General features: G+C 34.9%; 1 long non-coding RNA gene across 4 annotated transcripts; it reads right to left on the bottom strand.

Annotated features, from left to right (window-relative positions):
* Positions 1-64367: 64367 nt before the first annotated feature.
* On the bottom strand, positions 64368-273265 carry LOC129502312 (uncharacterized). Of its 4 annotated transcripts, none has more exons than XR_008662933.1 (6): positions 270816-273265; positions 219102-219147; positions 165078-165138; positions 79477-79546; positions 66862-66908; positions 64368-66172 (listed from the first exon to the last, which is right to left on the bottom strand). It is a non-coding gene; the product is annotated as an uncharacterized LOC129502312 (long non-coding RNA). The 4 variants fall into 4 exon arrangements; XR_008662934.1 differs by having other exon boundaries at positions 64368-66908; positions 270816-270923; positions 271753-273265; XR_008662932.1 differs by having other exon boundaries at positions 64368-66908.
* Positions 273266-288358: the final 15093 nt, after the last annotated feature.

The following is a 288358-nucleotide window of genomic DNA, read 5'->3' as shown; positions in this document are numbered from 1 at the left end:
CCTTCTCACTGCCCTTGTATAGGCCTATATCTAAGAGTTTAGTAGACTTCTTTATGTTCAGCTCTTTCTGGTCTCAGAACCAAGATTCCCTTTTTGATAGCTGTGACCCTCTGAATATTTTGCATAACTTAAAAGAAGACATAGGAAGACTTGACTCAAGGAACTTGAGATAAATATTTATTAATTTCAGATACTATACTATACTTACATACTATAAGTCTTACATACAATAAGACTTATTATGTAGCTACTTGTTTGTGCATTTATTTCCTCTTCTTCTACCCCTACAAGAGTGAAATCTCCATGAATGGAAAGACTTTATCTAGCTATTGAGTACAGTATTCCCAGTACCTAAGACCATGCTGGTTCCATGGTAAATTTCATGGGTATGTGTTGACTCAATCAATGAATCAATAAATTAAAATATACCAGTCTAAGTATGAAAGATGGAAGACTTGCTCTATGCTCACTTTCCTTCCTGCTGTTTTGGATCAGATTAGGGTGGAGGTTCTTAGCCCTTGGGGGCTTATAGACAGATTTCAGTGAATTCGTGAACTTGGATGGGAACAAATTGTATCTTTTAGTTAGCGAAAGATCTAACTGAAAGTTAGTATTTCTTTTCACTTATGATAACCCCATGAGTACTAATACTTGTGATTCAGTTGCCAGTCAAAATCACATATATTTTATATCTTCTCATTTCTACTGCTCATATATTTTGAAATATCATTTACCCTCATCACTACTTCAAAACCAACATGGTTATTAGAACTGTGGTGCTAGATCTAGTTAATATTAATTAAAAAGCACATATATTTACCGTGTCATAAATTCATTTTATACACATATTAATAAATTACATCAATTTAATTGCTTGCCTTTATAGTCTCATATCTTCTAAGTATTTAAAAATGTTATATTTAGGCTTTACCAGAGTACAAGGTGGTCCATGGCACAAATACACAAAATGAAGGACCCTACATCTGAATTGACAGGGTCACAAGGTATAAGGAGTGTGGGTCCTTGAGTTACCACAAGAGGAGAGCTGCCAGCTAAAATATAGCCCCTTCTTTCAACTATTAAAGGTATGAGAAAATAATTTCTATTTTCTCTGATCCTTTATCTTGGGGAATATTTCTTAATGCAGACTATCCTACCAAACTGAATAGTATCAGTACTATGATATTTTCTTCAGTCTTTAATCCCTATCTCATAAAACACTATAAACAAGAATGAATCATGAAATAGGAAACATGTTCCAAAGAATTATATGGACTGAATAGAAAAAAAAAGAAATATATCACCTAAGTATTTTAGCTCTTCAAGGCTATTTGGCTCAGGATTGATTTCTTATAACTCCATTGGTATAAGTTTTCTTATTATTAATGAGAGCTTCCATCATATCAAGTCTCTGAAAAGTTTGCTTGCTAATTCTCCTTGATAGTTAAAATGAAGTCTATTTTTGTTATAAGAGAAAAAATAATTCTCTCCACTACATAACTGAAACAGCTCTGCCACACGGTAACATATATCCAAATGTCAGCATTAGTATTTTTTGCTGATATTAAAAATGCAAAAATAATTGGGTAATGTCCATAATATCAAAATTATATATCCTCTCAAAACTTTTTCTTCTGTACCAAGTCAGCTAAAGCATTTTTAGTACTCATGTCATACTGAATGTTTTAAACTGGCCACAGTTTCCAGAAAACCAGATGTGATTCATTTTGGACAAGATGTAAACATATAAATTTCATGTTTAGAGGCCACTAAAGTCATGGAAGAAGCATCTTATGACTTATAAACATAACCCATTCTGGGCACGTGACCAGTTAAGGTGATAAGGGCAAGTGAAATATCTGAGAGTACTTACGGTGAACTATTCTTGACTAAACTGTAAACTAAATTCATGATTATTTCAGATTGTTGTAAAATTGCTTTTTAAAATTTAGAACAGAAAAACTTTATTTATTATTATACTCTCTCTTACTGTAGCCTCTTCTGTAGGCGTCGCCCTATGTGTTTGCACAAAGTCCAAATATCAATCACATTCCAGGCATTTCTTTCAGCTTTGTGTGTTGTTCTTCTCTCTCCACCCATCTGCCAAGTCTGCTTTACCATACAAGAGTTAGAATTTTACAATTTAAAAATTATAAGACTCTTTAGAAGCTAGGTCCTTAATAATTTTAATATCCAAACAGGTTTGTGTTGGAGGTACATGAAACTATTTGAAATTAAATGTATTGTGTATGTGTGTACTTTCTTTAAAGGAATGATGTTATAACTCAGCAATTTATTTTTTTAAAGGAACTATTATTACAAAATTCTCCAAATTGTACATTCAGGAAAAAATAATTGACTCTACCCAAGACTTTATCAAATTACATCACTAATCACTGTGTTTAAATATAATGGATATATGTGCTTTAGATTTTTGATTGGGATTTTTTTTTATTTCTTAGCTGCATTGGGGTAAGTTCAATGTAGCTTTAATTAGAAAGTTCTTATTGTGAGAGAAATTACTTACAACTGGATCATTTACTTATGCACTTGGATGGTAAAGTCATGTGTAGGAATAAAGTTTTTGGAGACATTAAATATATCAATTTATTAGTATTTTAAGTGTAATAGGACACTCATGAGGGCAAGAGTATGACCCATGATGATGGGAATTTTATCCATAACAATCATCTAGATTGTGAAAGGCTATTTCCTAAGGATAAAAATGTGAATTTTGGGTCACGTTTGTCTTACAATTGAATGACATTTGCTTTTGTGAAAATGTTTTTCTTGATTCTGAGTTTTTCTTGACACAGAACAAGACACATGTGGGACATGATTGAAGATGAGTTTAATTACCACAAGCATACCATGACTCATGAACTGATTTACCTCTAATGGGCCTGTGGTATGGACCCCAAGAGTGAGGCTTCATTGTAATAGCTGTAATTGCCATTCCTTTGTGTAATTAAAGCAAAATAAAGATCTGATATGCCAATTAAATGAAAAATAGAACATAGTAGGGTTGTTCCTAAGATTAAAATCTCATCTAATTAACATGAGGAAAAACTAGAACTGAAACATTGAAGGATTTCTTGGTATTTTTAGAGCTGGGAGGATATTCTCATTTAGAATTATTTGGCAGTCATAGCTCTCATCACAGATTTTGAAAACCTTCTTTGTAGAGAATCTGGTTAGTCCACAGATTCACATGAATGTTGTATACGTTCTAAGAATGAAAAATTGTTCATTATAATTTGAAAATTTCTGAAGTAAGGTTTGTCCTCTCATAGTCTCCTCGACTTAATTGCCAGAAATAGTAGCAAACACTTCAACAAGTTTAGAGTTCATTATTCCAGTATGGCACCAAATAGCATAGATTTAAATGTGAGTGAAGGGTAAGGACAATTAAGGCATTGTACTTAGGTCTAGTCCACTGTGTTAAAAATATTGGTTCTAAAATATTTAAGTAACTTACATTATAAATAAAATGTATATAAATAAAATTAAATTTATCTCACATAATGCTACTGTATGATTAAACTGTAAACTAAATTTATGATTATTCCAGATTGTTATAAAATTTCCCATCTAAGTCTCCCTAGATAGTTCTGTCTTTATTTGCCACTTTCCTTTGTATTCCAAGTTATCTTGAAATTTTTTATTATTTATTTTGTTTTGTTTTGCTCGAGAAATGTTTTTAGAGAGGACTCACTATGATTTTTCCCCTCACACCATTTTGTTTGTTGATTTCCAACTTAGAATGCCCAGGAGCTATCCCTTTATCTAACAGTAGTAAACATTCTTAGGACCTAAAAATTTTATTTAACTAAGCCCAATGTAAAGACGTACAAGTATACCTTAAAACTATGTAGGTAGATTCAAATCCTATCAAAATTTTCAGAATCATTGGAAGAATCTTCTGAAAAGCAAGTTGAGAGACACCTGAATGGCTCAGTGGTTGAGCATCTGCCTTTGGCTCAGGGCGTGATCCTGGGTCCTGGGATCAAGTCCCACATCAGGCTCCCCATAGGGAGCCTGCTTCTCCCTCTGCCTATGTCTCTGCCTCTCTCTGTGTGTCTCATGAATATATAAATTAAATCTTTGAAAAAGAAAAAGAAAAGCAAGTCAGTTTGTGAGTTAAAAGCAAGAACACTGTGCTAAAAGGACAGAAAACTTCATTCTGGTGCTCAATCTACTGGTTATTTATTTATTTTATTTTTTTTTTACTTTACTGTACATGACTTTTATTTCTTTTTTTAATATAAATTTATTTTTTATTGGTGTTCAATTTGCCAACATAGAGAATAATACCCAGTGCTCATCCCGTCAAGTGCCCATCTCAGTGCCCGTCACCCAGTCTGCGAGGTTGGGAAAAATAGAGAAATTTTTAAGACTCTAAATTTCCTCATTTGAAAAATGAGTGACTTCTGACTTAACATTTTCTAACGTTCTTTATAAATATAAATTAGAATGCAGGATATTAGGCAAGATACTACATGTCATTCAAATATTACTTTACTTGTATATCTAAGACTGGTCCTGTTCTAATTTCATGTTTCTATGTTTTGATATCTTAAATTTTAAAAAGCACAATAGTAAATAACAAGGAAGATATTGTCGTAGTTAATGTATTTACATGACATGGATATATGATAAGTAGTCCAAAAGTTAATGCAGATTTGTCCTAAACACTTTTTTTCTATAAATATATCATGAAGTCAGTTGAAGAATATATTAAATGTCCATTGTTTTACATATATTAAAATGTCAGGCTTTGACTATAAATGGGGCAAAATAAGTCATATATATTTAATCAACTAAAATGCAAAGTATAATTGCATTGCAAGTGTTTCATTCACTTTAAGCTAAATTTGCAATATTTCCTTTTTCCCTTCAAAATGGCAAAAGGCATTGTGCTCAATAACAAACAAACAAAACTGACAGAGAGAAACTTTATTAACCAAAGAATCCTTGATCTGCAGATAGCACTAAAGTAAATTCACTCATCATCAGGATTAGTTCTAACAGCATCTGCAGAAACCAAAGCCAGGATGATGTGACAGTTCCTTTGAAAACATCCGTCAGTGTCATCTGCTTCCTCTTGTTATGTCTTTTCTTTTCAAATATTTCCTTCAGCTTGTACATCTGGAGGATCTCCAGTTCTGTACTAAATTATCTTTGTTTCATGAAATCCATGCAATTTTTACAAGACTCTCAATCGTCATTAAAACAGACAACACACTGTCTGGGTCACACAGATTGGGCTGCTGAGTGAACATTTATCATTCATTATTAGCCCTTTTGATAATAGAGGACTACTACCACAAGTCTTTTAGCTTATTTCACATAGGTAATACATCATATGGTCACAAGTCAAAATGACATAAAAATAAATTTTGTTCCTATTTCCATACCCTACCTTGTTTCTTGTCTATTCTTCTGGCACCTGAAAACAAACATTTCAGTTGTGCCTTTTTATAATTTAATTTTTGAACTATTGCAATGTCACAGCTATTTTTTAATACATGATGATTTTTAAGAGTATTTTAAAAATCCATATTTGGATACTTCTAATCCTTAGAATCCTGAAAATGAGCTTCTACTGCCATTTACTTATAGGTTGAACCAAAATAAAATAACTGGTCTTAACTTATTTTTTAAGATTTATTTATTTATTTATTTATTTATTTATTTATTTATTTGAGAGAGAGTGTGTGAGCAAAAGGAAGGGAAGAGGGAGAGAAAGAATCTCAAGCAGACTTCATGCTGAGCCTAGAGCCTGATGCAGGGAGGGCTTTATCTTATGATCCTGAGATCATGACCTGAGCCCAAATCAAGAGTTTGATGCCTAACCAACTGGGTTACCCAGGCACGCCCTGGTCTTGACTTTCAAATGTTGTAGATAAATATCAAACAAATGGTTAGTGCTCCTTATAATCCACAGTAAAGATAGGAATGTACTAATGGAAACTAAAAATGTCAGCATAAATCTTTTGTCACAGTTGACAAGGCGCTTTTAAAAGAAGATGGCAAATGTTTGGGCCCATTTATACTGATTTGCTTGCATTGGCTTCAGAATGATAAAGATGTAAGAAAATGTGTTCATACACACTACCCCTTTATCCATTCAATCATCAGGAAACACTTTGGTTGTTTCCATTTCTTGGTTATTGTAAATAATGCTTCAATGAACACAGGGGTGTGTACTGCATACAGATGTCGAATTACAATGTACACTTGAAACATATAATGCCATATACACTAATCTTACATTAATAAAAAAGTATGTGTTAACATTAAGAAAATACAACTAGTTTGGAGGTATTTGTTATGTGCAAGACAAGTCTCAGGGTCAGAAATAGAGTGACCACAAGTATGTGAGCTTGTAAAAAAAAAAAAAAACTAGTATAAAGAAGTAGGTACAATATCACTATATCAAGTCATAAGGTCTGACTACTAATATGTACTTCTTGCATAACTTAGAACTATAGGGAGAAAATGGTAGGATGAACTATCCATCCTCCTTTGACTATTTGAAGCAGTACAACACCAGTAATATTTCAAAATGAAGATTTAGTACAGATAGTCAAAGTCCTGTATCATTTAAACTAAACAGAATCAATTGCAACATGTACTTTAAAATACTCTTAGTTACTTAACCTGGGTCTTTGGAAGCAAGTAAATTCAGAGTGAACAGCTAAATTATTCAACTGAATCTTCAACCTTTCCCTTGTGTCTCTGTAGAGTTAATAATACAAATCTGCCTCTTTAACCAGAGCATAATTTTCTTCAAGGTCTGTAATAGCAGGTCTCCAAATAGCAGGTACAGAATCAACTGCTATGTTGACAGCCTTAATTGAATATTCTCAACATTAGATTAAAAAATTAAAAGTATAATTTCCTTCACCTTGCAGAGATGTTTTAAATTTAATTACATAAACTGAATAAGGGAAAACAGTCAGCCTCATCATACATTAGGGATTGTTTTCATCATTGCCCATCATTCATTAGGAATCATGTCATATAATTTATTCCTTAAGTATTAAAAAAATTTTTTTTGTCACAGTTCATTACTAAAAAGACTACCTAAAAGATGCTAAGATTCGTCTCCTTGCCATGGAATTTAATTTGGCCTATACATTTGAATGAAAAAAAAAATGAAAACCCAGAAGTGATTTGTTTTACGCAACACTACTGTGGAAGGAGAAAGAGTAGACATTAAGTGAAAAAGAAAATATCCCCTCCCTTTGTGGCAGCATATGGCTCAAGTTCAACATTGTATAGCATACTTTGTACTTTCCCATAGGGCCAGGACCTTAATTTCATTTGGGATGTGTTTGCTTTTCAAGGTAGGAGATGACATTTTCCTTTTTTTATTGTTTATTTTTAATGTTTAAAAATTTTTTTGAGATTAAAAAACTTACTGTTTTATTTATTCATAGTCCACCATGAGTGTTTTTAAAATTCTATAAAAGCAATCAGCATATATGTATTTTTACAAACACAAAAATGTGTGTAATGATATCCAGCAATCTTCTACCCATCCTGTCCTTAATTTTTGGTTTTGATTCTCAATGGTAATTGCCTTCAACAATATATTTGATGAAGAAAGTGGATGAATTCACTATATTGAATTTGTCTAACTAGAAGTGTCCAGAACACTGTTGGATGTATGGATCTGAAATTTGTGATAGAAACCTTGGATACACATATTGCATTGAGAATTTTCAATATATAGGTGGTATTTGAGGCTATGGAAATAACATGTATGTCAGAGGCTGCTTTTTCAAAAATGTGTATAAGAACCTTTTGCAAAAGCATGCTACAAATGTAGACTATTCTTAGCGAATAAATAGGTTTAAGTGTGGCACCAGGGAAGCTTAGTAGTAATAAACCCTGGCAGGCTATTGTACATCTTGAATACAGGGAGCTAGAGGCAAAAAGAACTGAGATGAAGCACCAAACAGTGTGAAGAAACATAGCTCAAAAAAGAGCAGCAGGGGAGGGATAGAGAAGAAACTGGAACCCAATCTTACATTTCCTCAAGGCTAAATAAACCTAAACTTCCTGTCTTGCAGCAGTTCAGAAGTTGGAAAGAGGAACATGGGGGTAATGATTCTTTACAGAGCTTTGGTGGATGCTGCATAGAATTTTTCATGAAGATGGACATAACTAAAATAGAATATTCTTACAAGTTGGGCAGTAAGTAAAATTTATCTTCGCTTCTTTCACCCATAAGTGTCTTTTATTGTTACATTTTGGTTTCCCAGAGTTCTCTACTTCAGTTCTCTACTTAATTTTACCCCTTAGGGTGATGTTACTTTTTCTAGAAGTCTTATCATCACTTTCATCAGCATTCACATGAAATTCCACTACTCTCCATGAAAGTTTAACCTCTATGGGAATTATCTTTCTGTCAAAACATTTATAAAATTAGACCAAATATTTACTAAAAATAAACAGTATCACATATTGGACAATAGGCAGTGCCCAACTGTGATATCTGAGATTAGGAAAATAAGTGAGGTGAATCCTAAAGTTTCCTTCCTTATATTCCCTGGGGCAGTTTGTGGAGTATGTCGAGGGTGCGTTCAAACAGGACTGAGCAAGCTATCTGAGTTGAAGATAAGAGATTGCAGCTAAGGGAAGAAGTTGGTTAAATTTTGTGGGGCGGAATATGAAATGTATGGGGTTAAATACACACACACACACACACACACTCAGAGAAAATCTACAGAAATGTCTCCTTGAGTCTTTGATTGAATAGAAATCTAGAACGCATGGAGTAAAATTTCATGAAGCCAGGATAAACACCATCTAGAAAGTACATTGAAAATTCTTGGGAGCTCATCTAGGGCTGGGAAGACTTTGTGTTCCCACAAGCCAGAGTTGCTAATGTTACAGTACACGTAGCACTGGTTAGAGTACTTAGAAGAGTCCTGCCTATGTAGTAGCCTTAGAGCAAAGGCTGTTTTAAAACTTTAATAAAAAAGTGAAAAAGCATGCCTTAAAAGCATCAAATTTATTCTGGGTAACATCATGCCAGTAAAATTCAAAACTATTTAAGAAAGAAAATCACCATTCAAAACCAACAAATCACAGTTTCTTGCAGTTAATAAAAAATAACCAGTATCCAAAAGTGCAGGACTAAATGACCTATAGCTAATAGAAAAAAAATCAATAAAACAGACCCAGATATGACAAAAATGATAGACTGATCAGACAAAAATACTTTAAACACCTAGTACAAACTTTAGATTCAAGGATATTAGGAAAACATGATGAGAAAAGAAATAGAAGGTATGAAAATGAAAACTTTAGAATTTTTAGTTTAAAAATATAATATCTGAATGAAAACTTGGAAGCAATTGGAGATAGAACTTACAGAAGGATGGGGCACCTCTGGGGCTCAGTCAGTTAAGCATCTGACTCTTGATCTGAGCTCAGGTCTTAATCTCAGGGTCGTAAGTGCAGGCGCCACGTTGGTCTCCTTGCTGGGCGAGGAGCCTACTTAAAAAAAAAAAAAGGAAAAGAAAAAAAGGAAACATCGGTGAACTTGAAGGCATACAAATGCAAAGAGAAACTATCCAAAATAAAGCACAAAGAGAGAAAAGAGTGAAAACATAGACAGGCTCACTGGGGACCTATAGGATAATACCAAGTTGTCTAATATAAATAAATTGGACTCCAGTATATAAGGGGTGATATTTGAAGAAAGAATACACAAAATCTTTCAAATAAAAATAATTATTGCATTCAAAAATGTCACCTAAGCTAAATAAGTACAAACAATACTGCAACATGACACATTATAATAAATTATTGAAAACCAGTGGTTCGGGGCAGCCCGGGTGGCTCAGCGGTTTAGCGCCGCCTTGAGCCCAGGGCCTGATCCTGGAGACCAGAGATCGAGTCCCACGTCAGGCTCCCTGCATGGAGCCTGCTTCTCCCTCTGCCTGTGTCTCTGCCTTTCTCTCTCTCTCTCTCTCTCTCTCTCTCTCTCTCTCTGTCTCTCATGAATAAATAAAATCTTAAAAAAAAAAGGAAACCAGTGGTTCAAAAAATAAAGAGATGCCAGAGAAATGGCTCACACACAAATAATCACAAAGAGATAACTTTTTCAGGTGAAGGAAAGGTTGACTGAAGTGACAACAAAAAGTGATCCATTTTTCAAATTTCATCAGACTGTGTAGTAAAGTGAATGGAATAATCTTATGCTAACTATTCTTCAGTAAAGCTGAGGATTATTTACAGATGTTCATCTGGTCTGTGTTCTGTTCTTTATCTAATGGACAAAGTACATAAAAATTTTAAAAAATATTGACAAAGTATAATTTTATTCTGGACCAATAAAAGATAAATTTATTTCCCTAACATATTTTTATTTCGAAACAGAAATTTTGGAGTGAAGTCTTTAACCTCAAAGAGGGAACTTTTAATGTTGCTCATTTTAAGTGCTGTGATGAAAGTATTTGGGAGCAGGATAGATTTTCTAGCATTTATCAAATCTCACCATAGGACTACATGAATAGATCCAGTCCCACACAAACAAACTGGCCTGAGTTTAAAATGTCAGTTCAGGCCGTAATAGGAAGAAAAACCTCAAGCTATTAGTTCCAGCAATTCAGGCGCTTCTCAAAAATTTGTTCTAATGAAGAATCACAGTGGCAGTAACAACATTCTACAATAGCCTCAAGTCATGAGAAAATTTCTACTTGGCTTTATAATGTATCATATGATTTTTAGCAAAAATTTTCCAAAAACTCAATTTTCCACGAAAGTGTAATGATATCAAGCACGGAGCAATTTATCTTCACAGAAGAGAGGGAGACCAATATAACAACAAACATTTTAAGCGTCTTCCAAGATAGGGCTCTGTGAAGGACACTGGGAGTAAAAAGATACATCACTTTAATTTTGGTAATTAGCACAATGCCTAACACATGTCAATCATTCAGTGTCATCTGTGGAATAAGTAAATATAATAAAAGCAATGTATGTCTTGTCTTCCACAGAACCATACAGTCAGATTGGTTGGGAGTATTACAAAGAGGAGACATTTCTTTGGACAGCCCATCACAGATTTGTATGTCCATTTTTTCATTTAAATATACATTTTTCTCCTTTAGAATGTCTGCTTCCCTTTTTATTCATCCAAATCAACCTGGTGTGAAACATTTAGTTTATAAAATATAAAAAGTATGAAATATGCATGTGAATTCTCAAAAATAACCCACACAACAAAATACTGATTAAATAATGTCAGGGTACATCTATTATCATTATCTACACAGCTATCAAAGAGAAAATTGATTCTGTTTTTTTTAATAATAAATTTATTTTTTATTGGTGTTCAATTTGCCAACATACAGAATAACACCCAGTGCTCATCCCATCAAGTGCCCCCCTCAGTGCCCATCACCCACTCGCCCCAACCCCCACCCCTTTGTGCCTCCCCTTCCACCACCCCTAGTTCGTTTCCCAGAGTTAGGAGTCTTTATGTTCTGTCTCCCTTTCTGATATTTCCACTCATTTCTTCTCCCTTCCCTTTTATTCCCTTTCACTATTATCTATATTCCCCAAATGAATGAGAACATATAATGTTTGTCCTTCGATTGACTTACTTCACTCAGCATAATACCCTCCAGTTCCATCCACGTTGAAGCAAATGGTGGGTATTTGTCGTTTCTAATGGCTGAGGAATATTCCATTGTATACATAAACCAATCTTTATCCATTCATCTTTCGATGGACACCGAGGCTCCTCCCACAGTTTGGCTATTGTGGACATTGCTGCTAGAAACATCGGGGTGCAGGTGTCCTGGCAGATATAGTGTCACTGCATCTATATCTTTGGGGTAAATCCCCAGCAGTACAATTGCTGGGTCATAGGGCAGGTCTATTTTTAACTTTTTGAAGAACCTCCACACAGTTTTCCAGAGTGGCTGCACCAGTTCACATTCCCACCAACAGTGTAAGAGGGTTCCCTTTTCTCCGCATCCTCTCCAACACTTGTGGTTTCCTGCCTTGTTAATTTTCCCCATTCTCACTGGGGTGAGGTGGGATCTCATTGTGGTTTGGATTTGTATTTCCCTGATGGCAAGTGATGCAGAGCATTTTCTCATGTGCATGTTGGCCATGTCTATGTCTTCCTCTGTGAGATTTCTCTTCATGTCTTTTGCCCATTTCATGATTGGATTGTTTGTTTCTTTGGTGTTGAGTTTAAGAAGTTCTTTATAGATCTTGGAAACTAGCCCTTTATCTGATACGTCATTTGCAAATATCTTCTCCCATTCTGTAGGTTGTTTTTTAGTTTTGTTGACTGTATCCTTTGCTGTGCAAAAGCTTCTTATCTTGATGAAGTCCCAATAGTTCATTTTTGCTTCTGTTTCTTTTGCCTTCGTGGAAGTTACTGTGGCTGAGTTCAAAAAGGGTGTTGCCTGTGTTCTCATCTAGGATTTTGATGGAATCTTGTCTCACATTTAGATCTTTCATCCATTTTGAGTTTTTCTTTGTGTATGGCACAAGAGAGTGATCTAGTTTCATTCTTCTGCATGTGGATGTCCAATTTTCCCAGCACCATTTATTGAAGAGACTGTCTTTCTTCCAGTGGATCGTCTTTCCTCCTTTATCGAATATTAGTTGACCATAAAGCTGAGGGTCCACTTCTGGATTCTCTATTCTGTTCCATGATCTATGTGTCTGTTTTTGTGCCAGTACCACACTGTCTTGATGACCACAGCTTTGTAGTACAACCTGAAATCTGGCATTGTGATGCCCCCAGCGATGGTTTTCTTTTTTAAAATTCCCCTGGCTATTCGGGGTCTTTTCTGATTCCACACAAATCTTAAAATAATTTGTTCTAACTCTCTGAAGAAAGTCCATGGTATTTTGATAGGGATTGCATTAAACGTGTAAATTACCCTGGGTAACATTGTTTCACAATATTAATTCTGCCAATCCATGAGCATGGAATATTTTTCCATCTCTTTGTGTCTTCCTCAATTTCTTTCAGAAGTGTTCTATAGTTTTTAGGGTATAGATCCTTTACCTCTTTGGTTAGGTTTATTCCTAGGTATCTTATGCTTTTGGGTGCAATTGTAAATGGGATTGACTCCTTAATTTCTCTTTCTTCAGTCTCACTGTTAGTGTATAGAAATGCCATTGATTTCTGGGCATTGATTTTGTATCCTGCTACGCTACCAAATTGCTGTATGAGCTCTAGCAATCTTGGGGTGGAGGCTTTTGGGTTTTCTGTGAAGAGTATCATGTCATAGGCGAAGAGGGAGAGTTTGACTTCTTCTTTGCTAATTTGAATGTCTTTAATGTCTTTTTGTTGTCTGATTGCTGAGGCTAGGACTTCCAGTACTATGTTGAATAGCAGTGGTGAGAGTGGACATCCCTCCCTTGTTCCTGATCTTAGGGGAAAGGCTCCCAGTGCTTCCCCATTGAGAATTATATTTGCTGTGGGCTTTTCGTAGATGGCTTTTAAGATGTTGAGGAATGTTCCCTCTATCCCTACACTCTGAAGAGTTTTGATCAGGAATGGATGCTGTATTTTGTCAAATGCTTTCTCTGCATCTCTTGAGAGGATCATATGGTTCTTGGTTTTTCTCTTGCTGATATGATGAATCACATTGATTGTTATACGAGTGTTGAACCAGCCTTGTGTCCCGGGAATAAATCCTACTTGGTCATGGTGAATAATTTTCTTAATGTACTGTTGGATCCTATTGGCTAGTATCTTGTTGAGAATTTTTACATCCATGTTCATCAGGGATATTGGTCTGTAATTCTCCTTTTTGGTGGGGTCTTTGTCTGGTTTTGGAATTAAGGTGATGCTGGCCTCATAGAACGGATTTGGAAGTACTCCATCTCTTTCTATCTTTCCAAACAGCTTTAGTAGAATAGGTATGGTTTCTTCTTTAAATGTTTGATAGAATTCCCCTGGGAAGCCATCTGGCCCTGGACTTTTGTGTCTTGGGAGGTTTTTGATGACTGCTTCAATTTCCTCCCTGGTTATTGGCCTGTTCAGGTTTTCTATTTCTTCCTGTTCCGGTTTTGGTAGTTTGTGGCTTTTCAGAAATAAAATTGATTCTGTTTGAAGTTCAGTCAACTTCTATTTGTATTTTATAAGTTTAGGATTAATTTGCAAATAGTTCCAATTTTACTGAAAGGACACGGCTTACTAAATTAAAATATAAATGTATAACATCTTTAAGGAGATGGATTTTACAAAACTGGTTTATATTGTATATACCTTCTAGGTCAATAAATTTAATTCCAGTGAATGCATTTTATATCAATAAGTGTGTCAAGCAAGTGCACAATGAGAATGTATTATGCTCATGAGTATATGTTATGGGCATGCATTGCAGTGAAGTTTATGGCATCAATGGGTTAAATTACAACTTATTTTATCCAAATAAGTTGAAATCCAGCTAAAATTATCAAAGGGCATGGCCACGCCATTTGAATAGATAAGTGATAAAAGACAAAAACTGCAATATTTGTAAATATTGTATGGTCAAAATTTACTCTGAAAATCTATCTAGATAATTTTACTGCTGCCAATGTCATCAGTAGAAAAAAAAAAGCTAGATTTACAGTACATATTAGGCTAAATAATACAATAGAAATTCTTTAGTGATATCTGTCCAGTCTACAGCATCAGATTCCCTTTCATTTTTGAAGGAAATTACTTGGGTCAGAAGTCATTGGTAAGTCCCTGGGTATATTATGGCACAGCATGTTCAACTCAAAGCGATTGTCAAGTTTCTGATAAAGGGTTTTGTCATAGGATTTCTAATTTTGTGGCTATGGTTATTGATGAATGTTGTGGAGGTTTAGGCTCACAGTCTTACATTTGGATTGCTGATTTAATAGGAACGTGTTACAAACCAAATTACTCTAGTAACCTGTCTGAATTCTTTCTCTATAGCATTTATTTTACTTAGTCTATCTAGAGAGGTTATTCTTGTACGTTCTTCTCAAAAACATCATGTACTTTCTCTTTCATGTTGTTTTCTTGGAAATACAACTTATTGAAAGAAACAAGTGCCAACTTTTACCTTAAGCTTCTTTTACCTGAAATCTGCAAAGCATCTATCTCCAACTATGTCCCTGCCCTTGCCTTATGACCTTGCAGTCCCTTTTGAAAAAAGGGAAGATGGTGTTTCCCCATCTTTTCATTCTGATTTTGGCTGCTTCTTGCCCTGGTCCATAGAATGTTTCAGTAGTGAAGGTGTTCTTTTTTTTGGAACCTCAACATTAAAAGGCCTTTTTCATGTCTCTGTCATTGCCAGAAATAGATCTGGGTCAGCCTAATGAACTTTTTTTTTAAGATTTTATTAGTTATTTATGAGAAACAAGGAGAGAGAGTCAGAGACATAGGGAGGGAGAAGCAGGCTCCCTGCAGGACCCTGATGCCGGACTCGATCCCAGGACCCTGGGATCACACCCTAAGCCGAAGGCAGATGCTCAACCACTGAGTCACCAACATGCCCCCAGCCTAGTGGACTTAAATGCCATGTGACAGTGCTTAGTTACCCTGATCACCCTAGAAGAAGCCAGACTACATCATCCAACAGCCAGCTGAGGCTGGTTCACATATCTGAGCAAACACAGCCAAGGTTAGCCAAGCCCCTTAGCTGGTTCCTGCTTGGTTACAGATGCATGTACAATGAACAGTTTTTGTTGACCACCACTGCAGCTTTTTGGTGGTTTGTTCTGCAGTGTTACAGCTGCAGGATTATTGTGGTAATAGGTTATTGATATATAGAAAATCTTCCAAAAGACAATACCCCATCACAAAATCATCAAGAATTCCTCAGTGCTCTCTGACTTCCTGTCTTCTAATTGATATTAAAACATTTCTATATACTAATCAGTTCACTACAGGAAGGTTCTTGGACCTCAGTTTTTATCTTTAAGTTACATAGGCCAAGGAGCACCTGGGTGGCTCAGTGTTTGTTTGCCTTTGGCTCAGATGGTGATACTGGGGTCCTAGCATTGAATCCCACATCAGGCTCTCCACAGGGAGCCTGCTTCTCCCTCTATCTATGTCTCTGCCTCTCTCTGTGTCTCTCATGAATAAATAAATAAAATCTTAAAAAAAACAAGTTGGTATAGGCCAAGAATATCATTCTGTCTTCTGTGATTTGGGGCCTAGTGTGGGAGAAATCTTCATACCCCTTTCTTTGTATTTGCATGTTGAATGACATTCATTAGCATAAAATTGATAGCTTTTTTCCATTCTTTCACTCACTTCTCCCTAGAAAAGGGGAACTGAATCCCAACTGGGAAATCTTTTAGTAGGGACTGGTCATATACACTCAGTATATGACATGCTTCTTTACTTAACTTTTGACAGAGCATGAGAGCATGTATTTATTCACCCTGAGTATGAACAGAAGGACTAGATAATTCTGAGATTCAATATTTGGAAATCCACTGTTGCTATTTATATAAGCAACCTGGTCTAATAAAGATAACATTAGAACTCCATTTGCCCATCTTCTTTACTCTCTCAGATGGGAAAAAGGTTTCTCTCCCTTTCTGTCAAATCTCACTAACTTCCATTCTACTCTTAGCACAAATGGCCCTTACTTGTCATGCATGGTTTTCTCTGGTGGGTATAATTTCTCCAGACATCAACATCAGTGTAAAATGTGGAATTATATATATTCAATGGTTTAAGCCTAAGACTGGTCTTTTGCTTTCTTTCTTTCATTAAGATAAAATTTTATTAAGATAAAATTTACTGAGCACCTACTGAGAACCAGACAATGAATGAGATAATAGGGGTGCCAATACACAATAGTCTTGACCCCTGCCTTTAAATCTGAGTTAATCATGTAACTTACCAATGTTGTAAGTTCAACAGACAAATTTATTTACATGAAAGAAACCCCCAGTCATCTTTTCATAGAACAAAGACTAGCACTTTTTTGTTAAGTATGTTTAGGATACCAGAATTTAGCTACTTGTTCAGCAAACATTTGCTTATCATCATCCTCTGCCAAGTGTTAGGCAGTTCCTCCTTATGAAGAAGGGTCATGAACCACATGATTTCCACACCCTCTTGCAGCTACATTCTCATAAAGGAGAATGCAATCAATTTATACATAAACAAATAAGCAATATTACTTCCAGTAATCACTGATGCTAGGGAGAAAAATAAAACAGGCTAGAGAAAGATAATGAGGCATGTAGGTACTGTATTTTAGCAAGGGTAGTCTGAGGAGGCTTCCCTGAGAAGATTTTTGAGCAAATACCTGAAAGATGTGAAGGAGGAAACCATGTGATAGTCTGCTGGAAAATGTTCCAAGGAAGGAAAAGCAAGAGTGGAGTCCTTGTGGGAACAGCAAGATGGACTCCAGTGGCATGGGGTGAGTTGGGGAAGAATGTTAGAATCTGATTTTATAAAAAGTTGGGAAAACCAGGACATTTTATATAAGTCTGATAAGAAAATCGGGTAGCTGGAGGGGCATTTTGCACCAAGAAGGTTTTATGTTTTGCTTTTGTTTTGGAAATTGGATAGCTGGCATCCTTAGATACTTGCTAGATGTCAGGCACTGATGCAAGAGTTTTACAAGTATTAAATTACTTAATAATCTCAAGCCTATTAGGAAGGTAGATAAAACTATTTTCTTCATTTATAGGTTAGGAAATTTAGGGAGGTTGAAACAATTTTTACAAAGGATACCCAGTTAATAAGCAGCAAATTTAAGAACTTTATCCAGTCTGTCCTGTCTGATTCCAATGATCATTACTGCAATGCTATACTATCTTTATATATATTTATGATGTAAAATTTATATATAATGTAAAAATTTTGAACTTATAAAGATATAATACAAAGAGAAAATACATGCTTTAGGGAAGGTAAATAATGATTAAGATTAAAGTCCTTGTATAAGAAAGAGGGAGTAGAGTCAGATGCACAAATGGAGAGACTCGCCTCACATAGGAGCAGGGTGTTCATGCACTAGGGAGACAAGAGTGCACAGGGATGGGGAGTTTGCTAGATTTGGTGATAGAGAAATAAAGAGTTCTTTACTGGTTGCTTCCATCTTCAAGGAAACAAGAACTGAAGTTATCGGTTGAAATAAAAGCAGATGTCTGAGATTTGAAGAAAGGAAACAGTTTGAATGACTCATTTAAGTGATAGGAAAAGTAAGAGAAGCATAATTTCTAGGCTCTAAAGAAGAACCACCATAGAATTGTAAGGTAAGTTAAAAGAAAGCCCAATCAGAACAGTTGTATTTTCTTCCACTTTTGAGTCTAAGTATAATAGGGCAGAAAGTTGGATTTAACCTTGGTTGAGATTTGTCCAACTAATATAATAAAGTATGTCTAGGGAGTTGAGGGTGGAAGTGGGAGAGTAATCATAAGTGATTGACCATTGACTTAAATTGGGCAAAGAGGACAGAAATGACAAGGTGCACGATGAAAAAGTAGTAAGATGGCAGGTGGATTGGCAGTTCTAATGGGCTCAAAAAATTGTTGGGATGGGTTATGAGAGTAAGAGATTGATAAAATGATAAAAATATGTGGTCAGAGAATGGTGGCTGAAACCACAAATATTGTCATAGTTAATTCCACGCTTCCGGCTATGACCACGGAATTGCGTGGCTGAAACGAATTTTAGGAAAAATATTATTGAAAGTGAGTTCAGGAAACTAAGCATTCTAGATGTTAGATTAATTTCATATATGAAATTTGGTATTTCCAAGAATTATAACAGAAGTAGATTGGAAGTTAAATCTTCAATGGGTGAGGAAAATTAGGCATTTGAAAAATACTACACATAGAGGGATAGCATTTGGTGTATCATGAAACCTGGTGTCAAGTGCTTCAAAGTAGGTGGGTAGATTGTGGGACAAAGATAAATATTGTGAAGGCAGCAATGAGAAGCAAAAAGTGCACCACCTCCAGGAAATCTCATTTGTGGGGTGCTAGAGGAAAAACATTTTCTGCTTGAGAGATCCACATGGAAAGCAGTGACTTCAGAAATACAGAAGTTTTCTATTAGAGCAAGAAAGTGAAGTGATTGTTCAGGAAAATGCTGAGTATATAGAGAATGTTCCTGATAATTAATAAGAAATTGTTTACAGCATGTGGGAAGGGTGGAAAATTGGGTCAGGTTAGTGGGGAGGAGGATGCTGGTTAGATGTAAGTGTTCAGATGAGGAAGATGACCTGTGAGGATTGAACATTGGGTGATCAATGATATAAATATGAATATAGGTTTCCTGAGATTATTTCACATGGTTTCTCATGGCAAGAAAGAGTTTTATAACTCAGTAGTTTTATAACCTGCTTCTTGGGCTCAGTGTCCTAGGCAATTTTAGGGTAGTTGATGGAAAACTACATGGTAGAAATTATCCTCACCTGATTCATCTTTCTCTGGATTATAGCTCAGATTGTTGAGTGCTTGCGCCTGTAGAGGAACACTTGCCATATAGCCAACTCCTGTTCTTTACGCATTATTAACTCAAGTGGGTAAGAGTTGTAAAGAAGGATAAAAGTGATATCCTTGCCAAATGAACTCCAACTCACAAATCTAAGAACTGTGGCTGCCAAGGCATTGGTATAGAAAAAAAGTTTAGCCTTATGGGATTCATCACAATGTACTATGCGTAATACCAGCCATAAAATCAGATCAGAAAAGCAGAGACATTTAAAAAAAAAACAAGTTCTCTGCCTCATGGGTCAAATATACCTTTTGTTTTTCTTTTATAAGTGTGCTCCTCTCAATGATCTGTTCTAAAGATTAGATTTAAATTAAAAGAAAGGTTTTGGGATGCCTGAGTAGCTCAGCGGCTGAGCATCTGCCTTCGGCTCAAGGCGTGATCCCCAGTCCGGGGATCATTCTTGCATGGGACTCCCCACAGGGAGCCTGCTTCTTCCTATGTCTCTCCCTCTCTCTGTCTCTCATGAATACATAAATAAAATCTTTTAAAAAATTAAAAGAAAGTTTTTAAGGAGAAGATTAAACTTGTATATTAAGCTCATAGGAAGAGGGAAGCATGTGCTTGTTTTTTCTAGTTCTAGTTTACCTTTTTAGTCATATGTATAACATCTACCCAACTTTCAGGATGAAGCCCAATTATATTCTCTAGAATGCTGACCAAACCTTTATTGTAAAATTTATCACAAGGTATTTTAATTATCTTTTAAAATATACATGTCTATCCACTGGATCACAGATTCTCCAAAAAGCAGGAAATATTTTCCTTTACCTTTGATTCTGTGACACCTGGTATAGCCTGGCATCATGGTGTATAAAATATATGTTATAATTGAAGCTCTTAACACAGTTTCATTTAACATATAGGGTTAATCAGCCTTCCTCATTCTCTTTGTAAAACATGTTGAATAATGCAACAACCTATTGAACTTACTGCTTTGCCCACACAATTCTGCTTCCTAAAGTACTTAATGACAGTTGGATTGATTCATTTACTTGTTTATCAGATATTTATGTGCTGGAAGTATCCACTAGAGATATCCTCTAGTATTCCACTAGTATCCTCTAGTATTCCATTAGAGATAAAGTAGTAAACAAAAAAAGACAAAAACCCCTGTCTTAGAAAGTTTACATTCCACTATACTTATATATTTTAAAGGTTTTTATCTCCTGTGTCTTCTCATAATTCTATTAATCTCTCCATTTTTTAAGTGTAAAGAATCTACTTTTTAAAAAAGCAGTTTAGCACCACCTGCAGCCCGGAGTGTGATCCTGGAGACCCGGAATCGAGTCCCATGTCGGGCTCCCTGCATGGAGCCTGCTTCTCCCTCTCCCTGTGTCTATGCATCTCTCTCTCTCTCTCTCTCTCTCTCTCTCTCTCTCTGTGTGTGTGTGTGTGTGTGTGTCTCGTGAATAAATAAATAAAATCGTAAAAAAAAAAGAATCAAGGAATTTGCTCAAAGTCATACAAGTGTCACTGATGAAACTGGGTCCTCTTTAAAGCCAGTACTCCCGATTACTCCTTTAAGTTGGAGATCAAGCATTATTCCATCTTGGAAAGCTTCCCTCATTTTTTCCTTACTGAGTCTAGGTTAATTAAGCATGTAATAGTTTAGGGGCACCTGGGTGGTTCAGTGGTTGGGTATCTGCCTTTGGCTCAGGTCGTGATCATGGGGTCCTAGGATGGAGTCCCACATCAGGCTCCCCTCAGGGAGCTTGCCTCTCCCTCTGCCTATGTCTCTGCCTCTCTAGCTGTGTCTCTTATGAATAAATAAATACAATCTTTTAAAAAAGCATGTAATAGTTTAATGCCATTTTTGTTATATATACAAGCTATATATCAGAGAGGGATGTCCCAAGATTGAGAAAAGGGCTAGTACAATATCCTATGAGGATAAAGACCGGGACTCTAGTTCCATTTAGTACCTCTGAGATCATAGAGGCTCAGGGACTAACCCTGGCCCACAAAGGCAGCTGCCCCAGCTTTCCATGTGGACTATACAGACCTGGACAATCTACCCTGGGAATAGCAGGCATAGTAAGATAAATTCATACACCCTCCTTCATTTTCCTGGGTATGTCACAGGATTCTCCTGTGATCCCACAGTATTAGGGAAAGTCCTGAAAATAATTAAGGCTTGAATTTTCATTAATCTTGGCAAGTCACATCTGAGTATCATAGAATAATTCTTACTTGTAACTTATTTAAATGTGTACAAACATATATATTTGAATATGCACATGTGAGGTTTTGTGTATGTTTTCTGCAAGTGACAGAAATCTAATGTCAAATAACCTAAGATAAAAGAAGGCTTATTGGAAATGTAGGAGAGGTTGAGGGGATTAAAGGAATAGCTGAAAGGACTAGGGCAGATGTGGGAAAATCTGTTAAAATCTGTTAATATTTAGAACCTGCATCTTGGGGGGATCCCTGGGTGGCGCAGCGGTTTAGCGCCTGCCTTTGGCCCAGGGCGTGATCCTGGAGACCCGGGATCGAATCCCACGTTGGGCTCCCAGTGCATGGAGCCTGCTTCTCCCTCTGCCTATGTCTCTGCCTCTCTCTCTCTCTCTCTCTCTCTCTCTCTATCATAAATAAATAAAAAAATTTTTTTAAAAAAGAACCTGCATCTTGAATGCTGTCACTCCTTCCTTCGCCTTTTCTCCTCCATGAATAAGTCTCATTCTCTCAGTGTTCTACATAACAGGAGATATGGTCAGAAGCAGCTTCAGGACTCTCTCTTCCTGGTTCAAGTGAACAGAAGTTCATCTCCAACCCCAGCTCAGCTCTTCTCAGGCAAGGACTCCAAATGGCTTGCTAGTGACAGCTTGAAATGCCTTTAGTGGTAGGGCATTCAGGGCTGGTGTCAACTCATAGGAGGCACTTTCCCATGTGCTGATGAGTTTTGTGAAAGATGTAAGCTGAGTTGGGGAAAGAAGGGTGAGAAGAATTCAGGTGAGTGGTATGGGTCAAGAGGGAACGTGCTAGGGCAGGGGATAAGGTGCAGTTGACTTGGTTCAAGAGAAGGGCAGGGGAAGAAGCTGTCATTTTCGGAGCATCTGGGGTCTCCTTGGGAATGACTGGTACTTCATGGATATTTCTCATTGAATTCTTATGGATTAAATTCTCATGGGTGATTTTGGCTACAATAGAAAATAGAAATCCCAACTAGAACTGGTTACACAGAAAAGGAGTTGGTTCAAATAAGTAACAGGTGAGCAGGATTTAGGATTCGTTTGTAGCTCAAAGATCTGCTCACTGTTGCACACATGGAGTGTCTTTCATTTCACTGTACTATCATCCCTGCACGGAAATGAGATTCCACACAACTTTTACTTAGGCTTCTGTGTTCAGTTTATGTGCTAACTCCACAATGACTAATTTAAATGGAATAAAATAAAACATTTAGTCCTTCAGTCACACCAGCCATATTTCAGGTGCTTGACAGCAAGCATGGCTAGAGGCTGCAGGTTATATAGCACACAGGATCATTTCCATCATCACAAAAAGTTCTCTGGGACAGTGCCAGTCTCCCTCCCTGAAATACTTTCTGACACTGCTCACTTTCTTGAATGTTTACCTCTCAGTGCTAAGAGTTCTTTTTATTTTTTTTATTTTTTGGTATTATCTCATTTTATCCCCTAATTTTACATTGCCCTTGGGTTATTCTTTTAAATATTTCTTGCTTATACATATTATCTGCAGAAGATAGTACATGTCAAGGGCAAGGAAAATTTCTATGCTGCATAATGAATAGCCACTGTTGCTTTGAATTTGAGCATATTATAAAGATTTCAAATTGGCATCAAATACCCAACGTGAATTACAGAAAGAATTTTTTAAATTAAAATTTTATTTTAGATTAGTTTTAGATTTATAGAAAAATTATAAGAACAGTACAGAGAGTTCCCATATATTCCTCATTCAGTTTATCCTACTACTAATAATTTTATTAGTATGGCATGTTTGTTACAATCAGTTAAGGAGTATCAATATATTATTCTTGACTAACATCCACATTATATTGTTATTTTAACCTAATCTTCTTTTTATGTTCCAGGATCCCATCCAGGATACCACATTACAAAAGTAGCCAATCAACTGAACTGTGACAGTTTGTCAGACTTTTTTTTTTCTTTTGATGTCCTTCATCATTTTGAGGAGGACTGGCCAGGTATTTTATAAATGTCCCTCAACTGGGATTTATCTGATGTTTTTCTCATGATCACAATGAAGCACACTGACCATTTAAAGGCTGATTTCAAAAATAAAGAGAATGAAAAGAACAGATGTCCAAAAATTGAGATCACAGAGTATTACAGTCATGACTGGTGTATAGAACATGGTGTCACAAAATATTTCTACAGGTGATTAAGCTGAACAGTTAGTACTAATTGAAATCTTCAAAGGCTTGTGGTAGAGTAGCCCTAAGTCTTTATACAGAGACCAATATAAACATGACATAAAGAGAAAAGATGGCCAAAAGTTCCATTTCAATAAACTTTCTTCCAAAACCAAGATAAATATAATTAGTTTCTTTTTTAAAGATTTTATTTATTCATTTATAAGAGACACAGAAAGAGAGGCAGAGACATAGGCAGAGAGAGAAGCAGTCTCTACACAGGGACTCCGGGATCATGCCCTGAGCTGAAGGCAGGTAGGTGTTCAACCACTGAGCCACCCAGGTATCCGTATAATGATATTCTTGAGTCAGATTTTCCCAAAAATGAATATTGTTTTTATTAGTCAAGTAAATAAAATAATAGTTATCTTGAAACATCCCCAATAGAGTTTCATAATGGGTTACATTGATATTTAATTATTTTTTTTACTCCTTCTTGTGTTGCCATGCCATAGGTACTTCTGTTTTGAAACAGTGTGGTGATGTGTTTATAGAGCCACATCAGAAGCATCAATACAGATGCTTTTAGATCAGTTAGTACTGGCAGGGTAGTTCCTAATTTTCTTAATTTATCACATTTTTCTTGTTACTACTAGATCTAAAAATACATAGAGGCCAAAATATCCACAATTATGTGTATATTTTGATCCAAAACTCATATTTTGCCTTAAAATATTTTCAGGCATGGTAGCCAGAGTAGATATTTATGTATGTGAAATTGTTAGGCTTAACAGAAGAGCATACAATCTTTGAGAGGAGTGCGAAAAACTAGAAAATGGGTCAAAGAAGGAAAGTAAATGCAATTATAAAGTAAGGATGAAAAATATTTTAGTTTTACATGGTTTTTATTTTTATACACCAATATTATTATTTGTTTCATTACTCTTCAAGTAAGCCTACTCTCAGAACCCAGACTTCTCTCTCTACATGTATAAAGGAGGAAAGCTGATATTATTTTGGTACCTAATCTGTGCAACTTGCTGTGTTAGGTATATCACAAATTTTATCCCTCTAAATTGCTTCTACAAACACTTGGGTAGTTTTATTTAATTCCATTTTTATAATGAAGAGACTAAAGAAATTACAAAATTTGCCCATTGTGTGAGAGCTGGTAAGTGATGAAGCTTCTATTCATGTCTGGGTAATCTCAACACTCATGTTCTATCTACTGACAAAATACTTCTAAAATGCACGGATTGAGTCAGGCTAATTCCTAAAGTGTAGATTCAGGGACAATATAGTTTCATCTCTGATAATTTTTCTCTATTCAAAGATTGGGAAGCAGAGAGGTTAAATTTAGGATTGGTTGAGCCAGTAGCTCAAATATCTGATACACAGTGTTCCACAAGCATTATGTTTTAATCATTTATAATCAGTATGCTCCACAGTTGAGACAAAGATTCAGGGAGGGCTTCACAGCAGAACAGACAGATTTAAAGTAAGGGTTTACACTGACATGAAAAAAATAGTGTTCCTAACACCGAGAAATCCTCTCAACTCATTGAGTCACATGCTCAGTAGGGCTTCAGAAAGTATGGACAATTATCTTCAGAATACTAGTTCAACCTGAACAAGTGTGTGAGTAAATCCCCATAAGGAGTCGAGGACACAAGTTGTTTTTGGCTGATCATGTAGAATCTTGGTTAAATGCTTTGCCACAGTTATTCTAGCCTCCTGAGTCATTTTCAAACTGAGCTCATACATTTGCCCTTGATACAAGTGATAGCTCCAGCAGGGAAAATGATCTTGATTAAAACATGGCTGTGTTTTAATCCTGTTTGTACAATGTTTGATCACTGAAATATGGTTAAAATCAGGGGTAGGAATGTAATTACTCCCATAATTTCAAAAGCTGGTAGAGGAATTACTAAGAAATTTTTATATGGTGTGCGGGGTGCGTGTGTGTGAGGGGGGAGGATGTGATATAGGAGCCCTGTAGAGGGTATCTGCACTTAGATAATTATAACACCCTTTGAAAGCTAGATGGTAATTTTGATGACACATGTAGAAATAGGAGTTTAAGAACATGAAGGATCTATTTAGTAAAACTCTTACTTTTGTTCCAAATTTTAAAATATAATTTCACAGTCCTTCTCACCAAGGAATAAAAAAACTTAAATATTTAATTTGTTCCACATTTTACAATTTATAAATCTCTCACATTGTACTGTTTGGCAGTTTACTTGCTATAGAAAGAATTACACAAAAGAAATATTGGTCCTATTGACCTATATTATCACAGTGGACTGTGAACTACACATATCACTATCAAATATTATTTGGACATCTATAGGGACAAACATAATGATTATGGGTGAAAAGTTAATAATTATTTTGGCTTTTTATTCTAGCACATTTTAAGAAATTGACCTGACTGTAACTTTTCTTTGGAATTCTTGTTGAAAAGCATAACTGTAAATTTTAAAACTTGGATTGAAACTTAATCTATATGGTAATACAACTTGGAGGAATCCAAGCTCAATTCAGACTAAAAGGTTAGGACAGTTCTTGAAAATGGCACATCTTATACAACCTAAGCATATAAAGAAATAAACTATCATTTAATGGTTTTCAACAAAGGGTACAATGTATAAGGAAAAAAAATAAATTTTCAGTAACAGTTGATTTAGTATTTGCTTGTCCCTTTTATGGTATATTTTATCTGTGAAAAATATAAAGGTTGGATTACATAATGGTTCACATACACTCTTCTGATTTTGAGAGAAAACCTTCCAGATCTTCATTAGACACTTTTACTTTGTTTTCATGCCAAAGTCTCTGTTACACATGTTTCACATTCAATAGAAGTTAAGCTGTAAATTGCTTTTATACAGAATCTATAAAATAGCATTTGTTAAAATCGCAATGGTATTCTTTCCCTTCCTGACATCTTTCCAAACACCTCCCTACCTCATAAAACCGAACACCACACTCACACAAAGTATGAATACATCCAAAATCCAGTCTAAAGCACTAGTTCTCAAACTTCAATATATCTCAACTGATTTTTAGTATAAAGCACTAGTTCTTGAACTTGGCTCTCCATTGGAATTGTCTGGCACACTTTAAAAATGTTGATTTCACAGTCTCACTGTACCTGATTTGATTGGTAGGGAGTATGGTTTTGGATTTTTTAAAAGAAGTTTTGAAAGCTCCATAGATAATTTTAATGTGAAAAAAAAAGAGAGAGAACACTTGTTTTGGGTAGTGGTTCTTAATCTTCGTTGCACATTGGAAACTTCTAGGAATTCTTAAAAATATTGTTGCCAAGTTCCCACACTTCAAATTCATTAAATTAATCTGAGGTGCAGCCAGAACGTGAGGAGTTTCACCCAGCTCCCAGGTGTTTCTAATAAAAAGTCAAGGCTGAGAATGACTGATCAGCATTTCATTTTTTTGTTGGGTCAGAAAAAGATCAATATAATTTCATATTTATGAAGTTTCTCACGTTGAAATTTTAAATATATATTATGGAAACTTTTAGTTTAAAATAGACACGAAATTTAGTTTATTTCATTATTTAATGTAACTTAATTAATTAAGGCAAAAAATAACTGATAATTACATGTGAAGATCTCCCAGAAGAAAATCTTGTCCTCATTGTAAATGTGTAAGATTCAAGGGCAAAATTATTACTATTTGAATAAAGAAAATTATAAAATATAATCCAAAGAAGTTATTTTTCATGAAAGTATGACAATCAAAATCATCTTTGGGAGAACTTTATTTTTCAGAAGTAAAAATGAGATAAAAATAAGAATAAAATAAAAATAAAATAGAGAAAAGGCATTTTTTGCTAGATTCACCACTTTTTAAAGGAATGTAATCAATTCTAACCTACATATTTTCACATGTGTAAAAGCCACCTTTAAATGTTTATTTTACTTAGAATTTTCTTAAAACACAAGCTCTTGAAAACTGTAAACTGTCAATTGCTTAAAAGTGGAATGTAGAAGAGGAATATCTATTTAAAGACTATATAGCATGCATCTGAATGAAAGGTATAGTGTTGATTTTTCTTTTAAGGAAAAGTTTGATAATGCATTCAGAGGGAAGCCAAGTATAAACTGTTAAATATTTTTCCACATTTGTACAATGGGTTTATATGATTCTGTTACTATAGCTTGCTGAAGTGTTGTGTAAACACTGAATGAGTTATTTCTTATAACTTAATTTATACATGTTAATGCCTAAAATACTTTTTCCATCCAGAAACATATCCAATTGCTTGCACTCTAAAGGATTCTGTGTATAGGGCCGTGTTCTCATTCTCATTCCTGTATTAACAGGAAAATTCTTCCTTAAAAAAACACTTAGAAAAGAAATTTGGTTGATGTGTGTGTGTTTCATTTGATGATGGTGGGTATTTTATTTCTCTAAGGAGATTATTTTCCTTAAGAATTGTTTCTATAATTCTACCATCTGCAAAGGAGGATAGATACTTTGTTAGCAACTTTAATAGTAATCCATCAATATGTACTTATGAGTGATAAAATGCCTATAAAATGATAATACCACCTGTATAATGCATGGGGGAAATTAAGAGCTTCTTTATTCAACATTCATTAAGAAGGAAAACAAAGGTTAAAGTGGAGAATGGGTAAACAGTCATTGGCATCAGTGAACATTTAATCAGTGTTGATAAAAAAGAAACTCTACAAATGCTTCTGTATGCCTCACAGACCTAGGAGAATCAACTCTTTAAGGAACTACCTAACCTTGAAAACTTAAAGTAATAGACTATAAAATTAAAAAAAAACTACAAATCAGTCGAAGGGCAGCCAGGATAATTCCAATATTTTAATACAAAAACATCTATTAAAATACATCTATTTGATTTTATAACTTTATTAAAAGTTTCTTTGTTACATTTGTTACATTAATTACATTTAATTATAGGGTCTTTTTGGTTGAATTGCCTTTTGATACTGCAGTGTTATCTATGCTACTAACTGGGCAAAACATAGGTATAATTAAGACCCTGTTTCCAGTTATACAGAACAATAGGCATTTGCCTAGTTGATTGTTGAGTTAGTTCTATGGAATCTAAATTTCCACTTAATTAAAAAGCCAATACATTGTTAATCTTGTCGAGTCTATAAGGTAACTAAAATAACTACAATATAAAATAATCCATTTATTTGTTCCTTATAGACATGGATTAATAATTGGAAAATGTCAAAATTTCACGAATTTATTAAATGTTTTTATCACAGACATTGTGTTTGACCTCAGGAATACAACAAATGAGATATGAAAGTTCAGAAAGTTTTTTCCTCAGCAGAGTAACAGCCCAGTGGAGAAAAGAGAACAAGAAAAACAAACAAAAAAAACGATGTTAGGAGATTCACAGAAGTCTTATGGGATCACAGAGAAGAGGCATCTGTCCCAACCTGAAGGTCATGGGGATGGGGAAAAGGTAATAGGAAACATCAGAATGTTGGGGATATGGGGTTGAGCTTGAAATATTAATGAATCACAGAGGCAACACACTTGTATAGTGGAGAGGTAAAAGTGGAAATGTGTTTGACGATGGTGGCAAAGTGAAGAATGGGACCCATTTAAAATTAAAGACAAACATTTAACCATTACATAGTAAAATTTAAGATGAGTATTATCTTTCAAAGGATTTCATAATAATAAGAAGACTTTCTGGAAAAAGCTTTTCATACTAGTATTTTTCCACTGGAAATACAAGCAAAATGGGATAAAAAAATACAAACCCCACAAGTTTGACCTCTAGAGAGAGATAAACTTTCCTAATCCCTGCTTATATTTATTTTATTATTTTATAAATATTAATATTTATTAATATTATCATGTGGAAGTTATATATAGGGTACTCATCATAGCAATTTATATAAGTTGAAAAGCAATATGAAGTATTTTTGTCTTGTAATATGAGAAGCTACTTACTGAAACATTATAAAATTTTCATTAAGTAATTGCATCTAAGAATATGTGTGTGTGTGTGTGTGTGTGTGTGTGTGTGTGTGTTTTGAGAGAAAGAGAGAGGTGGGGGTGGGGTTAGGGGCGGAGGGAGAGAGAGAAAATCTTAAGCAGGCTCCAGGTCCAGCATGGAGTTGTCCCAGGGCTGGATCTCATGACCCTGAGATCATGACCTCAGCTGAAATCAAGAGTCAGATGCTTAACTGACTGAGCCACCCAGTTGCACCCTAAGGGTATATTCTAATTATATTCTGGTGATGGTCTGTAGGACAATTATTTATTGATACGCACATTTCTTGACTATTTCTAAATTAATATTACCCTCCTATTCTAAGATGAGAGATTAAAAACAAAAAGGATATGCTATTTCTTAAGTTTCCTTTATAATAAAAACATTTTCTTCCCCATTGTTTTTTGTTATCATTAGATAATTTCCCTTCTATGCCAAATACTTTGTTCCATTTGGTCATTACCAGCAAGTGAAATTTTTTTAAAGTGTAGCATGCACTTTCATTTCATGCCAAATAAGGTTTATTCTCTGAAAATATCAGACAGACGTTTTTATACATGAGAAATAATGTCGTTATTGGAATTTATTGCCTAATGGAGATATATTAGGCAAGAGATTTGGAACTAAGTAATAAAAATATTAGAAAGTCTGGAAGGGTGATGTCTTAAATATGTGATTAAGTATCACTTTTAGTATTCCTTTTCCTTTTGAGGAGAATGTACTTCTAGTTTGTTACTTTGGTTGCTATAATTCATTTTATCAATAAGCTGTCACTGCATTTAAACATCTGGAAACCATCACACTAAACAATGGCCAATGCTCATAACCAATTAGTGAGTGTTTATTGTGAAGGATAAACATTAGGAATATGATCCTAACTTTGTTATAATAATTATGTGATAGAAAATATTCAGTCTTGGATCCTTAGATCATGCTGCGTAAGAATTATTATTGTCACCCTTTTGAAACTTTAAACAACATCAATCATTTTATTCAATAACAATTCATATAGATTTTTTAATATTCTAAATGATGTCTAAGTGATGTCTAGCAATGCCCTCTCCACCCTCCAAAGTAAGAATAATACAGTAAGAATATTATAACTTTACCCAGAAATCTTGAGTGAGAGACTCCATGTAATTAATTTCTAAAATTTTGACCTTAATACTTCAAGAAACTACTTGAAAGAGGAGAACCGCTCTCAACAGAATTTCATTCTACTTTTATCTCCGGAGAGGATTTCCCTATAATTCTAGCACTTCAGCCAGATTGTTTGCACACGGCTGAGCAGAAATAACATATATTTTTACATCAGCATATTTAATATCACAGGTTCTGATGTACTGACACAATGTTGGCAGTATTAACAATACAGACATCATTAGCTTTCCAAAAGATCCATAATTGAAAAGTCAGACTGCTGAAAAATGTCACCTTGTATGTACTATGCTAAGGGAATAAAGCTTTGCCTGAGTCCTTGAAAGGGCAAATAAAGACTCAATTATGGCCTGCCTTAAATCCATAAGCACTGAGTTCTATTAGCCTTAGTGTGCTGTCTGGAATGTCCCTCTCCAATGAACCATTTCTCCTAAATTTGCAAAAACTGTTCATTCTCCCTCCCACCTGCTCCTTGTGTTCTAGCCAAGTTAGAAAGCTACAGAGATATACACAGTAGGTTTGCAAAGTATATGTCTCAATATGTTAAGGTACCAAGTATAAAATTTTTGTGAGTCTGGGAAGAAAAAATGACATTTTGTAGATTTATTTGTTTACTAGAAGTAGAGTTCTTGGCAGAATGTATCCAATTACTTTGCCAGCTCAAGTTATGGATGATGTTTAAAATTTAATTTTCATTTCATATTTTATATTTAAATTAAAATTATAAATTTAAAACCTGGTTCTGTGGGGATTGCTTTTAGGTTAAAATTTTAGTTCTTGTTTCCTTTTATTCTTTTTCTTTCCACATTCCTCTTTTCTTCCCTTCTTTTACTGGTGCTGCATGCTCTCACAGAAAGAAAAAAAAGCTTTGAAATTTAGAAAAATAGACTGAAACAACATGGACTCACATAAGCTCCTCCACATGAACTCTGAAGGTGTTCCAGTTTCGAGAGCTTTGAGTCAACAACCTGAGTTGCTGTTTCAGTTCTACCGGAGAAGTGTGGTCTTGAACATGAGGTGAGTCCATACAGGGATGGGCCCAAGTCCACTCACAGCTCATATCTACAATATGTTTAAAGGAGAGAGTTGAAATTGTCTATGTTGCTATTAATTTCACTTTATAATATACCAATGTTGACTTTTCATAGTCACATCTCCACATCTTTTTTTTTTTTACCAAGGCTTTTTAATTTATTTTTTAAAGATTTTATTTATTTATTCATGAGAGACACAGAGAGAAAGAGAGTCAGAGACACGGGCAGAGGGAGAAGCAGGCCGGAGACAAGAAGCCAGGAGCCCGATGCAATACTAAATTCCAGATCCCGGGATCTTCCCTGAGCCAAAGGCAGATGCTCAGCCACTAAGCCACCCAGGCGTCCCTTTACCAAGGCTTTTTTAAAAGTGTAACCAAAGTCCAGGAATGATTGCTTAAATGTGAATTTAAGTATTATGAATCTCCCTGGCATTGAATACGTAAGGGGAGTTCTGCAAAAATAAAATGAAATGAAATGAAATAAAATAAAATAAAATAAAATAAAATAATAAAAAATCAGAAGAGACTAGTAGAATGTATAATTTTTTCCTGAACTGCATATATAGATGACTTCAATAAATCTTTGAATTCAACTAACCCTTGAATTCAACTAATCCTTGAACTCAACTGACCCCAACTACTTTGGGTACAACTGACAAATAATGTGAACAAAAATTATGGAGTCAGACTGAGGAGGTTTGAATCCCAGCCCTCCACATTAGCTGTTCATGTGGTTAACTCACCAAACATTGCATTTCCTTTTTCCCATCTGCAGAAAGGAGGTAATGATAATTCCTGTCTTAAGCATTTGCTTTGAGGATGAATAAGAAATTTAGCTAAAGCAGTGGCTCTCAAACAGGTGTGATTCCCCTGCCCTCTGCCCAGGTGACATTGACCATATCTAGAAGCACTTGTTTGTCATAAATGGGGAGAAGGGTGCAGCCAGCATCTTGTAGATAGGTGCCAAGGATGTTGCTATACTGCATACAAGTCACAGGACGGTGGCTCTCAACAAATTATCCCACCAAACACGTCAATGGAGCTGAGGTTAAAAAAACCCTGATACGAATCACTTGAAACAGTTCCTGATGTAAACATCTTTTTTAAAAAGCACTAAATCATGATCCCTGGGTAGCTCAGCGGTTTAGTGCCTACCTTCAGCCCAGGGCGTGATCCTGGAGTCCCGGGATTGAGTCCCACACTGGGCTCCCTGCATGGAGCCTGCTTCTCCCTTTCCCTGTGTCTCTGCCTCTCTCTCTCTGTATCTCTCATGAATAAGTAAATAAAATCTTAAAAAAATAAATAAAAAGCACTAAATCTTAACTGAAATATATTAAATATATATTAAATATATAATATATTATTATATATATATTATAATATATATAAATATATTAAAGTTTACTTACTGCCCCTTACTGTATACAACTTTTTCCATCATTTAAAATATTTTTCCATTGTGTCTGCACTTCATATTTTCCTTTGGGAGTTAAATCTACCAGAGCCTGCAATTTCTTACAGCAGATGATTTCAGAGTGAAACAATTTGAATATTTTTTTATTTTGCCCCCGAGAAGTGCATTCACAGGAGACTTGAGTGGAAGTAAGCCTAATAAGAGCTATCCTCTGGCTTTTGCCCTAATCTCTTGAACTACGTATATATACTTCACAACAATGAGAAAGAGAAGCTAAGCATGTGGTAGACAGATTTAATTTTGCAGTCTCCTTATTTATATACAAAGTCAGAAATGAGAAATCCAGGAGAGATGAGATAGGAGGAAATGGTGGTACACCCAGAGATTCACCTGCATTACATGGAACAGATGGCTAAAAAAAGATATGCATTATTCGTAACTGATACTTTACTTTTTAGATGAAATGTGATGGACGTTAGGTGTCTTGACTCCAAGAGATAGAAACTGTCTTTAGTCTGAGCAGACAGAAACATACTAGAAGGCTGTCTGCTAGCTTGCACAGCAGATGGGGATGACAGGTAAACAAGCCAAAGCAAGGAGAGAGAGAGAGCAGGAAACCAATGAGGCTCTCATCCCCAGAGCAGTCTGGTTGGAATGGCCCCCAGCACTGCAGCCCTGGACGTGGCTTTCTGAGAACGTCTGAGGTCACAGCCACTGCATTCTCAATGGTACAGGTAACCTCCGGTTGTGCTGTCAAGATTATAAATCTCATACTAGGTCAAATGCTCAAGCTATAACTGCCGGAGACCAGAAGCCAGAACATCTGGCCATTAGGCTTCTCGAATAGGAGATGAGAGAAAATTGTGAAGTACCAGCCTTTTTAGATGGGTTAGGTCTTTCAAAAAGGCCAATCTGAACTCTTGGGGTTTCAAGATGTAGTTGCACAGCTACTTTGGGGGAGTATTATTCAGTATTCAGCTATGGCTAATTAATTAACCATGCTCCTGGAGAAAGGAGGATTTTCTCAAAGACTCTGTGAAAGAGTTGTGGTTTGCATTGATTGTATTTTTAAAATTAAAGGTTTTCCATTTGCGCATTTTTTTTTTTGTCACTTGTAAGTCTGTAAACATGAGCCAATATTTTTTTTTTTCCCCAAAGGACTTAGATTCTTAGTTAAATAAGAATTTCACATTGGGTGAAACGTTGGCAGAGTCTGGCTAACCACTCAAAGACAGAGCCTGCATATGCTGCTGACTCAGAGAAATAAAAGGAAAGAGGCCCAGAAGACAACATTAAAATGTTATTTTCCTTTGCCATGTAATCTCAGTTTACAAAAGCTTATATTAAAGTTTTTCACTAACTGTAAAGTTTATACAGTACATTGCTAACAGATGTAATTGTTGGACAGATAACACACTCATAAGCCATTTTTTTTTAAACTTGAAAATGTGTCTCCAGGCCATAGTAGCTGTGATGATAGCCAAGGGTGTCCACATCGATCATTATTAGTCTCATAGGTAATGTTAAAATGACCTTTACACAATTTTGAGTTGAATTTGGCAAGAGTAACCAAAGGCTAGTATTTAGATTGCAGTTCCAAAAGGCAATTTTCCTGGATAGGTGATTACCAGTTCCTCTTAGAAGAAAAGCAATAGAAATACAATTTTGTCCAGTGGGAATGGAGGGGAAAGATTTGGTTTTGACATACAAAGTCTAGTTTAGAGAGTCCTTCAGTTGGATTTCTTCTTCATTTTGTGTTTTGAAAATTTCCTAATGGCTAGAAGCATCCTATACTTATTATCAGCATAATAATGTTTATTCTATCCATGGCAAACCATTTCTGGTTCTCCATAACTAATTAGACATTTTACCAGTTATAGTCTCTTCATATTTTACCTTTTTCTCAATCAGTTATATTGCCTTAGATATTTTATAAATATTTATTTCGTATTTTCTTGCTTAATTCAGTATCTGATAGGTTAAGTGATTTTCCTGTTGCTTCTATGATTTCCCAATCATGGTAATTTGTTTCTTGGTATATTTGGCATTAAATCCAGTTGCTGGCTTTAATCTTAAAAATCCCCATGCTGCTAGGTTAAGGATTCCCCAGAGAAAAATTAAAGCAGCCCCTGCTGTTACTGAAAGATACTAACAAACTGGAACTTTTATTTTTCAAGTTGAGGGATCCCATACCTATTCAGGTAGTATAGTTGATGAGGGCCTACGTTTATCATATTTAGGAAATATTACTTTTGCCCCATCCAGTGCCGCAGCAGAGATACACATCTATCAGATGGTCATGTGGATTTCACCCTTATTCATTATATAACGAATAGTGAAGCATAATGTTGTTTAGTGCTTTTTCCTTTGAAGTTTACTTTGTCTAAGATTGCGGCTCCTGATTTATTTTTGGGTTTCCTGTGTCTGCTACACATTTCCCATTCATTATTTTCAATCTCTCTGAGTCAGTTTGTTTAAGGAGATTCTTTAGGACACCCTATATAGATGAATATTTATAGTGATCCAAATGGGAGTCTTTTCATCTTAATAAGTGAGTCAGTACATTTATAGTTTTTATTTATTTTTTTCATTTATAGTTTTTAAAATCAAGCTATTTTCATCTTATTCTGTTCCAAAATATATGATTATTTTATTTATATGGTTTTCAAACAGTCTCATTAGAGATTTTATGACCATCTTATTTGTCTATTGTTTTTGCTGTCTGTACATATGCTGTGCTTTGTGTGTTTTTTTTTTTTCTGATGTTTACTTTTAAAACCAGAAGTGAATCCAGGCTTTGTGGGACCTGATGCTTATACAACTTGGGGAGAACTTCTTTAAGAAAAAGAATAAAAAGTAATGAAACAAAGTTAAGTAGGCAAGTTAACATTTCTTTACAACTAGAAAAAAGAATCAAAACAAAATGTAGGAGTCCAAAGAAGGGCCTTGAAGCTTAAGCTTCGTTAACTTCATAGTAAATACACCAGAATTTATTATTTATCTTTCTTTAAAAAAAGATTTTATTTATTTATTCATGAGAGACACAGGCATAAGCACAGTGAGAAGCAGGCTTCCTCTGGGGACCCTGATGAGGGACTCAATCCAAGGACCCTGGGATTACGACCTGAGCCAAAGGCCGACGCTCAGCCGCTGAGCCACCCAGGTGCCCCAACACATAATCTAAGGTGATTTCCACAGTAATTGAAAAAAAATACGGTTATTATGTTTAGTTGACATCATTATGAATAGAACTATTACTATTTTAGTATAAGTTATTATTTAATGGTAGTTTTCTTCTGAAAAGTCAAAGGTGCTTAATAGGGTAATTTGCCACTATTATTCAAATAAAACCATGCTGAGAAGTAAATCCACTGGCTGTAGCTAGGAAGACCTCCCGATTTTGCATCTGTTAGTGTTTATGAAAGTAGAAATGCCAATGTTTCCTTTGTGTCTTTCCACTAATTTCAGATATGTATTGTGAAATAAGGAACCGCAATAAGGGGGGGATAGAAGAAATTCTCTACTTTTTTATGGAGTGCTAGAAAACGAAGAAATCATGCAGAAGAATGTATTAATGTATTTTCCATGTATTTTGCTCCAGACACAATTACCCTTGATAGAAGCATCTCTCTAGTCAAAAAGAACAGTTTCATAAATTTATCAAAATATGTGTTAACAGTATTCAGCATACTTTTACTTTTATAATGCACGTTTTATTTTGGAATAATTTTAGAGTTGTGGGAAAGTTGCAAAGATCACACTCCTGTGAACTCTCATGGCCAATTTCTCCACTGGTTAACATCTTACACTTTTATAGTACATTTGTCAAAACTAAGGTACTGATACTGGCACATGACTGTTCACTTTTTTTTTTTTATTTATTTATTCATGAGACACAGAGAGAGAGAAGCAGAGACACAGGCAGAGGGAGAAGTAGGTTCCTTCCAGGGAGCCTGATGAGGGACTCAATCCCAGGACCTGAGATCACAATCTGGGCCAAAGGCAGACACTCAACCACTGAGCCACTCAGGTGCCCCGACTCTTTATTTCTTATCTAACGTCCAGACTTTATTCAGTTCCACCAGCATTTAGTTGTCAAGTATCTGCAATCTCTCTGGTTTGTTTTTCTCAGGTGTTATTGTTTTTGTTTTTTAACAAATTCCTTGAGGTGAACTGACTATATATCTTAGAGAATGTCCCCTACCTTGAGGTTGTTTTATGTTTTTCTCATAATTAGAATGGAGTGACAGGTTCAAAACAATGTCAACAAACTGAAGCACCATTTTTCCAATATCCTACCATGTTAACATGGTATTCACATGAAGTCACTACCAACGTTAACCTTTATTATTTTGTTCAATATTTGGTAGTGTTTGAAAGGTTTCTTCACTAACAAATTATTATGCCTATTCCCTACTCTGTCCTTTGGAAGTAACTCACTAAGTGTAGCGCACTCTCCGGGATAGGGGGTGGGATGGGAATTAAGCACCAGGGGAGAGAACATGTATAGATTATTTGGAATTCTTGTCAGGAAGATGTGTCCCTTCTTGCCTTCACTTATCAATAATTTATGTAAGTATGGCACTGTTTATATATATTTTATACTTTGCTTTTTATAATCCAAAGCTACATTGTTTATTTTGTTGCTTATTTTTTTAATTTTTAATTTACTTTTTAAAAGGTTTTATTTATTTATTATTTGACAGAGAGTGAGAGAGAGAGAGAGAGAGAGAGAGAGAGAGAGAGAGAGAGCACAAGCAGGGGGAGAAGCAGTCTCCCCGCTGAGCAGGGAGCCAGATGTAGGGCTTGATCCCAGGACTCTGAGATCATGACCTGAGCCAAAGGCAGATGCTTAACTGACTGAGCCACCCAGTGCCCCTGTTGCTTAATTTTTAAAATAATATTCTATTGCATGAATATACCACAATTTGTTTCCTTACCTCTTGCTGGATGTTTACTAGAGGTGCACCCAGTGTTTGAGTATTATGAATAAACCTGCTTTGAATATTGGTGCAATTTTTTTTGTAAGGACATATGTTTTCATTTTTTAGGTACCAACCTAGGAGTAGAATTGGTGGGCCATGGTAATTCTATGTTTAACTGTGTGAAAATCTGCCAGGCTTATTTCTAAGGTGACTGTGACATTTTTATATTCCTGCCAGAAATGTATGAAGGTTTGCATTTCTCTATATTTTCACCAAATTTTTGTTATCTACCTTTTTGATGATTGTTACCCCAGTCAGTTTGAAATGGTAGCTCTTTGTGGTTTTGATTTGCATTTCCCTGCTGGCTGATGGTGAACACATCTCCACATGTTTACTGGCCCTTCGCATATCTTCTTTCAAGAAATGTCTACTCGAACCTTTTAACCATTTTTAAACTGAGTTATTTGTCTTTTTATTATTGAGTTGTAGTTGTTCTTCCTATGTTCTAGACGCAAGTCTTATTAGCTATATAATTTGTAAAAATATTCTCCATGTGGTTGTCTTTTCACTTTGCTGGTGTCCTTTGACACACAGAAATTTTTAATTTTGGTATTGTCCTGTGTATCTTATTTTATCTTTTGCTGCTTGTACTATTGGTGTCTGTGATTTTGACGCTTGACTCTCTAGGAGTAACTTGCGAGGTAGAGCAGTTCACAGTTCGCCTGTGAGTTGTTCAGTCCATGTTTGGTCAGAGCTTGTGTTTAAATCCTTCATGCCAGTGAGGCTTCTGCACAGTGTTGTTAAGTCTGTGTGTGGCTTGGAAATTGCTTTCAAGATTGCCTCTTGGCTGCCTGGAATGGTTGCTTCTGGTTGGCTGCAATCATGCATATGTGCATAGACTGCCCCAAACCCAGAGTTGACTATGATCCCAGAAGGGCTCTTCTTGGCTACCTCTTTCCCTGGCTTTCTCTATTAAGTTTCTAGGTGATGTGCTATTTTGCTGATAGTAGAGCCATCAGCTTTTTCTTAATTGTTCTTTTCCAGTATCTTCATTTTTTTCCTATAGCATCCTAGGTTATATATTTCTCCAATCTCTGTTGTTCTTAATAAAGTCAGTCCTTATAGGCCAGGCAGCAGAGCTTTTGGTCTTTACGACCTATTTTTCCCCTGAAAAATCCCCTGTGTCATTGCACCTGAACTAGAGACAAGAAGCCACTTTTCACAAAGTGACTCCCAGTTCTAAGAGGGGACACTGGTGGGCTGGGGCACACTCTGCTTTTCTTGTCTTGCCTTCCTGGTGTGGATCTGGGGCAGTGACAAGAGTGTCCCATTGCTATGGGCTGCCATCACCTTCAGATGACTTCTGTTCTTCCTCCTTGCTACAGGAAACGGGTCAGGCTGAAAGCCTTTGTAGTGGGGTGGTGGGATGGATCCATCGTACTAATCATGTGCCTTGATGGGCTATTCCTGTTGCTGAAGAGCAGGGAGTCATGGGCTTGGGAACATCAGGGGAGAAACTTCTCCTTTGCTGCTTACTTAGGAAGAATCATTCCATCCCATTTCAAATAGGCTTCCTATTGACAAGAAGGCAAATGATAATGAAGACAGGACAACAAAATAGAAAATGTTTACAACACTATCAGATAAAAAGAATTTAAATAAGTAAATTTTCAAATGGTGTTGCTGTAAGTCTGCATCATTAATATGCCTGCAGTTATTACAAAGTTTAATTGCTCCTCCTTAGGTGAGAGAAGGGGATCCGAAGAACAGGTGCTTCCTACCCCTTTTCACCTCCCGCTCTTTCCCAAGGACTTGCTGGGGAACCACCGCCCCTTCCATGGCCTTCCTGGGGCTGCTGCAGGTCCACTCCTCCCAGGTGGATGGGGATGTGCAGGCCCAAAGGTGTCACAGCGACTCACAGATTTCTCCTCCCTGACCAGTGCCTTGATTTATTCCTTCCTTTCTTGAAGTAAGAGGAACACATTCCCCTTGCAAAATACTGCTCCCAAATTGGAGGCCCATGTAGTGTAGACAGAAATAGGAACCTAACAAGTAATGCTGCCAGTGAGATGAGGGGTGTTAATGTGCCTTTTGTTTTTATCCTTAAAATGCAAGCTAAGACATGATTTTCCAAACTTATTTCCAAAGTCACTTCCCTTTTTCTCTCCACCCTTTCACTGAGATTATGCCATGGGTCTGTAATTAGATTCATTTGTCAGAGTCTGCATCATATAGGTCACCATACATCCTTGCTGGTAGGTGTGTCTCATTGTTTTTTTTTTTTTTACCCCAAACATTAACATTCACTCTTTGGGATGCAAAGTTCTATGGGTTTTGAAAAATGAAAATGACCATGTATCCATCATCCTAATACTGTACAGAAGTTTCCTTATATATACAGAAGAGTCCCTTTAATAGTCAACCAGTCTTGGTTCCTTTGCCTGACAACTGCTAATCTGTTTTCCATCCCTATAGCTTTGGCTTTTTTACAGTGCCATAAAATGGAATCATACATAGCCCTTTGGATCTGGCTTCCTTCACTTAGTAAAATTCATGTAATTGTATGAACTAACAGCTTTTTTTTTATTACTAAAGAGTATCACATTGTATGGAATTCCTCAGTTTGTTTAACCAACCACCTCCTCCCCCACCTTCCAAGAACATCTTGGTTGTTTCTAGTTTTTAAGGATTATGAATAAAACTGCTACAAGCATTCATATACAGGTTCTTATGTGGCCATGCATTTTTAAATCTCTTGAACTCTGGATAGTATGCTGTCTTTCACCTATAAGATGCTGCCAAACTGTCTTTGAAAGTAGTCCTACCATTTCGCATTTTCATCAGTGATGCACAAGACTCCACATTGTCAGTGTTCGGTACTGGGAGGGTTGAGGAAAAATGGAGCCATTACAGAATCAAGGATTAGGTTGTGATATATTAAATTAAGGAATTAAGGGGTCTGGGGACTAGATGGTAATAGGTATTAATGGCAATTTCCTGATTTGCTGGTTACTTTGTGGTTACAAAATGCCCTTGTTTATGAGATAAAATTTGGGAGTGTTTTTTAGTAGGAGTGATGGGCTCATCAAGTTGGCAACTTACTCTCAGGTGTTTTTGTGCTTGTGATTTTTCTGTCTGAGAATATTCCAAAATAAAAAAATGTTTGAAAAAGAGCAAAAAAAAAATCCTTAGCCATTCTAAAAAATGGGCAGTGATATCTCTTTATGGTTTTAATTCACATTTGTCATGATGACAAATGATATGTTTTTTATATATGTTTATTTTCCATTTGTATCACTTTGAAAAAGTGTTTGTTCAGATCTTCTATGTTTTAATTGAGTTGTTTATTCTTTAGTAGAGTTCTAAGAGTTCTTTATATATTCTGTATTAAATTGCTTTATTAGATATGTGATTTGCAAATATTTTCTGTCTCTGATTTTTTTGTTTGAGCGGGGAGAGACAAAGACTGAGCAGGAGGGGGCATGCAGAGGATGAAGGAGACAGAGAATCTTAAGCAGCTTCCATTCCCCCATTGGGGGGGGGCAAAGTGGGGCTCGATTCCATGACCCTGAGATCATTACTTGAGCTGAAATCGAGAGTCAGATGCTTAACCAACTGAGCCATCCAGTCTCCCCCGTCTCTGATTCTTTAAACAGTGACTTTCTCTGAGAAAAATTTTTTAATTTTGCCAAAGTGTAGCTTTTTTTTTCTTTCATGGAGCAAGCTTTGCTATTGAATATTTTTAACATTAAAATACTCTGATCATATTAATCTTTAACATTGAGCTTGCCTGTCAGTAAGGGTGCCTCCCTCAGATGACTGGCATACCTCATGGTCAATGTTCATCTTCCAATCTAAATTAATATATAGACATTTTTGGTTTGGTCTTCCGCATTTGGTTAATAAGAATCAGTCTCCAGGATTTCCTGTAATCTGAACCACGGACTGGTAGTTCACTGCTCTCCTCCAGACCTCTCCCTTTATTGCCACACTAGATACTACCATTGCCCAATGGTCTGCCTGATACAGCCAGCTGGATTCTTCTTAAAATCACAAGCTAACACATGCTCTCCAAGAACAACTTACTCATCTATAACTGAGAGTGCATTGGTCTCAATGATGTCTGAGGGATCTCTCAGAATTAATTTTCGATGACTTGCTCTCTGTGAGGCATTTGTCAAACTATACAGTAATCATTATCTGTAATAACATCCTACCTTATTCTAGTCACTTCTGGTTGTGAACATGGGAATATTACTCAGCTTAGCTTAAGAAAAAATGGAATTTCTTTATGATCATGACTGGGAAGAATAATGAAAGAGCTAAAAATAAAATCAAAAGAACTAAGAATGGGATCTTAGAGACTTGAATTGGGCAATCAGTGCTATAGCTCCCTTTCAATATTCTCTTACACAGACCATCTCCATATAGCAGCCACTGGGTCTCAAATGGCCTCATATTTACACATTTACAACCTTCCATCCCAGAGGAATCAAGAGCTACTCTCGTTCACTTCTTTTTTAAAAAAAATTGATTATTTATTCATGAGAAACACACGCAGAGAGAGGCGGAGACACATGAGGGAGCCTGATGTGGGACTCGATCCCAACACCCCAGGATCATGCCCTGAGCCAAAGGCAGACACTCAACTACTGAGCCACCCAGGCATCCCACCCTTGTTCACTTCCTATTCAGAAAATTTCAGGGAAGTCCTTTGGACTGAACATGATCATCTTTTGGAACAGTCACTGTGTCTAAGATATGCAGTATTGCAACTGACCCAGGCTACATCACTTGTTTAATCTAAAACCCTGAGAGAACAAAGGAGCACCATGATTGGCAGCTCTAATATGACTATATGCAGAAAGGGAGAGATTTCCTACAGGTGACTGGTACTGCTAACTCAAGCATGATGATCATAAGAATTCTGGGTAACTCAAAACTATTGCTGTAATAATAATTATTAGTATCATTACTACTGCTGCTATTACTATTGCTTCTAATATGCATTATTTTGTGTGCTGGACAGCCATGAATGGGTTATAGTGAATGCTAAACCTGATTGTTTTGTAGAACTTTGTATTTGCTAAGCACTTTATATTTGCCAAGTTCTATGTAAATTAATTTTTATATCCCTTACAGCAACAGTATCAGATGGTATTGTTGTTGTTATTTTTATAGTTATTATTCTTAGTTTACAAATAAGATTGAGAATATTAAGTTATTTCCCCAATCACACAAACCAAGGCATCATGTTCAGAAGACTACTCTAGGGCAGCCCGGGTGACTCAGCAGTTTAGTGCCGCCTTCAGCCCAGGACATGATCCTGGAGACCCAGAATCGAGTCCCACATCAGGCTCCCTGCATGGAGCCTGCTTCTCCCTCTGCCTGTGTCTCTGCCTCTCTCTCTCTCTCTCTCTCTCTCTCTCTCTCGCTCTCTCTCTCTCTCTGTGTCTCAGGAATAAATAAATAAAATCTTTAAAAAAAAAACTACTCTGGATTTCCAATTGGGGAACTAGAAAAGAGAAATAATATTTTTCTCTAGACTTGGAGGTGGTAAGATACAAATCTGGACCTACTAACAACTATCTTTTCTTTCTGATAAAAGGACCTTCACTGAGAATTTATCAAACACAGAAGGAAAGAGGGTGAGTAGTTAGGAAGAAACAGTGTCATAAAGACCTCATTTGAGTTCCAGGGTCTACAGTCAGACTGCCACTGGAATTTAAGTTCCATAATCCAATAAATTACTTTTTTTTGTTCAAATGAATCTAACTTGGGACACCTGGGCAGCTCAGTGGTATGAGCATCTGCCTTCGGCTTGGGGCATGATCCCAGGATACTGGGATCGAGTCCCACATTGGGCTCCCTGCACGGAGCCTGCTTCTCCCTCTGCCTGTGTCTCTGCCTCTCTCAGTGTCTTGTATGAATAAATAAAAAATGAATCTGACTTGAGTTTTATTATTTAAAATTTGGAGAATTCCACCTGATAGAGACAGGTCTATGGAAGAGTTCTTTTCCATTTCTTCAGTTCTTTCTCTCTCTCTTTTCTTCCTCTGGACAACAATCCAAGACCACTGAGGATCATGCAATTAATGCTTCTTGACAAGTAAACAGTTCCTAATATTTTGTCCCAACTGAGTGAGGAGAGACAGAGAAAGAAGAGATGACAAGGTCTCTCAATAAATCTGTGTGCTATGCCCTTTTAAGTTTTGGATGGGCCAATTTATATGCAAGCTTTTGTCATTTGTTCAAGACCTTACTGAAGTGAAGGATTTGAACCTATTCCAAGAGTTCTGACATTTTCCAATAAATCTCCTATAGCTCCAGCCTCAGAAAGCACATGAAGCCTAAAGATTTAACAGGCAACTTTTTAACCTGCTTCTTGTGGCAGAACAAAGCTTGCCAATTTCCATCTTGGGATCATGGAATCATCCTTGTAACTTAGTTCACCTCAACTCAGCCAATTTTCCATTTTAAGGTCTTCTTTTTCCAACATAACTTTTGGTGTTAATTTCTACCTCAGGTTTGTTTTGGTTGCAGATAACAGGAATCCATGTTAAATTTCCAGAAACAGAAAGGATTTTATTGGTTTGTGTAGTTGGAGGAAACAGTAGAGTAGCATGGCCAGGAGGAGCACAAGGGTTGGAATTGGAAGATAAATATCTTTCTTTGCTTCTCTACTTATCTTTCTCCATCTCTCTGTCCTCTAACTCCTGCACAAATGTCTGCAAATCCTTTCCGCATCTGTACTTGTTTCTCACTGTCTCCTTCTGCAAAGTGGATTTTTCCATATGTCAGTAAACATGGATACAGATGGCTCTAGAATTATACACTTAAAGCTCACAAAGGAAAAGGAAAATAAGGCTAAACCTCTACAAGGAACTCAGATAATTCCAATAAGGAATTTTAAAGACTTTAGTTTGAGCTGCTTAGTCACAATGTGTATTGAACACAACATCTGTGGAGATAGTTGACTGTTTTCAGGTTAGGCTCAGGTGTTTTTCTTTTGACAGCCCCTAAGAACCACATGGAAACAGGGGAAAAAATCCCTAAAAGCTAGTAAGATGTGCTCTGGAAAGAAAAGGAATGGAAAAGTACACAAATTGGTTGAAAAAAAAAGAAAAACTTCTCCTAGTTCATCACATAATATTAGTTTTTTTTATTGATTATCTATTTTGATGGATTATCTATTTTAAGTTTGTATTTGTGAATGAAAAGGCAACCTGGCAATAATACATCTTGAAATACAAAGACTTTGTTTTTGCTCAGTAGTCTCCCTCAGAATGGAAGAACATTTTTCAATGTCAAACATCAGGGTTTTTTGGCAGGGTTTGGCTGATATATATACAACTATGAAAATGATTCACCTAAACCCTGATTAGGTTCTGAGGAAATAGATGTTAGAATGGTGACAAGAAAGATTGTTTTTTTTTTCTTTTGGTTTCAAAATAAAAATGGATGCTGAGAGAACTGTGTAATCACAAAAAAAAATGATTAAAAAAAACCCCATTTGCTTATTTTCAAAATATCTCTGGATATTTTCCTAGCTTTAAATATCAGCATGTTTAAGAGAGAGAATTAGTCTGTGTAAGTCTAAGAATAATGGCATAAACAAGCATTTAGGTGCCTATAAATTAGGTTCTAGATTTCTTTGGGTGATCATGTAAAAGGAAGTTCATTCCTACATCTGTACAATGTTATTCTTAAATGTACGTGTATAAAACATATGTGGTATGGGTAGAAAGATTATCATGGTATATGGCCTATAAATCTATAGGATTTTTTTTAAAGATGACGGTAAGAAGGAAGATAGAATAGAAAGTTATGGAGTTCAGATTTCACAGAATTACAGATCATGGCATTCCTTTGCTCAAAATTATCTGATAGTTTTCTATTATACCTCAATATTCTCTAAGGACTTAGATCAGCTGACTCCTATTAATTATGTAACCTATTCCTTGCTATGCCTTAACATTCTTGACTCTTGAACTTGCTGTTCTCCTCCCCAGAATGCCTTTCTCTCACATATACACAGATATAATGCAAAATTCACGTATACACATATATTCAGTTATTTTTCTTGCTTATCATGTGATCCCCCACTAGAATGCAACCTTTATGAAAGCAGAGATTTTTGTCAATTCTGTTCTCTACTTTTACCCTATTACCCACCTCCATGGTATATTGGACATACACAATAGGTGCTCAATAAATACTTTTTGAATTGAATTAATCAAATAAAGATCCATATTAAACAACATATTATATTAGTACTGGACTCTATAAACTTTTCTTGACACACAGAGATCCATTTAATCATAATATCACATCATCCTGGTGTCATGAGAAAGGAATATTTGTGTTATAGAATCAATGGATTAATTTTATTATGTACATCACTGAGGGAAAAAAATGCTCAAGATGTTATAGGTGATACAACAGACATAAGAGAAACAAAATCAATTGTTGTTGCCTTGCATTTAAAGACATAAGACAGAGACCTAGAAGTCTGCTACACGGAGCAGTACAGTCTTGTAATTCACTGCTGTGGGGGTGGCAAGCTGCCCAAGGAAGGGGAGAGAGGGTCAGAGCTGGCCCTTAGAAATGGATAGATTTATGACGGCCAGAAAAAAGAAAATAAATGCTTTAGAAACGGAACGATGAGGAACAAAAGCATATTGCAACCAAATACATTTTTTTTTCAATTATAGGTTCAGAATTAACAATTCTTTACTTTTCACTATTGTATTTTTAAGAGCTTATTTAAGGAACTAAGACATGTCCTGATGCATTCTAAAACAAACCATTTGTTTCTTATTTCCCAAACTGGATAGATTTGTGTTTTCTTCTAAACCTATTATTAAAATGGGACTAGCAGATAAATATTATGGCAAGATTAGCTCATAAATTAATTGAAATTTCAAATAAGATTAATAAAGATATATATTATCCAAGATATATATTATCTAAGAAAGAAAACTCAAAGACAGCCAGTAAGATGTGATGTGATTGGTCATACAAAACTCTCCATTGAAATCAAAGGAACTTCAATTCTCTGTATAGTCAGTGAGCACAATAAACCAAAACCAAAACTAAAAAACAAAAATTTAATTTTTAAAATTCACTAATAGTTTTATTAATCTCAAGTTTTACCATGTAAAGAACTTGAAAGCTTACTTTAAATTTTTGTAGTGACCCTCAGATTTGTATCAGATAAAAGAGTTTAATTAGAAATGTAATTGGAAAAAATAACCTGAATTTTGAATATGTTTTCTTAAAATTGTTGAGAAACATGAGAGATGCAGAGGATCAACGAAGGGCCTTGAGTCTTTTCCAGGCATTTCTAATCCAGGATCTTTAGGAAGATTCCTATTTGATTTTTAAAAAGTAGCCAGTCACTGGGCTTTGATTTTTAGTGTTTAGTAATTGTAAAGGTACAATGAGTTTAAAAATAATGTTGCTGTATTTTTTTTAAGTCAGAGTTTGATAAATTCATGGAATAAAGAATTCTGGAATCAGGGACAAGGCTATGAGCAAAAAGCAAGCAAGAAAAATTCAATTTCCTGCTTTTGGAGGCTAGATAATTTACTGTTGGCCAGCCATTGAATTCTAAAGTTTCTGAGCAATTGACTGAGGATTTAAAATCAAGCCATGCTCCTCTGATGCATTTTAAAGAAATATTTCTGTACTGTTTTTTTCTAGTTGTAACCAAGATACTAAGGGCTTCTCAACAGACATATTTTATTGTCAACCTCCTGACTTTGAAACAGGCATCATCATGCTGGGGAAAAATGCCAATAGTAAAAATGAATCTTTTACTGAACATTTTGTGTGAAGATATGATAGAAGGTTTTTAACCATATGCCATATAGTAGAATTCCATTACAATTTTAAAAAATATATTTCTTCCATAATTTTTCTCTGCAAACCACTTCACTCTGTCTCTTCCATTTCTAAATATTCTCCTTTTATGTGTTCCTAACATTTGAACAAGTACTTGGCTTGCAGTTTTCACTCAACAAAATGAAAGATCAATGATTAGGGCCAACCAGAGACTCCAGCATTCCTCAGGCACGCCCTTGGAAGACTTTCTATATCCTCTCACTGCATGTACCCTGACCTTCTTCTTTATTACCATCAACATGAGCAGAAGGAACAGGAGCAACATCTATTTTTTTAGCATGTGCCTTTCATAGCCTCATCTTACACAGTTAAACAAACCTTGGCCAGATTTAATCCTCCAAAGTGAAGCTAATCCTTTAAAATGAATGAGCTCAACACAAAGTAGAAATTAAACAGTACATAATGATAAGCTCCTAGTCACAGGGAACTATAGTTAGAAATATAAATTTTACTGCCTATAAACATAAAAATAGCAACATGTTGAGAAAGAAAGATCTTGTGTCATGCCATTTCAAGGGTTTTGTAAAGGAAGAATTTAAGTACTCCAGGTGCAATTATGACAAGGGTTTTTAAAAATGTAGCAAAGAGGCAAGGCAAGATATTCAGGAAAAACAATATGGCACTGAATTATATTGCATGTGTACAAAGTTCTATAGAAGAAACATCACTTTCCTAAATTGTCTTTTAAAAATAAGCAATAAAAACTGAAAAAAAAAGTTAAATATACAACTAAGTAAAAAAATGAAAGCATCCATGGAACAGTGACTCAGGCCAAGAAATAGAACATCACAAACCCTCATAAGCTTCCCCTCATGCCCTTCCAATCACTTATCCTCCAAAGATAACTATAGGCATACCGCAGAGATACTGCAGATTTGGCTCCAGACCACCTTAATGAAGTGAATACCACAATAAAGCAAGTGAAATTGGGGGAGGAGGGGTTGTTGGGGATGAGGAGGAGACACAAACTACAATATAGAGGGTCAAAAAAACTAGAAATTTGTTTGTTTACTGGCAAGACAAAACTGGCAATCTTCTTGTAAGATGGAGCAGAAATAAAAACAGAAAGCACAGATTATCAATATTAGGAATGAAAAAGGGAAAATCCTAGATCCAAGAGATTTAAAGGAGAACAATAAAGATGTATTTGAGACAAGTTTATATCAATAAATTTGATTATTTTAAATGAAACAAGACAAATACCTAAAACTACAGCAGTAGTCAATGGTCACACAGAGAATTAAAAACCTGAATAGTTTATTAAAAAATTTCATCTATAGTTACAAATATTTCCATAAAGAAAATTCCATGCCCAAATGTCTTTAACCAAGCAATTCTAGTAAACTGTTAAAGAAAATCTAAAATGTAAATGCCGATAATAATAAATGTTCACAAGGATGAGGATGGAGTTGACCCTAATAGATTATGAATTTAAATGGATACAACCATTTTAGAAAATTGACATTGTGTGTTCAAATTAAATGCATTTATATACTAAATTTGTACCCAAGAAAAATGAGTATATATAGATGCATCAAAAGATAGGGAACAGTAGAATATTAAAACACCTCAGTTACTCACCAACATGAGAATGGATAAAGTGTGCTATATTCATACAATGGAATACTAAACATCAAAGAAAATGCACAAATGCATTTCCAACATGAATGAATTTCAGTCATCTGAAATTTAGTTATTTAGTTATTTTACTGTCTCTACAAACCAGAAAATAAAGCTCTATGAGGGCAGGGGTTTTGACTCTTTTTTATAAAGATATATGCCCAGTATGAAGAATTCTGCCAGGCACATAGTAGATAATAACTATTACATTTTTAAATTTCAATTATTTTGTCAGTTCTAAGAGTTCTAACAGTTCTTTGACAAATATACTAATTCTTTATTTTAGATATCTAATCTCTCCTTAACATCTTTAATATATTGAAAAGCTTTAATAGGGGATCCCTGGGTGGCTAAGTGGTTTAGCTCCTGCCTTTGGCCCAGAGTGTGATCCTGGAGTCCCGGGATGGAGTCCCACGTCGGGCCCTCTGCATGGAGCCTGCTTCTCCCTTTGCCTGTGTCTCTGCTCTCTCTCTCTCTCTCTCTCTCTCTCTCTCTGTGTCTCATGAATGAATGAATAAAATCTTTAAAAAAAATAAAGCCTTAATATACTAAAAGGCTTTAATATATTGAGTTTACATTTTATAATCAATAATCCTAATTTATTATTTTTTGATGTTTAATCTTATTTTCTATTCCTCCAGATTTCATATCTCTAGCCTATGGTAATGTGTCTGCCTGTGGATTTGTTGATTTCTACAAGTTTTCTACTGATTTTTTTATATGCTTACTGTGGATTATTTTGGATGACAGAGGAGTCTGCAATAAATGTAGAGTCCTTTCTACCACTTTTGTCTCTGATTTACTAATATTCCTGTACCAGCCCTGGCCTTATATTCTGCACTTGAAAATATCAACAGCTACCATATTTTTGGGTCTCAATATGCAGTGTATTCTTTTTCGAGTAACTTTTGCTCATAACTTGTTCCTTATATGTTTAGTAATTTAAAAGATATATAAAGTCCCATGTCTTAGAACTTTGTGTGAATTCTTTATGGATTGTATTTAGAGTTTTTAAGGATTTGCTCTAGCTTCAGCCAGGTAATTATAGGTATAATCCAGGACAATGTTCAATAAAATTTTCAAAGTGGGTTTTTCAAGTTACCCATCTGTACCTGAGGGCAAGTTTGTGGTCATGCATTCTTAGGTGAGTGTTTAATTTTCTCCCACTCAATGTAAAACCAATTCCAAGAAGATACACTAGATAAGCTTCTGTGTGTGTGTGTGTGTGTGTGTGTGTGTGTATTCATTCAAAATAGTGATCTTCCTGTGTCTCACATTGGCAGGCATCTCTGGCCTGACTACCCACACACTGATTGAGGCCCAGATTTTGTCTCTAGTCCTTTGCATTCAATGTCCCACTAAAATCTAGACTGCCAGGGACCACCAGATGCCTTTATAAATCAGTTTTGTAAATTGATTTATGATCAATTTTATAAATTTCTTGGCATTGTGTTACTGTATTTTTTTCCTTATTTATGGCCTCAGATTGTTCCCTTTAATTTACACCAGGTAAATAGTTCTTTTGAAAATCTTTTAAAAAATATTATCAACATATTTAAGGGCTCTATACGGGGAGAGTTTTCTTTACTCGTCTCGTCCATTATCTTGCAAGATGATTATTTTTATTAGCATAAACATTTAACAACTAAGGCTTATTAATATAAACTGTCCTAAGACAAGACCTGATCTGTTCCATATAAAAATTGTTTTGATAAATCCTTTGATCACCAAATATTATCTTAGCTTTTGAAAAGTAGTCAAACTTAAGCAGAAATATCCAAATGATAGAGGCAGCAGATTCCACTTTGAGAAAATTTTTGAAAATAGTTGATTTCTTAATATATCTTTCTAGTCCTACAAAAAGTAACTTAGCTACATTATAGTTTTAAAAATATTTTAGAATCTAATCATCAAAATTTCAGAATGATCTCTATAGCAATGTTTTCTCTTCTTCAGCTAATAGTTTAGAGATGCCTCCATTATTTGATTTACCTGTGAAATTACTTGATTTATTGACACACTAGACTTGAAACTTAATTTTAGTGAGATGTGAAATCTTGCTATCTGCTAACAAATAAGAAAACCCAATGTTTCCTTTATAATGGAAATCACTGAATATCCTCTCTTACAAAAATATGTGTCATACACATACACAAAGTACAAATGTAAATTTTTCAGGAAAGAAGGGCTCTACTTTTCCTTAGCTATTAATATGTCTTTGTTTTCACAAAACACATTCGAAGATGCATGTGACATGCAAATACTTGTCATATTGGGCACAAATTTCAAAAAAGTCATTGCTATGACTAAAGAAATAATATCCACTAACTTCTGGGGTTATTATGACATTCAAGAGAGATAATACTTGTGAAAATCACATGGAAAGTATAAGATGTTCTTATTAAAAATAATCGTTATCATACTAGTAGTGTTTTTATTTCATCTTAGAATAGAATTTATCTCTCAATGTTATCTCACAGAAGCAAGTCAAACATTGTGACAAATAAGGCTTTAATCTAAGTTAGTCTAGGATTGTTACACAGTAGAAAATAGTTATGATTTCAGTGAAAGAAATATTTGACTAAGTACTTTTCAAGAAAACATAATGATCTCAACAAAAAACGAAGCAAAAAAAAAAAGGTTACCTGAACATTCTCTCACGCTATTTTATGTAACACATATCATTTAGTATATACAGTTTCAATACATACATTTAATTCCTTTAAAATTGAAAGACACACAGTATATTAGCTTAGTGGTCAAGATTAATATTAAGAATGATATGTGATGTTGGTAGAATGTAATCTAGGTATGATTTGTGAAGTTTAACTTCTTATCTCTGTGGTCTTCTCACCAAACTTATAACCCCAGTCTAATGATGATAAAAGCATCAGAAAATTCCCAATTCTACAAAACGCCTGCCCAGAGCTTCTCAAAATATCAAAAACAAGGAATGTCTGAGAAACTGTTACAACCTAAGAAGATATAATGACTAAATATAATATGGTGTCCTACATGGGATCCTGCAATAGAAAAAGACATTTGGAAAAAAATAAGCAAGTCTGTGTAAAGTATGGACTTTAGTTAATAAATGTATTAATATTGGCTTGTAACTTGTGATACTGTATTATGCTAGAGTTAAATATTAATAATGTAATATAAGACATGAATAGAGAAGACTGGGCATGGCATATACTGGAACTTCCTATATTATCTTTCCAAGTTTTTGTAAAGCTTAAACTATTCTAAAGTAAAAAGTTAAACAAAAATTAATTATCTAGTAGTGGAAATTTTGTTTTCAAGGATGCAAATAACCAGTTTGGTTGATTTTATTTTCATCTGGGGAGAATTTGTTGATTTGTTCCTATTTCCTAACTCAGTAGTCATTGAGTAATTTGGATGTTTTGATAAGTTTCCATACCTTCTGAACATTTTGGGGTAACATCAACACATAACCAAACTTAGCTACTGGAGGAAACTCCATGTATATGCATGTTTTTTTCTTTCCTCAGATTCAGAATTATATAGATTTAGTAGATTTAGCTCCATCCGAGGAACTCCATATTAAGAACACATCAAAATGAAGTAGAACACTTTGACCTGATTCTGTCAGCCAGCCTCAACTATATCTTAGCTCCTCTTTCCTGACAGAAAAGCATACAGTTCCTAGGCAGTTCTGAGGCCCTGCTAATCTCTTTGTACCTTAACTTTACAAAAGCATTACTTTTTCTAGTTTATCATGTACCTTAAGCCTTCTCTCTTTAAAAGTTCCAAAGTTCCAATCCTCAGCATCAACGAGGTAAATTATTGTTCAGTCTAAGTCCACACTATATCATGCACACATTAGAAAACCTAAATATATCTGTATTTTACAGTTAGAGTCAAGCTTAGAAAATTAAACCATAAAACACCTTGAATTCAAAGCGAGATTGTTTCAAATAATATTCTGAAGGATACTGCATTTTTTCCTAAAAACATCAGAAGTTCTTGTATTTCTTGTGTTAATTTGAAAGGGCAAAATATTTTTATTCAAGTTCCTTCTGCAAACTTCCTGGATGTCTCTTACTGTGAGCATTTATTTATATTGTGATGTCTCTTCATATTCCCCCTGAAATATGATGTCTCTTCATATTCCCCCTGAAAATGTATTTTTTGTTGTAATTATGTTCACTAAAGGAAGAGTTTATGAAAGCATTTAGCACAGGATTTCTCCGCCTTGGCACTATTGACATTTTGGTCTGGATAATCCTTTGTGGTGGGGCCTGTCCTAGAATCATAGGATGTTCAGCAGCATGCCTAACCTCCAGATACAAGATGCCAGGAGCAGCCACTCTCCAATTATGACAACCAAAAGCATCTCCAGACATAGTTCAATCACCTCTCTTTAATAACCATGGGTTTAGTATAATCATCAGACTTCAATTTCATTTAAATTGTTGAAATATCTTAATTGATTTGGATGTAAGAAGCAATATATTCCATTCCCAACATGCAGGAAGGGCACCTAACTCATTTCCTTTACTAGGTGAAAACTGTAGCTTCCATACTAGCCATACTAGTTGCAACACCGCTATCCAGTGGAGAAAGAGGGAAGCCATCCGGTTGGAAGGAGGCTCATGGAATTGGTATCAATGCTTCCTTTGCATTGCCAACAAGCTTCCTCCTTAGTGAAATTTATTAGCAGAAGCTATGGGACTTGGAGTTTGGTCTTTCCCTTGACAATAAACCTCAGCACCAACCACTTTTATTCCCACTACCCAGAGCCGTGCTTTGGCTCAGCTCTGGAACTCAGCTCTGGGAATTGATGTTAAATACTTTAGAGCAGGAGTTGGCAACATGTGGCATACAGGAACATGGCCACACCCGCTATTTTGAATATGGTCTACTGCTGCCTCCCTGCTCCAGCTGCAGATTTTGGGAGTTATGACAAAGTATGCCTTGCAAAACCTAAAATATTTATTGCATCTCCTTTTACAGAAACAAATTGACAACTCCTATTTTAAATCCTAAAATCTGCAAGTTATTTAAACTGCCCAACCTAAACTCTTTGTCCCGTACATCGCAACAGTTTAGCCATGACAGCAATAGCCACATTTGTAAAATTATCTATTCTCTCCAATTCATGCCAGGGGCAGGATTAATTTAGACACCAGTCCTCATCCTCATGGGAATAAGCAGCTTGCCACTTCACATTCAAAGACAATTTTTACACCTGTGCTTATTTTTTCTTTCCATAGGCTCAGCAAATTTAATACCTTTTACCTTCTGTGGTAGGTTTTCTTCCTCATACTGTTGGGTTCTTTCCTGTCATTTGTGGGAGAAAGCATAGTGGGAGACTGAGGCCACCTGAGAGCCAGTTCATTGTTACAGGATGTATCCATTTACCTTCTAGTTAAGACTGGGTGAAGGTAGGAGCAGATAACCCAGGCATAGGAAAGAGTAGCTAAACCATTCTTCTTCCTTCTCCAGAATCTGTAGTTACTCTTTTCTGCATTGCTTTGCTTTTGTTGTTTAAAAAGAGAAGAGACACTTCTGGAAGTTTGTCTAGCAAGTCTACATAATTTGTATTTTGTTTGCTTCTTTTTTCTAATAATCATGACTCTGGGATGGCTTTCCTGTTGCAACCAGTTAGAGCTGTGATACATTGCCTGAGGTGTATACTATTTTCTATAAGATGGGACTTTTTAAAGTGCTCCTTTAAAATGTGTAAGGCTTGGGAAACAAAGTATGTATATGATACTGGATTATTTGTGGCCATGTGATGTGTGTAGGAACAGACTTGGTAAGGGAAGTGGAAATACATAACCAATCCCAGTTTACATCACAGATTATGCCATAAAGCTCTTTCCAGTGTAATAAAAATAACCATTGTGAAGCTATTGTGACAATTTTTATTTTAAAAAAATTTAAAGATTTTATTTATTTATTTATTTGATAGAGAGAGAGAGAGAGAGAGTAAGCAGGGGGAGTGGCAGAGAGAGAGGGGGAGGAAGAAGCAAGACTCCCCACTGAGCAGGGATACTGACATGGGACTTAATCCCAGGAGCCTGGGATCATGACCTGAGCCAAAGGCAGATGCTTAACCGACTGAGCCATCCACATACCCCTGTGAGAGGCTTTTAATCCTCATTCTTTTTTTTTTCATTTCAAGAAAAGACTAAATTGGAAATATTAAGAGTAGATACAGTGTTAAAGGTAGCTTTGCATGCAATGTTTTTTCATGTGTATGTTTTTCTTATAAGATAATGAACAGATGAGAGTAATATTCTAGTGCTGGAGCGCAGAGAATATTTATATGACCAAACAGCATGTTTTTTTATTTTTTAAGATTTTATTGATTTATTCATGAGAGACAGAGAGGCAGAGACACAGGCAGAGGGGGAAGTATGCTTTCTGCAGGGAGCCTGATGTAGGACTTGAGCTCAGCCCCAGGATCACACCTGAGTCAAAGGCAGACACTCAACCACTGAGCCACCCAGGAGTTCCCTAACAGCATGTTTAAACTGCTGCTCCCTCCATCAGGTGTCCCTGCTCCACTCTAGCCTGTCTACAGGAAATAACCATTCATTCTCACATTTTGAACAGATCCCTGCTAAATATAAACTTAAATCTGCTTTGCATTTCATTATAGTGTGGTTGGATCTATAGAAAATATAGAAACTCTACTTATTAACCCCAGGAATATATAATCAACATCTAAATAGGCTCTGGGTTTGAGGTAAAAGAAAATGCCTAGTGGGTGATGATACTACTTCTGTGTATGGCCCATTGCAAACAGGCACATCTGACAGTAGAATCAATATGATAATTTTTTGAAAATGATTTAGAGGAGAGAGGAGAGAAGATTACGAGATTTAGGGAGGTGCTGAAGAAATGCAAAAGATTGGGGAGAGGTTTTGGATGCGCAGAGTAGAGCACTGGAAAGCCTAATTTGGAACACCTTTGGAGGAGGAGGAGGAGGTAAAAGCAGGAGAAAAGCTAGAAGAGATAAGCTCATTCCCATCCTATGCTCCAAAAATAAGATTTTCATTTCCTATAGGATAAAGGTTATAATTCTGCACCCAATCCCAGTGTGTGGAGGTTTTTCCACATACTACCAAGCATTCTCTGTCATCAGTTGGGTGTCCTACAGCTCAGCTCAATTTCTGACATTTTCCCAGAGATAGCATCAGATTCCTGCAAACCTCCTCACCACTTCAAGGGCCAGTCACAAGTCCCAGGTTGCTAGCTGTGCTCCTGGTCAACTAGCTATAGATTGGGGGTTAACAACCCTCTCTTTGAGTTTGGATAATTTGCTAGAGCAGTTCATAAAAGTCTGAGAAACATTTTACTTACTAGATGACTAGTTCATTATAAAATGATATGATTCAGGAACAGCCATCTGGAAAAGATGCCTAGGGCAAGTGTGGGGAAAGTGTGCAGAACTTGCATGTTTTCTCCAGGGTACCACTCTCCTCCAAATTTCCACGTATTCATTAACTTGGAAATTATCCATACCTTGTGCTCTTGGATGTTATGAAAGTTTCATTATATGGGCATGATTGCATAAATCATTGGCCATTGGCCATTGGCCATTCAACCTCCAGCCCCTCTCCCCTCCCACCCTTAGCTGTTTTCCAAAAGTCAACATTAACAGAGTGAAAGACACTTTTATACTCTCATCTTTCGGAAATTTCAAAGGTTTTAGGAGTTCTGAGCAGCAGTTCCTTCCCCAGCAATGGGGAGGAAGACCAAATATATATTTATTATAAATCATAATATCATAAAGGTAAACTCCTATCCTAGATTTAATTCATAGTTCACTACCTTATTTATGCAATTATTCACCTTTTGTTCCTGAGCACCACTTCCATGTCTACCTCTGGGCCTTTATTCATTCTGGTCTATCTCCTTTTTCCCTTCTGAAGTGTCCTCCATTTGGTCCCTCATATTTCAAGGCCCTTCCTAAGCTCTCCCTTATTTATTAAACTTTCCAATTGAACCCAGACTTCAGATCTCTCTTCTCTAAATTTACTTACCCACCCATTTACAACCACTCACTTACCACCTTTGGACATCTGTTAACTTGTTCTCTTGAACAGAGCTCTAGCTTTTTGTGTATTCATGATTTATCAGTAACGATATGAAAGGAGAGTATTACGTCATTCTTTGTGACTATTACAGCAGATGGTATAAACCTGTGCACAAGTATCTAATAAAAGGAGTTGGGGAAAGACAGAGAAAGATAAGTTTTATTTCATGATATCATAGTTATTTCTGGAAAGTTGGATTTCCCACTCACACTTTCTAATCAGCTTATAACATGATATTCAAAGGTTCAGTACTAAATGACACTCTTCATTAAGTATTATAATGGGTTACATTGTGGCCTCCAAAAGATATATCTACTCTGAACCTTAAAATATGACCTTACTTGGAATAAGGAACTTTGCAGATATAATTAAGTAACTTCAGGATCCACCAAATGTTTAAAGAAGCAAAGAAAGATTCTCCCTTTAGAGCCTTTTAGAGTAAATGTAGCTTTGTTGACAACTTGATTTGGGACTTTGGGTGTCTAGAATTGTGAGAGGATAAAGTTCTGTTGTTTTAAGACATGAAATTTATTTATTATGGCAGCCTTAGGAAACTAATATTAGTGTTTTTCCCCGAGCAGATGACATATAGCAAAATCTGAACCATTATTATATTTTAGGAAAATGAACTATGCAAGACCTGTATTGAAGGAGTTATGTCTGTTGGACAGAAATACAGGTGTTGTAAAATATCCTGTTTTATACCATAAGCAGTTAAAGATAAATTTTGTTAAAATATTGTTCAATACCTCACCATTTTGGTATAATCTGGGAATCAAGAAGCCACTATCACTGTAAATAATCCATGCTCACAACAAAAATAGACATAGTAGGACTCAAAATCAAGACACATTAAAATAATAACTGAACACTGGAAAATAAGTTCTGAAAATACCAAGAACTTCTAAAACATGTTTGCCAAGAGAAAAGGAGGAGAAGGAAGAAGAGGAAGAGGAGAAGGAGGAGGAAGAAGAGGACTTCTGCTTCTCTGATAAAATAAAAAGAATTTGCTTCTCTCTCTCTCCTGACTTTAGCAAATAGAAAACTGGACAAAGTGTATTAAAGTACATTAAACTATTGTTGAAATGAAGATGTTCCAAATGTATAAACTTCTAGTTATAAGATAAACCAGCATTAAGGATATAATAATGTACAACATGATTATAGTTAAAACTGCTGTATGGTATTTGTGACAGGTGTCAAGAGAGTAAATCCTAAGAGCTCTCAACACAGGGAAAGAAATTTTCTTTTATTCTTTTTTGTATCTACATGGTGTGATGGACATTAACTAAACTTATTGTGGTAATCATTTGACAGTATATGTAAGTCAAATCATTATGCTCTATACCTTAAAGTTGCACAGTGCTATTTGCCAATTTTACTTAGTAAAACTGGAGGAGGGACACAGATAAGGTGACATTAAATAAAAATGGAGTAAAAATACAATTAAAAATGTTTAAACTACTACTTCTGTACATTGGACAATAGCCAACTCAAGAGTGTGATCCTTGAGAAAATAGAAACAAATGAGGTGAAGTTTATGATTGCCCTAGATTCTTACCTGGAGTTACATTCTAGGACATAAAGCAGGAAAGATGGTTCTGAGCAGATCATGGTTGTCTAAACAAGTAGAGAAGAAAGAAATTAGAATTCCGAAGGTCTAAGAAGGATGGCATAGATAAAGTTCCAAAGAGGAAACTATGTAGAAAGGAACACTAGAAATCTTAATAAAGCTCCCCCAGAGACTTACCTAAATAATATGATGTGTACATATATATAGGATGAAACACCATGATCTAGGTAAAAGTTGACTGGGATAGTTGGGGATCCTCTGAGTTCATGCCAGCCAATGTGGAGAATCTTTGCTGATCACTCTCAAAATTAAGGAGAGATATCAATATCTCTCAAATCTCAATAGTGGAGCTAAATTATACCTAAAGTAAAGGTTGCTCTACTTACAGCCAAAGAAAAATAAACAGAAACCTCAAAAAAGAGCAAGATAAATGGCAAAGAACTAAACTGATTTCTAAAACTTAGGCCACTGCTCTTTAGAGGGGGACAACAGTTGCTGGCCACACCACTTAAAATGTGCACATAGAGCATTCACTAAAAAATTACTAGACATGCAAAAACTAGGAAAATGAGACACACAATCAGGAGAAAAATTAGCCAATAGAGACACAACAAGAAATGATATTAAAACAGCTGTCTTCCACAGAGGGGAAGGCAATAATGGAAATATTGAAGTGCAGCTCAGTGATCTATTGGACAACACTAGCAGTCAAAACCTGTACAATTGAAGGCCTGGAAAGAGGTGGCAATAAAGCACATATTTGAAGCTATAATGAACACATTTTCCAAATTTAAGAAAAACTATATAAGATGCATAACAAACCCACAGCAGGAAAATACAAAGGAAAATACACTGAGACAAAGTGAGGAGATATATGTCAACAGTATCAGGAATGTAAAAGGAGACATCGTTTTAACTTCTATTGACCTTGAAAGGACAATAAGTAAATACAATGACTGGCATTAAGCCCAGGCATTTAAAAAATAGATAAAATGAAAAATTCCTTAAACGCTACAAATTACCCAAATGACTCAAAAAGAAGTAGAAACAGAAAATCTGAATAGCCATACATTCATTAAAGGGATCGGAATTGGAGGCACCCGAGTGGCTCAGTTGCCTAAGCATCTGCCTTCAGCTCAGGTCACCTCCCAGGGCCCTGGGATTGAGCCCCATGTCTGGCTCCCTGCTTAGCGGGGACCCTGCTTCTTTCTCTCCCTCTGCTGTTCCTCTGCTTGTGCTCTCTTGTTCTCTCTGTCAAATAAATGAATACGTCCTTATAAAAAGAAAAAAGAAACTGGAATTTAATTTAAAATGATCCCACAAAGAAATCTCCAGACTCAGATGGCTTCACTGGTGAATTCTGTCACAGACTTAAGAAAAAATAACTCCAATCTTATGCAAAATCTTCTAGCAAATTATAATTCATCAAATTAACAGCATAAAGGTGAGAACCATTAGATCATCTCACTAGATTCAGAAAAAGCATTTTACAAAATTCAATACCTGTTTATATCAGGACACTAGTAATAGAAGGGAACATTCTCTCTCTCTCTCTCTTTTTAAGATTTTATTTGTTTATTCATGAGAGACACAGAGAGAGAGGCTAAGACAGAGGGAGAAGCAGGCTCCCTGCCGGGAGCCCCAAATGGGCCTCGATCCCGGGGCCTCCAGGATAGCGACCTGGGCCGAAGGCAGGCGCTCAACCACTGAGCCACCCAGGCATCCGGAGGGAACATTCTCAATCTAAAAAAGGTATCTATATAAACTTGACAGCTGATAGACATCACGATGAAGGGTGAAAAATTGCTTTTCCCGTAACATTAGGAACAAGGAAAAGCTCTCCACACTCAACATTCTTAACTAACATTGTTGTGAACTGTAATAAAACACAACCAAGAAGGCAGCCCGGGTGGCTCCCGGTTTAGCGCCGCCTTCAGCCCAGGTGTGATGCTGGAGTCCCAGGATCGAGTCCGATGTCGGGCTCCCTGCATGGAGCCTGCTTCTCCTTCTTCCTGTGTCTCTGTCTCTCTCTCTGTGTATCTCTCGTGAATAAATAAATAAAAACTTAAAAAAACACACACAACAAAGAAATGAAGACACACAGTCTGAAAGTATGAAGTAAAACTGTTTTAGCAAATGACATGATGGTGTATGTAAGTGCTCCTAAGAAGTCTACAAAAGGCTACTAGAATTAACAAGTAATACTTACTTGTATAGTATTATAGATACTAATAAGATTGTGAAAACAAAGTAAATATAAAAATCAATTGTATTTTCATGTGCTAGCAATGAACAAAAGAGGATTATGTTTTAAGTATTTACAATTGCATCTAAAACCATGAAATACTTAGAATTAAATAAACCGTAGGGCCTGAAATGAAAACTATAAAATATTGCTGAGAAATTAAAGAAGACTATTATAGAAAGTGATAGATACCATGTTCATAGATTAGTTTACTCAATATTATAAGTTACTAGTTCTTCCTAACTTATCTATAGATTCCATACAACTCCATCCATAATCCCAGCAAGACTTATTTTTGAGAAAAATTGACAACATAATTTGAAAAGTTAGAGAGAAATGCAAAGGATCTAAAATAGCCAAACAACTTGATAAAAGAGCAAAATTGGAATACATAGATTCCAAGGTTTCCAACAAATCTATCGTAATCAAGACAATGGTATTTGTGGAAAAATACACATACAGATTAATGGAACAAAATTAATGGTTTAAAAGAAGACCATGCAAATTGGTCATTTCATTTTAGACATAATAATTTAGATGAAATAATTCGATAGGGAAAGGAAAGTTTTTTCAACAAATGGTCCTGGAAAGGTTGAAAGTATCTACAAATAAACAATTACCAACCCTTATCTCAAAATATGCAAAAAAACATTAACTTGTAATAAGTCCAAGATATGAAAAATGAAAGCTAAAATCATAAAGCTTCTGGGATAAAAATATATTTTTTATATTTTATAAAAATATTTTCATAAATACTTCAAAACATATCAGTCATAACAGTAAAAAGGGATAAAATAAACTTCAATTAAATATGAAACTACTCTTCAGTTTTTTTTTTAAGATTTTATTTATTTATGCATGAGAGACACACAGAGAGAGAGAAGCAGAGTCACAGGCAGAGGGAGAAGCAGGCTCCATGCAGGGAGCCTGACGTGGGACTCGATCCTGGGTTTCAGGATCACAACCTGGACTGAAGGCGGTGCTAAACCGCTGAGCCACCCAGTTTGCCCTCAGTAAGTTGATAAGTGAAAATGCAAACCACAAACTGAGAAAAATAATTTGCAATAAATATATCTGATATAGAAATTGTATTCAGAATATATGAAAAATTCTTACAATTCAATAATTAAAGCAACCCAAATTAAAAAAATGAGTTGCTAGAGGAGTGGTGGGTGGGGGAATGAGTGAAACAGATAAAGAAGATTAAGAACTATAAATTTCCAGTTATAAAATAAATCATGGAGATGAAAAATACAACATAAAGAATATAGTCAATAATATTATAACATTGCTATTGACTACACTTATCATGGTGAGCATTGAGTACTGTATAGAATTGTTGAATTAATATGTTGTATATCTGAAACTAATATAACACTGTATGTAAATTATTCTTCAATAATAAAGAATTTAAAAATAAAAAATTAGCAATCCATTTAAACACATTTCAAAAAAAAAAGATATACAAATAGCCTGCCTCTTAGTATATAAAAAGATGTTTAACATACCTAATATGTACTAGGGAAATGCATATTAATACCATAATGAATAAATACAATCTGAAAAAAATAAACCATAATGAGTACCATTATAATCCCACCTGAATGGCTAGAATTAAGTCAACACTTTCAAGTGTTTGGAACAACTGGAACTCTGATACATTCTTGTACCTTGTTAGGAATGTAAAATGGTAGGATCACTTTGGAAAGGTTGTGGGGCTGTTTCTTATTTTGTTAAACATACACTTTCTATATGACCCTGTAATTTCACTCAAGACAAACGAAATGTGCCCACATGAACCCTTACACTTTGAATGTTCATAGTAACTCTTGTTTTTTCCATAATTAATAGTCCAAATCTGGCATTTAGCTAAGTGTCTATCTACTGTTGAATGGTATATTCATATGCTGGTGGTAGGTAGCTTCTAGCTCCCAGTATTCCTAGCTACCAAATGTATTCACAGCTTCCTCTCCCTTCTCCTTGAGCAAATTCTTTCTGACAAATAAAGTATCTCATTGTTGAGGGAATGTCACTTCTGTGATTATATTCCTAGAGATTATAGCATCTTACTAGCAGACTCTCTTCCTTGCTGATTTTGATGAAGCATATTTCCATTTTGGGTAGAGGTGCCCACAAAGCAACAAACTGAAGGTGCCTCCGGCTGACAGCTATCTAAGCTCTGAGGCCATCAGTCTAACGCCCCAAAGGAACTGAATTTTGCCATCCATCCCAATAAGTGAGACTGGAAGTTGTTCCTTCCCAAATTAGCTTTCAGATGAGACCTCAGTGCTGGCTGACACTGCAGGCTTGTAAGCAACACTGAATCAGAAGATTATTCACATAGGCCATGCCCAGACTGCTGACCCACAGAAACTATAAGACAGTGAATGTGTTGTTTTCAGACAAATGTGTATAATAGATAACTCATATACTCACCAATAAAAAAGGAACAATCTAATGATATATACAATATATTAGTTTTCTTTTGGTACATAACAAATTACCACAAACTTGGCAGCTTCAAACAATGTCCATTTATTATCTTTTTAAATATTTTATTTATTCATTATGAGAGACACACAGAGAGAGATACAGATACAAGCAGAGGAAGAAACAGGTTGCCTGCGGGGAGCCTGATGCCGGACTCCATCCCAGGACCCCAGGATCATGCCCTGAGCTGAAGGCAGAAGCTCAACCACTGAGCCACCCAGGTGTCCCAATGTCCATCTATTATTAATTCATGGTCTGTATGTCAGAAGTCTGGGCATGACATAGCTGGGGTCTCTGCTCATCTCAACAGACTGCATTCAAGGTGCTGAACATTGCTGTGGTCTTATGACTCTGTAGCTCAGAGTCTCCGTTAAGTTCACGTGGTTGTTGACAGAATTCAGTTCTTTATGATTGTAACACTGAGGTGGCAGCTTTCTCGTTGGCTGTCAACACAGGACTGCTCTCAGCTGCTGGGGGTTGCCTGGTGCTCCCTGCTTCAGGGCTTTCTCTATAACATGGATATTTTCTCTTTAAAAGCCAACAGTTAAGTTTCTCTCATGCTTTAAATATCTCTAACTTTTTCTAAAGGCTCACCTGCTTAGGTCAGGTTCAACAGGAAAATATTCCTACTTAAATGTATTAGAGAATCTGATTACATCTGAAAAAAAATCCGCCATAATAGCATCTAGGTTAGTGTTACCTTGAATAACTGAGAGAAAGGGTGTATACCAGGAGGCAAGACTCTTGGGGACCATCTTAGAATCCTGTCTACCATGTCAGTAGTATGGATAAATTCCAGAAACAGTATGCTGAATGAAATAAGGAAGAGTTAGTTAGAGAGGATCACGCCCTGGGCCGAAGGCAGACCTCAACCGCTGAGCCACCCAGGCGTCCCCAGTTCATTGTATTTGAGCAAAGTGTTTATCCATGGGAAGTATTTGCATGTATGTTTATAACATGAGCATGTGTTTGTGTGTGTGTTGTGTGTGTGTGTGTGTGTGTGTGTGTGTGTGTATGTGCTTGATTCATTAGTTCTGGTCCCCTGAATATACCAAAGGAATGAGGAGAAATATTTATACCTTAAATGTTGGCTCAGCTGAACATCTCTACCATCTACTTTCTAGTATCTGATCCTATCCATTGAGAATGGAACCTAAAACTAAAATTGCATTTGCTAGACTCTTTTGAAGCTTGGTTTCTGAGTGAGACTATGTCTGGCCAACCAGATGTTCTCACAAAGCATTTAGAAGGTGACAGTGAGGAAAAGGTCACATGGCTCGCTCATTGTTTATTTTTAATGAGTTTTTTTTTGTGGAAAACGTTATATAGAATACAGTGCATACATTTTAAGTGTATAGTCGGATGAGTTCTGAAAAATTTATAGGCCTGTGTAACTAGTATCAATATGAAGGTACATAATAATTCCCTCATCACATAAAAGTCCCCTGTACCTTCTTCCAGCTACTCCTCCAGCCCCCAGATCAGGCAAGTATTGATCTGCTTTTTATTATCAAGGATTGCAATTATCTTTCCTAGAGATGCAAGGGGAAAAAAAGACAATGAACTGTAATATATAAAGAGAAGCATAATGTACATAATAATAGCTGCCCACAACAGATAGTTATTCATGTGAATATATAGAGCAGTTTTCATCCTCTCTTTATTGTCTAACAAGCCAAAAAATAGTAGGCCTGGTTTCCTTTTTTTTTTCCACAAGATTTTATTTATTTATTTATGAGAGACACAGAAAGGGGCAGAGAAATAGGCAGAGGAAGAAGCAGGCTTCCCGTGGGGAACCTGATGCAGGACTCGATCCCAGGACCCCAGGATCATGACTTGAGCCAATGGCAGATACTCAATCACTGAGCCACCCAGGTGTCCCATAGGCTTGGTTTCTGGTCCTGAAATTCGCCAACCAGAGAAATTACCTCTGGATAAATGCCATGACAGACATCATCACTTCTTCTCTTAAACCTGTGTTCCAGTGTTGATACTTAGGAATGGAACCTATTCTAGGAACATATGATTCTTAATGGGGGAAAAGATGGAGTTTTATACAGATCCCACAGAAATCATTAAAATAAAGTACTTTTCCCTTTCCTTTTTGGACCAGCTAACTTTATAGGGCAGGACTTTCTTCAATAATCTCTATTTGAATAATAAGGGTGGAGTGGGCAGGGCATGAATCAATTATTCTCAAGGCCAAATATTATCCTCTGGGGTTAAAAGAAGGGTGTTTTCTCTTTCAGTCACAAGCATGTGTACTTACTTATCAAAAATAAAATATACAAATTAGTGAAATATTTTCAGAACATCTGGAAAGGATTTTCAGATGATGAGCTGCAGAAGCACACCACTTAAGAACCACTGACACAATAAATTATATAAATAGGACAAAAGAGCAAGATTTAAGCAAATTGCCAATGTTCATTGATTGTGCTTCTGCACTATGTATCACACCCAGAGAGAAATAAAACTTAATTAAGGCAATATTATGTGAGGGATGTTGCTTATTTGATTTCTGTCAAACCTAGGCATACATATAGGGATGAAATTTACTTACTGATGTCCACTGAAATTACATATTTACCTCAAGACAACTTTCATGGGTTCTTTAACCTTAGGCCTCAGGAGAAACTAAAAAAGAAAGAAAATGATCAGAGACCATTTGTCATTCACAGCAATTCCCTTGCACCAGGGGCTGAGATGGAGTTGTTTCAGTAGAGTATTTTTGCCACATGCGAGTTTCATCAGACTTCACAAGTTATGTCCTGCCCTCTTCCCTGGAAGGGTGAATGTACCAGAACGGTGTTTGATTTCAAGAAAACCCAACAGCGAGTTAAACAAATAGGGGCTTATTGGTTCCATGCAACAAGTCCATGGATAGGAAGAGCGGGATTAGTACTGTGGCCCATGGTCATCAAGGATTTAAATTTCTTTTGTACTCTTATTAAAACCAATCCCAAAATGTGGCTTTAATCCTCATGATTGCAAGATGATTGCTCCTCCAGGCATCCATCTGGGAGGATGGCAAAGGGAATAAGAGAATTTTTACATTGGCCAAAATTGGGTCACATGTCTCACTTCTATCTGCACTGGAAGCTGCCAAAGCAAGATTTTTTAACTGGGCACATTTCCACTTAATTGGCAGGGCTATTAAGTCAGAAAGGATAAGTGGATATTGAATAAGCATTGAGCAGTGTCTGTTGCACAAGATCCTCTATCTTGATACAACATTCTCCAATCTAACCTTCATATTACACACACACACACACACACACACACACACACACACGTGAGCCACTTAGTTTTGCTCACTTACATTCAGCTTCTATGAATTTCCTCAGTAAATTCATTCCTTTAAAGGATAAGTGTAATTTTTTGAGGAATATAAAAATCTAAGTGTTTTTTGTCTAGGTTTCTATGTCTCTAAATCAAGCACAAGAAGTTCTGAAATTCAAATGATTGCTTAATCAGAATCAAAATAAAATGCTTTCTGAGAGTCCCAAACTTGTAGCATTTTTCCAGAGTTAATCAAAATCATACTAATTTCAATAGAATGTGTTTGAGCCAATAAACATGCATTGTGCATCAATGGTGGGCCGTGCCTTGTGTCAAAGTTACCAAGAAGAAAGAGACTATCTTCTATCAGGGAACTTACTATTTGATACAAAAGATAGGCATGTGAACACAAAAGTGTGATAGAGGAAGATAGTATAAATTAGAGGATAGCACCATGGAAGAATGTTTAACTCTTGGTGGCGGGGCGGGGGGGGGGGGGGGGGCAGATGTGCAGAGAAGACATCTCCAAAGACAACATATCCAAGCTGGGTGAATTGACAATGGGCCCAGTTTTCATGTTTGCTGGTTTTCGGTCTGATGCATTTTCCACAATGTAAAAATGGAAATAAAAAAGGAGCAATGAGAAATGTACTTTCAATAATATTTTAAAATCTATCTTGAAATAAATATACAACCCGAAGTGTTGGTCTGAAGTTTAATGAAATGTTTGCACTATTGCTTTGGCTCACCCAAAACGCGTTATGTCATCTTCACGGCTATAAGTTTCATAAACATGGAACATCTCACAATATGATTGTACCTACTGGAAAACAAAGAGCAAACTAACTAATCATCCAAGAAATTACTGTCCACAAAGTATGCTAGATATTTTCATGATTGGCTTGAGAAATACTTAAATTCTGATTTGTTTTCTGTACTAAATATTTGACAATGAAAGAGATTAAATATTTTTTTTATTGGCTCTACCATAGAAAAATAGTCTAAACTGTGTGTTACCACCCTGTGGTTGAGTGTGTTGAGGATCCAGTTACACATTCTTAAAGCTATTTTACACACATTTCAGATTTGGGGGAAGGATAATTTCATGGCAGTCCAAAATGATTATGAATTAGGACATGTTTCACCTTTTCCCAAGACTCCCTATTTTTATCACCATCTTTCCATTTAAGACACATTCCACAAACCCAACCCTGTCTGCCTGGAAAAATAGTTAACATTCATAAAAATGTATCAAATGCCTTCAGGATATTCTATTCCTTTAATTCTCACAACATTCCTGAAAGTTCAAATGAGCCATTTTATGTGGGTTTTATGGGCTTAAGAGACTTCCCTAAGGTCATACAGCTAGCTACTAAGTGACCAAGCCAATCTTGGTTTCTTCATCCCCAACTCAACATTCTTTCTAATATTTCCGCTGACCCCAATCAGGTCTGTGGTGTGTATGGTATGCTACACAGTTATAGTCAATTTTTAATTACTGACACAGATATCTTTTTCTGTTATTTCACCTAAAAGCTAAGTCTTTTCACTAGGTATCCTTTTAAGTACCTTGCAGCTCAAATAATCTCTCACTGTAAATCTCTACTTAATGAATTTCCTTCAACCAGGCTCCTCAAAAGTTTCTAATATCTTAAATATAATATTTATTTTAATAATCCAAGAGTTTTTATTGAGCATCTATTTATGTTCCAAGCACTCTATTAAGAGCAAAGAAGACATAATAAATTTTAGTTTCTGTCTTCTAGGAAATTATTTTCTTTAAGGTAATATAAGCATCATGATGACAAGAACTCCAGTTACTACCGTATTTTTAATGCCTAGAACAGGGCCTGACAATATATTTTAAATAAATATATACAGTCAGACATGTAATATTTAAGTGAATTATCAGTTCTAGAAAGCATACAATGGATATAACTACAAACGCACAAATGTAGTCAATAAGAGACAGAATATAAAATGGAAAAACAGTACAGTTCTAAGCCCAGACACCCAAAGAGTATGCCAACAGGGATCAGGGTACATTCCTGGGATAATTAATAATTCCTGGCAGGCTTTTGTAGCCAAAGTAGAGAGAAGCCAAACTTCATTTGGTCTTGTTTATATCAGGAATCTTATCTTAACATAAACTTTGAGCTGTTTACAAATTTTAGAACATTTTCTACAATGTTCACACAATGTGGGCTTACAGACATGAAAGGAACAGCATATCAGCCCAATCCATTCATAAACAATAAGGTAACATCTTCTAAACCAGAAGGGCTAGAAGAGAACAAGGCTGTTAAAAAAGGAAGATGGACTTGCATAGTCAAAACAAGGCGGATTAGTAAGAACAGAACTTGTTATTTTAGCTAAAAGTGGTGCAAATTTCTGGGGTTGGGAAAATTGGAAACTTTACTAAATCTCATTTTATGCCCCTGAAAGTTATATTAGGTTTGAATACCTACTGCAAGTTTTATAAGAACTATTAAATTATTCATTTCCTGGGATCCCTGGGTGGCGCAGCGGTTTAGCGCCTGCCTTTGGCCCAGGGCGCGATCCTGGAGACCCGGGATCGAGTCCCACGTCCGGCTCCCAGTGCATGAAGCCTGCTTCTCCCTCTGCCTGTGTCTCTGCCTCTCTCTCTCTCTCACTGTGTGCCTATCATAAATAAATTTAAAAAATAAATATTTAAAAAAATTTTTTTTCATTTCCCAGTTTAGACTTAATCATTCTCAACAAATTATTTACCTTCAAAATGTTAGTTTCTATGTGTTTTTAGAGATAGATGTTTAGATAAATCTTACCTGACTACTACAAGTGGGCATCCTTTGCAGAATGTTGTTCCAACTATAGCATTGGCTAAAATTTACTAAACATATTCTCTGTGACAGATAAAGAAACTGAGGCACAGGGGGTTTTCCGGGTCCCATAACAAGTAAATGGTGAATGAGAATCTGAGCTCAGGAAGTCTGGCTCCAGAGCTGATGCTCTAAACTCCCAAATAGGGCTCATATCAATGTTTGCTTATAATGCAAGTATAGTCAAAATTCACTTTATGCAAATTTATTTTGCCTTCTTGATGGACTTTGCACGACACGAGTTTAACTTGGAATGATGTATTCTTGCCACACAGTATGAATTATTTTGTATAGGACAGTGTCATCGATTTTTTGTATGCCTAAGAAATGTGATTTTAATGCTAACCTGAAGTCAGCAAGAAGGCAAATCTAAGAGGGGGAGAAAAGTCTATATGACAATTTAAAAATTCCATCCTGAAGGAGATATGATGGCAGGTGATTAATAAAAATCTAATTTGTTTGACTTTCCAGTCTTCCAAGAATAATCCAGGGAAGTGAGAACCTAACACCTCATACAAAGTGGGCATGAAATTGTTAAACTACAAATCCAATTGATTTGGAAAGCTTCATTCCTGGAATGAATGAGTTCCCCATAGAAAAGAAAATACCAATGAGATACAAGTTTAAAAAGGCATGAACAAAGCATATTGGAGTAAGGAGAGAGGGAGTTTTAGGCAATCTTCAGCCAAGATGTTCTCTAAGCCTGATCCTCCTTGACAATGATGTGTATAGTTTATCGTGCAAAACAATAAAACATAGATTTCTGGACCCCATTTCCAGATTTCTGGATTCGGTGGGTCTGAGGTTGGTCCTAGGAAATTGCATTATTAACAATTTCCCAGATGATGCTGATATCTGTGATCTAAGAACCACACTTTGAGAAACACTGCTCTACTGGCTCTACAGTAATTGCTCTCAGTATATACAACCACCAGAAGGAGTGTTCTGTAAAATGCCTACATTGTAAGATTATGCCTTTACAACTAGGATCAGAGTATATGCTAGAGAAGAGAGCTAGAATAAGTCAATCCTGAGCAATAGAAGAAAAAGAGAAAGAAGATCTACCAAAATGTGTATCAGCTCCAGGAACAGCAAGCAATCTATAGGTTGGGGGCTGCTTGACTATGATAATAGAGACACCAACCAGACCAGAGACACCAATCACCCTGTCCACTCCTGGCTAACATTGTCATCAGAAAACCAGTGAGATAGAGTACCATCTCTGTATTAATTATATTATAGGTAAACCTATATATTAGTTATAATTAGATGAAGATCTGGACTTTACCCTATATGAAATGGTGAGTCCTAGAGTTTTAAACTGGAACATGACCTATTAGATCTGAATTTTAGAAAATGAAAATATATATCAATAAAGAATATTCCAGCTGAAAATGAAACTCAAGACTAACTAACTTTAAAAGAGTGGGAAGCGTAGTGTCTCATATACCAGGAGTAAGTTGGAAAATTTATCCATGGCTGTATCCACATGCTCAAATAATATTCTTAAGATTTTTGCCAACTTCCCCAATTGTTCCTGAGACTATGCTTTTCCAGACTTCAGTCTAATGTCCAACCATGACCCAATGTCTGTGGCCTCAGGTAACCAGAAGGTTGGGTTGGACAGAGCCCCAGAGCCAGTCACCTTGGACTATGAGCAATTCTCTTACAGTGTACTCCAGTATTCCATAGAAATGGTGTTTTTTTTTTTTTTTTGTTTGCCTCGACATTGAAGAGTTTGGAAAATATTGCTCTAGAAAATAAAGTAGCATAAGATAGAAAATAGGCCACATATTTCCCAATTATTCCTATAATTATCTCAGTGAAAACAATCTTTTGGTGTCAAAGTCAAAAGAAGGCTTAAACAACCAACATCCTTAACCCTTATTACCTGAGTTAGGTAGATAAACAACAATAACAACAACAACAAAAACCTTATAGAGGTGGTGGCTGCAATGCTCTTAGAAGGTGGAAAAGAGGAGAAGTTGGATAGAAAAGCCTCAGATAGGACATTAGGCCCCTCTCCCTACTGCTCCCCCTCATCCTTACTTCAACCTGAGTGATCTGGGATATATTTCTATGTTGTATGTAAGCTTTTCTTGAGGTCGGGATTCAGTGGCTAAAAAACGCTCACAAAAACATCACCTTAAAAACAAGCTTAAATAGAGATTCCTCCATTGTAATTATGCCACCCTTCACTAGAGAACTCAGAAATATTCTTGAAAAAATCTAAGCTAAGGATTATAGGAACTCTCTATCTTACAGACCCCTATTATGAATAGAGCAGGGAATAAACTCTCTGGGACTGAATTTTTGATGTCGTTACAGTGCAATAGCTTAGTTCGTCTTAGGGACATGAGTTTAACTAAAGCTCAGAAATCAGCTTGTTGTCCTCCCTGGGCTCAGGAAGAGTGGAGCATGCATATACACTGGTTTGGGACAATTCTGGCAACAGTCCAGTGAGAAAGTATTGCATGCCAGGTTCACACTCAGTTATCTACAGTTTGAAGAAAAAAAATTTTTCCCTGAATAAAAAAAAAGGTGAGAAAAAAAAAAACCCTCATAAAAAGATAACCAACACAGCCTTTAGGAGAACTTTTAGCTTTCAAGCGCCTCCTTGCAGAATCACACAAAGATGATTTTAAAAGCCAAGTTTTAGAGTGAGATGTACAGTTCTGGGTCTTCAACAAATTCTGACAAGATTTCACACACTGTCAGAAAGGTTCTTTTCTCTTGCCTGGCTTCCCTGCAGTGGGAGAGGGGACAGAGCCAATGCCCCAACCTCCTCGCACTCAGGGAGCCACTTTGACCCTGTTCCAGAAGCCCAAGGGCTGTCCTTAATTAGCATTGTAATTTATATTGCACAATTATGCAAATTGGGTACATAAACAAAATTATCCTTTCAGTTTGGCTTTGCTACTGGAGAAATGCAAAGCCAGTTAAAGATAAGAATAAAGAAAACAGAATACATTTGCTTTAATGCGGTGCACCATTTCTTAATTTATCCATTCTTTTGTTTTACGAGTTCACCTTGTACTTGAGGGTTTTCAGGTTGTTCTTTCCTCCTATTTTGTTTTTTCTTCCTTTTACTTGGCTCCTTTCCTTGAGAAATTTTCCATCTCATTAATTCTGCGGCAGCAATTCATAACTCTTCAGGCCATTTGTTTTTTACTATGGCTGCTATCTCCACTGTCTATAGTTTCTCTTTCCTTTTTTGCTCTCAGATTCTCTCCTTTCTCTTGGCATCTCTTTCTATTTTACTCCGTTTTCCCATTTGTTTGACTTGCTTTTAGAGCTGTAGGATGCTCTTTGCCCGAGAGCTCGCAGACACCCACAGGATGCAATAATTTTTACTAAGGAAACTGAAAATAAGCCTGGCAAATAACAGAGATTGGAAGACAGGGAATCGAAGATACGAAGCCTGGTGAAATCTAACTGGAAGCCAATGCCTGGATGCTATACACAGTATTCAAGTAGTTATTAACCATCAGGTAATCAATCAACAAATCAGCATTACGAAGATCATTTTCCAATGTTGGATGATATTCTAATTGAGCTGGCCCCTTCAAAGAGCCTTAAAATTGCACGGAAGAACAGAAAATTTAACATATTTAAAACTGGTGGAAAATATAACCTAGATAGAGCTGGCTTTGCAAGAACAGTGGCTACTGATGCTTGACAATATGTGGATGGAGACTAACAGTTAAGAGAATTTATAAGGGAAGTGTGTGAACAGAACTGAGAAAGGAACAGAATTGTTCCTTGCTCTATCTGCCCAGAACCTTGGCTCCAACAGGGAAATATACTCCCCCTTCTTCTCCTTTTCCTCCTCCTCAACCTCCTCCTGCCCGCTGGCTACAACAACAGCAGCCACATTAAAATATAACCCAGGGGATACCAAGCCTAATTTGGGCAAATCAGAGCATCCTCCCTCTGGCTATAACATTTTCACTTTGAATAATATTCAAATGCCTTCCAAACAGATTTTTGGTCTCTCTCTCTCTCTCTCTCTCTCTCTCTCTCTCTCTCCCCTTGTCTCAGTTCTGTAACTCATCTGCTATTTCTCTCATCTACTTAGTAAGTTCTAGCCATCTTGAGTATTCTCAGCTCATTGACTTTGTGCCTTTTATATTCTCTTCCTACAACAGTCTTCTTTGATTTCTTGATGGCTGGTTTCTTCTTGTCATTTGAGTCTCTGCTCTAATGTCATCTCCAAGAAATATCCTCTTATAACTCTATCTAATGTTGACCTCCATCCCATTGCTTGCTATGTATACTACCTTGTTTTGATTTAGCACCATTAGAGATGGGCTTATATCTTTGTTTTATATATGTCCTTGCCTCTCAAATATTTATATTTTAACTTACTTATTACCTGAATATCCTCTAGAATGTAAGATCTTGACTCTCTGGTTCACCCCTATATTCCTAGTATTCAGGACAGGGTCAGATACATGGAACATTCCCAAAATAATTTTGATTTAAGTGAATGAATTAATGATTTTTTTGAATGGGCAATGACCTAAACCTGGTCAAAGTTTTCCATCCCCTTGAATTGTGGGCTCTGTGTTCCAAAGTGAGTGAAGTTCATCTTTTTTTGGGCATTGAGTGTGTGAACTAGGAGATAGAAAGCTTATGGCAACTGATTTTCCACCATGTGAATGGAAGTGAGTAAGCCAATGATGGTCATCATGGAGGGTAGAGGGAAAGGGAATAAGTAGGGGGTGTGGGAAGGAGGGATATGATAAGAGTAGAGGCGGATGGAAACCGAATCTGGACAGGGTTCCAGTGGCTGATTTCTGATGATCCAGAGGCCCAGCTACATTCCTGTCTTCGGTTCCTCTGAATCCCCTCAGGGTCTTTTCTATGACTTCTGCTTTTCCTAAAACTGTGAATTGGATTTCAATCTTTTCCAATCAATAAAAGTAACACATAACATTGTAACATTGTGCTTACAAACTTACAATCACGTGCAAAATTAGCATTCGAATCAAGATTTATTTGCTATTTATTGTCTGTATCACAAAGGACCAATTTCTTAACCTCTCTAAATTTTAGTTCTCTTATCTAAAAATGAAAGGCAATAAAAAAAACCTAACTGATGGAAAGATTTAATGTGATTATATATGCACATTTCTTAGACACAATGTCTGATATACAGTAAGTTCCTAATTAAGGAAGGAAAGTATTGAGCCTGGCTCAAGGGTTAAAGTCTGCTTTGAATTGGTATTTCAAATCTACCCTCATTGGTGTATCTTATGTTTTTGTGACACATTCTGCACTTTTATATATTCTAAATTATTTTCATGGTTGAATATATTTAGACTACGACTTCTCTACTTTCCTCTATGAACGTTTATGCTCATCTCATCTTTGATATATCAGTTTCCATTAGATATCCTAGGTGGGGCATTAGTGAATGAAAAAATACTTGATGCTAAGAAATTGGGGAAAAGATGACACAGATTGATCCTCTCCAAGCATAGGTTGGCAAGTATGAAGTATTCCAGTCTCTGAAGACAAAAGTAAATTCATAGAATGAGATCCTGGAACATAGACACTGGTGGAAGCTTGTCCTGCCTAATGCTCCTGGTGATGGAGAGCTCTCTGCCTATTATAAGACCTAGATTGGTAGAGTAAGAAGAACAAAGTCTGGAAGGGCTTGGACTGGATCAGCCTTTGTGGAAGAAGCTTGAGGTACCACTTTGCTATTCCTGTGGTAGAGGGCCATATCCTAATGTCCAGTCTATAGGGATCCTATGAGTCAGCTCTGCTCTCACCACACCAATAAACCAAATGAAGCACAACAAGTAGGGGAGGTGGGGGAGTGTTGGGAGGAAGAGTCTTTCCCAAGAGCATTAAAATTAAAATCCAAGGAGTGATGATAGGATAAACAAATGTAGCAGAAAGTAAAATGTGAGTCTCTAGTCCACTGACATGTATTTATTTTTAAATATAGCATATCTGCTAAAAGTAAAAATAAATAAATAAAATGAAGCATTTTATAAAATTGTTATGAAATGAAATGAAAAATATCGTAAAAACTTTAGAAACATACACGTGGGGCACATGGCACCTCAGTCAGTTGAGTGTCCCACTCTTGATTTCAGCTCAGGGCATGATCTCAGAATCCTAGGATTGACCCCTGCGCTGAGCTCCACTCTCATCAGGGAGTCTCCTTGGATTCTCTTTCTCTCCCTCTCTCTCTGCCTGCCCCCCCCTAAAATAAATAAATAAATCTTTAAGAAAATTACAAAAAAAAAACCCACTCTGCATACAATTTAATGATATTGATTTAAAATGTTGACATTTTAAAATATGTTCCCTTACCTGAGCCAAAACTGGAATTCAGACCCTGCTAAGCAGCAGATTTGAATCTCTAATCAACTTGTAATTCCCAGGAAATTATGACCGAAGGATTGAGTATCTTCTAACGTAGCAGATCAGAGTACATTTAAAGAGATTGAAAACTGTTTTTCTGACAAATTCTGCATGTGGATTTGAGAGAAAGACTAGATTATGGGCACTATATTTTCTGCTGACATCCAAACTGTAGTGTGTGTGAAATTATGTGACTTATCTAATTCAGCAATAACCAGGTAAAAATGTAATGGAAAGAAATGACTCAGATTTGTACAAAAGTATAAAATTGTAAGAAAAATACTTAGAACATATTTATGGGCCATATAAGAAAACTAAAAACATGGACAGACATATGGAAAGTTCAAACATGAGATATTGGTTATTTAAATTATCTACATGTGGCTGAGATAAATGGAAGTATTGATGTATTATGGGGTATTATTTTAATACTCTATACAAGTTATATTTACTAATACAATAGTCCTCCACTTATCCACAGTTTTGCTTTCTGCATTTCAGTTACCCACAGTCCAGAAGCAGTCATCCTTCCCTCATATTGTCAGAAGGACAATAGCATCCTGTTATGTTCCATTGCCCACATCATTCATCTGACTTCATCTAATCACACAGGCATATTATCATCTCACAATACTGCAAGAAGGGTGAGTACAGGACAATAAGATATTTTGAGAGAGAGAGAGAGACCATGTTCATGTAACTTATATTACAATATATTGTTATAATTGTTCTATTTGATTATTAGTTTTTGTTGTTAATCTCTTATAATGCTTAATTTATAAATTAAACTTTATCATAGGAATATGCACTTAGGAAAAATATGGCAAATATAGGATTTGGTACTATCTGTGGTTTCAGGCATCCACTGGGGGGGAATCTTGGAATGTATCCCCCCACAGACAAGAGCTCTACTGTATTTCATCAAGAAAACTGCAATTACCAGGGATCCCTGTGTGGCTCAGCGGTTTGGCACCTGCCTTCAGCCCAGGGTGTGATCCTGGAATCCTGGGATCGAGTCCCAGTTTGGGCTACTTGCATGGAGCCTGCTTCTCCCTCTGCCTGTGTCTCTGCCTCTCTCTCTCTCTCTCTCTCTCTCTCTCTCTCTCTCTGTCTCTCATGAATAAATGAATAAAATCTTAAAAAAAAAAAAAAGAAAACTGCAATTACCTTCAAGATTAGTCAAGTCAATTACCAACAGGATTACCCTCTCTTTTTTCATTTCCTATTTGTTATATTCTCTTGCTAGTTTCTATTTTTTTGATCCTTACTCTTTACATAAAATTAAAGATATTTTTCCTTAAAAATTGATTTAGTTCATGGGGCACCGGGGTGATTCAGTGGGCTAAGCATCTGACTCTTGATTTTGGTTCAGATCATGATCTTAGGGTTGTGATACCAAGCTGCATGTTAGGCTCCTTGCCAAGATTCTTCCTCTTCCTGTCCCTCTGCCCCTTCCAACTCTCTCTCTAAAAAACTAAAAATAAATGGATTTGGTTCATGATTCATGTGTTGATTTTACATTTCCCTAGTTCAATTAAATTTACATTGCTTCTCAAGTTTCATCTCTTTGATTTATTATCATCTACTTATGTCTTGAGATAAAGACTTGATTCATTTACATTTATTTTTTATGTAGTAAAGCCTAAGGCCTATGAATTTGTCTCTGAGAGTTGCTTTGGTACTATACTTGTGTTAAAATGTGGTGTGCTATAATGTTAGATTCCTAAATAGTGTATGATTGTAGTTTTATTTTCTAGTTTGTCCTAATAGTCATTTAGGCAAATGGTTTATTTAATGTTGCTTTGTTTTAATGTTTATTTTAAAAATTTTTTGGAGATATTTTTATGAAAAAATTATTTTTAGTACTATTCAATTTTGACCACATGTGATTTGTTATTTCTATTATTTATCACTTAGTTTCTTTTGACTAATACTGATCTATTTTGCTAAATAAACTATAGATGCTTGAAAAACTATGTGTAGTGTCTGTTTGTAGGGTATAAGTATTTATAGATGTCAATTATTAACTTTTTCTTTTATTTATTTCCTTGATTTAAAAATAATATTTTATTTATGTAAGCCAAGAAATAGCAGGATATTTTTCCCCCACAAGATTTTATTTATTTATTCATGAGAGACACAGAGAGAGGCAGAGACATAGGCAGAGGGAGAAGCAGGCTCCTCGCAGGAAGCCTGATGTGGGCCTTGATCCCAGTACCCTAAGATCATGCCCTGAGCCAAAGACAGATGCTCCACTTCTGAGCCACCCAGTTATCCCTATTTTCTTGATTTTAGTTATTTAAATTCCATCATTCTTCTCTAGTGATTTGGTAGTTGCACATGTTTATAGTTTACATGTGTTTATATTTTCCCTTAAAATATCTCCATACATTCTTTATACCTTATACTTGAGTCATTATCAAAGCCAAGAATAAAGCAGTACAGTTGACTCCTCTCAGAGATGAAAATCTTGGTATATTTTTCCTTTATAATCCTCTCACTCCTCCTTCCCACTTCCATGTCCACATACCCTTGCTAATTTCTGTCAACATAATCCATAATTTAATACCAACTGATGATGATGTTTACTTTTTAGAAAATGTTTGTCTTTTATTTTGCCAATAATCTTCACATTTGCATCCAGTTTTCTCAGCATATTACCAATGATTATGTAAATTTACCTTTATGTTCACTCATTGCTGCATTCCTGTCCTTGCACAATGGCTGGCACATCATATGTTTTCAGGAGTTCTGGTAAAGGAACCAATGCAGTAGAACAAGAGAGAGAAGATAAGAGCATGACCAAGTGAACTTAAACTGCCATAATAAGTGCTGCTTCTGTAAGTGCAAATTACCATAAACATGTTATCACCAAGATTATGATAAATCCATAATACAGATTTTACTTTGACAGTCCCATCTCTGCCATGGTCACAAACACACACATACACATAAATCCCTTCTAATGGGAATAGACACTTTACTATTTCCCATGTGCTAATACTCAGAATGTGTGGCACTTACACGGACTTCATTGTTTTACCCCTTTTAATGGATTCACCTGTAACTAAACATTGGTCTCAAACTCAGCTGCACGTTGTAATCACGTGGGAAGATTCTTAGACACTTCTAATGACCTAGCTACTCACCAGACCTATTAAGTCCGAATTACTGTGGTTGAGACCCACTCAACAGTACTTTCTAAAGCTTCTCATGTGATGATAGAGTGCAACCAGGAATAAAAACATAGGAGAGAGGACACCTGGGTGGCTTGGTGATTGAGTGTCTGCCTTTGGCTCAGGTTGTGATCCCAGAGTCCTGAGATTGAGTCCCACATCAGGCTCCCTGAGAGGTGTCTGCTTCTCCCTCTGCCTATGTCTCTGCCTCTCTGTGCTTCTCATGAATAAATAAATAAAATCTTAAAAAAAAACACACACACATAGGAGAGTCAGTTTAAGTCTGAACCCTTAGTCTAGCTGTGCCTATAGATTTAATGCAACATAAGAGCTTTTAGGGGTACTTAAAAAGAGATGCTGGGAAACAGCTTTTTTTAGGACTGTGATAACTTCATCAAAACGGAAAACACTTGTATCATTGCAATAACTATTCCATCATTTTAAACATGCAGGTGAATGAGGCATCCAACTCTGTTTTGGGGTGAGATTAGAGACAAGAGGGCCCAGCATTTGAAGGACAGCTCAGCTAAAACCCACACGGAACAGAATGTAACCCAACTGTTCAAAAAAAAATAAGATTTTATTTATTTATTAATGAGAGACACAGAGACATAGGCAGAGGGACAAGCAGGCTCCCTGTGGGGAGCTGGATGTGGGATTTGATCCTGTGACTCCAGGATCATGCCCTGAGCTGAAGGCAGACACTCAATCACTGAGCCACCCAGGTGTCCCCGGTTTTTCAAAATTAAGAACTGTTTCATACATTTGGTTGGGGATCACTTCCATAAGAAAATTTGAAGTTATGGTCACAATATTGAGGTCTTACCATTTTTTTCTTTATTTTTAGACAGCCTGCCATATAGATGTTTATTTTGTGGTGACTTCGACATTTGAATTCAGAATATGAACCAGATTATCAAAGTTTGAAGCCTACCTGAGTAGAATCAAGAAAATATTCTCCCTGGAAATGCCCTGCAAACACTGTTCAATTATTATTATTACCATGTTCAGTTATTATTACCATAATAATTATAATGCTTAACTTGAGGAAGGATACAGATTTTTTTTTTTAAAGAAAAATGGAGGATCCCTGGGTGGCTCTGTGGTTTAGCGCCTGCCTTCAGCTCAGGGTGTGATCCTGGAGATCCAGGATCAAGTCCCGTGTTGGGCTCCCTGCATGGAGCCTGCTTCTCCCCCTGCCTGTGTCTCTGCCTCTTTCTCTCTCTGTGTCTCTCGTGAATGAATAAATAAAATCTTAAAAAAAAAAAAAAGGAAAACACTCTTTGTAAACTTTTGGTGGCATTTTATTATGCACTTCTTTCTAAACACACCATTAGGTAATAAATTAACAAAACCATTCAAACTGTAGTTATTATTACTTTACAATGAAAGGTATCAGCCAGTTGTTTTACACATGGAAACAACATTCATTCATTCATTCATTATTTTAAATTTAAAATTTGTTTGAGGGCATTAACCAATTTATTTTTAATTTTTTCTTCCAGATTTATTGAAGTATAATTGACAAATAAAATTGTATATATTTAAAAAGTACAATGTGGGGGCCACCCATGACTCAGGTGGTTAAGCATCTGCCTTTGGCTCAAGTCATGGTTCCAGGGTCCTGGGATCGAGTCCCACATCAGGGCTCCCTGTTTCTCCCTCTCCCCTGCTCATGCTCTCTATCTCTCTTTCAAATAAATAAATAAAATCCTTTAAATAATAAAATGTACAATGTGATAGTATGATATATATATATATATATGTTGTGAAATATAACTACAATCAGGTTAACACATCCATTATCTCACATATTTAACGTTTTATGTGTGTGTGTGATGAGAACATTTAAGATCTGTACATTTAGCAAATTTTGAGTGTATGAGCCAGTATTATTAACTGTGGTCATGATGCTGTACATTAAAATCAATCAATTTAGTAGTTAGCATACTCAAACCTCTTAGGAAAGAGAGAATATCTACAGATAACAACAAGCTATATTAGCTTCATGGAGTTAGAACTTCTCATTATTTTTGGCCTCTTCCCTGCTAGGTGGTATCCATTTTATTGTGTGTTTTTAAAAAATATGTTGTTAAAAATATGCCAAAGCACTTGTCAGGCAGGTATCCTTAATTACATTTTAAAGATATGTTTTTTTGTAATAGAATTGGAATTTCTGAAGATACAGAGCTTGACTGAAAAATATCAAGCAGAATATGGGATCTTTGGACTTTAATTATAGAGAAAAATGATCCAGTTCAGTTGACTTACGTGTCTTCTATAGTGATTTTCACATACTCCTGTGGTTCTCAAAGAATACCTGGACCAGCAGCATCAGCATCACTTGGGAATTTTAGAAATGCAAATTCTCAGGTTCCACCCAACCTTACTGAATCAGGAACTCTGAGGTTGGGGCCAGCAATTTGTTTTAACAAATCTTCTCTGTGATTCTATTAGACTCTGAAGTTTGAGGATCTCTGACAATGATAAAAATGCCCAAAAAGGTAATAGAACAAACAATAAAACTTATGACTCTTCTGCTATTCTTGTTTTATTTTGCCTAGGAAGTTCATTTTTATCTTCAGTAGAATTAATCAGGGTACCTACCATTCTATTATATTTTTCCATTACATGTCAAAGATTCATGACTGGTTTTCAACATCTTTCAAAGTACACTTAAGTGATCATTAATTCTTCACATTTGCTTTCAAAAATTCTCTCAAGCAGCAGAGTGTTAGATTTCACGTGTGCTTTACTTACCTCATTGAGATAATGTTACTATAATGATCTCACTTATATGTTGCATAATTAGATCTAATATCTCTCTAATGAGATACACCATGTTATTTGGAACCAGCTGCTCTATCATGGATAGCGAAGGACACTCTACGCTAAATTTTCCAAGGTATTCAAGAATAACGTTAAGTGGTCATTTCATACAAATTATTTTTCCTCCTTTCTTTAAGAATCTATTTGTTTCTGGATGTATATTAATATTCAAAATTAGACTAAAGGAGTCAGCTGGCTTTGGCATGAGACATAGTACACAACAATTATTTGCTGAGATAATAAAAACTCTCCATTACCAAGAAAAAAACCCCAATTACCTGAGATTATAGACCAGGGTGCTCTGACATTCTTGCGTTTGTACATTTATACTATATGTTAAATTCTTATATTTTAGTTTAAGAAAGAATGTTTTTGTATCAATAATATATTCATTAGCAAAGAGCTACATGTAGGCGTAAGAAGGTGGTAGCCATTTCTTCAGTAACTGCTTATGTATGTTCAATAAATAAGAGATGGAAATAAGTACATATATATCTTTGGGGCTTGCTTCACTGGTTCCTCACTCATATAAAAATACCTATGTGCATCTTTAATATTGACAAATGAATACACAATAGACATATGTAGATACACAAAGTGGACTGCGTGGTGCATACCCACTAGTTTATATTCAACGGTATTCTCATCTCTCTGCTGAATGTAAATACATGACTATTTATCTAAATTGTATTTGCTTGTTAATGAAACCAGAGCATGCAGCTTTTTATGAAAGTGTGGTGAATTAATGGCTAAGATTACTTCACCTCCCTACAGCCTTCCGAGTCTCTACAGAAGGAGGAAATTAAGGGAGACAAACTGAACTGTGATGCTCCGGGACTCCCTTGATTCCGCCTGTCACCGTTGTAAGCCAGCTCAAGGCCTCAGGGGAGTCGCCTGCTCTCGCCTTCCGCAGCCAGCCAGACGGTGACGGCCCACTGCTTTTATTCATTACCCTGAATGTAATGCACTAAATTTAACAAGTAACACACTCAGCGGGAGTTTATTGGCCTTTTGCAGCATGATTGCAAGGTAGGATATGGATATGGATTCCAATTACTGTTGACACCCAGATAAGAAGAACAAAGCCTATATATAATTATTAATCAAAGTTGATATTTTAAGGAAATGAAAATAAATAAATAAATAACTCACTCACTCTATAGTATTTGAAGTAAATGCTCCCAGGTTGAAAGAACTCTCCCGGCTTACACAATAGTAGCATTCCCATTAAATATAATAACAATAATAAAATAGCAACGTAGTGGCAAAGTGATCCTCTAAAGCAACAATTTTCACATCAAAATGGCTATGTGGAGCAGAGGTACAGTAGAGAAAAGGCTAACAAAGTCCTCGTAATAAGTAAATGAGCGGTCAAATAAACACTAATCCTTAAGGATTTAATATTTTAGTTAGAAAAAATACTCCATTTAATATTGTTATTCCAGATGACAGTTACATATAGCTCTATTTGAATACGGTAGGAGGAGTGATTTAAAAAAATACGGGGTCATACTTTCACATCGATAGCACTGGGGTTACCTGAACATAAAAATTAAATATTGTTGGCATACAGATATTTATGAGGAACTTCAAAGTCCTTGGTTGCTATATGAGCATGAGAAAAGGAGTTAGAATTTTCACTCACTTTGGGCAAGGGTTTATTATAGCTATTGTTTGTTTTATTTATAAAGGCCAAAGGAATACAATAAATGTAAAGGCATAGAAAAGAGAGAACATGATTTTATTTTATCAGACTGTATATAAATGAAAAATGATAAAAATGTAAGGTGTATGAAAACAAAGAGAACATCACCTTCTCCATGATTAACCCAAATGGCCAATTTATTATTGAAATAAGAGGCAACATGCATCACTGGTAAAGGTTTGAACTCTCACATTACAAAGAATCATATCCTGGCTTTGATAATTACTAGTACTCTGACCTTGAGCCACTAATTTAATCTCTCTTAGCCTGTTACCTCAAGTGTAAAATAGGGATGATTATAGTAGCTACCTGTGTTGTTATATTGCATTATATACTTCAAAGTTGCTAAGAAACCAGATTAAATGTTCTCACCACAAAAAAGAAGCGATCATTATGGGACATGATGGTGGCGGTAGCTAATGCTACTTTAGTAATCATATTTCAACTTATAAATGTTTCAAATCAATATATTATACACCCTAAACTTACACAATGTTATATGTCAATTATATCTCAAAACATAGTTCTGACAAATAATATGGTTTTGAGCACAAAGTAAAAACTCAATAGATATTAGCAAATTTTATGTTATTTAGTATTATTTCATTCTACTTGATATTAAAAATCACTAAACCAGGAAACAAATAGCATCATAATCTCCAGATCAGCTTCAGTACAAATTTGAGCTCAGAGACCTTTTGATGGGAAGAAGACATATTCTATTACTCTGATAAGTTTGGAAATGAGGGTTATAATTTTAATGGCAAAATCTTGTAACTGTGTGAAGTTAAACAAAATACATTTCTGATACTGTGTAAGGTATAACATTGGTCTAATAACACCTGCCTTTGAGGGTATATGGTAAAATTAGAGAAAATATATGAATATGTATATCTCCATGAAACTCAAAGCATAGCCTAGTACCATCCAAAAATGGAGATATTTTTCTTTTAGGATCTACAGATGGACACATGTATTTAGTTATCATTGCAATTCCACTTAGAATTCATTACCATCCCTATTACTTAGGAAATGAAATGAAGGATGACATCTTAATTGGTCTTTTAAAAACTACAGAATTAATAACAAGAGCCTCAACTTACCTTAGGTCAAAGTGACCATAGGTCAGTGTTCTTTCTACTAGAGTAACCTCCTTTTGCAGATGAGAAGATAAAGGTAGATCACTGATAAAATATGTTTCTGTGTGTGTTTGTGTGTTATGAAACAGGGATGTGCTCTTGATAATTGGTACACAGTTTGGTTTTTAAACGAGGGTAGGTAAATGAAAATCATCTATGCTATGCCATGGTTCTCTTTGCCTTTTCCAAGAATGTCATGAAGCTTATCTATTTAAGGCCTGAAAAAATTGATATACTGAAATAAAATTATTTCCAGAAGTGTAAAAAAGTACTTCTATCCCAATATCACCTATGGACTGGGGGATCAGTCTTCATAAAGCCTCTAGTCCAAAGGAAGCAGTTAAGTGATATGAATTCCATCATAACAATAAAATGATTATTTAAACTGAAAAATTTAACTAAAACTGACAAAGAGCATTTCTCTATATATATATACATAAATATCCTAATATTTTTACTATTGAATTCAATCACTTCTCTAGAACAATTTGTATTCCACAATAAAGAGGATCCACATGTAAAAGCTGTTCACAGAACTTACAGATAGAAATCTAATCTTCTGAATAGAGAAACATGAATAACATTTTAAAAATTAAGGAAAAAGAAATTAAGTCAAATAATACTTTAAGTAAAACATGAGTAAATGCTCACACTGAATGAAATTCATTGGCTGATGAATGGATAAAGATTATATATATATATATATATATATATCTTACTCAGCCCAAAAAGAATTAAATCTTGCCATTTGCAATGACATGGATAGAGCTACAGAGTATTATGCTAAGTGAAATAAGTCAGTCAAAGAAAGACAGATACCATATGATTTCACCTTTATGTGAAATTTAAGAAACAAAACAACCATAGGGGGAGAAAGGGAGAGGCAAAGCAAGAAATAGATTTTTTAACTATAGAGATCAAACGATGGCTACCAGAGGGTATAGGGGCAGGAGGATGGTTGAAACAGGTGATGGGGATTAGGGAGGACACCTATTTTGATGAGCACCAGGTGATGTATGGAGGTGTCGAATCACTATTGTACATCTGAAACAAATATTACACTGTATGGCAACTAACTGGAATTTAAATAAAAATTCAAAAAACAATAAAAGATAAAAAATTAATCCCTTCACTCATTCATTCAACAATGATATACTAACTGCCTTGTTTTTGCAAGTTCTGTGCTAGTACTGAGGATATAGGACTAGCCACTGCTCGTAAGGCAGTGAAGAAAGATATGAAACAATCATATAATTACAATTTTAATGAGGATGTTGGCTGAAAAGGGAGCCTATATAGGGATTTCAATCTGTTCTTGGGTAGGGGTCAGAAAGATATCATCAGGAAGTAACTTCACATTTGTGAACTTAGTCCTCATACTAACCCAATGAGACCAGTGCTGCTATCATCACCCTATTTAGATAAGAAAACTGAGGGGGAAAAGGCATTAAATATATTAACAAATCAGACAGTTGATAAGGGGTAAATGCAAGATCCAAACCCAGGCTATCTGGTTTTAGACTCTGCTTTTAGCCACTGTGCTATGGATGTTCATGTTCATTTGTGAGGAGTAATGAACACACTCCAGAGAGAAAGACATATGAAAAGAACCTGAGATGGACAAGAACCAGTGTTCTACATAGGAGCTGCACTGCTCAATAGAAATATGAGCCACATATGTAATTTTAAATTTTCTAGTAGCCATGTTATGAAAAGTAAAAAGAAACAGGTGCATATAGTACCCAAGAGAGGTGATTTGGCAGTTTCTTATAAAACTAAACATGCAAATATCATATGACCCAGCAGTTGTACTCAAGCATTTACCCCAGATAAATGAAAATGTATATTCACACACAAATCTGTACAGGAATGATTATGACAATTTAATTCATAGCAGAAACTAGAAACTAGAACCAACCCAGGTGTCCTTCGATGGGTGAGTAGTTAAAGTACAGTATATCCAGCTCATGGAATGCTATTTGGCAATAAAGATGAATGGATTATTGATGCAGGCAATGACTGCGGTCAATCTTGAAGGAAATATACAATGGAAAAAAAGCCAATTCCCAAAGAATACAACCTGCATGATTCCATTTACATAACATTTTTGCCATGAGAGAGTTATATAAATGGAGAACAGACTAGTGGTTGCTAAAGTTAGGGCCGGGGGAAGGATGGAGCACAGATACCGGGTAGATGTGGTTATAAAGATGCAGTGAAGGAACTATTTTGAATCTTGATGTGGTGGTACCCACATATGTGATAAAATTAAATAGAACTAAGCACACATGCACACACACACATGCATATGTACAATTAAAACTAGGGAAATAGGGGTAGAATTGTATCATTGTCAATATCATTGTCAATACTATCATGATAGATTTGCAATATATTCCCATTGGGCAAAACTTTAGAGAAAGGGAACATGTGATTTATCTGTATTATTTCTTACAATTACATGGGAATCTAGAATTATTTCAAAATAAAAGTGTTAATTAAAGAAAAGAGGGACACCTGGGTGGCTCAGCGGTTGAGTGTCTGCCTTTGGTTCAGGGCGTGATTCCAGAGTCCTGGGATCAAGTCCCACATTGGGTTCCCTGCATGGAACCTGCTTCTCCCTCTGTCTGTGTCTCTGCCTCTCTCTCTCTGTGTCTCATGAATAAATAAATAAAATCTTTAAAAAAATAAAGAAAAGAGATTAAGTTTATTTTATCCTACTTAATCCAATACATTTGAAATACTTCCATTTCAACATATTAAATAATATAAAAATTATGGAGATATTTCACTTTAGACTATCCAATTAAACTAGCCATGTTCCAAGTTCTCAAGAGTCAGATATGGCTAGGGCTACCATACTGGGTAGCATAAGTGTTGTGAATACAAAGATAAGAAGTGAAGACAGAGATTTAAGACATAGGCATGGGTCAAGTTATACAAATGGCACTTGTAATAAAATCCAGGGTCATTGCAGTGGCCTAGAGAACCTAGTAATATAGCAATCTCCTGCCTTCCCCCTCCCTTGTTCTCCTCAACCATGCTGAAGTACTTGCTCTTTCTGGAAAATCCCAAGTATGCTCCAGTCTCAGGAATCCTGCTCTTGCTGTTTTCCCTAACCCCAGAATATCTCTCTAACTTGTTACCATGCTAAGAATTGTCTCTGCTCAGATGTCTGTCAGGTGTTTCCTGACCTACTTAAATAGAAGAGCAAATTCCACTATTCTCCATTGCTCTCCATCCATGCATTATACTACTTTAATTTTCTTGTCAGTACTTATACCCCTGGACATTCTACATATTTCCTTGCCTATTGTCAGTTTCCCACAGAGCCTGGAAGAGTGCCTGCTGTACAGAATACATCCCATGGATATTTGCTGAATGAATTGTTTGATGAACACATTAACTATGTTTAACACTTTCACTATTCTCAAATGAACTGCCTGCCTCAAATAAAATCTATGTTTTCCTGGAATTCAAAATCTGACATAATAAATGTCAGAAATTGGGTTAAGTTTTTATCTATTTTATTATATTTTGGTCTCCTGAATTTTAAAAATACAATGCACAGAAGCAATGTCTTTATATCCCTCCAAAATCAACAAGATATATATATATATATATATATATATATATATTTAAATTATTTATTTTAGAGAGAGAAAGAGAAAGAGAAAGGGAAAGGGAAAGAGAAAGAGAAAGAGAAAGGGAGTGAGCACAAGTGGGGGAGAGGCAAAGGGAGAGAGAGAGAGAGAGAATCTCAAGCAGATTTTACACAGCGTGGAGCCAGAGGCAAGGCTCAATCTCACAACCCCGAGATCATGACCTAAGCTGAAATCAAGAGTTGGATGTTTAATCAACTGAGTCACCCAGGTGCTCCAATCAAAAAGATATTTTTCATTCAAAGATTAAGTTTTTGGTTAAAAGTTGTTTTTAAACATTATCTCCTATTTTTAGAGAACTTATTTCTGATATAAGACCATTTAATTTATATTTTGTTCCTATATATGTGGTAAATTTATGTACATCTTGTGGTAAAATTCACTTTTCACCAAGTAAATACATTCAGAAATTCTGTAAAATGGTATTCACTATTTCTAAAGGTGTTATCAAAACTCTCCTAGTACATTGGGCCTTTCATGACCTGTCACCTTCTGAGGGAAGCATTCTCCAATAACCACAACCAGAATTTCTTTCTCTCTCATACTTCCATCATTGCATCCAATATCTACCTTCAACATCTATCCCAGTCTACTTATATCAGAGATATTAATGAAAATGTTCTCACTCCAGGAAGGTAGAAACTGTCTTTTTCTAAGTCACTAACATAATGATTTACACTTCTCAGTTGGACTTAGATAAATAAATATTTGATGAATGCATTTTGTTTTGTTTTAGTAATGTATGCATATATCTAATCTAGAAGATTTGATAGGCAAATGTTGCATAAGACAACCTCTCAAACGCAAATTCTTATCGTCCAGTATTTTTTCCAGAAAAGAACTAATATTTATTAATCTCCTAAGATACATTAAAGATTTAACATGTGATCTCATTTAGTCCCCATAATGTATGGAATATCATTAACTCTGTCTATGAAGAAATGAAAGCTCAGAAAAAATATAGCTTTTACAAGGTTTAATGGCTGTTAAATGTCAGGATTCTCTCTGTTTGTCCCAAGTCTAAGGTATTATTTCATACTTTACAGTAGTAATACTTGAATGTAGAAATAGCTTCTAGAACAAGTGATACAGCTATTTTGTTATCAGAGTTACCTAAAGTTTCTGAGCCCCAAAAGAGAATATTGATAAATCGAGGCTTATCTACAGAACTGCAACCGAAATATGCTGAGCTTCTAAAACTACATTTCATGTCCAATTAAGGAATTGGAGAATTTTATTCAAGAAAACAGTAAATGATACTGCATAGTTAGGAATTTGGCCTCGCCCAAGAGAGATCTGGCCTTTGTTGTACTTAGCTTCTGGTAGGTAACCTCTAAACCCTTGGAATTTCCCAAGTGACAGGAATCTGTGTTTTTCATGGTAGCCCCTCTGGAAACCCTGGTAAATCAATCAATCATGTTTATGTAATAAGCTCCCTTAAAAACTCTGGATGCTGAAGCTCACATAGGCCTCCCCTGTTGGCATTACTATAGGCATATTGTCACATACTAGTAGAGAAACAGGTCCTGAGAATAATGAAAGGTTCACATTTGGAACCCTCCCAGACTCTGCACTGTATCTCTTCCTTTGGCTGATTTTTGGCACCATTTCCCTGCAACAATTGTAACTCTAAGTACAATAGATTTCAGTTAGTTCTGTGAGTCTTTCTAGTAAATTAGCAAATGTGAGGGTTGATCTGAGAAACCCTGAACATACAGTTGATGTCAGAAGTAAGGGTGGTTTGTGTGGATGCTAACTTTGTGGTTGTACCCCAACTCCTTAGAGTTGGGTTCAAAAATCTTGGGCAGCCTGGCTGGTCTGGAAGACAATACTTTAACTCCGTGTAAATGTGTAATAACAAAAATACAATAAATTTAAAGATGTTTAAAAATGTATTATAGCATATTAAACATTTGTTGGGGAGAGGAGCATGAAAACTGACCTCAAATATCCCGAATATTATCAGGTGGACATGTTTGGTATTTCTCAGAGACAAAATGTGGCTCAATGTAAGAAAGAAGTTTCTAGAAATTAGAGCTACCCAAAGATATCTTTAGCTACCCATGAAAGTAGTAAGCTCCTTACCTTTGAAAATGTTAACTTCCAGCATAGAATGCTATAAGCTAGATGTATTGTTAAGGGATTCCAGTCTCAGAAGGGAGGATGGATGATTTTAAAGACATCTTCAGACTCTGAAATTCGGCAATTTCATGGTCTCTATTTCTTCAAAATAGCGACTAATAAAGCCAAGCTTACATGCTTACTTAATAGGTCACGGTCTTCAATTTGGCTCTTACAAAAGTCTGTAATTTTGCTTGGCTTAAAAATACCAGGGGGAAAAAAAGGATGCTCTAGGAAAGAACATTTCAATCTATGTAATCCTGGCTCAAATCTTCCCATGTAAGTTTTTTCATTATCAGTATAAATTAAAGAATATTTACTTCCAAATGTTAATAGAAAGCTTACCTTCTCTGAAAAACCGTTCTAACACCAATACAGAATTTTGATGATGTACCATAAGAATTGGCATTCTGTTACAAATCAATCAAATTGCAGAAGAGCCTTTTCAAATGAATTATGGACGCATATAACAAAATCTAAAATTGTCACAAAGGAACATAAACCACACACCTAACAATTTAATTTAATGCAAAATATATTTACATTTATTAATTAGTTTATTATAAAACTTTTTCTTCACATTATAACATACTAAATGTAACATTTAACAACTACACATATAAGTTGTTATATGTATATAACATATAACAAGTAAATGTTTTTCACATCAATAGCTCAGGAAATATATCTTCTGAAGCTTCCTGAGCAATTGCCATTTCTTTTTTCTTTTTTTTTTTTAAGATTTTATTTATTCATGTGAGACACACAGAGAGGCAGAAACGTAGGCAGAGGAGAAGCAGGCTCCCCATGGGGAGCCCAATGTGGGACTTGATCCTGGGACCCCGGGATCATGACCACTGAGCCATCCAGGCATCTTGCAATTGCCATTTCTTCATACTGAACTGAATTTTTAGAATCTTAAGTAAAATTCCGAGTATGAGTTTTATTGAACTATCAAAAGCTAACCTGTTCTAGAATAAGTTGCATTTCACATGTTTCTGTTAATTCTCTAATCAGCACAAAGCATTGTCATGGCAAGCAACACAAAAGCACTATATTTAAGACAGTTAATTTTATAACCTGACATGTTATAAAATAAAATGTGAAATAAAATAATAAAAATCCTACCATTTAAGAAGTGTAATAATTCCTGGTCCAACTTCATCCAGAGTATCTTATTGCTATTTTTCTGCAGAGATTATAAATTTGGGGTTGCCTTGAGCTATATTTGTCAATTTGTGCAACAACCTCATCATTTTGCTAAAGGCTCGGCCTGTTCTAGGTTCCTAACTGTAACAAGAAAGATATTATATAAACTAATAATTTAAAAGTTACATATTAGATTAAGGAACTTAATTAAAACAGAAAGGTTTTTTTTTTTAAAAATTGGTAACAATGAGGTATTATAACAAAACAATATGTCTACATTCTCACTTTGGGGACAAAAGCAGTAGAACGAATAGAAATATAAGAAGTGTGTCATAGACTCCCACATTTCGTTTTGTATATTTATGGAACTTCCCAGAAAGATCTCTCCAATTCCTGATATGGTAGGATAGATCCAGGGAACCTTAGAAGTTGAAGAGAACTCATTAAGGTAACATAGTTCTCAGTGTCTAAGTAAGATTTTTCAAACAGCTTTATGATAGAATATGAGTCTAATTTTAGTGATGTATTACTCAATAACTGGAGTATTTTTTACATGATACCATAGCTTTGAGTTGAAAGCACCCAAACAAATGGAAAACTAACTATGACTTATTCATCCCCAATAAATATATAGTGGAAAGATTTCTTCTTCATATCTGGCAAGGGATATGAGATTAGAGTTCTGTCACAATGAGATAACTATAAATTAAAAGTCCTTAATTTTCCAGTATTTTTTTTAATAAGAAGAATGAGAAAGGCAACCAGAAAGGTGGCTATTTAAAAGCCTATACATTTCTGAAAGCCCATACACAATCACATACTTTTATTTCCATTCCTAAGAGTACACATACACTTCTGTTTTTATTTTTTTAAAGATTTTATTTATCTATTCTTGAAAGACACAAATGGAGAGAGGCAGAGACTTAGGCAGAGGAAGAAGCAGGCTCCATGCAAGGAGCCCAATGTGGGACTCGATCCTGGGACTCCGGGATCATGCCCTGAGCCCAAGGCAGAGGCTCAACCACTGAGCCACCCAGGTGTCCCTACACTTCTGTTTTTAAAAGACAATTGAGGGGTCCCTGTGTGGCTCAGTCGGTTGAGTGTCTGCCTTCAGCTCCGCTCATCATCCCAGGGTCCTGGAATCAAGTCCTGCATTGGGCTCCCCGCTCAGGGAGGAGTCTCCTTCTTCCTCTCCTCTGCCTTTCCCCCCACTCATGCATGCATGTGCTTTCTCTCTCCCTCAAATATATAAATAAAATCTTTATGAAAAAGAAAATAAAAAAGTTGAGATTTCATATCATGACTTCATATTTTTATCTCAACTCTGCATTCCAGCATAGTGCAAGGATGTACCATCCTTTTGGAGAAGGCTGAAATAGTTCACATGCTCCACCAGAAGATAATTCTGATGCTTTGAAATGCCTCTGAAATCTAGTCCATATTAGTCTTCTCTAAAGTTCTTATAAAGGTAAGGGTCACCACAACAATCTGATTCTAATGCAATATTCCTCATTCTTTTCTGAGAATGAACAAGGATTATTTTAGACTAGAGAAGTTATACATATATACTTTATAGTTGTTTAAGGATACTTCCCTGAGCATTTCTCCTAAATTTAATCCAAATTCAGACATATAAGTAGAATAATACAGAGTTTGATATTCACTAGGGTAATGGTGCTCAAACTTGCTCAGTTTTGCAGAATCACTGAAGATTAAGGTGCTCTTTTTGAAACATCATAAAATAATAGCATATTAGGGCACCTGGGTGGCTTAGACCCTTAAGTATCTGGTCATGCCCCAGAGTCCCGGATTGAGTCCTGAGTCAGGCTCCCTACTCAGTGTGGTGTCTGATTCTCCTTCTCCCTCTGCCCCTTCCCCAACTTGTGTATACTCTCATATTCTTTCTCAAATAAACAAATAAAATCTTAAAAAATAATGGTGCATTAAATTCTAACATAAGAGTTTGTAATAGTTTATTCCTAGATGATGCAACCATAATGTATTCTTACAAAATCACAAACATCCTCCCACTTAGCACAACAAAGACAACCTAGAAAGTTTGTGTGCTCCCTGGTACAATGTACACAATACCATTTATGTAAATCTTCCTGAAACAAAACAAGAACAAACAAAGCATCTTTTGATTGTGGCTCAGGCCATGACCTTAGGGTCATGAGATTGAGCCCCACATTGGACTCCACACTCAATGGGGGGGTCTGCTTGAGATTCCCCTCCATCTCCCTCTATCCCCTCCCTCTTTCTTTCTCTCTAAAATAAATAAAGTCTAAAAAAAGGAAATATGTCAACCAAATGCCATGTGTGGCCCCTGTTTGAATCCTCATTCAAACAAATTAATTGTAAGAAAAAGTTAATGAGACCATCAGGAAAATGTATGTATGCCTTTATGGAATGTTTGATGATATTAGGGAACTACTGTAAATGTTTGCAGGTGTAATTATATTATACTTTAAAAAATAGTATTCTACTTTTAGAGATATATACTGAACTATTTATTGATGTATGCGTATCATATCGTGCATGGGCTTACTTTAAAGTAATCCAGGAAATTAAGAATGAGTGAATGGTGGGTGTAGATGAAACCAGTTTGGCCATAAATTAAAGTTGAATAGTTGAGAATATATCTGAAAGAAATGAAATCACTATACCAGCATGTTCATTACAGCATTATTTACAATAGTCAAGTTATGGAAATAACCTAAGTATATATGTCAGCCATAAAAAAGGAAATCCTGTCATTTGGAGGAACATGGATGAACCTTGAGGGCATTATGCTAAGTGAAATAAGCCAAACAAAGAAAGACAAATATTATATGATCTCACACATGGAATCTAAAAAAAAAAAAAAAAAAAACTCGTGAAAACAGATTGTAGGTTAGTGGCTGCTAGGGTCTGAGTAGTGGGGCGGGGGGGGTGTAAATGAATGATGGTGGTCAAAGTGTACAAAATGCCAGTTATAAAATGAGTGAGTTCTGGGGATTTAACATATGGCATGGAGACTTTAGTTAATATTGTATCATATACCTTAAAGTTGGTAAGAGAGTAGATCTTAACTCTTCTGACCACCAAAAAAAGTAATTGTGTAACTGTACAAGATAATGGATGTGTTGACTTTCTTATTGTGGTAATCATTTTGCAATATATTTCATAAAGTTATATGTCAAATATATTTCAATATAACTGGAGAAAAAAAGATATCAATTCTCCTCCTCCTCTTCCAAAAAAAGTTTGTTAAATCTCTATGTGTGATGGGCATATAGAAGTTCATTGTGCTATTCTAATTTGTATATATTTGGAATTTACCATAATAGAATTTTTTTAAAAGAAAGTGGATTATCTAAATTATATTTCCATTAGTATTAGTATAAACAGAAAATCAAAATAAAATATAGCAAAAAATACATATGGAAGCACTCATTAGAAAAGAAAATTCAGTTTATTTAGTAATATTTGGGAGTTGGGGAGAATTCTGACCAGGGTTTGGGCTGAGGTATTCTACAATGAGATACCACCTCACACCAGTGAGAATGGGGAAAATTAACAAGGCAGGAAACCACAAATGTTGGAGAGGATGCGGAGAAAAGGGAACCCTCTTACACTGTTGGTGGGAATGTGAACTGGTGCAGCCACTCTGGAAAACTGTGTGGAGCTTCCTCAAAGAATTAAAAATAGACCTGCCCTACGACCCAGCAATTGCACTGTTAGGGATTTACCCCAAAGATTCAGATGCAATGAAACGCCGGGACACCTGCACCCCGATGTTTCTAGCAGCCATGTCCACAATAGCCAAACTGTGGAAGGAGCCTCGGTGCCCATCGAAAGATGAATGGATAAAGAAGATGTGGTTTATGTATACAATGGAATATTACTCAGCCATTAGAAACGACAAATACCCGCCATTTGCTTCAACGTGGATGGAACTGGAGGGTATTATGCTGAGTGAAGTAAGTCAATTGGAGAAGGACAAACAGTGTATGTTCTCATTCATTTTGGGAATATGAATAATAGTGAAGGGGAATATAAGGGAAGGGAGAAGAAATGTGTGGGAAATATCAGAAAGAGAGACAGAACATAAAGACTTCTAACTCTGGAAAATGAACTAGGGGTGGTGGAAGGGGAGGAGGGCGGGGGGTGGGGGTGAATGGGTGACGGGCACGAAGGGGGACACTTGACGGGATGAGCACTGGGTGTTATTCTGTAAGTTGGTAAATTGAACACCAATAAAAATTAATTTATTAAAAAAATGAATCTTCTAGAACAGACAGCACTAAAGAAGCAGAGCAGGAAAACCTCAATAAGACCAATATATTTGAAATTGTGTTCTAATAGAAGCAAAGATAAAAAGATTTAGATTAGCTAGAAGGTGGAAAGGAATACTCTCCTTCTTGCCTTATTTCACAGACCAAATGCTAAGTCATACTTTTTACAGAAGCACAGAAAACTTTATAGATTAAAAAGAATGGGTAGAGATTGAGGGTAAATAATTCAAAAAGAACTTTTATAGTATTCAGAATAGCATATATTAGTCTTTTCTCTGAAATCCTGAGTCTTTAGACCTAGGCTGTGTGTTAATCTCTTTCAGGGCTCCTATATATTTTTTCACTAATCCTTTCAGGTTGATAGCTATGTTGGTGTCTGGTTATCTAAACCATAGTCGATATTTTGTCTGCTATTTCACTCGTTTTCTCCAACTGGGACTGAACTCTATTGTTCCTGGTCAAATAATATAACACATCCATGTTACTAATTCAGTCTGAGTGTCTGCATCAAAACTTGAGTGAAACCTTTACCCTTTTGTTGGCCCATCCTGGTCTTGAACTAATTGGAGTGTATTTGTTTGGATTATAGTCAAATTGAACTCACTATTCAATCGACGATTGAACTATGCTCCTAAGATGCATTCTGCTTAAAATTGAAGGAAAATAACACAGCTTGACCCTTGTGAAGTGTTATGAAGAGCTGGAGTCAAGTGGAGACTTCTTTTATTCTCGTTGGAGTATTTTGTTGCTATCTTAACCTTATGCTGGGCAGAGTCATGAATAGCTACATAAAAATTCCTTTATCTTTGTTGTTTCAATGTTAAGAGGTCTTATTAACACAAAAAAACATTAAAACTGGATTGAGTTATAGCTAAACATTTAACTTTAATGCTTATAATATCCTAAACTAGGAAGACAATAGCACCATTTACTGAATATGTATTTTAACCAAACATCAAGCTCAGACATCAATGCTTTATAGACAGCATTAAATTTATATACTTTTTGATTATTTATTGATCGGCATTCCAAGAGATAACTAGCCAGTTGCTCCCATCAAACTCACCACTCTTTACTCTCGACTTTGTAATGGCAGTGAACAAAATTATTGCAGCTTTTAAATATGTATCCTGCTGTGGGCTGGAGCCAGCTCATACTGATTCAGGAGACTATTCTGTGCATCTTTTCCCAACTCCACATTAAGTGACATAATATTGGTAGTTTAAATGGCCATGGTGGGTGAATTACACTATAGATATTGGTAATGTCATTATTTTCCCCCAGAGAGCCAGTTGTTAGACATTTACTAATACACCACTGTATGTATCCCTCTTTCATTTCCCCAGAAATGAAAATGTCATTGGGAGGATCTAACATAGCCCAGTTAATGCTACTGCAGTAACAGTGAAAGTTAGGACTAACTTTGAACAAATTATGGAAGAAAGGAAAGAAACTAGCAGCAATAGAATTCCATAACCAGCCATTCCCCAATTTGTTTCATTTCTTGAAAGGATCAGATAAGATAGCCATGATCCTTTGTGCATTCTTTCAGTAACTTGGTGGGAGGAAAAATTGGGGAAACACTCTCCACATTGGGGTCAGCAAACTACAGTCTGTGTGTGCTAAATGTAACACATTTAGCTCCTGTTTTCATGAGTAACATTTTATTGGAGCACAGCCACACCCATCTGTTTATATGTTGCCTATGGCTGCCTTCACACCTTAACAGAAGTGCTGAGTAGTTGTCATATAGACTGTATGGCCTGCAAAGCCAAAAAAATTTACTATCTGGCCCTTATAGAAGAAGTCTTCCAAAATGACTGGGGTTGTGATATATTTGACAAATGGCTGATGTCTTAGCTGGAATTTAATTTTTTCAAGGATGAAGTAGAAATAAGCTCAGTTTCCTTGCTTTCCTTTCCTTTCATCTAATGAAGGTAGTCCCAGGAACATAAACTATGTCCCTAAATGTTATTGTACCTACTCATGCAATTTATCATGTAAGGTAAGATACACAGGAACACTCATTATTGTTCCCACACAGATTGGGATACCCAAACTCTCTACTTGGATCCCTTTCAATTACTCATTCATTTATTCATTCAACAAATATTAAGGGACACTAGGATCCAGTCTACTAGGTTCTAGGTAGTAGAGGTATACTCATGAATAATCAAAGTTCCTGTCCCTATGGAGCTTATATTTTACTGGGAAAGGCATATAATGGCTTGCATGTTGTCTAATATCATATCTAGACATGATAGACATTAAATCAGGAAAGCTGGAGAAAATTAAATCAGGAAAGGTGCTGGAGAATGAAGGAGGTGCTTTTAAAGATGTTTAGAGAAAGCAAGCATCTCTAAAGAGGTGACATTTGAGCAGGGAGGCCAGAGAAAAGTAAAAGAGTGAGCCATGCATTTCTGGCAGAGGGAACAGCAGAGGCTAAGGCTCTCTAGTGGGCATGTGCTCAGCTGTGAGGAAAAGCAAGATGAAGAATGAAGAGAGGGGATGATGATGTCCACAAGGTAGGCAGGGGCAAGGTCATATAGGTCCTTGTAAGGACAGTAAAGATTTTGTATTATATTCTAATTATATGGAAAACCGCTGGGAAGTTGTGAGGAGGGTGCCGACTTCAAATATAATTTGGCTTGTAGATTTACATTTATCTCCTGTGCATAGAAGAGACTACAGTGGGCAACAAAGGGGAAGCAGACCAGTTACAAGGCTATTGCAGTAATGCAGGCAAGAGATGATCTATATGTGTCAGGTCTGGGGGGTGACTGGGAACCATGAGAAGATAGTTAAAAGGATTTTGGATTGAAAATATTTGTAGACTTCTTAGGTTTTCGTTATAACTCGGTGCTAATTTTGTTCTTACTACATAGAATAGAGTAGGAAAGACTCATGCATTTATTCAACAAACACATTGATCATTAATAAGGGAACAATAGGTGCTATGTACATGAGATCAGAGGTCAAAAGGAGTTCAGTTGAGTGGATAGTAATCAGCATCAACTGGGTTCTTCATCTGTCAACTCGCTTAGTTCATACAACCCCCCCCCGACCCCAACACCCTCCACAGTGCATTCACGGGACACTCTAAGCCCATGGCTGCTGGTACTCAGGATATCTGAGGCTGCTGCAATTCAAGATGCTCTTCATGTCTAGAGTTTGAGAATGGAAGAAGTGGATTAAAACAGCATACAGTTTATTTATATGGTGCACATGCACATGCACACACACATACACACGTTTCTTAGTTCCAATGTACAACTGTTGAATCTTTTAAGTTTTGCCTTTTATGAATTTTGCCTATCTCTATCAACACATTTATGTCATTCTTCAGCCAATTAAGCTACGGAATTTCTTTAATTAACGTTTTAATTATGGAGGCCTCACCTGTCCCTTGTTCCTTTCTTATCCTTTCATTGTAAGGTTTTAGGTGTAATGCACTAGGATTTTTGAAGAGATTTTCTTGAAGGTCTTTCCTACTGTTAGAGACACAGGTTCTCATATTAACCCTACAGCTCTCCACGTTGCAATGGGTACTGTGAATTCCAGTATCTGTCCCAAAATTATGCTTCTTTCTTTGCCCTAAACAAAGGGCAGATCTTTGCTGGTTTCTCAAAGCAGCAAGATTCAAGTCCTGAGCGAACATTTGAGCATTTTAGTAGAGTGGTGGCATTTTGCCCTCTAAGATACACCTGCCTGTGACTCCAAAGGAACCTTGTGATGTCAGCTAAACTCCAGGGTTTATAAAAAGGAGTGGGAGGGGCGTGAATCAATTGGCCATTTCTCAAAGCCGGGAAAAGTATACCAAGTTAATATTCCTGAGAATATGGTTTTAAGTATCTAAATACTCTGGAATCCAAACTGCAATACAAGGCGCTTTGATGTGACTGAAAAATTATTTTAAGAGCAAGGAAGTGTTAATGGCTATGGGAAGTTCTATATAGTAGATGTCATATGTAAAAACGTTAAGTATATATACCACGCCATTGATGTGTTTTTAATTTTGCAAATGTCCCCAGCGTCCAGCCTTGACCATATTTTCCTTAGTATCATCATGAAGATAAAGAATAAAATGGAGACATGGTAACCCCCTCCAAGGTGTCAGGAGCTGCACTGGACTTCCTCTACCTCAGAGCAAGGCTCAGGAGAGCGGCTCAGGAGCTCGGGAAGGGTTAAAGTTTTGTCTGTGACACTGAAATTGAGGCCAGCTGTAGGTCATATTCACGTCCCAGTCACAGGAAAATGAACCTGTGAGACAGAACCTAATTATCTGCTAAACCAAAAGCCAGTCTCAGTTCAATAACTTACGACAGAGCTAGCAGCCAGATATAGTGTTACCATGGCAACGCTGGAAAAAGCTCCACTGCGGTTGAAAATAAGGAGGAAAAGAAGGAGACTGTAACCCTAAATGTGCTGTAGCTGTTTGATCTCAGACAAGTGGTCTGTCTGGAAAACCAGGTTATTCTATCTGTGTCTACCATTGTCTATTCACTTTAATACCTGCTACAATTACCGAAAAGGAAAATGCAATCACAATGTCCCCTGGGCTTAAAAATAATCCATGCGCAAATGGCTAACTGGGAATTAATTTTAAAGAGCAGTGCATAAGTTTCCTCTTTCTCTTCCTCCACGCCATCCCCAAGCACAGATAAAGCAGGACACAAAGGGTGGGGATTCTTGGATACCTCATCATTGCAATGAATGAGTTCTATGTCCACAAAATAGCACTGTCATCCTATTTTCTTATTCTCAAATGCTGAGATATCTTTGAGAGAAAACTTTGGGGAATTAAGCAATAATATCTGCTTTGCTGAAGGGGTGGGAGTAGAAGTGCGGAGTAAGGGAGAACTAATTTTTCTTTGTGAACTCCGCCTAAACTTTCAAGTGAAATAATTTCCTGGAATATCGAGTTAGGAAGAATCAAACATCAGAGGGAGATAAGCCCTGACAGGTTGGTCATTTTTCTTCTTGCCGGTTCATCTTTGCAGTTCTTTCTGGAACAGCACTGGATTTCTGAATTTAGGAGATGATATAGTGTGTGCACATAAAAACTTCAGATGCCTAGTTATTGTGAATACTGTGCAAAAGGCATCTCACTAAAAATATTTGCAGAAGAAGAAGCAAGAGCTTACCATACAGTCATATGCACTTGCAGGAGAAATTCAGAAGTACCTTCCCTTCCCTCTCTCTTTTCAATCTTTCCCAATGGAGACAAATCATGCTAAAGCCTGTCAGTTACAATTATTGGATTTCACCATATTTGACAATTTTGATATGCCATTAATGATGTAATAAGACACATCTAGCACATTATCACTTGGGCTTGCTCTCCAGTTTTAATGCCAAATTTGAATCACATAGAGATGTATGTATAAATATATAGATACAGCAGTGTTTCTTCATGTATAACTCATAAACATATTGGGTTTGGAATATGGACAGGAAGGAATATGGAGATGAATAATATCCTCTTCATATGCATGAATAACTTTGCAGTAATGCAAATGAGAAGACACAAAATGGAAAGTAGGTTTCTTCTAGCAGAAATATGACTAAGAATGTCGCCTGAAATTTGCCAATATATTAGAGTCACTTATAATGTCAGTGAATTTTCTTTGAGATGGCACTTCTTTTAAAAACATTTTACCCTACTCCATTATATTTTCAATATATAATTACATAAGTCCATAATTTCAAATTTCCTTAAGTACTATGATGCATGAAAAGGAACTTTAGGATTTTAAGAAGATAAAAGGTGGTAGTAGTGGAGTGGTGGGGGAAGGGGAAGAGGAGAAGGGGGCGGAGACAGAAAAGCAACATCAAAGGGCAAAACAGATTTTCTGATTAATTTCCAGGTAGAAGTAACCTAACCTCTGCTCCTGACCCTAACTTAATTCCTTTTCAAGTAAATGGAAGCCAGAAAGTATACCCCTTTCTAAGACAGATGTTTCTGAGATCTGATTATTAAAAGGGTCTTATTAGTTGCAAAGATGCCAACAATACAGACCAATACACTGTTTGGATCCTATTACTCCTAATATAAATAAGTTTTTCTTTTAATCTTTCCACTTAGATGAATTAATTAGTTAGAAAAGAAAATGAAGCAATTTTATCAGAAAAGCATCTGAAAGAGCTATTGATTTAAATGCTTTTACATTCTAGCCTTATCACACATGATTAGCTTGCAGATATGAGCTTAATAATGATGCGAAGCACCAGATTTCACTGGATTCTCTGTTCCACTTGAATTCCCAGAAAAGATACTGGACCCCCTAACAAAGAAATAATACTCTTTTTCTCAGATATTCCTTTGGACAATCTTTCTAAACTATTCCATTGTACATTTTCTTTAAAAGTATCAATCTTTCCTATATTTTTGTGAATAGATATGCTTGTGCTTTTATTTCTAATTATAATCCTAAAATCCTTCCATAAGAATTGTGTGTAGCATACACTCCATCCAGAATAATGGCATTGATATGTGCAGTTAACATTAACCAAACACAGTAAAATAAATTGTAGCTGAAAGTAAGTTTACAAATTAAAACTAAATTTATAGATTAAAATAATCTGCTTGCCATATGGAAAGTACTCAGTGTGTTTGTTGATTGAGTGAATAAAATAAATAAACTAGACTATCTTCTGAGGACTAAAATAGAAAGAGAAAAAGCAAAGTCTTGAAAGAAAGTTAAAAAAAAAAAAAGCCAGACTAAATCATATGCTACCCTTGGATAAATGACTTTGAACGAAAAAGGGTCCAATTCTCAGAAGTTCTAAATTCATTCACTAGGAAAGAAAAAGAAAACCTAGAAATACAGTTATCACTATTGGCTCTCCTATTTTCAAATGGACTAGAACATTCTGGAATATGTAAGAATTTAGTATATAATAAAGGTGGCATTTTCACATCTCTGATTTCTACTTTCTCCTTATGAAGGCTATCCACTGTTTTCTGGTTCTCACTAACCTTTGCTAATATGTCTCTTTGCGTGCTGGTCTCTCACCCTTGAAAAATTCATGAAATTCTTTCCTCAGCAATAAAACTATATATAATGCTCTCAAGAAGCCCAGCTTGCTGATTACACCTCTACACATTGGTCTAACTGGTGTTTTGGATCCTCTGCAATTTCATAACATCTTTCTGTTGTCAGCAACCTCCTTGTTGCCTCTTGAGGAAAAGAAAGCTTCTCCAGATTTCTTCCATGCCTGATGAAGGACTTTCTTAGAAGACAGTGATGGGTAGAGGTTTAGAGGGGAAGGGTGCAAGTTCAGGCCCCCTCTAGTTCTCCACTGATGTCATTCCTATAAGCATTTACAGAGCTGCCTCCCAGGTTTCCCAAGGGGCAGTGACCATAACCCCTCTGGTCCTCATGGCTTTAAACTCATCTAATGGAAATCTGTTACCCACTCCCTCCCATAGAAGCTCCAACACCAGGAGCTGAATATATGATGTTCTTCATCTATATCCGTTTCTCCTCTTTTCTTTTGTACTCTAGGATGGCTCTTCACTGCCCACAACCTAGCAATTTTCACTACTTCTAGCTTGTATCCTGAACCCTTCTCTCCTTTATGGTTAACTTTTAAAAATTCTACAATCCAGGTCTCTAGAATCAGATTAATATTTCTGGCCACATCTTTTAGGAATCAAAAATAAAGCCATTTCCATCTCAAGAACCTAGCTCTTCCAAAGCAGAGCAATTTGTTGTTAGCTTATTGTATTTGCTAAAAGTTTTTGAAAAAAATAATCTACTAGATACTTTAAATCTTCCATTGACTGTGTTCCTTGATTGTGTCTGCCATCCTTATAAAGTAATAAATGCCACTGATTAAATGAATAGGGAAAAATAAAGCAACAGGCATTATTTGGAGAAGGAATCACCCTGGTTGGAATTTTCTAGATATCACTCCGCCCTACAATTAACTATGGCTCCATCAATTCTATCTTCTAAATATTCCTCTGATTCCTCCTTGTCTCTCCGTTTCCACTGCCACCACTCTCATTCAAACCATTGTCATCTGTCCCAATTAATATACCAAGGGAATCATTATATATAATTATATAAATGTGTATTTATCATCAGAATACTATTTATATTGGGGAAAAAAGGATGGAAGAAAATTTATACTTATGGATTAGTTAAATAAATAAATTATATCATACTGAAACAATAACATAATGAGCATATGCTAAAATGACAGTATGTGGGGAAGTGTTCATTTGATATTTAATAATTAAAACGCAAGTTAGAAATGATTATAAAAATAATGAGTGTATGTGTGTGTGAGAGAGAAGGTATGAGTATATGCTATAAGATAATAGGAGTTATTTTCTGAGTGATGAGATTAATGGTTTTTGCTTTTTTATTTGTTTAGAATTTCAAATTTTATAATATTATAATATGAACTCTCATTTTCTTTATGCAGGTAAAGTTTAATTTAATTGGCTTAACATGGATTGAGATTAATAGGTTTAATAATATTGTACTAGTAAGTTTAACTCCATTCACAACCAGTAATACTATTTTTCCAGTTGCATATAAAAAAATTATTTTCAGGAAATGAATCACTTGAGGAGGACAGGAATTTGAAATAAGATATGTTTTCATAAAATAATGTTATAAAGAAATTTTTCCTTCTTTCCAATCAAAATATATTATTTAGGCTGAAGGCTGAGATATGATTTCATTTCATTAATTATTGAAAGCTGCAAGATTGTTTATGTTCACTATAACAGAAATTGCTAGTTTTCCTACAATATCTGTTCTCCTCATTTTCTCCTAGTTTTCAGCTGGGTGAATGACTGACCAGAATAAAGTCCACATTTCTATGCATCCACTCCCCTGAGGGTATAGTGGAAGATGTGTATAAAAATTCCAGAAATTATCTTTAAAAGGAAGTGCATTGTCTTTATTTCTCTCTTCTTTTTCCTACTGACTGACAGTAAACAACATGGTGCAACTCCAACGGCCATCTAGAGATTACCTGGGAAATGGAAGTCATTTAAAAAGAGCATCAAAATAGAAGCAGCATAGGTTCCTGACTTCAAAGTGCTCAACTAGTTTTCCAGGAGAATGATTTTCAAGATATTTAATCACCTCCAAATTTTCCATGACTTGGTTTACACCTACCTCTGGATGTCAAGTCACACCATCAATCTAACATGTCTGATATCAAAGCTCTATTCACTGAAATGAGAACCAAGGGGGATCTGATGCTGGTTCATAGAAGGATTATCATGATTCTCATTTTTCTAGTATCTCGAAAGGTGGAGAAATTTAGCGTCATCTTCTAATCTTTTCTTCCTTGCCACAATTTGTACCCCCAATCTACTCAGTCAGTAAGTCCTTGTTAGTATATAATCAAGAGAGTTCTGGGATGCCTGGGTGGCTCAGTGATTGAGTGTCTGCCTTTGGCTCAGGGTGTGATCCCGGGGTCCTAGATGGAGTCCTACATGGGGCTCCTTGTGAGGAGCCTGCTTCCCCCTCTGCCTATGTCTCTGCCTCTCTCTGTGCGTCTCTGAGTAAATAAAATCTTTAAAAAAGAGAGAGAAATTTCTCGCATTTATCTCCTCCCTTTCACGCTAGCTATGGGTAGCGATTCTTAATTTTGGGATGGTTTACTCTTCACTGAGCATTTTATAAATACTATTTGATAATTTTCTTCAGAAAAATGGTATATCCACTTGAGATATCTCATGTAATTTCATAGAAACCTAAAACCTCAAAAGGCCAGGGGTATGTGGACCTTGGGTTAGAAATCTCTGGTATAGATATTTTTTGTTTCTTGCTTTAAGTATCTCTGGTATCTTCTCATTTCAACTTAACCTGCCCAGCTATTTCTCAATTGACTCCAATCATCTAGGACATTTTACAGAATGCATCTACATAGTGTCTATTCCAAAACTAATGAGTTGGAATTCATAGGATAGGATAGCAAGAGTAGTTGGTGTATCTTCTTAAGTAGTTCTGATATGTCCTCTGGGCTGAGGTCTTAGGTTACACTGACCTCAGATTAATTTTACATCTTTCATCCTTGCATGTCTGCCCCAAATCTTTAAAGGGTTTCTGGTGCCTACCACACTGTAAAACTGCACAATTACCAGAAAAGCCCCTGGGAGTACTGTAGGGCCTCCTTCAGCTGAACCTCGCTAACTCTTTAATAGTCATTTTGTAAAAATATATACAATCTTCCAACAAACCTCAAAGCCAAAGACAGCCCATCATTTCTGTTCCTGCACATTTGTACACACTACATATTTATCCTGAAATTCAGCCCTTCTAACACTTTTTCTAGAAACTCTTTCTGTCTGTCACAGAGCAGCTAAATGCAACCTCTTCTAGGGAATTTTTTCTTGTTTCTCAATAACTAAAGTAAATATTGCCCCAAACATTTCAAATCCCAAAGCATTCTGTTTTTGTATTCTTTCTAGATCTATTACATTATGACTTGTTGACTTTTGTTTAGTTTTTCTTATTTTCTCATAAGAACATAATATCCTATAAAGAATTCAAACTTCATATTGTGTTTCCCACATACCTAAGATATATTCTTATTTTGTACAGATAATGAAAGAGCGATGGATAAGTAGAAAGATGGATAAAGAGATTTAAAGGTTAGAAGTCTCCTGTTCATAATAATCTAACTCTACTTGTCTGTGGGCATTACAAAATAATGAATTTAGCAAACAAAGAGGATTCCTGTTTAGAAGTAAGATTTGGGACAAAGTCAAAGATTAATGATGAAGATGATAAAGAGAAATCATTATTAGGCACTGGGGTAATCTCTACATACTTGACAAGACACAGAGAGGTGATGCCCAAATTTGCCATTAATAATTGTGTTTAGAAGATCTAAGGCTTCACTGAATTTAGATCACTTTTGTGGAGGAAGAAGCTTCACTACTATGGAAGCAGAAGTTTATTCTCCTCTATTTTTTAAAATACTTTATTTATTTATTCATGAGAGACAGAGAGGCAGAGATACAGGCAGAGGGAGAAGTAGGCTCCCTGCAGGGAGCCCAAGGCGGGACTTGATCCCAGGACCCCAGGATCATGACCTGAGCCCAGGGCAGATGCTCAACAATTGAGCCACCCAGATGCCACCCCCCATGGTTTTAAATATATTGTAGTGTTTTCTAAAGGTGGAAGACATCATACAGTGGTTAATTTTTTAAAACATTCAATACCAAGCTCCTAAAATACCTAAAAGTAACTTATTTTCATACTAGTCAAGTATGGAGTTATTTCTGTGCTGCCTGGGTTTAATGTTCAAAATCATCAAGGCAGAGTTTAATGCTTCAGCCACCTAATACAATTAAATCCATGCTATTCCTTACTGGCTGTAAAATATGTAAACTTGGTGTTTATGTGCAAGAATATAAAAGTACAAATACCTTTCAGAGGATCCTAGGCTTTGAGACCTTCTAGATTTTGAAGTTCAAAATCACTCCATAAATGACATTATGTATTATTAAATAATCAAATGCTAATGTGTATGTGCCTGTGCACAGCTTGTATTTTTAAATCACAGAACTTACTATAAAAATTTTGCAAAACTAAATAGCACTTGCTGTTATTGCTGTTACTGCCATTTTTAAAATCTATCAGTATATCGTGGTTAAAATAAACCCTGGCTTATTAGTGATTTTTTTCTTATATAAAATTTTAAAAATCAATTTTTCCATTTTGAGATTGAAGAAGGAAGTGAGAATGTGGTTTTAGAGTTAAAAGGAAGAACAGTACGACTAAAATAATCCTCTGATGATCATGAAACTCCCAAATAAGTCTCAAGAAGACATAAGAAAAGGCTTGGAGTAGTAACCCAAGATTTGTGAAATAAAATTGATTTCCATTCAAATCGGGTCTTTTACTCTTCTTGAAAATGTCAAGGTGTCAGCCTTGGCCATTACAAGACCGTGATTTATAGTTGAGACAAAGCGATAGTACCAGCTGACTGTCTGGAGCCACAGTACAGTGTCTGGAAAGGCTGCCGATGACAGCCATTGCCTTTCTTAACCAATCAGCAAGCCTTAACTAAAACTCTGGTCATTCCCCCTCCATGTTGATAAGAAAATGCTAAAATGCAATCTGGAAAATTTGCTTGGTGGGAAATAAACAAGTGTTGTGGGAGGAAGTAGGTATCGTACTTCCACAGAATAAATAACAAACGTTATTTATGGTAATCTATATTTCAGACATTTAGAAACACATATTCATAATAGAAGGATAAACAGATGTTCCAAATATGACAACTTATTTTAATATACTGGAAACTGCAGCATAATTTTGTAATTTGATTAATTAAGAAGAAGAATTGTGAGTGTTAAAATCAATTTTCAAACTCTCTAAATTGTATTTATAGCATTGCTCATCTGCATCACAAAAAAAAACCAAAAATGTTTTGCATTAGAATCATTATTCGTAGCAAATTAATCTTTTTCTCATTGAGAAAGATCCCTAAATAGTAGTTCTTGATGGGAAAATGTTTAAAACTGCCCAGGTCATACCACAATAAACAACCAGGCTGAGAAGAACAATGATTTAACATCTTAATCATATAAAACCATATAATGGCTACAATTGTATATAGATATAATTATATATATATAATTATATATACATATATAAAACATATATATAATCATGTAGTAGACACAATTATATACACATATAATTATATATCTCTATATAAATATAATCAAATAAGTTATCCTATCTGTATATAATTATAGCGATTATATAATTTTATATGATTAGGATGTCAGCAACATAAAACTCCCTGATATTAGAGGTGAAAGTGGAAGGGATATAAAATTTTCTGTAACAGAACAGCCTAAACACATGGTGGCCAAGGATAAACACAGGACTACAGGACATAATCACTGTGGCTTCTTTATCAAACTCCTATTTCTAATGATCCTACATAATTTTTAAAATGTCAGATTCCAAAATGAGTCCAAATGCTGACTTTCCTGATGTATGCTATGTATTAAATGATCATGAAAAATGTTAATAAAATTTAATTAATCTCCATTGACACTCAGTGTTGCAATTTGCTGGTGCAGAAGTTTTATAGATACAATGCTGTACAGAGCACTTTTGGACTAAATAAGTTATATCACCTGTATGTTCATAGGCTCCACTAAGTTTACCAAGACAAAAACATATTTGATAGAAGCCTAGATCATATCACTATGCTAAGCAATACAGAAATTTGAGGTGGTTGTTGGGAGCCCTGTTTTATTTTGCCTGTTTGAACTTTACCTTCTGCCATTGACATTAACCTTGCTACGTTAGTCTTGCTCTGCCTCTCTACATAGGCTGTCCAATTTGAGTAACTCTCATGTGGACAGAGAAGTGGTTCCCAAACATAACCAATCATAGCCTTTTTGAGAAAGGGAATTGATGGAGGGGTAGAGAGAACTTTTTTTAGTTTTTTCTTCTTTCTTCTGGAATCATAAACTCTAGGGTATATGATGCAATGGCCATCTTTGCCATCACATTAAGAGAATGTGAGAATCAAGGTAACACACTGGAGAAAGAGAGAGAGAGATTGAAAGGGAGAGGGAGTGGAGGAGAGCACCTGGATAGAAGAGGAGAAGAGTAGCAAGAGGAGGTGGGGGTGGGGAGGATGGGCAGCAAGATGATGATATACACACAGCTTCCTAATTTAGGCTCAGTTTTGAGCTTTTGCTACTGAGTCTAATTAATGCAGTGATGTAAGCTAAGGCTATTTTTTCCTACCTCTTTGAGTCAAAAAGTCCCCTGTGGAATGGAAAAATATCCAACAGTCTGATCATACACTATTTTTTTACCCAAAAGTCACTTTAAAAGCATTTCTCTCCACATCCTTATTCTATACATCAGTTGTAAATGAGGAAAGTGAAAAGGAGAGAAGCTCAGTTCCATAAGGTAACTAATGGTAGAACTGGCGTTAGAATTCTGGTCTTCTGGCTTCTACTTCACTATTCAAATTTAGTGGTGGCATTGATAATGCAAATGTCAAAACCTCCAAATTTATTCTGCATATTTTGTTAACTCCCAGAGAACAGCCCAATTAGAATTGTTTTGTCCTATGACAAAGTAATGTAATTGCTACTTCATGAAACTGCATGATCAATATTATTATATTAACTTACTTAAAGAAATTAAATGATGGCTTTTTTTGGAGGTATTGAAATAATATGTAAATACTACATTTTAGTTCAATTATTTTGCAAATAGCATTTTTATGAACCATAATTATTAACATTTTCATAGTCTAAGGTTTTTGATCACCAGACCTTTCCGTAATATAGGGAATCATAAGACCAGAATCTAGACACTGCAAAATCGTAATAGCCCATATCACACCCAAAGCAACTCAAAGTAGATAGGTAGGTTATTTTATCTGCAACTAGAAAATAGAACAAATCACATAGAAGACTTATCTATACAATATTTTTAAAAACAGCCAAATTACAAGATTCATGAAATACTAAGGCACACAGAAAGGACAAAAAGTTTTAGAAAGGTGAGAGATCTCTATAATAGACCATAAGCTATTTGAAAGCAGAATTTCTCTTTTCCCCCCTCTAGTTGGCACTCAGCAAACATTTGATAAAGACGTTTGTAGTAAATAATTTTTGAGTGTCCCTGGATCTGAAATAATTTCCCAATGGTGTCTGCCTCTCACCCTTGGGGACAGAGTACACCCAATAAATTTTGATGATGAAAACAATAGTCTGTTTAACAAAAGCAAATACTGAGACTCAAACAGGAAGAAATAAACTAATATTGAGTGTTTAATTGGTGCTAGAGACTAGGTTAAGAAACTTACTTGGATTATTTCATCCATCAGCCATTAAGTCTACTGAAGTCCTTGATATTAAAATGTCATTAAAACTAAAATAAATGGAAATTAGTTCAGCTGTTTGGTAAATTATGACTCAGACTACATCTAAATGCATCGAAGACAACAACTACTTTTTATCATTAATATCTAAAATCTATAACTAATATTCATACATCTGACATTTCTTTTTAAAGCCAATCAAATTTTATTAAATAATTAAGCCTTAATTAGCCATAGTGGTCCCATGTACTGATGCAGCCTTAATTCACTGAGTTTTTTAAAGCTAGATATACATTTATGAATAAATGGATACATTAATGAATCAATAGCTTATTTTGAGATGACAAGCTGGGCTTATGAACTGGCAAATTTCTACATGGATTTCATTCTCAAGCAGGATCTCTTCACAACAGAAATGAAGATGCGTCACTAGTGAGTCCAAGTTTCTACCCTCTTTACAACTTGTAATCCATGAGAAAAAGAATGACAATCTTTTTCCAATATCTATGCTAATTCCAAAGGAAGACATTAAGAAAAAGGCTGCTAGAAATCTCATCCCTGAGTAGGCCATACTGGCCTTGAAGTGGATTTTATAAGCAGCTATTTAGCTCAACATTAGGGCTAATAAGGTATATATTCTTACAGATGTGGGTATTCCTTATAGATGCACATGCCCTGTAGATAAATAAAGGATAAAGAACATTCTCTAAAGTCAATAAGAGATATGGTAGGGATCGTTTTTTTATCTTTCAAATTTAGCATCATACAGTCCTATTATGTATCAGCAATTTGCTCTTTCAGAATTACTTTATTACATTTACCTAAAATACTATAATCATAGAAGTAGATGGGAGAAAATGAATTAGAAAGGACATACAAGTTGCATAACTTTCTCCCAAAGTAGCCAGCACACTACTTCCTTTTATGATAGGTCTAATCTTAGAAAAACACATTATCTCTTTGTTTCATGTACCTACTTAACTGATTTTTGTCAGTGCACTAGGTGGCCCTCACTAAAGCACACCCTTATGGAAAGAAAACACATTTTCTTTAAACATAAGACACAATTCCTTTGAGATCCTGTTAATCATTTTTCCTTTCTAATTGAAAAAGTCACCACAGAAATTAGAGTACGAATTTCATTATTCTAGAAAGAACCTTAAAAGTTGACATGTCTTTGAACAATTGTCTCAGAAATCCTTTTTTAAGTACATTTTCATTTTCTGGCATGGCTTGAATTGAATTCTAAACTTTCTACTGCTTGTCCTCTAAGCCCCTCTGGTGAATTTAAATAGGCTTCCCTATATATTTAGTACATTCAAGAATTCTTTGTCGCAGTGCCTACTCTGCTTTATTATTAGAAGGCTGTCTCGGAAGTCCAGCAGCCAGTTTGTTTTCTGCCATTAATAAAGAGTCTACTTTTTTTCCTCACTTCTTTGAAGAAGTTGAAAAGACTCCATGTTGGGGGGGGTGGGGGCAGGAAGAGAGACAGAAGTGAAGTGAGCTGACTGTGGTGTAATCCCCCAACAAAAAATGTTGTCTAATGTAGAAACCTCCCCAAGGTTTGCAAATGCACAGGCTGGGCTTTTAGCGTGATATATAACAGCGTAATAACTTAGCATCAGCCTGGTTCCCCTCTCCCCACCAAGAATACAAAGTCTACTATGAGAAAGACATTAGATTTTTAAACCCTACAGAACCAAATACTGCCACTGGGTAGTGTTTCAACACCACCCAAATCTCTTACTGAAGATGTTTGGGAACTGGAAAGATAATCACAATGAAAATCTATGATTTCTCACAATTCCCTATTTACATGTCTAGGAAAATAGGTTTCAAGAAAGACCCACCAATTTGGATGTACAAAATATTGAGGTTGACTCATGGCCTAAGGAAAGCTAATTCAAAAGCAAGGAAAGATGATTCCACAGAATAGTCTCTCGGTGCTCACAAATCGTCAGACACCTACCAACAGAGAGGGAGAAGCTTCTTAGAAAAAAGGAGTGGTTAAATCTTCCCAAATAAAAGAAGCCAAAAATACCTTAAAAGACTCAGATGAAACCTGGAAGTTGTTATTCCTATTTGATTGCCCTAACAGATAATATAATCCATGATTATTAATATACTTGTTTAGGAATTAAGGTAACAAACTTAAAATCACATTACTTAAATGAACAATGAGAGACTTATTTCACCATATGAGAATTTTTCACTTCCAAATTCCCCAGAAAACATGCATGAAATTAGCTGATTATATTAAATAAACTATTTAATCTTAAATTCACTTAATATCATTACCTTTCAAGTTCAACCAGCTTTCAAACTTCCAGTAAAACTATATGCAAGTTAATATTGGCTAGTAATGCACTCCACCTGATAAAGCTACATTTAACATAAGAGATTTGGGGGGAAAGGAGTGAAAGTTGAAGCTAGCTCATTGAAAAAATGCTGTGGATGATTTTATGAAGAAATCTCAATTTTTATACTGATTTTACTGATGCTTTTTAAAAAATAAATATATATACACACATACATGCATACACATATACACACATATATGTTTCAGTATGTATTTGATCACTGATTATCAGAAAACTAAGTGGAGATGACAGATAGTGAGTTTCTCATACTAAACATGTATTTGCAGAGCTACACTAAAAAGTCTATTTTTTGAATGTTTACAAACACTCAGGATTTTTAAAAACTTGTCTATATGAGAAACTTTGTTTTTCTTTTCCAGATACAGTCACTAAGATCAGTGGAATTTGAGTACCGAGTTAAACGTCTACTAAGAAATTAAACAAAAGAATCCAAGTAATCAAAATGATGCCTGCATTTGCTGCCTACCAAAATGTAGGCTGCACTGCATGTGTAAATGGCAAGAAAATTTGGGCGTTAGCTAACCCTTTATGTACTGTTTTCTCAAAACTTATCCAAATGTGACAGCTTGTAAAATCATTTACATATTTATCAGGTGAATTTGACCAAGCCTAGGCATGTCCATTTCAAGAGGAATGTAAGGTAGCATACACCTTTTCTAATTTCATTAGTAATTAACTTGTACTATAATTCCCGTGTGACACTTATGCCTCTTCTAGATATTATTAATGTAGCCTAATGCTTAAGAATATCTCTATATACCTCTTCTTTAGCTTCACTGGAACACTAAAGTGTTAAGGACTTTTATCCTAAGAAAAATATTGATCCTGTGAACCCTGAAATGAAATATAATCATATTTAGATTTGGCAAAATTCCAGAAGTGGCTTCCTTGATGGGTCCAAAAAGGCTTTAAAAAAATGCCATCTTGGAAAATTGATGTTTCCTTTACAGAGATTAAAAGTTAAATGCAAGAGTATCACAATATTAACAGAGCAATACAAAAGAGACAGAAAAAAACTAATACTTCATTGGTCTTTGATAGATTTAAGTTGGTAAGTTTAAAGTGAGTGATGATTGTGAAAAAAAAAGGAACTTCAAGTTCATAGTAAATTAACAAGCAATGTGAAAAAGGAAAAAGAATCAAGCGAGGGTTAGTATATTTATGTAAAACAGTGATTTGCTATTTCAAAATTAAAATGTGAAAATAAGCTGGTGTCAGAGAGGAGGTGATTCCTCATTTCCACCGCATTGAGCAAGCTCACATCGGCAGCAGACAGCTCTTAATATATGCGTCTGGCTCAGGCTGGTCTCCCAACCAGGAAGCCATCGAATTGTTAATATCACTGCTTTTTTTGTATGCAACACACATCATTTTCTCGCTCTTTGTCGTAGACTTCTCCTTTTATTTTAAGCTTAGTATGATCTGATTTTCCAAATCATATTTTATAGCCCCCAAACAATATTATCCTGTGACAGCTAAGATAGAAATGCAGAAAAAGTGGTATCCATCTATCCATATACAGCATTAAATAGTTTATAAAAACAAAGTCATCCACTTAAATCTCTACTCACCTTTATGGAGTAAGAGAAAAGCTTTATGAATGATATTCTCAGAAAAGATAGTTAATATGCAGGAAGGTTACAGAGAGAGGGTTCAAAGAATGCACGATGATTAGTAAAAAATAAACATCACTGCATTCTAAATTCAGCTTTGGTACCTTTCTTCTATGTAAAAGAAGTTAACATATAGTGTAGTTCATAGATATAATAACATTAAAAATATTGCATTTGAAATAGCTTATATCTGATATCACTATAGCCAATAAACAAGCATCCTTTACATTATTTTAGAACTAAATTTATGAAACATCATTTACATATTATTTACGATTGTGTTAAATCAGGTGTCTGTAAACACATACCTGTATGTGACATTGTTTTATATACGAGGTAGTTTCTGATCTGTTGTATAAACATTGCTGTTAAATATAACCAAGTTTCTGTGCACTTGTAGATACACACAGATATAGAGTTCTCTGTATTGAGAAACTTGTGCTTTTAAAAGTGTTTAATTAGAATGAAAATGTGGTTCGAAGAAGTAAAAGCTAAATATTACCAAAAATCTTTACTGTTTATATTACCTCCTTTCAGTTGGAGTTTTAAGACATATGTTTATACACACACATACACACACTTAAAATTTCAGAGATTCTAGATGAATAAGGTAGGTGATATAAATAAAGAATCTGAAAAGGTTCAGTGTGGATACATGCTTCAACATATTTTATGCGGCTTGAATAAATGAAGAACATGTTTACAATATTGTAATATCAATTTTTTAGGAAATATAACTCATGGGTGATTTGTATCCTATGATATTTCAAACATGAGTAATTGTAACAAATCCAATAAAAAGGTGAACAAAGACTCCATACAGTGTTCTAAAGTACATTCATAAATTTATTTTAACAATGTAGAAGATACATAAAATTTATAGCACCCATGTAAAGCATTAGAGTTAAAAGAATGAAATCATTTTGGTTCTTCTATTATGGAAAGTCTCTCATCTCCATTTTGAATCTTAGTATCTGCAGCATTATTGTAGAATTTGTAAACAGATTTAATATATTGATTCTACTTATAAGAAATAAATATTTGATGTGTCAATGTCTCATAATGTTCAAATAAGATACATTAGTTATGGTTGGAATAGTTTATAAAGCTAAAATTCTTATAAAACTATAACTATGCAGTTCAGATTCAGTTGATAGATGGACTAGAGCAGTCTGACTTCATAGGTGGTGTTTACTGATTTATCTCACGTAGGTCCATGATATATACACAGTAAAATGTAAAGACTGAAAGGCAACATATTTTTGCTAATTATTGATAACGCTTACGACCAGAGAATGTCTTATTATAATAAGACATAGAAAGTATTTTGTCTGGTTAAAAGACTGAGGAAAACTCTGGCAATAAATACCAAGTATAAAATAGCATTTTTCTTAAATCAGTAGCAAAACCTAATAGGGTCAGTAAAGAAGATTGCAAATGATTTATTTCTAGGCCTCGAGCATGATTATAGCTATACATCACATATTCTGAGCCACAGTTACATGGAGACATAGAGGATTTATTTAAGTAGCTAATGTATATATTTCTATGCATATGAAAGAAGTTATAAACATAAGCCACACTCTTCATTATTAACTAAGGAGGTATTCTCTTAGACTAGCCACCTTAAAATACATCAAAAGAAGCATTTGAAAAACACCTGTATTTTAACTTTGCTTCTCACATAGTTATCTTATATTGCTTTTTGTATGGTCGTTATAATAGAATACAAATGCTATTCAGTGCAACTCTGTAATTACTTTTGAGTACAGTTTCTGAAAATAGTATTTTTGGGGGTGGGTCATGATGAAAACATTGCTGATTATAAAGAAGAGCATTGTTCTTTCCTCCTAGGCAGAATCTATGTATGTTCTTTTGTTCTGGTGGTAACTGCAGACAATCAATAAAGTCCAAAGCTGCTGGTTCCCCTCCGCCTAGGTCCCAAGAGCCTGACTTGTGATGTTACTAAAATACCTCACAAGTTAGGGTCTCAGGGACTAGGAAAAGTCTGGTTTCGTGCGGTAGAATTCTTCTTCCAGTAATAAGGCTAGCTTAGAAATTACAGTTGGGTTCAGTTAAACTTTTTCCTCCAAATACTAATTAAAATACATACGTCGAAATATATATGATATATAAAAGTTAGGATTAACTGAATATTCACGACGACCATTCATAGACTAATTCCAGACCTTAAAATAATGAAGAATATGAGAAACAACGCAGACAATGAACAGTTAAGAGTCATTCCATCAGATCCAAAGAGAGAGACTAAAAATGGGTTAAAATCTGTTTCTAGCAGATTTGTACAGAAACACCATAGCCTCTATTACATTAAAGAAGGATTATATGCCAGTTAATGGGACCCTAATTGAAATTTTGCTTCTCATTACACTTCTATATAGTACAACTGTTAAGGTGGGCCAAGGACATATAACAGTTTAAATCTGATTTAAATATATACTCTTGCAGTTAAGAATAAAACAAAAACTTTTTTTGCATGTCATAATTTAATACCTCCAAAGCTTGATTTTTCTCTTTGAATCTCCAAACTATTCAGACAGCAAATATTTCCATGCATACTCTGGAGCTATTTGAGCAATGCCACTTAATAAACATGTAACTTAAAATGCTGGCAACATGAGAAGAAGAGAAAAAAGATTCTATTTCTTAAAAAATTGCATTATAAAGCTCAATACTTTTGAAAATACACAATCCCAATCCTGTATATTCACTGAATTTCCTCCGATCTTTTAGCCTTGTTTGTGGTTCAAGAACAGAATTGGTACTTTAGGAATGATCCAAGGTTTAGTAGCATAGAACGCAGGGTCTAACAATCGGACCAGCCATAACATAAAAGTCCTGGCCACAGAAGTGGAATCTGGTTCTTCTGAAGTGGTTGATCTTAAAAGGGAAAAGAGGAGGAAAAAAATGGAAAGAATTAGAATGTTTTCCTGTAGAACAGGTGAATCATCCATTTCCAAGTAAGCTGCAAGGAAAGCTATGCTGAACAAAATATTTGCTAACTGGCCCCCCTCCTCCACCCTACTACCACACCCCTTTCCAACCACCACCCCCCACCCCCTGTCCAGATCTTTACTTTGCCTTGTAAGACTTTAAATATTCTGCTCCATGATGTAATGCATCATTATATAAGATCTCTTTCTGTTTATCATTTGATTTTCCATACTGAATCCGTTATGGCTTAAAATAGTAAATAGTCAAAAAAAATAAAATAAAAAAGCAGCACTCACAAAAAAAAAAAAGAAAAAAAAAGCAAAAAATAAAACAGTCCTTAGATATAAGTCCATGCTTTTCCTTAAAACTGAATATGGCTTTACAATTTTTGACCATAGCATCCAACCAATTATTAGAATGAAAAATCTCACCCCTCCATAAATATGACATTAACATAATTATACCACCCCCATCACGGAGACCCATCCTCCTTAGGGAATACATCTGATGCTCCAAAGATGGAAATCACTCAGATTTTAGTTGCTCTCCAACGTACCTTTGCTTCTCACTGACTGACTGGCTTTTACCCTCCACGCACTCACACGCCACCCCCTCCCCTCGGCTAGACACGGATGCCCGAGCGAGCACGCGCGCGCACAGGCACACAGACACCCGGCGAGAGGCGAGGCGCAGCATCTGATGCTGACTCAGAGCGCTTCTGTGTGCAGGGGTGGCCGCGGCGGGTATTTTCACTGCGCTCATCATTAACATTAACTCGCAGTCTAGCATCCACCCTCTCCCAGACCTGCGGGACTGCAGCATTTGCATGACGCTGTCACTCTAGCCTTTGCAGGTCAGATGATGGGGGGGGGGGGAGAAAGGGGGAAAAAAAAGGCAAGAAAAGAGAAGAAAAGAAAGGAAGGACAGGACTGAAAAGAAAAAAAAAAAAAAGCCCCCAAGACTCTTGTAAGAAATGCCTTCCTTTCTTCCAGGGTCTCCTTATTTTTCTACCTTTCTACTTCCTCTGTGGCTAGGTCTCGGTTGTTTGACATCTTTCCGGAAGAAAATGTCTTGTGCTTCAATGAGCCAGTAGTCATTGGGTCCTCCCCTCCCTCACACTCCGATCCCCACCCCCTCTCCCCCCCTGATCAATAAGACGGATCTCCAAACTCGGTTGTGGAAACAGGCTCCGACACAGTCTCACCCTGGATCCACTACCTCAGAAAGCAGGCAGCCAGGCTCACACGTGAGAGAGACAGAGAGACAGAGAGAGAGAAAGAGAGAGATAATGCCAGGAATTCTTTAGCAGTCCCAGACTTCATTCTACGCCTTTTTTTTTTTTTTTTGCCTGCCTCGGCTCCCCATCCCCCCCCCCCCAAGAAAGAGCAAAAGGAATCTTTCCACTTCTGTGTGGAGCCCCCAAACAGCCCAAGGGACACATGAGTGAGACCGATCTGTATAGATCAATCATTTCTATTGAATAATGAACAAAACTACAATTTTAATCAAAATAATTGCTTAATATTTTTATTAGCTGTGCTCTCAGTTCAGAAGAATTATAAGAGGTGCCAGGATCTGAATCATCAATATGATTTAAACTGTGTTGAAATCCTAATTTGCTGGAATGAAATCAACCAACAGGATATTAATATATCTTTATTTTTATTTTTTTCATTTAAGAACTTAGAAAAATAAAAGTGAATAGCTGCGTGTTGGTGAATATATAAAAGTTTTTGAGATTAAGAAATGCTTGCAGGCTATAGCTCTTAAAGATTGAATATATGGTCACGTAAAATATGCATTTGCATACGTATATGAAAACAATCTACTACATGCATTGTTACAAAAGGAAGCAAAATACTTGGCTGAGCACAGTCCTGTTTGCACTACAGTGTTTCACAACATAAAAGACAGTATATAGGTATTTATCCAGTCCCTTTGTTCTTCAATTGTTCTTTTTAATGACGGAATGTGGTAAACTCCCTACCTTGCCTTTCTACGTGAGCAATATTTCTGAATTACTTGCCAGACAGAACTAGCCATCGGTGACTCTGCAGCATACAAGAAATACATACAAAGGAAAGAAAAGTACGGCAATCCTCAAGCCAACTGTAATGCTGTCTGGTGCTGTAGAAATTTCAGTTTACTCTCACAGACAGATCCCAGCATGCACTGCAGCACTGCAGGACCAACTAAGGTAGCAGTTTGGCAACAGATCTGTGGCCACAAACGTGAAGGACAACCATTTGCAGAGGTTCCAAAGAAAACATCACACAATCCACAAAGAGAAAGAAGCATCTGCAGTAGGAGATGGATGTCTACAATCAGCTCCTACAGCCTCCTGATTGGGAAGAAAAAAGAAAAGAAGAAAAAGAGAAACTTAAGCATGAAAACAAAACAAAAAAAAAAACACAAATAAAAGAAGTGGACACCCCAAAAAAACATGGAATTAAGGACGTACTCTAGAGAGAGAGAGAGAGAGAGAGAGAGAGAGGAAAGGAAAGCATTAGAGAGGGAGAAAGCAAAGGAAATGGAGAACTAGGAAGAGGGAGGGGAGGGACGAAGAAGGGGGAGAAAGAGACAGGAAGTACAGAGCGCAGAAGCACCCCAGCACTGCCGCAACAAATAACACATGAAATTAGATTTCAGAAACTCCAGGTTCGGGAACCGTGATCGAGCCTAGAACTTAATGAAAAACTATAACAGAAATTAACCCATGTCCATCATAGCTTGAGACTTCTTGTCGGTAGCAGAGATGCCTGCTGACTTCTTCCTTCCTGTTCTATGCATATTAAACTGGTCACCTCTTAAAGTCTTTGCTCAAACCCATCTTTTTTTTTTTTTAAGCTCTCTAGCATCTGTGTCCTTTATGCTATTTTTTTTTCTAGACAGTGCCCACATACTCTGGATAAATTAATGTCATGACCTCGCTATGGCTATCAGACATAAAATGTCGACTATTTTAATAATTGAACACGTGCTTACAGCAAACTGCCTACTGCTATCTCAGCTCTGTGGACTGTCTGCGTGAGCACCTCACTCCTAGCTCTGCCAATTAGAAACAACAGATGCAAATACAACTTTTTGCACCCCCCCTTCCCGAATCCATGCTTTCTCTTTTTCTGTCGTTCGGAGAGAGACACACATATCACTCAACTTTACAGAAGTCATAAAAATATTAACGAAGGAGGTTAAAAGATCAAAGGGAATAAAGGTTCGAAGACAAATAATGATTATAACTGAATGCCCGTGCATTTAAAATATTTATATCCAAACAGGGGTTAGCCAGTTTCAAGTGTTCAGGCTTCTGTCAAGACCACAATTAGGGCCAATGGGAATGCAGACCTGATTAAATCAATATTTATTTGAAAGAAGATGTTGCAATCAATCAGTTCAATTGCCACTGTCATAGATATGAGTTTGAGGTCTCTTCTGATTTTAATTTCTAATCATGAATACTAAGACATATCTAAATGAAGTTTTGACTTTGGCTAAAGTATTGACAAAGTAAAAATTTTACCCTGTTTTATATTTCATTTAAGCAGTGTAATGCAAGTACGGTCTCGCTAGATCAATTATTATTATTTTTAAAGATTTTATCTATTTATTCATGAGACACACACACAGAGAGACAGAGACATGGGTAGATGGAGAAGCAGGCCTCCCGTGGAGGGCCTGATGTGGGACTTGATTCCGGGACCCTGGGATCACACGGTGAGCCGAAGACAGACATTCAACCACTGAGCCACCCACATGTCCCTAGATCAATTATTTTTATATGTTATTTTCAATGTTCTGTTTCTTTAAAAAAATAACCGGGATAGATCTGAATGTATATCAAAAGACTTCTTAAGTAAGAGAAAGCAATAATGACACTGAAATACCTTAATACAATCTGTCCTCCACCTTACTGCTAAGGCAGGGAGGGATCTTTAATTTCTTATAAAGGTCACTTGAAATCAGTGTTACTATGGGAATCATATTTAAAAACATTGGAGGGGGCGGGCAGCCTGGGTGGCTCAGGGATTTAGCGTCTGCCTTTGGCCCAGGGCGTGATCCTGGAGACCCTGGATCGAGTCCCACGTCGGGCTCCCTGCATGAAGCCTGCTTCTCCCTCTGCCTGTGTCTCTGCCCCTCTCTCTCTCTCTCTCTCTCTCTCTCTGTCTCTGATAATTAAAAAAAAAAACAAATATTGGAGGGGCTTAGGGTAAGGGAGACAGAAGACAAAAAGATCTACAATTCAAACTTTGCTTCAAAATTCATGGATATGCAGAATATATTGTTTTTTACTAGTTGTTTAATACTTTCTTTGTTATACTTAACCTATACTCTCTAATGAGGTGTGACCAGCCACATGTGGATAGTAAATTAAAATTAGGTAAAAGTAAAAATTCAGTTCCTCTGTTGCCTGAGCCTTTCCTCATATGTGTAATAGCACACATGGCAGGTGGTTACTATCTTGGACAATGTAGCTGTAGAATATTTCTACCTTTCCAGAAAGGTGGTGCTGATTTAAACTGTCCTTGTGAAAAGTTCATAGCATAACAGGTTATTGGGTCCTGATGCTTTCATCCAGTCTATTTGGGAGAATGAATCTATATTGATTTATTTGAACATCTAAAAGAAGAGAATTTCTTCTAACTGAAGAGCATCTAGTACTTTTGCTTACTAATAGTTTTGACATGTGCAAGGTTACTTGAGGGGCAGGGCTAACACAGAAAATAAGGTAATTGGTAACAAAACTATCAGAAGACACACAATAAATACTCCAGCTAAAGTCTCTGAATAAATCTGACAGATGCTTATTAGTCTTAACCTTTTCAGAAAAGAGAACCATGCACTTTTTTTTGTGTCAAACAACATATATTACATATTCTTTTTTCCATAAAGAAAGGATGTAATGGGGGCGTCTGGGTGACTCAGTCCGTTAAGTGTCTGACTTGGGCTCAGGGCATGATCCTGGGGTCCTGGGATTGAGCCTTGTGTTGGGCTCCCTGCTCAGTGGGGAGTCTGTTTGTCCTTCTCCCTCTGCCCCTCCCCATCACTTGTGCTCTCTCTGCTTCTCTTTCAAATAAATAAATAAAATCTTTTTTTTTAAAGGATATAATGGTAGTGAGTAGCAAAAATCCAGGGAAAATGCAATTTTAAAAATCCTACTCATATAAGGAAAGGATAGCAGTTAAGAGCAGCAACAAATATGGTTAAACTTTTTTTTAAGAGAAAACAAATAGTAATTAAAGGGTAGGGGAGACAAGAATCAGATGCCAATAAACAAGGTTGATCTGGTTGGGAATTTTCTATTGAATAAAACATTGACAAGAACTCCCAAACAGGTGTGTGTGTGTGTGTGTGTGTGTGTGTGTTGTGTGTGTATACACCATGTTAAGGTAATTTTGAGTTACCAGCGAGATCCTGGAACTAATTATCTTAAACGAAATGAAAATAAAATATTAGATGTATGTGAGTTACTACTCTAAAAATTTTATGGTGAAAGGTAACAGCTAGTTTTTAACCAGGGAAAAGTCTGACCTACATTTTCCTTTCAAAGTTTAGTATTTTGACTAGAGGACAATTCAGCATTTAACTCAGACACTTTTTGACTGGGATACAAAAGGTTTATTTGTCAACAGGAGTTATTTATTTATGTTATCTCTCTTTTGATAAGTACAGAGCATCACAACTGACATGGAAAAATAATCACTTGGATTTCTCTTCCTTTCAGGGATGATTTTTTATACCCCAGTACCTGAAATCGAATGTTCGTCACTCCACTGAAGAAATGTATAGGGTAGTAATTCTTTATGGGAATTTCTCTCCCTCCCTTTCCTGTCCCTCTTCCTCTCCTCACCTCTGCTCTCCTCAAGTGTACCGCCCCTTGCCAATCCAGCCTGCCATCAGTATCCACAAAGGGACCCCATTCAAAGCCGCACCAGCGAGATGAGACGTGAGGAGAGCTTGTCTGAGATGGGATATTTAGAACAAGACAGTGAACTTGAGGGGGGTCTTGAGAAAGTGGCAGGAACAGCCACTGTTGTATAGCCACATACAGGAAAACATAGGTCTTGAGGATGCTGGTGAAGTCTTCCTCTTTCAAGAAATGGAAGGGAAAAAAAAAGAAAAGAAAAAGGCAGGATCTGATAATGAGAAGCAATTTAGAGACCATGAAAAATTATGCCATATCAAATATATGTAAATCTGGAAGAGTATTTTTCGATAGTTAGCAGGATTATACATACCAGTAATAAAAGAATATTTCTGCTGTGTCAATGTGCTTCCTAACAGGTGGAAGAGAAAATAATTAATCTTGACTTTTTAAGATGGGATGGAAGTAGAAAGGATTCAAATGGTATCAAATGACCAGAAATATTGTCATATTTAGAGCTTGAATATTTTGGCAAAGGAGCAATAATAATTTATGTTTTAGATAAGATGACTCTAGAAAAGTCCTGCTCCCCTTACATTTTATATACAATGCTTTGGAACACAGTTGGGAAGCGGGAAGGGAAACTGGTTCCAGTGCCAATTCAGTAAATAATAGTTTATGGTCTTGGAAAAGTCACTTAACTCTCAGAACTTGATTCCTGTTCCTTTAAAATTGGGAAGAATGACTAGGTTAATCATCAAGGCCTAATTCAGTTCTAAAATATTGTGCAATGGAAGGGGAGTAAAATTGGAAACATGTGTTGGTAATTACTGTTTACTAATAGTTAGGTATTTGTGTCCATGACTGTCTCATTTGATCTTCATAGTACTGTTAGTAGCATCTATCTCCAGAAAGATTAATATATTTTCCTATGTCCTAGGAAATAGCTCATGTAATAACTAAATCTCAAAATTTTATCATTTCATATTAGTTGAATGATATGCTGATATTAAAATATTATATTAGATATTTTATGTGATTTAACCTATTTACATTTAAATTTCCATTTATTTGAAATAATATATAAAATGTTTTCATTTTAGAACTAGGGAGGTAGCAATTTTTTAAGATTTAGGAACATGTGGATGTACTGTTACGGTACATGCCCTAGGGAGAAGTCATGGTTTCCTTGGATAACTCACTTGTAAAAATTAGCCCCTACAGACAAAGAAACATTTTAGAATTAATTAATAGAATAGACATATTTCAGCATTAATAACGCATTCAAAATATCAAGCTAAAATGTGTCAGTTTATAAAACCTCTTTAAGTAGATTTTAGAAATTTGAAATAAAAAAATTAGAAAATCAGGTGAATCATAGGTGTAAAAATCTGTCAACTATCGAAAATTTTTAAAACATCTTTTTTTTTGCCTTTTAAAAATATTCATTTTGCATGCTGCTTAATTTGGATGGAATAAAGTTATTAATGGATAGTTATTATTCTGATTACTCATAATCATTCTTATTCCAGATTTTTAAGCTTCCTGAAATATGAAAAAATATGCTAATTTCATAGAGTTTTTTCATCCTAAAGAAAATAGTTTATCCATTGATTATGATAGGTAAGAATGGAGCACAAATGATAGAGTAAGCTATCATAAATAAAATAAATATCTATAGATATTTTTATTTACTTTCTTGATTTTTTCTATTAAAATAATGTATATTTTTAAAACCTAATATCATTCAATCATATATTTCAAGACTGAATTTTCACTTTGCTATCTCTATGCTCAGTGATAGAAATTATTTCCAGATTAACATATTTTTATTTTTTATTTTATATTTTTAAAGATTTTACTTATTTATTCATGAGAGACACAAAGAGAGGGAGGTAGACATATAGGCAGAGGGAGAAGCAGGCTCCCCGTGACCTGAGCCAAAGGCAGATACTCAACCAGCCACCCAGGTGCCCCCTTAATAATACATTTTTAGAAGTATATATACTGTGAGACAAATTTAACTTTACAAAACATATTCTTTCATGAATAATACCACTATACTATACTCTCAAGCATTATTACATAGATTTTCTGTAATATTTCATAGGATGAAGAAGGTTCCATTACATGAAAGTAGAGGAAATGCTTCTAAGCATTATAAATCTCATTTAAATATAACTGAACATTAAAGGTTCAAGTATATCCTGCATTCTCATGCTTTGTTCCCATTCCTTTCAATTAATTATATTGATTTGTTAGGGGTTAGAGGGTATACTTTCATTGATCAAGGAAATAGTCTGACACAGCAAAACCGTCTGACAAGTCAAGGCAGATCAATCCCACCTTTGCTTCCTTTTGGATACATTATGGTTATTCATTCTGTGTCACCTAAATTCCATAATACATATCTTAGTTTAAGAAAGGAAGTGGATAAAGAATCACCTATTTTCTCAGAAAAAAAAGGTACATTTCTGGATATTCCCCACATTGAATTGCTTTTGAACTTGGGGGACATTACACCACCTCATCAAGTAAGTGGTTGGCCTCCTTTTCTAGTTGACTTGAGAATCCTGTCCCTTTTCAGGATTTTACAAAGCACTGGGGGAAAAAATAAACTTTTAAAAATATTGAATTAATTTAGAAAATCAATGTCTATTTGAGAAAATAAAAATGAAAACACATCATTGTAGCCTTCTTTTCCAGAGCCACCTACCCACTCATTTTTTTCATGTCTTGGTGGAACTGGCTGAGCTGCAAACAGTCCACAGGTCCTGACAGCTTCATCACTTCAAGAAACTGAAGGACTCAACTTAAATTACCTTGGAAAATCATTCCTTAAAAACCCTCATGCAATGTTATATTGGTATATGAATTCTCTTATAAGGGTATTTTGTAAGATCCTATACTCTAAACCTCCAAGAGTTAATAGTATTTTGATTTTCACTGTCCTGAAAAGTTACATGCTGTTTAAAATATTTCCTACACTGTAAATTTTACTCTGGTAACAAAGTAAATATTCACAAAAATTCAAAACCCTCATAGCCCAAATGGCCCAGGGGCCTGTCAGATTTTTTGTTTTGTTTTGTTTTGCTTTTTTGGTTTCTTTTCTTTTTCTTTTTCTTTTTTTTTCAGTCATGCTTGATTATATTTCTTTATTTAACAATTTAATTAATTTATTTTCTCTTATGTGCCATGAGCCATAACTCATTAAGAAAAAGGGTTAGAGTTTATGTTCGGACACTTTGCCATTATAAAGCTTTGAATTTAGGAGAAACATATTTCCATCCCTGTGCCTGACAAAGACATGTTTTAAAGTACACATTAAACAAAAGAGAACAGCTTTCCATTACTAAATGCAGTGCTCAGTAGGACAGAAAACTTACTGGTTCTCTTAAATGCTAAACCTTTAAAACATTTGCTGGATGACAGCATTATAGAAAAAAATAGTTTCTTTAGCAAAGAATTAAAGCTGAATATGCAACATTTCTTAGGAGCATTGAATAAGTCTATTTGTCCAGCTTACTTTGCAAAGACTGCGTAGAAAACAGCACCATAAACACTTTCAGTCCCCACACAAGGGCTAAACAAAGAGTCCTCTTTCTAGCCATCTAATCGGGTAATTTATTTTTTCAACCATCACATAAATCGAAACACAGCTGTAACCAATGACTTGCAGATCCAGTTCCCAGCCAGCTGGAATCAGTTCTGCTGAAACAGCAAGATTTTTACATTGTTCACTTCTGTACATCTGGAGAAATCATTGAGGTTCAAAGGTGACCAGAAAAGCTCTTTAAATAAATTCAACCGACAGTGAAGATTTGCCTAAGGATCTATAAACTCCACATTCACTTTTACAAAAATGTTCATTTCATGAAATTAATTCTTATAAAGGCTATTTGCATCCTCTTCTGTATAGACTTTATGAGTTGCTAATTGAATTAAGCACTTAAATGCCTGTTTCTTTCAAACAACTTGCTTAGAGTTCTTCCAAACTTTTCATAGGAGTTGTAGCTATTTAAAGATGGTTACATTAAAACATTATGTTACAAGCAGAAACATATAAGGACCTGCAACAAAAGCAGATACCAGAAATGTACCTACTCATATCTCAAGTTTAATCTTGTTTAGCTAATATAATCCTCTATTTAGATAAAATAAAGGAGAAACACTATCCGAAAGAAAGCAGAGCTGGAACACTTCCATCAAGCCAGGCAGGCAAATCCCTAAGGAGCCAGAGTCCTGGGAGAAACAAACTCCGATTAGGAATGTTCCACATGCAGTATTACAGGGAGGTGATTCTGGCACTAGAAAAGAAACCCAAGAGCAGCAGCTACTTTTGCTCTACCCTAGAGGCATAAACGTGTGCACAAAGTTAAGAATCCCCAAAACAAAAACTGACATAGCCAATCCTTGACGTAAGGAGATTTCCACAAAAGTTGGATAAACTTAGAGCAAATAAAAACCCAGAAGAATAAATGTAGCTTGGCATTTAAATTACACACCATATATCATTCAAATGCATCATTTCCTCCATCAAAGCCATCACAAAAATATTCATTTTGAGAAAATGAATGTATATGTCTGGCAAACTTCTCGAAATAGTTTTTAGTGCGTCAAAAAACCATACACAAACTAATCACAAATACATTTTTTTTATTCTTTGGTTTAGATACAAGTAAAATTATTTTCAATAGTTAACCATCTTGCTCAGATGTGTGGTTATTTCAATCAGTAACTTCCTTATGAAGCATACCTCTGATTTTAAGAAGAGAAAACGTAAGTAGTAATAAAAGTGTACTTTTTTAGTTTTTACTGGCTGACAGACGGTCATCACATAGTAAGGAGCAATTTCCCATCAGATATTAATTAAAAGTGAATAAGTTCATTCACTTGGTAAACATTCACTTGGTAAACATATGTCAGTCATTGTGTACAAAGGCTATAGAAAAATTGTCTAGAGAAGTTAGAAATGTGATTTAATAAGTAATAAAATATTCAGTGTCATGAGGGTTACATTTAGAATTTCAGGATAATAGAAAATTGAATCTAACTAAAATACAGGAGATGTACCCTCTTGTCCACTACTGGTTATTGACTGGCTGTGGCATCTAGAGGAAGGCATGTAGCTCTATGGATCCCTTGTAAAATAAGAATCTAATGTCTTTTCCAGCTCAAATGTCAAGATTCTTGTAGGTAATTTTTAAAATCGCAATATATGTCTCCTTCTCCTATTGCTCCTGAAATGTAATATCCCAGATTTTTTTTTATTTCATTACTTTGGGGATGAACATCATTAAAAAAAAAACACAACAACAACTGTAATCTATACTTTTTTAGGTATAAACCAACCAATCCAGAGATAACCAGAATCTACTATATCATATTCTTGATGAGTTGAGTGAAAAGTAACCTTACAGGAAAAATTCTTGAATGGATGTGGCTTACTTTTATGAATAGTCATTAAATATTAAGCAACCAGTTAAATTTCTCATGTTTTAAAATAGGACTAAAATTAGGCAACTCCCACACTCTGTTCTCTACTGCAATATTAAAGATGCCTCATGAGGAAATTCACTTGACTGGAGTTTCCAGTGCTATTTATAAACATTTTAGTTATTTGAATTCACATGTATTCCAGAATCTTGTGATCTATGATACCTATATATTCATTCAAATGTGCAATATTTCTTAAGCACCTATAACATATGACATATATACCACATACATACACATTTATACTAGTGAACATTATGCTTTTAAAAATAAAAATATCCCAAATATTCATAATCCATGTTAGAAAATCATGTACCAACAGCATAAAAAATTGCCATGTCCCACAGACACTTGTTCATAACAAGACAAAGAAAATAGACTTCCTACAATAATTTCAGCTGGGAGAAGAATATGAGGGGAGGTTCTTATCAGAAAGTAATTTGTCTTAGCTGTTTCCTAACTGATAATATCATGTAATATGCTCAGCTTACAACTAAATTTAATAAATAATGAATTATTCAGTCATGAGGATTACCTTTAAGAATTTCAGGGTAATAGAAATATGCTTAATAGAGGATTTGGAATACATATTTAATATGTGATCCATGCAACATAGGCTAGGAAAACTTTATAGAAAATGCCCTAGCTGTGTCATTATGAGTTATAAAAATATAAAAATGTTGTCCATCCTCATTCGTCCTCAAAAACTAAGAACGAGTTTCTCATTAAATTTGGAGCTGATAGACTAAAGGTCTAAAATAGGCAAAAATTCTAAGTCCGTTTATGAATTTTGCTCTTATATGCTAAGGGATTATTTTGTCCATTAATATTAGCCTGACTCTTTTTAAGTCCTGACAAGACATGGTATTTCATCAATATTCCAAATCCTTTGTTAAGCATATTACATATAATCTTGTGTGATAATAATAGTTTCAATTTTTCTTTGGGCTCTCTGAGAGTCACAACATAAATTTTAAAAGTATGTATTTAGCTATAACTACCATTAAACTAGCCTAAAGAATTATAGTTACTTAATAAAGGCTTTTAAACCTAATAATTGATTTTTTTAACCATCAAGGTAGGATTTATTTATTTTCATTGTTTGCTTGAATGTATATTTCATTTGTAATGGTACTCAAATAGCATCCAGTCTCCATTGGAAAATGGTGGCATTTGAGATATTTAAAGCTGGTTTGAAACGTGTGTGAAAACACATATTCAGGAAGGGGTGAGAAATCCAGTTTTGTTACATAGAGGTGAGCATGAGGAGAACGCAGGGAGATAGGGCTGGAGAAGCACCATAGGGTAAAACAGAGAAAGAGCTCATAAGACAAGATGATTCTTCCCACATATTCTAGAGCCTTCTTCAATCAAATACTACTTCCAAGTTAGGATTATCCACGAACTGATTTGTCTCTTTTTATTTGAAGAAAAATGGGTAATATTTAAACAATTTCTTCTCTATGTCTGATAAAAGAGAACCGGGTCTTACACTGACTTGCGAAATATTGATAGATTTTATCTTTAAAATTTAAGTTCACCCCTGCCTATCTTCAGGAATAAAGATTTTTGAAAGCCTCCTATGACCTTAGAATTTTAAATTTTGATGGGTTTTCTCTGTCAAATTCTAGTCCAGTCACTTCTCTATCCAGGTTTAGATCTTGGTAATATTCATTCTGTATAAAATATCAAGAGAAAGTAATCAGCATATCTAAAGATCATAAGATTATAATCAAATACTTTGAGTCTTTGACTGGATTATCAAATATGCTAACTCCTTGTCAGAAAGTTGGATATCATGAACCATTTTAGAATGTTTTTATGAAAGAGTTTACCCAAAATCTGGAGGTCATGAAGGAGATCATTAATTCATGTATAAATTCTTTGGGAAAGAAAAAGATACAAATATATATAATGTATACATATACATATATATAAAAATATATTAGATATATGTATACATAAATATATATTTATATACAATAAGATATATTATGTACATATACAGTTATATAACTGTGTTAGTTATATAATTAACACATATATGTGTTATATACTAATGCATATATGTGTGTATATTTTTATATACACACATATTTTATAAATCATATAGTTTAATCCCTTCAGTCACTCAGAGACTAATTTTCTGTAAAAATGACTCAAAGATTTGTAGACATATGAAGAAGTAAAAAATCTTCAAGGGGAGTTTTTGTCTTTGTAGGATTGATTGGTATTACTTATTAATTGGTGAGGTTATGGAATAGGCTGCCAAAGAGTATTTATTTAATTAACTAATTAATTAGCTAATTAATTAATTAATTTACTGAGGGAAGGAGGGGCAGAGAGAATCAAGTAGACTCCACACTCAGAGTGGAGCCTAATTTGTGCTCGGTCTCATGACCCTGAGATCATGGTGTGAGCCAAAATCAAGAGCTGGATGCTTAACTGACTGAGCCATCCCAGTGCCCTTAAAAAATTTATTTTAATTAGACTAAAACTAGGAACTCTTTCAAAATCAACTGATACTACTGTTAGGGTCAGATTTCGTTTTTCCCTTCTTTCCCCCAATTTCATTACTCTTGTATTATTCATTTTTAAAGAACAAAAATTTCTTCCTTACCAGAGAAAGAATTATAAGATACTGCGTTTGAAATTTTGAGTCTATTTTTTTTCAAGAGGATCCAGGAGTCTTGCAAATATACCATGTTAATCATTGCCTTTACCTTTTCATTTCTTTAAGTAGTAAAGATTTCCCAAAATATTATAGGTACTGTCATAAGCAAGCTGGGGATAGAATCTGTGATTTACATAAAGGCTATGTCCATGAGCTAGCCTAGGCAGAAGGAATATTATATTCATATTATTTTATCTATAAGCCTTATATCTGTGCAATAAATGAAAATAAAATTAGGGGAAAAAGTGATTTGGGTTGAAGTATCTCAATACTTTTTGCGTTTTTATTTTATTTTTTTTTAAGATTTTATTTATGTATTCATGAGAGACACATGGAGAGAGACAGAGATATATGCAGAGGGAGAAGCAGGCTCCCCGGAGTGAGCCTGATGCCAGACTCAATCCAAGGACCCCTGAATTATGCCCTGAGCCAAAGGCACTCAATCACTTAGAAACCCAGGTGTCCCACTTTTTGCCTTTTTTAGAACCAACCTCATATAAATGAACATTTAGCACGTACAAAAATTGGAAGAATCCCATTCATTTGGACCCTTCAAATAGGGTCACATTCAATTGGATCTAAAAACTCAAAATTCAATTGGACCCTTTTTGACACACCTGTCAAGAAGAGTTTATAAGGTCATTTCTAAGCTTTTACTCACTCTTGAATTTAATTTGACACATATTTTGTTAGCATCCACTGGGCATGAGTGACTAAGTTGCTAATAGAATTAACAAAATAAGGGGAGAAATGGTATCTGTCTTCAAACACCTTAATACATAGGGTAAGTGTCAGACACAAAATTATAATGCATGGAAACGTGAAGCATGCTATTTCATACAAAGTGCTATGAAAACAGAGCAGAGACAGACAATAAATACGGAGCGCTCAGAGAAGGCTCATTGCAGGAAGCTCCACTTGAGTGGTGAAGGAGATGGACTACCGGAAGAGGAAAAGTCGGAGAAAAAACAATGCCATCTAGTCTGCGGGCAGAGGAAGAGGAAAGGCTCAAAAATGGAGATTCATGCAATATTTAGGAAATGGCCAAGGAAGAGTGACAATGTTGGCTTCTGCAAGGAGTGGTATTAGGAGAAATGGCCAAGCAGTTGAATTGGAGCACAGTTAGAGTGAGTCTTTAATGTTATACTGGTGATTAATTACTTAGAGAAAATTAAACAACTAAAATCATCTTGAGTAGGTTTTTTTTTTAGTTAGTATAATGACTCTGCTATAAGATTACCAATAATTGCCATGTATTCCAACACTGTGGAATCCTGTGCTAGTCCTGTGCTGATACACATCATGCCATTTTATCATACTGCTGACTCCATGAAGCAAGTGGCATTCTTATTTGCAGGGAATCTGAGTTTGAAACAAAGTTGAGTAGTGTACTCAATGTCATACCTCTTACTAGTGGCTAGTAGTGGCTAGAATTTGACACTGCTCTATGTGATTCTGAAATCTGTCACACCACGTCTCAAAGTTAAATTGGCCTCTCTGAAAGAATGTCTTGAATCTGGATCTCACTACCCCAAAATTTAGGCAGTCTATCATGCTAGGAAGATCCTACAAAGAACGGCTAAGATGGTACAGAGATTCTATATTGTGTTCCCTTTGTGTTCTGAATATTTTGGAAGTGATGAGGATTCAAACATAAGTCCATCCAATCCTAAAGCTCATATTCTTTCCTTCATTGCATACTTCTATTTGTCTAATTGATAATTAAGCAGCTGTATAAAATTTCACCTTGGGAATGTACCATAATTTACTTAACTGTTTCCCAACGGCTAAAAATTCTAGGGGTTCCAGTTCGGGTATATTGTAAATAGTGTTGAAATCAATACTTTTCTCCACATCTCGTGTTCTCTATTCAAATTTCCTTCTTTGTGTAATATTGCAGAAGTGGGAAGGTCATAATGATTTAAAACAGCTGAGGAACTTTGGCATAACTGGGTAACGGGTGGCCTGGAGAGGTTTTCCATTTTTATTTTTTTTATTTTACAACATCTTAAACATAGAACCATAGTATCTACTGTGATTTCTTTAAAGCCTTTGCTTCTAAGTTTCATTCATGCATTCATTTTTCCATTGACTCATTACTCGACCACTTTGTTGTTCATCTATTTCTGATCTGACTCCACATCATATGACTGAAAGATCGGGTCGAGATAAGACTTCTTTATCTGGTAGACTTTGAGAGTAGCCATTGAATATTTTAATGCTCAAAGAACATGTCAACAAAATATTCTATTTTCTTCCATGTGGTAAAGTCTCAAGTGACACAAAAGAACATTCAGCAATACACCATTATGTCTATTCCAAGGAATAAGGTTAGTCAGTAGAACATCAAAGTTTGTACCAAATTTCCCAGGAGGATATTATCAAAACAAGAAATCTATCAGTTTGGAGGCTTTTATTGGCATTCTATTTCATCCGCATTTCAAACATTTTTAACCTTTTGAAAATAAGCACTGAAATCACAGAAGAGAGAGCATAAGCGTATCAGAGGACAAGTGTTTTTGAGAGGTCTAAATAAATTTTGAAAGCATGCAGCACTTCTAATTTGAGAATTAAATATAAAAAAGAAAAGCAGATAAAGAATGTGCTAAAACCTAGAAACTCTGAGTTCTAATTTTGTCCCTGCCATGTTCATTGTGCAATGAGAGACAAGCTACTTAGCACTGCAAGGTTTTGGTTTCACCATTTGAAAAAGCATTAAGCTACCACAGTGGATTGGAATGTCAATTTTGCAACTCTCAGCCCAATGAAAACAAAAAGTGCCATATAAATGCAAAATAACATTTCCATGTAACAGATTGATATGGGTTTATTTTAGCAGCCGCTTGAAAATCAAGTTTTGCTAAATGTAAAAAAAAAAAGAATTCCCAATTCATCTCTGTTTCTTAAACCAGGTTTTGTGCACCTGGATGTGGTGACAGAGTTATTGGGTTTTGAAAATGTGAAGCAGAGCAAAGAGTAAAGGAAAAGGCCTGAACTTTCTCCTTTGATTGAGGTACATATGGTCTAGTAGGGTAAAAAAGAAACAGACTACTGTTTCAGGATCTGAGGGCATTGTTATTATGAGGTGAAAAAACAAATAAAATTTCCAAACCATACTACCCCAATTCACATATCCCTTCCCAAAAACTTTTAGATACACAAACCAAAGAAAAATATGAAAAACATTCTAAACTCCTTAGAAAAGATAACCTTATAATAATTTTTAAAATAACTACTTGCACATAGAACCTAAGAACCTAAAAACCACATCTACTACTTAGGGGAAGGAAGAGGTGGTAAGTGAACAGTCAGGGACACATAATATATACGGATCCTTTTATTGGTTTCTTCCAAGCACCCTGGGGTTCCTGTCGTAAGCCCAGAGGCAGAAGGGGGCTTTCTCACCAGGGTAGGATTGGATTGGGTGGATTCTCAAATAATTTCAACCAGTTTTAAAGGACACTGACTTGTGACAGCAATAATTTATCCAAACCTCAGATTTCCGACTTTTACTTTTATAAAGTGTGTTGTACATACCCATGTATCTTGGATAATTTTTAGAGTTTCTTTTTGCTTTTACTTATTATTTAGGGGAAAAAAAATCAATAAATAGTGTGGGAAAATAGAAGGCATATTTTTACTCTGACTATCCCTCAACTCCTGTTCAGGTAGGAAAGATTTTTATCAATATTCTAGACATTTCCATCCAGATTTCTGTTAACTAATGGAATATAGATATATGTATCTATATATCACATTGTTTAGAAGTGAAAGTATTTCACTAAAGGTTACTTCTTAAAGACAAAGACAACATGTTGGGTACTGCATGAATTAGAAGCACATAGTACAACAGCAAAAGAACAGCAATAGAACAAAGTGGAGCTTGTTTAATAAAAAATGCTTATTCATTCATTCAATCCTTACAGTCGAAACTCTTTTCACAAAAAGGATATTTTGAACAAATTACAGAAGTAGAATTTCTAAACGATGAGGCAAAATTTGACTTCCCTGATTGTCAGGACAGCTACCCACACTATGCCTACAGTTCTTTAGGATCCAGGTACTTAAGAGTTTTATATACCTCAAACACGTCTCGAATTTTGTGTTCCTTTCTTCGGAACGGTTTGCCTTATCTTGACAAATACTGAGTTAAGAATTTAAAGAAGCCCTGTAAATTTTCCTTGAGATTAAATACAAAATGTGTTAGATACTATTTTTAAAAATATGAAGACAGGAAAGAAAAATTACAGAACAGCCTGTTCTAGAGAAGAAATAACAATGGTACATAATAATAATAATAAAAAAGGATGAAATTACTAAGCGCTACAAAATTTAACAACACATGAGGCTCAAACATGTTTCTCTCACATTCCTCACTCTCTTGTTTCATGGCTCATATCATCTTCCACTTGGGATTAACCAGACAACCTCCATTATCACCCGCTACTCATCCACTGAGCAGATGCGTTGAGATAATGTGAAAACCATGCCTTCTGGTACACATTCAATCACTAATGCAACCACAGGGTAACAGAAATCCTACTATATACACTGGACCAGTTGAGTATACTTTGATTTCTACCTACATTAAGGATGCTTTTTGCTGCCATTCCTGTAATTTCCATCAGCTTTTAACCAAGTATGAAATGGTTCATTCACCAGACCTAGTGATTTTGTGATTGCCTCTTTTCCCTTTGAGACTGCTGTTATGACTTTAGAAAACACTTTATTATTTTTTCTCATTTTTTTTAAGTCTAGATGGTAGCAGTTTGGTATGTTTTGTTAACAAATGTTGATCCTATTTATTGACCCTGACCTTGTTTTCAAACAGGGATATACCATCCACTTCTCCCAACTTCTACATACAAAATTCCTTAAATGAATTCTCATTACATTTTCTAGTTGTGACTGAAGCAAAGAAAAACTTTTAAGTCTTCCCCAAAGTACAGCAGTAACCAGCTCTAAGGGAAGATAACTTGAATAAGAAAAAATAACCAGAGAATTGAATTTCATAAATATAATAACAATTTGGAGCTGTAGGCCACACAAACCATGTTTCTGATAATGAAAGAAAATTCTTATACCTTGAGGCCTGGCGATCAGAGAACACTGCTTAGTTCTAGGTTAAGAGTCTACACCAGGGAGATCTTTACCTATTAGCCTTAGTTGATATTAGAAATAATATAGTTCTAGAAAAATTATTAGGAAAGAACATACTGGTTTTAAAATTTTCATTGAAGAATGGATCTAATTCATGTATGATTTAGGTGATATGTACATAACATTACGTATTACAGATAAGAGAATACAACAAGGCTTGTATCACAAGGCCTCTCTCCTTTGGTCAAAATAACAAATGGAAGAGAAAATGCTAGCAATGATGAAAGAGGTAATATATGCATCAAGAGGAAGTCCAGCTGCCCATATTTCAAAAAGTTTAACCTTAGCTATGTTGGAATAACCTGTGAATTCAACAAGTGTCCAAGAGCCAACGCCTGATGTAGACTCACTGATCAGACTATCTGCCAAGTCCCTCCTTATTTTTCCTGCATGAGACTGGACTGACCTTTGCTACTACCACCCAACAGGCAGCTCAGAGGGGGTGGGATAATGTTTAATTGGAATAAACCCTGTAGGTATCACCAAACAAGGCTTAAAAGCTTCAGAGAACTATTTAACTATTTGAACATCAGCATTCTAAGTAGGCCAATGAAACTGAATTTAACACAAAGAAAAATATAGTTCGACATCAAGACACCAGAAAAGAGAACTTAATGAAATAGAATCCTTAATAAAATAGCTGAAAATATGCCCTTCCATGAAAGCCTAATTATCTGGTTTTGGGGGTTTGTACACTGGTGTGAATTTTGGCTGCCCTAAGGAATATGAATATTCCTGAAAAAATGGGGGCCAAACTTCAGCCAGGCCACGGGCAAACATTTCTTTTTTCTTCAGGATATGTGTAAATATACAATAAATATAGAGAACAGAACTGTTATGGACATTTGAACATTAACGTTTTTGAAGAATTACCCATAAAGCTATTCATAGCTATTCAGAATTAATATGTTCTATGTTATTTAAGGAAGTAGAACTAATGGGAAAGAATCTGTATCATTTTTTTTTTAAAGATGAGTGGTACAGACAACACAAACAACGGGAGAGTAAATCTTTCGGGAGCAAAGGGGACAAGTAGGTAACATAGTCTTCATTTTGAAAATCCATCATTTCCTTGCAAATAATAATGGGTGCCGAAATGTCTATTAAAAACCTCTCAAGGGATCCCTGGGTGGCACAGCAGTTTAGCGCCTGCCTTTGGCCCAGGGCGCGATCCTGGAGACCCGGAATCGAATCCCGCGTCGGGCTCCCGGTGCATGGAGCCTGCTTCTCCCTCTGCCTGTGTCTTTGCCTCTCTCTCTCTGTGTGTGTGACTGTCATAAATAAATAAAAATAAAAAAAAAAACCCTCTCAATATAATAACCTTTTTTTCCCCAAAAACTATGACTACAAACATCCCAGATAGGAAACTTTTCACATGTGAGTATCTTAATGATGGAATTCAAAATAAAGATTGCATGTTCAAATACAAAGAGTTTATTATACCATTCATTTCTGTGGAGGCCTCTCTAGCCCTTGTTTATAGGACACAACCTAATTCACCCTGAGAGGTCTTCCATCTTGCATTCACTTGGTTTCCATTTAGCTTATTAGACAGATTCAAGGGGGGAAATGTGCCTGCAATCAGACCTTCACCCCTCGATCCACCAGAAGGGGAATATACAGAGGCAACAGTTTTTGAGGCATTAAAAGTAGCAGCCTCAGGATGGTAAACACAGACTACGAACATTCACACTACATATTGTAAAGCGTTAATTGAAGAATGTTTATTTGGCACAGGAGCCATCCCTTTTTTGTACATTCCATAAGATGCTGGTGTCATGTTTACACGGCTATGCCACCTTGCAGCAATGCATTCTTCAAAACAGTTTCTAAACGCTTATAATTACCTTTCTCTCAATACCAGATTCACACACTTAATTCGATCTATGTTTTGGAATCTTACATGCAGACAATGTATTATCAAATAGATTAGATGCCTTTTATAATGGTGAAAGACAGGCATCATATGTAAACTGGTTTTACTGCAGAAGGTTGCCATGCAGGCACATGTGTGAATCAATGGCCCAGAGGAAGTAAGTAGGGTACATTTGATAGTTTCTAAGTGGAATACTCACTTTTTCTTAGTTTGCAAGAAATACAAAGCTTGAAGCCATTCTTTCATCTGACTGAACAAGATAATTAACAGAGAGACTGATATAGGCCAAATATGGAAACAAAGGATGCATATAAATGTACAGGGGAAGCTTTGTTTCATAGGAAAAAAATATAGGTGAACATGTTGAAGATATTATGATTACTAATTTTAAGGAAGATCTTCTGATACGGATGCACAATATGGTGGTATTAATAGACAATGAGAAAATAAGAACACCAAAAATGTTAAGGTTTGATGAAGTGCTCTCAGAATAAACCCTATAGAGTCTCAAAGACCAGGGAAACCTAAAAATATGAGGGTCTTATATTAATTTTAATAATTCAACTTTTAAAAGGGACTCCTGGGTGGCTCAGTCAGTAAAGTACCTGCCTTCGGTTTGGGTTATGATTCCAAAGGGTCATGATCCCCTCTGTTCATGGGATCCAGACCCTAGTTGGGTTCCCTACTCAGTGGGGAGTCTGCTTCTCCCTCTCCCCACTACTCCTGCTCTTTCTTTCTTGCTTTCTCAAATAAATAAATAAAATATTAAAAAAATAAATCAAAGTAAAGCTTTATTTTTTAGTTTACATTAAATTTGATTTAAATTTAGTATACATTAAACTAATGTAGAAAAGTTGCTATGTTAAAAAAACCTTTTTAATTGACCTCTTTATGATATGGATGTATAATTTTCCATTTCTTAAATATTAAAGGTAGTTTTTACAAAAGTAATCTGTTTCTGAGGGAGGGAGTAGGACATGGTGGGCCCACTTAAAGTTGTAAAAATCTAAATTCTCTCCGTAAAGCTTCTTTTTTTTAACAAAAAGAAAAATAACAAGGGGCTCCTGGGTGGCTGTCAGCGAGTGAGTGAAGTGACCTACTCTTGATTTTGGCTCAGGTCATGATCTTGGGGTCCTAGGATCCAGCTGCAAAATGGGCTCTGTGCTCAGTTCCCTTTCTCCTGCCCTCTCCTTGTGCTCTCTCTAAAATAAATAAATAAATTTTAAATAAAAAAGAAAAGAAAAATAATACGTCTACTTTTTTTGACATGTGATATTATAGTATCATAAAGTTATAAACTCATAGTATTTAACGGGAACAAAAAGCTCAGATTCGTCACCAAAACCCTAAAAGCCTGCTCATCTGTATCTTTGTAAGAATTTTTAAATAAAAATTTTACTGATAAGAACTGGAAAAAAATAACTCTGTGGCATTCATACTCAAATTAATTCATACTAAATTAAATTCATACTCAGCCTTCTAATATTTTTAAGATACACATCTCATGAATTTAGGTTACAAATATTTAGTCAGAGATATTATAGTTTGACAGTGTAGGATGTGGTTCACTATACAATGTGACTCTTTTTTGACTAATTACATTTAGTATATTATGCATTCTTTTCTATAGGCATAGCTTTATAAGAAAGTATTTATTATTTACAATTTTATGTTCACTTTTTAATTTTCAATTTTGAACATATACAATAATTGTTTTGAATCTTTAGTTATGGTGTTTAGAATATTCAAAATATGGTTATCATTCTACTTACTCTCAAATATGTTACACACAAGGGAAGACTATCAAATAAAAATGGGTAAACAAATTGTAGGAATGAGTAGTAAGGACAAAGTCCTACCCTGAGTGGCATAGATGAGACACTAGACTAATGAGTCACATTGGTTTCAACTCCAAAATGTTACTCAGAACTTTACAGATATATTCTCTCCTAATTCTTGATGCCTGTCAACTAACCAACAGAAGTAGATAAATACTTATTGGATAAATACTGTAATTTAGTGTGTTTTCTGTAGGTAACTAGAAAAGGTAAGACACTTAAGAACAAATTTATTCTATGTGAGGATGATAAAAATCACATATGCCAAGAGTTTGAAATATATACACAAAAATTTAGAATTATATAGCTAGAGTATTAGGAAAACACCATTCAGGTAAACCCTAAGGACAGATATTTTCTACTTGGCAGAATGGCATGAAGAAATACAGCTATTTCAGGAAAAGTTTATTTTTAGCTTTTGGTTCCATAAAAAGACCTGTCTTATTAACTATTTTTCATAGGAAGGAAGAACTGGGAAGTATTGCCTTAAAAATCTGAGTCAACTAGAACTAGTATAAAATTCGCTTTCAACAGCAAACAACATGACAGGCAGTGATAAATGCCATTTATTTTAGAATACTTTATAATGTTTATACAAAAGCAAGGCTGAAATATGCGCAGGGTTTGTTCAGAGGCAAACACACACTACCATCTTATCACATCTATAATTTAGAAAAGAGAGGAATTTTTTAAAAAGAGAGGAATTATTAAAAGCAGGATTATAATCTCAAGTTAATACACGATTGTAATGAAAATTAAATGTTAAATTAGGTTTTCCCCAAGAATATGAAGCTAGAATATAAAGATTTTTCTTAAAAAAAGAATCAAGCATAATGCTTGTCTGGTAAAAAAAAAAGGGGGGGGGATCAAATATGTTTTATGACAGGTGTTAATATAAAAAACAAGGTAAAAAAAAGCATGTTTTACAGTGAAATCATACTAAATAGATAATTAGTAGACCTTACTACAATTATCTTTCTTTATTACGACAGAAATTTTTGTTATGTGAAACTTATTTTTTAAATTTTTGAATCTTGGTAGTTTTATGAGAAGTTTACTAAGAAAAATCAATGTTATTGATAGAAAGCAAAGGAATTGGAAGCAAATCACCTACATACATAAGAATTTCTAGTGTCCGTTGAGGAGTATCCAGAGGTATCTATCTACACAGCAGTAAAAACTAGAGATGTAGCACACTTAATGCACTATGCTGATTTACTTCTTCTGGTAATTAAGGATGGAATGAGTTTTCTGACATTCTTGATTTGTACATAGCAATCAGATGGTTTTTGAAAACTGGTAAGGGGAGGGATTTTGGACTCCTGAAAGCCATTCACAGTACTCAACCACAGGTGAGATAGTCCTAAGACAGTTAAACGCCTCCTCTGCATTCTTACATTGGGAAAATAAAAGCATCATTTGAAGGTGATCACATGGGGATTTAACCAAAGAATTATAAAGAGTGTCCAGAAGAAAAAAAATGCCCAGCAAATTCTATGCGGGCTACTGTGTTTATTCCTGTAAATCTTTTCATTGTACCAGAAACTTTTGGGTCACCCTTTTCCCCTTCTCATAATAGGATTGTGACTTTTTCCTAATTACAAGGGAATGGGTTACCAGTGTGGACAATTCCAGAATAGCATCTCTCTTTTTCTACCCCTATTAATTTTTGCACAAGGCAATTTGAGGTGGATAGCCACTGGGCTGAGCAAAGTCACCAGCGGGGGAGGTGCTCCTGGAATGTGTAAAATGTGCATTCTTTAGATGCTTGGGAGGGGTGGCTGTGCTCTTCTTGGCTTCCATCCATTTTCATTGGTTGGCTGCTTCAGTAGGAAACAGGTATTACTTTTAAACACTCAGTGGGTTCCCTTGCTCTCAATCACTGACACTGATGTTCTTAGGGTTCTGAAATCGCTTTTAAAGCAGAACTACACTTTATCCACATATGTTTTAGGTCTCTTCAATGCTTATTTTGTTTATTCTGTTTCTAAATTAAAGCATGAAGTTGAGAGAGTTATCTGGTCTTGGTTGAAGTCTTTTCAATGATAAGACAGCATACTTAGCAGTGGAAATAGATTAATAAGGCAAGATCCCTTTCCTCAAGGAACTGGTATATTCATGGCTTGTTCTTCATGAGCTTTTCATTTTGAGTGGCTGGGTGATTAGTAAATAGTGCAAATAGACTCAGGCTATAATGGCATTTACCTATAGTTTTCATCTTTTCAGTAAAATACTTTAATTGCCAATATTTTTTTATCTGAAGAATAGTTTTAAAACTTTGAAACATGAGATAAATCTTTTTATCCAATTAGTTTTTCTTTTATAAAAGATTTTTAAAAACAGCAGATGAACTTCTTCTTTTTTTTTTTTTTAGCAGATGAACTTCTGATCAAAACCCAGGCACACAGTTGTTTTCTAGAACAGTCTTGTGAGTCCCTGACTCACCCTAAGCCTTCTTCATGCCATATTGCACTCCTACCCTAGTTGTTCCACTCATCCATTCTTCTTAATGTGTTTATGATAATTCTCTTAAGAATTATGTTAGGATTCTAACAAGTATAAATGACAATGATGATAATTTTGCCTAAGCCAGCCATTTGAAACTATCACAAATTAGGCTCTATACAGACTTCTGTTTGATACTCAATATATAATAAGAACAATAATGAAAACTGATTCACTTAACAATACTATTGCAATATTTAAAATTTCATCAATTTGCATAGGTCTTTGCATACCTTCTTCTAAGAGTGATTATATACTACACACTCAGACATAAAAGGGTATTAAAAGAATATTAAAAATTAAAATAGTGCAAATGAATATGCACAATCTTTCTTCCTTCTTTAGAAATCCCACGGCGCAAGAATACATTGTTCTGTCAAGGCCCTTATCATACTGTATTATAATTACTGTTTATAGTCTATTTTTCTGACTAAGGCAGAGAGCTTCAGAAGGTCTTAACCTATTTATCTTTGGATCTCCAGCTCTGACATAATGTCTGGCATGTAGAGGATGCTCAGCACAAATCTGCTGAATGAAAGAATAAGTGAGGAAAGAAAATGGGCAGGATTTCCTTACTTTGCCCATTTATGGTGTGTGACATCCTACACCTGTTAGCCTGCATGAGTCTCAGCTTCCTCATCTGTAATATGGGTGAAATAAGAAGATGTAAAGAGCTTCACAAGATACTCTTTGTATGTAAACTATACAGAATTACACAGGGCTTGGTTAACCTCAGTATATTTCAGTCCAATCAATGATCAACTTACTATTTGTGAAACTCTGGGCCAGGTAATGGGACACCCAGCTCCTTTCCTGGTGGAGCGGAGAGTCTAGTGGGACGTATGCCAGGTAATAGGCAACTGTAGTAACACACATGACAAATGTTGGGAAAATTACAGGATACTAAGGAGCATATTGGAGGGTCATTCCATAGCCTCAGGAATCTGGGGAGGATTCTTGGGGAATGTGGTATTTAAGACTATGTATGAGAGGTAAATAATTCAGGCAATGAAGGAGGAGGTGAAGAGACCAGGAAGGAAGAGAGTATGATGTCATGTGTGTGCATAAGAAGGGCTTCTTAAATTCCTCATGTCCTAGATCTTCCAAAGATCATGTGACAATGCTTTCATAATCTTTTATGGTTCATCTGTTTCCAAATTATACAGAAAAATATCAAAGTTAAATTGTATTTTTTCTTCCATAATGTAGCAAGTTTCTCTTTGGAACTACATTTCCAGAAGTCTTCTAACTCTTATAACCTTATTTATCACTTTTGTGATTTAGCAAATGTTTTATATATATATATATAAAGCAGAATCCCATCTTCACAATGCCAAAAAAAAATCTTGTTAATAATGTTCCTGAATAATTGCATATGACTAAATTAGTAAAAATCTGGAAGCATTTTACCATTTAGAGGTTTCACTTTTGTGATTTAGCAAATGTTTTATATATATATATATAAAGCAGAATCCCATCTTCACAATGCCAAAAAAAAATCTTGTTAATAATGTTCCTGAATAATTGCATATGACTAAATTAGTAAAAATCTGGAAGCATTTTACCATTTAGAGGTTTCACTTTTCTTTAATAACTGGTATTATTTGGCTTCCTTAAGGTGAAAAGAATACTTTTCACAGAAATATTTACATGGACAGAATTAGCAACTTAATGAATGTTTGTCTTATTACATTTCTACTTATGATTATCACATATCGGATGTCATATTAACATTTATATTTTGTATGTTTCAATACCATAATAGTGTGAAGTCATTTTATGTTAGCAAGTAAAGATTAAACCATGAACTAAAGTCAGTTGTCTTAAAATTGACTTCTTTAAAGAAGTAGTGAAAAGAATATCAGCAAATCAGAAAACCTAGGCTTGATTCTTTGTGTAGCCACAAACTAGTTCTGTGGTTTCAGGTGAGTCCCTTAACTTATATTTTATTTAATAATTGTTTTCTTTATCCTTCTTGTTTATGCTTTAAACAATGTGGAAACAATATTTGAAAGACCTTTCCATCTTTCAATATTTCAATAGAACAGAAACTCCTTATAAAACAAATACTTAAAAGTTTATTTAATAGGCATGTATAAATCCTAGAAATTCCATTTAAACCAAAACAACACAAAACATCTTCTGTAACATTATCACCTTCTATTTCAGTACATGAATCGTAGACAGAGCCAATGGAAATGATACATTTTACTGAATCCTTGTTTGTATTATAACTAATCCTCAGATATCAATGTTTAAAATGGACTGCAGCAACATCAAAAAAGGAAGACATTTAAAAAATAACTTTGTTGGATCTGGATATCCAACATAGTAAAAATAAGATAGAATTATGAAGCTATGATAAGATGAGAACCTTCGGTATCTCTCTAGAAATTTTGACTCTAAACATGTTTAAAAGGACAGTTTTATGGGTTGAGGAGAAGAAATACCCTACAGAATGATTCCCATAATATTCATACCATAAATGAAATAGTTCACTTTGCTCAGTTTGACCTATCTAAAATTATACTTACTACTCTCCCTGAAAAAAGCACATAGTAGAAAAATCTGGTGCCTTCCTGGTTGCTGAAAGAATTGAATGCTAATTACCTTGGAGGATAAACATGGCTTCAAATTATATATTTATTATGCAAGTTATTATTTTTCCATCCCCAAATTTCCTAATGATAAGAAACAGCCTATTTTAATCAAATTGGCTTCCATTATCCTTCTTAAGTGCAAGAGACACCAATCCCACATTGGAGATAATGATGCCATGAGATGACAATCGAAGTTTTAGGCCACAGTTGTCAGGGAAGTCTTCTAAAAATAAGTGGCCATTTAAATGCTACCATATCTTGTTTTGCAAATCTATCCTCACACAGCAAATAATCGTTTTTGGTGCAAAAGTTAGTCATAAAATTCTCCATTAGTGGTTGGTAATGGACCATAATATTACATGTTTGTAAAAAGTGCATTTGGAAAATGAAATGCTGAAAGTAATGGCCATATATGGAATATTAATATTTATACGAGATAACTTCGCAGGAAGAGATTTCCTTTTTACTGTCAACTGCCCGCACAGAATATTTTCCATTTTCTTGAGGAGAATGAGCTTTGAAATTCTATCATTTGTCAAGCTATATTAGTACTCTGGTTTGTTGTGTCGTAGCTGCTTTAATAGAAAAATGGGAGTGATTATAATTGTTAGTTTTACGATGGATGTGATAAAATAAATCAGAAAGGAGCCTTGGAATGTTAAATATATTACAGGCAAACAATATTAACCTATGTCTAAATCAAACTGAATGCTTACAGTAGATTTCCATCCTTCATTATTAACACACAAACCCTAAAGGGATGAATTTCCGGCAAGTATTGAGAGAGGCTCTGGCATATGTAACTGCACATTCAACTTCAACATAAGGTACGTGGTGCCAGTCATGTGAGAGGGGTGCTCAGTTTCCACCACGGTCAAAAACAACAAAGATGCCTTTACTGAAAATAAAATGAACTGAAATCACCTAATTATACACAAGGAAATGAATCCCCAGCCCCTTTATTTATGTAAAGAAAAATATGATCATATTTTCAATGATCAGCTCAGCTTGGATGAATGTGGCTTCTAAGTTTCACAAAGTCATGAATAATGATAATGACTAGGAGTTGTATATACTGAGCACTCACTACGAACCCAGCATTATACTATTTGTTACTTCATCCACCGTTTTCTACAACCTTGCAGTAGGCATCGCTTTACCCGTGAGGCATCTGAGAGGCACAGAGAAGTTAAAGAAGCTGTTTGAAGCTATACATCAAACAAGCAACTTCAACTCTGACAAACTGATACTGGAGCACACTCTGTTGATCCCCCTCTGCCTAAGCAGGGGAATGAAAGACTCATTGAAGGTTATTGCTCAGTTCAAGTGCTAATTGCCAAATGCTGCCTTGCATTCCTAAACCACAATCTGAACCAGCCAGCTGTTTATTTTCAGGAACTGAAGGGGCCTTTAGCATGGGACTCAATGCGTGTATAGCCCATGGCTGTTCTTGGAACTTTGCTAGAACTCACATGGAAGAATTTTAGGTTTCTCCTCCCAGTCTACAATATGTATAGAATATGGGACTGGTGTAGAATAAGTTAGCCACAGACCTAAGGCAGTTCCAACCCAGCAGTGAGAAGCAAAATTATACAATGTAAACTCTAAGATGGGAGAAAGGAAATCTTAACTGAAATCAAATCTTAGTTTCCTCATCTATAAAACATGGACCTTAATAACTTTCCTGCTTCTTTAGGTTATTATAGAGTACAAACAATGTTAACAAACATGAAAGCAGTCTACAGACAGCCATGGACAACGCAAAATAGGAATGATTATGAAATCAAAGTTGAAACAATCAGTTGTTGGACAAAAGAAATGACCACTGGGTTTGATGTAAGGATAGAAGGCCCACATGTCTGGAGACTTTACCAGGAAAAAAATAATCCTTCAGCTTCAATTTTTTTCAGGCCTGCCTCAAGGACTATGTATCATTACAACTCTAGAGCAAGTTAAATGACTGCATGATAGAACCAGAAGAGTTCTTGACTCTTGTAAGGATTATTTTTATAGAGACCACTTCTGGACGTTCAAAAACTTTCAAGAGAGATTTTCAGGAAGTGAATCTGGAGAATTAAATGAAGTTTGAATGAAAGTCAATATAGGGCCACCTGGGTGGCTCAGTGGTTGAGCGTCTGCCTTCTGCTCAGGGCATGATCCCGGGTTCAGGGATCAAGTCCCGTATCAGGCTCCCTGCGAAGAGCCTAGTTCTCCCTCTGCCTATGTCTCTGCCTCTCTTTATAGGATTATAAAGATTTAAAATCCTATATCTCTTGCAATCCTATAGGAGCTCTGTGTTGTATTACTCCCCTAGTTTTAGATGAAGCGAGTAAGGAAGGCTTAAAGAGACAGCCCCCACATCTACAAAACAATATGGCCACATTTGTTCTCTGCTTATGTACCTTATTGCCTTTCATTCCACAACCCCATTCATGAGCAACTTTTGGGCATGGAGCCCCAGTGTGGGTGAAAGCAGGGTAGGGGTGTATGGGTATGGCCTGGCAAGAGATGGGGCCAGGACATAGCAGGGTAGCCTGACATGGTTTATGCTGGTTCACTGGAAACAAATTGTAAAGTTCCTTACTGTCCTATAGAGGAATTTGAACTTTATTGTGTATACAAGGTAATAAATGTTTTACAAAATATGCACTAGTTTTTTGAGTAGGGACTTAAGAGAGAAGGGAAGGAGCTTTTGGGAGAAAGCCAGAGGCTTCGATGAGGTTCCATGTGAAATATTGTGAAACTAAGTAAAAATCTAAATCAGATATATGGGACGATTTTTAAAAGAATCCAATTACTTTAAAATATCCCATAGTTTACTTTAAAATATCCACAGAAACTGTATAATACCTCTATTAGTTTCAAATGTTTCATTAAACAGCCAGAAAATAACAACAACGTTGGACATTCTTATTTACTCATGTATTTGTTAATGTGGAAAAAAATCATTGAGTTACCACTACGTGCTAATGAGTCAAACTCTAAAATAGAAAAATTATGGAATCATTTAAGCACAGAACATTATTGTATGGCTAAGAACTATGTTTAGGAATAGAAAGATTAAACACATTTGTCAGGGTCAAAAAGCAAGTTAGGCAGACAGCTAGGTATAAAGGGAATTCTAAGCAACCAAAACCTGGTCTCTTAAGACATTTTATCTATAAATTCCAATCAATTGTCTATTAGTTTGGTGAAAATGGGGAGAGGAAACAAACATTTTCTGAAAGTCTGCAAAGAACAGTTCAGCTAGATCCTTTAAGTTCTCATTTACTTTTGACCAAAACACCATTCTGTGGCCATATGATCCCATAAGACAGAGGGAAAACCTGAAGTCTCTGAAAAGATTGATGTAATGAAGGTATCAGGGTTCCAGCCTTGACTTGTGACTATGTGACTGAAAACAATCTCTTGATCTTTATGTGCTCACATCCTTCTGTATGAAATACGGGAAATGGGGCCACATTGGCAGGACAAATTGCCTCATTAAATGAAAAGATTCATTGTGTGTGAGCACGTAGACAAGGCTATGTGTGTCTGGTGTGACTTGATGGGTGACACTGAGAGTCTCCAGGTCTGTGATTCTCTGCCCAAAGCTACAAGAATAGGAAAGAACTTGGTGTTGATGAGTGTGGGGAGAAGACCCAGCCAGGCAGCCTGGCCCCCGTGGGGGTCTGAGCACAACTGCGAAGTGTAGGAGCCACAGGCTTGGGGTGGTAAGGATGGTCGGGAAGAAACAGATCTGGCTGTGCAAAATGGTGATGTGACATGTGTGAACACACGGAGGGAGTCACTGTCACTGATTGTTGGCGCCATATAAAATTTTCACCAAGTCTGAGGCAAACACAGACCCAGTGCAGGTTTTGTGGATGATATCTGTCTTATGATACTAACTGTGCTAGCAAAGCTAACAAAGACTCGAAAGGAACTGACACAACAGATCCTGTGCAAAGCAAGGGATGATTTACAGGAACTTAGAAGTAAAATCGCTTAAAGCAGAGTGTTCATTTTTTTGGGAAACTTTCCCTCCAGAGGTCTCAAAAAAACCCCTCAAAATTCTGTCATTACGAATGCAAAGACCACTTAGAACAGCAGAGAATGCACCGGGTAATGCAGATTTGACACTGTAACACATTTTAGTCACCTGAATTTTATGCTGATGCTATCGACTGGCTGCTGCTTTTTAACCACCATTTGCTAAATTGTTTTGTTTATTAATCCTTTGAGGTAAGGCAACCTCATACTTATCTTACTTAACCCTAACATTTAAAGGAAAAAAATTATTTCCAACTTTCTATGATTTTAATATGTTACTATATTAATTTTGTATTTTTCCCCTGGTATTTCATATCCTAAATCTTACTCTGGTTTCTTTATTAGCTGTACTACTCCCTTACTTAATGAGAGAGAGAGAAAAAAAAAAAAAGAAAGAGAGAGAGCAGTATACATAAAGAAATGGGATAAGACACTATTATGGAAAATGCTACCTAAAAAGAGTTGCCAAAAAAAAAATAGAATGTTTTTTCCAATAAACGATGAAAACAACATGAACTATCAGACATAATGATACTAAAAAAATTATTCATTGTGTACCTAAAATTCAAATTTAATAGATAATCCCACATTTTTATTTGTTACATCTGGCACCTCTGAATCTCTAAAGCCCATGCTTTATAATGAAACTATCTAAAGCAATGAAGGTTGACCTTCCCTGCACTCAACAAGCATCCACCAAATCTGAGAAGATCTACTCTGAAGGCCATAGCACTGTCAAAGTCTTCGATAAAATAATCAGCATTTGAAAATGGGCCAGTTCACTATCTCAGCTCCTGAAATCTCTGACACTACCATAAAAGGAACAACAAGTGCTTAGGGACAAGGAGGTAAAGATGCTACCTCTTGAAGCATGTTTAGGCCTTCATCCGAGACCCAGGAATGTGGTGTGGACTTTCTGTAGATTGCAGGACAAGATTTGAGCCCTGATTAATGGGTATGAGGCCCTAGATGCATTATACCATTAAACTTCAGATGCCTATGTTGCTCCCTCTCCGGAAGTTATCCTGCTTTGAGAAACTATCCAATCACCTGACAAAGAACTGTATCTAGCCTGCAGAAAAGAGGGAAAGAGAATCAAGTTCATAAGAACATTTTCCCAGGTTGCCGGCTTCCCAAATAAAGCAAACTTTCCTTTCTCACCAAAAAATTTAAAAAATAAAAAACAAACTCTTCTTTTTACCTAAATGAAAATATATTACGAGAAAACTACTGAATATGTTTTCACTAGCATGCATGTTTTCACTAGCATGGCAGACTGAATTTGGTTTCTACAGATGAAAAAATAAAAATAACTTAATCATGAAACAGGGACCCACACAATTTTCTGTGAGAAATATTTAATGTTATCAGTCATATTCCACAGGCATGGTGTGTATGCACTCACTCAGACTGAAATGATTGGCTATATAAAAAGAAATGTGTTAGGAAGAAATTATGGGACTGACCTAGCTTCCAAAGGCATCACCTGACCAAGATGATGACCAAGATAGGCCAACAATGAGTATTTTAATTACACGGTAGCTAATACCTTCCAGTTTCAAATGAATCTATGTTTCTGTAGCTGCTCTTGATTTAATTAATTCAATAATTCATTCATTTATCTCGTAAATATAATGTTCTACTTTTGGCATTTGGCTAGATATTAAAAAAAGTGATTTATGTGTTGTAATGGAAATAGACATTATGTAGAGAATTGAGCAATAAAAATATAAGCAGGATCTATCTACGCAAAAGAGAGAAGGGAAGAGAGAGGAGGCAGGGAGAGAGACAGAGTCACAGCAACAGAGAGAAAGACAGGGGAAGAGAGACAAATGTACTAAAGAGAAATGCAGTGAGAAGGGATTGTTACCCTATTTACAGACGGGAAAACTAATAAGGCTCTTAAGTATTATCATTTCATTTGTATACACACAGTACTGATAAATTGCTTATGTTTATAAAATATGTGATTCAAGGAGAAAAAGAATAAACTTTAGACATATGTAGAGGAACTATGACGTCAGAAGGAAAAGGTGAGGCTTCTTGTCTACCGTGACCTGACAAGGAGAATATTTGAAATGTGATATATTCAAAATAAATCCAGGCAGCAAAGCCACGATGGTCAGGAATCCAGGGAGAGGTCTCAGAGAAAATAATCACCTCCCAGTGTTTCCTGTGGCTGGCTCTGCCCATGTAAATTCCACAGCTCTGGGCATGTGGGACGTTTAATAAGTAAACAGCACACTGGACTATTTCATATGTCAATGATGGTCATAATAATTATATTCTTTCAACTCCTATTATCTGCTAGGTACGATGCTTGCTAAATGCCATATACATATAATCTTTTAATCTTCACAAAAATCTTGCAATACTAGTATCATAATTTTCACTTTACAGATGGAGATTACAGAGCACTGGTGAAAAGCTCAGCTTTTGTAGTAGTGATTGACTCGAGACTTGTTTTAAATTCAGGTGTGTCTGACTCCAGGGCTGGAGTTCAATTCCCTTATTACTGGGGAGGGGGGAATAGCCCATGACAGTGTTGCAAGTTTAATGTGCAATGAAAGACCAAGCTATTTCTGAGCAGGGGTGACCTTTCTGAGGCCTTTGAAATCTTACCACATAATGGATGCCTATTGGAATGGGTGCCTATGCAGATGGAAAATCTGAATAACACTGAGAACTTTTTCAAACTACACCCACCTCCTGCCCCACATTCCCCTCCCCCTGCAGGTCTGCAAGCGATTAATTTGAGAACCACTGTTCTAGGAGGTCTTAAAACTCAGAGCAAGATAAGGAATAATAAGCAAGTGTCAAGGTAATATTTTTAGAGGAGGGGGAAAGAAAAAAATGAGTTCTTCTCTGAGTCCCTAGATTATGTAAGGAATGATGTTAGATCCTTCCCAAATATTAATCAGCTACTCTCAAGTAGTCTGTATGGTTTATTGTACTCCCATTTTTAAAATACTTACTTTAAAAACAGAAGTAATCTTTTCTATAACAGAGAGATGCTGCTCAATGTTTCTCTTAATCACTATATAAACATTTTACCACACTGAACTGATAAATTCTCATTAGAAGTAAATATATTTGCTGTTTTTATGACATCCTTATGCTATTCCATGTTTTAAAAAACCAAACAGAAAAGAATCCATTGAACTTTTGTTGTGTGGATCTCTAAACTGAAAGAAACACTGGTCCAGGAAATCTCTACAAAAAGGGCTGGCCAGCTCAACAAGTGAGGCTGAGCTCTGTCACAGGAGGCATTATAACAAAGTAGTTGGAATCAACTCTTTTGGTGTAAGACACATTTCAGTCCTAGGATTTACTATTTATGTGGTTGTAGAAAATTACATAAACCCCTGACTGGTTTTCTCACTTTTAAAAGAGGACTAATACTATTACAGTAGGATCCATCCTATCTGATGTGTTTGGACCAGTGGTTGATGCATTAAACAAAAATACTAGTCACAAAGGGGAACACATTAAAACATAAATACCTTAATTTTTCTTAAAGCCATATAAAAGTTCAATTTTCTAATTTTCCCCATATTTTCAAGTCCTTTTATTGAGTATGGGACTGGTGACAGTCTTTTTGTGTTTCATAAATTGTACCATAATGCACCATTTTAATGGACCTGGTGATTCAATAAGCAAGAACATTTGCAAATGCACTGACATAATAAACTAAGAGATGGTTTAATCTATATTTTTATGATTTTTCCAACAATTTACAGTTGAATGTTCAATTTAATATGATAGTGGTTTTAGGTATCCAACTTTATTAATCCTTCCAAGAAATTACCCTGTTCTTTTTCATTTCTCAAGTATTTTCCACAGGTTAATTAATTAAATTATACGTATAATCTTAATTTAAATGCATATAAATTATATATTGTGTAATGTTTAATTAAAATTTTACATATTTAACTACACATATAAACTACATTTGAAATATATAAGTGGATGGATGTATAGCAAGACAGATTTACAATATTTTTAAGAAAAAGCATCAATTCTATCAGTTTACTACTTAATTAACTTCTGGTACCTCGAAAAGCCTTAAACAGTAACTCAATGTAGTTATTCTTAACTTTTTTGGGAAATCAATGGACTGCTATGACAAAGTAGTGCTGGGACTTTTTCCTCAGAAAAATAAGCACAACCACATGCATTTAAAGTATTCTACACTTTTTCAAAGGGCCCAGAGAACCAACAAGTTCATCCTATGTCTCCTGTGGATCCATGATCCTAAATTAAGAACATACTTTTGTTTTTGTTTTGCCACCATGATAAGTAATGTTTACTTTCCAGTTAGGTTTGTGTTGATTGAATGCTTCAGAAAGAGTTGCAAACCTCTGTACTTTCTAATGTTTTGGCTTCCTTCTTTTGTATGAATTTTTAAAATCCCATCAAATTAAATCTGTACTCAAATAGAAGCAAAATAAATACATAAAAAGAAACAGTAAAATAAGAAAAATAAATAGTAAAAAAGAATTTCAAATCAATTTGAGTTTCCTAAGCCAATCTTCCCTTACATCTTAATTCAACTACAGAGGAAGTACTCTTAACTATTTACCACATCACAGTAATCAGATAATTCTGACATTTTCCACAGATACTCCAGCATGCTAAATTCAAGTGCACTACTTTCTAGAACTACACCGTCCAATACTTTAGCTACTAACCACATACAGCTATTTAAATTTTAATTAACTAAAATTAACTAACCTTAAAATTCTTCAGTCACACTAGCCACACTTCAAATGCTCAAAAGCCACATCTGCCTAGTGGTTACCAATTTGGACTGTGTAGAGAACATTTCCACCACCTCAGAAAGTTCTAGAACACTAAAATATTTCTGCTTCCATCAAGTGATTTCTATGCTTGCCATACATTATGTTTGTTCCCAAATCAGTTATGCCAGTTAGGTTAATATGAAATCATATAATTTAGTTAAATATTATATAAATCAATTTAAATATCAGTGTAAGAAGAATGAGAGGTGTTCTAAACTTCAACATTTTGGAAAGACTTTATAAAATTCAGTCACTGTAAAAAATGCTGGAGAGTTGGACATAGGTAAAACAACATTAAATGATTAGAAACAATAATAAAGTAGTATTCTGCTCTCAGATTTCTTTGCAATGGACTTGCACTTAAAGACATTTGTTAAACACCTGAAATGAGAAATCATAGATGATGCAGGATGGGATTTAGAAAAAAAAGAAAAAAAGAATAAGATGACTAAGATCTAATAAGCAATCCAAACTCAAAACTGGTTCTTGGCAAAAAAAAAAAAAAAAAAAAATCTTGGCTTACATAAAAATACTGGAAAATATATAATCAAGTTTTAAAATTTAAACAAAATGTGTACTGTATGTATGTGCTAATTTTAAGATCCATTTCTTTAAGAATCTGTGGCATCAATTGCTGATCCTAATTGTATTAAATTGGAAGGTTTCTACTACACATAGCAACATTGCAGACTCCAGTCTTCTTTATTACTCTAAACTCAGTGTTTTCATAATTGGTTGTGTCATTTCTATTTGCCACATTTAAGTTCATTGGATTAAATTATACTGAAAAATTTATGGACAGGAACCTGATCTAATTCCAGATGTATGCATAACTGCTCTTTTAATTATCACACAATAAAATATAATTAACAACAATACCAGTTACTTTATTCTTGAGCTCTACTCAGTTGCCCAAGTCTAAAACATTATAGAGATGAGAACCCTTGAACTTTAATTGTGTTCACTCTGTTTAACCTTTTGATTGTTTTTGACTTCAAAATGCTATCTATCCATCTATAGCATCAATTACTTGAGAAATAGGAAGTATAAGGATTTCATTGTTTCACACATTGAGATTCAGATACAAATGGAAACTTAAAACTTTCAGAGTTTGTCTATTGAGAGAGAGAGGGAGAGAAGGAGAGAGAGACAGGGCATGCACAAGCAGCAGGGAGGGTTAGACCCTGATGCAGGGCTAGATCCCACAACCCTGAGATCATGACCTGAGCTAAAATCAAAAGTTGGATGCTTAACCAACTGAGTCACCCAGGCACTCCACTACTACTACATTTCTTTCATTATAAGAACATCAAACTAATATTGCAATTGGTAGTTGTTGTTTGATCAGTAAATATATTTCATTAGTCAATTAAATTCAAGGAAATATTTAGACTGTCATAGATCATATGTGTTTATTTGAAATAATAGCATCAGCATAGAAGTGTATAAGAATCTTTTTTTCTACACCTTAGGATTACTTAAAAGTAGCTAGCTATTTCCAACTATCTAGATCATTTGTAAGAAAAGATGCTGTTAGGTTCATTAAAGAGCAGATTTATTGCAATTTTGCTTTGTTATGTGATGCCTTCATATCAAAGATGGAAAACTGTCTTCCCTTGGGAACCAAATTTAGATTGACTGATGACGTCATTTTGAAATATCTTGAAAGTGAGTATGTCTTCTTTGTTCTACCACAGTCCCTATTACTTCCTCTTGTCTTCTATTTGGCTTACTATACTGCTTGAACCCTGAAGCAATTTAAGTTCATGATACCTGGTAACAGCATTTTACATAATGATATTGTGTATATCTTATGGGGGACAGGCGATTGGGACTTAGTTCTGGCTACTATTTCATATTAACTTTTATTCTTCCAAGCAATATAATGCTAACAGGTTAACCAATTCACAGTTCTTCCCTCTTTACTTGAAAGACACCACTAAGTGTTAGGCCATAGTGCTTTCCCCTGGATAAGGGTTCTGAAAAGAGCAGAAATGCCATAGAGGAACTAGAAGATAGATAAATTTTTCTCTATGCCTAGAAAAATAAAAGAGTACACATCTACTTGAAAAGAAAAAAATAAAATGAATACAGAGTTCATTTTAAATGATATAATTATGTATTTATCATCTTTGAGTCTGTGGATAAATTACTGTTATTTGTAGTCTTTCAGAAATAAAGTCTTATTATCTTATTTCAATCAATTAATTAAAATTTGCTTTGTGCTGCTACTTAAAAATCTACTAATAGCAAACATAAAATATATATTCTTGCATAGAGCATAGGCCTGGATAGAAAACTAGGCTGTATCCATTACTAGTAGCTTGGTTCTGACAAAAATCATCAAACATTCTGGGCCTCAGTTTGGTCATCTGGAAAATGGGCTGTTAATCTCTGAGATTCTTACCATGTATAAATCTAGATTTTATTTTTAATTTCAACAAAGTACTGTTTAAGTTCCTTGTAAGTAAAAGTGCACATGAATCATACAACTTACAAACTAACTTCACTATGTACTATCTAAATATATAAAAAGTAATGCAAAACATAAGGCTGAATATGACTGGGATCAAGAGTGAAAAGAAACAAAATTGGGATTTAAGGGGGATCAGATATAGGAGAGATGCATGGGTAGTTTATTTAATCCACACATTCCACATAGAGTAGAATGAAGTTAAAAATGAAGACACAGACAACGCAATGCCAACTTAAAAATCAGGAACCACCATCAAGCAGACTTCCCCACGGTTAAAAGTGATATTCCTAATTTCTCTTAAATGCTAAACTTTGAGAGCTTGAAGAAGTCCACCTAAATATAGAATTGCCTCACTGTATCACAAAGTTTTTGTTTTACTTAAAAAATTTGTGTTCATTCACCAAAAATTTCATCCTATATACAGAGTACTAGGGTAGGGAGTTGTGAGTTTTGAAAAGACACATATTTCTGTACTCAAGGGACTTAGGTTTATTATAAATAATAGTAGCTGGTTTTGTAAATCACCTTCAGGTGGTATATCACAGGCTTAATTAGACCTCATAGACTGTTAAAAAGCAAACACCTCCTTAGCTCATAATGATTTATTCTAAAGAGTCGAGAAATATCTCAGCTAACACAGGATTTACTGCTGAAGCATAGTGTATTCTAAGGTGTGTATATAGGTTCTTACCATTGCCCAAAAATGGTCTGAAGCACAACTCAAGTTTTTTTTTTTTTTTAAAGGTATGTAATACTACAGGAGGTATAAAGGTAAGTCACAGTCCCCTTGGGTACTCGGACTTAGTACTAATGGAAGTTAGAGAAAACTCTGTGTGAATAAAAGTTGGAATGACTATGAGGCTTCGAAATCAAGGGGGTCCTTAGAGAAAGAATAAAGGCTTTGGGGATGAAGTGATACACATGAATCCTGAAGAACATGATAATAACATGGAAGTAGTGGTGGGCGGTGGCAATTAATACACACGTAAGAGGTAAATGCTCTTTTGGTGTGTCAGACCCTTCACCTAATGGTCTTTCACACGCATTCCCTATAGCTTTCTAAGGAGCTGCCAGGGGTACAGTCAAGATCAGTGACCTCTAGAATTATTCCTCTATTTTGTGGAAAAGAGGCTAGGCATGGGTACCAAAGAACGTTTTCAGTGCCAGAATCCTGAATCACATCATTTGGGGGAATCTTGGGGAATCACCTAGGCTATGAGTCAGCATTTGATAACAGGGAATAAGGGAAACAAAATGATTATTTACAGAAAGTGACTCATTTATTCTAATAGCATAGTTCATGTACTGCTGGATTGTTTCCAAGAAGGCTCAGTTCAACTGCCAAATAACGTATCTGATTCCCTCATTGTTCACTAAACTTAATACGAATAAGAACCAATATAAGAATTTTAACATGATATGCTATATGTTGGCAAATTGAACTCCAATAAAAAATTTAAAAAAGAATTTTAACATGAACTAGTATTATGAACTAAGTTAGACTTTCCCAGTGTGGTCCGATCAATGGCTTTGCAGTTAGTTTTCGTTTCCTTTCCTTTCCCACTCCCTGCTTCTGTGCTTCCAACTCTACTCCTTCCTGCCTTGGTCCACAAAGCATTGAAAGGAAATCAGCTACTATGAACATAAAGATGTATATGCAAGTCTCAAGATATCAAAAGAGATAGTGGTAAAGAATAATTCACTGATATTTCATTGTTTCCTGAATGTTCATACTTCTTTTATTACCAAATGTGGAAAACTTGCTATAAAGTTTGACCACTTAAAATTCTTACAGGAATTATTCAACCTTTATAAATGTTCTCTCATTTGATGCTAACTCTCCAAATGTATTTCCCCCACGGTTTATTAGACATAATTTTACTATTTCTAGATATTGACACCAGTAGAGGTCCTGAAGCTTGGTTTCTTTAATCTTATCAATTTGTGTATCTGTCATCTTCCATTTTTTTTCCATGAAAATATAGAGTAAGTTAAATAACCCCCATAACTGGAAGAGCAAATTTATAATTAATCATGAGTGAAAGAACCTCCCATGTAGTATTGTTACCTCACAGAGGAGTTTTTATTTTCTGCATTGATGCTAATTATATCCTCTGCCTTTCAGAATTATTGTGACTTACACATGACTAACACCTTTTATCATAGCTACATCTTTGTAATTTTTCAGCTATTCTTCTATAATACCAGTTCACTTTAGATAGGGCAGATGAGAGACTATGATTCTATGCATCTGTCATAGTATTTTCCTAAGCCTTTCATTAAATTGCACCTCACAGTTGACTTCTGTGATATACTTAACTCTACTGCACCCATGGAAACAGGCATTTCTTGACTATAGTATCTATTTGATTTGGCCCATCAGTGACACTGACTTGGTCTCCAAATCTGTACACAAGAGTATTAGGATACATACACATTAACACACACACACACACACACACACACACACACACACACACACGAAAGGGACTATAGGCTCTCAAAGGCTACAAAGCTATTGTACAAAACTATTGCTACAAAACTATTTACAAAGCTGTAACTGCTTACCACTCAGTTGTTTGTTTCTTCCATCTTGTGTATAACTGCTACCATTACACAAAATTGTTACTCTTTGTTAGGAGTACTTTCCTTCTCAACTCTTCATTTTCTCCATATCTTTCTCACTCTCTTATCTATGTCTCCTGCCTCTTGTTCATTATCTCTTGATTAGTCCTTGAAGACTCATAGTCTTTAACCTCTACCTACTAATAAAATAATTTTGCTTGAAATCATTGATAGTCTTTTTCTTTCTTTCTTTTCTTTCTTTCTTTCTTTCTTTCTTTCTTTCTTCTTTCTTTCTTTCTCTTTCTTTCTTTCTTTTTTCTTTCAAGATTTTAATTTATTTATTCATGAGAAACACACAGAAAGAGGCAGAGACATAGGCAGAGGGAGAAGCAGGCTCCCTCTGGGGATCCTGATGAGGGACTAAATCCCAGGATCCTGGGACCATGCCCTGAGCCAAAGGCAGATGCTCAAATGGTGCCTGGTAGTCAGCTTTCTAAGGCTCATGTGTTCTTCCTGTTGGTGAGTCAAAAGTTCCTTCTTCACCATTGTTGGTGAATTCTAGATTCTGAGATAATTCTGGATGCCAGAGCATTCTAATAGGAAGCTCATCACCACATTTTCAGGATCTTATGGTTCTTAACATATTTATTATCTAAAAATTGTTTCTAATATAGTCAATATTTCATACTTAGAGTTTAAATTTCTAATATTGATACCTATTTAATGCTGTGACTCAAAGATGATCTATATAAACTAGACTGTCTCTATAAACTACATCATTTGCTGCCACTAAAATTGATGGCAAGTTAATGTACTCTAAAGAGACCCAGTTGTTTTGTATTGACAGAGTATTGTGGGTGTCTTCCCCTTAAAAAAAATGTGATCCAATTCTCAATTGTACTTCACATATTTATTATTAATTTCTTGACATGTTTCTGGTTTAGTTGTTTCTGGTTTATTCAACAAATGTAGCTGTACAAAAATAAAGGGCAGAAGACAAGGGAAGTATACAAAATACAAAAAGCTGATTTATAAAATTGATGTTGAAAGAAAAACCACTCATCTCGAAACAAAAGAATTTAAAAATTCAAAAGAAATACACAATCTTAATTTAGGGTTATAAACTATATAATGAACTTATTAATAAAAATGAATTTGCTTTATTCTTTTTATTCTAGAGAAAAGGCAATTCTAAGTTTTAAATCTATGTCCACTATGAATGGACATACTCAACACAGTAAAAAAAAACAAAAACAAAAACAAAACAAAACAAAACAAAAACCACAAGTATATTACTGATGCAGCACAGTGTGGGAATTAAATTTAGGCAAATTTTAGGATTAACAAACAATACTCAAGTTTGTGACTACTGTTGTAATTCATTCAAATATTCAAAAGAAACTCATCACAGGGTGAGATCTTATACTCCATTCATTCATTCAATAAATATTTAGATCTTATGTGTAAAGCACTGTAGGGGATACAATGAAAAATAAGGCATGGACTTTGCCCTCAAGGGGCTTACAGTCTAGTATATAATGGAAAAAATAAACAAGCACATAGATAATCATAACATAAGGGAGAAAGTGATGTGTCATAAGAAAGACTCAGATAATGTGCTATTAGATCTATTGACACTAGCAGATTTTTTCTTTCTTTCTTTTTTACTGTAGTGTCTAAGTAGCCAATAAAAATAGAAAAAAAGACCAATGATTAGTTGCAAAATTAAGAGCCAAATTTTGTGAATCTGACTGAAAAACTGAAATATCAATGTGGTTTAAGTCACTACTCACCAGTCACTATTTTCACAGTTGAAAATGTGTGCTCATAGAGTAACAACGTATTAAAAATCTACCAACTTGTCAGTGTTTATAAGTATATGTAAATGGAATAATCTAGTATTTAGGGATGAAAGGATAATTTTAATGTAAGAAAGGCTCAAATTGATTATCTAAAATACTCATGACACATTACCTTCTTGCACAGCAATTGGCTTGATCAGATAAAAGTGGTGAAGAATTCCTCGATGGCTCAAGTGTGCTCCAAGGAAAGCTAGAAGGTTGTACAGTTAACTCCCAGGGTGTAACTCTAAACCATACAACCTACTACCTCAACCCGGATGCACACAGCTTCCAATGTTGCTTCAAACTCCTTATCATATCTTCATTCAGCTCCTCCAAATATGGCGGCCATACACCTAAGGGCTTGGCAAGGATGTAGATATAATACTCTAACATTTTACCAATAAACTTAATATGTGTCTACTAGGACTATCCTAACCTCTTGGGTTTCCAGCACAGGTCATACAAAATGTCCTCTGACATCTTTCCTGGCATGGCTAGCAATTAATAATATTAAAAGCCAAAAGCATTCGACTTGATTTTTCAAGAGAAATCAGCTTAATAGTATCACATAAATCCAGTTACAGCCTTTAATTTTCTTATTGAAGTTGATGAGGTGTACTAACTATAATGTGAACTTCAGTTTCTGAACAGCATCTATTCAGATCTCGTTTTAAAACTTGCTATAGAAAAATTCAAGTTTCTTAAGTAATTTACTATATACTTGGATTCAAACTTGAATGACTATGCTCTAAACCCTTCCTTGTGGTCGACAATTGACACCTGCCTCTAAAGACTGATGAGGGTTAATATATACTTGAAAAACAAAGGAAACTATAAATATTTCAAAACTAATCAACTAAAGTTTAACAGGAATTTGACTGAAATATTATTTAACAGCATTTGTTTATAGCATTTTGTTAGATGACCACACTGACACAGACCCATAGAAGCGAGCTTGTGCCGTACACTTCACCACAAGATCGGATCTACGGGTTTATGCCAATGGGCAACATCTCACTTGGGCTCCCCATTAATGCAGAATTCGTTGTAAATATCTGATGAAATTAGATGAAAATAATAATATTGATCCTTTACTACAAATATGTTTAATGCTAAAATGCTCTTAGTATACATATTCCCAGTTAAAGGCCTTCATAAAAATTCTACACTAAATACAGGTTTATATACAGGAAAATTTAGAGAATAGTATACTGAAATATTTTTTATAGATTGCTTTTGTTTTAATAGTGAATATTTTGGATTTGTACTATTAGAATTAATAATGAGTTTTAAAAGAAAAAAAAGGATCCATACATGCATGTATGAATTATGTAATTGTGAGGCATGAATGTAGTATTACCAGGCTATAATTAAGACCAAATTAACTATTAAGCTAATTGTGTAAGAGTCAGACTGTGCTTGTTTTAACTCTTTTATAAGACCTCCGTTAGTGGTTTTAAGGAATGGGTAACATTATAACCTTCTCATAAAAGAAGTAAGATCCTGTTAACAAGGCAGAGAACACAGGAAGTTACTAAAAAGTCTTAAATGTATACATATGTGTCTATAGTTGGAATAATACTGACATTAACAATATTTGAATAAATTATTATCAGAAAACTAAAATTAATGACATATTAACAGCATTATTACTACTAGCAATGTTATTACTACTACAACTTATACTCCAGATCTATTGCATAAAAAAAGATATAGCTTGCCTCTTAAACCAATGTATTTAAATTTATTTTTTAAAAAGATATTCTGAAAACATAATATGTAGCTACATATAACTCTTACCTGGTCAACAGGTTGGGCAAAAATAAATTGTTGTTAAAAAAAATTTAAACCACCAGACAATAAGCAAACACACAAAGAATAAACAAAAAGCCAGCCACATACACGTTTTTTAGGATTTTAAGCTCAACAGCAACAAAACTTTAAGTTGTACAGTCATTAATCGTTTCACTCACATCTACAATATTTAATAGCATTTCTAAATTATATCTTCATTGTGAAAAATACTAATACTGCATTAAAATTCCTTAGTGTTTTTGTATGTTTTGAAATAAATAAAATATGTTTTATAGACTTTATATAGATAATTTGGTCTACATAATTTTTCAGCATTATTTATTTTCTAATTATTCCCATACTGATTAAAAACTATAGTAAAAAATCAACAGTCATAATTGCATTCAATTATAGTAAAAATATCCCAACATATATTCATAAACTTAGATGTGAAATAAAAAGCAACATTTGTTTTGGGTTTTATCATAAGTATAAGAATGTATATTTTGGTTTCATTCTCTTACTGGTTATTTCTTCTAAAAAGCACAACTTTATTCTTTCCCTCCAGATTTACTTCCTTTTATATGGTATGACAAATGAAAAAAAATTTCTTTTTCAAAATTACTTTCTATGCAATCGTTATGTGAATGGATATATAGATATATGAATGGATATATAGATACATAACTCAAAGGGACTAAAACTGTACATTGATCATAAACTCAGACAAAAATTTGTCACAAAGGTAGGAAATAGTATAAATTCTCAAACCATCAATGAAAATTCCAACAACTAGATCCATAAAGACTATGAAACGAATTCTTATAACTAAACACAGTCAACATTGTTTTGTTTTTTTCTTTAAAAATATTAAATATTAATTGCTTTTTTGCTTTTTGTTTTTACCTGAGATGATTTTCTCCTATGATCACTTTCTTCACTTCTCATATCCATTTTAAGTTTTTCCCTAAAACAACCACAAAAGGAGAAATATCAGACAACTGCTGTCTAGGAGGATCATCTGGCTGGATGGTGGGAATGAAGGTAGATGATCGAGAAGAAAACACAATATCAAAATGGGCAAAAGCTTTTAAAGTTTTTTTTTTTTTTAAAGGCTTGGAAGACTCAAAGAGCCCCACCCAAGGCTACTCATATGACATATAATGTGGTTTCATAGTTTGCATTTATGCGTTCATTTTGGTTGGTGTTGTTTTCACAGTAACAGTTTTGAAAGTGAAAGGAGGCATGGCTGTTAAAGAAGCGACTAGGTTTTGCACAATGAACTAGTGAAAGCTGAAAAGAGATTTGGATTTGGCATGGAGCTTAATAAGATAATTAAGAGTGTAGAGATTAATGGCTCCTAAAAATAACATTTAAAATAATGTTTTTCAACTAAAGGATCTTGAAACATGAAAACAGGTTTATAAATGTTAATTAAGCCTGTGAAAGTTGATGTTCCATTAGCTGAGGCAGCATAAAGGAACAAGAGCTATTTTTTAAATAATTAGTGAACAATAACCGATAAACTTAATAAAACGCTTTATTTGAATGTTATCACTATATAGGGTAATTGTAATTTCCCATAATTCTTCATAGAAATAACAAAAAAGGAAGTAGAATTCATCAGTCCTATAATATTTTCTCTTTGTTTACCCTACATATTTTAATATGATAAAATATGATTTTAAAAGCACAACAGTTTGCTCAAAGTTTATTCTTTTCATGGAAAATATTATAGCATTGATTCTTAATGTGCAAATTATCGTCTTCATTTATATACATTGTATTTTTAAGGAGCACTTTCTCTTTGTAGCATTTTTAAAACATGTTTAGAAACAGTTTTAATCAAAATTAAAATAGGTGGAATACGTCTGCTAATCCTTTCCCATTGAACCAGGCAAAACTGGGTTTTGTTATAAAATGCTTAAATTGCTTAGCAATTTCCTTCTACAAATAGACAAAATAATTAGAATGCAATGCATTTATCTGCTGAGCCAATCACTGCTTTAAACTTAAAACAAGTTTGTATGTACTTTTTCCACTAAAATACTTAATGGATATTTCCAACATTCTCTGTAACTGCCCTGAGACAAATGCTTCTTTTAAAATATATTTTAAAAGAGAGTATTATTGTGGAACAAGCTTCTTTTCTACTTAGCAACTGAGAACATGATCTTTTCATCCTACTTCGGTTCTACTGAAATCCTGGTAAATAATTTTAAATACAACTTCCCCCAAACTAATTTTATTTATCAGCAGTTTAATGTATCTTCTAATATGACCCTTTTTTAGAAGTTCAAAAAGTTTCTTCTTTCACATTTCAAATTATGAGTCACAGCAAATGAAAGATTTAGTTTCTTTAAACAACGAGGACTAAACGCTCACTTTTCTTAGATAGCAAAAACTAATACTGTACACGAAAAGCACAGACAACATATTAATGTCTTTCCAAACTTTGATGTATAACCAAAATAAAAACATGTACCGCCTTTTTCCATAGACATTTTTCTATTTTTACTCAAGTTTCTATTCTAATCAGGATTAGAGCAAGAAAGCAAAAGGAAAAAGTTAATAAGAGCAAAGTGGGTGATGAGCTAAATAAAAGTACATTGAAAGTTCAAGGATCCCTTTTTATCTAAGAGTAGGCTTAAAAAGAAACAACAAAAAAAGTTATACCTGATATGAAAGGTGCGATTTCACCAAGTGCAATATATTGCTACTTATGCCATATTTTTGAAATAATAAAAATAAGGAAGGCTCATTTGGTAATGTTGCCTTACAAAGCTGCTTTACAAAGCCCGATGTCTCTGTAGGTATACAAGCCAATGTTTGCTTTTTTTTTGGTTTGTTTTGGTTTGGATTTTTGTTTGTTTGTTTTTGTTTTTGTTTTTGAGCAGGAGCGTCTCATTTTTTTTCAGCACTGTTGCATGGAGTAGGACAAACTCAGATTTTTTTTCTTCGGGGCTCCTGTTATTTCTTGGATAAAAAGGACCAGGGTGCTTGTCTTCTTTTTCTTCCTTCTCGGTATTCCAGGCACAAAGCACTGCGCAGAAGCTGCACCAATCCTTGCTGTCCCTGGCAGCAGAATGGTAGAAGGTGGGAGAGACCAGGAATCCTTCCAGGCTGAGCTGACTTTAGAAATGAGGATTGCACACGTTTGTCTCCTGAACCAAAAGGGTGAGAAGGCAGGGTGCCAGTTTGCTACACTGCTGCAATGATCTCATGCTCACTGCTGCGGCCGTCTTGTTTGCCCTGTTCAAATGCCTGTTCATTATAAACCAAAAAAAAAAAAAAAAAAAAAAAAAGTACTTGGATTCTTCAGCAAGCAGAAAGGGTATTAACATTTAAAAAATCAGCAGTAAGAAAAGCCAAAAAACAAAAAGCACATACAATTTTAGGATTCACTTGTTATGCCTCAATATTCTGTTTATATTTTTCTTTTCTTTTCTTTTTTTTTTTTTTTTCCTATTTAGAGATAAGCAGCAGAATTTATCAGGCGTGAAAGGGACAGCCTCCTGGTGGCCTGCCAAAAACCCAGAATAAAGGCGAAGTTGTGCTTCAAAGCTCAGTCGCTTGCTGAGTCTGGCTAAAGTCAAGTATTAAGATCCACCATTTTCTGAGCCATGCTAGAAAAGAAGAAAAAAGTCAGGACGGTTGCTGCTTTCCAAGTCTCCGTTGGCACCATCACAAAATCTCAGTCGTAGGGTCACATGATTCTCTGCCAAATGTAGAGTGCATTCCCATCAACCATTCTGCTGATACTGCGAAGGCAGCTATTGTCTCGTTTAGACCCAAAGTTCAGCCCACTCTTCATTGAATTAGCTGAAAAACGCATCACCTTTGGGGGCTGGGAGTCATGGAAACGTCTACCTGGCAAGCTGCCCACTTTTTCTGCCCATCAACCAGAGATGGAATTGTGCTGCCTAATGCAATGATGACTTGGAATGTGAAGACTCGTCCAAAGTGAATCTGATTCTTGCAACGCCTGTTTCAGTTTGCACAGAAAACTCTGGCTTCTTTTATTTAAGGTTGGGGGGGGGGAGGAAATCTTTCCTACTAACTGTAGCAAATAAAGGTCTGAACATGCCTACTCTGCAACTTGATTTCACAACACACCCAAATGGTTCTCAAATGAAAAGACCGAAGCCCTGCAAGTTTTCTGAGTTAAAGGCATCCCTTCCTCTGTCTCCTTTTCCTAGCTAGTAAATGCAACAAGCTCAGGACATTTGTGGTCGTCTCTCACATTAACGTTTAAAATCTGTGAGATTCTTCTTGCTTTCTATTACTTTCTGATTTTATCTGGCACTGATTTTGTACTACACGGCCACAAAATCCACCAGCAACAGTAGAGATGCGTTATTGCTGCAATCCCCTTTCAAGTGGTCCCCTGAGAGAGGCAGCTGTCTCCTCGACCGCACAAAATCTTGCAACTGGGTTCTGTGGTAATCCTCATCAGTACCTAGCACAGCTGCCTTGCAAGTTTTCTGAGAATGACTCATGTAAGAAGTGCTCTTTCTATTCCTTCGTTAGCTACACTTTGCCTGTTTGGCATGAAAGATGTCTTTGAAAGATGTGGGGCATGTTATCAACACCTCTTAGGCAATAAAATGAAATGGTCCCCCCTCTTCAATGAATTTCCATTCTAGCAGGTGACGAAAGTGTCCACAGACGAACATTTCCAGACTTTCTAATAAAAGTAATAGTGAATTAAGTATTTTCACCATTACTTTAAAGAGAATCTAAAGCTAGGCGGGAAAGCAAGTATTATGATTAGTATTTAAACCAAACATACTCAGGAGTACTAAAAAGAATCATGTTCTACTAACCTGCATTTAAACATGGTTTGATGATGGGAGATCTTTATCTAAAGTATAGTTATCTTTGCAAAAAAATGTAAAATTATATTCAGGGCTTTATAAAATGGTGGGCTAACATTATCTCCCCTCCATGTATGTATGAACACACATTGCACATTACATGACAAAAATTTTAAAAGATCATCAAACAATGATTTACTTAAAAAAAAAAAAGATTCCAGGGTCTGTTTTCTAGATTCCTAAAAAAATTCCATGGTCTTTTTTTGTGCATGTTCTTTGGGTCACTTTCTTTAAAAGTGATAGGAGTGAATGTGCACACGCGCCCGCACATACACACACAGGAATCATACTGGAGTCCTCCACGTTTGTGATTCAAAATACAAACAATTCTAAACCATAAAACAAAAACTGACACATGTGCTGAAATTAAATTGCTTTCTTCTAGATTACAGAGTTCTGGACAAATTCTGTTAATGCCCCTAAGCACATGCTTAGTGTGCCCGGTGGGAATCAAGCAAAGGCGGCAGACACATGTGCCCCATGCTTCAGCACAGCAAGCATAAAATAGATGAGCTCTCATAGAATGAAAAATTTAAATTTTCAGTTCTCAGTCACTTATTCAGCAGATATTTATTAAGCACTGGTATGTGGGCTGGCCTTGTGACAGGCACAAGGGAACAGCAATGAATCAAATGAACATGCCCACATTAGGGACTCACTCAGTGAGAACTCTGAAGTGAAGAAAAGCTCACTTCTAAGTGTAAGTGTTGCCATAAATGCTAAAGGAGCATGAATTGGCGATAAAGTAACCAAGAAACAAACTAGTAGAAATTAGAAAGTAGAAATGAAACTGATATTGAAAGATAAATCATAGACAGACATGTGTTGTCTCAAATTTCTCTTTTTAATAGAAAATGTATTAGTTTTTCATAATTCTGTTTAAGTTCCTTAAAGAAACAAGTGCAAAAAATTGCATGCTGCCCTCCTAATTAAAAAAGAAAGAAATAAAGAAAGAAAGAAAGAAAAGAAAGAAAGAAAGAAAGAAAGAAAGAAAGAAAGAAGAAAGAAAAAAGAGGAGAAATTCACTTCCAGGAAGATGTAGTAGATAGTTTTTCCTAATTCTCCTGTTAGGTAAAACTAAAGACCCTGAACATCATACATAAAATAAATGTAAGGAGACTCTGAATGTTGGAAAGAAGAAGACAGAACAGCCAGGGACCTCTGGACCCAAGGAACAATATCATGGTGAGTTCCATGGATTTTATTTTTGCCTCATATGTCTAAAACTTGGAGCTGAAGAAGCCAGCAACCCAGAAACACCAACTTCTGAAGAGAAGCCTCAACAAAAGCCCGTTCTTTGTAGCCAAGGGACCAAGAAAGCAGTGGCCTAGAAAGACAGAAAGTACTAGGGCAAAGGTACCACTTTGCTCTAGTCAGATACCACACAAACAGACACCCTATACATGCAAAAGCCTGATGGGGAGCCTCCTGCAGACCCTTGGTAGGCTAGAATAAAGCATCCCAACTTCCTTTCCCCAATCTCAGGGTAGTGTAAGGAAATCTGAGTAGGGAATTGGGACTTTTGTCCTTGTCAAGGGATAACAAGGTCCCTACCCTAACCCAATGTAGTGTCAGTGGAGACTACACAGGGATTCTGGACTTCCACCCAAAGTCAACAATAATGAGTCACCATTCTTCCTCCCTATTAAGATTATGTTGGACAGAGGAGGCCTAGCGTAGAGTCAAGACATTAGAAACTACCTAGCCCTACAATTCCCTAACATGTAAGGTGCCAGCAGAGGCCATGATGGGAGTGGTAACAAACCACTGATATCCTTTCTAGTGAGGAAAGTATCAATGGAGGCCTACCAGAGAAGAGGAACTCTCACTCCCACCCAGCAGGAGCATAGAACCCTCTCACTCAGGTGTCAATGCTAGCCAAGAGGAAGAGACCTAGACTTCTGTCTATATCTGACAATGACAAGGTGTACCTCCTTTCTCTGCTGGAGTAGTGTCAGAGGAAGCTAGGTAAAATAGAAGGTTTAAATAATATCCAGAGTCTCGGAATACCCAAAATGTCCAAGTTTCAACTGAAAGTCATCTGCCAAAGAAGCAGAAACATCTCAAACTGGATGTAAAAAGACATCAATACTCATGAACACCAAGATAATAGAGATACTAGAATTATCTTAGAAAGATTTTAAAGCTGCCATGATGAAAATGGTTCAATGAGAAATTATGATATGGTTGAAACAAACAAACAAAAAAAAACAAATAAATGTCTTATCAAAGAACTGCCAAGAATAATCAGATATAAATTTTATAACTTAAAAACATGACAACTATGATAGATTTAAAAATGCAGAAGTCAAAGGAAAGAACCAGTGAAGCAGGAGCAATAACAATAAAAAATGACCCAATCCGAACCACACAAGGAACATTTACTTTAAAAAAACAACCAAACAGAGTCTCAGGCAACTGTGGAACTATAATAAAAGATAAAATATTTGTGCCATCCACAGAGAGAGGAGAAAGAGGGCAAGGCATAAAACATGCTAAAAATATCATGGCCAAAACCTCCCCAAATTTAGTAAAAGGCATGCAGATTTAAGAAGCTGAGCATACCACAAGCAAGAAAAAAGCCAAAGACATTCACACCAAAACACATCATAGTCAAACTTCTGAAAACTAAAGAAAAGAAAAAATCTTGAAAGCAGCAAGAGAAACAACAACAACAACAACAACAACAACAACAACAAACCTTTCTTTAGAAGAACAATTCTGACAAGTAAATTTCTCATCAGAAACCATGGAGGCAAGAAGTAAGAGGTACAATACTTTTAACGACTGAGAAAAGAACTGTCAGTCTATAATCCTATATCCATGGAAAATATCCTCTAGGAATGAAGGGGGAATCAAGACATTATCAGATAAAGGAAAAATAATATAATTTTTCAGCAGTAGACCCACCTTGAAACAATAGTTAGGGAAGGTGTCTGGAAAGAAAGGAGATGATAAAAGTAGAATCTTGGACCTTTAGAAAAGAATAAAGAATTCAGTACCAAAAATACAAGTAAAAATAATATATATTTCTCTGAAGTTTTCTAAATGTTTGATGGCAGAAACAAAAATTTAAAAATATCTGATGTGGTTCTAAATGTATGTAGAGGAAATATTTAAGGTAATTTTATCACAAATGGGTATGGATTAAGATACAAAAATGGAGGTAAAGTTTCTATACCTTACTTGAACAAGAAAATCAAGACACCAGGAAACTGTGAGGTTACATATATAAAATCCCTAATACATAAAACAACCTCTAAAAAAGTACACAAAGAAATACACTGAAAAATACTAGGTAAGTCAAAATTCTGAAAATTGTTTAAATAACCCACAGAAGATAGGGGATATGAAAAACAAAAAGAAAAACAAACAAACAAACAAACAAACAAACAAAAACAAGGCATAAAATGGCAGACTTAAGCCATAACATTTCAATTAAATTGACAGGTGCCTGGATGGCTCAGTTGGTTAAGCCTCTGACTCTTGATTTCAGCTCAGGTCATGATCTCAATGTTATGAGATCAGGTCCTGCAGGGGGCTCTCTTAAGATTCTCTCTCCCCCTCTCCCCTTCCCTTTCTCTCTCTCTCTCTTTCAAAAGAAAAATTATGGGCAGCCCCGGTGGCGCAGCGGTTTAGCGCTGATCCTGGAGACCCGGGATCGAGTCCCATATCAGGCTACCATTGCATGGTGCCTGCTTCTCCCTCTGCCTGTGTCTCTGCCTCTCTCTCTCTAGCTGTGTCTCTATGAATAAATAAATAAAATCTTAAAAAAAAAAGAAAAATTAAAGTGAATGTAAGTGAATGTAAATTGTCTGAATACACCAATTAAATGGCAGAGATATACTCAGTGGATTAAAAAAATGGTTTAATTATATACTGTTCAAAAGGAACTCAATTCAAATACAATGATATACATGGATTTAAAGTAAAAGCATGGAGGGATGCCTCGGTGGCTCATCAGTTGAGCATCTGCGTTTGGCTCAGGATGTGATCCCAGAGTCCAGGGATTGAGTCATCCATCAGGCTCCTGCAGGAGCCTGCTTCTCCCTCTGCCTGTGTCTCTGCTTCTCTCTCATTATTTCATTCTGTGTTTCTCATGAATAAATAAATAAAAATCTTAAAAAAAAGTAAAAGCATGGAGACAACACATATATATATATGAACATATTATGTGTATCTGTATATATACATATGTAATACATACACCTTATATCTATGTCTCATGCAAACAAATAAAGCAGAAATGGCAAGATTAATATCAAGTAAAAGAACTTCAAAGTAAAAAAAATTACCAAAGACAGAAATAAATATCATAAATTGATAAAAAGAATATCCAACAAGAAAACATAACAATCTTGAATGTGTTTACACAAAAGAACTATAAAATATGTGGAGTAAAAACTGATAAAATAGAAAAAAAATAGACAAATCAGTGATTATAGTTGTAAACTTCAACACACTTCTCAGCAATTAATAGAACAACTAATGGAAAATTAGCAAGCATATAGAACTTAATATCATCAACAAACAGGATCTAATTGATATTTTTTGAACATACACCCAACAATAAAAGAATACACATTCTTTTCAAGTGTCCACAAACATATTCCATGAAAGGCCATATCCTGGTCCATAAAGTAATTCTCAACAACCTGAAATCTTACAGAGTGTGTTTTCTGGCCAAAAATGGAATCAAACCAGAAACCAATAATAGAAAGATAATGGGAAAATCTCTAAACACTTGTAAGCTAATATACACACTCCTAAATAATCCATAAGTCAAAGAGAAATCAAGGAAAAAAATACATTGGAGTGAATGAAAACGAAAATAGAATATATCAAAATTTGTGGGACACAGCTACAGCAGTGCTCAGAGGGAAATTGATAGCACTAATTGTATACATTAGAAAAGAGAAAAGTCTCAAACCAAGGATTCAAACTCCAATCTCAAGAACCATGAAGAAGAGTAAAATCAAGCTAAGGTAGAATAATAATAATAATAGCACAAATAAATAAAATTGAAAACAGTAGAGAAAATCAATGAGTTGGTCTTTGAAAAAATCAATAAACGTCATGGCAAGCTTCCAACATGACTGACAAAAAAGAGAGAAGACACAAATTGCCAATAAGGAATGAAACAGGCATCTCACTACAGACATCTGAAAACAATAATGGAAAACTACAAACATTACACACAGAACTTCGACAACTTAGATGAAGTGGATCAATTCTTCAATAATACAAACTACCCAACTCACTCAATATGAATTAGATATTTGAGTAACTGTATAACTATTAAGGAAATTGAATTTATAATTTAAAAACACTCTCAAAAAGAAAACTCCAAGCCCAGGTGGTTTTGTTGGATAATTCTAACCCATATTTAAAGAAGACTTAACATATGCATATTCTACACAATTTTTTTTAGAAAATACAAGAGGGGACAATTCCTGGTTTATTTTATGACATGAATATTATCCTGATACTAAATCCAGACAAATGCTGTAGAAAAAGCAAAACACAGAGACCAATTATCTCTTATAAACATCAACTTAAAATCCTTAATATTTACTAGTAAATAGAATTCAGCAATTTCTGAAAAGAATTATATACCATGACCAGTTGAAGGTTATTTCAGGGATGCAAATCTCATTCAATATTTTGAGATCAATCAACATAATCTATCATAAATAGGATAAAAAAGAATTATCACATGATGATATCAATAGATAAGTAAAATTCTGCACCCATTCATGATTGAAAACTCTCTGACAATTAGGAATAAAGGGAAACTTCCTCAATTTGATAAAGATCTTTTAAAAAAAAACCCACTATTGTTAGTATTCTATTTAATAGTGAAAAACTAAATGCAGTCCCCCTAAGATTGACAATAAGGAATGGATGTAAACTCTTACCATCCATTTGATTTAGTGCTCTGAGTTCTATTCTAGCTGGCATAATAAGGCAAAAAAAAAAAAGGAAATAAAATGTAGAACTATAGATAAAATATTAATTAAAATCACTCAAAATTTAAACACTTAGGTGTAGGGCTAAAAAAGAGTAAAGAACTTGTGTGCTGAAAACTATAAAATGCCAATGAAAGAAACCTAAGAGATCTGGAAAGACATATCATGTTCACAGATTGCAAATGTCAACATAGTAAAGATGTCAATTCTTCTCAAATGGATATAAAGTTTAAGACTATTTAATGCAAATTAAGGAAAATTTTTGGTAGAGATATATAAAATTATTCTACACTTTATATTGAAATACAAAGGAACTAGAATGGCTAAAACAATTTTGGAAAAATGTATTGGGAGGAATTATCTAATTTTAGGACTTATATGATAGTATATTATTTAATATGCTAATATTAGGTATAATGTTATCTATATAATAGTATATTATTAATAATAAATATAAAAATTTTTGTTATCCTATACAAAAATTAAGAATGGATTACAGACTTAAATGTAAGCATATAACTATAAAACTTCTAGGTAATAACCTCAAACAAACTCTTTGATATCTGGGGCTAGGTAAAATGTTCCTAGAATTAACACCAAAATCACAATCCATAGAAACTGATAAATTGGTCTTCATCAAAATTAAAAACTTTTGCTCCATAAAAAATTCCACTAAGAGGATAAAAAGGCAAGTTACAGATTGGAAGAAAATATTTTCAAACCACATACCTGACAAAGAACCAATATCTAGACAATATAAAGATCTCTGACAACTCAAAAGTAAAAAAAAATAAAAAATAAAATAAAAAATCAAGCAATCCAAATGGAAAATGGGCAAAAGATATGAAGAGACATTTCATCCAAGAGGATATACAGATGGCAATTAAACACATTAAAAGATGGTGAACGTCATTAGCCATTAGGAAAATGAAAATTAAAAGCATGAGATAGCACTACATCCCTATTAGAAGAGCTAAAACAAAACAAAGCAAAATAGTGACAACCCCAAACGTTGGTGAAGATATTGGATCACTCATATTACTGCTAGTGAGAATGTAAAATGGTACAGCAACCCTGGAAAATTGTCATTTAAAAAAAAAAAACTAAAAAAAAAACTAAACCTAGTGCTGGGGCACTAGGTAGATCAGTTGTTTAGGCATCCAACTCTTGATTTTGGTTCAGGTCATGATCTCAGGATTGTGAGATCAAGCCCTGCTGGGTATGGAGCCTGCTTAGGATTCTCTCTCTCTCTCTCCTCCTCTCCCAACCCACCCCCCCAAAAAGAAAAAAAACAAAACTAAACTAACCATATGCTTACCATATGACCCAGTAATTTGTCTCTTGGGCATTTTTCCCCCAAAATGAAAATTTATATTCATACAAAAGCCTAGACATGAATATTTATAGCAACTCTCTCACAATATCTCCAAACTGGAAACAACCCAAATGTCCTTCAACTCATGAACAACATAGTTTGTTCGACTATGACTATGACTCATAGTCGAACAAACTATGCTTCATCCATAGGATGGGATACTACTCAGTAATAAAGAAGAACAAATTACTGATACACTCAGCAACCTAGATGATTTCAAGAGAATTATGTTGAGTGATCGAAAATTATGTTGTAACCCCAAAGGTTACATTCTGTATACTACGTTTCAAAATTCTTGAAATAGTAAAATTATAGAAATGAAAAACAGATTAGTGTTTAAGGGTGTTAGGGCAGGGGTGGGGTAGGATGGAAGTGGGGTATCTTAAAAGGGCAACACGAGGAATCCTTATGGTAATGGAAATATTCTGGATCTTGAGTGTATTCATATCAGTATTTGTGATACTGTACTACAGTTTTCATGTTGTTACCACTGGAGAAAACTGGGTTAATAATACCAGGTATTTCTCTGTTTTATGTCTTACGACTGCACAACTGCACATAAGTTATCCAAAATAATTAACAGTTTAACTTTTTTTTTTTTTTAAGTAACAAATACACCAAGGCAACTGTTTTTACTGGCTGTGTGCACTGTTCTCGTGTGATTGTAAAGAAAACTCTTCTGGAAAAATCTGAATGTACTAGCTGATTATTGGTTTACTTAGACTTAAAATCCCAAAGTGCCAGTCAATGAACAATGATCTGATTAGCTAGGAAAAGTTTGTTTGGGGACATGTTCTAAGTCAGGGGTCAGGGGATCCCTGGGTGCCTCAGCGGTTTAGCGCTTGCCTTCGGCCTAGGGTGTGATCCTGGAGTTGTGGGATTGAGTCCCTCATCAGGCTCCCTGCATGAAGCTTGCTTCTCCCTCTGACTCTCTCTCCTCTCTCTCTCTCTCTCTCTCTCATAAATAAATAAAATCTTTTAAAAAATCAGGGGTCAGCAGATATTTTTGTTAAGGGCTAGGTAAGAAATGTTTTAGGGGCTGCATGTCATAGGATTGGCTCTTTGCTGCAATTGCTCGACTCCACTATTGGAGTATGAAAGTAGTCATAGATAATGCATGAAATAAAAACAGGTCCTGGATTTAGCCCATGGGCTACAGTTTGCAGACCTCCCAGCCAAACAAGTTTTTGGACTCATCTGCTGTCTCATGATTCAGTTTCATTTCCTTTTTCTTTTCTTCTTGAACATCTTCTATATTTCAAAAGCTGCTAACTGCTCCCTTTTAGGAATTCCCCCATCACTCTTTTTCCATCTAGGTTTTCCTCACTCAGGGTATCAAGGGATACAAACATAAATTTTACTGTTAAAATGTGGAGCATAGGGCAAAGTAGACAATTGAATAAATATTGCTTTTGTTTAAATTTCTTCATAATGTTAGTGAGAAATAATGCTTCCTTTCACAGTATCTCTTTAAAGACACATGCCCTGAGAATCTTTGAAAGAGGAAATTGCATGAGCAAACTACTTGAAAGATTTGAAATTATTTGGACCAGAAGTTGAAAAAAAGAAAAACCGATAACTAGACAGATAGTAAGAAACAACATGGCTGCTCTCAGATGGATAAGAAAGTTGTTCAGAGAGTAAATCCCAAGAATTTTCATCACAAGGGGAAACTTTTTTCTCCTTTTTTCTTTTTATTGTACCTATATGAGAAGATAGATGTTAGCTGAACCAATTGTGGTAGCCATTTCACAAGATATTAAATCAAACCATGCTAGATGCCTTCAACTTAAAGAGTGATGTATGCCAATAGTTTCTCAATAAAAGTGGGAAAAAAAGAAACTGATATGTTGTGTTTATAGGTGTCTCTTGCACAGTGGTGGTTGGGAAGTGGGGTGGTAAGGAGAGATGGTATTAAAAAGCAGAAAGAAAAGGAGCTCATGACAATAAAAAAACAGATTGAAATTATTAAATTAATTAAACAAGGAAGCCATTAAACTGAGGGGTTTAACGTTTTAAGAGCCTTTCTAAGCAACCCAAAACCTAAGCTTGTAATGACTCAAGGCATCTAAGGACGACCAATCACAAGCGGACTACTAGGCATTTCCAAATAAGGCAACTCCTTATGCAATAGCCAATCAAAATTAATCCCTTACTTTGCTTCTCTTTCCCCTAGTTCTTATTGGTGGAGTACTTCTGAGAGCTTCTAACCGCTTTTGGTTTGGTGCTGCGTGATTTAAAACCATTTTGCGGGGATCCCTGGGTGGCGCAGCGGTTTAGCGCCTGCCTTTGGCCCAGGGCGTGATCCTGGAGACCTCGGATCGAATCCCACGTCGGTCTCCCGGTGCATGGAGCCTGCTTCTCCCTCTGCCTGTGTCTCTGCCTCTCTCTCTCTCTCTCTGTGTGTGTGACTACCATAAATAAAAATTTAAAAAAAATAAAAAATAAAACCATTTTGCCCAAATAAATGTTTAAATTTTTTATTATGCCTCAGTTTATCTTTTAATAAATTAATAATAAATAAATAAATAATAATAAATAAATTTAATAAATTAAATTTAAATCAGAAGAAAATAAGGCCACATCAAGCACAAAGTGAAATTTAAAAGTAAAGCTTAGATGGGAGTAAGGATGGTATACAATAACTTGTATATTCTTGTAGTCAAAATACTTCATTGAGGCCATCTGGATAAAGGGGTAGGCTTCTAATGGAATTATTATTTTCATGAAAAATAAGATTTTTCTCTACAAATTATTGTTAAAGACACAATTGAATGCAGTTATTAAATCATATAAATGAATAACATTTTGGAGTCCTTAGATAATATTGTCTAGAATTTCTTTAGAGAATTAGAATGAATAGACAAAGAACAGAGCCTTTTTTAGAATTAACTAACTTCAAATAATTACTAAAGAAGATTAAATTATTATTTTTTTATTTTTTATTTTTATGATAGTCACAGAGAGAGAGAGAGAGAGAGAGAGAGAGAGAGAGAGGCAGAGACACAGGCAGAGGGAAAAGCAGGCTCCATGCACTGGGAGCCCGACGTCGGATTCGATCCCGGGTCTCCAGGATCGCGCCCTGGGCCAAAGGCAGGCGCCAAACCGCTGCACCACCCAGGGATCCCCTAACCCTTATGATCAACTAAAAACCAAGGCACATTAACAATTCAGGACCATTCATTATCTTTTTATCAAATGGGAGCTGATGAAAACATTTCAGTAGGAATGATAAATTTTAAATAAATATAATTTCTTAAGATACTGACTATAAAGTAAAATGAGGTTTTATCACACTGATATGAGTTAAAAATATATATTTAAAAGTCATATTAAAACCCCTTAATAGATATGAATAGAAAAATATTAATATTTATCGAGCATTCTCAAATTATATGTCTGGTGCTAAACAATTTATGTAATTTAGTTGATAACTAAAGATAGTTTCTCTAATCCAACTATTTTTTTAAAAAATTTTATTTAAATTAAATTAACATATAATGTATTATCAGTTTCAGAGGTAGAGGTCAGTGATTCATTAGTCTTATATAACACCCAGTGCTCATTACATGACATGATGTATGTTATGTTAATGTTCATCACCAAATTACCTCATCTCCCAATGACCCCTCCCCTCCAGTGACCCTCAGTCTGTTTCCTATGATTTAATCTCTTATGGTTTGTCTTCCTCTATGATTTAGTCTTGTTTTATTTTTTCCTCTCTTCCTCTATGATCCTCTGTTTTGTTTCTTAAATTCTACATATGAGTGAGATCATATGATAATTGTCTTTTTCTGATTGACTTATTTCACTTAGCATAATATCCTCTAGATCCATTGACTTGTTGCAAATGTCAATATTTCATTTTTTTTCTGATGGCTGAGTAGTATTCCATTGTGCATATATACCATATCTTCTTTATCCATTTATCTGTCAATGGACATTTGGACTCTTTCCATAGTTTGATTATTGTGGACTCTAGCCCAACTTTTATGAGAATGAAGAAGATCATACATGTATAGTCATCTTTGCTAGTACGGCACTACCCAGGGAAAAGAATGTGGGTTTTAAGAGTGTGGTAACTTTGGTGTTTTAAGTGGCTTAGGGTTTTAACCATTATCTTTGCAATAACTATGAAATTATACATTTCAGTTTTTATTTTTCCAAAATAGAGAACCTGAATAATCTGCAATTTTCATATTGTATATTTTCTAAGTAATTTTAAAATGGCTTTTTTGCTGCTTTTAGATTTCTGGACCTCCTCTGACCTAGGGGTTTGGCCCACAAGTAATTAGCAGATTCTTTTAGGCTTTGGCTAATTACAAATTTGGGATACCAAGATCATCTCCTGAAAGCTTACAGAACAGATGACCTGAAGTAAATTAATATGAGATTAAGAAAAAAGTCAAGCCCCCAAATTCAAAGTGTATGTTATATATGCTCTACTTTTTTGGATCTTTTAATAGGTTCTAGTAATATATTAAGAGATTGAAAAGGTAAATAATATCAAGTTTAATTTAATAAATTTGGATATTTAAAAATGTTGCAGAACGGTAAAATTGGTTATCTTTTTATTCTGACTTTGTTTAAGAAGGGCCATCTGGGTGGCTCAGTTAGTTAAGCATCTGACTCTTGATTTCAGTCCAGGTCATGATCTCAGGATTGTGAAACAGAACCACCCCCCACCTCCCCCACCCCCATCAGACTTTGTGCTCCAGGGGTGGGGGTGGGGGGAGGTGTTGCTTAGGATTCTGTCTCCCTCTGCCCCTCCCCGCTCAAGCTAATCCTCTCTCTAATAAGTAAATAAATAAAATTTAAAAAGAGCATCTATCCTAAATATGTATAATATTGTATTTTATTTTATTTCCTGGCTTATATACAAGTGAAGCTCATATACTAAGCAGTCTTGTACAACTGGCATCTTTCTTGAGTGTTTAGTAGCTATGCTTTATATATCAACTAATTTCAGGTTTCATGGGAAGGAAGAGCTATAAGAACTTCTGTTTAACAAACTGGAAGGGTTTTTTTTTTTTTTTAAGATTTTATTTATTTATTAGGCAGAGAGACAGCACAAGTAGGCAGACAGCAGGCAGAGGGATTCCCTACTGAGTAGAGAGTCCGATGCTGGGCACCATCCCGGGACCCCAGGATCATGATCTGAGCCCAAAGCAAATGCTTAACTGACTGAGCCACCCAGGAGCACCAAAATGGAAGTTTTTATTAGAGTTAAGTTAAAGTCATAAAGCCAAGGCATTCATTTCTACTTAATGGGAGTCACCATGAGGAGCTTCTTTGACTTGCTAGTAAATGTTCATATAACTTAACCAATTGCATCTCCAGAAGTCAGTGGCAAAATCTCCAGAAGTCAGTGGCAAAGCTTTTGAAACAAGCAGAGCATAAGTCAAAGGTGTCCAGTCAAGATCTGATCCCAAATCTGAGGCAGTATTTATTGGGAGTACTGCTGGGAAGGGTATGACTTCATTATTCCCTTTTGGCCATCGGATTATTTGACAGGACTGTTTCTCTGCAGTCAAATGAATATTCTCAAATGACGTCCCAGCATAATGTAAGGATGCTTGGTGAATCCAAAGCAGAGTAATTATTGATTAATGCCATTCCAGGAAGGTAAAGGCGATCCATTATACAATGTACAAAAGTGTCTCCATGCACATGGGAACTGCGCCTCGGTTTTCTGTTCACCACAGCTCCCCAGACCTTTCTCCAGGGTCTGTTCTCAATTATAGGCACATTCTACGTTTGAAGTCGCATATGACCTGATTTTACCCTCACACATGTACTGCTTATTATTGATATTTTAAAATAATTTTGATTTCAGGTAAAATTGCCCTCAACCTCCCTACTGATGTGTGGTTGCGCTGGTATAGTGCGATTCTCCAGGCCTGCTTATCTTCTGTGTGTGTGTGATGACAGATTCTCCTTAAAAGGGGTGCGGTTGAACCAAGAGTGTGCAGAATTAGCAAAACATGGATTATTCATATGCTGCCATCTGTGGTCAATTGTGTCAAATTTATTCCAGATCCATAATGGGAATTCTCTAGATTATTCCCATATTGGTGGTCTGACTACAATCAATTTTTACAGCTCTCCAGGAGAACGAAATGAAAATTCCCTGGGATGCTTACATTTGGAATCATGTCATGGGCTTACAGAAGGAACTTAACTGTTCATATTTTGCATGCTGTCTTTTTCCTATTATGATGTTAATATGAGTGACAACATTGTTTTTTTGTTTATCAACAACCTTCATTTTGTGAATAATGCAAGATAATTTTATTCATATTACCTTCATGAATTAAGAGCATTTTTTATTTCCCAAAACACTATGTGCAACTAAAAACAATTGAATGGAAGTGATTTGTACATGAATTGAACCCACTTTAATCACTTTTTTCCATTGTCCCCAATTCTTTAGCTATAAGAAAGATATTACACAACTATGGATTTTTTTTTTAAATTTTTTTTATTTATTTATGATAGTCACACAGAGAGAGAGAGAGAGAGAGAGAGAGAGAGGCAGAGACATAGGCAGAGGGAGAAGCAGGCTCCATGTACCGGGAGCCTGACGTGGGATTCGATCCCGGGTCTCCAGGATCGCGCCCTGGGCCAAAGGCAGGCTCCAAACCGCTGCGCCACCCAGGGATCCCCACAACTATGGATTTTTATATGACATTATCAGAGAATGGAATATTCCACATATTATGTTTCAGTACTGAAATTTTATTAACAGGGAAATCACATTTAAAAACATAAATATATTTACATATACTTTTATATATATTGTGTGTGTATATATATATAATATTACATATTTTGACTTTCCAAACAGAACATATTGTCATAATTTTTGTTTTCTATGTAGATTTAGTTTTCTAGGTGTCATTAGTATGAGCTTTGGTTATTGAACTTTGGTTTAACATAGTGTCCCAGTCCTATAATCAAGTGAGATAGCTTTTCACAAGAAAGAAGTCACATCAGAAGAATGAAAAGACAAGCCACTTACCGGGAGAAAATATTTGCAAAAGACCTATCTGACAGGGCTTTGTGTATATATATATATATATATATATATATATACACACACACACACACAAACAAAATAGTTATACATTAAAAATATGAATATATAAATATCTAAAATATTTTATATATTATATTATAAATATATTATATATTTTAATATATTATATGTGATATTATAAATTTTATGTTATATATTATAAATATAATATATTTATATATTTAAATATATTATTACACATTATATTTATAATGTATATAAAATTTCTATAATATACAATATATTGTATAATTTATAATGTATATTGTAATATAATATTTTATTATAATATTGTGTGTACTATATTGTGTGTACTATATATGTATGTATGTATATATATATATATATATATATATACACATGTCTGTGTGTTATCCAAGATATACAAAGAACTCTAAAAATCAACAATAAGAAAACAGCCTAATTAAACAATGGGCCAAAGATCTTAACAGACACTTAATGGACACATATACCAAAGAATATGTACATATGGTAAATAAACCTATGAAAAGATGCTCCACATCATGTTATTAGAGAAATGCAAATTAAAACAGCAATGAGACACCATTACACACTTACTGGAATGACCAAAATTTTAAACACTGACAACACCAAGTGCTGCTAAGGATGTGGAGCAACAGGAACTCTTATTCATTGCTGGTGGGAATGAAAAATGGTACAGTCACTCTGAAAGACATTTTTTCCTCTTTCTTTTTTAAAAGATTTTATTTATTCATTTGAAAGGGAGAGAGAGTGCAGAAGAGCACAAGCCAGGAGAAGAGGTAGAGGGAGGAGACTCTCCATTGAGCAGTGAGATCAATGTGGGGCTCCGTCCCAGGACCCTGGGATCATGATCCAAGGTAAAGGCAGAAACTTAACTCACTGAACCACCCAGGTGCCCCGGAAGACATTTTTTTCTTACAAAACTAAATGTATTCTTCCCATATGATCCAGCAAATTGTGCTTCTTGGTATTTGCTCAAAGGAGTTAAAAAAATATGTCCACATAAAAACCTACACACATACATTTACAGCAGCAGGTTAGAAGAAAGAAAGGGATGATGAGACACAGCACAGTAAAACTACTCTGTAAACTATAAAGGTCATAGATATCATTACATATTTGTTCAAACCCATAGAAAGTACAACATCAAGAATGAATCTTAACGTTGAGTGATAATGATTTATCAATGTAGGTTCATCAACTGTAACAAATGCACTGCTCTGGTGGGGGATGTTTATAATATAGGAGGCTGAGTATATGTGGGTAGGAAGATGGTATATGGGAAATCTCCTCTCCATGTTGCCATGAACATGAAGTGTTCTAAAAAATTTATTTAAAAAAAGAATGTGCTCCCTTAACTTGTCATAATTTCAAGTGTCTATGTAGCCTATTGTACATAGTATAAAGTCAACACAAGTTTTTAAAAATCGACTGGTTATCTCTAAACTACATGGTTTATGTATTTATATTTCATATTGTGTTCCTTTATATATGTTTTGTAATATGGGTTTCAACAACTTCATTTATTTATTTTTTTCTTTCTTTGTCTCTGTCAGGATGTCAATCTTTTCCTATATTTCAGGGTCTATGCCAACTCCTTATTTACTGGATTTAAACTGCTGTGGATCAGAAATAAAACATATAATCAGGACATTTTAGTAGTGTCAAGGTTGCCATCATTTTTTAATAAATAATGAGTACTGCATATGTGAAAGGTGATATGCAAGAAATAAGCCCAGATCTTCAAAAAATTTAAAGTCTTGTAGAGATTATAAAACACACCAAAAATTCCTTTTTAAAAAAATATTTATTTGAGACACAGAGTGAGAGAGAGAGGGTTGGAGGAGAGACAGAAGGAAAAGAAGAGAGAGAATTCTCAAGCAGACTCCCCGCTGAGCATGAAGCCCAACTCAGGGGGCTTCATCCCAGCATCCTGAGATCACGACTTGAACAGAAATCAAGAGTTGGATGTTCAACTGATTGAGCCATTCAGATGCTCCACAAAATGTTCTTTAACATAAGGCCAAATGTTTTCCCACCAGCAAATTATGACAGTTAAGATACAGGTATTTTTAAAAGCAGAATGTGATTAAGAATAGGTATACAGATAAGGTTGGGTGAGAGGGGGTGAAAACAAAAGCCTGACGAGTTTTATGTGGACTTAGACACTGAAGTTTAAGTTAAAGTATGGAAAGTAAAAATAATTGTGACATATTTCAAAATCCACTCTGTGCTTTAAGTATTACAAAAAATCATATACTTGATGGGATATGTGCTGCAAAGTTTGTCTAACAGTGTGATGGTGTCTAGAAGGCACCAAAAGAAGTAAACACTTGGTGTAGTACCTACTTCAGCCAATTACATACCAAACTTCTGGCCAAAGATAGTAAAGAAAAAGATCAAGTTCAGATGTAATGCATATACATGAATAAAATCTTTATTGCGTATTTTGTTGGATAAATAGTTCAAGTATGACACAAGGTAGACCTGAAACCCTTGACTGTTTTCAAAATAATTTTGAAGTTGATTTCTAACAAACAAACTCCATGTATTGCTTGTCCAAATGTGTATTTTTTTACTACTTAAAAAAAGTAAATTATATGAAAAGAGAAGAATATGTATGTGTTTGCAGTGTTATTTACTTATAGTTAATTAATTTAAAGTATTCCTTGTGATGTTTTCAATTTTAAAGAAAAGGAACATCTTATTATTTGTTATTTTCATTTTAACATCGGAAAGGGAAGAAATTAGATCAGCAAAACTTAAAAGTAGTATTTACATATGCTAAATACATACTCAATACATACATATTTTGGTTAGAATAATCTAACAACTTAAAATAGAATCTGTTTTAGAAAACAGCTCATAGTGTAGTTAGAATTGGGGTCAGAGTTGACTATTTAATTTCACTTGCTTTATTCACTTCACAAACAATGCACCAATGATCATTGTGTTTAACTGCACATATTTGGTTTTGATAATGGTGCTTCCTAAAAGATAAATTTCTAGGGTGTGACAAATAGATCTATTTAACTATTCAGTCTGAGCTTCTGAAATGTTAACATGTGCATGTGTATATACAAAAATTTCCTACATATGTTGATCAAGCACAGTCAATATGTTTTATTTCAAAAGGTTTATTGCTTAGATTATACTGCAAAACTGTTTTTTCCCATATACATAATAAGCATCTAAGAATGGGTTTATACAGTCCTATCACTGTATTTAAAAACTTATTTTGGAACTTGACCCTTCCAGTCCCTTCATTATCATTTGTTCAAATTATAGTGAAATTCCTCTCTTTAATAGGACTAGTAAACTGTGGAAGTACTTTTCTTTCTTCAGTTGCAGGTATTCATGCTTGCTAGTAATAGGAAACAGGTATCAAGGAAGTGATTTTTATTTTTTTAAAGATTTATTTATTTTACAGAGAGAGAGAGAAAGAATGAGCGAGGAGGCAAAGGGGCAGGAAGAGAGAAACTCAAGCAGACTCCACGAGTAGCTCAGCGTGGAGACTGACATGCAGCTCGGTCTTACCTCACAACTCTGAGATCATGACCTGAGCTGAAATCAAGATCAGAAGCTCAACTGACTGTGCCATTGGAGATCCCCTCCAAACAAGGGATCTATAGAAAGAAGTCTCACCACCATGAGCACCTCCACATGTCCCTCTAATTTACTCAGTCAAGTAGGTTTCAATAGAGGCAGGAAAACTGCCTTTGTAGAGGGATCCTATAGAAGAGGTTGTCCTGCTGACACAGGGTTGACCAGATATTCTGATTTTTTTTTTTTTTTGCACTATGACCCTGGGTAAGTCATTTAATCAATGTATGCTGACTTTCCTCTCCTTTGCAAGAGGGATAAAGATAATAATAACCCTATTTGGTTATTGGAAGAATTAAATAAATTAATTAACCTAAAGGTGTTAGAACATGTCTAGTAAGAACATGTCTAGAACATGTCTAGTAAGCATTAGTTAGCTACTGTAGTCATTTTTAAGACTCAAAACTTTATGGCCAACTATAAAAAAATAACAAACATCTATCTAGCAGTATTTCCTTGCAACATTTCTTATGAACATCAATGATACAACCATGATTGTACATTTATATGATTCTATATTTTACATATATTGTTTGATAATTATCACATTTTTAAAAGATAGGCAGAGCAAGTGCTATTATTCTCATCTACAAATCAGTGGTCAGAGTGAAGATCTGAGTGATTAACATACTTGCTTAAAGTAATATATCTGGGATAAAACCCAGCAACCCAAGTCATCTGATTCCTATACAAAGGCTAGTTTTCTTTCATTGGGCATGCTGTTAATTTAAAAATAAATCTTTTTAGCTTGTATTTTTTTCTTTCTGTTTCTCCCTGTCTCTCTATGTCTCTCTCTCCCCCTTTCTTTCCTCCCCTCCTCTCCCCACCACCTGTGGGGTAATGGGACTAGGAGAAGGCACAGACTCTAACATTGTTTCTCCTGTATAACTGCATTAAATATTTTTAGTCTTGTTTAAATCACTAGATGTTCCGTTGTTTTTATTTTTTGGAGGGGAAGGATAAATTCACTGAAAATAGGTAAAAGTAGGGGCATCTGGGTGGTTTCATTGGTTAAGTGTCAGATTCTTGGTTTCAGCTCAGGTCATGATCTCAGAGTCATGGGACTGAGCCCCACTTTGGGCTCTGCAGTCAGGGGAGGAGTCTGTTTGAGATTCTTTCCCTCTACATCCCTCCTCTCACTCATATTTTCTCTCTCTCTTTCTCTCTGTCTCTCACCTAATAATTACATCTTTTTTAAAAAAGTAAAAATAAGTAATTTTGAGTTTGGTGAATTCTGATTATCAGGACGATTTGCTTTATGCAGAGAAGAACATTAGGAATGTGAGGAAATTTCAGTGTTCTGTTTTGAGACAACTCCTGAAAAAGCATTCAGTTAATTCAAGTTGAATTATACTGTCATCCAGTTGTGTTTTTTTTTAATATTTTATTTATTTATTTGAGAAGTAGAGAGAGTTAGTGTGCACGTGAGAGAGCACAAGCTGGTGGGAGGAGGCAAAGGGAGAAGTAGACTCCCTGCCCAGCAGGGAGCCCGACTTTGGCTCATCCCTGGACCCTAGGATCATGAGCTGAGCAGAAGGCAGATGCATAACTGACTGAGCCACCCAGGTGCCACCTGTCATCCAGTTTTATCAACATAATAAATAAACCTACCACAAGATAATTTTTGGTGATTATTTTATCAGCAAAAGGGGCCTACTTTTAAAGGGCATTTTTCTTATAGATTTCCTATATAATCTTGAATCTTTATAATTAAATTTTACTCCTTTTTAATATAGTTAAATCATTTTTATTAACAACTTCTCCAAAAATCAAATTATAAGAATAATAGGACCACATATATTACTAAAGAGATTGCACTAACTTAAATGTCTGTTTTAAGAATCTTAGATTTTATAAAACTAGACTTTATAAAACTGAATCTTAGATTCTATAAAACCCCATATGTCATTCTTAAATGAAAACTTGAGATTGAAACCTAATTCTAACCAATATCTGCATATAAACTCAGGTTAAACATTTATTTATTTGTTTATTTTAAATGTTTTATTTATTTATTCATGAGAGACACAGAGAGAGAGAGAGGTAGAGACACAAGCAGAGGGAGAAGCAGGCTCCATGCAGGGAGCCCGACGTGGGACTTAATCCTGGGTCTCCAGGATCATACCCTGTGTCAAAGGCAGGCACTCAATCACTGAGCCACCCAGGCATCCCTCAGGTTAAACATTTTTATAAACCACAAATAACAAGCAGGATTCTTAAAGATTTTCAAACAAAACACCCATTTTTATCATAATTGAATGAAATTTACTTAATTAAAATACGTTGTGTAATATTTCATTTTTAAAAATATTCATTAATATGTAATACAGATTCACTTAAGAGAAGTCAGAAATCTAGAAACTCCATAAGAAAACATATAATTATCTTATTAGACTGCCTTGCATATATTTAAAGAGTAATTACAATTTACAATAGTGATGGAGAATCATCAATCTGGGTTTATTATCAAATTTTTTCTTTACTAGGGGAATAACATTTTCTGTTCTAATCTATATTAAGTCAGGATAAGTTGAAAAAAATCTAGAGTTTAGACAGAGAGTATAGGTTCACATTTGATAGTTAACATGAAAACCCTTATTTGGGCAAAATGTCATGTGCATTAAAAAAAAACTACTATGACAAGCAAAGGAGTTGGAGTTTGTATCATGAAATCAGCATCATTACTTTAGTCTGTTGTTTTAATGACTGAAAATTCACTATATTCTGTGATACAATGAAGATGAATTACATAAGAAAAGTGGCTAAGACACATTGATTGCTACAAGTCTTCTTGAGATAGGGAAGAGGACAGAAGAGAAAAATGTTCCAAGAAGGATCAAAAGAGTGATTTTTAATCACTTGTTTTCACAAGAACTTTCCAACTCAAATCCTCCTACCTCTTCATTATTTACTTGGCTTAGAAACCCACCTGGAGGTGGGGGGATGGGATAACTGAGTGATGGGCATTAAGGAGGGCATGTGATGTAATGAACAGAGTATTATATGATTGTTGAATCACTGACCTAAACCTCTGAAACTATATATGTTGATTAGTTGAATTTTTTTTTAATTTTTTATTTATTTATGATAGTCACAGAGAGAGAGAGAGAGAGCGAGGCAGAGACACAGGCAGAGGGAGAAGCAGGCTCCATGCACCGGGAGCCGACGTGGGACTCGATCCCGGGTCTCCAGGATCGCGCCCTGGGCCAAAGGCAGGCGCCAAACCGCTGCGCCACCCAGGGATCCCTGATTAGTTGAATTTAATGAAAAAAAAAATTTAGGAATTAAAAAAATGAAACCCATCTGAGGGCTTTCAATATTATAATGATAAATGTTTTTATTTATTTAAATTTGAAGGCAATGTACTTTAAAATATTTGAGAAGTGGAGGAGGGATGCTCCTCCTGTTAGAATGTAAAATCAGTGAAAGCAGGGATATTTGTCTATTTTGTTCACTGGTCTATCACTGGTGCTTTGAGGAGTGCAGGCACGAAAGAGATGCTCAAAAGATTTGTCAAAATAATGAATATTGAGTTTTTAGGGTAGCCCAGGTGGCTCAGCAGTTTAGCGCTGCCTTCAGCCCAGGGCGTGATCCTGGAGACTCCGCATCGAGTCCCATGTCGGGTCCCTGCATGCAGCCTGCTTCTCCCTCTGCCTGTGTCTCTGCCTCTCTCTCTCTCTCTCTCTCTCTGTGTGTGTGTGTGTGTCTCTCATGAATAAATAAATAAAATCTTTAAAAAAATATTGAGTTGTTCTCACTTTCTATAGCCAAGTTAAGTTTTCAAGGTGGTTTTTCTCCTTGGGATAAAAAAAAAAAATTGGCCATTTTATATCAAAGTTTAAGTTGAATGTCTTTATTGACCTAAGTAATATTCTGAAAAGAATTAGCAAATGTGGTCAGCTTTATAAAAATCACTAATGTGTGTATGCGTGTGTGTGTATATATATATTACATATATGTATATAATCACTCATGCTCAAAATTATAATTGTGGCAATATGGACATCTTCCTAGCATCTTTCTCTATAGATTGCAACAGAGTATAAGTGCAAAACAGCTTACTATTTTTACAACATGAAAAAAATGCTTTTTTCCATACTTGTGGTACACCGTGCATTTCTTTTTCTTTTTTTTAATAGACATACTTGGAGAACAAATTCTCTCTTAGTCATTAGTAACAAACTAGACAGTATAAAATCTTACCACAAAAAATTTGGTTTATACTGTGATTTTTTTTAATTTATTTATTCAGAGAGAGAGAGAGAGAGAGACTGAGAGGCAGAGACACAGGCAGAGGGAGAAGCAGGCTCCATGCAGGGAGCCCGACGCGGGACCCGACCCCGGGTCTCCAGGATCAGACCCTGGGCTGCAGGCAGCGCTAAACCGCTGCGCCACCGGGGGTGCCCTATACTGTGATTTTGATGAGTATTTCCGAATCTTAAATTTACCAAGCACCAGCTACAATGGCATTCCTTATTAAAAGTATGGGAAACAGTGTGATTCAAGAGCTGAAATGCATTGTGGTATTGTGAATTCTTAAGAAGGAATATGGTATACAGTGAAAAGATATATTTCCATGGGGATATTTCGTTAGATTAAAGTTATGTTGTGTTTTTCTCAAGTGATAATAAGCCAGTGAAATGAATTATTTTACTAAAATATTTGCCTTGAGTATGACTTTTCCATGATGGTATGTGAATATTTCCTCTTCAAGCATTTCTTTAGTCCAGCAATGCGGCATCATCATGTGAACTATCCACCCTCAGTAATTTGGGAGACCATAGAAGGACCACCACAATATAGAGCTACATTGAGTCTCTCAAAGTTTAAGAGTATTTATCTACTATAATGTACACATAGTATATGTTGTAGTTTCCAGCACTTTCCTTGCTTTCCATCTGGCACTGGTCATTTATTCAATTGAAAGGATTTTGTGTAGGTGAGGTGGGGGTGGCAGGAATTCTTTCCCATTCCTGATGTTTTCTTCATATAGAACAATCCAGCCTCTCTCCTCTTATTCAGTCTTCCCACCTACCCAATCTTATTGACATGTCTGCAAGAAAAACTGTCCATGCATAAATCAATCCCCTTTGCTGCCCTATTTTCTTGGGGGATGACCCTCCTACAAAAAGAGCTATCAAGGGATGAAATGGAGCCTGTCCCGACAGGGGAGATCTGGCTTTTCTAGTCTGAATAGATGGGTAAGTTCTGATTCTGAGGTTACTGTGGAAAAGCCTCCACACTTGCTGAGCTAAGCTACATCCTCCAATCTAGTCTTCCATCTGCCTCTTCTTCCCCATCCTCTGTCTTATTTCATGATTGGTTCAGAGGTCAAGGGAGACCAGCCTGTAGGGTGTGTTTTTATCAGATCTTTTAAATTAAGACAATTATCTGTTGAAGAAAAATTAACGTGGAATTTTGCTTCACTTGCAATTTGAAGTAGCTTTAATTTGCGATTTTCCATATGCTTTCTTTTCATAATTCTTAGTATTGTTTATTCCTCAGTATGTCACTTAGGCCACAGAAACTTCCCTGTGAATCTTTTTGTAGCAGTACTGAGTACATAACTGATGCTTCTCTTCATACATGAATATTACTGATGAATCATTAGCAAGCAGTTAATAGTGTGTAGTTGGGGATTTTTTCCAGGCATATTGTTGGAGTTACTTTCTCTTGTTCAATTTCCTTATGGTCAGTGGCATGTAACTATGAGATAGTTGGCCTGAGTTTGAACTGTAGTCTGGAACTCAGGAAGAGGGCAAACTTCACCAGCCCACATGGGGATCAAACCCAGGCTTTGGCCTCATTAGCTCCATGATTCAACCAAGTAAGTTAATTAACCACAGATGCACAATTATTATCAACTGCTGATTCCGTTTCTTGAGGAATATGGGTTGACAAATTATATCAAAATGTATATAGGATAAATTTGGATGTGCTGTATGAAATATATTTGCAAAAATAAAAAAGTCATTGCCTTTTCCTTTTCTTCAGAAATCTCAACAATTGTGGTAACTGTATCCAAATAGATAATTGATCCAGAATAAAAAAATATACCAACCCCTTTCTTCTCTTTAGCCTACCATTCTACACACATTCACACATGCACACAAATGGGCACAAATGTCAGTGGTATTTAGGAGCTCTCCTGTGGATATCCAGTATTCTATAATTACATCAACAACATGGTTTTGGCAGTTCTCTTCTACCCATTTCTCTTCTTAATGAAACAGTCCTCCAATCTTTTGTAAAGGTCTTCAACCTCAGTTCATTCACTCATTTCTCGTCTTTTATTTCGCTTCTCTGCTTTCTCTCTTCCTACTATACTAGACTTATGGGAAAAATTCTTTTATGATGAAATATATAATCTCTTGGAAAAAAAAGCAGAAACCTAAATAAGTCCAGCACAATACTTTTTTCTAATTAAAAATTATTATTGATAGTGTCCTGAGAATACACACCCTCTAATTAGCAAATACATTTTATTAATTATATTATTAAGCTATCTTAACAAATAAACAAACAAATGAAAAACCCCAACTGCTTGCTTCATGACGATTAGCTACTTGGAACATTCACTCTGCATCATAAGTGGTTAATCACACGCAAAAACGCCATGTACTCCCAGAAATTCTTTTCTCCTATTTTGTTTTCTGCTGGTAAGACAATGAAATATTTTTGCCTTTTAGAACTTAAGACACACATAAGATACTTTTTTCTGGCATTCTCCAAATGAAAACTAAACTATAATACAAGAAGTTCCAACTAGCCTAATTTAAGTATAGTTTCTCACACTGACTTTTTTTATTTATATGAACTTTTCTCATGGAAATATATTATTTATCTAAGCAATTTTTAGATAAACTTCATGCTCATGTATTTTAGAGCAAGAATTTTAAGTCCCTGGTTTGAATCTACCCCAACTTGACTTGTATTAATTCAGCATAGTTACAATTTTTAAAAATAGACCTACTTTAAGTCTTTATCTAAAATAGCTACTTCATTTTTTTTCCTTTTAGTATGATGCAATCTGGTGCAATCAATTCTTGGTCTTTGCATTTTGATTTAATATCTTAAATAGCTTTATACTTGTCTACTCAATGGCGTTCATTTCCTCAAGTAGTCATCAAAAATATCAAAACACTTATTAAATATTGTCATACATTTTTTTCATCATTTGCTATTTTTGGTATCATAAGAAGCTTGTGATGCCTTTCTGCTTCATGATCCTGGCACAAGTTCCCTTTTGCCGTTTTCATGTTACCATCTAAACTATTTACAATTTCTCTTCATAAACAGGAAAGTCTTGTCTTTTCTTTAAATAGGTCATTGGCACGTTGATGTTTTAATTATCATTATATCTACTATATCTACAAAAAATTACGAAACTGGTCCCAAACAGTAAACTACATAATTTAAATCTATTTTTTCTCTTAAGCTTTTTAGGCGTTTTAGAGCAAAGGTCAATTAGGCTACCTGTCAGGATCCTACCAAAGCTGTAATCGAGATAAGCACAGCTTAAAAAGTGAAATGTCATCCTCTCCTGTTAAAAATGAAAGGTTTGCGTTTCCCAGAACAAATTCCTAGAGATTTTCAAACATGGGTCACTGATGTCTAAAATAGAAGTTGCAGCTACAGGATTCAAAGAGCCCTAAAAAAAATACTTACTTAATTAAACAAAATGCACACAATATTTTACTTATATCTCCATAATTCTTACATGATGATAATGTAGAAATAATATGTAGCAATATACGTAGGACACGAGTTATGAGTTACTACAATTAAACCTATAAATATCTGTTATGTAAATAATATTCTTTAAAATAAATAAATAAATTCTTTTTAGGAAGGTACAAATGACAAAAATAGACTAATAGATGCACAGACACTTGGTATAAGGGTCTACAAATATCCAAGGAGAAAAGCATATTTAAAACAATCTTTTGAGAGATCAAAACAGCTTATTTGGATCACTTAATTGTCAATTTATTGATGTGAGATAATCAGTTGTTGAAACAGTAGGAAAAATGGAATTGACCAGGCCATTGCTGATATGATATATGCATATACATATATGCATATATGTACATATACGTATAACATTAATATGTTAAAACCATCTTATATTGATTCCCCTACTTAAGTTAGAATCTATATAGGAAAAGCTAGTGTACATGGTTAAGGCTCTTTGGTCTAATTCTAAAGTCAAAACAATAACAACAGCAATGACAATGGCAAACACTACTTGTGGTGTTCATCCTCTAGTTACAAAATAGACTTTATGTTTCCAATGGGCAGGAAAGAAAATTTCCCATTTTGTGGAAAGAATTCTCATGCTTATTTTGCTGAACTCCCAACTCCCAACTCAAAAACAACTTCTAAATAGCATTCTAATAGACAAATACAGTATAAGTTACTAGTTTAAAATGGGAAATATATTCTTTATCACTTGTAAGATTAATAGAAGCATCAGATTTCATGTCTTCGTCAAATATGCTATTGGTTTAATTTGGAGCATGCATTCTGATGATTTACAGATTTAGTGAGAAGTGAAAAGGTCTTCTGAGCTCAAAAAGTCATTCTGTTTAACTTTTTACTGTCTTTCTGGCAGCGAGCTTACCCTCCATGTTAGATTGGTTCAGCTGCTTAGTACATGGCATTTATGATACTACAGGGGGATGGTACCCATTAGGTACCTGCTACCTTTATTCCATAGATACAGAGTCTTTAGTCCCAAGCTATCAAATGGGTCGCTAATCTTTGCCAACAATCTCAAAAATACTGGCTGTGTTCAAAAATACTGGCTTTACAGAGCGTATGCCTGGCTCAGCAAATTCTATTGCCACTGTTGGCAAATACTCAAAGTACATGGTCTTAGTGGATTCATAACACTATGTAGTACTATCCTTGTATAGACAGGGCAATGTGGATTTTTAATAATGCCTTTAATTGAGAGAGATAAGGAATGCATTAACAAAAACCGTATTTTGCTCACAAAACTAAACCAACAAACTACAGACAAATATACGAGGGTAGTTATGAGATTAAAATAGAGATATAGAGTAAATTAAATGCCTCAGGTATCTTCTTTTTCTCATGCCATTCTAATTGCCACCACCTGAAGCTAAAAGCTTATCACTCACTCCACACCTGCATTACTATAACTTGTGACTCCAGATTGCCTCTTGTCTTTCTTTCCACCCTTCAACTGCACACTCCTTCCAGACCCATCCATTTTAAACACTATTTTCATCATACTGTGATCCTGCTTAAATATCAATTATGGTTACTATGTCAAACTACACCAAACACTTTTCTTTCTAGATGTAAACACCATACATAACTCTTTCCATCATCCTCATCTAAACTTATTTACTGTGATTCACCACACAGGTCACTTTCTCACTGTCTCATTAAAGATCACATCCACTGGAAACTGCATTCTCTTGTATGTAAGATTTCCCTCACACAAAACACGCTGATTTGCTAACAAAGTTCAGCATAGTCTTCAACATTATAATCCTGGTGTTTCCATGGAGCACCCTGTTATTATTGCCACCATCATGAGGCCCCATATCCTCTCAACTCTTATATCCTTAATAACAATTCCTGGTAAAATGACTTCATATTATTTGAAATTCTTTTGTGTGTTTTAGATACATCTGAATAATCATATCATAACATATTTGAGAAAAGGCACTATGTTAATTACTTTGGTATCTTTTACTATGACAAAAATTGTACTAAAAGTTGAAAGCACTTAAAAATTATCGATCAATTGTAGTGCATTTCCACAAGTAATAAAAAATTAGAGCACTATATTCTTGTCCACTTCTGAATTTATAAAGCATTTTCGCCTTGCTTTTCCAATAATGGAAGTGGTTTTTAAGATATAACAAAATTTCTTTTTGCAATGAAAGTCACATGTAACATGGTACTGACATTAAAAGGTAAAAAAAACTCTTATAATTTATGAATTACCATACATAGTAGAGTATTTCAGAACCATGAGAAGGCATGTAAATAAATCTATGTGTACTTAACTTCTGCTCAAATATGTAGAAACCAACTCCCAAATCCTACATACTATTTAAGGCTTTTTCTAGTTCCTCAAAAACCAGTGTATCTATATTAATGGTATGAGACCTTGGCAACAAATACACATTTAATAATTCTTTATTAAAGTATTATTTTTGGATTTCTGAAGGAGTTTCATTTTCTTCCTGATTCTTTTCCTTCTAAACTAAATAAGCAAGCAGTTAAAGTTTTTTAAGCTCTGTGATCAGTAACAATGACACGCCTCAGGGGTGATCAATTTTTGTTAAATTGCACTAATGAGCATGAATAGATTTAACCATTTTGGAAGCCTTTTGTCCTTTCGTGAAAATTCAGTTTATTATTTGTCTACACATCCCTTCAAATATTCTTTTAGAAGATTTTATTTATTTATTCATGACAGACACAGAGAGAGTGAGAGGCAGAGACAGAGGCAGAGGGAGAAACAGGCTCCATGCAGGAAGCCCAGCGTGGGACTTGATCCAGGGTCTCCAGGATCACGCCCTGGGCTGAAGGCAGTGCTAAACCGCTGGGCCACTGGGGCTGCCTGACACATCCCTTTATATGCCAGTTTTAATTCTAGAAGGAAGTTCCCAATGTAATACTTACAGATATTTTACTGACTTATAAAGAAATGGCTTTCTAAAGTCAAAAGCTATGGTAATTCTATTTTGTAATTACTACTTTAAAATCCAGGGATCACTGGTCAGTTATTCCAACCAATCAAAATAGCAACAAGGGGTCCAGTAAAAGCTGTCCTGGATGAGATTTCTAATTTCTCTGAACTTTATTATTTCCTTGTATTCACACAGCTCTATCCTTTCCCTTCTTTTTTAATGTTCTAATTTGCCCACTGTAACACGTTTGCATGTGTATTATCTGTGAAGAGTGGGGCAAAATGAATATTGTTATTATATCAATAATATTAATATTGATAATGTGTTGATTATACTAATAATAGATGGCTTATTAACACTTCATGGTAAAGATGCCTAGTGCTCTGGAAAGAAATGCAGCTTGAGAGATTGTTCAAAACACATAGAGATGGGCACTGAAGAATATGACTGTATGAAATAGAATGGAAAGGTCAAAGTCATGGGACAGTCTGGGGAAACTCGTGTGTATGATTTTTGCTGTATGTAACACAAAAGTGCAAAGTAAAGAAGAGAGCTTTGATAATCTATTTCCATGTATGTGTTCATTTTAGCATTCTAGGATTATTCCCTGAAATGTAATATTTTTCTCACTTCAAATACAAATAAAGCATTTCCAAAAAAAAATAACAACTCAAAAAAGGTGGGTTGTCTGCTTCTTTGTAGAATACACGGCTACTGTTTGTCTTTTATACTATTTAACCGCAAAGGAAAGGCTCAAAAAATGCAGAAATAAATCAAGAAAACTCCATAATCTAAAATACATCTTCTTTTTTGCTTCTTCACATTTTCAGTGTTAAATTCAAGATTATATTCCTATTTTTCCTGCTCTTAGGTTTCTAAAATAACCACCATTTCTATGTCAATATTAAAAAGAGAAATTATACCAATACTTCTTTGTTTCATCTGCCCTGAGAAAAACAATCTCAATTAATGATGCAATACCTTATAGTCCTCTTTCTTAGCCTATGCCCAGCTCAGCGGCCTTTTAATGAAAACACAAGTTCAGTAATATGAAGGCATCCATTTCCCTGGAATTGACTACACCCAAATTATCCCTTTAATAAACTGAATATGCTGGTGCCTGAAACTCAAATCATTGACTTAGTACAGTAATGAGTCTGGTTTTTTTCCTCAGCAATATTGCACATAATTATATTCATGAATTTCATTTCATGAGCTCTATATCATACTCTCCTCACGTTAAGGACAACGTTTAGTTTTGTCTCATGAACTCAGTTACCATTCCAAGTGTCAAAGCAGACAGGATGGGACTGTTGGCCAAAAGACACTGTCCTTTGAGATGAGTAAGTGCTAGCCTCTTTGCCACTGTATCTGCATGAATGCTGTGTTCATCTTGAGAATTTTTTAAAATTTGATTTGCTCTAGTTAGTTGGCATCCTCTCTCACTCTATAAGAAAGACATTTCTATGATTAAAGCATATGTGTTGGATGCCAAAACTACCAACCCAAAAGTGAAAAATTAAAAAATTTTTGGTTGGTTATGTTTTCATTTGTTTTTAACTATAGGATTAAAAAAATGGCCAGTTTAACTAAAGAGTTGATGAAGTACGTTGTGTGGTCCGAAGTACTGTGGTTTGGTGCCACCTAGCCAGATGACTTCCCAGTGCACTTAGGCTCTCAGATGTCTCTATATTCCATGACTCCAAAGATAATTTCCTACATAATATCTCTTTTTTTAATAAAGCAAAAGTAGTTCACAGTGGTATGAGGTGAAAGTGCTAGAAATACACAATTTAAAGTTGGAAACTCAGTTTTCCGAGAAATAGGAAAGGATTCTAATAACATTTGTCAAAGGTAAGGCTGTAGATAAACAACACTACAGATTGATATTAAGATTTACAAGAGATGGAATCTATATGGAGATTATTTATTCAAATTTAATCTATTAGAGTTTCATAGATTAGGAAAAGAGGGGAAGTGGGATGAAGGTACCAAAAAACTTTCACAGTTTTTTGTCTATGCATGCTTATTTCAAGCAAAGTTTTAGATGGCTATGAGGTCTAATCATTAGATGCAAGTGAGCTTTTAGATGAGGGTGAAGGATAAGGGTGATGAGAAAAACAGATTACATAAAAAAAGAGGAAAACTAAAAGAGAAGAGAGATCAAAGAAAATAATAAAAGCAAGAGACAGACTGATTAAAAAGAGAAATGCTGTTATACAGAAACCAAAAAAGCTAGCAACACATAGCACTTAGGTTTGGCAAATTTCATTTTGCTTCAAATGGGAGCTAAAGCAAAAAATTGAGGTTTGAACTGTTGAAAAGCCAGCTTATGAAGCTTAGGATTCAATTTCAAACTCAGCTTTTCCCCATTTTTCTAGCATGGAGGTTTTCTTTTTTTCTTTTTAAAAAAGAGTCTTTGATCTTTTGCCTTAACGAGTCTGGTCAATATGTAAAGAATCAAAATTGTGAGTGTTGATGCTTCTATTTTGTTAAATCAAGTATTAAACATTGCACTATTTGTGTGGTCTGAAGACTATTGGAATTGTACTTTGTTTGAATGAGGTGTTTGAAGATTCTGGAAACAAAGTGCCTAATCAGAAAGACAAAGTGAGTTTTTTTTTTTGTTTTTTTTTTGTTTTTTTTTTTGGCCAGAAAGACATTTTATTTATTTTGATGAATTAAACTGAATAATATAAAAATAATCAATTCTTTATATCAGAGTTAATCAGAAATTGCATCTGATAAGCCAAAGTCATTAATAAATGTCTATCCAGGAGACCCAGTGTACAACCTAAGAATCTGTACTATTTTTCACTCTAAATTCAACTAAACCAATAATTTAACTTTCTTTTAGTCCACTTTCTTTAGTCCAATATAAAATAATAGACACTTTAAAAAGTTCAAACCCTACCGAGGTTAGAGAAATGGTAAGTCTACTTCAGAGAGTTACTTTAAAAAAAAAAAAGCAACCCTAAACAATTTAAACCTTACTGATTGATTTCCTATATATAATATAGTTTTTATAATTGGACCTACCACTGATTATTAAAAGGATTAGCATAGTTTACTGATCACTAGCTGCAAATACTATGCTAAATAAGATATAAATATACATATAAATGCAAATGTAAATATAAATATATATCCAAATGAGACAGGTAATATTAACAGATAGAAGAAAAAACTCGATTTATTTCCTAGTTTTTGAAGTTACAGCTTTAAACACAAGACAATAGAACTGATTATCAAATCAATTGGTCTATTTTTCTAACAATAATTAACTTGTAAACTGAGTGAATATCTTGATTATTATGTTCTTAATTTTGTCTTTGGGAAGAAACATGTGTTTGGCTGAATGGAAGGCAGATTATCAAAAATGAATCACATGTATCCCAAGAAAGCTACAAAAATAAATAGAATATAATAACTACCATTTGGTGATAGTCATGCAAAGTTGCTTTGCATAATTTTTTAATAAAGTTAAATGTACACTTATATAGAACATATGTAAATTATTTTAAATTAACTGCTTCAAATAGGTATTATTTATATATCTTAAAGCTCTTTTTTAGACTTAGCAATCAAATAAACACTGAGAAGTTTTAGATAGGTAGGCCTGGGGTTATTATTTTTGTTTGTTTATTTTTGTTTTTCTTTTGACCTGAGGTTATTTTGAAAGGCAAAATTTACAAAGGGTATGCTATTCTGTAATTAAATCCTATAACAGTAGGACATGTTCTCAAAGTCTACTGAAATTCCAGGATTGGACTTTTCAGGCAAAACTGAATTCTGAGAATAAGAAATATTGAATGAAATGCAAGATTAAATAGACAAGGATCTCATATAAATGTTAGGGCATATTTTTCAAATGTTAAACCATAGGTAGGATTTTAGTGGATGGATGGAGAAATGGATGAAGGGCTTTACAGGGAAAAGTAATGACACAATTATAGGGTTTGTGAAGCACAGTTAAGAAATTTAGTGATGGAAAAAAAAAAGAAAGTTAGTGATGAATAAAGAAATTGAAACTGGCCTGTAAAGGTGACAGGCATCTGGGCCACAAATTTTGAGTTTATTCTGTGGATGACTAGGAATCATTGATATTCTTCACACAATTTGGTTAGGATGTGCTACAGGTATAGACAGCACTGTGGTAGTAGATTAAAGACAGTTAAGTGGGAAGACTGGAAGCTAGAATACTCTTAAAAAATGGTGTTAAACATTTAAAAACTTTATCCAGTATTAGTATAAATGGAAAAAAAATCTAGTTTAAAATGACAAACTGCAAATTTTTATGCTTATCTAATTAGCAAACATTAAACATCATAAGACTTTCCAATACTGGCAAGAGAGAGGTGAATTTGGAAGTCTTGCAAATTTCTCATGGTAATATAATTTGGTACTATCTTTCTGGAAAGAAATTTTGCAAAATGTATCAAAAGCTCCACATTGCAGGATTATAGTAATTCCATTTCTAGAAATATATCTAGAGGAAAAATTAAAATGCAGATAAACATTACCATAAAATAGGAGTTAGACACATAAGTGAAATAAGATACTGAATTGCCATAAAATTTTTACATACGAAGAAATTCTATTTCATGAGAAAGTACTTATTGAATTAATATTAAAACAGTGATAAGGATGCCTGGGTGGCTCAGCAGTTGAGCATCTGCCTTCGGCTCAGGGCATGATCCTGGAATTCCAGGATCAAGTCCCACATCAGGCTCCCTGCGGGGAGCTCTCCTTACTTTTTTGAGATTTCCACTATTTTAACTAAAAGATATCCTTAATTTTTTTTCCTGCTATCCTTCCTTCTACAACTTGCAAAAATTGGTCTTCAATTTTTCACTCTCATGAATAAATAAATAAAATCATCAATCAATCAATCAATCAGTGATAAAAGCAGGTAAGGTGTGTTTAGATATTAATAAAAATACATATATTTCACAAAAACTAAACAGTACTGAAGGAACTAGCATAAAAATATGAGTAACTGTTTTTTTTCTGGATGAGGGGATTATTCATGTATTCATAAAGTAAAGCAGTTACTGAACATCTAAGACATACCTGCTATTATTTAGTATGGTTCTGGGAACACAAAAATAATTCAGCTTATAAAATGTTAGGGAGAATTAGATACTAAAGAAGTGCAATGAATTGCTCTGCTTGATGTCTAATCATAAAGTGGGGGTTTGCATAGAAGAGTGTGGATATGCTTAAGAGGGGCCCTGGCCAAGTAATACACTGAGGCAAGAGTGCAGTCATACAGCATGCAGAGAGCATCCGGAAAGTAGGAAGAAAACTGATGAAAAGAAGCTATGTTGGAGAAGGCAGTAAGACCAATTTTTGCAAGTTGTAGAAGGAAGGATAGCAGGAAAAAAAATGAAGGATATCTTTTAGTTAAAATAGTGGAAATCTCAAAAAAATAAGGAGAAGCTAGCCATGAATCTGGGAAAGACTGAGTCAGATCAAGCTGAATGGAATTAAAAGTGTCAAAAAAGGGGATCCCTGGGTGGCGCAGCGGTTTGGTGCCTGCCTTTGGCCCAGGGAGCGATCCTGGGGACCCGGGATTGAATCCCACGTAGCGCTCCCGGTGCATGGAGCCTGCTTCTCCCTCTGCCTATGTCTCTGCCTCTCTCTCTCTCTCTGTGTGTGTGTGACTATCATAAATAAATAAAAATTTTTTAAAAAGTGTCAAAAAAGAGAGATGTGTATGTAAGTTGATAAATGAGAAAATAAACATCTCAAAATGCTTCCTTCAAAAAAGTCAAGATCAGATTCATGTGGCTATGAGATGAAAGGTCTAGTTTCTACAAGGAAAACATTTTTTTCTTAATGCAATTTATTGTCAAAAGTTTTCTTACAAAATTTTATCTCCTTTTATGAACACATGGATTTCATATTTTAAACCAAAGACGACAAAAAACTTTATATTCCAATGGATTATTGATGCTAAAAATACAAACTTTTTCTCTTGCTCATGAAATTCTAAGCTGGAAAAATATCTTAGTAGCTAAACTTAAGAAGTGATTTATTTTTGGATACCAAATTAAAGATAAATTTCCATAAAATTGGACACAAGCTCCTTGCTAAAAGTAGATTGGAGCAATATTAAAATAAGCAAACACTTACTTTAATTATATATTGCATCAAGAAACTCATGAAAATACCAGTCTTGGATGACATAATTCAGCATTCACTCAAATAACCATACTGTCCCACTTCTGTCTCACTCTACTTTCCCCTCACTCCAATCACTCTTCCCTGTCCTCTTGCAACCCTCAAAGCCCTACTCCTGCAAACAACCTATGATAATTTTAGAACCTAACAACGGAATGTTTTTGTTTTGTTTTTAATCTCCTCCTTCAGAAAGTTTAAAAAAAAAGTTCTCTTTGAAAGCACTCCAAATTCTCTTGATACGTATTGACTGTACACAGGACAGAGCTCTATGTGACTATTTGGTCAAGGAAACATTCTACCAAAAAAAGAAGGATGAGCAGGAAAGATAAAGAGAGGTCAGGCTTTAGGTTGGTAAAGGATCATACCATCTATTATATTCATGAGTAATGACTGATCTTTAAATTATCTCAAATGATAGTATATTGGTTTTTGTGATGCAAATGTCTAAAAAATCTTTTTTATATGCCTGCAAATGACTATCATAAAAGACAAGCTTTATCCGTTTGTGACTTGGACATGGCTCAATATACGTATTTTTAAATGACAGCTATGATAACATAACGAAAATAATGATATAAAATGTCTGACAACATAAATTAGAAAAAATCCATTATCAAATTAAGTAATTAAATTTTATCCCTAGTTTTGATAAAAGTTTATTGATTCACTTGAATTATATCTTGATGATGATGAAATACAGTAAAATCTGAGTAATAATTAATCCTGCAAAACTTCAAGACTATGGAATCGATTCATCTTCTATGAAATCCCACCTTACATCATCTTACTAATATTGATCCCACAGAGCTCTCACTAATATGTATAGATCAAATTAACAGTTGAATATAGCTTGCTTAAAATATTAGCCTAAAATATATTTTATCTGATTTAGTAGCCACCTAAAACGTATTTAATTATCAAAGAAAAATGTGCCTTCTCAAACTGTTTCTTTCCCTGGTCACTTAACCGTTCTATAGCTTTGTTTTACAATGTTAGAAAATGAAATCATTCTTGATTATGCTAATTCATATGAAGGTGCCATTAGATAAAATAAGAGTTGGGCAAAATGTTTTTAAGACCAAATATTTAATTTATTTTTACTCCCATTTATTTTTATGTTATTGGCATCCTTTCTAATGAGCTAATGCGGGAAAATATTGCATGATTAACTGAATTAGATCATTGAAAACTTCACACTTTGAGAAGGTTGTTCTTTAAGTGAGTTGGGTGCCATAAAATTAAAAAAAAAAAAATAAATAATATATATATATATATATAAACCTGATAGGGAGAAGTAGGATGCTGAGTGCTGAGTAAACTGTGGTCATGTTTTTGTGCTCATATTTGAACAGGGTGGGTTTGAATGTGAAGCAAAATATAAAAGTGGACAGTTTAAAAATAAAGTTTTTAGAACTAGAACAAATACTGAGATTTGGTTGTTCTTCCTTTTATTTTGGAAAGATTTTTTCTGGACTTTAGATCTTTGTCTTTCAAAATATAAGGAATCTGTTAAATAAGTCATCCCACATTAACATTCAGAGACATTAAGCTTATGGGTGAGCCTTCTGTCATTTTAGTCCTACATTTATATTTTCATGCAATCCACTAGGTTACCATGGTTTTGATTTCTGTTCACTTTCTGCCATAAATATAATGCAGGGATACCCTAAATACATCAATGAATTAACTTGCACTCATGTGTTTATACTGATTATACCCAAATCACTATCTTTTTTCTGGGTTTTTCTCTGAAGGGCCAGCTTTATGTATTCAATAGTCTACTTACATAACTAACTGAATGTACCCCAAATACTTCAACCTCTCAACATGTTCATAATTGACCTAATTTTTCCCCCAACCTGTTTTTTGTACTTAGCGAATAGCACCTTCATTTCCCAACCTTTCTTGAAAAACTTGGGAGTTATCCAAAATTTCCAGGTTGTGCTAACCTTCCACTGATGAATGGTGAAGTCTTGGCAAATTGAGAAAATATCTCCTGGATTACTTACCCAACTCTACCTTTTGTCATTTTTGTCTCCTCTGATCACTCTTCTCTCTTGACCCTTTTTACTCGATCAATTTACTTAGCTTTTGTGGTTGCCAAAACTTCCAGAGACTGTACTAAAATGTAAATTCACTCCTATTCTTAAACGGATTCATTTGTTCTCTACTATCTTCTGCACTTAATTCTAAGTTATTTGCATTGCATTCAAAGTTCTTGTGGTCTGGCACATGTTAACTTGTCTTGCACCTTCCAGGCCTACCCTCTGCATTCCAAATATAGACCATATTATTACTCTTCAAGCTTATTTTTCTGGCCATCAATATTTGTTTACGGTACCTGGTACTCTGTTATCCATATTGTCAGTCTGTCTAACAGTTCCAATTTCCTTCAATATCCCTTCCTCTGGGAAGCCATCCTTGAGATTTTTGTCTCCGATGAGGATTGAAAGCCTCTGTGCTTTTAGGTTTGTGGCACATCCCTCTGATGACAGATGATTTCACTTACCCCTATGAGTCTATGTACACAGTATATGATATGCTCAGTACTCATTGGTTAAATCCACAAATGAATAAACAAATAGATGAAAATAAATGATGGGAAACTACCTGCTTCATAGGTTTGGGTTGTTAAATATTTCTGAATTTTAGGGGCAACTGGGTGGCTCAAGTAGTTAAGTGTCTGCCTTCGGCTCAGGCCTGATCTCAGGGGCCTGGGATGGAGCCCCACATCTGGCTCTCTGCTCAGTGGGGAGCCTGCTTCTCCCTCTCCCTCTACTGCTTCCCCTGCTCCTGCTCTCTGTCAAATAAATAAAAACATTTAAAAAATATTTCTGAGTTTTAAAACACTCCACTTACATCCTTCCATACATGTTGGATTATATATATTTTAGATAGTTAAGTGAAACTGACTACTAAAACTTAACATCTGTGCTCATTGTGTGCAGAGAAAAAGGGGTGGCATCACATAAATTTCATCTACCTCTTTCAGAATAAAAGTAATCCAAAAGGGTAATTCGAGGAAATCATAATTTATTTATCCACTGTCTTACCATTCTGGCTTTTCCATTAACTGGGATGAAAAAAAGGTACTGAGTAGGTCACTATGGCTGAAATTTTAGGGATATAATGACAGCAGTGCTGTTAATGTCTCCATTTAGTTGAAATCCTTTGGTTTTGGACGGCTATATGGAAAACCTGAGTTTGTGGTTGGCAGACTAGAGGGTAAGTATTCTCTTCCAACTGACTATCCACTTTGAGTTTCACTGCAGGTGCTTGAGTTAACTGGAGACCTAAGCTTCACAACAATGATCCAATATATGGAGAGTTCAAGAATCTACTTGATTTCTTGGGGCATCTTAAGTCAGAGATGCTCAAAGGTCACTACTGATCAGATGGAGTCACTGAGATTTATTATGAAAAGGAGTCAAGAGGTAATAGAATTATCACATGATGACACTGAGGTAAACACTGGTTAAAGTTTTTCCTTTCCCTAATATATTAATCTCTAAACACAGAGGCTTATAAAATTCTAGTTCTCTGAATTGTAAAGTGTATTTTAAACGTTTTCTCTGAAACCACCAAAATAGGAAGTGATTTTTCCTTTCTAATAATAGTATAACATGAAAAGATGCCCACAAGCAAGGCAAAGCAGACAACTAAGGCAATTGTAAGGGTAAATTAGGCACAAGGTTGTTTCTGCCTCAATCATCCAAGTAATTGAAACTGAAACAGGTTCAGGCATGCAACTGGCACAGCTTTCCTCTTTGCTTTGGTAGTAGAGACACATGACGTTTTCACTAGTCTGGAACCAGGTTTAAGCTACAGTATTTTCTCTGCTGTTGTACATTTTGAAATATGGAATGAAGTACTGGAGTTTCAAATGATATATTCAAGCAATAAGTTAATTTGACAGCAATAAGTTAATGAGAAAATAAAATTTTCACATGATTCTGTGCAGACAGAATTGACACACAGAACCCTTGATATATACACATGCCTATAATACATATGCATAAACACATAAAAAAGTAGATGGGTACTTTTCTCCAGTTTTGACCTCTCTTCCTCCATGGGCACCTCAAATCCAATGTCTAAAACTGGATTCTAGGGATCCCTGGGTGGCACAGCGGTTTGGCGCCTGCCTTTGGCCCAGGGCGCGATCCTGGAGACCCGGGATCGAATCCCACGTCGGGCTCCCAGTGCATGGAGCCTGCTTCTCCCTCTGCCTTTGTCTCTGCCTCTCTCTCTCTCTCTGTGACTATCATAAATGAATAAAAATTAAAAAAAAAAAGAAACTCTTTAAAAAAAAATAAAATAAAACTGGATTCTTTTTTATGTCTCTCCCTGCTTTCCAAATACTTACTTGTCCTCAGATATAACTCTACTCCATTTAGGATATCACTGTCCATCCAGGAACCCAAATCACTAATGGGGAATCTTCCAAGATACCATCCTTTCCCTTCCCCCTTCCACTACCCATTAACCAAGAAGTCCCCCTGATTCTACCGCTCAAGGAACTCCTGAATCCGTGCACCAATGTCCCCCACCACCTCACCCCAGTCCCTGCCCATGCTCCATCTCTTTCTTTATTGCTTTCTGTTAGGTCTCTGTCTTTTCTTGCCTAAAATAGTGAAATGGAGCCCTAATTAGTATCACTGTGTCTGTCCTCCCCTGCACTTAGTCATCTATAATCATACTACAATACAGTCTCACAATGTCATGTTTCTATTACCCATAGGTAAAGCCTAGGGTCTTAATATTGCAGAAAAATGTCTTCATCACCTGGCTTGTACTTAATGTCTCCATTTTCCACACATGCACTCTTTCATATAACTTTTATTCCTCTGCAGAAGACTGCGGATCTTCCCCTTCTCCCTACTAAGCATTGATATTTTACGCTTCCATAATTTTACCTAGTTCCTCTTCCTAGAGTTGTATTTACCTCTGGTTGGTCAACTAGCTCAAATGAATTAATTTTTTCATTCACTCAACAAATATTTATTAAGCATCAACAATGTACCAGCTACTAGATTAAAGGCTGAGAATCAGATTGTGTTCCTTCTCTATCCTGCTTTTTATTTCTTATTTATTTATTTTTCCTATCCTGCTTTTTAAATTTAGCTTAGTTGTCATCAAGACCCTTCATAGGAATCATCTCCTCTAAGACACCTGAGAGGCTGGTCTATCACCTGTCTTCTATACCTATGAATGTTCCAATGAATGTCCCAATTACTACACTGGAAACATGTTTGCTTATCTGTTTTACCCAAAACTCTGTGGTCATTGTAGGGCAAGTTCTTGTATCTTAATCTTCTTTTCATTTCCTGAGTCCAATGTCTGGTCCATGACTATTGCTTAATAAATATGTTTTAAACTGAGTTGAATGTTACTGAGATTAAAGACTGCCAATGTAAATTAATTTAATGCAATCTTTTCAGGTCCCTCCCACCATCATTATTTCTTATTCTCGTTCTATTCTTTCTCTCATTGTTTTTCCTATTTTCTATCTATATCTTCTCTCTCCTCACTTAAACATCTGGAAAACTGTGCATTGGTTTTTTCATCTAGAATTAGTATTAGCATTGGCCACTTTTTTGGTTCGAGGAGCTTATTCATGTTTTGCCAGCAATGGGAATTCTAGGTTTCAGGTGGTTGAGAGAGAATGAGTTCAGAAAGGAAAGGAAAAACAAAAAAATGTTCTATAGAGGGAAATGCTACTGGAATCAGTGCTCAGGATGCAATGAAATCAGATGTGGCAGGAGTTGCTATCACCCAGTATTGGAATTATAAGCTATTACTGTCTTTTAAGGCTCCTGTCTTTTGATACCTATTCAACACATATGAATATGTATACAAGTGAACCACATGCACACAGGCACACACATGCCCTCACACATACATAGGCATTCTATTGCGCTTTATTATGCCTGAATTACCCATTTTTCTCTTTTACAAACTGGAAATATCCTACTCATTCTGCAGGTCTAGGTCAAAACACATTATATTCTAGCTCACATTTATCCCACTCTGATGGGAATGACCCAAAACTGTGGTAAATGGCATATATATATATATATATATATATATATATATATAGAGAGAGAGAGAGAGAGAGAGAGAGAGAGAGAGAGAGCACCACGAGGAGAGAGAGGAGGAGGGGAAGAGAATCCCAAGCTGACTCCTTGCTGAGCTTGGACCCTGAGGTGGAGCTCCATCTCACCATCCTGAGATCATGACCTGAGACAAAATCAATCAAGCCTAAGCAACTGAGCCACCCAGGTGTCCCAAATGACCACACTTTTAATGTCTAACCTATTGGGAATAGAAAATTATGGTAAATACCATGTAAAATAACTATTAGATAAATGAAATAAAATGGCAGATCAAATATACCCAATATATCATTTTAGAATTATTAGATTTAGCAGAAATACAATCACTGTCAAATGCTAAAAAGGTTTCTAAATGTTTATTCCCAATTTCTCTACATCATGAACCTGAAGCAGCATGGAAACTGGAAACAGTGAACAGACCATGCTTTGAGAAACACTGCTCTTACGAAACTAGTATTAATTTATGTAGTAGCCAGTGTATGCATGCTCACTAAGTGAATTAAGGAACAGAGGAAGACATCAGAGCTTGATGCAGTTTTCTTTGTTTGTTTGTTTGTTTTTTGGTCTTTTTTTCTATTTTGGACATGTTTTGCATTTTTCTCTTTAAGTTTTTGAAATATTTACTATTAGCATTACCCCAGTGATTCAGAATCAGTATCCCAGTGAAGATTTTCATACACAAATTCACTCTTCACTAGCATTTATTGAGCATAGGCTATATATTAGACACTGTTCAAGATGCTAAGATCAAGATTTGAATATTCTATGGTCCTTGCATCAGACGAACCCAAGTTAAAGGTAATTCTAGAAAACAGCCGGAATGAAATCTTCAAAATTACCAGGCTCATGAAAGTTAAGGGAAGTTTGTGGAACTTTTCTATACTTATGGAGACTAATCAAACATGACTACTGAATGAGGCACATCATTCAGAAACAAATTCTTACATCCTAAAGGAAAGTAGTTGGAATTTATTTGGACAACGGATAAAACTTGAATGGAACCTGAGTGTTAGATGGTAGTAATAGATCAGTGTTAATTTCTTTCTTTTTTTTTAAGATTTATGTATTTATTCATGAGAGACATAGAGAGAGAGAGAGGCAGAGACATAGGCAGAGGGAGAAGAAGGCTTGATGCAGGGAGCCCCATGTGGGACTCAATCCCAGGACTCCGGGATCACACCCTGAGCCAAAGGCAGACGCTTAACCACTGAGCCACCCAGTCATCTCTCAATGTTAATTTCCTGATGTGTTAGTCAGCTCAGGCTGCCATAACAAAGTATCATAGACTGGTGGTTTAACCAACAGGAATTTACTCCTTATAGATTTGGAGGCTGGGAGTCCAAGATTAAAGTGTTGGTCAGTTCCTTTCTTTGGTGAGAACTCTCTTCCTTGCGTGTGCTTTCACATGGCAGAAAAAGAGAAAGGAAGAAAGTTCTTTGGTTTCTCTTCTTATAAGGGCACTCATCCTATCACAAGGGCTCCACCTTCATGATCCCATCTCAACTCACTTAGTTCCCAAAGGACTTTTCTTTAAATACTATTAAAATGAAAATTAGAGCTTCAGCATTTAAAGGTGGTGGGGCTGGGGATAACTGAGTCCTTAGCACCTGGGATTGAGGACTTTATTGTAGTTAGCTGAAAAATGTCTTTGTTTATGAGGAGATGCAGCCTAAAATAATTTGGGGTAATGGTGCATTAGGTTGGAAATTTACTTTCAAATGGTTTTTTGTGCTATACTTACAAATTTTCTATAAGTTTATAATTGCTTCCAAAAAAAAAAGTTTTAAAGATAATGTTTCTGAAGACTCTTAATTCTATTGGGGAAGAGAGATGTGTGAGCACTTGTAATGAAATACCACTAAGTGCAGTGAAATGTGTGGTATATGAAAGTATTGAAATAGCGGAGGGAAGGGTCAGTTTGCCTGAAAGTAAACCAAGAGAGACTTAAAAAGGAAGGAAATCTTAAATAGGTCAGGTTGGAAAACAAACCAGTGTCCACCGGATCCATGTTTACTTAGTAATAATTATGTGACAGGATTTGCATATTTGATTTTAACTTTTGCCACTAATTTGCCTTCCTTTTGATCTATCATCTTTATTTATCATTTCCTTTTAAGATTCATAAAAGGTTTGCAGAAAGCTTGGAAAAAAGGAAAGATAATAACAAATTAATGACAGAAGGTAAGTTGGGGGTCAGATAAAAGTATCCAAAAAATGATGTTTCTTAGCCATCATCCTTTAACATATCATAATACATTTTAACACCTTCACAGCTTCCTTGGTTCACTCTTGCTCTCTACCTTCTGGTCTTTCTGGCTTCTGGAATCCAGAGGTAGATTGAAAAGGCTTATCTGGTAAGTCTCCATATTTGTCACTATGACTATGTCCCTCCTTAAAATATTATATGAAATTTCTAATGGACCAAGGAAAACAGGGTTAGAGTGTTCTTTAATTTCTCTCTTTGTCATAGAAGTCTATGACTTATTTATTGATAATTGGTCAAATATTTACTCTATCTATGCAAACGTAGCAAACTGCCTACCTAAGGCATATCTTGACTCTTATATGGTTTCCTTTTTATTTTTTTCCAATTAAAAAATTTGATCTAACACTCAAAACCCATAATATTTTACATAAAAATTCTAGTGTTCAACTCTCTATACCTTTAGAAGTTGTAGCCACTAGAACAAATAATTGACTAGAATATTTGACTGGACTGAGTACAAGTGGCCCTTGTATGTTGGGCTTATGATCATCTGTTCCCCAGCTCACACCACTCCTTATTGTCCAATACTGGTTTGTTACATTCACTTTTGTTCTATGTGTGAGTCCTAAAGGTACCTGCATATTCAATCCTGACCAGATAGATAACAATGACTGGGAGAGCTTTGAGGACAAAGAGAGCAAAAATATGCATTGGAAATACTAAGTTTCAAGTTCTAGATTTAAAAGGGTCAGCAAAGAACTTAAAGGAATTTTTTTGTAGAAAAGTCTGACCAGAATCCTTTCCTTCTTCCCAACTTGTCCAGTAAGAAGTATATGAAATCAAAGTTGGGGTTATTCAGATGAGGAGAATAACTCTTGTGCACTGGGCATTAAAATCAGTTTTAAAAGAGGCTTTTATACCCACTAATTCCTAATTTTTCTGCAATAAATTTGTTCTTGGATATTTGAAATTTACATTACCATTGAATTCAGACTAATGTGGTTTCGGAGATTCCTTCAAGCATAGTTCCAACTATGAATAACTCTACTTTTGCTGGTTGAGACCATGTTAAAGATTCATTTAAATGGCATGAGTAGTAACTTGCATTTTACTAAGTATTGAAAACAATACTCCCTTTCTTCTAACAGACTTCACATAAAGAATTTTGATTTTTGCAAATAACCATCCATATTGATATTCCACAGTCAACTTTATTACTATCTTAACAATAATAAGATTTTATACGTGTATTATGCTTTAAAGCTGACAAGCTGTTTTTAAGCTCATATGAGGTAACGTATAAGTTCACTATACAAATTTTTTTACATTCATAAATATTTTTCTGGAATATTTGACTTGTAGGCATGCTTTTGAGCATGAATACCACGTGAAAAAAATCATTAAAATATGACAAGATAATTTTCATTATATATCAAAAGCCATGTGTTAATAATATTTGATCTCATTTATCAGAAGGACTGATTATTTTTAGCTCCAGAGACAATACAAGGGCAGATAGTGGAACCTTATAAAATTTTGGTAAGATTAAACATTTTGGCCTGATTCCTCCCCTTTCTCACATTTCAATCCAACTTAACTGAAAGATCATTTATTCAGCAATTACTAGGTTTAAAGATAAATGATACATAGTTATTACTTTCTATGTGTTAACAGCCTAGAAGGGGAAAATGATGCATGCAAGATAATTTTTATATATGACATAATCTAATAAGATCTATTTTTATGTCAAAGTGCTATGGAGATGTAAAATAATGGGTAAGAATGAGCATGAAGGAAGAAGTCTCTTTGAATGCATATGGGAGGAAGTGTCACTTGGGGTGAACCTTGAAAAAAGAAATAGAATTTTAGTTTACCTAAAACACAGCTGCATGAACATTGCTATTATTATCTTTTCTTTTCCCTAACCTTTCTGTCTACTTACCTAATATTTTTAATGCTTCCTTACTGTAATACTTTTTCTTTACTCATTAATTTCCTGATTTGATGTACAAATGGGAATTATTCTTTTGTATGCTTGCCAAGATTGTTATTAAAAAAGGCTTTCCCTCATTCTATTTAAAAAAAAAGATTAAATAAGACACCTAAGAATAAACCTAATTGAAGAGGTGAAAGACTTGTACTCTGAAAACTATGAAACACTGATGAAAGAAATTGAAGACAACACAAAGAAATGAAAAGTCATCCCATGCTCATGGATTGAAAGAACAAATGTTGTTAAAATATGTATATTACCCAAAGCAATCTACACATGTAATTCAATCCCTCTCAAAATGCCAATAGCATTTTTCATAGAGCTAAAACAAACAATTCCTAAAATTGTATGTAACCACAAAAGACCCTGAATAACCAAAGCAACCTTGATAAAGAAAAGCCAAGCTGGAGGCACCACAATTCCAGACTTCAGGTTATATTAAAAAGCTGTAGTAATCAAAACAGTATGGTACTGGAACAAAAATAGACACATAGATCAATAGAACAGAATAGAAAACCCAGAAATGGTCCCACAACTATATGGTTAATTAGTCTTTGACAAAGCAGGAAAGAATATCCAGTGGGAAAAAGGCAGTCTCTTCAACAAATGGCTTTTGCCAAAACTACATAGCAACACACAAAAGAATGAAACTGGATCACATTCCAAAAAACAAATATTTTTTTTATTTATTTCAAAAATAAGTTCAACATGGATTAAAGACCCAAATGTCAAACCTGAAACCATAAAAATCCTAGAAGAGAGCACAGGCAGTGACTGCTCTGACATAAGCTGTAGTAACATTTTTCTCATTATTTCTCCAGAGGGAAGGGAAACAAAAGCAAAAATAAACTATTGGGACCTTATCAAAATAAAAAGCTTCTGCACAGTGAAGGAAAAAATTCAATAAAACTGAAAGGCTACCTATGGAAATGGGGGAAGATATTTGCAAGCAACATATGTGATAGCACGTTAGTATCCAAAATATATAGGCAACTTATAAAACTCAACACCCCCAAAATGAATAATCCATTTAAAAAATGCTCAGAAGACATGATTAGACACTTTTTCCAAAGAAGACATCCAGATGGCCAACGGACACCTGAAAAGATGCTCATCACTTATCATCAGGGGAATGCAAATCAAAAAACTACAATGAGATATCACCTCACACCTATCAGAATGGCTAAAATCAACAACATAAGAAACAACAGGTGTTGGCAAGGGTGTGGAAAGAAAGGAATCCTCTTGCACCATTGGTGGAAATGCAAATAGGTAGAGTAACTCTGGAAAACAGTATGAAGTTTCCTCAAGAAGTTAAAAATATAACTATGCTATGATCCACTATGCAATTACATGGTGGATATTAGTGGTTATTAGTGGCTATTTACCCAAAGAATAGAAAAACAGTAACTCAAAGAGAGTTACTGCATCCCTATATTTATAGCAGCGTTATTTACAATAGCCAAGATATGGAAGCAGTCCAAGTGCCCATCAACTGATGAATGGATAAAGAAGTGGTATATGTATGCAATGGAGTATTACTCAGCCATGAAAAAAGAATGAAATCTTTCCATTTGCAACCACGTGGATTGAGCTCTAGAGTATTATGCTAAGTGAAATAATTCAGCCAGAGAAAGACAAATATCATATGATTTCCCACATGTATGGAATTTAAGAGACAAAATTGAAAAAAAAAAGAGAAAGAGAAAGAGACAAACCAAGAAACAGAAATTAACTATAAAAAACAAACTGATGATTACCAGAAGGGAGGTGGGTGGGGGATGGGTGAAATAGGTGAGAGGGGATTGAGTGCACTTGTGCTGACTAAAATAAAAACTTAAAAAAAAAAAAGTTAGCGGGCCTATTAAATAAATCATGGTACACTGGAAAAAGTTGTCTAACATGTGGCCATTAAAAAGGATGAAATGGATAACATACAGTGACTTAGAAGCATGTTCAGCATGAAAAGGTTGAAAAGCAGAATCATGCATTTGGTATGAAAATGAGGAAGCTGATAGGGAAGCTGAAGGGACTCCACCTTAGAAAGGCTCCATCTCTGCTGTTTTTCTGAGAGGTGCTATTTACTCATGTTCCATATTTTGCCTCTGATTAAGCCCAAGAAGCTCTGTTCCCACTTCAAGGGGGAGGGAAGAAAGCCCCAAACACCTGATAATCCCTAGAAGATTCAGATCCCAAACATGTTCTAGGACATTAGCTTCAAACAAACCTCTGCTGATGCTGCCATCAAAACCCCTATCTTCAGTGATTTATGGAATAACACGTATTGTTCATCTGATACTTTCTTTGATTGGACTACCTGGATTCTTAGAGGAATACGTATATTAGAGACTTTTCTAGAATAAACTCTAGTCCCAAGAAATGGCAAGATTCATCCTGCTTTCCTTTCTGAGTCTCCCAGACACTCCATCTGCTTTTCTCTACCTGTCACTTAACACTGTCCATAAATTCTATTTCTACTTTTGCTGGCTCAGATTTGATTTCTATCTTGTGTGCTACCAAGGACTCTCTTGACGGGTCCTGTGGGATGCCTCCCTGGGTCCTCAGACCCAGGTTTTTCTGCATCAAACACATTACATGCACATATTGATACTGATGCTTATATATATAAAGAAAAATGTTATCCATATAAAGAAAGAATTGGTGGATACAATGCTCCACCAAAACCTTTAGCACTAGCTAACTTTGAGGGAAATAGCACTTTCTGTTTAGTATAATTATTACTTTTTTGAATTTTAAACAATTCAAGCAAAACTATTTACACTGAAAAAAATAACAAGTATATATCATCCATTTTCCCCACTTTATAAATTAGAAAAATTGCTGCCACTTTTTAACTCAGTAATTTAATTCAGTAACTGTTCAATAATTTTATGGATAAATAATTTAATTCAGAGTAAACTATAGAAAATGTTTAAAATGATAAATTATATAAAAATATAAATCCAAATTATTGGACAATCAATTCCAATGAAGAATGATAATTCTAAAAATTATTTTTACATTAAGGAAGAATTCTGATTTTATTAGAATTAAAGCCGAAATAGATTTTTATCAATAACTAGCAAGGCTCACTATTTTCTGTTAATATATCAAAACACTGGCAATAAGGGCAGCCCCCATGGCTCAGCAGTTTAGCACCGCCTTCAGCCCAGGGTGTGATCCTGGAGACCTGGGATCGAGTCCCATGTCAGGCTCCCTGCATGGAGTCTTCATCTCCCTTTGCTGGTGTCTCTGCCTTTCTCTCTCTCTCTCTTTCTCTCTCTGTTTCTCTCATGAATAAATAAAATCTTAAAAAAAAAAAACACGGGCAATAATTGTCTAAAGATAAAAAAAATAAAATAAAAAAATAACAAATTCATGAACCTGCTTTATAGCTTTTCAATGCTTTAGTAACTGGAAATATTTTTTTCTTTGCAAGTATAGTAGGCAACATATAAAAACTGAATAGAATCATAACACCTCAACTGTTTATCAGAAAATGATACAATGCTCCATCACAAAGGCAACTATAGATTAGAATATAATAAAACAGCTGGAAAAATAAAAGAGCTTCTTTAGTTACTAGGACTGGAGTATATCTCAGTTGGTATCACCCAGAGCAACACAAGATATTCTTTCCTGTCAGTGAGGCCCGCAGCTCTTCACTGAAGCAGACCACCAAAAATAACATGTTCTTTCCATGTGGGATTAGAGCAGTCACACATTTATCTTACCTTCCTTCTACGGGATCCTCATTTCAGTTCAATAAGTGGACAGGATAGGTAATATCACATGTATTTACAGATAAGGAAACTTAGTATCCTAGAGGCCCTATGCTTTGCCAGCCACAGATCTCATGAGCAGTGAGCACACTATTGTGTACAAACACACAGCAAGCATAAGAGATCATGAGCCAAGGTATAAATAAATGCAACCTGCCTTGCCATTTTTAGAAGAACTTTCTGACTCTTGGTCCACTGTTGGTTTTTATGTTATTGTTGTTTTGGTTCTTATGTCTTTAATCTGTACTGTTCTGTCTCTTTTAGGCATTGAGCAATTTGTCCTGAATTTACAAAAGAGGTGCTAGAATGTGAGAGTGGGAGGTTGACCTACATCTGAACAATTTGCATATGATTCACCACAATTAAACAATTTAGTTTGAAATAGCTACAATTAAGCTATTATCAGAGAAGTATTTACTAGAGAAGAAATTCTAAATTTATCTCTTCACATAGGTCCTAGCCAAGAAAGGGGCCACATTTTCTGGCACTGTTATTAAGTAAAGCTAATGGTGAAGTAAATTCTGCCAAATTAATATTTATATTACTAAATCACTTATTGCTAATTACACTTTTGCTTACTTTGGTTGTTTCTTTTAAAATTACAGGTTTAAAATACCAAGAAAAATGTGAAACTAGGGTAGGCAAGAGAATCTCAGTTTCTAAAAATATATTACATATATTAATATACATAAATGTATATACTAAAAAATTGCCTACTTGAGATACAGAAGTTGTATGTGGTATGCCAAACCACACTAAAATTATGGAGAGAGTAATATAAAAATGTAAAAGAAAGTAAATCCTGTCTACTGTAAAACATAAACTATAATAATACATAATAAACCATAGTAGTATATAATAGTATGGAAGAAAAATTCAAACTGATGATTAAATACTATGTGTTGGATGATATCAAGTTTAGTGAACAAGCGGATGCAACAAACTTTCTAATTATTCAGAATAAGCAACATCAATTCTATCTGTGTCTGACACAATAAATACATTATTGAAACAAAGCTGAAACAAATACAACATATTTTATAACCAGAAATGTTCTTTTCCCTACCTTTATAGGTGCATGAAAAGGTCTCTGATTAATCTTCAAGGATACTCTAAAAAAGAAATGGAAAATAGATGAGATAGAAAGCAATAAAATAGAGCACCTGGGTGGCTCAGTCAGTTAAGTGTCTGCCTTGGGCTCAGGTCATGAACCCAGGAGTCTGGGATTGAGATCTGTCCATGGGATGGAGTCCTGTGTCGGGTTCCCTGCTCAGTGGGGAGTCTTCTCCTTCTCCCTCTGCCTCCCCCCAGCTCGTTCTCTTTCTCTTGCAAATAAATATACAAAATCTTTTTTTTTTTAAGAAAGCAATAAAAAAGCAGGCTTGTTTTAACATTATTGACAACACTGAGTGTTAGTGGCCTCTTTATTAGGTGGCAGTCTATTTACTGTGGCAAGGGTTGGATGTTCCACAAATATACATGAGCCTAGCAATGCTGAAAGTGACACAGGGCACACAAACATCAAAATAAAAACGTTATGTGTGGATTGAGCATTTTTGATCTCTGTAGAGCATGGATGCAGTGATTAAGACTTGTTCACAACTATTAGCCGCTTCCATAATTTTACTATCAACAGTTGATAAAAGTGACAAGGAAAAAGTAAAATTACATCATACTGATAAAATGAAGAAAGATAACAAGTATAAAACAAACAAAAAATTACAAAGACTTCTAGATTTAATAACATCTTTTTTTAATGTCATTAAAAATATGGGTCCTGAGGTGCCTGGGTGGCTCAGTCGATTAAGCATTCAACTCTTGATTTTGGCTCAGGTCATGATCTCAGGGTCTTAAAATTGAGCCACCTCCACCCCAGTCAGGCTCCATGCTCAGCAGGTGGGGTCGGCCTGCATTCTCTTCTCTCCCTGTTCCTTCTGCCCATTCTGCTGCTCAGGCTCCCTATCTTGTGCTCTCTCTCTCTCTCTCTCTCTCTCTCTCTTGCTCTCCCTGTCTCTCCCTCAAATAAGTAAAATAAACCTTACATATGTGTGTGTGTGTGTGTGTGTGTGTATTATATATAAAGATTTGAGTCCATTTTGTGGATATGATCACAACATTTCAGCTAGGAATAAAATCAGGTACTACATTTTAGACATTTCAGAGAGATAGTACCAGGCATTGTGTATTACGTGTAAGGAAATTCTGATGCCCTTCATTAAAACAGAATTGGTCTTAGAACTAGAGGGCAATTCAAAAATCAACTGGTCTAACTCCCTCCCTTTACAAAGCAAAGCAAGGCTGCACAGTCAGCTCATGGCAAATCTGAGGGTCCTCCATGCCTCCTACTCCTACTCATCCCCCAGCATTACAGTATTTAATTCTTTGTAACTTCCAGGATTGCAAAGAAGTAGAGAGAATGGAATTGTGTATTCTGCTCTTAGTAACTCTCATCTTCTTCTTCTTCTTTTTTTTTAACTCTCATCTTCTCGATGAAGCTTCACGCTTCCAATCTTGCCTGAATAAATGACCTATGTAATCAACATTTATTGCATCTACTTCATTCAAAAATCTTTTCCTTGGTGAAAGGAGATACCAGATAATTAGATGACAGGATTCTCTTTTTATGCTGCTTACCAAATCAAGGGTAGAAAACAGGGGAAAAATAGAGGGAAAAAGCACATGAGCCACAAAGCTGATACAACCAGTCAATAACACTACTAGCTGGATTTGAGAGAAGCTTCCCAATAGTACTTCACATAAAATCTCTTTCCTGGGCAGCATTCAAAGAAAATCTACCATAGCTCTTTAACAAATGTTTTCTCTTTCTGAACTGATCTTTACTATTATAAAGTAGTAATTAAATCATTCTCCTTTGTTTTCTGGCTAGACTTTTTTTGTAAATATACAATCACTTGTAATTTTTTTTAAAGATTTTATTTATTTATTCATGAGAGACACAGAGAGAGAGAGAGGCTGAGACACAGGCAGAGGGAGAAGCAGGCTCCACATAGGGAGCCCGACGTGGGACTCGATCCCAGGTCTCTAGGATCAGGTCCTGGGCGGAAGGCGGTGCTAAACCACTGAGCCACCCGGGCTGCCCTCACTTGTGATTCTTAATTAATAAAATGTAATTTTGGTAACAACAGCACTGGCTTATTAAACTATTTCTTGTAAATGCTTTCAAAAGACAATAACCGTGGTCCAAGTTTGTTTTGATGCTAACAGTAACCTCTATATTTTCAGAAAATGAAATAACGGAATCAACATTACATGCACGTAGAATCCATCTCTGTTCTATTAGGACTTAGAATTTTAAGAGACTGGGGACTCAGCAAGCAGGAATGAATTAGCTGTGGGGATGTTTTCCTGTGTTGTAATTGCAGAAACAGCTGCGTGTGCTGCAATGGAAGCTCACGGTATCAGTACGATACCTCTCCTCTTGCTGGACAAACTCAATGATTAATTCATGCTTCCTTTGCAGAATGTCAAAGGATAAGTGCCACAAATTTAAAAGTTATATCATATATATATATATATATATATATATATATATATATATATAAACATTGGATAAAAATGTTCCCAAAACGAGATATTGAAATTACTTGAGGGTTTACAGTAGGTTTAGCTAACGTAGCTAGTGACTCTAAGAAGATAAGGCATTATTTAGCAATAAGATATGTTTGCTGGATTTTATTGCTCTAAACTTTTAATACTGCTTAAATCATGAAGAAGGAATGCGAAGACAAAAAAAAATTGCAGGCCAAAGTTTAAGCAACTTAATCCAACAGTATTTAAGAGAAATAAAGTCACCGAATGAATTACCTAGAAATATGTTCTTTGGAATTTGAGTTATCAGCCAAGTATAAAGTAGTTCTACGTTTTTCTATAAGAAGTCCTACAACTATAAATAAATAAATAAATAAATAAATAAATAAATAAATAAATAAATAAAATAAAATAAAAAGAAGTCCTACAACTATCGTTCAGCACTCTTATTTTATAGATATAGAAACACAGACACACACACACATACATTATAGTGGGTGGGCACAAATATGTTGTATATAAGCAAATATGGTTAAATACTGAAATCTATACTTCTATTCATTATATATTTTATGTTCTCAAATATGCTTGACTAGGGACTAGAGTTTCGGCTTTTTAATATCTCTAAAATCAGGTAATTATGGCAAATAAACATGTCTACAAGTTTCAAAGTGACATACATGGTGCAAATGACTGCCAATTTAAAGCAATTACCATAATGTAGAAAGCAAGATTTTGTAGACAGTTGGAGAAGGACAAAGAAGTAAATGTCAAGCTACTATTTTTAATATAAAATTAATTAGAAACTCTTCTTGCTCTCTGTTCTTCTCTTCCACTGAAGAGACTATTTCTTATTAAGATGCTACCAAAAACACTTAAAAGATCTCCTGTTTTAGAAAAATGCAATTTAAACAACCGAGAGAATTTAAAATATTATATAAATGTGTTTAAACTTTCATTTCTAAAGGCTTTAGCTCTTCCATCAAAATAGGAGGTAACAGCAAGTATATATTCTATAAAGAGAGCAAGTTGTTCAATGCACTTGAAGAAGAGGAGCAAAATTAGACCTTAGCATTTCTACAGAAGTACATTGGAGATTCCAACTTTATAACATCTATACTATACACCTCTAACATAAAATAAGAATGATCTTTATAAATGAGCATTAGAGAATTATACTTAACATTTATTTATTTATTTATTTTTAAATGTTTATTTATTTATGATAGTCACACACAGAGAGAGAGAGAGAGGCAGAGACACAGGCAGAGGGAGAAGCAGGCTCCATGCACCGGGAGCCCGACGTGGGATTCGATTCCGGGTCTCCAGGATCGCGCCCTGGGCCAAAGGCAGGCGCCAAACCGCTGCGCCACCCAGGGATCCCTATACTTAACATTTATTAAAGTAAAATTTAAAAGTGTAGTTAAAAGCTTTTTTTAAAGAAAGTTTATTTATTTTAGAAAGAGAGAGAGGATATGTGCATGCCAGTGGGGGGAAGGGCAGAGGGGGAGGGAGAGAGAGCATTGCAAGCAGACTTCCTCAGTGGAGCCCAAGACCCTGAGATCGTGACCTGGGGCTGAAATCTAAAGTTGGATGCTCAACTAACTGAGCCACTCAGGCACTCCAAGTTAAATGCTGTTTGATAGTCTAGATAAGTTCTCTATTTTTATGGATATATAAATGAATTAAGATATGTACTATAATATATATAATATATATTTATGAGTAAAGCATAATTTTATTATCACAGCATATGTTTTATTTTGATATCACTAAGCTTCATATAGCCATCTTAGGAAGAGTGAGCATTAAAACTGTCACATTTTTAGCTTTGGGTTTCACTTAAACAGTTCCTCTACAGGAGTCACATTAAATATATTTAATGTATATTCTCTACTAGTATATTTTTACTTGAAAACCTATATTCTTCTACTTGGTCAACAAAGAAAATTACATACAAGATTAAAATATAAGGCTGAATTTTATAACAGTAATTTTTTGACATTAACTATTAGCCAAGCATAGATATTTATTCATAAGAAATAAATGCATTGTTTCCACCTGGCCTTTTACACACTCCATTTTCTCTTCTATATCCACAGTTTGAATGACTCACTTCTACACTTTGAATCTAAGTCCAGGATGGGGTGAGGGTTGGGTTAGTCTCTCAGTTTTGGTCTGTTTATTACATCAGGAAATTGTGGCTTAGTTAACAACACACGGATTCTTCTAACAAAAAGTATAGAAGACCCAAAGCTTTTATAGTATTATAAACCTCTCACTTCCAACAATTTTAAGATGATCTAAGTCACTAGAAGGCCACTCCTGACCTTTTAACGCTGGACATCCTTCCATGGCGCTATACAGCACAGTTTGAGAATAGTTCCAACAGTAACTTCATGTCCAAGGAATTTGATAAGGCCTTTTCCCCCCAACAAAGGCTCAGTTGGAGAGAATGATACAACTAGTTTTGTGCCAAAAGACCTGCTGTAGAGATTGATCTTTAGTGATTTTTTTTTTCGCCAAGTGACAGTTGGAACATGCCCATTAAGATGGTTCTAGAAGTGTTCTTAAGCAACTCGTAGAGGCCCAGCTAAGGTCTTGTCAGTTGATCTGAGAAAAGCAGTGACAGCATCCCAATGACAGATTGTCAGATTGTCATGTTTGATACCTTTCCGGAATAAAAATCTCCATGCAAGTAAAATGTGGCGTACTTTAGAATCACACAGATAGAGGAAGTGGAATTTTTAGCTATGTTTATAATATACATGACAAAGTAAGTTTAATGTCATTTAATGTCATTATTAAAACACACATGCACATACCCTCTCTAAATATGCTTTTTTGGGGGGTAAATGAAATTCACAGTATTTTATTCCTAAATATAACTCAACATTTGTTTTGGAAAATACAAAATAATTGTCATTTTTCATTAAGGGATGATTATATCTAAAATAAGAAATTCTTGTTCTTACTGAGTTTGCCACCAAAAGTAGTTCATTTGTAAATAAATATATAACATGACAAATGGTGGTAAGTGCTATGAAGAGAAATAAAGCAGGGAAGTAGGGAAGTGAGGAGTTGGTGCTAGGATTTTAGATAAGACGGGGAGATTGAGAAAAACAGGAAGGAAAAGAAGACAAAGAAAAGATCACATCAATTCCTAGAGGCTATCATCAATCACCTTGGGTCTGCCATATGGATATTTGAGCCTGAGATTCTCATTCATGTCACCATATGATCTTTCCATAAAATACACTTTGCAATTTTTTGAAGCACACAATTGATTGCAAAAAATATTATAGGTAAATATCTGAAAAGAAAACACAGTGATTAAAAAGGATGCACTAGAATGAAACTTGATGAGCTTCACACAGGACACCATCCTAGGCCACTTCCACATATTAATGAAAGCTCATATAATTATTATTTCCATTTTATATGTTAGAAACAGATAATTAAGAGGAATAAATAACTTCCCAATGTCATAAATACTGTAAGAGGTAAAAACAGGGTTTGAATCTGGGTCTCTGTCATTCTGAAACCAAGTTCCTGCAGCACCACCCTACTGACCCCCTGAAGGCCAGGACATGAGGCTCCTTCTGCTCTTATGTCATCTCTCAATCCTGAATATCTTGTGTAATAAATGCAATAATTTATGCTTCTGCCATACCTTAGAAGTTTCAAAGCATGTTCCTTAATTACTTAATGTCACTCTTATAAAAGTTCTGGAGTAGGTATTATTCAAAAAAGTGAAGGAGAAAATGGTTAGATGATTATTATGTAACTTCATCTGATTGTTAGTGGGAAAGGTGTCACTAAATCTTGACTTAGCATACTATGAACCCATTTGTTTTTCTACTATGTGGTACTGCTTTAAATTTGAGTTAGAAAAGTAAGGCAAGGGCAGCCTGGGTGGCTCAGCGGTTTAGCGTGATCTTTAGCCCAGGGTGTGATCTTGGAGACACAGGATCGAGTCCCATATCGGGCTCCCTGCATGGAGCCTGCTTCTCCCTCTGCCTGTGTCTCTGCCTCTCTCTCTCTCTCTCTCTCTCTGATGAATAAATAAATAAAATCTTAAAAAAAATAAATAAAAAAGAAAAGTAAGGCAAAAGCACTCCAAATCAGAAATGTAATTCTGTTTTTGATTTGGGGTTGAACCCATGTGGTAGCAAATAAAAGAATTAAAAATCAAGTTCCCTCGTTTTCTGATTCTAGCATTCTCATACTTTATCTTCCATAAACTTAATTTACTCATCATTTTGTTCATGCCCCTCCCCCACAATTTAATTTAATCAATCTTATTTTGGGTACATAATAAGGTTATGCTTAATTAGACTTGATAAATCCACCAATGTTTTAGTGCTTGCATAAAAATATATATGGTTCAGTTGTTTATATCACCCATGATTATCTTAAAAGCAAATGTCAATATTAGCTATAATTTTTTTTCTTTTCTCAGAATTCATCTATAGGTTTTATAGTCTGGACAAAATAAATGATTTGTTTTCATAGTATGATGACAGAATTGTAGATGCTCCAAAGATTAAGGCTTAAGAGTATACCATAACCCAGAAAGATAATTGCTCTTGTTTTATGATGAATAAAGGTGGCTTACTGTATACAGTGTCAACTTGAGTTACTTAAATTAAATCTGAGTTCCTCTGAAATTTATGCCTAGGTCAATAAATCACTTGAGACACTGAAGAAGGTTGGCAGCTCCATTTCCTACAACTAAAGAGAATGGGTTAATTACCACATTTGACTAATACCCACATTCTCTATATTACAAACAATGAACCTCATTAGTCTAAGAGGTAGATCAATTAAGTTTTGTGGAAAATGATAAAACACCAGGGGAATAATATCAAATCAGTAAAAAATTTCCAACTCAGAAAAAAAAGTGCTCGAAGGAAGATTCTAAACCAGTCTATGTTTTGAATTGTTTGGCATCCTTTTATAAATCTGGATACTCTCATTAGGAGTTTATCATGATCACTTTTCCAGGTCCTCGATAGTAGCAAATCACTTAGGATATGTTTCTTGGACAGAAGACACACAAAATCTTAAGTTTACTTATCACTTCTACTTGAATTTTAAATCTCCTTTGTGGCAAATGTATAAAGTTCCAATGCTCGGGATCCCTGGGTGGCGCAGCGGTTTGGCGCCTGCCTTTGGCCCAGGGCGCGATCCTGGAGACCCGGGATCGAATCCCACGTCAGGCTCCCGGTGCATGGAGCCTGCTTCTCCCTCTGCCTGTGTCTCTGCCTCTCTCTCTCACTCTCTGTGTGACTATCATAAATAAATTAAAAAAAATTTAAAAAAAATAAAGTTCCAATGCTCAAATAATACTCCAAAGAGGTATTTTGTTTTGTCTTGTTTCGTTTTGTTTCATCAATGAATATGTCCCTCACATTGTTCTTCTGCTCTTTTATTAGGACTTCTTGATCTTGAAGTATTAGAAACCTCAAATTTGGAGAAAAATAATAAATACTGCATGGATACAATAGGAAACAGGGGGCACCTGGGTGGCTCAGTGGTTGAACATCTGCCTTTGGCTCAGGTCATGATCCCGTGGTCCTGTTATTGAGTCTTGAATCAAGCTCCCCACAGGAAGCCTGCTTCTCCCTCTGCCTATGTCTCTGACTCTCTCTATGTCTCTCATGAATAAATAAATAAAACTTTTAAGAAAAGAAATAGGAAACTGGAAAATGACATATAAGAAGATACTCAATTACACAAAAAACAGCTTTTCTCCCCAGTTAATGAACTGACCCCCTGAAGTGAGTTACCAACATTCTAAAAGCCATTAAAATCAAGGTAATTGCCCAATATTTATCAAAGATATGTGCAGGTTGCAGAAGGTGCAGAGCAAACAAACTGATAGATCTCAAAATATCTAGCCGGTGAGCTCATCTGTAGATGACTGGAAAAATTTCACCCATATCTAGACTTCAAGTTCTCCATGCGTAAAGACCTGCCACTACTATGTCTCCCCGTACCTAGCATAGAGTCTGGCAAATGGAAGATGCTAACTTAAAATGTCTTCAATACAAAGTCTTAAATTCTTCAAAATACAGATTCAATTCTATACTCCTACTCATGAGTAAAATCCTTACTGTTTGAATAAAGTTAGAATTACTGTTAGAATAGATACTAAAATCCTTAGCAGTCTACCAGGACCTGCTGGCTTAGCACCTACCCACTTCCCCAGGCTTGTCTCACATCAAACTCCTACTTAACTGTTTGTGCTAGCCTGGATTTTTCTTTTTTCTTTCATTTTATTTATTTTATTATTTTATTTTATTTTATTTTATTTTATTTTATTGAAGATTTTATTTATTTATTCATGAGAAACCCACAGAGAGAGGCAGAGATAGGCAGAGGGAGAAGCAGGCTCCCTGTGGGGAGCCTGATACAGGACTCCAGGACTCGATCCCAGGACCCTGGAATCACCACCTGAGCCGAAGGTAGATGCTCAATCACTGAGCCACCGACGTATCCCTTGTGCTACTTCTTCAGACAAGGAAGGCTTCCTCTAGCAGCTTGCTTATTCCTTTGCACTCCTTTCCAGCAACTGTGACAATTAACATTTTCCTTTTGTTTGTGTGCATATTGAATCATCTAACTCTCTCAGCCACTAGACTATAAGCTCCATGAAGGTGGGGTCAATTCTGTGTTTATTATTCCTGGTACATTGTAAGTACTCCGGAAACACTAGGGAATAAACGCATTGAGCTGCAACATAATTCAGAAGAAATGGTTCCTTCCTTACTAAGGCCAGGAATCAGTCATTTCCTTGGCTAAATTTGCCTTTTCCACTTTCCTACAAATGAAAATTGTTGGCCTGGCTAACATGAAACAAGGATGACATGAAACTATTTCTCTTTGCCACACAGATATTTTCTCCCCATGACATTTTATTTCTGGAGAGCCTACCATTTGTCTCTATAAATTGGTCACTGCACATATTGTTTCATATTTTAAGATAAACTACTTTATTTCAACACATTCCAAATCTGGGAGTCACCAAATTATATTTAGACACCAAAGAGAAAACTACTTTGTGGTGTTTACTGATGTTTCAGTGAATCAAGTAGAAATATTTCAAATTGTTGTCTCATGATTCTCAAAAACATTCCATGTAAAATATGAGAGCCAGTTCACCTAAGTTCCTGCTGAAAAGCTCATGTAGTATTGGATCACATTACACAGGATTTGAATTTTGAAACTGAGCCCTTTTTCCTCTGGCCTTTTTCCCCCCAACGTTCTTTGCAAACAATGTATATAAACACATACACACACCTTTATTAAGAATTAGGACTCAGACAATATGTAAATATCTATATTAGTGTATAATCACTTTATATCTATAAAATGTTTATCTCTACAAAAATTAGACAACTAAAAGCTCAAGAAAACTTAAAAAATTATTTTTTTGAGTACTCTAAAAATATATTTATGTAAGACTGGGTTTTAATAGCAAATTTCTCTAGGCCACATAGAACTCTTATACCTGCTTTCAGATCTGCAAAGTTATTTCTTCAGTTTATGGCTAAGAAGAATAGAAAAGTAGCATTAATTATGTTATTAAAATATCTTGAAACACTTTTATTAGATATTCTGCAACCATATAAAAGCAAAGCATGTCTCTGGGGTAAATAAATAATATGTTGCACAAACAATCAAGTCAATGTGTATTCTTTTATACATGGGCAAAGACACATAAAAATAAAAAAAATAGGGATCCCTGGGTGGCGCAGCGGTTTGGCGCCTGCCTTTGGCCCAGGGCGCGATCCTGGAGACCCAGGATCGAATCCCACATCGGGCTTCCGGTGCATGGAGCCTGCTTCTCCCTCTGCCTGTGTCTCTGCCTCTCTCTCTCTCTGTGACTATCATAAATAAATAAAAATAAAAAAAAAATAAAAAAATAAAAAAATAAAAAATAAAAAAATATATATACGTAACTTTGATGTATGATGTATAATAATAATTCCTTACATCTCCCACCCACATGCCCAAATTTAGTATTTAGGAGCAATTTCCAAAAAACAAGTTTGCTTTCTCTGAAGTCATCAACTCAGTCATTATTTTAAAATATTTTTTTCAGAAAATGTATTTAGTGTTTCTATTATTTACACAGATGTCTAAAATTCAGTTTCCCCCAGCAAGTTGGCAACATAAATTAATTACATGAATTGAGGTGAACTGTATTTGGCTGGAGAGTTTGTGTCAGGAATTTGTGACTTTTGCTTTAAAGAAAGATGAAAACCTCTCCTACATATACCTATTCTCCCTCCATATGCCGCAATACTTTTAAATTAATTAATTCATCCTACATAGTGCTTGCTTATATGTATGTTATTGTTTAAGTTGTCCCCAAATTGCAAAGAAGAGTAAACATGTGCTTCTGTTTCAAGATGCTTATTGTCTAGTGGGTTAGACAAACCCTATAATTGGAAAAATGGTAACTGAGTGTAGTAACAGCAATGATAGACGTTGAGAGAGATATGCAGAGGATATTGTGGATACATGGATTAGGGTTATCATTTCTCACTGGAGTCAGAAAGAGGGTGAGATCAAGCCAACTTTACAAGGACAGGTAACAATTACCTGGAACTGGAATTGGCAAAATTTGGGAGTATGAAGAGAAAGTCTCCAGACAAAGAGAGCCGCATAAATGAAAGCCCAGAGAGAAGAAACAGCATGGTGTACTGGAGAATTTGACAAAGGGCAAATCACAGATGACCTTATGTTGTACTAAAGGGTTTATCATAACCACAATGACAAGTGAATTTGCTTTTATTGCCAAATCTTACATGATGTAACTCAAGCTTAAAAAATGTAAACAATAACTAAAATAGTATATTATTTTCCATAGCATTAGGTAGGAAAGCACCTAAGTTTCTTATTTTTTTTCTGGTTATTTAATCAATACATGACTTTCTCGTAAGGTAATTCCTTCATTGCCATGGGTGGCTTAGTTTGTGTTTTGAGAAGGATTGAGAGGAAATCTTAGGACTTATTAGAACAGGATTTCTTAGTTGACTACTAAATTTTCCATAGATTTAAGAATCGTAAGTCATGGCATTGATGCTGTATTTCCTATTCTTGTTGTACACAGTTGATGTCTTTCAATGTATGCGTGGGGTAATATAAGATTTCTTTTTAATTGTTAGATTACTCAGGAAAGACTTGGCATGGAGAAACAAATTAAGAGGCCTTTGTGGTAGTTCAGAAGAGAGATTATGAAAGTTCTAAACCAGGATAATGGGAATACACAGGAAGAAGGAGGAAAGTTTTAAGAACTATTAAGAGGCCATATTGGAAGGAGTCAGATGCAGGTGATGATGTTGAAGGAGGAGTCACAGATGATTCTAATTTCATCTTGGAAAACTAATTCATTCTGATGCCTCCAAGTAGGATAGAAGGTATAAGAGTAAAAATAATTTTGAAGAAAAAAATGCTGAGATATGACTTTGAAATTTGAGATACTGGTAGAGCCATCCAGAGGGTAGTGAATACGTGGCTCAGGTAAGAAGTCTTTTGGAGATAAAAATTGGGGGAACTATCAGCATACTAGTAAGAGCTATTATTATGGGAATCAATTTGCTCACCTAGAAAGTGTTTAGATATTAGGGAGAAAAATCCAAGAATGATAAATAATGTGTTGGTAGGAGAAAGGAGCCCCTGAGGGAGATAGAGAAGAGGAATGGTGAAAGATTAGGAAAAAAAAAATGAATGAAGAGTCACAGAAGTCAGTAGAAGAATTTCAAACAGGGTAGTTGACCACGTCAAATGCATAAGAGAAGTACAATAAAGTAAAAACTATATATGACCCTTGCATTTGGCAATTAAGAGCTATAATAGGATAACAGAGTGGTTTTAGTAGCTTTTTAAGGGTGTAAATTATATTTTTAAATTATCCGATAAAGTTTTTCTTATGTTTATTGAAAAAATATGATTTCTCCCTTGTACATAAAAAGTACAAATAAAATATTAATTTGAAATAGACCATTTCTATACTATTTTAAATACAGAGAAAGATGAATCACATTTTATTTTATTTTTTTTATTTATTTATGATAGTCACAGAGAAAGAGAGAGAGGCAGAGACACAGGCAGAGGGAGAAGCAGGCTCCATGCACCGGGAGCCCGATGTGGGATTCGATCCCGGGTCTCCAGGATCGCGCCCTGAGCCAAAGGCAGGCGCCAAACCGCTGCGCCACCCAGGGATCCCGATGAATCACATTTTAACTAAAATATGTATGAGCTTCAAGGTGCTTAGAATTTAGTGAGGTAGACCTAGATATAAAAATGCTCTATAAGGGATAATTATAATTATTGTGCATTTATTTATTACTTACTTATTTATTCTTACTGTTATTTACTTCATTATAATTGCCTTTTGCAAATATTATCTAAATTATTATTTCTTAAGAAGCATACCAGATGTATTATTATACTTTTAAGATTTTTTATTTTATTTATTCATGAGAGACACAGAGAGAGAGAGAGGCAGAGACATAGGCAGAGGGAGAAGCAGACTCAATGCAGGGAGCCTGATGTAGGACTGGATCTTAGGACTCTGGGATCACGCCCTGAGCTGAAGGCACACACTTAACTGCTGAACCACCCAGGCATTCAGGATATATTATTTAATATCACTTAAAAAAGCATTTTAAAAATAAAATAATAGTTGGAGATATTATGCATTATAAAAAATCCTCTTTGAAATGCTATTCATTTATTTTCTAAAGTTTGTTTGTTTGTTTATTTATTTATTTATTTATGAGAGACAGATAAAGGGTGGAGGGAGAGAGAAAGAAGCAGACTCCCTGTTGAGCAGGGAGCCTGATATGGGTCTTAATTTCAGAACTCTGAGATCATAACCTGAGTGGAAACCAAGAGTCAGATGTTTAACTGAGCTAACCAGGTGCTCCTGAAATGTTATTTAAACATGGGGGGGGGGGGGAATGTAGGGCTTTGATTTTGTAGAAGGTGTGAGTGATAGGTAAAAATGTTGGAAGAAAGGCAGGGCAAGTTAGGTTAGTCTACATTCAAAGTTCATAGAGTGGTAGGTTCCTGTTCTAAGTAATGGAGTCCCTTCACATGGTGTGCAACAGTGAACTCTCCAAATATTAGGGACTCAAATAGCATGACTATGAGAAGGAAATCCTAGATCTGTGATTTCTAATCCAGAAAGCACTTCGGGCTTTCCCTAGAGTCTTTTCAAAATATGCATGTCAAGGGCCCAGTCTAGACCTACTGAAGCAGAATATCCAGGAATGGGTCCAAGGCATGTGCATTTTGAAAAGACCCCAGAGATGATGCTGACTTTCATATGTAGATAAGAATCACTATCCTACATGGGAGAGAAGATTGCTCAACATACAGATAATGGCCTTGTTTTTAGTTTAGTCTGCTTCAATCAAATGCCATGATGAACATTCATAAAGTTCCTTCATCAACCAGAAGGATGAAACTTTTCACCTATATCAGAAAAGCAACAAGATGGGGAAAAGATTGATAAGGGTTTTCCACTTCTCTATTAGGAAATAGAAAGAGATCCTAGGAGGGTCTTTGTTAGATTTCAGCTACTTTTTCTAAAATTTCAGTTTGCGACACTCCGAGTTTAGGGATAAAGGGAAGGCAGGCTCGGATAAACAAAATGAGTTACACAGTTTCAAAAGTTGGACTTCGAGAAATTGAATTATTTAAAATTATTTCAGTCATTTAGATACATAATGCAATTATATGAACTATACCAAAAATATATGGCAATAAAATTTCAAAAGTCAGAATATCACATGAATGAATGAATGATTTGATTTCAAACGGCCAAAATATTTAGATGATTTGTTAATTATGCCTGTTCCTTAGCCATATTCCTCCTTTTCCAATAATAGAATGGAATATGAAATAGGGTATAGATGAATATTTGGCTGCATGTCCCTCATTTTCTCCCTTTGCTTCCTCACTTACTCTCTCCCCATGTAACATGCAAGACAGTCCTTTGCCTTCAGATGAGGCCACCTACTACTGTAATTTTGGGAGCAGTGATTGGAAAAACATTTCTGTGTGTGTATGTGTGTGCACATAGTGGGGCATATTTACCTTCTTGATGAAAGAGAGCTGCAGTTCCAGTAGTCACAGAGTAAACTGCTTACAATATAATTATTAAGTGGGGGTGGGGGGAGAGGGAAGAAGAGAGGGAAAGAGAGAGAGAGAGAGAGAGAGAGAGAGAGAGAGAGAGAGAGAGACAGCTGGTGGTTTTGCTGATCTATAATAAGTTTTAAGATTTTCACAAGCATAATCACTATTGGTTTTATTTTTACCATTTTTTAATTCACACACTGTGTGAATACAATATAGGCATCATTAAGAAATGATAAAAGAACTGAGAGAGCTGGTAAAAGGGAGACATTGCCTAGTCTAGGAAGACAGACCACATTGCCTGAGAAAGTAATGTTCCACTTCTTGCTTGGATACAAATGGCAGCGACAGACAGTTGCATTGCTTTTTTGAAATATCCATCCTATTTCTGCTCCTGCTTCCCGCCCACATCCCCAAGCACTACTGCTCTAAGGAATCCAATTCCTCTCAGAATTATCTGTTCTTACATACAAATTTATCTAAGTCATGAAATGATTCTTCCCTAGTGCTCCTGATCTAGACCACAATTCTGAGAACTTGGAAAACAAAAATCAGCAAAGACAAAAATGATAATCTGAGTAAATTTTAGACTTCTTTGACCAAAAAAAGAAATGGGTTGGATTTACTTAACATGTATAACGTGTTCCCCAATGAGAACAGAATGAAAAGAAACCATGAAATTTTTGGAGGAACAATTTAGGTCTTACATATACAGTGATTGAGACTTGCAAATTGGTTTTAAATGTCTATGAGCCCATTCTTATTGGATTTCTCAATGGAACCATTCTCTTGCTCATTTTGCTTCCATACTACTAGCATCCTTTCAGTTTTTTAACATAACTTACTTCCTCTAAGCCCAGGTCCGTGAACATGCTATTCTCTTTTTTCTGGCAGTCACAAACAATTAATTTACCCTGTATATGTTTGCTGAACACCTATTATGTGACAAGCACATTTCTAGGCATTGGGGATATGTCAGTGAAAAAAGAGAGATACCCCTGCCATCATGGTCTTATACACTACAACCATAACCTTGCATTATTTCAAGGTTTCTTAACCTCAGCATTATGGACATTTTGATCTAGATAATTCTTTGTTGTGGGGTCCTATCCTGTGCAATGTAGTGTCTCTAGCCTCTACCCATTAGATGCCAGTAATACTCCTCTAGTTGCAGTAACTCAGAATGTCTGCAGACATTGCCAATAGTCTCCCGGGAGGACCAAGATCACCCCCAGTTGAGAAGTACTGGGTAACTTACTAGCAACTGTTACATTTGTGATTTTTTATTTATTATAGTAATTATTAGAATACTGTCTTTCCCCCACAAGATATACTTGTTCCCAAAGAACACATAATTTTTATTTTTCTTCTCCTCATAATATTCCTGCTCCTAGGACAATACCTAGTATATAGTAGACACTAAATAAATACATTTTAAGGGACTGAGTGATTAAACCAATTGGCAGTTTCCTTCTCTCAAACCTGTTAGATATTTTTATGTATGCCATTAGCTCTTCCTGCTTACCCTTCAGCATACTTATTATACTAGATTGTAATTGTCCACTGTTTGGACTGTCTCTTCCCTCTCTCATCCACCAGACTGAACATTCCTTAATGGTAAAGAATGTGTCAGATCCATCTTCATATTCTCACTTCTTGGCACAGTACCTGACAGATAAATACCTAATGAATGGATGGATGAACAGCAACACTAATAATCACTAAGCATTCAACATGGGGCAGGCATCAAGCTAGCTGATTTGTGCTATACATACTCTATTTCATCTTTACAAGAAATTTAGAAGGAGATTATATAATCTCCATTTTCACAGAGCAGGAGCCTGAAACTTAGATATTAAAAAACATGCCTCAGGCATAACAAGGTACAGTTAGAATCTGAACTTTTCCAGGTCTGATGCAAAAACCCAAAGCATTACTCTGACTAAATAGGTGGAAATTTCTTGGCTGTGTCTATAAGAACCAGTAAGGAAATGGCACCTGGAAAGCAACCCGTTTTTGTTTTTGTTTTTTTTCCCTTCAAATCAAATTTGAGTTACATTTCAGATTATTATCTGGACCCAAGTAGTTTCAGAAGAAACAAACAAATCAACGTATGAATGAGATGGTTTCCTGTTATCTAAGTTTTTTTTGGGTGGGTAGAATTTCACTTGCAAAAAATATACAGTTAATCAACACTAACCATAGAATCCCAATTTTGTCAAAATTAAATTTTTAAGTCAAATTTATGTTTGTTTAGTTAATAATAATCCTGCCATGTGGCACTTTATTACACAATCAACAGTAAGTTTTAAATACAAAAATAATTTTTTAATCTTAAAACATTTGTTCTTTGAGCACTTTGACAGACTTAAATTTTAAGAAATGACACGGTTTTGAAATCTAGTACTTAATAAACCCTTAAAAAGCTTACATGTTGCATTTTAATAATTTACAAGTTATTTTCTCATTATTTTTTGCACAGTTAACATTTCTGACTGTATAACTATTTTTAATATGCTTTCACTTCTCTTCTAGCCACAGATGAAAATGATACATATGTATATGAGACAAGATTTTTATCAATTTCATAAGAGAACTAAAAACTAAAAGAAAACAATTTCTGTCTACAGAAAATGTGTTAGAAGGTAGAATTCAAAAACATACTCATAAGTTTTTGAATAAAAATATAGCATAAAGCAAGTGATATAATAGCAATGACGATGTCTCAAATATGGGCTTCACTGTTTTTAGAATATATTCATTTTAGAGCATATTCAAGGATTTTTGTAGAATCCTTATAGTTCTGGAAGGTACGTTTGGTAATAATTATTTTGCTGAGAAATCTGAGGTTTATATGATGTGAAACACATTTCCAAGTTCACTGAGAGGGTAAATGGACTAACTTGGAGGAATTCGCATTCTCTGAATGTTGGTTCCCACCTAATGCTTAACTCTACTTGCTGTTTATTAAATTGGGTGATTATACAGATAACACTGAAGAAAAATGGAAAGAATTAAAGGCCACTAGGTTAATATTATAAGCAAGTTCCAGTCTTAAGATGTTGTACTTTCTTGGTCTTTATTTATTTTCCCTTTAAGCATTCAATTCCATAACTGATTTTGAAATTACTAAACAAAGTTTGTTTTTAATTTTTACATGCATTAAATTTACCTATTTTATTTCACAAAAATCAGTGACCCCATTTAAAAGCAACTCAAGCTGAAATAAGTCAATCGGAAAAGGACAAACATTATATGGTCTCATTCATTTGAGGAATATAAAAATTAGTGAAAGGGAATAAAGGGAAAGGAGAGAAAATGAGTGAAAATATCAGTGAGGGTGACAAAACATGAGAGACACCTAACTCTGGGAAATGAACAAGGGGTAGTGGAAGGGGAAGTGGGCGGGGGGTTGGGGTGACTGGGTGATGGGCCCTGAGGGGGACACTTGGCAGGATGAGCACAGGGTGTTATGCTATATGTTGGCAAATTGAACTCCAATAAAAAAATTTTTTAAAAAAAAGCAACTCAAGCTTACTATCAGAAGTGCCTTTATAAAACTAAAGTTCTTCTAACTTAAGATCATACCTAAAAGGTAGTACGCTTATCTTCCGAAGGGAGGTTTTTTTTTCTTCTGTTGTGATAGTTAAATTTATTGCAATCTACCCATTGCTCCAGTTTCACCTTCTTTTTATAAAGTGATTATCTGCTCAAATTGTTTCAATTACTTTCATGGCCTGGAGCAGTGGTTTTCAACTTGCATCTGCTCAGAATGCACCCGAGGGCAAATTCATCTTCAGAGTTTTCTCCCATTAATGAAAGTGGTGCTGGTACTGACTGCCAAGTTACAAAGCCAGGACTTATGTAAATTCCTGGTCTCTGAACTTCCAGAGGACTTTGTACACCTTATTGCTCATTTAGCATTTATGTATGTAAGACCTTAAATTGATTAACTTTTCGAAAATTTAATATTAGTTTTCAACATACATATAAACCATCAAGGTTGGAAACCTCCTTACACTTTCTTCCAACTTAACAAGACTCAGCACTAATGAATATAGTTGGTGCTCAGTAAATATTTGGTAAGAAGATTAGCTAATTTGGCCATAAACTGATTTAACCAAAATGAGCTTAAACTCTCCCCACTTAAGATCAGAATCAGAATTAAAATGATCAAAGCATCCCATTGTTTGCTAGAAGTGAGGTTCAGTTTCATTCAAATCATTAAAACAAACCTAATAAATTCAGCTCCATTCCAAATAGATTAGAATCCAAATAAGTGTTTACCAAAACACTATTTTAGGACATATGAGAAAGTGTAAGATGCAAAATAAAAGAGTCTGGGACTCTCACATCGTTACCCCTGAATGTACTTGGCAGCAACAATGGCAGGATGGAATTCCATCCAGCACAATTCTATTCAAGGAAGAGCTCCCCACTCATATCCCTTTAATAGCCTTTGCAAAAATTATGAGAAAAATTATGTTTGATTTTCTTCTCACCCTAAATTCAAACAAATACTTCTTTCTCTTTGTTCTCTTTTCTTGTTTAGGGAAAAAAATTAGGAGGAAAATGTTGACAGAGGAAAAAAAAATGATTTGAAGTCAGGAAAAAATAAGTATTGTATCATTCTTTTAAGTTCTCATGTTCCCTCAACTTGTTTACAAGCATGCATGCACGTGTACACATACACTATATATTCATTTCACACTATATATTACTACTGCATGTTTAATAAATATTGCCAAAACTTTGCTTTCAATACTATCTGAGCTAGAAAGGTAGAAAATATGTGAATCTACTCAAAGTATTTGAATACCACAAAAAGTACCTTTTTATTGATGAGTTAATATTAATGTTCAACCTTTATATCTTCTCCTATAGTTGAAATATAGAAAGAGCTGCAAGAAGAATGCATAATTCCTAAAATTCATATTTACCACATGTTTAATATATGTTGATAAAATTATTTAAAAAATTAGTTTGATTCAAACACTAATAGGAAGCAGAATGTGGAAAAACATGGCAAAAAATGAGTTTGAGCTCCGATTACCCATTCAAATGCAAATAAGTAATTTATATATAGCTATAGACATCTAGATATAGATATATAAATACCTAGATCTATTTTTTGTTCTGAGAATGATTACTTACTGGGTAATTACTTATAGGTTACTTATAGGTTATCTAATTGCTATATATTGAATCAGCTACTTCCGGTATTTTTTTTCTTTATATTCTGAAAAAAATGAAAATGAAAGCACTGCAAAACAGACTTCCTTAGAAGAGTCTCCATTGGTTATTTGGCTCAAGCCCTTACTTTAGAAATGAAGAAACTCAGATCCAAAACAGTTTAACTGACTTACACTTGAAACCTGAAATACAAATCCATTTGTGGATCCATTTCTAATAAGTGAGGAGTCTGGTCGGCAGTTCTTTAAATAGTGGTGTTATTTACAGCATCCATTTCACTGAAAGAGATGTCCTTCATCTGCCTGGCAACTTGTTTGCCAGAGTCATAAGGTTTCACCAATGCTAACTCCTGTCTGTAGTTTTTGCTTTGTTCCTGTGCCCATTCTTCAAAGGCTTGCTCAAATGCTACTCCTTCTTAATGATGTCTTCTTTGGTCATCCCAGCTGGAAGTGATCTTTCCTTCCTCTGATCCTCTAGAGCAATTATCACATTCTGTCTGGTAATTCAACATGGCTTAGTAGGAGTGAATGGATGGACTCTGAAGTTAAGCAGACAGGGGTTCAAATTTTGGTTTTGCTGCTTATAAGCAAATAAAAGGTAGTCATGTCCCCTTCTCTGAGCTATCTTTATGGGTAATTATAACTACTTTATTTTTTTTTACCCTGCCTGCAATATGTAATGAAACATATTAAACTAGAGAAGTTTTAAATCAGTGTGTCACATACACTTTTGAAATATTTACTATGTATCTTCAACATCCCACATCCTGGACTAGACTTTTTCAAAATATGAAAGTCCCATGGTCATTTATATAACTGTATTTCCTCTCTTCCCAACCAGGAGATGCACATCTTCAAAACAGGGACTACAGATATCATTATATTTTATGTTCCGTAGTGCTAAAGTAGGTATTTGACAAATAGCTGAAAGAATGAGTAATAAACCAATGGGAAATCAAATTCATTATTACTCTTATTGGAAACTTGATCGGCAAGTTGTCAGAAAACATTACAAACTGTTTAATAGCTAAGCATTCATTCAAGAGTTCTAAGAATGAAGCATTTTTGTTGCTAATGTTAGTCCATCTAAAATGAAAAATAGACTCATTCTAAAGATATAATGAATTTAGATATTTTCACCAAGAAATATCCATTTGATTCATTAATAATTTCATCTAGAAGTTGTTACATGAAATTAAGCTTTCATTAAAAATTTATACATGGACTGAATGTTTGAATTTATAAATGTAAATATACCTGCAAAGTTGTTCAACCAATGGGAAAAAACACGATTTCTACTATTAAATACATTTATGATTTATTTTTCTCCTATCATTGTATCATAACTCCTCAATATCCAAAGCCATCTAATAACTATGGATAAATTACAAATGTCTGCCACAGCATGGCACAATGCTCTGCATATTTAAATGCTTCAACACTCAAAACCTACAACCATAAAGCAGTATAGTCAACATAGGCAGATTCATCTTTATGATGGGTTTTATTTTCTAAAAGGGTTAATGCTCAAAGAATCCTTTGTTTTGTGACAAGTATAATGTGAGGACCCTCAAAACCCTGATTTATCATTGCTCCTTTTTTTTTCTCTCTCTCTCTCTCTTTCTTTCCTGGTGTTATTTTTTAAGTGCTTGCGATCCACATTGGATAAAAAAAGACATTTGAGGTCGAGAGCTGTAGAGGTTCAGGGTGGGAGGGGGACAGCTATTTTGAATCTTGTGACAGTGAGGTTTCGTTCACTAAGGAGCTCTCTGTGGGTTTCTGGCATTGTAAGTGTTTTGTCTGCTTGCAAGCGAGCAGCTGATGGATGGGGAAAATGTTCATTGATTTGTAGTGCCTGCACTGCAGCCAACCAGCACTAGAATGAGGTGGCACCATCATGAATCTCTCAACTATGCATATTTATATGCAGCTGCTGTACTTCTAAACCTCCAGTGAATACAAAGTACTTGTGTGGCCACCAGTTCACACAATGCCGTCCTGCCGCATGCTCTGATTTAACTACTGTATGGAAGAATAGACTTGGGGGGCTCGGTGGGATATAGAAAGGAGAGGTAAGCATGGAGGGAGAAAAGACTCTTGCACAATTCCTTTTTCTTAGATAGTCAAGAGAATGAAATGAATGTGGGAACAAGTAGGGAACATTCTAATAAATGCTTTACGTGCTTGAATCTCAAGTTCTAAAATTGATTAATGGAAATGAAATCCTTTTAAAGATGGTGTTTTCAGTGAGCAAAGCTTTGGGACTACATGATAATGATGTGGTTAAAATATGCTGGCACCATTGAAATCATCATAGCACTGAGCTGTGTGTATGAGAAAGTCCCTCCCCTGGGTAAACCACAGCTTCGGTATAGAGAAATAGATGAGATGCTATACTTGACGGGGGGCAGGGGGAAGGGGAGAGGGAGAGGCAAGGAGAAATAAGGAGTCTTCAGCAGCACTGGAAAGAAAATTTAAGTGAAGTGAAAATACAAGGTTGTTAAAAAAAATACAGATGAAAGAGAATTCATTTTAGAATGGAAAATGGAGCAGGAGGGGTGGTTTGGAAGTATGAAAGCTATAGGGCAAGGTTCGAGAGCTGAAAGCTTAGAAGAAACGAAGAGATATACTATGAGCTGGGAGATGAAATTCAAGGGATATGAGAAACAAAGAGAAAAGAATAGTTAAAATGAGAATCCTCTTTCAAACAGCACAAAAATATTTACTTGAGATATGTAGATACATATTTAGAATTATAGAGTCTAAATAGTTTTATAAAAATGTAGTTTTATTGGGCTGTAAAATTTGTGGCACAATAAATCTGGAAGGTTGGAGATTTTAGACTTGATCAGTAAATTTCATTTTTCCAGCATTTAAGGGGAAAGAATTAAAGAGACAAGAAAGGAATTGGGGAAAATTGAAAATCACATAAAACTAACAGCTCCTATGAAATTTTTTTCGTTCATAAAGTTCTGAAGGCCAAATTCAGGTAAAAGCTATCGACAACAATAGTCCCACAGTGCATCTGACAGAAGTTCATTTTATTATAAGATTAGGGCTCAGCTCCAATATAAGCTGTATCAAAGCAACATCAAATGAAAAGTCAAATTCAATATCTGGGTACAGTTTGATTCCATTATCAAAAATAAGCTTTATGCTTTTCCATGTAGAGTTAAAGCACTAATTCAGCCCAAATTGCAGCTGCTCTTTTGACCAGAACATAAAATGGCCTTTTTCTGAATAATTCTCTCTGAGTTTTCCAGGCAGGGTGTCAAACCTTATCTCCCATGGGTCTAGGGAAGATGGACTGAATCTTGAAAGTTATAATGCCAGAGCATATTCGATGTTGGTATTATATTCTAGTCATTTAGCCTTTATTAAACATGCTCAGATTTTTAAAACAATACACAAAAACCTCAAAATTGATTAGAAGTCTCTCTCTTCTGGCACAGAAACACCCATATAATACAGTAATATTAGACGCTGGGCTAGCAATGTACTCCACCCAGTGGTGTGTCAGAGTAAAAATGCCTTTTATAAAAGCTAACCCTGACCTAATTTCATTCTATTTTTCAGCCCCTAGAGTGGTAAAATGTTAGATAAACATGTGAAATGTAACGTGAACTTTACTCCTCATAATGACAAAATAGGAAAGGCACATTACCATTTTGAAAGCATGTGTCTTCTAATTTTTCAATTAAAAATAAGTAAAATCTTTACTACTGTTCTCATATAAGGATTATAAATAAACTCATTTTCACATATATATGTGCATATAAATATATATATACACACACATACACATGTACATTGATAAAAGTGACAGTTTCTGAGGTTACTAGGTTGCTGTCATTTAAACTGATAAATGATAAGCAACATTTTCCTGTTAGAGAAACCAAACTTGAAGCCTAAGCAAACAAACAAACAAATAAAAAGGCAAGCCAAACCACTGATGACTACTAGAATGCTTGGCGAATGGGCTCATCCCATTAACTAGACTACCTGGTTACTGGTCTAACCAGAACATCTTGCCCAATCCTGTTGAAATATCTCAAGTTCTGTTTGTTTATGCCCTTGTTGGAGTTGGCAGAAAATAGAGGAAATACAATGGAATCTTTCTTTTATGATTTATCTTTTATGACAATCAAAGACCATTAGACTTCAAAGATACTATGAGTTGGATAAACAGTGTTCTGAGATTAGCCACCCTCCCCCACACTCCCAGGAAAGAACATTTAAAAAATTCTGGTTATCATTTGCTTCTTATAAAAACTGAGCAAAAATAAAAACTGAATGAGTTTGGACATCAAATGCTGGGTTGAAGATTTCCCATTTTAAACATGGAGGCATATAAAAGCCCATGTTTCCATTTAACAGATGAAGAAAATGTAGTCTGAACAAAAATTGAGATAATATATGGTAGAAACTGAACAAAAATTGAGATAACATATATGATAGAAAGCAACTTTGGACTATGTCAGATGGCAGCTTATTATTCTTATTCTAAATCTGCCATGGAATAGATACTTAATATTAGGCAAGTCACAACATTTTTGAACCAAAATTTTTTACATATTAAAAAAGGTACTGCTAAAAGTAATTTATTTTCATTGCCAAGGAAGAAGAGGATTAGTAATTCCTAATTCTGTTTGTATTGCAAACTTTTGGAGAATCTGATGAAATCCAGGGACCCCTTTCTTAGTGAAATGTTCATACCTATAGACCCACAATGAATTACATATAATTTTAGGATTTCAAGAATCTTCTGCCATTTACTCATGTACTTATATGGAGAATGAGCTTCATGTAATGAAGGTCTGGATAATCATTTATTAATTGTGTATCTCAATCAATAGACTAAATCACTTATTTCTGTCCTCAAGTCTCAAGCAAGGTATCTGACCTAGAATTGGTACTCAATAAATTTGGGGCACATAAAATTGTTTTAAAATGAAAGCTCTAAGCTTGGGACTTTAAAATTGTAATCTGTTCTGAAAAACTTGAGTTAAAATGAAAAGTAGAAGCAGGAACCACATTAACACATACTTAGTTCAATGAATATTCAGACTTTCCTGTAGTGCGATTTGACAGAAAGGGAATATTGGACAAAAATACTCATGTGTATGGAAATGTGGAGTGGGTGGCATCTTTACTGAGTTTTATGTTGTCATCTCTAATTTTTATATAATGTGAATGTCTCATAATTTCCCATTAGAAAAAAAACTATATAATTACTCCATCATCACCCCATGGAATATAAAAGTTTTTCTTATGAAACACTTATAATAAAAGGCAATGCAGAATGCTTATAGTCATTGTTCATCAAATAATTGAATCATCATATTTATAGCCATATCACTGTGAGACTTGTCAAATATACAGTCCTGTTCAACACACCAAAGTAAAACAACAACAACAGCAACAACAGCAACAACAACAAGAACAACAACAGACAATTTAAGCCCATTACAAAGTGGCTCACAGTTACCTGGACCCAGTTGTATCCAGGGTCAAATGATGTCCCCAAGGAGAACTTAACATCCCACTATTACTCAGAAAGCCCAAAGAGTTAGCATTACTCTCATTTGTTACATTATATCATGATTCCTTTGCATGATCAAGGCAGTTTTTCAAAGATTTAGCTTAACCAAGGAGAGAAGATATTTGTAGAAATGAGTACAAATTATGGAGAAATTTAATGTTGGAGGAGTTACCTAACTTTTCTGAGAGGCTTCTACTTAAACAAAATGTTCAACATAATAGTAGTTGAGATTTTTAAATGCCAGAATCAAGGTAAAGCGTATAGCGACATGCCTGCTACAAGGTAAATATTGAATAAATGGTAACTGCTACATTATTATTCCTAGCATTATTAGTACAGTCATACAACTAATTAAATATGACCACAGAGAACTTAGACTCACTCAAATTTTCCCATACCCTTCCAGTAAAAAAACCCAAAACAACAACAACAACAACAAAAAAAAAAAACCTGAAACTATCTCTCTATTACTATAAATTTGTAACATGTATTCACTAAACTAACATTTCAAAAATAATTCTTACAGGGCCAAATTTAGTTCTAAGGTTGCTTAAATCATATTTAGTATCTTCCTGCCTCCAAAGTTTGTTTCTAAAAGGATAGTGGGCATAAAAGTTACCATCGTGGGGTGGGGTCTTTGCACCAAGTACAATGTTCAAAACAATCAGTCCCTTAAACACTGTTAAAAATGTATATTGTATTATAACTACAGTGTCTACTTTTTTTGAATCAGGATCTAGTAACAATGACCCCACTTCAAATCTGTATCTGTGCAAATAATTGTTTACTGATTATAACTACTGAGCAATATACTAGGGTATTTTTGACATATTTGAAACACTGAAATACATGTCTTTTTTGTTTGCATATATCCCTGTCACTGTTGCATATGTCACTGTTGAATAGGCATCTGTTGAATGGCAAAACATCTGTACTTCAATTTGATACTTATATATTTATGGAGATGCATGATTACCTCTTAAGTGAAATAATTTCATTGATTCTCCTTTAGTTTTATTTATAGTTAGGAACTGTAATAAAATAGTGGTTGGACAATTCATTTTATTTCAAAAGATGGAAAGATATTGTAGTGTTTCTTTTGTTTAGTATTGACATCTGTTATGCATGAATTTCTTTGGATTTTTTTTTATTTTCTGATTTGGAGTAGAAACTGACAAACTTTGCTTTATCTTCAATGAATTAAGGTGCTTCCATTCATAAGTGCAATTTTGCTCATAATTCTTCCAGCAAGTTGTTTTAGAAGACATAAGAATATTATCAGAAGATAGATTTAGAAACTAGAAACATTATCAGAGGCTATAAAATGACTCACTGATAAACTCCAACTGTGCTTTGCTCCAAGGCAATAATAATTTGGTCATTTTTCAAATTAGTCTAATTCTACTGACTTTTGCTTTGCCTCCAATGGCAGAAGGTGAGGAACTCAGAAATCAGGACAAAGGAAGCTCTATGTGTTTATACACATTATGAAGAGAAATCAAAGGTTATATTTATATCTAAATTGAAAATTAGTTTTATAGAGAAATCTTGGCCTGGAAAATGAAGACTGATTTGAATTTCTTTCAAGGCCTCTAGTCATTTCAGAGATTCACAATGATAGCCTGAGGCAGAGCATTCCCTAACTCTCTGTCTCTATTTCACCACTGAAAATAAAAGACCAACACTGTCAGGCTTCCACCTTAGCTACACCAGAATAATTTTGCAAAAATGAATGTCAATGTGCAAACACATAGTATCAATCTTAAAGGATATATGAATAACCTCTGAATTACTACACTGCATCTAGTTTGCAATAGAAGGAGATGATAAATAATTCACCTACCAGCTTAACAGAGAAGCTACCAGCCAAATGCAATATACGCAGTAATATTACCTATTCTTTTCCTTTGTAATTTGTGGAGAATTGCAGGGATGGGATACCTTCATTTGTCAGTTTGGATGAGACTTTTGGTCTAAAAATTTTGTAACGCAGGCTCGGTGGAAACCAAGCCTGAGGGTTTAGTATTTAGTATCTGAGTATCTAACAACTCAGAACAAAGACTGCATAATGCCCCACCTGATATGAAGTGATGATAGTTGTTTTGGCATTTAGGAAAACTTCAAACAATTAGAGCTTGGCTTCTAATTAATATTTCTGTAGCTTGAATGGACTCACTGGTTATAGTTTTGTTGCACAATTTTCCAAATAATCTCCTTTTGGGTTTCCTCTTTGTATTTTTCTTATCATTCATTGTCTTTACTAAGGGTCTAGATACTTAGACTATAAAGTTTTTATTTTTTTATTGTGAACAAATATGTTAAACAATCACATCCTTCAGTTTTATTTATAGCAGTTAGTTTAGATGCCAGCAGAGGATAAGAGTGATAGATTCAAAGAAATTTTAATATTTTATCTAGGACAGGTTTTTAATATTTCCTATTTTCTATCTGGGTATATTTTAAGTGGTTGAATATGTATCATGATCAAGCTAAAATGCCAAAGATTAAGAAGGGGAAAACAAAGCACCATTCTAGATTTGAGTGCATCTGAACTTCAAAGTGATTGGATGAGGAATTAAACATTGATTAACAGGAACATTTGTAAGAGTAGAGGACTACCTCAATGGTTTCCCTATATAGTTCCAGATTTTCTACTTGTGAGGTCTCAAGCCACATCCAGATATATTCCAAAATCTCAGTGCTAGGTCCTATGCATTTGCATGGCAAGCTCTTAATATGATGCACAGCCAGGACTGGGAACCACTGGGCTACATTACAACTTAAAAAATCTATTTTTGAGACCAAGTGTTTTATAATAATACACACAACAATTTTCATGTTATTACCCAGTACAGAATTGGTATAGGTCACTTTGAAACAGGATATATCTACTCTGAATTCTGTCCAGGGCATTTATATACTAATGAATTGATAGGACCTTTTTTATTATGCAGAGCAATAAGGTTTTTCCAATATATCTTACCATTTTGTTAAATCAGAAAGATTTATGAATCATCCATGAGGACAGACAGCTGGAAAGAGTGTAATAAAATAACACTACATTTATGAAGCAAAATCCACAAGACATGTGAAAAGAGAAAAAAAATGTGACTCTCAGTACTAGACAGAATGAGTGAACAAAAAATAAGGAAGAAGATAGAGGATCTAGCCAATGTAACCAAGAGGATAGATCTCATGATTGTACACTGAACTCTACTCCTAAGAACAGAGAATACACATTCTTCTCAGATACCTACAGAATGTTCACAAAAACTGATCACATATTAAATTGTAAAGAAAATATCAGTAACTTCTATAAAGCAAAATATTATGAATAATACCCCATAATTATAAGATAAAAAATAAGAAATTATATATATTTAAAATAAGAAATTATATATATATTTAAAAAACAAATAAGGGCCCACTGAAACATTAAAAAAGACTTTTTTATTAAATAATGGGTAAAAGAGGCATTTATAAATTGAAGTGATAGAATTAAAAATAAAATATCATAAGGAGTTATAAATAATAAAAGAAGAAAATGTTCAGAGAATAAGATAATAGAAAAATAGCAGGTCTAGGGACACCTGGATGGCTCAACAGTTGAGCATCTGCCTTTGGCTTAGGGTGTGATCCTGGAGTCCCAGGATCGAGTCCCGCATTAGGCTCTCTGCATGGAGCCTGCTTCTCCTCCCTCTGCCTATGTCTCTGCCTCTCTCTCTCTCTGTGTCTCTCATGAATAAATAAGTAAAATCTTTTTTTAAAAGCAGGTCTAATTAAAATGGTATTATTATTTTTTAAAAACAAAAGAGAAAAAGCACCAGCTAACCTGATCAAGAAAAAGCAGTGAGAAAGTATAGTAAGAAAATGATGTAATAAAAATAAAAAATAACAAAGGGGAAAAAAAAACATTGAAATAAAAGTGGTTAAAACATGCACACATGCATGCACACACACATGCAACTGCTTTGCAGAACTGTAAATAAATTTGAAAAACTAGATAGATATTGTCAAATTGATTCTATTTAAATTATAAATCTTAAATAGACCTATTTCCATAGAAGAAAACCCCAGCAAGTTGTCAAGGAATTACTCTGCAAAAAGCACCAGGCTCTGATGGTTTCACAGGGTGTGTGTGTGTATATATATATATATATAATTACATATAGATGTATAGATATATTCTATATAGAATATAGAATATATAGAATATAGAATTCTATGATCACATCGTCTAAAATCTCTAGAAATTATTCTAGCATTGAAAAGGAATTAAAAATTCGTAATTCGTAATTCCTTTCATGAAACGACTGAAAAATAATATCTAATGAAATAAAGACAAAGGAACAGAAAACAATATTACTCATAATTAATTCAAGAAAATAAATAAAAGATGAACAAACAGGATCCAATACCAAGAAAACCTCAGAAAATCAATGATAAAGCTATCTCAAAGAATCCAGTACATAGCATAGTTTAACATCAACATACGAAAATCCCTTAAGATGCCAATAAGCAAATAGTCAAAGGATACATTACAGAAAAAAAACCCATTTACAATAGCAATAAAGAAGATTAAGTACTTAGGACTTGCTTGAATGAGAAATGTGGAATAAAAAAATGTGGAATATTTAAAATTTTTAAAAATACTTTTCAAAAACATAAAAATAGACTTGAACAAATGAAAAGACATATCCTGTTCTTGACTAAGACAATTCAACATTATAAAGATGTAGCTTTGCCTAAGTCAATTTATCAACCTAATGAAATCCTAATAAAATCATGTACAAGCTATTTTACGGAATTAGACAAGTTGACACTAAAATTCATTTTAAACACAAACATAAAATGATAGCCAGGAAAGCTAAGGGGAACTAGCCTTACTAAAAATTAAAATATACTAAAAAGCCTCTAAAATTGAAATATGTAGTATTGACACATGAAAAATGAAATGCAACAGTCTAAAAGTTGGCACATGTTAAAAGTGGCATTTCAAATCACTGGAGTAAAGATAAACTTTCAATAAATGGTTCTGGAACAACTAAGTAGTCATTTGGAAATAGTTAAAATTAGATTCATATCTCATAGTATACATCAACGTAAACACTAAATAAATTAAGGTACTAAATTTAAAAATGAAACCATATAACTACCAGAGGAAAACATGAATGAGTACCCTTTTAGCTGTAGATTAGGAAAAGGCTTTCTAAATATAAATAAAAATCCAGAAAGAATAAAAGATCCTAAAAGTTCTCATCACAATGCAGAAAATTCTTTATAACTATGGATGTTAACTGAACTTACTAGGATAAACATTTCACAATATATGTATGTCAAGTCATTGTACTATACACTTGAAACTTACAAAGTGTTGTATGTCAATTATATGTCAATAAAACTAGAAGAAAAAAGATCTATAAAACTGAACAAATAAAAATATTTTTAAATGTGCAGGAGAAAATCTGCAAAGTCAAAAGATTCCTGAAAAATCAAAAGAAAATATTCATAATACAAACCAAAGATGAAGGACCAATGTCCAATATATATCAAGAACTTCTAAAAACTGAGGAACAAACATCAAAGCCATAAAAGGTGGAAAAACATTTGAACCAACAATTTTCACAGAAGAATTAAAAAAAAACAAAAATATGAAAATATTTGAAGTTAGTTATAATCACGAAAGTGCAAATTAAAAATCTGAAGCATCATTTCTTAGCTCATAGATGAGCAAACATTGATGATACCACATTCTATTCATGAGGATATAGAGAAACAAGTACTCTCAATTATTCCTTGTAAGAATAAAAATTGGTCCAACCCTTGGGAAATAAAATGGGCAATACTTAACAAAACTGCATATATAATTTCCTACTGATTCAGCAATCCAATTTCTAGAACTCTATCTTGATGACAATTCCAACCATTAGAAGATACGAATACACAATGCTATTCATTGCAGTCTGATTTTTAACTGCAAATATTGGAAACAACCTAATCCTCATGTATAAGAAAGTCATTGAATGTATTACGTTAGAGTGCTACAATAGAGTACTATGCAGCTGTATAAAAGAATGAGGAAGCTCTCTATAAACTGAATGCAGGGTATAGCAATTTTCACATACTCCTCCTAAATTGATGAAAAAATTTAAAAAAATTAATGAAAAATTAAAATAACCCAGGATAGAAGGTTGAAGATACGAATAACAAATGTTATAAAGGAATAACATCACCATATTGAATAGGATGGAGAAGAAAATAATGAACCAAAGAAACTGTGAAAAAATATTTTTCAATACTATGAGGCAAAAAAGCATCATATACAATTATTTCACTCTGAGTAGTTAATCAGTTTCTCACAGCTGTAAGGGTTGTCAACTTTGTAGCTACTTGATGTGTGTACCAGGACTGAACATAAAAGTAAATGTATTGCAGATAATATAAGCCAGATTTTTCACTGTTGGAAAAAAATGTTACAAACAAGGAAAGGCTGGAGGCTAGAATGAACTGTTATATTAGATTAGAATCAGAGATATCAGTATAAACTCAAAATTGTTCATATATTATATAGACACGGAAATAAATATGGATGATTATCCATACACAGGTTAGTATAGTTACATACATTCTCTAGCTCTATCTATTAAGAGGATCTAGAAGCAATGATACCCCAGTAGCAACATGGATATCTAGCATCCAGATCTTGGTTTCTAAATACCATTCTTCAGTCAAAGAAACAAGAACTCCCTGGACAAGTAGCTTATTTCAGAGATGAGCAGGAAAAATAAGGCAAATCTGGATTGTCTTGTGTTACCAAAAAATAAGAAAGTATTCATAAAAGAAATGGGGGCATTTCAAATAGACATTGAAGCCAGCCTGAAAAATAATTCCCAATAGCCAAAGCTGGAATAATTTGAACAAAGCACATAATGATATTATTGAATAAAACCCCTAAAATAAATCAGTACCCATATGTTCATACTAATATAAATATGTAATTGAATAAAACAAACAAAAGGGATAAGGGACATATCTTGTTTAAAAGAATTCCAATTAATGAATGTGGAAGAAATGAGAGACATACAAAATCTCAATAGGCAAACACAACAGTAATAATTGTTACAGACAAGATCCACCAATAAATGTTAAAATCAGTGGGCAAAAGATTAAAGAAAAATAGGAAATTTGATTAGTCTAAATGTACCTTTCCCAAGGTGTATATTAATTATGAAAGGAAATACAATAGACTTACATTGGAAAACTCAGAGCCACAGCACCTTCTTCAAATGATAAACGTTAATCCTATCACTAATAAGATACATGACTATCATGTATTCCCTGACATGATGTGTATCACTGAGGACATATCACTTATTCTTGCCCTAAATGTACGACCTCATGAGAAATCATCAGACAAACCCAAACTGAAGGACATTCTATAAAAAACTGACCAGTCCCCTTAAAAGTGTCAAAGTCATAACTGAAAAATTAAGATTGAGACACTATAAAATATTGAGGAGAAAAAGAGACCCATCAACAAAAGGTAATATGGTATCCTGAATTTGATATTAATTTCCTAGTTTTGATAATTACATTATAGTTATTTATATAGGTTATCAATATTAGGGGAAACTTCATGAAGGGTATATATGTGTAATCTCTGTGCCATTTTTGCAACTTTTCTGTAGGCCTAAAATTATTTGAAAATAAAAAATATTTTAAAAATTCATTCATTTTTAAAGTCAAGATTTTACTTTTAACTTGACATTGTGATCTGGGCTCTAGTCCTAGCATTGATACTAAGAGATGTGACTTGAATCTGTCACTTAACATCTCTGGGCTTCATTCATTCATTCGTTCGATGTACATTTATAATGTAATTGAATAAGATATTCCTAATGATTGTTCTATGTTAATTATGTACAGTCTAGAAAAAAATGAGAGACTATGGAAAATGTAATTTATAACCTCAATTTCTCTTCATACAATATTCATACACACTAGATATTTTATTCAAGTTTTTCAAATTCATACTTCTCAAGCAAATCTTGTTTCCTTACCAAATTTGTGCTCTATTGTTTTTTTCTTTACTATTTACTTTTAGGGCAAAAACAAGGCAGCAGAGAGCATAAACTGTTTGAGATCATATATCATCCATTGTAAATATATAATTCTAAAAGACTGTTTTAATTCTTAGAAAGATCAATTAGCCTTTCATCAAATGCCAACTGTGTAAGGCAAAATAGAAGGTGGTGGGGAATACAGAAATGAATAAGCAATAGTCCTAGCTGTAAGGAGCTGACGGTTTAGTCTGAAAGCAACATATATGTAAATGATATTTGAAAGGCAATGCCAAAGCATTGTGATAGAGATATGTATCATCCCAGACAGGAAGAATCAACTGCTTGGGAGAGTAAGAGAAGAATTTTCAAAAGAGATGTCAGGGTATTGGAAGACCAGCAGACAATTTTCAGGTAGAAAAGAAGGGAAGGATTTTTCATGGTATAGAATAGTGTGTATAAATTTATTATTTTATGGAAAATGGGTGAGTTTCACACCCAATTGGATCATATGCAAATGATTTAACCACTAACCTGAAATGGAAGGGACAAACATACCAACTTTTCTCTAAATCTTGTCTTCCTTACCGCTGCTCTCTTGATTGCTCCCTTGTTCTTTTTTCATTATACCATAATTCATCCAAAAACCAAACACCAACAAACAAACCAAAACCAAAACCAAACATAAAACAGGACTTATCCCATGAGCTTTACCTTAACTCTGCAGGCAACCAGGACCAAAAGACTCATGTTTGCTCTAAATGTCAAATTTTACTGTCTACACATTCACGAGGAAAGCATCTTTAATGTAGAAGATTCTGGATAGACATAAATAAGAAATAGGCTTTTCCTTAAAGATATTTAAGGGGGGAAACAGGGTAAAATATATTTTTGTAAAAAAATATTTTTATAAAAAAATCCACGTCTTCAGAAATGACTTCTCCCTATGTACATCCCCAACCAATCCACGTCCCTTTCTGCAGTGCCTTAATGGAGACCAATGAGATGATTTGTCACTTGGGGCAAAGCACTGGGCAGCTAGCTAAGTATCTTAGGGCAGCTCTCTGAAGTCATCCACCAAAGAAAAATACAAAAAAACTCAACAGAGCTCATTAGGAAGCAGGAAAGTTGGCTGGATATTGGGTAGACAATTTTCTCACTGCTACCTGTGGGGCCAAGAAGAGATTATGTTTGTCCAATTTCCAGTCCTTCCAAGTAAGTATTTTTATTATCCTTTTGCTCAACTGTTAATACTTGAGGTGAAAGCAGATTTTGTATTTTTTTAAAAAGAAGCTATACATTGGTGCACATGCATAACTTCAACAAAAAAATAAATGTAATGATTAAACTATGTCTGATACTAATTCAGCCCAACATCTGGAAATTCAATTTATTGAATTATTATTCTATATATATATATTATATTTATTTAAAATATATTTTCTTTGATATATGAAATGGTGGTTGACATTAAAAATAGGCATCCTAGAGAGTTCTTGTTTTTATTTTATTTTTTTAAAAGATTTTATGTATTTAGTCATGAGAGACAGAGAGAGAGAGAGAGACAGAGACAGAGAGAGAGAGAGAGAGAGAGGCAGAGACACAGGCAGAGAGAGCACCAGGCTTCATGCAGGGAGCCCAATGTGGGACTCACTCCCAGGATCCTGGGATCCCGCCCTGAGCCAAAGGCAGACGCTCAGCCACTGAGCCACCCAGGAATCCTGAGAGTTCTTGTTTTTCAATGAAATATATAAACTATCATAAGCAAATAAGAAAAATATCACCTCTAGGTTCAATGCTTAAAGTACTAAAAGCTTCATTTTCAGGTGATTTTACCAAAGATGAAATTGAAATTTATCATTAAACACATAGTTTTTAGGTCTAACATATAGCTCTCAAATCATCCTGCATTTTCATATTACTACAATTGTGTGACAGATGAAGCTTTCGATAACTAAAAGGTAGATAAAACAATTGGTATGGTTCTCAATCATATGCAACAATCATGTAGGAGAAAATGGCATTGTTTGACCATGATATAGAAATCTGGCATTATTCAAACTAGTTTGTACTGAAATTATTATTATTTTTGTCGGAGGCAAGTATAATTTCTGAGGAAAACATTTTTCCCCAATAGCCTAAAAACTACATTGAGCATTTTAATATACAGATGTGATAGTCCAGGATGGTAAGGCAACAAAAAGGTTAAGATAGTGATTTTTATAGATGCTCATTTCATTTCTCTGTTTTCTTCAATTTACATTTTCACTGATATATAAAATTTCAAAAATTTTATCCTCCAGTAATTTTTTGAAACCCCAATGTCTATTATTAATCAGAATATTCATTTTAAATGAATTATCATCAATATTTTACCATGGTTATCTGCAAAAATTCTTTAAAAGCAAATTCAATTTGTTTTTAACAATTTCTTTAAAAACATTCTGGATGTTATTTAAATAGTTCAAATAATAACCATCAAACTACATGATAGTCCTTGATACTAAAACAATTTAGTAATTGTTTCTAGGTGATTTCTAGAACATAGTTACTGAAATAAAAATTTTATCTCCTTATTTTAGCTCTTCTTCAAAAAATAAAAATACATTTAAAACCACAATATATAATTTCTATGTTTTGGTAACTAAACCAAATCAGTTTGTCATTTTTTTTTCAATCTTTAAGTATATATTTCTAAGCCTATAGAGGTTGACTCTGAAGAGAATTTTTGAAAATTAAAAAGCTATGTTTTTAGTCAAGGAATGAATGACCTTGGAGGCCCAATTCATGGTTTATACATAAAGCTCTTATTGGAATTGAATGTTTTGCTGTTAATTGTGGTAATAATATTTAAAAAGATGGAATTATTTCAAAGGATCGGTAGAGATAGATATTCAATGAGGTGAGTTAGGAAACATTAAATTCTATATGTGTCTGCCCTGCAGAAGACCATAATTTTCCTCTCTCAAATTTATTCCACACCTATTTCTGTACACCTCGTAAGGTCTTCCAGAATCTTTCTGAAAGCTTTGTGTGGGGCCATCTTGGGTGCCTTATGTACTTATTATAACTTACAAAACAACCCCAAGAAATGTCTCCTCACAGAAAGTTTCTCCACAATCAATTTCATGTTCATAATCTGTTGGTGACATCCAATATGCAAGTTGTTTGGGAAAGAACAGACTTCAGGCAGTAGGGTCATAATTTTTGAAAGAAATTCAGGTAAAAGGGAAAGACTACATAATAGAATTGAAGGAATAACACATTTGGAGATCAGTTGGAAAACTATTGCACTATTCCATCTCTGATGTGCAGGATGAACGAGCACAGTGGAAATCTGTCTGGAAATAACCTTAAATCCATGTGAACAGAAAGTGAATTTCCTTAGGAGACATAGTTTGATACTGTTATGAGAAGGAAATGGCGGTGGGGGGTGGTGAGAGATGATTTTGATCCCTTATTATTTTGGGTGGAGAACATACAGGTTCTCTCAGGAATCGCTAGATCAATTGATGGATATTTTTCATCTCTCTATTTTTCTTTTAAAAATCAGGCAACACTCTATTTTTGTTTTCCTCTACTCAAGAATCTGTGCATCCTTTGCTGTATTCAACACTCTAGTTTCTGAAACCTGGTTCCATTAATCTCAAGTACCCCCACCCAATCATTTCGTTTCCCAAAGCATCCATTCTACTCCCCACCACTACCTTTTTAAAAACTTTTACTTTCACCTAATTTGTTTCTGATTTGTGTCTTTAGCTAGGTCTTGAAGGCAAAAGAAAAAAAAATTATACCATCAGGGAGATATGGGTGTTTGAGTATCTGCAATACAAGAGATCCCAGATTGGAAAAAGTTAGATTATTAGGTCGGCATAGATTAGATACTGTGTTTGCCCCCTAATCACTACTCATCTGGAAAAGGTCTATTCTGCTATTAAACTTGACCTCTTGGACTTTGTATAAAGAGATTGGATTAGAGACAATAAGATTTTCCACACTGGAAACTTATTAAATTTTTAAAACATTAAACGGATCAAACTACATAGTATGAAAATACTTTTAAACAGGGCAAGATACACTGACACTAATATATCTTAATGAAAAATTGTTTAACTTGACTTGGAACTCTACTTCATGTCTAAACAGCCAAATTAAGCTCAAGGGTTGTTCCAAATGTAAATATTCAGCCCTGTACATAAAAGACAATAATTAAGCTAAATACTGATTTCCTTTCCAAACTTTAAAAATTATACCAGGTTTCATCTGGTATTCCTTTTCCTTAATTTACTAAACAATAGAATTAGCATCAGAAGGAGAAAGAAGATGATTGTGAACACCATCCTGTCTTCTGACAGTAATCAAAATAACCAGTTACTTAGGAAAAGACTGAAAGAAAGTGACAATTGATTCCAGAAAGAAATAGGGGAGTTGAGAATGTATATTTCATCATCTCTCAACTGGAAAGCTGAGAATATTTGAAACTTGGATTTTAAATTAATTGCTTTTTCTTATGTGTACTTATACTCTGAGAAGTGAAATGGATCCTTTGAAGTTTTACCCTGGCTTAATTAATGTGCTTGTGGTTCCTTGAAGAAATATTTCAAAAGAAAATATAAATGAAAGATAAGGCTGCCATACCCTCCAGTTAATGTTGATGAAAAAAATGAAGAAAGAAACAGTTACCACTTTCCAATATTGTTAGAAACTTGCCACTCTGTTCTGTTTTGACCTCCATGATGACAAGACATTGGATACTTTGATGCCTCTTTCAATGATGTTATATTAGCAAAGAGTAACAACTCAAAAGAACATGCATCCTCTCCAATTTCATTCATATGCACTCCCACATGCACGGTAAGTTCTAAACATCTTCATTTCATTGGAAGTGAGGATATTACTTTTTATTAAACAAATGCTACTAAGTCAGTTCTGTTATTCTTACCAATTTTCAGACAAGAAGAGTAAAGTGAAGAAGGCATTTTTTGGTAACTAGCAAATGGCAAAAGTGGGATTTGAGAATATGCAATCTGACTCTAGTATCCATACTTTTAACAGTACTATTCTAGAGGCCCCATATATAGACTCTGAAGGAGGGGTAGTCTTGGTAGCCGCTAGTATTATTTTTTAAAAATATTCTTTTCCCCTAATTCTCTTCAACTTCTTTCTTTTTAGGGGAGAAGAGGAAGGAAGGGTCATGGGTTTTATATATGTGTTAGTAATATACAGTGAAATACTTCAATCATCATACACTTGACTTCTCCTATACAACTAAATCTTCCTTGACTTATGATGGAGTTATGTCCAGATAACTCCATTATAAGTTGAAAATATAAGTTGAAATGCATTTAATACATGTAAATAACCAAACATCATCAGATTAGCCTGGCCTATCCTAATCGTGCTCAGAATGCTTATATTAGTCTACAGTTGGGCAAAATCATTTAACAAAGTGGTATTTTGTTTTAACAATACAAGGAGGCCAAAAAGAGGATGGTACAGCTTTTACATCTCAGTTATTAATTGATTTTTGAAGATTTTATTTATTTGAGAGTAAGAGAGAGAGAATGGATGTAAGGTGGCAGGGAGCAGAGGGAAAGGGAGTGGGACAAGCAGATTCCATGCCAATCATGGAATCCAATGTAGAACTTGATCCCAGGACCCTGAGATCACGACCTGAGCCAAAACCAAGAGTTAAATGCTTAACCAAGTAAGCTACCCAGGTGCCCCTATTAATTGATTTTTAAATTGTGTTATAACCTAAGTTTTTAAATCTTTGGTGACAGTCTTTCTTCTTTTGTAGAACTAGATATAGCTGCAATGATTCTAAGTTCCTACACAAATAGATCCTCAGAAATTGTCAATTTCATTGGCTGATAATATTACAAAATGAGAATCAGAGTGATTTTTCAGAATATTTACGCTTCAACCAGATGTTATTCCTTTGCAAAGTAACTGAATCATCAAAAGATAAGAGCTCCAGACGCAGCTTAAAGAATCTTCTAGTCTTTAAGGAAATGAGCCATGTTGAGAAGGGGAAATTCAGTTAGAGATACAAATATTCATTTTATCAGGATCATTCATTCATCTATAAATTCAACATGGATTTATTAAGCATCTTTTATTTGCCAGTTCCTGTTCTGCAACAGAAATAGAAATGATGCCAGATATATTATCAGGATAGGTTTCACACAGAATATCATTTAATGCCTTTGTTGAATTCAGTTACCTTTTTCAACAGGCTCATATGGCAATTAAATACCCATTTTTCATAGAAAGTTGTTCAGAGATTTTTGCTGGCTTTATTTATTTTTTCTTTTAAGTATAGCAAAAAATAAAAACAATAAAATCTACTAGCTTGGTTATCCTACCTTAGTAGCCTATTTTCTATTTTTCACAGCTAGCTTATTAGTGTTTAATATTTTCAACCGAGTTATAATCTTCATGGAAATAAAAATACAGATAAATGTGTTCTAAATAAGGGTACAGAGATGTGTATTCATTACATGAAGGTTGTTAGCTGACTAACTACTCTGATTACAGATTGATTTTTATTATTCCCGGGGAAAGGTAGGCATTAATACGGCCTATGGATAGAACACGTTCTCTGTTCATCTTTTCTTTGCTTGAATCACTTGCCCAATAACTAGCATACATCAGAGACTGGAGGAGCATACGGTGAAGGCCTATCAGTTAATTTACAACATTTCCTTTTAAAAGACTATTTGTGTTTATTTTGTAATCATAACAATTAATGCAATATTATAGGATAATCTATGTCTCTTTAATCCTTTATGGATTGAATTTTATTTAATTTTTTTAACACAACTCAAATGACAAATTTCACATGCATCAGAATGAAATATTATTTTCTATCGGTGGGCATCAAGGCCTACAGAGAATACAGATAAATAGTTCTGACAGGGCAGGAGAACAATCTTCTACATATGGCAATTTTCTTATTGGGTTTGGGTATCATTGTGGTCCATATTGGCCAGAATGCCCATTTAACTTTCTGTAGTCTACCATTGCTTACAAACAAGACAAGGGAAAATTTAAAGAAATATCATATACAACCAAATACTCCCTTCAAAAGAAAACTTATTGATAAATTATTTTCGTAACCATGATTACAACAAAATAGCTACCCTAGACAGAAAATGTTGTACTTCAAAAACATGTTATAATTGGTTAGAAATTTTGTACTTTATCATTTCACAATAAGTCTAGACAAAATAAAAATGTATTTAGCTCTTTCTGTTCATCATAAATATAAATTCACATTCCCTTAACAACAACAAAAAATAATGCTGGGAAAAAATGTTTACCTATTAATGTGCTGCTTCTTGTTCTATATCAAACTAACAAATGAAAAAATGTTTTCAGAATTTAAATATTATAGTTTCAAAATAAATTACTATTATTAAAAAAGTCATATTTACTGTCATTTTCTCCAAATCTTTGTATACCCACCAAAAATAACCTGAGATTTAGACTATTCCAGATAAAAACTCCAAAGCATAAAATAATTTCCAGGAATTAACTTTATCTTACTAAATATATATGCATAGGTAGGTATAGGTATATGTACATATGTATATATATATATATACACACATATATTATAGTATAAATATATAATACACTAATAAATACATGTATTATATTCTACTATTTTTTACTTGTGTATCTCTGCAAGTCATGCTAGTCTTGACTAGTGTATTATAATACTTATTTCTGATGACCATGAGATAGCAGCTATATTAAAGCAAACAAAGGGAATTATAAGAAAATAGAAATAAGGACTGATGAACTAAGTACTGTAAAATCTTCAAGATAAAATTGCTTGAATATCACAGTGAGAAAAGTAGTATAGTGTTAACTGAGGAGTAAAAAATCTCAAAACTTCTTGTGAAAAGTTCAATGCATTCTTCATGAGAAAATGGTCATGAAGTTAACATATTTAGACAAGGATACCTAAGTGGAGGCACTTTAAAAATATCCTGAAGTAATTCTGTAGTTGTTTCCTTCCTGATCTCTACCTATTTCTGATGAACTCAATGTAAATAAACATTTGCTTTTTCAAAATCAGCTTCTTCCTCTAAGGTAATTCCTTCTCCTGTTCTCAAATCCAAGCTGTGAACCTGACCTTCTCCATAGTGAGATCAGAATAACTCCATCCATTTTCACGGGTCAGTAAAGGCCAATTGCTACAAGGTGACATCCTGAGTTAAAGGGAACAATACTTTGAAGTCAACCAAAGATAGATAGCATGGTAGTCTGACAAGCTAGTATTTTTTAAATGTCCACATTAGTTTATTTGGGGACCTCTACACACTGTATATATTAAAAAATCTATTTAATACCTAAAACAAAATGATGGAGGGAAAAGCTTTGCAGAAAGTTGGGTTTTCTCTTCCTATTAGATGCAAATACATCTAATTAAGCAGAAGCACAGCAGTGGAATTTTGTAGTGTCCATTACATGTTTGAATTGTGAACAGGCCATTTATGAATTCATCTGAGAGGGGAGCTTACTGCCAGCTGGTGTCAGAAATGGAATCATTATCAGGCATTGTATAGTTGTCAAAAATAATAACAAGCACCATTGACCTTGGCCAAATTTGAACTGGTTATTTAAAAACAAAAATACTAGAAAGTGGCATAACTGTTTTTAAGGGCTATAATGTCTTTAAAATATAACCCCGAAGAAACCTGTAAAACAAACTGTAATTTATTGTTGCTAAATTTCCAGATTATAAGGGAATTTTGTAGTGCAATAAATACAAATAAAATCCGTTTTATTAAAAAAGGATTTTGAAAACCTGTAGTAAGCTGCTTGCTCACCCTGGACCTCTTATATGGGATTCCATTATTTACAGAAATGTAGTTTCTTGTAATAAAAGACAAAAGATTTAGAGTGGAAAAAAAAAAATCCCAGTACAGGTCATAGATCAGTCTTTACTAGCTATAGGATATTAATTATTTCATGGTTTGAGATGGGAGAGTGTGATATATTCTCCTTTCTATAGTTAATGTGTATATAATGTGAAAGGGCTTTATAAACTACATTTTAATATACTACTTTAATGTTATTTATTTTTTAAAGCATTTGCTTATTAGTAAATGTAAATAATACCCATCACTTGGGGGGTGCACTCAATAAAAATTTGTAAATAACTCAATAGGTGAATTGGATAATAATCTAAATAACTTAATCTTATTTTTTTCTATAAAAAAACCTTTCAAAATTTTTATTAGTAATGTTTGTGTTTTCCTAGTGGAGCAGATCATCTTAAATTGGAATGTAGAGTCATAGGAACTGTGAAACTATCAGAAATAACATAGCAAATGGTAACAGAAATCTCTCTAAAACTATTCCCATTGCTTACAAACAAGTCATTACCCCTATTGTCAAAATTTTGGATCTTATTTTGCTCATATATGAAATTATGAGGTTAATATGTTTAGAATTGTCTCAAGTTATTCTTTAGCAAAGATAAATTAATTTATTTTGCTTTAAACCAGAACATTTCAGCAATCTACAAAAACTATATATATATATAAAAAGAATTGATAATTGAGTTTTTAAAAATGTATATTTGGGTAATCTATAATTATAGTTACATATATGTATTTTGAATAATAAAATCAAAGGAAAGAAGTCAAGAATCTAAATATTTTAGAAATATTTCTTCAGCATCTACTTAGAATAAAATATACTAATTCTCATTTTCAGAAAATATTCCCATGAATAACTCAGTAATATTGAGTCTTCACTTCCCATGCTTCAAGTATGCATGAATCAGTTATCACATAAACCAAGGATTGCTTTTAATGGTTTATGTAAAATGATCCTATTTTCATGTTTCATCTATTAGAGAGAAACACTGACTACTAACTTTTGGATACCAGATGTACATTTAAAAAATCATGTAAAAAGACATTGGACACAACTTAAAAGTATGGAATGGAGAAATAAATTGTGCCATATTCACATAAAAATATTACACCACAATAAAAATGAACAATCTACTGATATATTCAAATGGGCAATCACATGGACGAAATGTTGAGTAACATAAGCCAGACAAAAATGCATACATGGTATGTGATTCTATTTATATGAAATTAAAATACTGGTAAATCTAATCTATGGTGAGAGATATCAGAAGGTCATGAGATACTCTTCTGGAGTGTGGAAAATGTCTATATCCTGATCTGTGAGATGATTACATGTATATATGCATATAAGTATATATATGTAAAATATTCATCCAGCTGTATGCTTAAGAATTGCACACGTCAAATATCACCATTAAAAAAAAACTTTTTATCTTGTAAAGAAAGAAAAATCTAAAGAACTATCTTCAATTTTTCAGAATAGATGCTTAGTGAACGTTTCAACAAATCTCATTAAAGGAACAGAATGCTCTAGAATGTACATCATAGACACAATTATAAACTAAAAACTTTTAATAATATGACTTTACAGAAACAATAACCCATGGGGAAGTTTATATTCAATTATATTACTGTTGATTAGCCTTTTCTATATTTAGCAATGAAGCTAAATCCTCCTTCCATTATGCTTCTATACCACTAAAGTTTTTTAAAATAAGAAAAATATAATATTTGCTAGCTGTGTATAATTGACTTTACAGGCTAAGAGGCCCTTATGTAGAGGGAAGATGTATTCAAAGTCATCCCTCTGGGAACTAGTGTTATTATCATGAGCAAAAAGGCCATTTTTCCCAAGTCATAATTTTCGCCTGCAAAAAACAAGGGAGTTAAAGAAATATCATTCAATGATCGTAGCTCTGAAAGCCAAAAAATCAAATATTTGAGTGTTGGAAAAGTGATTTTGAATGAAATTTTTCAGTGTTCATTGAGATACTTTGAATCACAAACAATATCAGCATTACACGAAACTTAGTTGAAATAAAATGAACAATTTTATAAAAGTGTATATATCATGCCCATATGTATCCCCATTTCTTTTAAGTTTTAGTTCTATCAACAGAGGTTAAAAATCCACTGCTTAAAACAGTTACCAATGATTGGTCTGTTTTCAAGTTTCTTTCTGCACAGCCTGTGATATAGACAAATTGTCAATTTTAAAGAGACATGGTTGCAGTTTAGTGAGAAACACCTACTTCAGAGCAATGAAGCACTTTAGGAAGGATTCTGAGTCGCTTTTGTGGGACGCCAAAATATTGCACTGCTTGGGAGCAGTGGATGGTTATCAGTGGCCAGAGGGAAAAAAATCACTGTGCCTCTCTGTATTTAGTTTTAATAACATATACATTAACAAAGCAAGCTAGTGAAATTTCCTGAGATATTTCCCCTTATTGTGTTATTCCACAGGTCTTAATACTTTAAGCCACTGATACGCAAAATAGCTGGAGTAGAAATGCAGTTTTGCCCATATATATTATCTTTTCTTTTTCTAGAGAAAAGCTGCTGATGACTAAAAGCGTTTCAGTGGTCACTGGCTATTGCTTAACATAGAACAATATTAAACGTACTTCAAATATTAGAAATACTTACAGTATAAAAAATCTGTGTCTCCTGCTACTCTCCATCAATGGTTGATTTTAATTTTTTTGTTGTTGTTGTTAAGAAAAAGAACATTTAAGTCAAAAGGCTAAAGTTAATGTTCTGGATACTCTGAAAGTCAAGATCATTAAATATGTAGTACAGTGGATAACAGCATGATGTAGAATGCAGAAGCACCACCAACACAGGTTCAAATCTTGACATCAACACCTACTAGCTCTGAAACTAGGAAAATTACTTAAGCACTCTGAGTCTCCCATCCTTTGAGTAGGGATAATTATCCCCACCTTTGATGGTTGTTTAAAGGATTAAGTGAGATGAGATATGTGAGGAACTGCACAGGATCTGAATCATTGCATCAATGACTGGGTATATACAGCATTTTCAACGGCAGGGCTTGAGTCACTTGAAAAAATGTCATAGACAGGATAAAGGGTTCCATCAGCATACTAGTAACAAATGAGTCAGTTTTTTAATTACCTGCAAGGTCAAATTTTTGAAATTCTTTTAGTAATACTCTTAGGAAAGCAAACTATTGTTGAAATGGTAATGGGTTGATTATAATAAATCTCTGAGTTTACACAGGGTAAAAACTCTTTCATTCCTGGTCCAGTGCAATCCCTCACCTTCTACTTCCTCTTCTTCTTTTAACCATCAACATGCCTTCCCAGAAGAGTTTTAGACAAACTTGGCTATTTCTATCTCCAAAGAAAAGAAGTCTATTTCAAGACCAAGAAAATTGTTCAAGAACATGTCTCTACCCAATGGAATAATATTAATGACAGTAGTTTATCACTATTGAGTAGGTAAGTAGCTCCAAGTAAAATGCATGGATTAAAAAAAAAAAACTGATTTCTCAGACATGTAAGTTGATAGTCATTGCTTATAATCCAATACACAAAAACAATGTACCAGTGTTCTCTATGTTACCAATGTACCTGTATCTTATTCTTAATATTTTCCTTATCACTAAGCAAAGAAAATATAAAGATTTCTTAATTTCTTACACACACACACACACACACACACCATTTCATGAATATGTATACACTCATACACACTTTTTCCAGCTATAGCTGAATCATTTTGCCAGCCTCAGGGGTTATATAATACAAATAGCATCAAGGCATGGATTGCATATAGTGGGTCCACACAGTGAATAATCAGTTTTCACAAAACTGCTATAAGTTTTGGTCTGGTTATAACTTCCAATACTTCAATGGTTCTGCCACCTAAATAGAAATTATCCCAGGTAGCCATAAGTATTAATTTCCTTCATCTAGTAAACCTAGTAATGATGCTTCCAATCCAATTTAAAAACCATTAAAATGTGTGACATTTAAACCCATTATAATTTAGCTCATTTCTGTGAAATTTAGTTAGAAGAAAGCAGCTGTGCATTTGCACATCTGTAAATTACTTTTAATTGCACTTTTCTCAAGTGAGAAAGGAGAAGCTTAGCCTACAATGCAATTTGTATATCTGACCATACCAGTGCTGGTAAATACCTATGCCTTATGTATAATTTCATTTTGGACTACACAATCTCATCTCCCTATTAATCCAGACTTATATGTGATTTAGCTATTCCAAGTTTGATCTTGAGAAGACTTTAAGATGGAGGGTGGAGACGGTAAGCTTTTGATCACCTTAAGAGGAGAGAATAAATTTCATAGGTAGACATGTCTAGTTCTGAGAGCAAAACATGTGCAAATACTATTACATTCCTTCTTAATGATTTAGATATTGGAAATTAAAACAAATTCCAGATGCGAGGTAGCTTGATAACTTAAATGTTATCTAAAACCTATTCATTCAATAAATCAGCCTTTTGTCTTAATATTAGACATTTTGAACTACTGATTAGCAAAGTCAACTACTGCCTTCTAATAACAAATAGCAGTTTCCAAATTAAATTTGTTGGCACAAAAATATGTCAATAGAAAAATGTTATCATTCCATAAATATTCTGAACTGATTATTGCTGTGTTCCATCTGCCAAAATTACAAATCATTCTGTTTCTACATTGTTGTTGATTCATTTCCTGACAATTGAAGATCTTTTAGAAATAGCTAAATCACACTTGAGTATGAATTCTCTGTGCATCAATCTTTTTGAATGTCCTATCTAACTGTATTTAAAACTAACTATTGACAAAAAAAAAATCTCTCTAGAGAATATCTATGGATGGTGGATTCTAGGAATGGAGAGAAAAGAACATGTGATCAGGTTAGAATCCACCAGAACAAGTGATGGCAGCATACATATAATTTTCAAAAATTGCTCCACTGGCAGAAAGTACGTCTAAATCATCATGCCTCGCGAAAAATGTAGTAAAATTGTTTTTAAAGAAATGCTTTAAAAAAGTAATTTGCAGAGTACTTCTCAAATAGAATTAAAGCTTATCCCACAAGTTTAAATTCAGGACAATAGTTTCTATCATTTAAATAATTTAGACACATAATACATATTGATATATATTACTTTGAACACAAAATAATTTATAACAACTCACAAATCGAATATTGATCACAGAGTTTTTAGCAACTCAACCTTTCACATGCAACTGCCTGCATTCTTCAGGAAAGTGCCCAGGTTTAGGGAAGAATGAAAAACTAATTATGCTTCCTAAGGCTTACTTAGCTTGGTTATTATGCTGATTTGGTCATCTGATTGAGCTGACCTACTCAAACTGTTTTTTTTTTTTTTTTTAAGTCACCATACACAGAACACTGCCTCTGCCAAAGAAACCCCAACCACACACCTTCCACTGAGAAATAAGAATGAGTGTGTTCTGCAGCAACCCTTGTGTCTAAAAATTTCTGAGAATAGTGACCTGTAGCTGGGAAGTAGGAGGAGGGGGTTTAAAAATGGGGAATGACTGCATGGGCCATAGATCATAGAGACAGGGCCACAACCATCCCTTTTCTGCCACTTTCTCAGCTGTTCCTGAGTGAAGAGTCAATGAAGGTTGCTCTTAGAGCCCATTGAGTATCTTTCTAGCTTGCTGTTTATGTGTGAATAGAGAGTTGTGATTAGTGGCTATAAAAATACACCATGTCATTAATCTCAATCTTATTTTCTACTTTAGTTTTGTAACCGAAGTCCACAGAAAGCCCGTGTATTCCTCACATTTCGATAAACATTCAAACATACAATCACTCCTTTCAAAATCTCCACAAATAGTAAAATAGTTGATAATCACAGAAGGGAAATTTTTTTTGAAATATTTCAAGCATTCCCCCCATCCCCCCGCACCCCCCCCCCACATGTTGACCTCTTCTGTTAATGGGAGAAATAGAAAGTAAGACACCACTTAGTCTCATGGTATTTTTAAAGAAAACTATTATGCAACATTTCAATAATAGCAAAGAGGAGGCAATTATAAAATTAGTAATATTAATAGTTTTTGAAGCAAATGATGAGATTCCAGATGTTCTATAAATTAGTAATTATGTAAAGCCAGTAATAATCAAATCTTTAGAATCACCACCCAAACATGTAAATGACCACTAACTTGCGAATATTCAGTGCTTTAATCTATCCTAATCATCGAATTTGATGTGGTTGTCTATATTGAGTCAAACAGACTAGATTTCAATAAGAAATTCAAACCTTTTGCTTATTTAGAGCAATATGGAGTAAGAATAAACTTAGACCTTCCTACTACACTCTCTAGCCTAATGGTCACAAGACAGATGCCTCAGGAGATAGGCAGATACTCAAGACGAAAAAATACCTGAACGCATAAACAAGATAAAATTTTTTTTAGAGAGAAATTTTGAGCCTCAAAAAGGAGATCCCTTTGCTGATCTTGATTTTGAGAGTAGAATATACAGGTAGACTTAAATCATCATTGTTCAAACATACAATAGGTCAAGTTGCTTGTAAAATAAGCCTTACCATGTTTAAAAACTATATCAAATAGCAATGTTTACTTTGTGATAATTTAAAAATTAAACCAATATTAAGTTTAAAAAGTGCAACAAGTGTAAATCAACCATTCTTTTAAATGAAAAGGACTTCAACCTGGAGAAAATTATTCTTTCATTCAATATTAACTACATTTAAATCAAAGCACAACATTTAAAAATTACCTGGTTACCTAATTTATGTTCATCATTTGGAAATATGATAGTTAAAATACTGCACTTAATTCTATGGAGAACGTCTTACAAATGCATTACAAATTGTAATTATTTTTTTAATGTTCAAGATGTATGGCTTTAAGGAAATGACAAAATATTCCTATCGGCCGTTTACGTGAAAAGTACCTCCTTTTATTTTGCACGTACTTTCTCTAAAACAACAAAGGTTAGTGTCTCACGTGCTTCACTTATTTACTTTGTTATTGCAAATTCTAGATCATCTCACATATACTAATCTCTTATGGCAGAGGTTACTGAAGTTGTGCCAAAATTCAATAATGACGTTCTATCTAGTATAGCAATACATTTATCTCATCGCTGGAATTTAGACCATGTAGAACAAAGCATTTCATTTAAATGATGAAACAGTCATCAAGAATGCCCTCTTGCAAACACTTCTCACATTTTAAAAATTGTGGATAGAATACTGCAGTTTTAAAGCTTTCTTTTCAACACAAAATTAAAATTAACACTTAATTATATAATATGTCTTTTAATTAGGGGACAGAAAGCACTTTATGTGCCTGTTGCATAATTGAAACAAACAAAAACTCTGTCACACTTAAAATGGTAAAGGCCTCAAATCTAAATTGACAAATACAAATGAATTTTACTTTTTCTGAAGAGTGAAGAAGTTTCTACTTGTAAAGTGAAGTAGGTTTTAATATTCCCAAAAGGATGGAAAAACATGACAAATAAATCATTCAAGCTGTTCTTCATAAATAGATTTAGCAAAAATATTAAACTATTTTTGTTTTTTAAAGTAATTGGATTCTGAAAATTGTTTTTAAAATGTCAGTTCACCAAAGAAAATGTAATCAGTATTTTGCATTTATGCTTCCAAGTAAAATTAACTAATATTTTTGCCAAAAAGCCCATACCATTGAAATGCTCAATTACAATTCATAGCTATAGCAAAAGAAAGTAAATTCCTTAGCCTTTTTCATAGAGTATGACAAATTCTTCTCAATACTTACTTTTTCTACCTCAGTTCAAAAATATTTTTCAGTAATTGTGTACAATTAAGTTTTTTTTTTCTGTACTCACAAACTAGCATATCTATGTCCTCTAAAAGTTCTATATTTTAAGGCATTTACTTTACTATCACTTCTAAGTAACCAAAAAAAATAGAACCTAAGTTTTTCAGTAGAAAAATTTTTAGTATATTTTAGAGAAATATTCTGCCAATTTCAAATAAGCAAATGTGATTTTAAAATAATAAAAAATGAAAACAAAATAATGTTATGTGTATGAGAGCTAAGATTACAATAAAAATATAATTAAAAATAATTTTTAAGCCAGAATTATGCTGAATAAGACAAGCGATCTAACTATTCTTGCACCTGTTTGATGATAACGTTTTTGTTTTTACCCAAATTTTGAAATGTTATGTCTTAATTCCTTTTTAAAAATTACAGAAGTTTGCATTAAAAGAGACTTCCACTGTGAACTCACATAGAAGTATAGAACTTATTCAGGTAAATTTCTATAAATAGCAGATATGTATTACCTTTTCCCCATTTATAACATCTATATATTTTAATGTTGACTGATATAATTTCAAACACTCCTTGCCTAAAAGCAACTAGTAGTAAAGTATACACAGCATCATAATTCAGCCCACAACAATTCAAAACATTTTGTATATAAACATAAATTGTACATAAACATAAATTGATCTGCAGGAAATCAAGATACATTTTCTAGTGCTAAAATTTACTTAAAGTAATATTCACTTTTTTCTATGACCCAAATTAGCAACATTTTACATTGTGTAATAATAAGGGGAAGATAACCATAGTGATAAACATAGGAAAAACATATCTAATAAGACAGGTCTGAATCATATTTCATTGCAGGGGAAGTAAATCTAGTTCTTATTAATCTTTTAAAGAGAAATATGATTATTTTAAAGTAAAAAATAAAGTTCCACTCTAAATTACTTTAGACTAACCTATGAAGCAAAATAATATTTAGGACAATGATAATAGGATTTCTTAAAGAGAAACAAAGCAACCGAAATCCTTCCGACTTTTCTACTTTTAAATACTCTGCAGTGTATCTACTTTTAATGTCTAAAGGTATTGCTGAAAACGGCTATATAAAATCCAAGGTTAATATCTGATAACTGTAGTATTTCATCGCAACTTGAGAATTTAACTCTTAAAATACTGGGGTATATAAAATAACATATCAGCTTACAAGACAAATTCAGTTATAGTAAAGTATAGTAAAAAATCAAAAGTTCCAAAAATTGAGTGTAAGGTGCCTTTCAGCTTCAGAATTTCTTTCATGAAAAATCATGTTTAATTGCAAAAAAGCAATTGAAAACAATTATAAAAGTTATTCAGTCATCTATAAATACCAAACATTTCTTTAAAACATTTGCTAGAAATACCACCAAGATGTTAATAAATTTTTAAAATTATATAATAAATGTTAACATTTTTTAGAATCCCAAATGCCATAACATTTAAAATATACAAAATTCCTATTTAAAAATTGTGAAGCTTAATTGTGCGTACAACGAAACTTCTAGAAAACTTCATTACTTACTGTTCACTGAGTATTACTTACAGAGATTAACAGTTTTAAGAATTCATCTGTTATTTATCCTCAAGTGTTTTGAATAACCCTTTCGTACTGTATACATCTCAATGAGATGGCCACCCCTACTCTGGTCTGCTGAGAAAAACAAAAAAAAAATCAGTAAATTTTCTTTCAGATTGCTTTTCAAGAGATTGTTCTTGTTCTAACCTATTTGAGGTGGCCACAAGCAGGAATTCATAATGATAAAGAGCAACAATATCAGGAAATTTTTTTACGTGCTTGTTTCATATTTACTGTATAAAGTCATTTTGACATGCCTACACAACTGGTTGTGGCAGCTTTCAGACATGATTTCTAATCAAAAAAAAAAAAAAATTGCTCCAGGTTCTTTACAGAAAGCTTGCCGCTGGGAAGTTGATTTTGGCCAAGTGCCAAAATCATGTGCAAAGGGGCCTCATTAGGGATTCATGGCAGCCTTCAGCGCTAACAAAAAATGTGACCCAACAGGCTAAATCAGCGACTAAAATTAAAAAGTACGAGACAAAGACAACTTACTTAATATTCCTTCCAAAGCAACATTAAACTTTTTTTGGTAATTAAACCCTTGTTAGTCTAATGCAGCGTTCCTCTGTCCTCAAATGATTGTACAATTACTCTTTAAAACTTGTCAATTTCCCTTCTAAATACACTTTCTTTCTGTGGCAGTTTACAAAGATTTTGCTATATAGTAAAACTCTATATCCACTATAATCAGTTCAATAGCAGAAAACAAAATCGTAAAAATGCAGACCACAGTATTCCCTTCAGATTTAAACAAACAAACAAAAAATAAGCAAACAACAGTCAGTACCTTTTAAACTTCTACAAAAGTGAACATGCACACTCCAAAGTCGCGACGATGGTGAGAAATCATTCTCACTGCCCAACTTTTCCCCCCAAAAGTAGATTTGATATGTAGCCTTACCTAGATGTCTTCTGGCTTTTCTGCAGATCAAAAAGTTTCCTGCCTAAGCACACAGATATTCTTTCACAAACCATAAAGGCCCTTTTATGAATCCAGCACTGTAACAGGCTGCTTTCCACACCACGTTGAGAGCCCAGTGCGTCAGCTCTCAAGATAAAATACATTGCTAATACACAATTAGTGGGAGAGGTTGTCTATTGGAGAATTTATCTTAATGAAAGAAGGAAAAAGAAGGTTTTTTCTTTTTCTCTTTTTTCTTTTCTTTTTCTTCCTTCCTTTCTTTCTCTTTTCTTTCTTTTTTCTTTTTTTTTCTTTTTCTTTTCTTTTTTTCTTTCTTTTTTCTTTTTTTCTTTTTTTTTTTTTTGGAAAAGCAAAGAGGGTGCGGTCAGATGTTAGCTTTTGCCTGAGAAAAGGGCCCTACACTGCACTAGTACCTAAATACTAGCAGAAGCTGCCTGGGAAGAGAGCCAATGGAAGGACTTTGTTTGACCCAGCTGCCAATCTCCCCTGAAGCCGTGCGCCAGACTAAACACTCACACTATTTTAACTCAAATCAGGCTACAGCAGCTGTTTGCTTTCCGGCTCTGAGCTGTGCACCCACCATGGCCTGTGCAGTTCACCCGGCGAGCTCTGCTAGCTGCCTGGCTGAAATCTGTTCCGGGTTGGGATTTGTCATTGGAGAGCAAATTTTAACCCTATTCCTCGTGGTAAACACGGACTGGTTGTTCAGCATTTGGATCTGGTAATTTGGGATGATTTTAGGATCTTTTTAAAAGAAGAGTGATATTTTATACCATAGAGGAAAATTGAGATTTGAAGGATTCATACATTTCTTTGAAATTCTAACCTAAACTCTTCTGACTGTTCAAATTAACACTAACATAACTCTTGAGTGTAACAATAAGAAGATACTATGCATCTGTAAGAAAATGGTACCTATTTACCCTAATCCAAACTTCTTTAACCCTGGCAAGATAGAAAGTTGACATCACAGGACTGGAAAGACTCACATCATGCTAGGAGTTTGTACTAACTGCTCAATGCTCTGGAAAGTTCCTCCAGAAGCAACACTGAGGCACACAAGTAGTTTGTTTTCCTTATATGAAAAAGTACCAAGTGGCCCAATTTACCTTTCCTAAATTTCTAAGCTTATTTAGCTATTAATCAAAGGGTAAATGTGCTCTAAAATGTGCTCACTGGTAGCCTACAGTGGAAAGGAAAGAGAAGTTAGTCCGGGAAGTAGAATTTAAGTAATCGTCAAAGTTATCTGAAGTAGCAGGGAGAAGATCTGATAACAAAGATCTGTTGCACACTAGCTAGGAGCCAAATATTGTACCTGTGGAGAAAATAAATCAGTAAGTCATTTGACATATGGAAGAGAGAGAAGTTAGGAGGAGTATGATAACATGGCTGTCACCAAGTTTCTCTTACTTGTGACCAAATTCCTAATTATGGACAATAGTGTGAGAGAAGACATCTTTTCAGTTAAGAGATTTTAGTTTTTGCTATTGCATTGGGGTAGAAAGATGTCTCTTCATTTAGGGCAAATAGCCAGTAAGACTTATTTTTAACTTAAATGATTCGGTTCATTATCCATAGTCAGAAGATGAGCAAAAAATAAATATTTCTCAAGAACTGTGAAAGTATGTCCAGGAATGTTTTCAAAAAGTTGTTTCTTCTGTTTTAAGCAGAATTTACTTTGTTTCTATTCCTGCCCCCAAATGATATGTCTGTTTTCTTATCTTAGAAACTAGAGATCTAAATTACAAAAATTGTAATTTTATAATAAAATGTTATTCCTCAGATGGGAAGTGGTGAATATGGTTATAGAGAGGTTGAACTATTAGGTTTTATGAGTGCACATAAACTGAGGGACCCAATTCATTAAAAATGCATGTCAAGATAACATTGTATAACAGGTGGGTTGCTATCCTTCGTCTGACAATAATACATGTAGGAACCCAAAAGATTCCTGCTGGAACTGGCTCCTACATAGCAGAGTATAGTCTGATGCTCAAAATTCTTATGGAATCCAATAAAATGCTGGGAAATGGCTTCTTTTTGCCCTTTTCATTCAATTCCAGAAAATACTCAACATGTTTCTCTGAATGGTCGATATGATATCAATCTACCAAGCATATACTGGGTGCTTACTGCTCTGGAAAGTTCCTCCAGAAACAACACTGAGGCACAGGTATAAAATGGGGTCCCATAATAGCATCTGTTCATCTCAGTAATTACTTCTTTTACACTGTGTTTTGCATTTTGAACTTCTCCTTAGTTGCCGGGGCACAAAGCAGCTAGTTCCTATCATGAGTGTTGTGGGCTGAACTTTCTTCTCCTTCCAGCTTTTCATATGTTGAAGTCCTTACTCCCAGGACCTCAGATTTTGACTGTATTTGGAGTTAGGAGCATTGAAGAGACAATTTCATTAAATGAGGTTATTAGGGTGGGCCTTCATCCCATATAACTAGTGAGTGCCCTTCCAAGAGAGATTAGGACTCAGATCCACACAGAGGGAAGACCACGTGAAGACACTGGAAGAAGTCTATCTGCAAGCAAGGAGAGGGTTTCAGAAGAAACCAAACCTGCAGGTCCTTGATCTTAACTTTTAGCTGCTAGGATTGTGAAAAAAATAAAAAGCCATCCAGTTTGTGGCATTTGTTATGGCAACCTGAGGAAACTCATACAATGTCTAAGTAAAAAGGAGTGAAAAATTCTCTTATTGTTGGAAAGCAATTTGTATCTATACTCAAGTGTTTGATTTTGTCCAAGAGATGAAGGAAGTGTACATTATTCCCATCTTCCAGAAAAGAGAAGAAATTATGTGTATGCTGAAGTTTTATATAAAAGCCATCCGTGATGTTAAAAAGGACAATATCACACAATTGCCACTCTTCTGTGATACTTCCTATTTCATATTTTGAATAGAAATCCTGTGTTTAAGTCATTGTCTGGTACATAGTAAAATAGTATGTGCACGATTAATATGCACAGTCTTTACAAAGACTATGGAATAAATAGGTTCCTAGCTTTTCCTTTAGGGCAATAAAAAATGGTGTGTAAACCTTTGATTTTGAAACAGTTTTGATGCAGGAGCAATTATAAACAAGCCCTGATAGTACCTAAAAATTTCCTATCAAGAATTGGAAACACAAAAAGTCAAAAGTTTGTAAGGGGGAAGTGCAAATAACTTCTATGAAGGGAAGAGACCCTAAATGAAGAAGAAAGAGAAATGTGGATGACTTGCAAGAAAGTCTGGCTAAAGTAAATGTAGTGATACTGAACGTAATCAAAGACAAAACAAGTCAAGCGTTCATCAGAATATCTCCCAAGGGAAACCCTATTTGCCCAGATAATTAAGGGATGGACACTCCACTTGGAAACAGCAAGATAACAATGAGAAATGGATTAGTCTAGGAATATTTCTGCCATTGTGGGAGGCAGAATTTCGAGATGGTCACCAAGATTCCCACTTCTTGATGTACACTTACATAATACTTCCACAGAGGTTGGGCAAAGCCTGGGAGTATGATATGAATATGATAAGACAGTTGCTCTTGGTTTAGTATCAACCTCTAAATAAGAGTCCATGAGATCTCCATGCAAGGTTAGTAGAGGGAGAAAGAAGAAGCCAACTGGAAACTAACACACTTGCCCAGAAGAAGTAGGGTGAGGTAAGATAAAGGTGATTGGAATTACCACTGTAATGAAATACTGTTTTACTCACAGACAATTCCCATTAGCTGATGTATGGATGTGACCATTCATTCATCTTCTGATTCACTCATCCTCTCAAAAAATTCAATTTAGTGCCTACTTTGGGTGGGGCACTGGGCTAGGTATTGTGCTGGATAAAAAAACACAGCCCCAGGGGGTTCCTGGGCAGCTCAGCGGTTGACTGCCTGCCTTCGGCCCAGGTGAGATCCGGGAGACCCAGGATCGAGTCCCACATTGGGCTCCCTGCATGGAACCTGCTTCTCCCTCTGCCTGTGTCTCTCTCTGTGTGTGTGTGTGTGTGTGTGTGTCATGAGTAAATAAATAAATGAATAAATAATAAAATATTTTAAAAAAAACCCACAGCCCCAGATGTCATGTTTTGGATGGTCTAATAAACAAACTGAGAGGCCAACAGCCAATTCCAAAGAGAATGGGACTGCATTCATTGAGCATTTCAGAATGCTGAGATAGTAATGTCCAGTGGTTTTATGGATACGATAGGATGTTATGAAAATGTTGATAATTATTACATATTCAAGTACTTAAAATAAATAAAAGAGTTACTGTGAAAGACATTATCATGAAAAATGTCATATTTTTTTGTCTCCCTATAGCTTCATGATGTCATTGCCTACAGGTGCCTGGATATGTCACTGCCTGTGTGAAATGATGACTGTTAAGCATTTCCCTTATTATTTCCCATGCTAGTTGAGACCAGAAAGACCATGTATCTTTTGAAATGCTAACATTTAAAAATAAAATCCAAGACTTAATCATTGTCCACAAAAGCCCATTATTACTACAGAGTAAATTGCAAACTACACTACAATGGCTTTCACTCTAAGCAAGCTACAGTACTACTAATAACACAGTACTTTGAACACCTGCTTCCTAATGAGAATACCCATAAAACACCGAGAAACAATTTTAAATAGATGTGAAATGTAAATTGAAGGAGATCGTGGAAAACTCAAATTATTATAAGGAAAACTATCTTAAATGACCATGTAAGTATTTTTCATGAAGATCATTAGAAAATATTTAAAATAAAACATAATACAACATACAATTCTTAAAAATAGATTTTAAAAAAACCCACTTCTTTCCTGGGGTAGCAAATGGAGGTGCAGACAGACATACAGGAAGCATGAACAAACAAATATGGTGCAGTTAACAAATGTGGAAAGCTGATAACCCATTTTAATAATCTGGTTAAAATTTCAGAATTTCTGCTGTAAGTTTTTTAAAAACGATTTTGTGTTTCATTGCATGGTCTAGAACTATAAATCTGGTTTTGAGGGAATCTCTGTAGGCATTTCTATATTTTATCAAGTATATTTTATAGTTTCAGGAGAATTATGAACAATCCAAATATACACAAGGAGACAGCATGAATTTCCTCACATCTATAAATAGATTGAATTAATAATCAATCAGTCATCTTTTCCCCCAAAAATCACCAAACCCAAATAATTTTACAAATGATTTATATCAAACATTTAAGGAAGAAATGATGTCAGTTCTTTACAATCTCCCCCAAAGATAAAAGCACAGGAATGCTACCCAGCGTATTCAACAAGGCGAAACTAGATTAAAAACAAAAATTGCAGACCTGTGTTTCTCATTGAACACAGACACACACAAAAAACCTTCATAAAATAGTAACAAGTCAAATTTGGTAATGTATAAGAATTATACACCTTGACCAAGTAGTATTTATTCCATGAACGCAAGGCTTGTTCAACATTTGTTGAATTAGTCAGTGTAATCCACAATATCAACAAACTAGGTAAGGAAAATCATATGACCAAATTAATGGACACAGAAGATGCAGCATTTGACAAAATCCAACACTTAGTCGTAATAAAAATACTCACCAAATTAAGAATATAGGAGAACTTCCCTAGACTGATTAATGACATCTACAAAAACCTACAGATAACATATGAGACATTTTCTCTCTAGATCAGGAACAAGGCAAGGATATTCCCTGTCATCACTCCTCCGTAACATTATATAGGATATCCTAGCTCATGCCATAAGACAAGAAATGAAAATAAAAGTATGAACATTGGAAAAGAATAAAAACAATTGTCTTTATTCATAGATGATAGGATTATCTACATAGAAACATACCAAAGAATTTTTAAAAATCAAGCAGCTATAGCAAGTTTTCAGAATACAAGATTAATAAACAAAAGCCAATTGCCAGTTAGCAGATGAGTAAGTTCTGAGGTCCTAACATACAACATTGTGCTTATAGCTAAGAGTATCATATTGTACTGTGAAAATTGCCAAGAGAGTAGATCTTAAAAGTTCTTATTACAAAAAAGAACTATGTGATACGATGGAAGTATTAGCTAACAGTATATAAGCATATCCAGTCAACAGGTTGTACGCCTTAAATTCACAGTGTTACATATCAATTTTATCTCAATAAAGCTGGTTAAAAATACATTAAAAACTTTTTAAAAAGTCAACTGTTTTCCTTTTTACTAGCAGTATAAAAATGAAAATTTGAAAATTTAAAAATATCATTTATAATAGAATTCCGATTGAAATGCTTTAGTATAAATACACCAATATATGGACAGTACATATATATGGAAAATGACAAACTGGTGATGGAAAAAACAGAAGATATAAATACATGTATGTTTCCACTCTGTTAGTGGAGAGGGCCTAGGATGCAGGGGTTCCACTATAAATGTACACATCCTGCACCCAGATCTTGGTTTCTAATACTCTTCTCCAGTAAAAAATAAAACTAGGTCTCCAATGGAGAAATGCCTGATTCTAGGACTTGGCAGGAAATATTGCAAAACAGGCCTGGAATATCTTATAGTACCAAAAAGTAGATAAATGCCAAAAAATAAAAATAAAAGATAAACAGTGATGAAGACCTATCAAAAGGATAGAGGAGGCAACTGAAAGAGGTCCCAACTGCCTCTCCTTAACTGCCTACTCTTTAACTGTAACTTGAACATAGTGACTTCCTTCCAAAGAGCATAATATTGAAAGAGAGAGAAAAAAAGGCAACTTTATAGTGGAGAAAGCTGACAACACTTCTAAAGCCGAACATCAAGGCTGATGAAGGCTAACATCAACAGTCATAAGTTATTTTGATAGTGTTCAACTTTGATATTAGGTGATGGGTCCATACAATTTATGTTTGTGGTCTTCCTGCCAAAAAAGCACTACTCCAGTATAAACATAAGAAAAATATCACCTTAATTCCAACTGAGAGACATTCTAAGGAACAATTGGCTAGTGAACCTCAAAATTGTCAAGGTCATTAGAAACAAGGGGTATATGAAACTGTCACAACCAAGAATAGCTCAAGGAGAAATGACTATTAATGTAATGTGGTATCCGGGATGGCATCCTGGAACAACAACCAAAAAAGAAGGCATTGGGAAAAACCTACAGAAACCTGAATAAAGCACGGACTTTAATTTGTAATAATGTACCAATTGTGTTTGACTAATTATGAAAAATATATCAAACTAACGTCATAAGAAACTGAGTGTGTGATACACAGGAAATCTTTGTTTAATCTTTGCAATAATTCTATAGATATAAAAATTATTCTAAAATAAAAAGTTTATTAAAATGTGCTCTAGAAAACTATTAAATTAAAACAATGATTAAACATTTATTTCAGGGATATATTATATTATTCAATATTTTCTTAAATGTGGAAATAATGTCCAGAAAGCAATTCCTGATAAATAAGTATTAAAGGAATACAATTACTCCTTTCATTTCCATGACACTGTTTCCCCTGTTTTGTTTTTCCTTTTCACATATCTGATTTAATTTTCAATCCTTTAAATGTAGGTGTTACTTAAGATTCCCTCCTTGGCTTTTTTTTTTTTTTTTTCTCATGCTCTGCTAGGAAATCTAATTGATTTTTACAAATGGGTTGATAACCTCTAAATCTTCATTACAGACACCTCTATGGTACTCCAGATCCCATTTTATTTTTTTTAAATATTTATTTATTTATTTTAGAGGGAGAGAGAAAAAGAGAATGTGTCGGAATGGGAGGAGGGACAGAGTGATAGACTCTTCAAGCAGACTCCCCACTGAATGTGGAGCCCCATGAGTGGCTCAACCCAGGACCCATGAAATCATAACTTGAGCCAAAACCAAGAGTTGAATGTTTAACCAACTGAGGTACCCAGGGGTATCTCTCCAGATTCCATTTTCTAAATGCCCAGAGGCACTCTATCTCCATTCTCCTAAAATCAAATTTATTATTTTGCTTCTAACCTGCTTCTACTCTAAGAGCCAACCATTCTAATAACTAGAGTCAGAAGCAATCTCACAGTTCCCCAATAAAATACTGGGACAAGTGGAAAATCATGGAATGCAAAAATATAATTGAAAAAAAAATTCTCAACCAAAAATAAAGACTTTAGTAAGGAGATCAAAAAGATTTATTTTGTACCAAGACAAAAGAAGGAGTTGGAGGAGAAGAAGAGGAAGAAAAAGAAGAAAAGAAGAAACAAAAGCAGAAGGAGGAGGAGGAGGAGGAGCAGGAGGAAGAGAAAGGGGAGGAAGAGGAGGAGAAGTGGAAGAAGGAGAAGTAGAAGAAGAGGGAGGAGGAGGAGGATGAGAAGAAGAAGAAATTATGAAACACAAATTGATTAGTAGAAATAATTAAAAATGGAAAGATCATTCAAAAATAATGTTATTTAAGCATCAGAACAAATAAAAAAGTTTCAGATAACAAAGATAGAAGAGAATTTTCTCAAGCCTAATGTCAAATTAAGTCATTGTTTGCAGAGCACCTGGGTGGCTTGGCTTGTGATTTCGGCTCAATTCATGACCTCCTGGGTAGTGGGATTGGCTCCATGTTGAACTCTCTGTTCAGTGGGGAGACTGCTTGGCATTCTTTCCCTCTGCCCCTCTCCCCACTTACACTTGGCTCTCTCTCTGTCTCTCTCTCTCTCAAAAAAAACCTCAATCAAGTAATCAACCAATCATTATTTTCTTGGAAAAATTGATGGAGGAAGATCCAGACCTAGATCACTAGAGCAAAAAAAATTTACAATTTTGAAGGACAAGTCTTCCACTATCAAAATAGAAAGAACACATGTGTGTAGTTATCCACATAGGAATAAAAATGAGTTGTTTGTATTATTTCTCTATAATATGAAAAATTAACAATATCTATACAACATTAAGGTACATGCATTTTGGAATAAAAGGATTCCAGTGATAGAGATCAGAGGTGAACTATTATTACCTTAAGCCATTAGAATTAGGGAAAAGCCAGACACTAGCCAATCAATGCACTGCATTCTTTCAATCACAGATATTGGTTCTGAGTGTTGGACCACCTAACCACAATTGATCTAGCCTCTCACTTAAAAAGGAGGCTTAAGTATCTGGGAGACACCTTTGGTAACTGTGACAGAACCAAGCTTTGGGGATAAAATTGATATCACAGAATACAGAGAGGAAAGAAAAGATAACAAGCACCTTGATATTATTGATTAAAACACAGATTTAATCCTACTCTACCTACAACTGTTTTTGGTTATGTGAATCATTAAATTTCCTTATTGTGTAAGTCAGTGTGAGTTTATTTTTCTTTTATATGACATGGAAGGTATTAGAGCTGATAGGCCAGACAAATTTTGTTTCATTTGAAAAGACAATGTAAAGACATTTTAAATGTTCAAAAACTAAGATTATATTATTTTTGAGAAAATTACATAAAACATGCTGCTTATAAAAGCTGAATCAAAATTAAGTGTCTTTGATAGATGAATGGATACAGAAATATATGCGTAGTGGAATATTATTCAGCCTTAAAAAAGAAGGATAACCTGCCATTTGTGACAATGTATATGAATTTGGAAGACATTATGTAAGCGAAATAAACCAGCCACAGAAAAAAAATGCTATGTGCTCTCATATGTGTAATCTAAAAATCACAAACTTAGAAAAACAGAGGGAAGAATAGTGGTTGTGAGGTGCTGATGGGGAGATGTTGGTCAAAGACTAAAAGCTTTCAGTTATAACATGAAAAAGTTTCAGAGATCTAATGCAGAGCATAGTAACAATAAATATTAATGCATTGCATACTTGAAATTTGCCTGGAGAGTAGATCTTAAGTGTTCTTACTATATATATGTATATGTATGTATATATATATATATATATATATATATATATATATATATATATACAGAAATGTAACCATATGAAGTGATGGATATTTTAATTTAGCCTGATTGAGTGTTGTGATCATTATGTATACTCATATCAAAATACCACATTGTACATCATATATATATATATATAATTTAAAATTTGTCAGACCTCAGTAAAGCTAGACAAAATAACAGCAAATTTAAAAAAGAACTCAGTATAGAGGTCTTTCTTACTCAAGCTGGATGCCAAATGCTATATTTGGATTCGGAAGTCTTCCCTAAGATATTATACTTCTTTTTCTACTCTTCCTATACTTAGAAATAGATTTGTTATATATGCTGCATTCTTTATAACACAATGTTGGATGACCACCTAAAACAGTAATGATATGTTCCACTCTAATACTTGCCATAACAATACTAGCTATAACAATGGCTATATTATATTTACAAATTTGTGAAACGGTGCCACAATTACTAGAAAAAAATTCTTTTATTTTTTCTTTCCCATTAAAAAAGATGTGTAAAGCACTATAGTGATAAGTGACAAGATACAATGAAAAGTTTGCAGATACTTTTTGAGAAAACCCCAATTTATACCTTTTAATGGCAAGTACTTATGAATGTGCCCCTTATAATTATGCTCCCAGGTCAACCAATGAAGAGTGATTTTTTTTTAAGATCTTATTTATTCATGAGAGACAGAGAGAGAGACACACAGAGAGAGAGGCAGAGATAAAGGCAGAGGGAGAAGCAGGCTCCATGCAGGGAGCCCAATGTAGGACTTGATCCCAGGACTGGATCCTGGGAGTCCCAGATCATACCATGAACTGAAGGCAGACTCTCAATCACTGGGCCACCCAGGTGTCCCAAAAAGTGATCTTAAATAAAGAGCAACAGTAGCAACCAAAATGTATTGTGTGCTACCTATTGAGCTAGTCATATGAATTGCTTCCTTTAAATCTTCATCCCAACCCAGTGAAATACATTCCGCTATACTGAGTTGATTAGTCTCCCCAATATTCATGTGTCTCTGGTACCTGAGCATGTGATCTTATCTGGAAATAGAGTATCTTCAGATGTAATCAAGTTTAGTTGAGGTCATACTGGATTAGAGCGGGTCCCAAACCCAATATGACAGTTGTGCTCATAAAAGGAGAAAAATTCAGACACAGAGACACATATGGAGAACGCCATAAGACAATGGAGGAGAAGACTGGAGTGACATATCAGTAATGTAAGAGATATCAGTGATTGCTGGCAGAATCACCAGAAGCCAAAGATAGTCATGGCTCCCCTAGAAACTCCAGAAAGGACAAATGCTGCTGACTCTTTGATTTCTGACTTCTAGTCATCAGAACTGTGGGAGAATATCTTTCTCCCATGTTAAGCCACAATTTTTAAGTGATTTGTTATGGTAGCCCTAGGAATTAATACATTATTATGATTATATAGATGAGGAACTGATGCTTGGAGAGGTTATTGTGTAAATAAATAGAAAACAATTAAATCCAAAAATCTGACACTGGAGCCTATGCTCGCGATCACTATCTATATTCTAAGGTCTTTAAGGTAATACTTAATTGATGCATCTAATCTATAACTTTTTTTGTAGTATAATCATTGTTTAGCTGTTTAATAATATCCCTTGCAAATCATCCATATTATTCTATCAGTGCATGAAACTGGGTTCATCATCAGGCTTTCTCTCCCCAATCTGGACACTTGAGTGAATGCCTTTCCTTCCAGCACTTTGGAGACAGCATTATAAACTCAATTAGGAAGATCTTCCTTATTAATTCCTGCCCAAAGTCTAGTTTTGCATTCTTTATACGTGTTAGGACAATAACTATTTCTAAATAATATCAAAAATCTATTGTAATTTGCTTCTGAATTACATAGAAAATATAAATGTTTGGGGGCACCTGGTGGCTTAGTCGGTTAAGCATCTGCCTTCCGCTCAGGTCAAGATCTCTGGGTCTTGGGATTGAGTCCCAGCTCAGGCTCCCTACTTAGCAGCGAGCCTGCTTCTCCCTCTGCCCCTCTTCGGCTCCTGTGCTCTCTCTCTCAAATAAATAAATAAAATCTAAAAAAGAAAGGAAAATATAGATGTTTACAACTATATATAAGAAGAAACTAGATTTGGGAGAGTAGACAACATTTTTGAGCCATTTCAAAAATCATTAACAGACTTGAGAATATTTTGTAAATGAATAATGTAACACTCAAGTGATTTCCTTATTTAGAGCATTTGTTCCTTTCTCGTGGTTAAAGTATATTTTTATCATCTGATTTATTACTATGTCTGAGTTTTTTGTGGTTGAATAGTGTCCCCCAAAATGATATGTACATGTCATAACCACTGGTACCTGTGCATGTGAACTAATTTGGAAACAGGGTCATGCAGAAATAATCAAAGATTATTTGAAGACTAAAATTCATAGGTAGAATAGCAGTTGACAATGGAGACAGATTGGTAGGATCCTCTACAAACTGAGGACCACCAAGGATTTCAGACAACTACCAGAAGCCAGCTGAAAAGCATGGAAGAAAGAGTTCAGTGGAAGCATGGCTAGCTGACGCCTGAATTTTGGACTTCTAGCCTCCAATTTCAGTTGTTTAAAGCCACCCAGATCATGGTACTTTCTTATGGCAGCCTTAGCACATTAATACGAGTGTCTTTATCTTGAAATGTAATCATTTATTACATTTATTATAACTTTTATTATGGGTTCTCTACTTTCCTTTTTTTTTTTTTTAGATTATTTTTATTTATTTATTCATGAGATACACAGAGAGAGGCAGAGACACATGCAGAGGGAAAAGAAGCCTCCATGCAGGGAGCCTGATGTGGGACTTGATCCCGGGTCTTGATCCTGGGTCTCCAGGATCAGGCCCTGGGCTGAAGGCAGCGCTAAACCGCTGAGCCACCCGGGCTGCCCTCTACATTCTTTCTAAGGTACCTGCTTTGGGTTCATGGAACTTTAACTTCTTAAATGTGCACAGTTATTCTAATTTTTTAGAATCTAAAACGAAGAGATCACAATAATGAAAACCTGATTTGATATCTTAGTCTATATATTCTATAGTCTATATATTCTAAAAATAAGGGGCTTTTTTGAGTGTTAAAACCTGAAGATAGAAATTGAAATGGAACATAGGTGTCTCAGGAGAGCACTGATGGCAAACAGACCATCCGGCCAGGCCCCAGCCCTTTCGCCCCAGCATCGCCACACATGAACCGTATTATGGTTCAAATTTATAGCTTTCAGAAGTCTCAACTGCTCAATTGTGGGAAGGAAAAGCCCATTATAGTTCTGTTGTATCTAGTCCATACTTCACAATGCCCATGTGAAACATAATGTATAGAATGCTGATGAGGTTTTAGGGTGAAAATCTCGAGTCAGCCAAAAACATGATTAATATTAGTCTTTTGGAGCAAAGGTCTAAAATCTAATACATTTTATTTTATAAGTGAAACTAGCAGAATGTGAAACTGAGCAGATAGGCAGGTACAAACCTATAACCTTCAGTTGTCCTCTCAGAGAATGTGGTACCTCTAATCTCACAAATAATATCACTGTAATTAAATGTAACAAGAGCAGATATCAAGAATGTGCGTTGCCACTAGGGACCTTAGCCAACGTGCAAAGCATGTTATTTGTCTTGGGAAACTTCTCACCTCTTGGTAAACTCTCTTAATCAGCTCGGAGGCACCCAGTGCCCTCATGCTGCCCTCTGGCTGTCCCAGGCTCCCCTCGCACCCTGAATGCCTACATCCCCTCCCCCTGGAGCTGCAGTTCTGTGCTTCAAAAGCAACCTTCCCACCAGTTCCACTTTTCAATCAAAACTCTGGTTTCCTCAGGCTGGCTGATTTTGGCAGGCTCTAAGCAAAATCCTAATCCGATAATCTGATTAAATTAATCCAAAGTAAATTGTGAATGGCTAATAGCCTAAATTTCTGAGAAACCAAGTTCTTGACAATCTAATTTGTGGAATCTACGAACAAAATGTACCAAACTGGAAATTTTCTGAGTGTATTGTTTATACTCGAATTTACTCCATTGCCTGTCTGCCTGCCTGCCTTCTTCTTTCCTTCCTTCCTTCCTTCCTTCCTTCCTTCCTTCCTTCCTTCCTTCCTTTTCTATCCATCCATGCCTTTCTCTTTCTTACCTTTCCTTCTTTCCATTTTTCTCTTTCTGTCCTCTCTCCTGCCCCACTTCCCTCTCTCTCATTACTGGGTCAGCAATGTGGCACTTGCTTTTTGCATGTTAACTTATCCATAAATCGGCTTCCAGATAGGAATAAAACCATGACAATCACTGTCTTTCCCAAGGAAAATGCAACTTCTTCATTCACCAGCATTGGCACTAACTGTACTCAATATTTGCCTCTGCTCATGACTTTTTAAATCTGTAATGAGAAAAAGAAATTATTCAACTAAGAATCAGAATTATATTTTCCCCTGCTTTAATAATCTTCCACTTATTTAAAATGTAAATAATGCATTTAGAAGCATCCCAACGACCCACTTCTATTGTTGTTGTTTTGTTGTTATTATTATTATTAAAATACTTAACCCATCACAGCTACTATTAATCAGAATGCCTTTCCCAGAAATATTAGGCATCTTTTATCAGTAATTATTGATAGCTGCATTAGGCTATCAATGCAAAGCATATGTATATCGTATATTATTAATAATTTTCTTTAAAATATTCATTTAATGAAGAATACCATGGTTTATATTTTTTATAAACAATCAAAATAGTTTATATTTATTTCATTCATTTCTGTGCTATTCTAAATATTTTGCATACAGAAATTCATTTAATCCTCAAAAGAATATTACGGCTCGGCTATTTTTTAGACTTGCTTCCAACAGATGTAAAAACTAAGGCTTGATGTATTTAAGGAATTTTTCCAGGATCACACAGTAGGTAAACTGTATTTAAAAATCACTGTATGAGGGATCCCTGGGTGGCGCAGCAGTTTGGCGCCTGCCTTTGGCCCAGGGTGCGATCTTGGAGACCCGGGATCGAATCCCACGTCGGGCTCCTGGTGCATGGAGCCTGCTTCTCCCTCTGCCTATGTCTCTGCCTCTCTCTCTCTCTCTCTCTCTCTCTGTGACTATCATAAATAAATTTAAAAAAAAGTTTAAAAAAAAATCACTGTATGAGCCTGGGTGGCTCAGTTGGTTGAAAGTCAAACTATTGGTTTTGGTTCAGGTCATGATCTCAGGGTCATGGGACTGAGCCTCAAGTCCCTTAGTGAGGGGTCTGCTTGAGATTCTCTGTCTCCCTCTCCCTCTCTTCTCTCTCAGGCATGCATGCTCTTTCTCTTTCACTCTCTCTATAAGAAAAATAAATATTTTTAAAAAAATCACTGCATGAGTGCATAAAAGAATAAGAACCATCTACTCATTCAGGAATATGTACGCATTTCTTTTTTTAAAAAAGTAAGTTATATATGAATATTTCAAGCTCAGTCTCCAATGGAAGGTGAAGGACCAGTAAGGGGGTGTTGGACTCGTGTTGAAAGATTGCCTCACATGGAAAATAAAATAATTTCTGAGGGTATCTTATATTAACCTGGAGGAAGGCTGGTGAATGAGAGCCTATAAACAGGAAGAGTAGTAAGAAGTATTGTTAGCTCCAGTTCACTTCCTCTAAGGGGTGGTTCAGAGTAGTGGTAAGGGTATTCAAGTCAGGCTTTAGCAAGTTTAAAAATGACACCTCTGGTAGCAAAATGGTGAACAGAATAAAGACATATGAGAAATAATGTCTCCAAGAGCCTAACAAGTTGGTGAAAGAGAAAATGAGTCACCCTAACTGCTATGAAATAGGACGAGAAAAATACAACATAAATTTTTATCAGAATAAAGCTATGTGTCATCTAAGAATATAGCCCCAACCCAATATTATTTCATTTGTTTCAATTGAATACATTGTTTGAGACTTTCCAAATTACATTGCTAAGCCAAATACTATTAGCAGGCCAGACAAATGAGACATTTAAACAATTATTCAGGGATCCCTGGGTGGCGCAGCGGTTTGGCGCCTGCCTTTGGCCCAGGGCGCGATCCTGGAGACCCAGGATCGAATCCCACATCGGGCTCCCGGTGCATGGAGCCTGCTTCTCCCTCTGCCTGTGTCTCTGCACCTCTCTATCTCTCTCTCTCTCTCTCTCTCTGTGACTATCATAAATAAAAATTAAAAAAAAATATTTAAACAATTATTCAATAAATGTCATAGCTGGCTGTTTTAAATTATAAAAGTAATGCCTTCTTGAGGTTAAAAAATTCTAATACTATAGAAGTATATAAAACAGAAAATAAAAAGGACTTTCCTTTCTCTTCATTTTATTCCACTGATATATATATATATATATAGTAACCTGGGTATTTTTAAGACATTTCACTGCATGAACAAATATATACTCATTTGTCTTTATGTAAAACATATGGGCTAAAATTATAATTCTCTCTCAATATATAGTTATCCTATGGCTACAATGTAAGATTGATACGTTTTTTTTTTTTTCTGTCAGCAAAGAGATCTCATCATGCATATGCTATAATTTGATTTATCTCATTTCTGCCCCCAAATATTTCATGGAAAACTTTCTAGGCCAGAACATCTAGTCCTACCATAGTCTTCTTTTAAAAGTTACTTAATATTCCATAGTATGGTGTCTTATAAGTCAAACAACTCTTCCAT

Source organism: Nyctereutes procyonoides, unplaced genomic scaffold, assembly GCF_905146905.1.
Source record: "Nyctereutes procyonoides isolate TBG_1078 unplaced genomic scaffold, NYPRO_anot_genome, whole genome shotgun sequence".
Taxonomy (NCBI): Eukaryota; Metazoa; Chordata; class Mammalia; order Carnivora; family Canidae; genus Nyctereutes; species Nyctereutes procyonoides.
This window is presented reverse-complemented; position numbering and strand designations above follow the sequence as displayed.